The sequence below is a fragment of the Mesoplodon mirus genome, assembly GCF_964341445.2.
Source record: "Mesoplodon mirus genome assembly, chromosome: 11".
NCBI lineage: Eukaryota > Metazoa > Chordata > Mammalia > Artiodactyla > Ziphiidae > Mesoplodon > Mesoplodon mirus.
The window spans coordinates 25732727-25975420 of NC_138987.1; the positions used below are offsets into that span (position 1 = coordinate 25732727).

Sequence of the window (242694 nt, forward strand, 5' to 3'; positions counted from 1 at the left end):
AGGGAGTGATCTAATCTCATACTTTTACATGTCCCTGTCCAGTTTTCCCAGCACCACTTATTGAAGAGACTGTCCTTTCTCCACTGTACATTCCTGCCTCCTTTATCAAAGATAAGGTGACCACATGTGCGTGGGTTATCTCTGGGCTTTCTATCCTGTTCCACTGATCTATCTTTCTGTTTTTGTGCCAGTACCATACTGTCTTGATTACTGTAGCTTTGTAGTATAGTCTGAAGTCAGGGAGGCTGATTCCTCCAGCTTCATTTTTCGTTCTCAAGATTGCTTTGGCTATTCGGGGTCTTTTGTGTTTCCATACAAATTGTAAAATTTTTTGTTCTACTTCTGTGAAAAATGCCAGTGGTAGTTTCATAGGGATTGCATTGAATCTGTAGATTGCTTTGGGTAGTAGAGTCATTTTCACAATGTTGATTCTTCCAATCCAAGACCATGGTATATCTCTCCATCTATTTGTATCATCTTTAATTTCTTTCATCAGTGTCTTATAATTTTCTGCATACAGGTCTTTTGTCTCCTTAGGTAGGTTTATTCCTAGATATTTTATTCTTTTTGTTGCAATGGTAAATGGGAGTGTTTTCTTGATTTCACTTTCAGATTTTTCATCATTAGTATATAGGAATGCCAGAGATTTCTGTGCATTAATTTTGTATCCTGCAACTTGACCAAATTCATTGATTAGCTCTAATAGTTTTCTGGTAGCATCTTTAGGATTCTCTATGTATAGTATCATGTCATCTGCAAACAGTGACAGCTTTGCTTCTTCTTTTCTGATTTGGATTCCTTTTATTTCCTTTTCTTCTCTGATTGCTGTGGCTAAAACTTCCAAAACTATGTTGAATAAGAGTGGTGAGAGTGGGCAGCCTTGTCTTGTTCCTGATCTTAGTGGAAATGGTTTCAGTTTTTCACCATTGAGGACGATGTTGGCTGTGGGTTTGTCATATATGGCCTTTATTATGTTGAGGAATGTTCCCTCTATGCCTACTTTCTGCAGGGTTTTTATCATAAATGGGTGTTGAATTTTGTCGAAAGCTTTCTCTGCATCTATTGAGATGATCATATGGTTTTTCTCCTTTAGTTTGTTAATATGGTGTATCACGCTGATTGATTTGCATATATTGAAGAATCCTTGCATTCCTGGAATAAACCCTACTTGATCATGGTGTATGATCCTTTTAATGTGCTGTTGGATTCTGTTTGCTAGTATTTTGTTGAGAATTTTTCCATCTATGTTCTTCAGTGATATTGGCCTGTAGTTTTCTTTCTTTGTGACATCCTTGTCTGGTTTTGGTATCAAGGTGATGGTGGCCTCGTAGAATGAGTTTGGGAGTGTTCCTCCCTCTGCTATATTTTGGAAGAGTTTGAGAAGGATAGGTGTTAGCTCTTCTCTAAATGTTTGATAGAATTCGCCTGTGAAGGCATCTGGTCCTGGGCTCTTGTTTGTTGGAAGATTTTTTATCACAGTTTCAATTTCAGTGCTTCTGATTGGTCTGTTCATATTTTCTATTTCTTCCTGATTCAGTCTTGGCAGGTTGTGCATTTCTAAGAATTTGTCCATTTCTTCCAGGTTGTCCATTTTATTGGCATAGAGTTGCTTGTAGTAATCTCTCATGATCTTTTGTATTTCTGCAGTGTCAGTTGTTACTTCTCCTTTTTCATTTCTAATTCTATTGATTTGAGTCTTCTCCCTTTTTTTCTTGATGAGTCTGGCTAATGGTTTATCAATTTTGTTTATCTTCTCAAAGAACCAGCTTTTAGTTTTATTGATCTTTGCTATCGTTTCCTTCATTTCTTTTTCATTTATTTCTGATCTGATTTTTATGATTTCTTTCCTTCTAACTTTGGGGTGTTTTTGTTCTTCTTTCTCTAATTGCTTTAGGTGCAAGGTTAGGTTGTTTATTCGAGATGTTTTCTGTTTCTTAAGGTGGGATTGTATTGCTATAAACTTCCCTCTTAGAACTGCTTTTGCTGCGTCCCATAGGTTTTGGGTCATCGTGTCTCCATTGTCATTTGTTTCTAGGTATTTTTAAATTTCCTCTTTGATTTCTTCAGTGACCACTTCGTTGTTAAGTAGTGTAATGTTTAGCCTCCATGTGTTTGTATTTTTTACAGATCTTTTCCTGTAATTGATATCTAGTCTCATAGCATTGTGGTTGGAAAAGATACTTGATACAATTTCAATTTTCTTAAATTTACCAAGGCTTGATTTGTGACCCAAGATATGATCTATCCTGGAGAATGTTCCATGAGCACTTGAGAAAAATGTGTATTCTGTTGTTTTTGGATGGAATGTCCTATAAATATCAATTAAGTCCATCTTGTTTAATGTATCATTTAAAGCTTGTGTTTCCTTATTTATTTTCATTTTTGATGATTTGTCCATTGGTGAAAGTGGGCTGTTAAAGTCCCCTACTATGAATGTGTTACTGTCGATTTCCCCTTTTATGGCTGTTAGCATTTGCCTTATGTATTGAGGTGCCCCTATGTTGTGTGCATAAATATTTACAATTGTTATACCTTCTTCTTGGATCGATCCCTTGATCATTATGTAGTGTCCTTCCTTGTCTCTTCTAGTAGTCTTTATTTTAAAGTCTATTTTGTCTGATATGACAATTGCTACTCCAGCTTTCTTTTGGTCTCCATTTGCATGGAATATCTTTTTCTATCCCCTTACTTTCACTCTGTATGTGTCTCTAGGTCTTAAGTGGGTCTCTTGTAGACAGCATATATATGGGTCTTGTTTTTGTATCCATTCAGCCAATCTGTGTCTTTTGGTGGGAGCATTTAGTCCATTTACATTTAAGGTAATTATCGATATGTATGTTCCTAATCCCATTTTCTTAATTGTTTTGGGTTCGTTATTGTAGGTCTTTTCCTTCTGTTGTGTTTCTTGCCTAGAGAAGTTCCTTTTGCATTTGTTGTAAAGCTGGTTTTGTGGTCCTGACCTCTCTCACCTTTTGCTTGTCTGTAAACGTTTTAATTTCTCCATCAAATTTGAATGAGATCCTTGCTGGGTAGAGTAATCTTGGTTGCAGGTTTTTCTCCTTCATCACTTTAAATATGTCCTGCCAGTCCCTTCTGGCTTGCAGAGTTTCTGCTGAAAGATCAGCTGTTAACCTGATGGGGATTCCCTTGTGTGTTATTTGTTGTTTTTCCCTTGCTGCTTTTAATATGTTTTCTTTGTATTTAATTTTTGACAGTTTGATTAATATGTGTCTTGGCATATTTCTCCTTGGATTTATTCTGTATGGGACTCTCTGTGCCTCCTGGACTTGATTGACTATTTCCTTTCCCATATTAGGGAAGTTTTCAACTATAATCTCTTCAAATATTTTCTCAGTCCCTTTCTTTTTCTCTTCTTCTTCTGGAACCCCTATAATTCGAATGTTGGTGCGTTTAATGTTGTCCCAGAGGTCTCTGAGACCGTCCTCAGTTCTTTTCATTCTTTTTTCTTTCTTCTGCTCTGCAGTAATTATTTCCACTATTTTATCTTCCACATCACTTTTCCATTCTTCTGCCTCAGTTATTCTGCTATTGATCCCATCTAGAGTATTTTTCATTTCATTTATTGTGTTTCGAATTGTTGCTTGATTCATCTTTAGTTCTTCTAGGTCCTTGTTAACTGTTTCTTGCATTTTGTCTATTCTATTTCCAAGATCTTGGATCATCTTTACTATCATTATTCTGAATTCCTTTTCAGGTAGACTGCCTATTTCCTCTTCATTTGTTAGGTCTGGTGGGTTTTTATCTTGCTCCTTCTCCTGCTGTGTGTTTTTCTGTCTTCTCATTTTGCTTATCTTACTGTGTTTGGGGTCTCCTTTTTGCAGGCTGCAGGTTCATAGTTCCCGTTGTTTTCGGTGTCTGTCCCCAGTGGCTAAGGTTGGTTCAGTGGGTTGTGTAGGCTTCCTGGTGGAGGGGACTAGTGCCTGTGTTCTGGTGGATGAGGCTGGATCTTGTCTTTCTGGTGGGCAGGTCCACGTCTGGTGGTGTGTTTTGGGGTGTCTGCGGACTTTTTATGATTTTAGGCCACCTCTCTGCTAATGGGTGGCGTTGTGTTCCTGTCTTGCTAGTTGTTTGGCATAGGGTGTCCAGCACTGTAGCTTGCTGGTCGTTGAGTGAAGCTGGGTGCTGGTGTGGAGATGGAGATCTCTGGAAGATTTTCGCCGTTTGATATTATGTGGAGCTGGGAGGTCTCCTGTGGACCAGTGTCCTGAAGTTGGCTCTCCCACCTCAGAGGCACAGCACTGACTCCTGGCTCCTCAATTTGGGATGATTCGTTGTCTTTTCATGTACTCCACAGATGCAGGGTACATCAAGTTGATTGTGGAGCTTTAATCCGCTGCTTCTGAGGCTGCTGGGAGAGATTTCCCTTTCTCTTCTTTGTTCTCACTGCTCCCGGGGCTCAGCTTTGGATTTGGCCCCGCCTCTCCGTGTAGGTTGCCGGAGGGCGTCTGTTCTCCACTGACAGGACAGAGTTAAAGGAGCAGCCGCTTCGGGGATTCTGGCTCACTTAGGTGGGGGTGGGGGGAGGGGCACGGAGTGCGGGGCGAGCCTGCAGCGGCAGAGGCCAGCATGACGTTGCATCAGCCCGAGGCACACTGTGCGTTCTCCCAGGGAAGCCGTCCCTGAATCTCAGGACCCCGGCAGTGACGGGCTGCGCAGGCTCCCCGGAAGGGCGGTGTGGACAGTGACCTGCGCTCGCACACAGGCCTCGTGGCGGCGGCAGCAGCCCCAGCGTCCCACGCCCGTCTCTGGGGTCCGCACTTTCAGAGGCGGCTCGCGCCCGTCTGTGGAGCCCCTTTAAGCAGCGCTCTTAATCCCCTCTCCTCGTGCACCAGGAAACAAAGAGGGAAGAAAAAGTCTCTTGCTTCTTCGGCAGCTCCAGACTTTTTCCCCGGACTCCCTCCCGGCTAGCTGTGGTGCATTAGCCCCTTCAGGCTGTGTTCACGCCGCCAGCCCCAGTCCTCTCCCTGCGCTCCGACTGAAGCCCGAGCCTCAGCTCCCAGCGCCGCCCGCCCCGGCGGGCGAGCAGACAAGCCTCTCGGGCTGGTGAGTGCCGCTCGGTACCGCTCCTCTGTGCGGGAATCTCTCCGCTTTGCCCTACCCAGGTATGTGGGGAGTTTCTTGCCTTTTGGGAGGTCTGAGGTCTTCTGCCAGCGTTCAGTAGGTGTTCTGTAGGAGTTGTTGCACGTGTAGCTGTATTTCTGGTGTATCTGTGGGGAGGAAGGTGATCTCCGCTTCTTACTCTTACGCCATCTTCTCCGGAAGTCCTGTTTTGTTCTTTTTTATGGCTGAGTAATATTCAGTTGTGTGTGTGTGTGTGTGTGTGTCTGTGTATACACACACATACATACCACATCTTTAAGGATTTTATTTATGTGAAGAGCATTGGGAAGTTGTCATTGGGACCCCAAAACTTGGGGATGCTTTTCTTTGCTGGGTCAAATCTCACTGATTCTTTGTAATTATGATGAAATTAAAATCTCAGGACACCAAGACGTAGAGAGTAGGCAAAGGGCTACACATGACCCTTATTCCTTACCAAGTGCAACCCAAAGCAACAGCCACATTAACTCCTGCCTCTGGTCCTCCCTTAAGCTGCTTTTCTTCAGTTTTCCAACCAATTCTGGGCCTCGATCTTTGTGTTTCTCTCTGGGTGTTTGGAAGTACAGACAATAGAGGAGTTTTGACCATAGCTTAGATGTGAACCCCTGAAGAGACCAACTTTCCCAGAAAAGGAAGTAAAGCTCTTACATATTTTAAATCAGACTGTTGAGTCTCAATTCTGGATAGGAGACAACGAGGAAAAACATGATCATATTTGCCTTTTGAAAAGATAACTAGATACAGTGTGAAAAAAAAGAGGAGGTTAGAGAGGCTACAGAGAGACAAGAAAAACTATTGCTGTCGTGGTGATGTTAAGGCAGAGGTGTTAGGAGCTGATGTTAAGAGGTGATGCTAAATGTGAATGCAGGTAGACATATTTACAAGATAGAAGGCAAAACCAACTGGACTTGGAGATGGATCAGATATAAAAAGTATAGGAGAGGAAGATGTCAAGATGTCCTAGAATCTTAAGCTGTGTAACTAGATGAATGGTTATAGCCTTCAAGATATGGAGCACAGAGAGAAGCTTTAAGGGGAAAAAACGAATTCAGTTTTCAACTGGTGGAATTTGAGATGCTTCAAAGATTTCCAAGAGATGGGATTTAAGCAGTGGATGTTAAGCTCTGGCATTCAAGGCATACATTCTCCAAGATTCTTGATGGATGTTTTCAGTCCAGAAGCTCAAATCCTTGAGTCTGTAAAATGCTCTTGAATTATTTCTTTGAGACTTCCCTTTCCTTCATTTTTCTCTGTTCCTTCTTCTACAACTCTTGTTATTCAGGTGTTATCTTTTCTGTATTTAAAAAAAATATTTATTTATTTATTTATTTATTGGCTGCGTCGGGTCTTAGTTGTTACACGTGGGCTCTTCGTTGCAGTGCACAGACTTCTCTCTAGTTGCAGCATGCAGACTCTCTAGTTGTGGCGCGTGGGCCTAGTTGCCCCGTGGCATGTGGGGTCTTAGATCCCTGACCAGGGATCGAACCGGCGTCCTCTGCATTGCAAGACAGATTCTTAACCACTGGAAAACCAGGAGTTCCTCTTTTCTCTATTTCTTATCTTTCTCTTTTTTTGACATATTTTCTGGAAGATTTCCTCAAATTTGTCACCCAGCACTTCTACTGAGTGTCAGAGAAAAAGAAGTAAATGTAGGCCTGGCCTCACAACGAGATATCTAAAAATGATCACACAGAGCTTCCCTGGTGGTTCAGTGGTTGGGAGTCCGCCTGCCAATGCAGGGGACACAGGTTCAAGCCCTGGTCCGGGAAGATCCCACATGCTGTGGAGCAACGAACCCGGGTGTCACCACTGCTGAGCCTGCGCTCTAGAGCCTGAGAGCCACAACCACTGAAGCCTGCATGACTGGAGCCCATGCTCTACAACAAGAGAAGCCACCACGATGAGAAGCCCGCACACCGCAACGAAGAGTAGCCCCCGCTGGCCACAACTAGAGAAAGCCCACGCAGCAACAAAGAACCAACACAGCCAAAAAAAAAAAAAAATGATGACACAAACCTGAGTGGTGATTGGTGCTGCTATAGACTAAATGTTTATGTCCCCACCAAGGTTCATAGGCTAAAACCTAATCCCCAGTGGTATTAGGGGGTGGGGCCTTTGGGAGATGATTAGGTCCTGGGGAGGGAGCTCATGAACAGTATTAGTGTCCTTATAAAAGAGATCCTGGAGAGCTCCCTTTTCCCTTCCACCATATGAGGATACAGTGAGAAGGCAGCCGTCTATGAACCAAAAGGCCATCTCTCATCAGACACTGAATCTGCAGATGCCTTAATCTTGGACTTCTCAGCATCCAGAACTGTGAGAAATAAAAGTATGTTGTTGTTTGTTTGTTTGTTTTAAATATTTATTTATTTATTCGGCTGCTCCCGGTCTTAGTTGCGGCATGCGAGATCTTCGTTGTGGTGTGCAGTATCTTTAGTTGTGGTACGTGAGATCGTTTAGTTGCAGTATGCGGGAATCTTAGTTGCAGCACGCGGGATCTTAGTTCCCTGACCAGGGATCAAACCCAGGCCCCCTGCATTGGGAGCACAGAGTCTTAACCACTAGACCACCAGGGAAGTCCCAAATGTTTGTTGTTTAAGGCAACCCAGTGTATGGTATTTTTGTTATAGCAGCCTGAACTAAGACAGATGCTTTCCTAAAATCTGTCAATTGTTGCCTCTCTTGCTATGATGACTCCTCCTCCCTTCTTCTACTCCTTCATATTATATTAAGGTTGAGTTCTGCCATGCACCTATGCAGTGTCCATGGGTATTACTGGAAAATCGTATACTTAAGAGAGGAAGAATCTAACAGAGATTCAGAAAATGAAAAGAAGAGATAAAAGGGAGAATAGTTTGAGATGGGAATTTGGATAGCCTCTATCGATGCGTATCTTTGATTAATTAATTTTTCTCTTAATTATTCTGTCATCATAATTTGGAGGGGGGAAAAAAGCTGCTAGTTCCATCTAGAAGGTCATGATTTCAAAGCAGTCCAGGCTAACCAAACTCAGAAAATGACTTTGAAGAAAGTGTCTTCATGGCTTAAAAGTAAAATTTGCAGCTATTGCTTCAATGGGAGATTCCATGAGGGACAATGTTTTGGTTTTTGTTTTGTGGCTGCATTTGGTCTTCATTGCTGCACACGGGCTTTCTTATTTGCAGCAAGCGGGGGCTACTCTTCGTTGTGGTCCGTGGGCTTCTCATTGTGGTGGCTTCTTTTGTTGCAGAGCACAGGCTCTAGGTGCGTGGGCTTCAGTAGCTGTGGCGCATGGGCTCAGTAGTTGTGGTGCATGGGCTTAGTTGCTCCACGGCATGTGGGATCTTCCCGGACCAGGGATCGAACCCGTGTCCCATGCATTGGCAGACAGATTCTTAACCACTGTGCCACCAGGGAAGTCCCATGAGGGACAATGTAAGGTGGTGCATTGGTCCATATTTTTTGGAAGAGAGGCTTGAATTGACATTTAACATATACTTAGGTTGACCTGCACCCTAACCTGATGCCCCTGATAGAGAAGAGAATCTCTATCAGGGGCATCAATAATGCCAAGTGAAAAGTCAAGTTAACTTCCTGGAATATGATTTCCCAAAGTGGCCCTAGGCTTCAAGCTGACTTTTTTCAAAATTTCAAAATATACATGCCCCTCCACCACTTAAAAAAACACCACCACCACCATATAGATTTCTTCCTTTTATTTAAATCCCCATCCTCTAAGCTCCAGCATTTTGAGTTCACTAAAAAATATTTTTCAAGTCGCCTTTGCAAACTCCTAAAACAGAGTCCTGAAAATGTTACCAGGATAATAAAGGCAGTCCCGTCTCCAGATGAAGTGACCCTAAATAACTCTCTGTGTCTTAGTTTCCTCATCTCTCAAAGGAGAGTAATAATAGTACCTACTTCAGAGGGTTGTTGCAGGGAGAAAATCAGTCTATACACGGAAAGTGTCTATATGCTTAGAATAGTTTCACTCAAAAAGTGTTAGTGATACTTTGTTATTATTATCAATGTTATAATTATATGAGAACTGAGTGGCTGGTAGGAGACATTCCTGGCCCAACATTCTCTTGGGATGATATCAGAAAGAGAATGAAGTGGTACTTGAGGGGTCTTGATCTGTCCAGGATGGATGAATGTGTTACAGTGTCTTTCTGTACCCACCTGAGACTCATGTGGACCTTAAACTTTGCCCTTGAGATTTTCTAGGGTACCTAGAGTTGCCAAGAAGGCAGAAGGTTCCTTGAGATTCTAACCACTTGTTATTTAAACCTATAGATCCAGAAGATAATACCCTTCACCCTTATGAGGAGCCCAAAGGAGACAGGATTTTTTATCCACCCCAGAACCATAACACAAACTAAAGCAAAGGTGCCGTGACTGTGATATAGTTGGTGTGGCAAAGTACTGTCTCACGAAACAGGCCCTGCTCAGCTTTTTATTTGAAGAGTGTTGGGCCATTCTATTCCTAGGGCTGATCTATTTGCACAGCAACCCCTGCCCCTTGCCCCTCACACAGGGCGTGATTTACGCCTGGCTGAAAGCACACCAGCTAATTCTCTTTGAGCCTGACTCTTTCCCCAGCTTGCCATTTGAAGATGGTTTACAGGCACGGAGCTCTTGTCTGGAATGCTGAAAGAGCTAAAGGTTTGCCCAGTGGGCTCTGCACCAAAGGCGGCCCCAGCTTTATAGCTGGGATGGTTGATTCAAGGCAGGATTTTGCAAATCTATCTTGCAGCCCCCTTAAGCAGAGAGAGAGAATTCTCGCCTTTAGGAAGGCATGCAAATTCACAATTCCCTTTACCTAAACTGAATCAATTCTCCACTCCTGTCCCAGGTTCCTGATTCCAAGGGCAAATCTTTCATATTACTCCTGTAAATTAACTAGACTAGAGAAGGGCCAAAGAGCTTCAGATAAAATTCAGTTTAATTTTGAAATGCGAGATTATCGCAACTGAATTTGAGGAGGTCCATTCTTTTCAGCAGCTGGTGTTATATTTTCATATGTTGTATAAAAGTATTCTGTACAAATGTCAATCCTACAGTTCTGGGGGCAGGACGTAAGGTAGATTTAACCAATCGGGAGATATTTTTCATGCCATCTCAAAGTAACTCACAGATGCCTGACAGCTGCAGCTGTCCAGGCCCCTCTTGATGGCATTGCTCTATGACTCAGAGGGATGTTTATGCCAGAGAATGCTGCCACTGCAACACTACCCCAGAGATGCCCCAGGAGAAACTAATTTGGAGCAATGAGTGAGAGAGGAAGGTCCCTAAGCAGATTTAGTCAAACCCAGCCTCATATCTGAGTGCAAACAGTGGTCTATGGAGAGGCGGAAAATGCATGAGCTTCGGGGTCGGATAGACCCAGACACCATTCTTAGCTCTGGGCACTTTATATTCAGTCAGTCAGTCATCCAACTGACAGTTATTGAGGCTCTACTATGTGCCATAAACTGTGCTATATGCTGGGATATAATGATAAGCAGCACTGACTACATAATTTGTGGGGCCTGTGCAAAAAAAAAAAAGAAATGCTTGTTCAAAGATTATTAAGATTCAGCATGGCAACATCAGAGTGTTAAAGCAAGCATGGGGCCCTTCTGTGCATGGGGCCCTGTGCAACAGCTCTACATGAAGCTGGTTCTCATGAAAAGCCTTAGGAAACAAGAGACTTTGTGCTCATGGAGCTGAATTTCTGGGGAGAAATTCTTTAATCACACCAATTAATCTAAAACTATGGCTCTATAAGGACTGTTGAAGAACAAGAGCATGGTTCTATGAATGCCTGTCAGAGCAAGTATCTTAGCTCAGACTGCTACAGTAAAACACCGTAGAAGGAGTGGCTTAAACAACAGATTTATTTCCTCACAGTTTGGAGGTTAGAAGGCCAAAATCAGGGTGTCAGCATGGTCGGGTTCTGGCGAGAGCTCTCTTCCTGGTTTGCAGATGGCCTCCTTCTTCATGTCTTCACATGGCAGACAGAGAGAGCTCTGGTCTCTCTTCCTCTGCTTATAAGGGCACTAATCTCATCACGGGGGCCCCACTCTCATGACCTCACCTAAGCCTAATTGTCTCCCAAAGGTCCCATCTCCAAATACCATTGCATTGGAGGGGAGGGCTTCAAGATATGAATTCTGGGGGGATACAAACATTTGTACCTATCAAGGGGGTTTGATTAGTCAAGGAGACCAGAAAAGACTTCCCCAAGGAAGTGATGCTTAAGATAAGATTTGAAGGATGACTAAGCATTAACTAGCAAAAATGAGACCTGATCTTTGAGTGACTCCATCATTCCAAAGCCCGGTGGACAGTTATGAGCCTGCAAAGGAGAAAGAGGAGACCATGAAAACATAGGAGGAAAATGGAAGAGGCTTCAGTCATGGGAGCCAAAGGAGGGAAGTGTTTCAGGAAGCACAGAAAATCTATGTGGGTGACCCTGGCAAGTGATGTCTTGTATCAACACAGGGAAACACTCCCCAAGGTTTAATGGGATTCCTGAAATACACATCATTTTTATTCCTTCCTGGTAATTAATTGTCTCTACCCAAAAGTTGGTGCACCTTTACCCAAACAGGTGATTCAGTTCTGAATCTTGGTGCATAGTTCAGAGAGGGAAGTTGAGGCATAGAGAAGCCAAGTTGAAGAGACTCTTCTTCTAGGAGTGAAATAATGACCTTCTAGGGACAGACCTGTTAATACATGGGGTGTGAAGCCACCAGGCACCACTTCTAGTTCCACCCCCATCACCCCACTCTCACTGTGCTTTCAGTACTGGGATGTAGCACAGTCTCTGCCCTGCCACGACCTTTGCAGTGCTGTTGGTCTGCCTGGAACACTCCTCCGTTTCCACGCTCAGGCATGGCTCAGACTCTTACTCATCCTTCTGACCTCAGTTTACTAATACTTCCTTAAAGAGCCTCCTGCCCCCAAAACAAAGTAGGTGCTCCCTGTTTTCCCCTTTTATGTTATCATAAATTTAACACGTAAATAAATAACAAATACAAAATATAATTCTTCTCATAGCCCTTGTTCTTTTCTTGATACCATTTTTCTACTTATGTGTTTACTTTCTAGTGAAGGTGCATTGTTTCACCATCACCTCCTGGCAGGCAGATTCTGTGTCTGTGTTCCCCACTGTATGTACACCAATCACCTGGCACATTGAAGCTACTCAGTGAATGAGCATAGAAATGTGTTTGCCACAAGCCAAGGGAGCCCAGCAATGCTCTTGTCCAAGACTGACTTCGAGAGGAAAATGTTCTCGAATATTATTTAAGGGTCATTTACAGGCATTTCTGTAAGTGCCTCTCAATTCCATGGCTCTCTCATCACCATAGCAACCTACATATCCAAAGGGAAGTTTTCTGAAGCTTGCACTCCATCTCTTCATTGAGGTAGTGTGTGTGTGTTTGTGTGTGTGTGTGTATGTGTGTGTTTAGAGGAGAGGTCTTACAATCCATCAAACAGGATGTGACATCAAGATCAACGTTGTACTCTGAGATCTCCTGTGACTCAGAATTATACATCAGTAGGGTTGGGTTCCTAACAGGGAGAAGGGAATGGGGTAGGGCTGGGGTAGGGAATGTAAACACTTGGGATTGATTATGGAAATGTCATTTTAGACACATTCATGCCAGACTCCTAACAAAGAAAAGGAAAAGGAGCAGCTTCCAAGTTTTTTGTTCCTCTGAGTTCATTCCAACACCGTCTGAATATTAGACCTCCTTATAGATGATGCTGGGCTCTGCAGCATTTGTTTTCTGCAAGCTGCACTTGCTGACACTCATCAACCAATACAGAAGCAAAGAAATGGAAAACCATATGACTAAGCTCACATGGGGAGAGACTCTAAGTGTCTTGTTCACCAGAGTATATCCAGCAGTTCACAGCATGCCTGGCTTAAAGTAGATAGTCCTAAAGGAGGCACTAATAAAGAGGGAAAGGCCAGAACTAAGTATCTGTTGGGCCTGTGTTTGAGTTCTGGCTCTATTGCTTGCTGGTTGTATGACTTCAAGCATGTCACTTAACATCCTTGAGCTTTAGTTCCTTCATCTTGAAATGGGGATAACAATAGTATCTAATTCAGGTTTGCTCTGAAGATTAGATGAGATATGCATAACATGTGATTACTAATACTACTTAATGACTTCTAAAGTGAATGAGTGAATAAATAGATGAATGAAGAACTCTGTATGAGACACTGCTAAGTGAGAAAGTAGAACGGGACATGTGTGCTTTATATTATGTAAAAATTATTTACACAGTGATTAAAATCAAAAAATCTGTAAATGTTAGTAGTTGGTATTTTAATGTGGAATTATTTGCCTCTTTAATTTTATTGACCTCTAACTTCAAAGTTGGTTAATTATGTAGTAGCTTAAATACATATATAATACTGAAAGCAAATCTGAGACACAAAATTACTTAGCAGGCTGTTGTTTGACAATAAGAATAATGTGCTTGGGACAAATATTTATTATGTCTCTCCCCACACTACTTCACACACACACATTCCAGAATATCCCCATAGTCCCTGGGCTGTTCATCGAACTTGTGGCTGGCAGTTGCTGTCTTACCAAAATATAGAGTCTTCTAGGATGTCTTACCAGAAAGACCAAGGTCCAGGCTGGCAGAGACATTTGGAGCAGATTCACTCAGATGGAGATTGGAGAGCAAGGAACACACAGATTTTGTGGACTTAGTCAGGAAAACTATATAAGCCTGGTTTAAAATAATAGAAGAGGGACTTTCCTAGCTGTCCAGTAGTTAAGGATCTGCCCTTCTACTGCAGGGGGCGCGGGTTAGATCCCTGTTAGGGGAACTAAGATCCTGCACACCGTGTGGTGCCACCAAAAATAATAATAATAACATTAAAATAAAATAGAAGCAGCCCAAGTTCCTTAACAGGACAGATAAGGCCCCTCTGAATCTGGCTTAGCCTCCTTGTTAGTCTCCACTCCTGGCACTGGGCAGGGCCCTTGCTCCAGTACCACCAGCCCTCTGGCCAGTCCCTGAGCATGGCATGATGTGCATGCCTCCACGCCCTTGTCGAGCTGTTTCTTCTGTTGGGAATGTTCTTCACACCCTCCAAGTTCCCTCTGTAAAAATTTCCTGATCATCCTCTTCACCTTTGATGCAAAAGATGGAATCACTGTCCACTGTCCCCAGCAGTGGATACATTTCTCCACCAGAGCACCTACCATCCTGTACTGTTAACTATTTGGTTCTATAATGTGACACCCTCAACTAGAGTGGCATCCCTACCCATTTTTTGTTTCTCTTTCACCCTGCACTGTCACTCGTAAATAACAGGCATCCAAGCCTGTTGGCTGACAAAATACATGGGGAATGAAAACACAGGAAGAAAATTGCTTATTCACTGATATCCAAGGACAATTTAATTCAGCACCTTACTATTACACAACCAACTCTAACACAGAATTAAGTATAAACCTAAGTCATGTTCAGTTGTCACCCAGAGGGTCCTAGTTACAGGAAGCGCGAAAAGAACTATGAAAATAATTTCACCTAATTTTATCTCTGCCTTCCATGAAATCAAACATAGTAATATACACCACTAGATGTTGATTTCCTTTCTTTCTTTCTCTCTTTCCCTTTTTTCCTCTCCTATCCATTTCATTCATACAACAAATTTTGACCAAGCACCTAGTATTTGCTTAACATCATGATATGGGTGTATGAGCATTAATAAGATTTAATTCCTGCAGTATTTAGACTTAGAATCCTGGTACTATCACTTAAGAGTAGAATAAACTTTGGGAAAAACAATCTCTCTGACCCACAGTTTCTTCATCTTTGAATTGACCTAGCTTTTCTTCCACAAAGCAAGAATTCTCTCGCTTTGGGAAGAGGGAGAATTCTCTTTGGCAGGAGAGGGAGGAAAGGAAAGTCGTGGATACTCTTACATGTGGGTTTTTTTTTTGGTCTCATCATAAGGATGTTTGGCAACCTGCAGGAAAGAATGTGTCAGAGTCAAATGTCAGAGGAGAGTGGAAAGGCACATGACAGGAGTAACAACAGGTGGGTTTGCCAGGACGGACAGATGGAGTGACCTAACCATCTGATTGTAACTTAAAATATCTTTTTGACTCTGTTGATATTGGATGTTACTAATATGGTAGAATTTGAACTGTTGATGAATGGATTCTATCCATGGATCTAGAGTAATCTGATGTCTTTGGAGAAAATGTTATTCCTTAAATTTTAAGTGCCATGTGTGAAAGAGAATTATTGAAGAATCAAATCAAGAACAAACACATCATTGGATTGTGCTCAAAACATATGTACAAGCTTACTTTTAAGTGGGGAAGATAAAATGAGAGACTGAGGGTGTCATTTAGCTTGTGTTTTCAGAATTTGGACTGGGAGCCTGGAAATCTAGAGTCAGATCTCATCTCCACCACTTCCTAGCTGTGTAACCTTGGGCAAAATACTGAAACCTTTATTCATGAGTGTCTTCATCTGTAAAATGAGGATAATAATACTACCCACCACATACAATTGTTGTATGTGATGAATAGTAGCCAGTAATATTATACTAGCCTGCTTGAGGTGGAGAGTTGTGAATGGTTTTCTTCATCTTTTTTTAAAAAATAAATTTATTTATTGATTGATTTTAGTTTTGGCTGCATTGGGTCTTCATTGCTGTGCACAGGCTTTCTCTAGTTGCGGTGAGTGGGGGCTACTCTTTGTTGTGGTGCACGGGCTTCTCGTTGCGGTGGCTTCTCTTGTTGTGGAGCAGATCACGGGCTCTAGGTGCGCGGGCTTCAGTAGTTGTGGCTCGTGGGCTCTAGAGCACAGGCTCAGTAGTTGTGGTGCACAGGCTTAGTTGCTCCGTGGCATGTGGGATCTTCCTGGACCAGGGCACAAACCTGTGTCTCCTGAATTTATAGGTGGATTCTCAACCACTGTGCCACCAGGGAAGTCCAGTTTTCTTCTTATATCAAACCTTTTGATGAACTAGAACTTGAGCATTATATATAAATCTAAATGGGATGAGGAAAGAAAGCAAAGAGGCCAGGAGAAACTTACTTTTGGCTGAGTAGTTACTACTTGGATAATACAGTCGTAATATATCACAAGCAAATAGAGTACTGCAGAGTTTTGGCCAGGTATTCACGGAAACCATTAACACTTTGTATATCAGAAGTTAAAACATAACCCCATGAGTGAGGCAGTTTGAGCCTATATTTATGACTGTCCTGGAAGTCTGTTGCCGAGATGAAAGATCCTGACTCGTTTGGGATCTTTGTCAAGTTCAGGCTAATGGAAGGAAGGGGTGAACGACTTCAGTTAGCTGGTGCTAATCTAACACAGGGCTTGGGATCGATGTCTTCACTTGTCACAGAGCTGTTTTCCAGAGCAGATACTGAGTGATGCTGAACTTGGAGGGAAGTTAATATTATCCAACTAACCATAGTGTGACTTGTTTATTCTTTTTAAAGTGTTTTTTGTCTGTATTATTATTTAAAACTTATTCTCCTGTATCTGTCATAGGAGAGGCTTAAAGGCTTGAATATTCCTGAACTGCTTATCTGCAGGGGAAACTGACTTTGAACATACATTCTTGGTTTTGCTATTTTTCCTTTTCTAATTCACCTTCCACCAGCACCCAGTGCAGTGCTATGAGGACACAGTTGGCTAAAACCAAGTGTAACTAGAGTTACTAAGATTTTTTTTACTGTACCTGTCACTAGCTATATCAGATGCCCACTCTGTGTTTCATCAGTCCTATCAAATGTTCCTTTAAGCAGACTATTATAAATGCTATGGGGAAAACAGGGCTAAACATAGGTGTGGGCTTTTAGGAGAAAGGCAGACCAAGAGAATGGAAAAGACTCCCATTCACTAGCCTTTTGATTGGGGTTTCACAGTTGCTTCAGATTCTGGGCACTTAAAACACTTTGCTCCTGTCTGCAATAGGATAAGGCAAGGAGAAGTTCTTTGTTCAGGGTTCAAGTACTCTTGCGACCATCTCAAAATAACTTGAGTGTAATACAGCAGGGCCTCACGTAGCTAAACCCTCAAGCCTTTGACCCATCATGATTATTACCCCAATCGTGCTTTGCTCCTTTGTTAGGCAAGCCAGGGACTTGAATAAAATTTTCCGTCAACACTCAGAGTTGCATAAACCCCTCTTTTTGCTTTTCCAAATCCACTAGGAGTCTCCCTGTCAGTTAAAGAGAAGCGTACATAAGCTGGACTTATCAAGCACTCCTAATAAGTTTTCCTAGTGGCTTATACTGTTCTTCGCTCAGATTTGAATCAGGTTAAGTCCATCTTCCCAGTTGCTTTCGTATTACCAAAGGATCTTACTTTCTTAATTTGTCAGATATTGCAAGGATTGTGACCTTTTCAACCAGCCCTTTATTCATGGGGCCGTGTTTGTCACTGTTCAGCATGTATTTATTCCATCAGGCAAGTTGCTGTGCTGAGTTGGACATTAAAGAAATCTGATCATTTCCTTGCTCTCTATTTTGGAAGATGCTGGAGTTTTAGCCTTGGTGACAACATGAGAACAATACTTAACTAGATTGACAAAGAGAAGGGGTTGAGATGGGAGGGTAAAGCTACAAATATTTTGTTTTAAATTACCTCAAGTTGCAGCTGGGAAATGAAAAAAAGAGTGTCTTTAAAACTAGGAGTTTCTAGAGTTTTTGTAATGTGACACAGAAAAGCAGTGCATAAAATATACATGTGAATAGAACAGTGTGAAATTGACACCAAAAGGAAGGAAATATACCAGTAACATCAGATACTTGGAAAATAGAATCGCAGGTGATTTATTTTTTTCTTTTGTATATAGTATGGGATCTTTCCCCTCTTCATTTCTATAGCTTTTCTATTTCTTCTCTATATCTACATGATTTTACACAATCTTTGCTATTTTGTGCAGGTGTTTTTTGTAGAATAAATTCCTAGGAAAGGAAGTGTATATATAAACCAAAGTTTTTATAATAGGGTATAAACCATTTTTATTTTATAAATGTATAAAATGTAAATAATAAAACATTACATAGGCTAAAACCTTACAAATTTTTCATTTTCCTTTAAAAATCATTTGTGTTGGTTTCCTTTTATCCTGGTTGCAAATGGCATGTGTTACTACATTACTATAACAGTAACAGTAATTGAAAACTGTTACTATTTTAGTGAACAGTCCTCCATATTATTATTATGTACAAAACAGGATCATATTATAATACTGTTCTGCAACTTGCTTATTTCTCCTGACATATCTCTAACATATCAGTCCATGTCAATATATATATAACTCAACTTCTTTCTTTTTGATGGCTGTAAGCTCCTTTGTATGTCCCTTTTCATTGTGTAGCAGATATATATATATATATTCATAATATATTTAATCAGACTCCAATTACTGGGCACTTGGCTCATTTTCTTAGTAATTGCAAACAGTGCCACAGTAAACATCCTTTTACGTCATCTTTACCATCCTATACACAAAGTTTTGTAGACTAAATTTATAGAAATGGAAGTTTCTAAATCAGGCTGGGGAATGGGTTAGACAGTCAGCTTATCATGACCACAGGATGATGACTTGTGTATCCTGCACACTGTATTGTCCGAAAAGACACTCAGTTTTGTTGGAAAAATGGAAAAGTTTTCAGTTTCTTCACCAGTAGATGGCACCTAGTCTTCTTTTATCTTGACTAAAATCCCCCCTAAATTTAGCGCATTCCCGGCGTGTCCCTACACCTGCACTAACAAAGCGATGATCGCACCGCATACAAATGCCCCAGTCTCATTCCACTTATCCCATGTTTGTATTGTTCTGGTTCCAGGACGCTGAGACTTTAAGCTGAAGGCTCTAACTTGAGCAGGAAGTGTTTATTTTGGGATGAAGAATCTTCCCCCATAGGAGGGCCTCTCAACCAGCGTCTATTTCTTCGTCTTTAGAAACTGGGAAATGCTGGAGGAGAAAATGTTTTCTAAATCTGCAGCATTGTGTCTTTCTCTCAGAAAATATCAGACTCATATGTTGGTCTGATTTTCTCAGTCTATAGAGGGGAACACAGAGTTGCAGAGAGGTTGAGGGGTCATAATGAGAGCGATTTCAGTCCATTATGCTTAGGAAAATGACCCTATAAATCTCCTTAAGCACATAGAGTTGATGGTTCAAATATACACAAAGTATCCATTTCATCAAACCTATAAATATACATGTTTAAAATGGCCAGGGAGGAAGGAAGAACAAACTGTAATTTTAAAAAATGTGATGACACATCATTTTGTTTTGTGTAGGTGTCAGTTTTCTTTAAAATAAATATATCTGAAAAGCTCAGGCTAAAAGTTTAAAATTTTACTTTTTAAACATTTTCATCAGAGTGACTGTAAATTTTCTCCCACCCAGAATACATTAGTATGACCTTGAAAAAACCTTTAAGAGAAATACAGGAGAGAACTGGAAATTCATGATTTGCCTTTTCTATAAATATGGAAATGTGTTGACAGAGTTCCTGTCTCTCCTAAAACAATGATTCAAACACCTGGGTTTTTCTCAGAATAGATAAGAAGGATGAGCTTTGGGTTTGGTAGGAGAAGACAGAGCAATTATGATACATTTGGCTAATTGTGCCATGAGCACTGTGAAAATTCCACTTTGGGCCCTCTGGGGACCATTTTACACTATCATGCACAGAATTTGCTTATCGTCACCATAACTTGCAAAAGTACAGTCCTGAAAAAATACCGAGATCTTCTTCCTCCCTTCCTCCCTTTTCCCTTTCAAATCCAGATAGAGAATGTAAGGCTAGGGTCTTTTCTAACAGAATATTTCATAAATGATTAGGCGATATGGCCCAGTAAAATACAAAAAACATGTTTTGTTCTAAGTTAGCTGAACACAGTATTAGGTTGATACCCCTCCCCCCAGAATATCATGATATCGACATTAAGGAAAAAATAAGTGGGGAATTTTCAACTTAAAAAGTTATAAAATGTGGGGCTTCCCTGGTGGCACAGTAGTTGAGAGTCCGCCTGCCGATGCAGGGGACACGGGTTCGTGCCCCGGTCCGGGAAGATCCCACATGCCGCAGAGCGGCTGGGCCTGTGGGGCCGTGGGCCCGTGGGGCCATGGCCGCTGAGCCTGCGCATCCGGAGCTTGTGCTCCGCAACGGGAGAGGCCACAACAGTGAGAGGCCTGCATACTGCAAAAAAAAAAAAAGTTATAAAATGTAAAATTATTGGCTCCCATATTTATGCAGCATTCTTTTTTGGCTATAACATTGTGTTTTTAAATCTTCTTGTCCAGCTTAAGTCTGATACATCAAAATCCCATCTTAGCCTAACTTGAGATTTTATTTTTTTTAATTTTTAATTAATTAATTTATTTATTTATGGCTGCATTGGGTCTTCAGTGCTGCACATGGGCTTTCTCTAGTTGCGGCGAGCAGGAGCCACTCTTCGTTGTGGTGCATGGGCTGCTCACTGCGGTGGCTTCTCGTTGCGGAGCACGGGCTATAGGCACGGGGGCTTCAGTAGTTGTGGCCTGCGGGCTTCAGTAGTTGTGGCCCGTGGGCTTCAGTAGTTGTGGCTCGCGGGCTCTAGAGTGCAGGCTCAGTGGCACTTGGGCTTAGTTGCTCCGTGGCATGTGGAATCTTCCCGGACCAGAGCTTGAAACCGTGTCCCCTGCATTGGCAGGCAGATTCTTAACCACTGCACCACCAGGGAAGCCCCTAACTTGAGATTTTAAAGGGAAGGTAAGTGATAACTTTGGTAGGAAATGGGGAAGAAAACTGTTTTTTTAAAAATGTGACTTATGAACAGAAGATAACCTTTTATACTCAGCTCAGTATTAAGCTTTCTAAAAATAATCACAAAACTGTTCACTACAGGATTCCTTTTATATCCTTTCTTGGTGGATTTAGTGATAGTTATTAGGTCATTAGCTACTTGACAAAGAATCTGAAGTGTCAATGAACAACCACAAATGAAAAAATAGGCCTTTTGAAATTATAAAGTTAGTGAGTAAGGGGTGCTCTAATACAGTGACCTTTCGAAAATACTTCCATTGTATAAAGTCAGCTATGCCTGTAGGAATCCTTCCTCTGGACCAATCAGCTACACCATTTGGTCCTTAAAACTGTTGAGACTTGTGGTTACAAACCTGGCTGCACATTTTAATCACCTGGGTGGGGGGGGGACATTCATAAAAAAAAATACTGATGCTGAGCCCTGTCCCACTCACCCCAATTAAATCTGAATGTGGGTCTGGATAAGGCAGTGAAAGCCCTAGTATGGGTACTTTTTCAAAGTCCCTCAGGAGAATTTGACCTGTATAAGGGTTGCAAACTATCGATCTAAACCTAAAAGAAATTCTCCATTTCAAATTCCCTGAGCAACTTACAAGCATCTGGTTAGAATTTGAAGTTTCTTCCTCTCTTCCTTAGAAGGGGGCAACTGAACTGTGCTAATGATATAACCAAGACAGTTGAGGAGAGAACAGAATGTGACTTATGGAAAGGTCCAAAGATATCCACAGAAATTGTTTAAAGAAAGTAAGCTTTGGGCTTTCCTGGTGGCGCAGTGGTTGAGAGTCCGCCTGCTGATGCAGGGGACACGGGTTTGTGTCCCAGTCCGGGAAGATCCCACGTGCCACAGAGCGGCTGGGCCCGTGAGCCATGGCCGCTGAGCCTGCGCGTCCGGAGCCTGTGCTCCGCAACGGGAGAGGCCACAACAGTGAAAGGCCCACATACCGCAAAAAAAAAAAAAGAAGAAAAAAAAAAAAAGAAAGTAAGCTTTTCTTGCTCAGGGTGCCTCATGGCTACTATTTATGATATCGTGCTTACCAAGATCTTTTTCTCCTTTCGGAGACAGTTTCCTAAGAAAAGATGTAGCTGGACAGTTTAGTTGGCTTCCTCCAGTATCTTTTTTTTTTTTTTTTTTTTTGCGGTACACGGGCCTCTCACTGCTGTGGCCTCTCCCGTTGCGGAGCACAGGCTCCGGATGCGCAGGCTCAGCGGCCATGGCGCACGGACCCAGCCGCTCCGCGGTATGTGGGATCTTCCCAGACCGGAGAACGAACCCGTGTCCCCTGCATCGGCAGGCGGACTCTCACCCACTGCGCCACCAGGGAAGCCCCCTCCAGTATCTTGAACTAGCTCCCATTTAGTAAGCCCTAAAGATGACTTGAGCCTGTGAAACTTTCAAGTGGAGAACGTTTCTGGTCAAATGGAATCCTCCTAGTTTAGGTAATTGGAAAGCGTCTTATCATTTCTTCCTAGCTTTTTGTGTGCATGAGAAGCAGTGCACCATGGGAGTTAAGGTGGGCATTGGAGACAGACCATCCAGGTTCAAATTCTGACTTTTTAAAAAAATAAATTTATTTATTTTATTTTATTTATTATTTTTGGCTGCGTTGGGTCTTCGTTGCTGTGTGCGGGCTTTCTCTAGTTGAGGCAAGCGGGGGCTACTCTTCGTTGTGGTGCGCAGGCTTCTCATTGCAGTGGCTTCTCTTGTTGCAGAGCACAGGCTCTAGGCGCTCGGGCTTCCGTCTGCGTTGGCAGACGGATTCTTAACCACTGCACCACCAGGGAAGTCCTCAAATTCTGACTCTTGTACTTGCTAAATATTTATATATTTGGACAAATTACTCAATTTCTCTGAAGTTTGTTTTCCTCATCTGTGAGATGGTGATATTAATTTTCAGGGATATCGTAAGAATTAAATGGAATAATGAATGCAGAATCTAAGGATTAAATGAAATCATGGATGCAAAATATTCAACATAGCGTTTGACTCAGAGTTAGTAGTCAAGAAATAATAGATATTATTATCTTAATTGTCTTTATCCACCTCCACTTAGCTGACTGGCAAAATTAACCAACTCTCTTTACTCCCTCTAAAAAAACATACTGATTGATGCCTCTAGCACCCTGGAATACTCTTAAGCATGTAGGCTTACTTCTCCTACCAGCTGAATTATAGCCTTATCAAGAGTATTATTTGTTCCCAAACTCGTTAATGCCAATTATTCTTGTTATTGGAATTTAATTAAATATTAAGTAAACCGATGAAATACAAATGTGGAGAGTTGTTTCTATGAAAACTAGGTTGAATGCATAAATAAATGCAAATTGCCAAAAAAAAGTAGGTGTGGTAAAACAACTAACTGTAACAGACTTAGAAAATGGTAAAAATCTAGAAGAGTTTAAGGCATAGTTTGATTTTTAAACAACCTTAACTTTTGTCTCTGTTTTTGAAAAACAAATATTGGCAGTCATATGAATGTTTTATGTAATAATGATAAGAATCTCTAATCAGCGTATCTAATAAGGAAAAAAACTTGGTCTTACATCAAAAGGTTGATGATTGCACACTTATAGAATTTACATTAAAATATTGGTACATATCATTTGTAAAATTATCAGATCTTTTTTGATTAACCCACCATCTTGTCATATCAGATAAAGGGGCTTTTACTGAATAATTTTCCAAAGATTTCACAATAGGAGAAAGGTGGGAAAGGTGGTTTTGTTCCTTCAGGGCAGCCTCTTTCCAGTTAAAATTATCATGAGATAGATGAGAAGCTCTTTTTCTCCTGTTTTTGTGTTTTTACTACCCAAATTTTTAAACATAAGAATATTATAATGTACCCCCATTCTATAGGTATAATGATCCATCATCCAGATTCAATAGCAACTAGATTGTGTAGGCAGCATCTAGACTGAAAAGCAGAATATTATGACTTTTAACTGCATAGATTATTAGCTTTACCTATTTTGTTCTTCATAAGATGGAAGTGTATAGTGTGTTATCTTCTGTGTCCAGTAGCTTTTGTTTAGCATTAGTTTGTGAGATTCATCCATATCATTTATTCTCATTCCTATCTAGTATTCCTTTGTGTGAATAGATCACAATTTATCCATTATAGTGTTGGTGAACAATTGGATTATTTCTAGTTTTTTGATATTATGAATATTGCTGTTATCTTGTGTGCATAAGAATATATTCCTATTGGGTGGCGAGCAGTGGAATTACCAGGTCATGTTCAGCTTTTGTAAATGGTGCCAAGCATTTTTTCCAAGTTGGTTGTCCTAGTTTCAGTTTTTAAATATTTGCTTCGTGGTGTTAGCCTGGGGGATTCAGAGAGCACATGAGGATCAGAAGAAATTTTGTGGTGAAGTTCTTAATCTAAGAGGCTGTTGGATAGCATAACTGAACCTCCTCCTTCTTTAAGACCTTTCTGGAGAAAATTTTAAATTTCCTGATTGGGATTATAGAATAGATCCAAACTTCATGGGAGATGACCAAGGTCCTGTGTGGAGGGCCCAGGATGACATGCAAACTGTAGGATTTTAAAAGTGCTACTGGATAGAGTCTGTCATACAGAGTGAAGTAAGTCAGAAAGAGAAAAGCAAATACCGTATGCTAACACATATATATGGAATTTAAGAAGAAAAAAAAAAGGTCATGAAGAACCTAGGGGTAAGACGGGAATAAAGACACAGACCTACTAGAGAATGGACTTGAGGATATGCAGAGGGGGAAGGGTAAGCTGTGACAAAGTGAGAGAGTGGCTTGGACATATATACACTACCAAACGTAAGGTAGATAGATAGTGGGAAGCAGCCGCATAGCACAGGGAGATCAGCTCGGTGGTTTGTGACCACCTAGAGGGGTGGGATAGGGAGGGTGGGAGGGAGGGAGACGCAAGAGGGAAGAGATATGGGAACATATGTATATGTATAACTGATTCACTTTGTTATAAAGCAGAAACTAACACACCATTGTAAAGCAGTTATACTCCAATAAAGATGTTAAAAAAAAAAAGTGCTACTGGAGGTTTAGGTCATTTTTGTAAAATAAGTTTGGGATGTGACTCTGTTGATCTTCTACTTGGGAGTATGTCCCAGGAGGCAAGTTATACAGAAGCAAAGACACTTGAATGTAACAGGTGACTTGATCTATGTATGCAGTTATGGTAATCTCTCTTTGTCCCTGAGAAGGGAAATGACCAGGGTGTTAAGGTGGAAATAGACTTAGTAGATCTTGGAGAATGGCGGGGTCAATGAGGAGTTAAATTTTCTGGCTCAGATGATTGGGTTAATGGTGGAGTTATTAACCCTGATAAAGAATATGGGAGAAGCAAGTCATGCTGTGTGTCTAATGCAACTCTGACTCCAAGAAGTCTTTATGTTGGGAACGTATTCTTTAACCAGTGAAAGAAGTCATATCTGGCTTCTTAAATAGTTTCTTGGTTTCACCAGCAAACCATACTTAACCAACAATGGCAAGATGGCATCAGCAGCAGTGAGCTCTAGTCCACTGGGTGGTATTGAAAAGATGTTCAACCCGTGCACTACTTTGAGGGTGATAATGTGGTGAACTGCAAGGTGTCTGTCTCCCCAGCAAACTATAGGCTCTTTGAGGGCAGACGCTAGGTCCTTTCATTGTTGAATACCCAGTGCTAACACTGTGCTAGGCCCAGAGGACATGCTCCATAAATGGGCGTTGAGCTAAATTGAATTGAGGTCTCTTTTAAGGATTGGGCATAGGAGTCTTGTTTATTTCGAGACTGTAATTGAATTAAATGACAGGTAAAAGATGCTTCCTGTGCATGCAAGGTTTAGGGTGGAGCTGGAAGCTTTTGTATGCAGAAAAGATTATTCAGAGTTTACTTTGGAATAAAAAATCAGCATGAAAATGATTATAATCACACATTCGTAAACCTAGGTTTTTTTTTTAAGCTTTTAAATTGAGCTTACAAATCTAGTGATTATATTTTTACCTCTGGCAAAATTTAGCTACCACTTTTAAGGAGATAGCATAATCAGATTGTTCCACTTACACATCTGGTTAGCTAAATTATCTCTCTAAACAGCACATTACTGTAATAGGCTAGATTTTATAAATTTAATATATTTGGGTTTTAAATATTTTACTTTTATGAATTAATAAAAGTTTAAATACTTAAGTAACCCTGGGTGTATGTGTAAAATAAAATTCTCTGAGATCTGCTAATGTTGCCCATGAACTCAATGAGATTTCAGCTTAAAACCACAAATCTAAATCATTTATTCAATTACATATTTAAATCGGAATTACAAGACTGTCTCCTAAATAGCACAGTACAAATGCCAAATGCTGAATAAAGATATTATTACCATGGTTTAAAAATTTTTTTTATTGGATAAATTTGATATGTAACATTGTGTAAATTTAAGGTGTACATCATGTTACTTTGGTACATTTATTTTTTTAATATGGTTGCCATTGTTTTGATATTTATCACACTACATACTTACAGTGCAGTATCATTGTCTATGTTCAGTAAACTGTACATTAAATACCTATCACTGTTTTAGTACTTGTTACAAGTTTGTACCCTTAAACACTATTAATCTTACCCCGCCACCCCCTATCCCCTGGTAACAATCATTTTGCTCTCTGTTGTTGTTTTTATATGTTTTATTTTTTTAGATTCCACATGTAAGTGATATCATACAGTACTTGTCTTTGTCTGGCTTATCTCACTTAACGTAAAGTGCTCAAGGTCCATACATGTTGTTGAAAATGGCAGGATATCCTCCTTTCTCATGGCTGAATAGTATTTTATTGTGTATGTAGTCTTTCCCACATCTTTTGTATTCATTCATCCACTGATGGGCCTTTGGGTGGTTTTCATCTCTTGGCTATTGTGAACAGTGCTGCAATAAGTCTATTTACAATAATGAGTATATATGTCTCATCAAATTCCTGTTTACTTGCCTTTGGGTATATTCCCAGAAGCAGAATTGCTGGATGGTATGGTAGGTCTATTTTTAATTTTTTGAGGAACCTCCATATTTCCCAAAGCAGTTGGACTAATTTACGTCCCACCAATAGTGTATAAGGATTCCCTTTTCACCAATAAGTGCCGGCACTTGTTGTCTCTTGATAGCCATCCTAACAGAATACCATGGTTTTGATTCTCTCAACCTTTGCTACACTTAGTTCTAAATCTTCCTGGAGTTTTTTTAAAAAAAATTCATTATTCTCACTTAATGAAGATGATTACTGTGATAGTTAACTGAGGTTGCCCTTTCACAATAAAGATAGATACCTTCCAGTTAGTGGTGGCCTTTTAGGACTGGAGATTTGGTCCAGACTTGAGACTTGGAACTCCAGAGATAGTTAGCGATTCTTCTCCTGACTCCACTGTCATCCTGAGCTGCTTCTTACAGTCACTGTGTTTTGGGTCTTGAAACTTGAAAGGTGGTTGCCCTCTCACCTGCATTACCCAATTCTCTGTCTGTTGTCAAGTATCTGAAACTCTGGACCAACTCCACACCCAGCTGATCACTTCCTTTCATTTTGTGTTTCTTCAGCTTTTAAGATATGCTCCTGGGTTTCTCAGTTATATCTAAAGATTTTTGGGCTTAACAGGATTTGAAGATACATAAATGTTTTTTCCCTTTAACTTAAAAGACTTCGAACTTGACTAAATGCTAAGATATGGAAATGTTTCTCTATTTTTCTTGATGGAAACTAAGGCCAATCTAACTTTCAGGAATATTTTATATGATTCTTATGACTTTGTCTGACTTGTGGTCCTAAGTCATGAAATCATTCTATCGATACATCTCTCAAAATTAAGACACTGAAACTCTTATTTTTGGAACTTTCCCCTTCATAATTAATAGATAGACATTCTGAAGGTCCTTTGCAGACTTTGCTAGTTGATCACTGCATTTTCCTCATTTTTCCAGAGCCCTTAAAAAGTAACATTGCAGGTGGCACTACGGAGATCTATGGACTGAGCCTAGACAGGACACACCTTTGCCACCTTGTTTGTCATGCTAAGGGATCAATGAACATCTTAGGATTGGAAGACACGTGTTTTCAAAGGAAAGATATTCACCTAAATTTATTTGAGGAAATATAGTTTAATGGTTAAGACCTTGGATTCTGGTAAACATACCTTCTTTCAAATATTGACGCCACCTCTTCCTAACTGTGAGCTATGGAAAATTATCTAACCTCCTTGTACCTCAGTTTCCTCATCTTAAAATGAAGATAGAAATGCAGCATTTTATCAGTATGAAAGGAGATAATGCATGTAAAATGCTTAGCAGAATGCCTGGGACACTGGAAATGTTTACTAAATGATGATGGTCACTTCCCTGAATTTTCTGGGAGTGAGATGAGGGAAGAAGCACACCTTCAACCAGGGAGGAAATTGAGGGCACTGTGTGGCAGCAGCAATAGTCCGGGCAGCTGAGCAGGACCAGAGTCTTTTCAAACAAAGGCACAGGGCAGAGAATAAATCTGAGCTGCAGAATCCCATCTCAGAGGCCCCAGCGCTGCAAATAGCAGCTGCAGCTGCAGACCAAGGGCTGGTATTTACATGTCCACAGCGTGAAAAGACTCATGGTGACAAACTGATCTTTTCCATCACACCCACACAAAGCCAGCAATCGCACATAGGAGTAAATTCTGAATATTTAGCAGCCATTTTTTAGCAGAGTATAGTAGACTAACTGATAATACAGATTACGTATATGGGAAATAGGGCTTGGTGAATTTTGCATACTGATTAGATGTTCTTATATGTTCTATAGATGATTCTGGACTGTTTAGCTGCCAGTAGTAACTCCTTCCATCTGTAGGCCATTTACCAGGTCCAGACACTGTGCCAAGGACTTCACACGTGTCAGCTCACTTAACCCTCCTGCATCTCTACGGGGCAGATGTGATTGTTGTCCCAGTCTAAATCTTGAAATGGGACCAGCAACAGATGAGGAAACGAATGCTCAGAAAGTTAAATACTTTACCATACATTGCAGGATTCTAAGTTCAGAGGCGAGATGTAAACCCAGCTCTGTCTGACTCCACTGTCTCATCTGTTAAAACGTTGCTGTGCTGCCTTGAAATGACAGTGATATCTTGCTCACAACTTATTTCACGTGCTTATTTCTTGTTGCCTCAAACAGTACCCCCATGGGGCAGGGCAAGGTGCCACACTTGCTTGTTTTGTATCTCCAAGCTTTCAATGCCTAGTAGAAGGTGAATAAATACTTATTGATAGATAAGATGTTATGATGCAATAGGGGAATGGGAGAAATTGGTTGGATCCCATTGACATTACCTCAAAGTTACTCAAAAAAAAAAATAAAAAAAGAAGAAAGACTTACCTGTCAATCCATAGGCATTTATTTTTTTCAGCTACATATTACTACATGCCTGTTGCAAGCTATAAAGACAATTAAGACAAGATGCTGCCTCAAGAATACCAAAGTTTTGACTAAGTATTGCAAATTCACATGCCCACCTGGGCTCTATACTTAACACAAATGAGTGAAGTGGCCCAAGAAGCAAACTGGGGTGACCCCTCCTCAGCTCTAGCCTGTTGTTTCTGCCTGGACCCGGTATTTCCAAGAGAAGCCAAAAATTCATGATTTAAATGATTTTTATATTTTTTACATGAAACAAGTGTGCCAGCCAGGCAAAATTCACTTGCAGACTGGGTTTAGCTCACAGGCTGCCAGGTCAAGCTCTCTGGTTTAAACAATAAGACACGTAAGTAAGAACAATAGGAGTTAGACTGTAATTACCATACCAGGAATATATGTAAAGTATTCAGTGAAGTCAGAGATAATTTCTAGCTGGGGCATTAGAGAAGACTGTGTGGAGGAAGTCACCTTTGAGCTTATCCTTCCAAAATGCATCAGCTTTGGAACCACTATGGTGGGAAGAAATGCTGTTTCAGCTGCAGGAAATAGTAGGAGCCAACACCTGCAGATGGGAAATCATAAGTCAGGGTCAGGGACCTCTGAGTTACACTGTATTTTGTTTTTTGGTTTTTTTGTTTGTTTGTTTCTTTTCCCGGTACGCGGGCCTCTCACCGTTGTGGCCTCTCCCGTTGCGGAGCACAGGCTCCGGACGCGCAGGCTCAGCGGCCATGGCTCACGGGCCTAGCCGCTCCATGGTATGTGGGATCTTCTCAGACCGGGGCACGAACCCATGTCCTCTGCATTGGCAGGCGGACTCTCAACCACTGTGCCACCAGGGAAGCCCTACTTTGTTTTTTTTAAATTTGTTTCATTTTGGTTTGTTTTTTCGTTTCTTACTAAAAATAAATTTATTGAACATGTAACCTATAGTCATCAGAATTAGGAAAATGTGTTTTTCCTATAAACACTATAAGCATGGAGAAGACATGGAGACTGAAAATTGTTAGGGTCCATAAATTAAATGAAATTTTAAGCCAATGGAACTCTCAGTGATTGTAAACTACTGCATGGTGTGTGACAGGACATGAAGCTTAAAAGACTGTCTGAATCTTGGAAAGGATCCAGCAAAGGCACCAGGACTAATTTGGGAGATGAAGGGTATGTCTTATGAGGAGAGGCTTAAAGGGCTTAACATGCTTCAGCTTTAAAATAAGGCGGGTGAGCAGAGTTCTATTGATAGCCTGCAAAGCTTCCAGTATGAACTTGTACTTGATGTGAGATAAAATTCAAAGTCACACTAGGGAATGTCAAGAAGGCGGGTTTCTTTCTTTATCATTTTAAGAATGGTGAGTCCAGGAACATTTTGTGCAAGAAAGTTTTTAAAAATGGAATGGATTTCCATAAGTATTTGGGGGAACAGCTTCAATTTTATCACCACCCATTCACTGAAGTGCTAAATTTAAATGTCAGTTATTCATGATATCAATTTATAATGTTGTGAGTAGAAACATCACTGTCCTGGTAGCTGCAAGTGCACATAGAATAAACTTGAGACACACACAGAGATAGAGGCAGAGATAGAGAAATGAGAGAGAAAGAGAGAGGGAAAGGGAATTTACTTAGCAATCACTTAGTAAAACTCTGCTAAAATTTTACAAATTCACAAAACCTGCACCACCCTCGCCACTTGTTCCGTCTTGTTTCACATATAATGAGGCAGTTTATGGCAGGGAGAACTGGTAGACCTAAGAATGTCAGTAACAATTCTGTGGGATCAGGCTTCAAATTTTAAATCACTTGGTAACCTGCTTTCTTTGGTATTTTGACTAATTTCATTTTGGATCCTGGACTTCTGCTCTTCACAACTTAGTTAAGGCTCAGAAATCTTCACAAAATATGCATAGGAAGAAACTGGGTGAAAATACTACAATTTTAACAATTTTTTATATCTAACTGTTTAAATTTTTAATATTTACTATGCATTGTAGGTTCAGAAGTAGAGCTCAGGATCAAGGTCAGAGGTGGATTCTGAAAGTTGTTCACACAGTAATATCTGAGGATGTGAGAAGGGACTAGCTCACCCAGGGAGAGAATGTACACAGAGAGGGAGAGGTCCAGGAGCAGAATCTTGGGCAAAGTTCCCCCACCTCTACCTCTGGCCAAGGGCCCAGGCAAAGGAAAAGAGGGAAAGCAGGGGGAGAGGCAGGGTCTCTCTACTGCCATTTAGATCCGTAAGCCCCTTCCTCCTGATCACTTATTGGTCATCTAAACAGAGCCCGTTAGCTATTCACATAGCTTTTGCTGTGGACTGAATTGTGACCCCTTCCCCCCAATACATGTGTTGAGCCCTACCCCACAATGTGTTGGTATTTGGAGATGAGGCCTTTTGGATGTAATTAGGTTTGAGGAGGTCATGAGGGTGGGAAGCTCACAATGAGATTGCTGCCCTTATAAGAAGAGTCACTAGAGAGTTTTCTCTCTGTCTCTCTCTGTCATGTGAGGACATAATGAGAAAGCAGCCATCTACCAACCAGGAAAGGAGCTCTCACCAGAACCTGACCGTGCTGGCACTCTGATCTCAGACTTCCAGCCTCAGAACTGTGAGAAATAAATTACTGTTAAGACACCCAGTCTATGGCATTTTGTTACGGCAGCCTGAGCTGACTAATGCACCTTCAAAAAATTTTTTGAATAATCTTTACACATTTTCAAATTGAAATTTAAAATTTTCTATCATAAGTTTAAATCATTTCAAAGAATGTAATTTCCAGCCTTCTGTAAAAGATGACATTAAAAATAAAACTGTAACCTCATTATTTTAAATACCTCCCATAGAATAAAAATGTCATAGTAATAGGATACCCACCATAATATATTAAAGACATATAAATAAGATTATATCAGACAGAAGAGATTTTAATTCAAAAATTGTCACAAGAGACAAAGTCCATTATATATTGATAAAAGGGTCAATTCGTTAAGAAGAGGCAACAAGTATAAACATATGCACACCAAACAACAGAGGCCCAAAACGTATGAAGGAAACATTGACAGATTGAAGGGAGAAATAGACAGTTCTACAACAATAGTTGGGGACTTCAATAATGAAGTTATTAATAATAGAACATCTGGACAGATGATCAGTAAAGAAATAGAGGACTTTAACAACACTATAAACCAACGAGACCTAATAAACATCTATAGAACACTCCACTAAACAATAGCAGAATGCACGTTCTTTTTAAGTATACATGGAGCACTCTCCAGGGTACACCAAATGTTAGGTCACAAAATAAGTCTCAGTAATTTTTTAAAAAATTTAGATCATACATATATTTTTCTATGACTACAATGGAATGAAGCTGTAAATCAATAACAAGGAAAACTGGGAAATTCACAAATATGTGGAAATTATACAACACATTCTTAAATAACCACTGAATCAAAGAAGAAATCACAAGGGAAATCAGAAATCACTAAGAGATGAATGAAAGTGAAAACATAACATATCAAGATTTATCAGATGCAGTGAAATCAATGCTAAGAGCGAAATTTATAGCAATAAATACCTACACTACAAAATAAGAAAGATCTCAAATTAATAACCCACTGTGCACATTAAGGAACTAGTAAAAGAAGACAAACTAGATCCAAAGCTAGCAGAAGGAAAGAAATAATAAAGATTAGGGAAGAGATAAATTGAGAATAGAAAGAATCAATAAAACCAAAAGTTGTTTCTTTGAAAAGATAAACAAGAGAGAAATGTAAGTAGCTAAAATTATAAATGAAAGTGGAGACATTACTACCAACATTACTGAAATTAAAAGGACTGTAAGAGAATACTATTAACAACTATATGCCAACAAATTACATACCCTAGATGAAATGGGAAAAGTTCCTAGAAGACACAAACTACCAAAACAGACTCAGGAAGAAATAGAAAATCTGAACAGATTTATAACAAGTAAAGGCATTGAATCAATAAAAAAAACTTCTCAACAGGGCTTCCCTGGTGGCGCAGTGGTTGAGAGTCCACCTGCCGATGCAGGGGACACGGGTTCGTGCCCAGGTCCGGGAAGATCCCACATGCCGTGGAGCGGCTGGGCCCGTGAGCCATGGCCGCTGAACCTGCGCGTCCGGAGCCTGTGCTCCACAACGGGAGAGGCCACAACATTGAGAGGCCCGCGTATCGCCGAAAAAAAAACTTCTCAACAAAGAAAAGCCTAGAACCAGAACCTGATGGCTTCTCTGGTAAATTCTACAAAACATCCAATGAAAAATGAACACTAATCCTTCTCAAACTCTTCCAAAAAATAGAAGAAGAAACACTTCTTAACTAGTTTTTTGAGGCCAGTATTATCCTGAAACCAAAGCCAAACAAAGATACAAGAAAACTACATAACAATATCCCTCATGAATATAGGTGCAAAATCCCCACAGGATAGTTGCAAACCGAATCCAACAGCATATTAAAAGGACTGTACACCATGACCAAGTGGGATTTGTCCCAGGAATGCAAGGGTGGCTCAACATAAGAAAATTAATCAATGTTATACCACATTAAAAGAATGAAGGGATAAAACTCATAAGATCATCTTAATTGATGTAGATAATGCATTTGGCAAAATCCAACACCCTTTCATGATAAAAACTCTCAGAAAACTAAGAATAGAAGGGAACTTCCTCAACATGATAAAGGGCATTCATGAAAAACCCACAGCTACATCATACTCAATGGAAAAGCTTTTCCCTTAAAATCAGGAATAAGACAAGAACACCCACTCAATACTGCTATTCAACATTATACTGTGAGTTCTAGCCAGAGCAGTTAGGCAAGAAAAGATAATAAAAGGCATCCAAGTTGGAAAGTAGGAAGTAAAAACATCTCTTGGGAATTCCCTGGCAGTCCAGTGGTTAAGACTCTGTGCTTTCACTGCTGAGGGCTTGGATTTGACCCCTGGTCGGGGAACTAAGATCCCACAAGCAGTGTGGCAAAACAAAACAAAACAAAACAAAAAAACCCAAAAAACGAGGCTTTTCTTGTGGCGCAGTGGTTTGGAGTCCGCCTGCCAACACAGGGGACATGGGTTCAAGCCCTGGTCCGGGAAGATCCCACATGCCGCGGAGCAGCTAAGCCCGTGTGCCACAACTACTGAGCCTGCTCTCTAGAGCTCACAAGCCACATTTACTGAAGCCCACAGGCCTAGAGCCTGTGCTCCGCAACAAGAGAAGCCGCTGCAATGAGAAGCCCATGCACTGCAACGAAGAGTAACCCCTGCTCACTGCAACTAGAGAAAGCCCACATGCAGCAATGAAGATCCAACACAGCCAAAAATCAATCAATAAATTAATTAATTTAGGGCTTCCCTGGTGGCGCAGTGGTTGAGAGTCCGTCTGCCGATGCAGGGCGCACGGGTTCATGACCTGGTCCGGGAAGATCCCACATGCCGCGGAGCGGCTGGGCCCGTGAGCCATGGCTGCTGAGCCTGTGCGTCCGGAGCCTGTGCTCTGCAACGGGAGAGGCCACAACAGTGAGAGGCCCGCGTACCGCAAAAAAAAAAAAAAAAAAAAAAAAATTAAAAACAAAAACCTATCTCTCTTTGAAGATGACATAATCATGTGTATAGAAAATTCCAAAGAAAACACACACACACACACACACACACACACACACACACACACACACACACACTATAGCTAATAAATGAATCCAGGCAAGTAATGGGGTACAAGATTAACACACAAAAATCGGCTGCAATTCTGTATACTAGCAAGGAGCAAATCAAAAAGGAAATTAAGAAAACAATTCTACTTACAGTAGCATCCAAAAAAATAAAATACCTAGGAATATATTTAGCCAAGGAGATGAAAGACTTGGACACTGACACTATAAAACATTGTTGAAAGAAATTAATGAAGACCTAGATAAATGGAAAGACATCTCATGTTCATGAATTGCAAGACTTAATATTGTTAAGATGGCAATATTACCCAAAGCCTTCTATGATTTCAATGCAATCCTTATCAAAATTCCAATGACCCTTCTGAAGAAATGGAAAAGCTGATTCTTTTTTTAAATTATTTATTTTTAATTGAAGTATAGTTGATTTACAACATTGTGTCAATTTCTGCTATACAGCAAAGTGACTCAGTTATACATATATATATACATTCTTTTCTATATTTTTTTAAACCTCTATTTTTTTACATTCTCCTTTTTATACATTCTTTTCTATATATATATATATTTTTTTTTTAAATCTCTATTTTTTTTTTGTTGGCTGTGCTGCGTAGCTTGTGGGATCTTAGTTCCCTGACCAGGGATTGAACCCTGGCCCTCAGCAGTGAAAGCACTGAGTCCTAACCACTGGACTGCTGAGGAATTCCCTTTTATATTCTTTTCCATTATGGTTTATCACAGGATATTGAATATAGTTCCTTGTGCTATACAGTAGGACCTTGTTGTTTATCCATTCTATATATAATAGTTTGCATCTGCTAAACCCAAACTCCCACTCCATCCATCCCCCAACCCCCTCCACCTTGGCAAACACAAATCTGTTCTCTATGTCTGTGAGTCTGTTTCTGTTTCAAAGATAGGTTCATTTGTGTCATATTTTAGATTCCACATATAAGTGATATCATATGGTATTTGTCTGACTTCACTTCGTATGATAATCTCTAGTTCTAGCCATGTTGCTGCAAATGGCATTATTTCATTCTTTTTTTATGGCTGAGTAGTATTCCATTGCATATATGTACCACATCTTCTTTATCCATTTATCTGTTGATGGACATTTAAGTTGTTTCCATGTCTTGGCTATTGTGAATAGTGCTGCTGTGAACATAGGGGTGCAGGTATCTTTTCTAATTATAGTTTTGTCTGGATATATGCCCAGGAGTGGGATTGCTGGATCATATGGTAATTCTATTTTTAATTTTTTGAGGAAACTCCATACCATTTTCCATAGTGGCTGCACCAACTTACATTCCCACCAACAGTGTAGGAGGATTCCCTTTTCTCCGTACCCTCTCCAGCATTTGTTATTTGTAGACTTTTAAATGATGGCCATTATGACTGGTATAAGGTAGTACCTCATTGTAATTTTGATTTGCATTTCTCTAATAATTAGCGATGTTTTCTTTTCATGCACCTCTTGGCCATCTGTATGTCTTCTTTGGAGAAATGTCTGTTTAGGTCTTCTGCCTATTTTTCGATTGGGTTGTTTGGTTTTTTGTTGCTGAGTTGTATAAATTGTTTGTATATCTTGGAAATTAAGTCCTTGTCAGTCGCATCATTTGCAAATATTTTCTCCCAGTCCATAGGTTGTCTTTGCTGTGGTTTCCTTTGCTGTGCAAAAGCTTGTAAGCTTAATTAGGTCCTGAAAAGCTGATTCTTAAATGAAATTTCAAGGGACCCTGAATAGCCAAAACAATGCTGAAAGATAAGAACAAAGGTGGAGGACCCAACACTTCCCAATTCCAAAACTTACTATAAAGCTATAGTAATAAAAATAGGGTGGTACTATCGTAAGGACAGACATATAGACCAACAGAATAGAATTGAGAGCCTAGAAATAAACCCTCACATCTATGGCCAAATGATTTTCAACTAGAGTGCCTCCATTCAATGAGAAAAGAATAGTCTGTTCAACAAACGGTGCTGGGACAACAGGATATCCCCATGCAAAAGTATGAATTTAGACCCCTACCTCACACCTATAAAAAGTTAACTCAGGGCCTCCCTGGTGGCGCAGTGGTTGAGAGTCCGCCTGCCGATGCAGGGGATACGGGTTCGTGCCCCGGTCTGGGAGGATCCCATATGCCGCGGAGCGGCTGGGCCCGTGAGCCATGGCCGCTGGGCCTGCGCGTCCGGAGCCTGTGCTCCGCAACGGGAGAGGCCACAACAGTGAGAGGCCCGCATACCGCAAAAAGAAAAAAAAAAAAAGTTAACTCAAAATGCATTAACAAAAGGAAGGAAGGGAAGGAGGGAGGGAGGGAGGAAAGGAGGGAGGGAGGGAAGGAGGGAGGAAAGCATTAACAACCTAAATATAAGAGTTAAAGCCATAAAATTTTTAGAAGAAAATAGCATGAAATCTTCATGACCTTGGAGTCGGCAATAGATTCTAAGATATGACACCAACAGCATGAGCATCAATAGAAAAATCAGACTTCCTCAAAATTAAAAACTTTTGTGCATCGAAGGACATAATAAAGAAAGTGAAAGCGCATCCTACAGAATAGGAGAGAATATTTGCAAATCAACTATTTGATTATTGTTTAGTATTCAAAATGCATAGGACTCTCATTACTCAACAACAAAAAGCCCAATTAAAAAATGGGAAAGGACTTGAATAGACATTCCTCCAGAGAAAATATACAAATAGCTAACAAGCACATAAAAAAATGCTGAACACCATCAGAGAAATGCAAATCAAAACAGCAGTGAGATATAACTCCACACCTTCCAGGACAGCTATAATTTTTAAAAAGGAAAATAATAAGTGTTGACCAGGATATGGGAAATTGTGACCTTCATACATTGCCACTGGGAATGAACATAGTGCAGCTACTAAGGAAAACAGTTTGGTGGTTCCTCAAAAAGTTAAATACGGAATCACCACATGATCCAACAATTAATCCTAAGTATTATCCAGAAGAATTGAAATCAAGTATTCAAAGAAGTACATGTACACACATGTTCATAGCAGCATTATTCACAAAAGGTGGAAATAACCTAAATATTCATTAAAGATGAATGGATAAGTAAATTGTGGTATATCCATATGATAGTATATCATTCAGCCATAAAAGGAGTGAAGTACTCCTTTTTACATACCACAATGTGAATGAACCTTAAAAACATTATGTTATGTGAAAAAAGCCAGACCCGAAAGGTCATATATTGTATGATTCCATTTATATAAAATATCTAGAATAAATAAATCCATAGAGACAGAAAACATATCATTGGTTGCCAGAGAATAAGCAAAGAGGTGAATGGGAAGTAACTGCTTAATGGGTAACAGGTTTCCTTTTAGGGTGGTGAATATGTTTTGGAACTAGATAGAGGTGGTGGTTACACAGCATTCTGAATGTACTAAATGCACCTGAAGTGTTCACTTTACAGTAAATGGTTAATTTATGTGATGTGAATTTCACCTCACTAAAAAATTAGTTTAAAAAATAACCAAAAAAACTTAATTCCTTAGAAATTAAGAAATGCCCTTTTAGGGGCTTCCCTGGTGGTACAGTGGTTAAGAATCCTCCTGCCAGTGCAGGGGACATGCGTTTGAGCCCTGATCTGGGAAGATCCCACATGCCACAGAGCAACTAAGCCTGTGCACCAAAACTACTGAGCCTGCGCTCTAGAGCCCGCGAGCCACAACTGCTGAGCCCGAGTGCCACAACTACTGAAGCCTGCGCGCCTAGGGCCCATGCTCCACAACAAGAGAAGCCATTGCAATGAGAAGCCTGCGCACTGCAATGAAGAATAGCCCCCACTCATCGCAACTAGAGAAAGGCCACACACAGCAGTGAAGACCCAATGCAGCCAAAAATAAAATAAATAAATTTTAAAAAGGAAGAAATGCCCTTTTAAATAACTCCTGGATCAATGAGAAAATAAAAACCTAAATCTAAGATTATTCATAAATTAATGAAAAAGTAAGAACTCTAAATCAAAATGTATGTGATACAACTAAAGACCTAGGCTGTAAATAAAGTCTAAATTAAATTCTCAACATAGAAAACAACAACAAACTTGACCAAAAGAAGTTAGGAGAAGAAAAGATAATAAAATCATAAATTGGTTCTTTCTCTCTTTCTTTCTTTTTTTTACATTTCACGGAAAACCTCTTGTTGGCCTTTTGGATAGAAACGGGAATATATTTGCCAGGAAGGATGATCCCATCAAACGTCTGCTGGAACCAGCTCATGGCCTCCTTTCTGCTGATTCTGTTTAGCAAAGGAATGCAGAATTGTATTAATAGAATAATATACCATAATGAAATAGGATTATTACCAGGAAGGCAAGGATTGTCCAACATTTGTCAAGTTTTCAAAATATGTAACTCATTATATAAACAAATTAAAGAAGAAAAACGTGATTACAATGATGTATACAAAAATACATTTGATAAAATTCAGTAGTTGTTACTAATAGTTAAGTAGGAAAAAAAGGAAACTACCTAAAAATGATAGACTATTTACTACAAATAGCAAATGTCATATTAAAGTTTAAATACTAGATCCATTTCTATTCAAATCAAGAACAAGAGAGGAAGACCCACCCTCTGCACTATTATAACATATTTGGGCTTCTAACTAATGTAATAAGAAAATAAAATTGAAAATTAAAAAAACCAAAATTATTATTTGTGCATATTATATTACTATCATAAATTATAGTAAATAAATCCAAGTGACTTTCCTAAAAATCCTATTTGAACTAAAAAATTATTTGATTAGGTGTCTGGATACAAAATAATTATACAAATAACTTCATAGCTTTTCTTTATACTCTCAGTAACCAGTTACAAATGGAAATGGAAAGCTGAGATTCCATTTGAAATAGTAACAAAACTATAAAATGTCTAGGTACAAACTTAACATGAATGGTATAGGATTAAAAACAATTTTTTAAAATTAAGGTATAGTTGATATACAATATCATATAAGTTTCAGGTATAAAACAGAGTGATTCACAAATTTTAAAGGTTATACTCCATTGATAGTTGTTATAAAATATTGGCTATATTTCCTCTGCTGTACAGTATACCCTTGTAACTTGTTTATACTTCTTTGCCCTCTTTGGTTGTTGCATGGAACATTACTGCTTTTATTTTGAAAGATGTGGCAGAGATTGATATTTACCTATTTAACATTCATTCTCATTCTCTTTAGTAAAAGAAGCCCATTGCCACTGACAATGAAAGACTATATTTCCCAGCTTCTTTTGTAGCCAGATATGACGATGTAATCAAGGTATGGCCCATGGGAGGTATCAGATGTTTTATGTGAGACTTCAAAGAAGTCCCAAAGATATTAAGAACGTGAGGCCTTTTTTCTGCTGCCTGGAATGTGGATATAATGGCTAGAGCCCTAGCAGCCATTGTAGGCCATAAAGTTACCTTGAATGATAGAGCAGGACGAAGGAGTCTAGATTCCTGATGACAGTGTGGAGTCACTAGAATGACTCTAAACTAATTACTTTTGAACTTGCTTTATGTGAACGAGAAATACTACTATCTTGGTTTAACTGTCATTATTTTGTGGTTCTGTGTTATATTTAGCCTAATCTCATCCTAAATAACACAAAAGGAAAAACCCAGTAAAGGATTTAGTAAAAGAAAAAAAAAAAAAAAAGAGCCCTATTGACCATTTTCCCTCTTCCTGAGAGTGAGGTTGGAGATAAGGAGTCTGCAACCTTCTAGATGAACGTAAGACATCTGAAATAGAGGTCATGTGTTCTTAATATGATACAGTCCTGGGAAAATTACACATGTCTACTTATTATTCTAATTTGAAATCTTACTTTAACCATCTAATACACTCTACAGCTATTTATCTTGAAATTTGTCCATGCTTCCAATTCCTCCAATAATGTTTTATCTTTTTATAATCAAGTCCTTAATTACCAAAAAGTTCCCTGGGTCATAAAATCTTTTCTCCATGGTTTGCAATATTTCCTGGCACGTGTTCACTTCAGTAAAATGATCAGTGTGTTAAAAACCCAATGCAGTGTCTGCAGAAGCCAAAGATGGCATGACACCTCTTTTGTGGCATGTGTGAAATCTGCCTATCACTATAAACATTCTTTGCAACATGAGACTTTGCCCTTATGTCCATTTCGTATGTGGTATTCAGTGTGCTGGGAATGCTGAAAAAAATGATTTTTTTCTTTTTTTTAGGATATAGAGTCACAATGTTAAACCTAGAAGAGGCGTCAGAGGTCATTTTTTCAAACCCCTCATCTTACACAAAAGGAAACTGAGGCCCAGAAAGGCCACTTGACTTTCTTAAACTCTGCTGGTTAATGGCAGGTCCAGAAATAGAAACCAAGAGTCTGACTTCAAATTCTAGTTTCTTTAATTTGTTTCATCTATTAATTGATACTCTTATGATAGACTCGGTAAAAAAAAGTTACTGTTTTTTCCTTTCAATATATCTGACTTTGTATTACAGAATATGCTGTATTCTGGCTGACATTTAGCTATTTGGCATCTAAGATAAAGGAATATTTTAAAAAGCAAAACAATGTGCTCAGTAGCACTATGTGGTTGAGAAAAGGCTTTCTTTGTAGAAGATGTTCATTGACCTTCTTGACTGGCTTTCCTCCCCCCCACCGCCCCCACAAGTAGCTAAAGAAGGATGCTGTTGAGTTCTAAGTTGAGTTTCCATCCTTATATGAAAAGTTAAGAGTTTGGTAGAGCTAAGTCTGACCAGCTGTGCTCTCAGCCGCAAGGGAAATTAAATGAGACAATGTGGCTGGTTCAGCACAGATCAATCGTAGTCTCTTGAAAATGGTCTTGAAAACGCATAGCAATAAAAGCACACAAGTAGTTGTCTTTTCATGTAAACTAATTTTAGTCCTGGTCTCTAAGGTGCCATGCATGTGGACAAAGAAAGTAAGATGTCTTTTTTAGGTTGACCACTTGGTAGCTCAAATTTCTCCATCAGTTCCATGAGAGGTTGGGGAGAAAGTGGCCAAATCTGAGTCTACCAATACCTTAAGTTAGGTTTGTGTGTATGTTTGCCATCTTGAAGCAAAACAATAGCTACTGGTCTATCTGAATTTCTTTGCCCATGCCCCATATATATATATATATATATATATATATATATATATATATTTTTTTTTTTTTTTTTTTTTTTTTAAGAAGATGTTGGGGAAAGGAGTTTATTAATTAATTTATTTTTATTATTTTTGCTGTGTTGGGTCTTCGTTTCTGTGCGAGGGCTTTCTCTAGTTGTGGCAAGCGATGGCCACTCTTCATCGCGGTGCACAGGCCTCTCACTATCGCGGCCTCTCTTGTTGTGGAGCACAGGCTCCAGACGCGCAGGCTCAGTAGTTGTGGCTCACGGGCCTAGTTGCTCCGCAGCATGTGGGATCCTCCCAGACCAGGGCTCGAACCCGTGTCCCCTGCATTAGCAGGCAGATTCTCAACCACTGAGCCACCAGGGAAGCCCCCATATATTTTTAAATGTATAATTCAGTGGTTTTTTTTTAATATATTCACAAAGTTGTATATCCATCATCACTACCTAATTCCAGAGCATTTGCATCATTCCCTAAAGGAACTTCATGTCTGCTAGCAGTCACTCCCAATCCCACCTCCCCTCAACCCCTGGCAACCAGTAATTGAGTTTCTGACACAATGGATTTGCCTATCCTGGATATTTCATATAAATGGAATCATACAATATATGGCCTTTTGTGTCTGGCATCTTTCACTTATAATGTTGTCAAGCTTCACGCGTGTTGCAGCGTGTATCATTACTTCATTCTTTTATATGCACTGTAATTTTTTTAAAGGATGTTTTTGAAATAAAGGTAAATACTAAGCATTCCTTAATAGAAAACCTTGCTATTCTTGGAGGAGAAAATGAGACAAGATATTCAACATAGAAATTTGGCATGACAAATTAATGTTAATATGTTGATAAAAAGAAGAAAAAATTTAAACCCAATAATTAAGAATAGACAAAAACAAAAAGCTAATGGGAGCATAACATTATCATCAATATAGAGATTCTTCTTTATAATGTTAGTGAAAATTCAAGTATATATTGAATTAGCATGTTATGATTTTTAATTTGATTTAATTTTTTATTATCAGGCAAACTTTTTGCATTTCTGAGTTGGCACATGTCTCTGTCAGACAGAAAGTGAAAAGCAAGAAGGAGCACAAGGCTGCAGCTGAATTTAGAAAGTTAGAGGTGTTCTCATAGCCACATGAGATGAACAGAAGATTCCTTCCAGTAGGCGAGAGAGCAGAATACAGACAACAGATGTGAGAAAGGTCCTCATAGCTGTGAAGTTCCAGCATCCTTGTGCTGAAGAAGGGGCGGTGCCAACATGATTGATATTCACAGGGAATATAAAAGCTCCAGACTTCTACCCAACTGCTTGTCACACTGACCGGTACCATCTCTCTACTGCTCGTGGGGTTTCTGTCAACTAGTCCTGGAAGGGAGCAAACTAGTTGGAGAATAACATTTTATTGTGGCCATGCCAGAACCCACTAAGAAAGAGGGTAAGATTCAACCATAGATCTTTTTCTTGTACTTTTTAATAAAGCATGTTTCTTTTCGTATTTTCAAACAAATATCCAGTTTCTTAAATAGACTGTAAAATAATAGAATCACTATGATTTAAGGAAAAGATCCTTTAGAGTAAACAGACCAGAGGGAAAATAAAGGAAGAGTATAACCAATTGAAAAATATCTGATAATTATTGTTTATGAAGGAATATTAACTAAAATGACAAATTATAATTTTATCATATTCTTCAAAGAATCTTTAAAGTTTAATGTAAGGGTGTTAATTGGTCATGATGAGCAGATTTCATTTTCAAGTGTATTTTCTTAGGTTCAATCACAAATTTTTCACCATGTATTTGCGGTTTGTGGGGGGCAAGAGGGGCTTGGAATGCTTTCTTAAATAGTTAATAAATTTGATCAAGGTTTCAAAAAAGAATTTGTAACAGTATTTCCAGATTTGCTGTATTTTTCTCCTGGAAAGACATTTAAAATATGCAGATGCATGTATTTTTTGCTTTTATCATTTTGGAGCTTTATTAGTTATGACATTCTTACGTTCTTGCATGGAAAGAAAATGTAACACCAGTGATATCTTTGAATATCACTGATAGATTGTGTTCTTTATGAGCTTTATTGAAGATAATTTCACAATATGTAGACTTTTAAAAATAATTAAGCTGAAAATAGTCTTCGTTAGAAGAAATGTTTCCTCCAATAAACAGTTTCTCCTATACATAAAAAATCAATTATCTAAAAACTACTAAGTAATTACATAAATAAGCTGGAATTAGAAATTACTAAAATAACTAATGAAAAGCACAAATTAACAGCACAAGTATATTGAGTTTAATTTTAAATGGAGACATCTTTTTAAAATATTTTTTCATTCATGTTAGTCTTCATTAGTGCTTAGTAAATCTTTATTTTTCACGTCTGTAAATAAAAGCAACAAACAAACAAACGTTAGCAGGGAGCCAGGGAGCATAAAAATGGTATTTAGTTTTTTTCATTTTTTAATTCTAAAAACTCCTTTTAACCATTATTTCAAAGAACCCTGAAAAAGATGCTAGACTTGAATCCAAAGTTGAAATACTAACCAAATTATCAAAAGTCTTTGAAATATATTTTCTTTATGTAATTAAGTAACCAGTGTTGACAGGCTGTGGTGATCAGTTTACAGGTTGGCTTTACTTTGTGGCAGAGGGCATTGATGGATGAAGTCTTCCACCCGAAATAACCACACCAAATGCATGCATTAATATGGGAACTTAATCCTGACTATCAGGCAGTGAGTCCAACCCCTGCTAAAGTGTCTTATTTGTCATGCAAATGATTTACATGTGTATTAAATGTCCTTTTCATTTGATCTGTCACTTGACTAGCCTCTTCAAGGCTTATTTGGATGAAATGCATTCTGTGTTTCCTGACTGAGGACAGAATATTGTTTTAATTATCTTGCATTTAGTGGATCATTTTGCATGTGTTATTTTAAAGCCCATTGGAAAATGATAAAAAAGCTGAGAAACTAATAAATAAATGACAAGCTGTAGAGCCTATAAAGCTAATTAAATTATTTGGATTGCAGATATGATAAAGTTTTACTTTTTGTCTGACAACTCAATCTGATCCATTCTACTTTTAAAGACAATGAAATTTTAGAGTGACAAAGAGGAAAATATATCTTCAACTTCAGCTCTCCCTGAAAAACCACGTATATACTTTGGTTATAGATCAACATACATACCAAAGTGCCCATAATCTTTTGCTATAAAAGCACTGTTGATATTTTGTGTAGGAGTTCCCCTCACCCAGCACAGTAATTTTATACTGATTCTTTGGTTAGTTTAAATTTGGATGGTGGGGAGTGGGGACAAAAAGAAGGTTTTTTTAAAAATTTAAAATCCTTGGAGGAAGTACAGGGATTTTTTTGCTTCCTTACCAGCAGAACTGATTTTTAAAAGATCTACACCTTGAAGAGTTTTCTTAGTGAAATCATTGCATTTTTATTGTTTACATCAGAAGAGTAAGGAGTATGGCAGTTCAGGAACTATTCTGGTCCTTGTACCTTCTCCTAACTGATTTCACTTTTACTGGGGTTGGTTTTGTTACATATGATCATCCCTCTGAAAGACAGCCTCAAGAATAAAACATGCCACCAAACCAATTCTTCAGAGTCATTTCAAACTATCTGCAGAAACATTCCCCCAACCAGGTTTCTCCAGCCCCTACGGGTCTTCTTACATCTCTTCCTTAGCTGGGGGAACCATGCTCAGGAAGGGCATGGGCACTTGCTGTAAATCTTGATAAGACACATGAGCTGGTTTGGCCCTCCTAGGATCCAGCAACACCTGACAACTCCTAAAAAGAGACTGAGTTTTCAGCATCTGAAGGTGCAAAAGATGTCTCTGTCAACTGCCTCCCAACCTGCAGGGGTCTAATTCTAGGAGATTCACGTTGGGTCCTGGGAGAGCTGGTCCTTCTAAGGAGAAGAGGGAAGGACAGGTGTACCTTTAGACCTCAAGGAGGAACTCTAATGGAAGTAATTGGTCAACGGTCCTTACTTAGACCCTTCAAAATATTCTGGATGGCTCTGTAAGCCCTTTCTGAGAAAGAAAGCATTATTTTTAAGGAGTAACCACTTCCCATTGTCCTCCTCTGCACGTTTATCATTTGTCCATCTGTTCACTGGAGAACTATACTCTTGGTACTGTCAGTTCCAAAGTTAAGGTCTGTCTTACACTTTAGATTGATGCAGAACCTGACACCCAGTAAAATTAAGTTGTTCTAATCAAATAGCAAGAGAAGATGTGGTAGGAAGTTTCAGATTTGTGGGGATCTTCCAGGATGTCTCATTTACATACCATCTATTAATTGAGCACTTACTATGAACTAGTCGCTGGGATTTCAGAGATGTATACAACATGGTCTATGTTCTAAAAACCCTTACAGTTAATTGCCCCTGGGTCCTACTGAGTAAAGGAATCAACTTTTACTAGAATTTTCTCTTTTCCTGTCAAAGAGTCATTTTATCAAACTAGAAATTAGATAAGTAATTTTATGAAATTAGAAATTTGCAATAGGCTTTCTTTGTTTGAATCTCTAATAGTTTAAAAATACGATTAATATTATTTTTGCCTGTAAATCATTTCTTCAGAATTTTATCTCTGTAGTATGTGATGATTAAAACCATAAAGCCTGGTTCTTTAATCTACTTAGACAATTGTTAACTATCAGATTCTATAGAACCTAGAAAAATTCTTTTCTAAAACACCAAGTTCGGGCCTTAACATGAATTTTACTTTTTGTTATGTGATATATCAGGCCCTATTATATTTTATGTACTTAACTTGTAGGAAAAAGGCAAGAGTTCCTCCTTGGTGCTTGTGTGTCATTCAAAAAACCTTGGGAGAGTCACTGTAACTTTCCTATCTTCCATGTAAGATTTCTTCTTGAAAACTCAATCGTATGGCAAAACATAGCTCCATTGATGACCATCATTTTAAGGGGCCATTCTGATAACTCCAGGAATCAAAGTATGGCATTGTTGTTACAGATTCTTTTGCTATATCAACATGAAATATCTATCTATCTATTCTACGTTGGCCTATTTCAGTAGGATTAGGTGGGGACATGGGCATGGAGGATAATGTTTTCAGTCCACAGGAGTTTTTCCTTTGCTATGTCTTTCTCTTGGTCCCTAGAGATTTCATTACATTTTAATGTTCTGCTAAGCCCCAAACCTATCTGAATGCAGAGCAGCATTCATCACCTCTTACCTATTTCCCAGCATCACTCAAGGCTTAGTCATCATCAGAAAAGGAGGCCTGGTGATGGGAAACCTTCCTCTCATATTTACTCCTTGACCTTTAGTTTCCACCTGCATCTATTTCAAACACCAAAATAAATTTGTCTTTGGAGAAGTCATCTTCCATATAGGCTATTACCTTTCCCTCAAATTGGGGAAAAGTACATTTGTTGGAAGTAAGCAAAGAAAGGGAGAAGAGGGAGGAGAGGTATTTGATCGAGGGCAGCTATTTTCCTCCAAACTTCAAATGGTTCATTTAGGCCACATTGAAGATTTGGATGAAGAATAAAGAAGTTGCATGAATGAATGCCAATGTTTTTCCCCCTGAAAAAACTTTGCCAGGCTGTAGTGGAAAGGCACAGTGTAGGTTTGAGCTATCTGCTGTAAGGAGGAACACACTAGAGAGGCTTAATACTTGGCAAAATCATTCTTTTTCAGTAGCCTGCTTTTATGACTGTCCGACTGCACCTGTTAGGAAGATAAATAAAGGACTGGCCAATTCTTTCCTCTCAAGCGCCCTAAATATATCGCTTAAAAAAAAACTGAAAAAACAGGTCGTATCCTTGCTTCTCATCCAGTAAGTCTGAAGCAGTCTCCCCCAGGCTTTGCAAAGAGCAGGGGTAAGGGAGTTCCTGAAATGAACAAAGGTCAAGGTTAGGCTCTCTGGCTGGTCTGAGAGACCCAAGAGAAAGGAAAAAGAGAAAAACATATAATCCTTTGTTCTCTCAATGCCTCACTTTATTTTGGCCCAAGATATGGCCTTGAAACATTTTATTTCAGGTTCCTCCTGGACACACAATTCAGAGTTTACTTACTTATCCTTAATTGACCTGAATGTTAGAGTAAACTGCCCAAGCTGAAGTTGCTTTAAAGAAATGCTTGGACGCAAAAATAAATAAATAAACCATCTTTTAAAAAGCTTGAGCGAATATGAAACAGTGTTTTTGAACCTTTTTTGTAAAGCCATATATGCTTTTTTTTTTTAGAGAGAGTTGTGAGAAGAGGCTGTCACAAAAGGAAATAGTGCTGTTGTTTTTACAGCCCTAGAAAGCAGTTTTGTTGTTTTTGCTTAAATTTCTTATGATTGTTTGATTTAAAATTTATTTTTCAACTCTTTATGGTCAAACAGAAGAATTTTTATTGTTGTTAATAATTACTATTTTTATCTGCACTCCTCCTTAATTAGTTTATGAAACCTATATTAAGAGACACAAAATACTCTTGGCAGTCCATGACTGTGGTAATTCTAGACCTCATCTCTAGACATACTTGTGTGTGTTAGATAATAAAGAACAGGATGAAAGCTCTAGCAATCAAAAATAAGCAGAAAACTATTAATTTCATGTGTGTACCTGCATAGATATGGCCATGTCTTTTCCTTTCTTTTTTTCTTTTTTTCCCCATTTCAGTTCTTGATGGGAACAGATGTCTTTTCTGGAGTCCTTAGTTTGTTTGGAATATTGCACCCTGGGGAAGCCCAATAAATACACAGAAAGGTAGCTATTGAAATACAGTGTTTTGAGTTAGGTTAATCATGAAGTAGCTATTGCTTATTCAAGAGCAGTTTTCTAAAATTTGAAAGCCTAGTGATTAAGGAAAATGAAACTGTGAAAAAGAAGAAAAGGCTTTATCACTTAATTTCCTACATGCACGCAAATTGTCTTGTAACTGGAGAGAACAGGGCATCTGTCCCCACAGCTTTTTACAAAAACAGCCCCAAAATATCAAAGTGATGATATTGTTGCACCCAGATCTCTTCTTCATGGATAGGCCCAGTTATAATTCACAAAGAGTATATTTGTTTTGGACAGCCACACAGATAGACAACAAGCCAAATTTCAGGATGTTCCCATGCAAGGGGCAGGCTATTTATGCACTTTTACATGCATTTCCAGAGTAAAGTTTTAGATTCCATCAGATCGGGTCATGAAGTGGTTGATTTGACAAAGAAAAAGACAAGGATCATTAATCCCATGCCTGTTTTTCTCTCTAAAATGAGTTCTCAAGAAGCTAACCATAATCTGACTTTCATTATGACTTTCAAGTCTGAAATCCACTTTGATAAGACTTTTGCCTTTTTATGCTCCCTAGGAATCTTTTTATGGGCCAGTTTGGCACATCAATACAATACCTAAAATTATGTTTATTAATATGTCAGATGTTAGATCTCACAATTTTGTTTTCATTTTTTGAATTGTACTTTAGATATTTATAAGAACTTAGGGCTCAAATTTTTCTTTTTCTCCAAAATCATCCAGTTCTTCCTCTAAATCACATCAAATCTCTTTCTAAGTTCCTCAGGAATTCTTTGCTTGTAGCAGGTAATAGCTTCTTCCTTCTATAGAATTTCATGTTTTGGAGCAGAATGTTCTGCTTATAACTAAGAATCACCTAATTACACAATTCTACAATTTAATTTCTCATTTTTTTTAGTTATGTGTCTTTAGACTTGTTCTGCATAGAGTATGTATTTTGGGTTTTTCCTCACGTATATTGAGTAATAGTCATCATTAAACATAGTGACATAAACAAAGTATACTATTCACAGAACGTTCTAGACTGTTCAAATTCCAGCTGCACATGTATTGAGTTAGTTATACTTCATATGCCTCGGATTCTTCATCTGTTAAATGTGAATAGTAATAGTACCTAACTCACTTTTTTTTTTTTTTACTAAGAATTAAATGAGATAAATCTGGTAAAAAGCTCAGAATAAATCCTAGCATGTGATTAGAACTCAAGTCTTTTCCTTTTAATGTGGCAAACTCAGAAATCTTGTCGGGCATAAGGCGTTAAATGTCTCACATTTAATATAAAATTTGAGGGCATTTCCACCCTCTTATCAGTCACTGTAAGGTATGTAACAACCACTGTTCACCTCCTAACCTGCTATTAATATTTATCCTACAGTCCCAGACAGCTGTGGTTATTATCATAACCATCATTGCCACCATGACGAGTATTTCCTTCTTTTTAAACTTGTGGTGAAATATCTTCGCTTTCACCCATGGAGGCTCAGATCAAATTAGAGGCCTATATACACTTCAGAGCCTCTGTTGTGTTCCCGCTGAAATGTGTTATGTCCAGCTGGGGGTCCCCAGCTGTTAGCCAGATGGTGATAACCATTGTGGGAGCATGGCCTTTCCCACTTAGATGAAAGAGTCACCCAGCGCAGTTGAACATGTAACTGTATCCTCCACCAAAGGTTATAACGCTTGGGTGTTGGGGACATTAAGATTTTTCTTCCCACCCAGGGTGCTATTGGCAGGTGGGGGTCTTCCTCTGGTCTGAACATTTCTGAGATAGCCACATAAAGAACTCTGCATGACCACATATGGATATGGTGGGTGATTGATTGAGTGGCTGTATTTACTGCTGTGGAATTTTATTTTTATGACCCCACCTGGCATCAGGCCTGTCCTTCCTCTATTTTTAAAAAGTCACCCAATGTGAGGCCTAGCAATAGCTTGGAGCAAGGCCTGTAAGGGATTTATTCTGATAAGCCTATAACGACAGAAGAGTGATATGATTGTAGGAATGGCCCACGCAGGAGCAGACCCCCAGGAAAGGCATACGAAGGGACTAAAGGGAGAAATCGTTAACGATTCAAATCACTTTTGCAATAATTTCCTTTTGACCTGTGCTAAATTTTTAAGCTTCAATTTGAGTAAAGCTTCTTCTACATTATTGTTCACATCTGTGTCACTCCCAACCCTCATTTGATTCTTACTTTAAAACATGGTAAGAATAATGATAAACAGACTAGTCATCAGTTCTTAGCAAAAGATCTCATTTTCATCCAGCTCCATGTTAAGAGTGAGAAGCTATTTGTTGTTGTGTCATAATAACCAGATTTTAATCCTCCTGTGTGGAATGATATCTTAAGTTAAAAACATGTATAATTAGAACGATGGAAGAACAAATTGACGAGGGAAGGGAAAAAACCCTGTGGATTCAGGGAATTTCCATCAAGCTAAATAATGAGTCATTGAAAATTTACATACTTGATGCACAATTAGACTCCACCTATTCAGAACCTTAGAATACAGTCTTTAGTGATATTTGGGCACAGTAAATAAATATGGATTAAATTGATTGGATCAAATTCTGAATAGCTAGATTCGATGGATAGCTAGTAGTTCATTTTGTTCTTGAACCTTATTATTTCAACCGATTTGGTTATCAACATGCCTAAAATGTAGTATATTACTTCTTATTTTGAAAAACAAAGTACAGTGGATATAATTTAACTTTGTCATCAATTATAGATATCTGTTATCTTACCACATGATATCCCGAGAGCTCAGATTATTTGCCTTTTTGTTAATGGGCCCACATTGATTTGTATTTTGAATTTGTGTCCAACTTTTGACAGCTTTCCTGTTTCATCCCTTGCCAGGAGGCTGCTGTCTTCTTTAATTACTCTTACCAGTCAGTATGTGAAGCTGCCCCCTTCTCTTCCCTCTGTTGTTTGCTTTGGATCCCAGCCAGGTCAATAATCTGGCTGAGTAGGGCTGCCCCACAGAGCACTGTATTTAAGGAGGCACTAATTCTCAGCGTGGTGCAGATGCAAGGTCCACACCTGAGTGTCAGTGCCTCCTTAAGTGTTGCTCCCTGGGCACCTGGCTCGCCTCACCCTAGTTCCAGTTCCAGGGCTGGGGACCTGGGGTGGGGGTGGGGGGCTTCTCTTGGGAGTAAAGCATTTGAGCTCTTAGTGTACCAAGTAGGAGGAGCTTGAGACAACTCTTTTTGCTCTTCAGAAGCCCTTATAATTTGCTGGTCAGCAGCTGTTATGTGGATAAGTGAGGTTGCTAGATAGCTGAATTCTAAATAGGGGACGTGGTACTACTAGACGATATTACCCTTTTGTTCCTATTATTATGCACATCGGAAAATAAGTTACTCTCCTCCAAATCAGTTTATGGCTTTTATTTTGATTGCTTCATTCGTTTTATTAAGCAAGGCTACAGATTTTTCCTAAATGATGCATATGACATGAGTTGTTTTTTTTAAGTGTACACACACAAAATAATTTTTTAAGAAGATTTACCATAAATTCTCAATGATTCTCAAATTTTTGGTCTCAGATCCATTGGCATTCAATAATTACTGAGGAAACTAAAAAGTATTTGTTTCTGTGCATTCTATCCTTCAATATTTACTGCATTTGAAATTAAAATTGATAAACTTTTAAAACTTAAGAGTACAAAACACATGTTCTATTCGCTGTCAGAGTGTTGGTGTCATCACACATTATATACCCTCTGGAAAACTCCATGGCCTGTTTGTGAGAGAATGTGAGTGAAAAAGGCATATAATGTCTTAGCATTATTATGAAAATAGTTTTGACCTCATGGACTCCTCAAAAGGGCCTCAGGGGCTCTTGGGGATCCCAGACCATACTTTGAGAATCTCTGTGTATAATTCCCCCTTAAATCCCAAGGTGTAAAATATCCTCCAGACCTGTAGGCTATAATGAATAGAACAAAATAAGTATATAACTGTGAAAACATTAAATTACACATTAATTTGTGTCCAAAAATCTTTACCTCTGATGCATAAACAATATGGCCAGTATAAATGTGCTGCCATTTGTGTTTGCTAAGTTTTTTGGTGAAACTTATGATTCATATAATCAGAACTTCTGTAAATGTTATGAATGTCCCCATGCAGACAATATTTTACATTAAAGCAGTTTCCATTGTGCTGTTATCTAGGCATATGAGAGATAGGCTGTGACATGAACACAGTGCCAGACCTCACTATCAACAGGGGATACACCTGACAGTGTTTATTGCATATTTAATCTAAAAGGGAAGATAACTTGCTATATTACCAAAAGTAACAAAACAACTGTTGGCCAGGTAAAACCTTATTCACCATGATTTCACAATACATAAAGCATTCATATGTTTTATTTCAAACCAAGAACTTGAGAATAAGAAATAATAATTAGTAATAACATATAATTTTCTCCTGCACCCCAGATTACCAAAGGATAGGTATAGTATTTGTTTTATCCCAAAAAAAGTGACAAAAAGAAAGCCACACACACACATATACACAAAGACGTATAATCCTACCACTCGATAGCACCTGTTATTATGTTCTTATCTTTTCTATGCCTATATAACACATTCATATGATGTAACTATGCTCTCCATGCTATTAAATGCCTAAACTGAATTGCACATGAGGGCCCATAAAATAATTTTAAGTAAGTCAAACAATGTGTTATTTGAGCAAGTGAGCCCATGGGAAGGAGAGAACTGGGTTAATCATATCATTTTGGTGTACAGACACAGAGGGAGAGGCAGGTTAATGCCCCCTAAAATTAAAAATTTTTTTCCCTTTGGGACTTCCCTGGTGGTGCAGTGGTTAGGAATCCACCTGCCAGTGCAGGGAACACAGCTTCCAGCCCTGGTCCAGGAAGATCCCACATGCTGCGGAGCAACTAAGCCTGTGCGCCACAACTACTGAGCCCACATGCCACAACTATTGAAGCCCATGTGCCTAGAGCCCGTGCTCCACAACAAGAGAAGCCACCGCAATGAGAAGCCTGTGCACTGCAAGGAAGAGTAGCTCCCACTCGCTGCAACTAGAGAAAGGCTGCGCGCAGCAACGAAGACCCAATGCAGCCAAAAACTAATTAATTAATTTAAAAAATTGTTAATTATAAAAAACAATAAAATAAAAAAGTAAAAATTTTCCCCTTTAATTTACCGACCATGGAACACTTGATTATGGAAAATAGAAATGGACTGCATTGGAGGGAGCCAACCATTTATAGAGTGAGTGGGTTCCTGGTCTTTCAGCAAAGCACGAAATCCACTTATGGGCTGTCTATTTAATAGCGGCCACCAGTGCCCGTCAATTAGAATGCCCTGGCACTCACTGTGCAGGCCTGCCATTGGTGGCATACCTGTGCTTTTTACAGTAGGTGGTCATAGGAAAAATCCACCATAAATAGATCAAGCCCTTTGAAAGCATGTCAGCGTTGCAGAGGGAAAGAAAGTATATCTGCGAATTAGAAAGGATCAAAGCACAGCCGCCCTTGCTGAAGTAGGAAGGAGTTAGCTTTAGTTGCTGGTTCAGAATCTGGTTAATTTTTATGTTGTCCATGAAAATATTTCCTTGGGCTTAATTTTTCAAAGTATCCTGGTTTCTTTTTTTTATTATTATCATCCATAAAAAGTTTAAAAACAACAACTTACATAACCCTGCTTCTTGAGTCCATCCTGTTGGTCTGTTTTCCAACAGTGACAGTGGGTGAGGATGGATGATGGGGACAAGAAGCTAACTTTATTCACCTGGCAGAAAAGTCCCATGGAATTTGCCCTCTGGTTTTTGAATAAGCAGGAGTATAGCAGGACCCCAGCTCAATAGATACCTGTTAGCTCAGAATCTCAAGCTTTAGAGAGCTTCCCAAGGCCTTGTGCTTCCTGACCCTTACAACATGGCGAAACTAGGTGACAGTGGAGTTGGCATGGTTGGCTGAGGGGTTTTTGCTAAGACCTCAAGCCCAGATTTTGAAAAAGGAGAATGCTTAGAAAGGCAAGTGGTGTTTTGAGGGCCAAAACTCTAGTCCTCATTGCTCTCCTCAAATGGAAGGCGTGCTGACAATAAGAAGAAATCTAAACGATGGGGTTGGGTGAGTGCCTGGGAGCGGTCAGCCAGCAGGAAGGTCACCAAAGGGAGACATAGTATCCCCTGTGGGGAAGGCAGACGAAGAAAGCTGCCCTCGGAGTGCCAGGGGACGGTTCTTGATTTCTTGGCAGCAGGCGGAAGGGGCTTTTGTGCGGGTAGGAACAGCCTGCCAGTCAGCTATATTTACAAAGCACCTGCTATGCAGAATTTGAAAAGGAGGAGGAGACAGGCCTTGTCCTCAGGAAGCTTGTGATCAAAGAGAGAAGAGAAGTCCCCATGTACTGTGAACCCGTGACCACTCACAGTCATATTTGGGATGGGAGATTTGGAATTGGATGACATGGAAGGCACAGTCTGAGCATTCTTATTCAAAGTATGGGTCATGGACCCCGCAGCATCAGCATCACCAGGGAGCCTGTTAAAAATGCAGAATCTGGAACCCCACCGCAGACCCCCAGAGTTGGAACCTGCACTGGACCAAATCCCTAGATGATTCGTCTCCCCATAGCAGTTTCAGAAGCACAAGAGGGGCTGTGGAGGTGCTGAGTCTCGAATGTTTTGAGAGAGAAAAGCCACCTGGCTTGGTAACTAAACTGATAGAAAAAGGCAGTTAATTTACCTGAGATTCTTTTTTTTTTTTTAATATCTATTTATTTGGCCACACCGGGTCTTAGTTGTGGCATGAAGGATCTTTGGTGTCTCGTGTGGACTCTTAGTTGCGGCATGTGGGATCCAGCTCCCTGACCAGGGATGGAACCCCGGCCCTCTTCCTTGGGAGCCTGGAACCTTAGCCACTGGACCACCAGGGAAGTCCCTACCTGTGAGATTCTTAAACACAAGCATCTCATCTTAGCCAACTTTATAAACCCCACCCTTGTGAAATTCATAATGAGGCTCGATGAATTCTGGTTGCATGGGTGCTTCTTCTACAGTCCCTATTCAGTGGGGTACACTGGAAACTGTTGTGAATGAATTATTGTTATAGAGGCAGCTCATGGATTGGGGGAAAATGCAAATGATTCTTAGAGGCGTGGGCAAAGCTGGGCATGACAGAGCCTGTCAGAGACAAACATGGGTAAGAGAGATGCATGAACAGTTATTTTAAGGCAAAAGTGGGGAATAGCTCAAGGCCCTGAGACTTAACCCACAGTGGTTCATTTTCAGTCTAAGTCATGTGCTGCTTGGCCTTCACCACACCTGGTCCCCCGTCTCTCCAGATTTAGAACAGCTGGAATTCTTTGTCTCAACTGCCTTGAAGTCTATTGAGAGTTCATCTTCTTATCCTTTCTGTCCCACCAGGACTGATTGATTGATCAATTTATTTATATTGCACAAACTCTATAATGCATGTAGAACTCATCAAAGTAATAATTATTACCATTTTACAGTAGGAGAGTGAGGGGCCTCCCTCCTCTGTTCATTTCCCAGATGCTTCCTCAGCCCCGACCCCAATTCCAAACATGTTCTAACATGATGCAGCCCACAGACCTAGAAATAAGGCAAATCCCAGCAGGTAGCATGTGAGGAAAGACTTGAGTGTCATTCTCCCAGGTTATGTCACAGTAAAATCATGATCATAATGATGAGAACCATGAAAAGAGAGAGAAAGCATATATGATGTTTCCCACATTCCCTGCCCCTGCAGGAACTCCTTCATTCCTGCCAACAAACCTTGAGATAGGTTTCCCTATTATTTCTATTACATAGATGAGGAAATTGAGGCATATTCCACTCCCCATTCCATAGGGCAACATCCAAATGAGGCTCTGTGACCATGACAATCAGACCGATCGATTCAGCAGGGAAAAATGCAGGAAAATCTCTGAAAAGCCCATCAGCCCACTTCTGCCTCCACAAGGGTGAGCAGCTGAGAAGGGAAATGCAGCCCCAGCCTGCAGAGGCCAGATGCTGACTCTAGCCGACCTAGGGTAGGGCCTGGTTCCACCCTTCATGGGCGGTGGGACCCCGCAGGGCCTCAGTTCCCATCTGCAAAGTGGGGATAGCAATAGTATTGACTGCATAGCATTGTAAGGATTGTAAGAACTAATATATACTAGGTCTATATACTAGTATAACTAATATATACTAATATATACTAGGTCTATATAATATATATTAGGTCTATATACTAGGTGCGTGCAGTGGGTGCCCATACATGGTTGTTATTTATTTGTTCCTTCACTGGCTGTAAAATAATGGGGATTCTATGATTTTAAGAAGGAAAAGTTGTGGCTCTGCCTATTCGCCAGGCAGGCAGGCATTTGCCTACTTCTCTTTGTCACAGCTATCCTAAAAATGTAGCAGCATTAATACCCTATCACGTTTCTGTAGTTCTGACTATCTGATACAGTTGGCTGTTAATGATGGATGTTCTGTGGATTTGTTGGAAATGGAACTAAGCCCTTTAAATTCTCCTTTTGGTCTGATTTGTTACATAGAACACTAGGGCTATAGACACCATGGAAATGAAGAATTCACATTCAGGGCACTTTTACAGTTTCAGTGTCCAGCAAGTTTCTCTTTTATTTATTTGATTAGAATTCACCCTTGGCCTTTTTTCCAAAACAGGATTTTAAGCAACCTCAGCTTCCCTTACAAAATGAGCCTTTGTTTCCAAAGATGCTAAGAAAGAATAGCCAATTTGATAGCTCACACACAGACACCAAAGAAACCCTTCTTAATTCTTTTTTATCAATTCATTTTGCATTTCATATGGTTTCAGCAATTAGAGGAAGTACCAGGGAGACAGGAAAGGAATGAAAGATCTGTGTTTTTGTTTAGTTGGGAGGGACAAGAAACACAAATATATGGAGACAGCTGGAAAATACTTTTAAAATAATTAGGAAATAAATAGTGTATCATGAGGTGGTCCAGGATGCCTCCAAAATAAAGGAGGGGAACAGAATGGAATAATCAGCTCTGAGAGTCTTAAGAGAAATGTCAAAAAGACAGACCAAGATTGCCAAAGAATAATAATGGTAATAGTCATTGCTGTAAATTATAGAGCTCTATCTACACGCCAGGAACTGTGCTATGCATTTTACATAGGATTAGCACCCTAAGAGGTCATTTATCTTGTTATCCTTATTTCACAGACGAGGACACCAAGATTGACAGAGATTAAGGAATTGTTCCCAATTACACAACTCGTAAGGCGTACTGTCAGGATTTGAACCTAGATCTGTCTGACACAATCACATGTAGAGGAAAACAGAAGGTCTGTTGGGGAGAAGATCACCACTCTTCTCAGTGTCAGGAAGGTCAGAAGGTGAACAGAGAAACCAACACTAGAACAGGGGCCACTGGGGTCACTAAGAAGAGAGAGAGGCGGGAGGTGCCTGCCAACAATGGCTTTGACCCTTAACCTGGAGAGTGTGGACCTAACCTAGTAGGTAATAGGGACCCTCTTGGGTAGAATAACAGGATGAAACACAGTGGTGGCATAAGTAAACCTGCAGCTGTGGGAAAAGAGTCTGGAAGGCAGAGAAACTTGTCTTAAAGGGAACCAGGAAGATGTCCATGGACATTGGATGACAATGGCCAAGTCCAAAAGGTAGACTGTCAAAAAAATAGGCTCCTTGCTCTCGGTATTCTGATACCTGTGTGTAGCCCCAGCTCATCCAAAGCCAAGAGGTCAATATTAGATTTCCATTGCTGCACTCAAATCTCTGAAAATAAAATGCTTTGACAGAGGGTTTTGTCTCCTGGTTGACACTGGCAGGAAAGATACTTTCATGACGTGGCAAAGAAACGAAAGTGTTTCTGGTGTGCCGTCTACAGGACACTTGTGCTATCACCGTATCTTCAAACCACATCACATTGACCACATTATCTTCTGCCTGTCTGTAAGGTGATATGTCTTTTCTCCTTTGGTTAGATTTCCCCCCCTAAATCGTAATCTAGTTGTTTATGATCACCTGAATGAAAATACGGAAATCGTGTAGTTTTAAACAATAAATTGGAATTTGTACCCAGCACAAAAAATTAGTGATGAAAGAAGACGTTGCTGTTTCCGGGCAGCCCTGCATCACTCCTCTCCTGATTGCTGTTGCAATGCAGGCTGCTCCTTCTTCTGTCTCCTCCCAGCCTGCCTAGACTAAAACGGGGCACTTGGCCTGCCCAGTGATGACTCTCAGGCCAAACTACTTGTTGTGAGGTATTGTCCTCTTTGCTTGGAAAGAGCCACTTGTGGAAAAAATGTGGAAAATCCTAGATCTGGACAAAGATAAAACTCCTGGGATCCCACAGTGTGTCTATACTACAAAAACTTTTCTTTGATATTTATTTATCAAACAGAAAATATTTTTTAAAAGATCACCTTCAATAACTGCCTCTTCCTGCCCTGGAGTAGTAGCAGCTGGCTCACATACCCATCACTAAGTCCCTGTTCTGGGCATCCATAGGGATTCAGCAGGGGAAATTCTATGCCCGTTGGTCATAGGGTATGCCTTTAGCTACTTGGACATAGTATATTCTTTAAAAGAAGTTTCTTTAACAGACTTTACCACCAGACTGCTCTATAATCCTGGATATCCAAAGCCTCGGATAAAAAGCTCAAAATCGGAGCTCTGAAACCTTTGGATGAGTGTAGGCAGAAATCTGCTCCAGGCATACAAACTTCCAGAAATGACTGTGACTGTGAAGGGGGTAGGCTCTGTTTCACAGAACAGCATAGTGGTTCTGAACAGTGATTTGCCTTGTAATAAAAGGAAACGCTGCAAAGCCAGAGGACTTTGGTCTCATCATCATTCAGAAAGTATGTCTCATGAGGGCAGGATGGTGTCAGAGATGCTGCAGTGTCCTTGCACTCTGAGGAAAGTGGGGTCTCATTTACAGAGCACCTTAGGCTCTAAGGGACGTGCTTGGTACTCACTGTGTCTCATTTCGTCCTCACAGCAACCCTATGCATATGAGTTAGGTGTTGTGTCCATTTTTCCAGAGAAGGGAAACAGGCTCAATGCCATTGAGTGCCCCGCCTGCTGCCTGAGGGGATAACTAAGTGGAAGGACGTCTGCATGCCCATTTTACCTGCGCTCTGTCTGTCACTAAACTCTGCCCCTCCTGGAAGTCTACATATTTTCAAACCACATGTAGATCCTCACCTCACACCGCACACCGAAAGACAGTGTGTCTTGAGTTGATGCTTTTCTTCTCGTCAGTCCAGAGAAGATGGCTGCCTGGAGATGAGCAGAGCCTGGGGCTGTGGAAAATATCTTTTCTCAGGATACATGAGACTAACACTTCCATTACTCTTTTCATTTCCAGAAAGCGCAGTGCTGGCCCCAGCACCAGCTCCACCCCGGGAAGGTGAGTAAAAACATGGCCTTATATGTTTGGGCCGCAAATACAGAACATCCATCCCAGCATGAGTTGGCCTCCATTGAGGCTGTGAACTTTAACCCAACTCCCATGGAGAAGTTGGATGACCACAGTTCTTATAGGTTTGTAATAATAACCAGACCTTGTGTTTATATAACTTTCTTATGTTAATCTGACTTGGATGGCACATCATATACTTATAAAACCTTTGAAGTTATGCCAAAGTTGTTACGCCCGTGCTTTAGCATTGTGGAGGCTGAGTCTCCAAGGGACTGAAGGATTCACAGTGATTTTTCCCACATAACTAAAGGCAAACAAAGCCCACATCTTTCTTATGAGAGTGGGGTGATCCTACCTCAGTCCTGGAAGATGAGTGGCCCTTTCCTTACTTGAACTATGTCACCATCAAGCACCTCCAGAGACTTCTAGGGGAGTTTCCAGGAAGGTTTGGTGGCCTCCAAGGCTCAGTATCAGCGACAACTTCTCCAGTCCTTGTACCCTGTTGTCCAGCAGGGGGCAACAAAAAAGCAAGCAATAAAGAGTTCCAGTGAACTCCTTGGCAGGTAGAGGTAGTGCCCAGCAACACGACAGGTAAAGCCTGCTTTTATATCCACCAACACCTAAGGAAGAGAACAGGATTAGAAGAATGGCAAGCCCAGAACTTCCCTGGTGGCGCAGTGGTTAAGAATCTGCCTGCCAATGCAGGGGACACGGGCTTGAGCCCTGATCCAGGAAGATCCCACATGCTGCGGAGCAACTAAGCCCGCATGCCACAACTACTGAGCCCGCGTGTCACAACTACTGAAGCCCAAGTGCTCTAGGGTCCATGTGCCGCAACTGCTGAGCCCGCGTGATGCAACTACTGAAGCCTGCGTGCCTAGAGCCTGTGCTCCACAACAAGAGAAGCCACCGCAGTGAGAAGCCCACACACCGCAACGAAGAGCAGCCCCTGCTCGCCACAACTAGAGAAAGCCTGCATGCAGCAATGAAGACCCGATGCAGCCAGAAATTAAAAAAAAGAATGGCAAGCCCAAGTGGAATCTCCAGAACCATTTGTCTGCTCAGCCCCCCGGGTGGGGGCAATCAAAATTACATGCATTTTCCCAAGAAGGCACCAAAGTGCCCTCTCTCATCACTCTTCCTCCTAAACAAGACGAGAGACTGGCATCCATTCAAGTATTATTCACAGGATATTTACCATGTGTACACCTCTACTCTAACCCTTCAGAAGGATACAGAGCTACCTATCAAATACTTATTGATAGCTAGATGCAAACGTACTCTACCAGATGTAGTCGAGGAATTCTAAGTAGGAAATATTTCCCTGTATTCAGTTTGCTTACAGCCAAGTAGGAAATGAAATACAGCCCAGAGAACAATTAAGTAAGATACAAACAATATTGAAACATCAGACACTACTGTAAGAACCTCACAAGGCAGTATGTGACTTAATGCGGGTTAGTTGAATTGACAATGTGGTGTGAAGCCAAGGACTAGGAGGTCACCATAGACCAGTCCAGCCCGGGTGAAAGCAGGAATTGAATAAGGCTTCAGTTGCTGGTATTTTTTTTTAATTTATTTTTGGCTGTGTTGGGTCTTCGTTGCTGCATGTGGGCTTTCTCTAGTTGTGGCGAGCGGGGGCTACTCTTCATTATGGTGTGCCGGCTTCTCATTGCGGTGGCTTCTCTTGTTGTGGAGCATGAGCTCTAGGCGTGCGGGCTTCAGTAGTTGTGGCAGTGGACTCAGTAGTTGTGGCTCGTGGGCTCTAGAGTGCGGGCTCAGTAGTTGTGGCGCACAGGCTTAGTTGCTCTGCAGCATGTGGGATCTTCCCAGACCAGGGCTCGAACCTGTGTCTCCTGCATTGGCAGGCGGATGCTTAACCACTGTGCCACCAGGGAAGTCCCAGTTGCTGGTATTTTTGCATGGAAATTTATAAGAGGATATGACGCTCTTCTGCTTTAGAGATTATTTTTGGGAGGGCACTTTGAGAAATCTAACTGCTCAGAGGAATCCCCTCCATCCAGCTAAGAATACTAGATTCACACACTCAAAATCCTTACATAGTAAAGAAGAGTACTGCTATGTGTTAAAATAAATGAAACAGGCTCAGTGCCATGTTCATTCAAACAGGGACAAGTTCAAATTTAGTTTTCTTTCAAACCCATGTAAGATGTGTGACATTCTTCTTAGGAACTTCTTCTTTGGTGTGTTTTCTCCTTGCACACACAGATTTATTTTTTGCCAGAACTGAGGACACTGAGGACCTGCAGGCCATTACTGACATAACCTTTCCCTTCTGCTCTTCAGATCAGCAGCTGTCATTGGGCCACTATAAAGTTTCCCTTGTTATGCCACGTTTCATATTCATTTTACAATACTGACCTCCTGTTCCAAAACAAGTCTTCACCCAAAGTCTGCTAAAATTATCCATATTAGTTAATTAAGATTCAGATGTCAGGGTTTCCCTGGTGGTGCAGTGGTTAAGAATCTGCCTGCCAATGCAGGGGACGGGTTCAAGCCTCGGTCCAGGAAGATCCCACATGCCGTGGAGCAACTAAGCCCGTGCGCCACAACTGCTGAGCCTGCGCTCTAGAGCCGGTGAGCCACAACTACTGAAGCCCGTGCGCCTAGAGCCCATGCACCACAGCAAGAGAAGCCACTGCAGTGAGAAGCCCGCTCACCAAAAGAAAAGTAGCCCCCACTCACTGCAACTAGAGAAAAGCCCATGTGCAGCAATGAAGACCCAATGCAGCCAAAAATAAAATAAATAAATTTATATATTAAAAAACTTAAAAAAAAGATTCAGATGTTAATTCATTGATCAAAAAAAAAGGGAGGCATTTATGGTTTAAACAATTCTTTCCTTATATATACCACAAGTCAGACACCATTTGCAGGTATATAAACTATAATATGATTCTAAATAGAGATGCAAACCAGAGGGTCTCAACTGATATAATCTGATGTTCCTGCTCTTGTATTGCATTTATTGCCACTTAAATTCAGCAAGAAGATTAATATGTGAATCAAATATTTTCTTTCAAACTACTGTACAATTGCAGATTTTATATGCTGGCTCTCTACTATATTATCTAGAAATCCAAACTATTGGAACCATTAGATGGATCAAACTTCTTTAAAAAAATCTGTCCCTCGGGGCTTCCCTGGTGGCGCAGTGGTTGAGAGTCTGCCTGCCGATGCAGGGGACATGGGTTCGTGCCCCGGTCCGGGAAGATCCCACATGCCGCAGAGCGGCTGGGCCCGTGAGCCATGGCCACTGAGCCTGTGTGTCCGGAGTTTGTGCTCCGCAATGGGAAAGGGCATAACAGAGGCCCGTGTACCGCAAAAAAAAAAAAAAAAATCTGTCCCTCATTGGGGTCTAAAATGAAGTGACCCTCATTTTATACTCATTCCATACCAGCATATTACAACATAACATGGTCCCAGCATAGCTCAGCTATTTTAACAAAATCTGTATTGCATGTTTCTATGTATATTTTTTTCCAACATGATCAGATTTATTAACTGATTTTATTAGAAGTTTAATGTAACTCTGTATTATCATTCCCAAATTCATAATTCATATATAACCTAATAGCTGAGTATGTAGCATCATTTATGCTCTGTTCTGTTGTCATTAATTTCTTCTCTCCCCACCTCCATCCTGTTGCTCATCACACAATAAAATGCTTTCTTTAAGATACTTTTAAAAATGTGTTTGTACTTTCTACACATCACCGAATAAAGAGAAGGAGGCCAGAATTTCAATAGCAAAAGGTGAGCTGGAGGGATGGAGAGTGAGGCCGAATTCAACAAAATTAGAAGCAGAAACAGCTCAGTAATGATTACCATGGAGGCCCCATAGAATTTATCCTTATTAGTTAACTGAGATTCAGATGTCTATTCATCAATTTTTAAAAAAGAGAGAATTCATGGTTGAAATAATTTTTTTCTTACATACATCACAAGTCAGACACTATTTGCAGGTATCTAAATTAATATGATTCTAAACAGAGAGATGCAAACCAGAGTGTCTCAACTGATAAAATGTGATGCTATTACTCTTGTATTGCATTGATTGCCACTCAACTCAACCGAGAAGATTAATATATACACCCAAATATTTTCTTTGAAACTACTGTACAATTGCAGATTTTGTACCCTGGCTCTTTACTATAATATTATCTAGACGTCCAAACTATTGGACCTCATATTTCCATAAGAAGTTGTCCCTTGGGCTTCCCTGGTGGCACAGTGGTTGGGGGTCCGCCTGCCAATGTGGGGGACATGGGTTCAAGCCCTGGTCCAGGAAGATCCCACATGCCACGGAGCAACTAAGCCCGTGCACCACAACTACTGAGCTTGTGCTCTAGGACCCACGAGCCACAACTGCTGAGCCCACGTGCCACAACTACTGAAGCCCACGTGCCACAACTACTGAAGCCCGCGCGCCTAGAGCTCGTGCTCCGCAACAAGAGAAGCCACCACAATGAGAAGCCCGCGCACCGCAATGAAGAGTAGTCCCCGCTCACTGCAACTAGAGAAAAGCCCACATGCAGCAACGAAGACCCAACACAGCCAAAAATAAAAAAATAAATAAATGAAAAAAAAAGAATGAGTTAAAAAAAAAAAGAAGTTGTCCCTTGTTGGGATCTAAAATGAAGTGATCTATATTTTATACTATTTCCATACCAGCATGTTATAATATGTTCCCAGCATAGCTAAGCTATTTTAACAAAATCTGTTACGTGTTTCCATGTATACTTTTCCCCAAAATGATCAGATTTGTTAACTACTTTTATTAAGTTTAACGTGACTCTACATTATAATTCCCCAATTTGTAATTCACGTATAGCATAGTAAAGGCGCATATAGCATCATTTGTGCTCTGTTCTGCTATTCATTTCTTCTCTCCCACCTTCACCCTGTTGCTCATCACACAATAAAATGCTTTCTTTAAGATACTTTTTAAAATGTGTTTGTACTTTCCACACAGAACCAAATAAAGAGAAGGAGGCCAGAACTTCACCAGCAAAAGGTGAGTTGGAGGGAGGGAAAGTGAAGCTGAATTCCACAAAGTTAGAAGCAGAAAGAGCTCAGTAATGATTGCCATGGAGGCCCCATAGAATTCCTCTGCGTTGGCTTTCATCAGTGTGTTTTAGAGTTCTTCCTTTGCATCTTATCTGCATAACCCAATCAGCATGATGACGAATGGTGCTTTGATCAGTTTTCATTACATTTTTAAAAGAAAAACAACAATGATAAAAATATCACAAGCAGTTGTTGAGATGCCAGCAAATTTATTTGTAGTTTCCAAGTTCCCATGTGCATGTGAAGGAAAAGAGATGTCTGGTCTTCTTGGGATTACACCAATTTGGAAAATTACCTTAATTACCCAGATTTTAAAAAATTTAATGTTTTCATGTTACTGTGTAAACTGTTCCAGGTTTCACTAGTAATTTTGAAAACTAGCATCTCATTTTGTAACATTTGCGTTCATGGAGATTTATATAATGATTTATATAGAGGGACAATATAATCTTAAGCAAACATCACGTTATTCCTTATTGAATTGGAAACATTTGTTTCTGTCCTATTATTCTATTTTCACTTTATATGGAGGTAGTCCAGTTTTAGAAAATGAATAACCTTTATCATATACTTTTTCATGGATCCATGAAATACTAATTCCTTTGTCTCCCCATGGAGGAAGTTATTGTCATTACTGACCATTTGTGTTAAGTAAAGGAGCATTAGTCTTCTATAGAAGAAAGTTTTCACAGAGGTAGTAATTTTGCTTTGTGTGTTTGTATCATCATTTAAAAAATTTATTTTTTATTTGTGCACTGAATAACAGTTTAGATTCTGGAATAACCCATTATTTCTTGACTACAATAAAACCTTTCTCTTTTTTTCTGGACACCACTCAAAAGCATGTTAAGTATCTCTTTGTTCTTACTATGTCATATTTCATTAACTAATTCCTATGATATTTTTGTCTTCTGTATATTACTAAAATACTTTTTTTTTCTTTCAGTACATTGGACCACTTTTCCTCAGCTAACTTGAATTTACAGCTCTCATAAAAGAACACATAGTGTTAGTATACTTACTTTGTCCTTGACCTTCAGTGGCTCCGTGAATAGTAACATGAATGCTAATCCTGGCCACATGGGCCACAGTCTGAAGGTTATTTGCATATGGAATGCAAACAGTGCAAACTCCTAGAACTGCTTCCATGACATGGGTTCAAGGAGGTTTGGACATCCTGGCTGAAGTTATTATAACATTCTTCTTTACAAGGCTGATGGCATACGCCTCTGTTTCCAAATTTGGAAAGGTGCTTGGACCAGGCTGTAAGGCTCAACCAACAGAGCAGATGATGTAATCCCAGAAGGCAAACTGTCAAAAGTTTAAACAAAGCCTGTGCCTGACCCTTAATCTGAAAAGTCATATTATGTTTGTACGCTTAAATGTGAAAAATGGCGTTCTGTAAGTTAAAATCAACCAACCAGCCAACCGACCAACCAGTCTACCAATCAACAAAAACCCTTTTCCTTACACAGAACACGATATGATGAAAGAGCAAGGCCAGATGACCAAGAAAGGCCTCTTGAAATGAGTAGCATTTTTTTCCTGACATTTGCAGAAGTTAAACAAGGTCATGGCCACATGCAGTCATGTGCCCAGGTACATAAACTGCCACGTTTGCTCTACATGCCTAGAAAGCAAATCAATTTAGGATAGAAAGTGACATCCCTAAATAAAGAAGGTAGGTGGTGGAAGTTATTTCTAAATATACAGTCCCCTTCAACCATTACTTACTTTCATCAAGGACAGGGAAGTTTCAAAGAAAATACCCAAGTGAAAAGTAGACACAGTAATCGTTGCTATTATTTATAGCCCTGGTTGAGAAAGAATTCTTGCATGAGCATAAACAAGATTGACAGGTGCAACAGACCTGCTCTCCAGCTTACACTAGAATCCCTGTCCTCCACCCTCCCCCAACCCTCAGTCTATCTAATTATGGGTTGTTTTTTTTTTTGCGGTACACGGGCCTCTGACTGTTGTGGCCTCTCCCGCTGCGGACCACAGGCTCCGGACGCGCAGGCTCAGTGGCCATGGCTCACGGGCCCAGCCGCTCCGTGGCATGTGGGATCCTCCCAGACCGGGGCACAAACCTGTATCCCCTGCATCGGCAGGCGGACTGTCAACCACTGCGCCACCAGGGAAGCCCTGTGGGTTTTTTTGAAAGAAAATTAATGTATTAAAAAAAAAAAAGAAGAAGAAGAAGAAAGAAAGAAAAAAGAAATTTACAGAACCATTCAAGTCAAGTGTCACTCCTTTGTGCATCTTTCCCCTGACCATCCTAACTCACTTTCACTTCCCTTTCTTCCTCCTGCTTTTTCTTGGACTGATTGCTTCTGTCATTAAATCACCCTTTCCTTCACTTAATCCCATATTAATGTTTCACTCCTCTTCCTAACATGTTGTAAGCTTTGTGAGGGTCAGGCACTGTGTCTTAACACTCTTTGGGCTCCTTATCTCATTTCTTCCAGCAGCTGGCATACAGCTGCATATGGTGATCTCTTAATAAATACCTGTAGAATGAATGATCAATTGAATTTCCGTGCTGGCTTAGCTGCTTGTCATACAGACAATGGTAATCTAGATAGATTTTCATTTCCATTTGCTGGGCAGGAGGATGAACATCCCATGCATACTCTTAGTCAATAAGGTTTGGAATGGGATGCCAGTGCTGTATATTGTAAGATCAGCTCACTTAATGCTATTGAAAATGGTCACGGCTGGATAGAACATTTTCAGCACTTTAGTTAGTGCCCTATCTAATTAGTGGACATATATTCAATTAATAGCTCCAAGACTCTCACTTTTAAGAACATCATTCATAGCCATGCAGCCTTAATATCTTTCCCAGATTGACTGAATCATTCTGTGACAGGCTGGAAATGTTCTGAAAATTTTTTGTAGCCACAGGATGTTGTTTGGTTCTGATATCAATCTTACAAGTAGTGTTTGTGGTTAGATTTGCCAACTTTTCACATTTACTGAGAGTCTCTGGTAAACAGCTGATTTCTCAGGAAGGGGTTTATTATTTGTTTATTTGTTTGTTTGCCTCTGGACTTGTCCATCCAGGTATTCTGTTCTCTGATACTGCCCACTTTGTCTTGGAGTTGAAATGATAGAGATGACAATAAAGAAATGGGTTTAACCAAACAGCAACATGAGAATTTAGATATGCAAGTCCCTTTCAGAGTGATCATACTGAGAGATAATGTCCTTGAAAAAATAATGCTGCTGTGGCTTAGAATTCTTCCAGAATAATCAGAGGTAGCAATTCAATGGAAAGCTAAGTATAGAGAATTTGCTATACCCTCACTGGAGCCAAAGGTCTGCCTTCTATTCTAATGTTCATTTATTCATCTCAAGTATTCACTGAGTGTTGGCTAAATGCCAGGGGCAGCTCTGGGTGCTGGGTCCTGCCCTCCTAGAGCCAACTTTAGGGAACTTCAGAGTGGAGAACAACCATCATCAGAGGACAGTGCATTTCAGCTTTGGAAGCAGACAGTTGTCATGGAGGGCCATGGGTGGAGAATAATGTGGGTCCTCAAGTGGGATCATACCTTTTTTTGATCAACCAACACCATATGTGTGAACATAGGATAATGAGACTGAGTCTCTTCTATGCCTTAACAATTAGCCCTGTGGGATGTTTCAAAACTGGTCCTACTTGTGGTTCCATGTGTACTAGCGGCATTAGAATCAGAGAATACTTTGAAGATCAGTGCTCATTTTAATGCCTAAATTCTGATACATAAATTTTTATTTTTATTTTATTTTTTACTTATTTTTAAAGATGACTTTTTTTAATTAATTAATTTTTTATTTTTGGCAACATTGTGTCTTTGTTGCTGTGTGTGGGCTTTCTCTAGTTGCAGCAAGCGGGGACTTCTCTTGTTGTGGAGCACGGGCTCTAGGCGCACAGCCTCAGTAGTTGTGGCTTGGCGGGCTCTAGAGTGCAGGCTCTGTAGTTGTGGTGTGTGGGCTTAGTTGCTCCATGGCATGTGGATCTTCTGGGACCAGGGCTCGAACCCGTGTCCCCTGCATTGGCAGGCGGATTCTTCACCACTGCGCCACCAGGGAAGCCCCAATTTTTGATTTTTAATTTTGTAACTTATCAGTTTATAGTCAGTATAGTTTTTGGTAAGCCCAATTGGGATAGTTACTGCCTCTTTTTATTTTCCTTCCAGAAAAATTACTGCCATTGGTAATTGTTGCAATGGAAGTAAAAACTTACTTTCTTTTCCCAGGCATCATCACTAACATTGCCACAAACTATCATGAATGAACCCTGTGTGTATTAACGATCTCAATTTTTTTTTTTTTTTTTTTTTGGCGGTACACGGGCCTCTCACTGTTGTGGCCTCTCCGGTTGCGGAGCACAGGCTCCGGACGCGCAGGCTCAATGGCCATGGCTCACGGGCCTAGCTGCTCTGCGGCATGTGGGATTTTCCCAGACCTGGGCACGAACCCGTGTCCCCTGCATCGGCAGGCAGACTCTCAATGACTGCACCACCAGGGAAGCCCTGAACACTCTTTTCCCAATCATTTTGCATTCTACTGTCTACTGTTCCACTGTCTCTGGCGTTCTCTCCCTCACATTCCAGATTTCCTTCTGTGGACCCCCCGAAAAATTCCAGGCTTGTAATATGAGACCAAGTTCTTTCCCTACTTTCCAGGTGTTCTTCATTGGGAACTTCTGTGTTGAAAGAATCATTTTTATGGTTTTATAAATGCTATTTTCCCATGACCTAAAGACACATTTTGTAAATTTCCCTTCTACATAGCTAGGGAAGATAGGTCGCTTTCGGTCCGTGGTGTCATGTAGGCCGTATTCTAAAGAGGCAAAAATAGATGTTTAAGTTTTCATCATCACTGTAGTCACTTTTAAATAGAAAACAAGAAAATATGACATATATTTTATTTTTTGTTTGAAAATGTTCTTTGTATGATGCCATGCCTTTCATATATGTGATGTTGGATCAGGCATAACCCAGAAGATTTAGATATTCAGTTTCCCTCCTAGCAGTAGAACCTGTTTTTCTATGGTAAATAAGAACAATTAAACCTTTCATTCTTAACCAACTCAACCAAATTCAACCAGGCAACTTTTCAAGTATTTTGGGTTAGAATCCCAATATCTTAGCTATATTTCCCAATCTAAGGGGATGCCAGGACCAAAACTACTTTTATTTATTTATATATTTAAATATCAACATTTTGTTTTATTTCTATTTATTTTTAAAATTTGTATTTATTTATTTATTTTGGGTGTACTGTGCGGCTTGTAGGATCTCAGTTCCCGGACCAGGGATTGAACCCAGGCCACTGCAGTGAAAGCCCAGAATCCTAACAACTAGGCCACCAGGAAACTTCCCAAAACTACATTTAAAAGAAGGGAAACAATAAATGTTGCCCCTCGTCAACTGTATTTTTTCTAGCACTTCAGTAAATTTGAAAACGCATGTACAATGACTCAAATATTGCCCACTGAGAAGTAATTACTGTTTGGAAAGAATGTTGGATCATCTAGAGTATCTTTTATGATACTTTGAAGCACTGCTTTCATATGTGCTGTCTTAATAGTCTAAAATAGTTGTGTATGTCCCCCACATAGTCTTAACATTTAGTGGACTTTGAAACTAATCACCCATCAAGTTTTTACTTAAAAAATGGCTTCTCTTTTCATTTTAGTTTTATGAACGTGTGTGAACACTCCTTTTTTTTTTTTCGGTATGTGGGCCTCTCACTGTTGTGGCCTCTCCCATTGCGGAGCACAAGCTCCGGACGTGCAGGCTCAGCAGCCATGGCTCACGGGCCCAGCCGCTCCGTGGCATGTGGAATCTTCCCGGACCGGGGCACGAACCCGTGTCCCCTGCATCGGCAGGCGGACTCTCAACCACTGCGCCACCAGGGAAGCCCTGAACACTCTTTTCCCAATCATTTTGCATTCTAAACAATTAACTCAAGGGTTTATTAGGCACTGTGCACAAAGCAAACAAACTGCCAAACCTGTATAAGATGAAGTGTTCATCTGACTAAAAATGGTTCTAGTTTCTAGTTTATATATAACAAAGGAATCTCCTTTCTAGGATGTGGTTGAGTTTTAAACTTCATTTTCAAGAATTTTTACAGGACTTTAGATCAAAATATGTAAAGATTCTTTACATATTTTAGTAAATAAAAGCCTTCAAATAGGTGTCAAGAGTAAAATACTACATACTGAGTTAAATGTACGGCAAATAAAATAGAAAAATTGCAAGGTATTTTATCTTTTGTTATGTAAAATTTTAATTGTTTAGCAGTCTTCTGAAATACAGAATTCCCCTAAGAGCTCAGAAATACCTATACTTCCCCAAATGCAAGATTTTGTGGAAAGTTAATGGACATTCCAGGAGAAAAGGATTCAAATGTGAACTAAGTTTGGGAAATGTTAATAGTGTATCATTTCTTATCTCCATCCCTAGTGCCCACACACATGAGCACACTGATGGCTTTGAGACATCCTTCAGTAAAAGCACACAAACAATACAATAAAACACAAGCATTTAACTTTATTTAGCCTAGTGTTTTGAAAGCTGCTTTGACCACAGAAAGCTTCCTCTGAAGAATCCCGAATCCCACAGTATCCAGTGAATCACCTCTTGGGTTCTGAAGATAAGACATTAAGATTTTCTATATATTACTTTAGTTATTTTGTTAAAAAGTAACAAAACATATCTCTGGTTGACAGTTTAAGAAATTTCAGAGTAGTAAATAATATATGTTGTAAATATACTAATAGGTTATACCTGTGCTCTTTTACCTCTTGTCAGAAATTTTTAAAGCACTTTTTAATTAACAGTCATGTGCATTTGTTTTCTGTATCCTATTTTATATAGTCATTTAAGTTCACATTTTGAAACCCATAATTATTCTAATATTTTAAATACAAAGATTATTATTATTTACACTAACACTAGTGTTCATGCTTTGGGAGGGAAGAGGCAGAGGTTCAGATAACACCAAATACCTATTTAAGCATCTAAAATGTAAGACACTTGGAAATTTAGACATTTTAGAAAAGGGAATATTCAGTGTCTTTGCACAAACACTACAAGGCATATTTTTTTTTTTTTGCGGTATGCGGGCCTCTCACTGCTGCGGCCTCTCCCGTTGCGGAGCACAGGCTCCGGAAGCGCAGGCTCAGCGGCCATGGCTCACGGGCCCAGCCGCTCCGCGGCATGCGGGATCCTCCCGGACTGGGGCACGAACCCGCGTCCCCTGCGTCGGCAGGCGGACTCTCAACCACTGCGCCACCAGGGAAGCCCTACAGGCATATTTTGAATTTTACAAATGGGTAAATATTTTACACATATATAAAATATTTGTAAATATTTTACAAATTGGTAAATGTTTTTCAAATTATATTGGCCAACACCAATATAATCTTGGGACAAAACAGATAAAGTCCCTATAATAATAATTGGTGAACTTAGTAAGTATGACAAATTGATATATACTAGTTAATGTTGACTTTTGTTACCTAAATATAGAAGGGGAATTAATTATGAGGTTTTCTGGGGGTACTGAGTTTTCAAGTTACATAAAAACATATGCTTTTATGTCTGTGTCCAAATGAATGTGGTACATGAATTATGCTGTCAGTGACTGGCTACAAAATAAGAACTCGAAAACCACATCCATTGTTGATGTCATCAGGGTTAGATTTGTAGCACTAATTTTTTTCCTAGCTTACAATTATATAAAACGTTTGCATAGAGTACCATTTTTAAAGCTACTTTCATTGGGATTACCCAACTCTCTCACCCTTTTAATTGTTTATTTTTCTCTTTTGCCTTAAACACTGAAGTCTAATCTTTCAGGTGGAAAGTCTTCTAAGGCTTAGTCATCAGTTAAGTGCTTTGTGTAGTTTCTCTTCTTCTTTTGCAGATTTCTCTTTTCTCAGGATACTCGGGATGAAGTTCTCTTCTCCTTAACTTTTTATTCCTCTTTCTTATTTCAGATGAAGAGGAAGCCTCCCCGCCTAGTGCCCTGCCTCCAGGTTAGGATGATTCCAACCCCTTTCCCCACTTTGTAATTTATTACTAATTCACAGTAAAGATAATGAACCGACAGAGCACCTTGATGGGACAACGCTCGGAGCAGGGGACTCAGATCTTGCCAGTGCCGAAGAGGGAAAATGTTGGCTTTAATGGCAATTTTTTTTTTTAACATGAGAAACTTTTTAAAAAGAGGCTTTCTTTGTGTCTTTATTCCTGTCCTGTCCCTAGGTTCTTTGTGAAATAAATAAAAGTAGTAACTCTTGGATATAACTTTTAGGGGCAAAAATGTCTTTCATTTCCAGCTATATACTCTTTTCCCCTGTTCTTTAGATATTTGGATTTTTAAAAATTTTATTATTGTTTTTTAAATAAAACACATACTTTTTATAGATATTTTCAAAATTAAAGCCCTACTGATTTTCCATACAAGCCAACTTCTAGCTTTTTTTCTCCCCATTATGAAAAGAGACAGGATTTGGGGGATCCCAGAAGGTTGAAGTCAGCACTCCATTTTCTCCCCCTACCCCGTGTATCATCCAAATCACGCTTTCCTTTCAGGTTCGGGTAGCCGGGCCCTGCAAAGAAAAGATTCAGGTGAGCACATGCCAGAAGCAAGGCGTCCCGACCCCATCCTAATATAGTAATCACTAATGACCTCATTTCTTGAAGCTGTATTTGATTCTAATCTTGGTTTTATTCAGTTTGTAGCTTTTACAGCAATCTCTTATTACATTCCTCTGACTAGAAGACTAATGCATTGAGAAACAATTTTGCATGATACACACACACACACACACATAAATTCAGGAATCTAGCCACGTATACCACAGGTTCATTTGTTTCATTATCACTATCATTTTTAACATTTGGCAAATACAAAGAGATGAAGAGACTTTTTTTTTTTTTTTTTTTTTTGTGGTACGCGGGCCTCTCACTGCTATGGCCTCTCCCGTTGTGGAGCACAGGCTCTGGACGCGCAGGCTCAGCGGCCATGGCTCACGGGCCCAGCCGCTCTGCGGCATAGGGATCCTCCTGGACCGGGGCACGAATCCGTATTCCCTGCATCGGCAGGCGGACTCCCAACCACTGCACCACCAGGGAGGCCCGAAGAGACTTTTAAAATCGCCATTCCTGGGATGTATTGACATTAGATAATAATTCATATTTTATGGAAATTTACATGCAGTTGAAAGAACACCTCCAAATTCTGCATGGAGCCACAGTTCTGGATGGTTATTTATTTATTCATTCATTTATTCATTCAACAAATTTGTTTGAGGGCCTACTATTATCCTGCTATGGGAGTCTTATGGGCCAGGCATTTTTGCAGACACAGATATATAAATGAACAAAACAAAAAAAAATCCTTGTTCCAAACATTAATGGCCACTATTTGCTATTACTATGAATATTACAATTACACACAACATAAAATTTTAACATCAATTTGGGTATTTTTAAAAATTGTGTAATCATGTGACTACATTGCCTAACTTCATTGTGAAAATGATGGCCTATGAATAGAAATACTAAACATGATGGATACATGGAAACTAAAATAACTAAATCTACATTTCCTCCTTTTCAAGGAACATTAACAAGTTGAGAGTTGGCAACCCACACGTTTTTTTTCCAGTTATTAAGTGGCTAAAACGGAACTTCTCTTCATTCAGTCCTCAGAGACAGGGGAACTTTCTACCGTTCTCTCTCCTACCCTCGTCATTGGAGTTGACTGCTGATTAATACCTTCTAAGCACCTGGAGTGCAAACTAGCAAATGCAAAATAAACTTCATTTCCAGCTTGTCTGTCTTCATGGGAAAGCCTCAACGAGTTTATTTTTCTTTCTGTTTTTCTAGTTTTTTCCTTCCCTTTCAAGACGCTCCTAGAATTCTTGAAATCTGTGCCTGCAGGTCGTGATCTATTACTTGTCAAACTATGGCCACATCTATACAATCCTAATAGAATTATCTAGTCATACAACAGCGAGGCATCTAGAAATTCAAGGCCAGGCTTGTTTGTCTGACCTTTCCCACTCGAGCTGCAAACTGATCCATCCCTTTAGTCTTTTCCAACTCAGATGTTGTATAGACCTGGCCTTATAGCCAGTCACCTGGAAAAACAATGAGAGTACTGCTTTCATAGCCTGCCCAACATTATTTATCAGGGGACAGGCAGGATGGGGAAACAAAGGAAACTTGGCTGCCAGGAAAGAGTAACAATCTTCCTGAAAAGTTTTGCTATTTCTAGGAATTAGAAAATGTTCCTCGATCCCATCGTGGAAGAGATATCCCTGTAAGAATGGGAATCTGTCACTCCCTACTGATGGCTGTTGGGGAGGTGGATAGAAAGAAAGATGTTATATTTATCCAGGTTAATTAGACAAAGAGAAGCTTCAGTGTTGACAAGAACAACAAACCCAGGTAAGTCTGCCCAAGAAGAACCTGGCCCTGAAATGATCCTTTTCCTCCTTTCTGCTCATTAGAGTGGTCTGTTGGCGAATCACCATCAGGGGAGGAGCAGGATAAGCAGAATGCCAACAGTCAGCTGTCCACCCTGCTCGTGGAAAAGCCTCAAGGTGGAACAGTGAAAGTTGGTGAGTGCCAAGCATTAAATTCTGTTTTTTTTCAAATAAAGATGAAATTCACATAAAATTAACCATTTCAAAGTGAATAATCAGTAGCTATTAGTACACTCAGTGTTGTGCAACCAAGTTCCCAAATATGTTCATCACCCCAGAAAGAAACCTTGTATCCCATGGAGAGTTATCCCTCATTCCCCCTCCAACCCCTGGCAACCTGTCTCTAAGAATTTCCCTATTCTGGATATTTAATATAAATGAAATCACACAATAATATATGACCTTTTATGTCTGGCTTCTTTCACTTAGCATAATGTTTTCATGGCCTATCCAAGTTGTGGCATGAATCTGTACTTCATTCCTTTTTATGGCTGAAAAATATTCTATTGTATTATGTACTAAACCCTGCTTTTTATAACCTGAAAAAGTGAGTGACAGCTTTCATTTCAGTAACCCGTACACATAGTAGTTGAGTGGCTGGACCCTGGAGCCAGGGTAGGTTCAAATCAGTTTCCTCATCTGTAAAATGGGAATAATACTACTTGTGAAGTACTTTGAACAGTACCTGGTATATCTTAAAGCTCAGAACTAGTGTTTGCTGCCATTTCAACACACCTCATTCCATAAGATGATTATAAATCTGCAGACATGCTGGATCGTGACATTTAGTATCTCAGAGAAAGCTGGTCAGACAGATGGCTCAACTTTGGATATATTCATTCAAAACATACCGATTACACACCTCCTGTTTTAGACACTGTGCTGAACACTGAGTAAAATATGCGATCACTCAGAATTTACAGTATTAATGGGAGGAGCAAAGAAGAAGAAATTTAAAAAAACAGATCATCACAAAAGCCATCACAAGTGCCAGGAAAGAAATAAACAAGGTGGTAAGCCAGAGAATGACCAGGGGGTCCAGGAATTTTAACTAAATGAATTTTTATAAGGAACATATTGTAATCAGAACTAGTCTTTGTCACCAAATATGCAAATGAATACACAGCTGACTACAGTCTGAAAATTACATCTTTCAGGTCTAGAATGTAGAAGCACACTGCATGTGAATCAAACATTTTGCTCCCCTCATGTTTCTGCAAGACACCAAAATGCTAGGATGGCCACTGGGCTAGAATTTTTTTTTTTTTTTTTTTGCGGTACATGGGCCTCTCACTGTTGTGGCCTCTCCCGTTGGGGAGCACAGGCTCCGGATGCACAGGCTCAGTGGCCATGGCTCACGGGTGGGCCCAGCCGCTCCACGGCATGTGGGATCTTCCCGGACGGGGGCACGAACCCGTGTTCCCCTGCATCCGCAGGTGGACTCTCAACCACTGTGCTACCAGGGAAGCCCCAACTGGGCTAGAATTTTGATGTCCTTTGAGTCTAATGAGTCAATACAACCAGGAGTGTTGAAAAAATAAACTCAAAAAGATGGCGGAGTAGAAGGACGTGCTCTCACTCCCTCTTGTGAGAACACCAGAATCACAACTAGCTACTGGACAGTCATTGACAGGAAGACACTGGAACTCACCAAAAAAGATACCCCACATCCAAAGACAAAGGAGAAGCCACAATGAGACGGTAGGAGGGGTACAATCACAGTAAAATCAAATCCCATAACTGCTGGGTGAGTGACTCACAGACTGGAGAACACTTATACCACAGAAGTCCACCCGATGGATTGAAGGTTCTGAGCCCCACGTCAGGCTTCCCAACCTGGGGGTCCGGCAATGGGAGGAAGAATTCCTAGAGAATCAGATTTTGAAGGCTAGTGGGAATTGATTGCAGGACTTTGACAGGACTGGGGGAAACAGAGACTCCACTCTTGAAGGGCACACACAAAGTAGTGTGCGCATCGGAACCCAGGGGAAGGAGCAGTGACCCCAGGGGAGACTGAACCAGACCTACCAGCTAGTGTTGGAGGGTCTCCTGCAGAGGCGTGGAGGTAGCTGTGGCTCACAGTGGGGACAAGGACACTGACAGCAGACGTTCTTGGAAGTACTGCTTGACGTGAGCCCTCCCAGAGTCTGTTTTAGCCCCACCAAAGAGCCCAGGTAGACTCCAGTGTTGGGTTGCCTCAGGCCAAACAACCAACAAGGAGGGAACCAGGCCCCACCCATCAACAGTCAACTGGATTAAAGTTTTACTGAGCTCTGCCCACCAGAGCAACAGTCAGCTCCAACCACCACCAGTCCCTCCCATCAAGCCTCTTAGATAGCCTCATCCACCAGAGGGCAGAGAGCAGAAGCAAGAAGAACTATAATCCTAAAGCCTGTGGAACAAAAACCACATTCACAGTAAGATAGACAAGATGAAAAGGCAGAGGGCTATGTACCAGATGAAGGAACAAGATAATACCCCAGAAAAACAACTAAATGAAATGGAGATAGGCAACCTTCCAGAAGAAGAATTCAGAAATGATAGTGAAGATGATCGAGGACCTCGGAAAAACAATGGAGGCAAAGATAGAGAAGATGCAAGAAAGTTTAACAAAGACCTAGAAGAATTAAAGAACAAACAAACAGAGATGACCAATACAATAACTGAAATGAAAACTACACTAGAAGGAATCAATAGCAGAATAACTGGGGCAGAACAGAGAAGTGACCTGGAAGACAGAATGGTGGAATTCACTGCTGCGGAACAGAATAAAGAAAAAAGAATGAAAAGGAATGAAGACAGCGTAAGAGACCTCTGGGACAACATTAAACGCAACAACATTCGCATTACAGGGGTCCCAGAAGGAGAAGAGAGAGAGAAAGGACCAGAGAAAATATTTGAAGAGATTATAGTCGAAAACTTCCCTAACATGGGAAAGGAAATAGTCACCCAAGTCCAGGAAGCACAGCGAGTCCCATACAGGATAAACCCAAGGAGAAACACACTGAGACACACAGTAATCAAATTGGCAAAAATTAAAGACAAAGAAAAATTGTTGAAAGCAGCGAGGGAAAAATGACAAATAACATACAAGGAAACTCCCATAAGGTTAATATTTCTCAGCAGAAACTCTACAAGCCAGAAGGGAGTGTCATGATATACTTAAAGTGATAAAAAGGAAGAACCTACAACCAAGATTACTCTACCTGGCAAGGATCTCATTCATATTCGATGGAGAAATCAAAAGCTTTACAGAAAAGCAAAGGATAAGAGAATTCAGCACCAGCAAACCAGCTCTACAACAAATGCCAAAGGAACTTCTCTAAGTGGGAAACACAAGAGAAGAAAAGGATCTACAACAACAAACCGAAAACAATTAAGAAAATGGTCATAGGAACATACATATCAATAATTACCTTAAACGTGAATGGATTAAATGCTCCAACCAAAAGACACAGGCTTGCTGAATGGATACCAAAACAAAACCCATATACTGTCTACAAGAGATCCACTTCAGACCTAGGGACACATACAGAGTGAAAGTAAGGGGATGGAAAAACATACTGCATGCAAATGGAAATCAAAAGAAAGCTGGAGCAGCAAAACTCATAACAGATAAAATAGACTTTAAAATAAAGAATGTTACAAGAGACAAGGAAGGATACTACATAATGATCAAGGGATCAATCCAAGAAGAAGATATAACAAGTATAAATATGTATGTACACAACATAAGGGGGCCTCGATACATAAGACAACTGCTAACGGCTATAAAAGGGGAAATCGACAGTAACACAGTAATAGTGGGGGACTTTAACACCTCACTTACACCAATGGACAGATCATCCAAAATGAAAATAAATAAGGAAACAAAAGCTTTAAATGACAACAACAGACCAGATAGATTTAATTGATATTTATAGGGCATTCCATCCAAAAACAGAAGATTACAGTTCTTTCTCAACGGCACATGGAACATTCTCCAGGATAGATCACATCTTGTGTCACACATCAAGACTCAGTAAATTTAAGAAAATTGAAATCATATGAAGTATCTTTTCTGACCACAACACTATGAGATTAGAAATGAATTACAGGGAAAAAAACGTAAAAAACACAAATACATGGAGGCTAAACAATACGTTACTAAATAACCACGAGATCACTGAAGAAATCAAAGAGGAAATCAAAAAATACCTAGAGAGAAATGTCAATGAAAACACGACAATCCAAAGCCTATGGGATGCAGCAAAAGCAGTTCTAAGAGGGAAGTTTATAGCTATACAAGCCTACCTTAAGAAACAAGAAAAATCTCAAGTAAACAATCTAACCTTACACCTACAGGAACTAGAGAAAGAAGAACAAACAAAACCCAAAGGTAGCAGAAGGAGAGAAATCATAAACATGAGAGCAGAAATACATGAAATAGAAACAAAACAATAGCAAAGATCAATAAAACTAAAAGCTGGTTCTTTGAGAAGATAAACAAAATTGATAAACCATTAGCCAGACTCATCAAGAAAAAGAGGGAGAGGATTCAAATGAATAAAATTAGAAATGAAAAAGGAGAAATTATAACAGACACCACAGAAATACAAAGCATCCTAAGAGACTACTACAAGCAACTCTATGCCAATGAAATGGACAGCCTGGAAGAAACGGACAAATCTTAGAAAGGTATAACCTTCCAAGACTGAACCTGGAAGAAACAGAAAATATGAACAGACAAATCACAAGTAGTGAAATTGAGACTGTGATTAAAAATCTTTCAACAAACAAAAGTCCAGGACCAGATGGCTTCACAGGTGAATTGTATGAAACATTTGGAGAAGAGCTAACACCCATCCTTCTCAAACTCTTCCAAAAAATTGCAGAGGAAGGAACACTCCCAAACTCATTCTATGAGGCCACCATCACCCTGATACCAAAACCAGCCAAAGATACCAGAAAAAAAGAAAATTACAGACCAGTATGACTGATGAATATAGATGGAAAAATCCTCAACAAAATACGAGCAAACAGAATCCAACAACACATTAAAAGGATCATACACCATGATCAAGTGGGATTTATCCCAGGAATGCAAGGATTCTTCAATATATGCAAATCAATCAATGTGATACACCGTATTAACAAATTGAAGAATAAAAACCATATGATCATCTCAATAGATGCAGAAAAAGCTTTTGACAAAATTCAACACCCATTTATGATAAAAACTCTCCAGAAAGTGGGCATAGAGGGAACCTACCTCAACATAATAAAGGCCATATATGACAAACCCACAGCAAACATCATTCTCAATGGTGAAAAACTGAAAGCATTTCCTCTAAGAGCAGGAACGAGACAAGGATGTCCACTCTCACCACTATTATTCAACATAGTTTTGAAAGTCCTAGCCACAGCAATCAGAGAAGAAAAAGAAATAAAAGGAATACAAATTGGAAAAGAAGAAGTAAAACTGTCACTGCTTGCATATGACATGATACTGTACATAAAGAATCCTAAAAATGCCACCAGAGAGTAATAGAGCTAAAGAATGAATTTGGTAAAGTTGCAGGATACAAAATTAATGCACAGAAATCTCTTGCATTCCTATACACTAATGATGAAAAATCTGAAAGAGAAATTATGGAAACACTTCCATTTACCATTGCAACAAAAAGAATAAAATACCTAGGTATAAACCTACATAGGGAAACAAAAGATCTGTATGCAGAAAACTATAAGACACTGATGAAAGAAATTAAAGATGATACCAACAGATGGAGAGATATACCATGTTTTTGGATTGGAAGAATCAATATTGTGAAAATGACTATACTACCCAAAGCAATTTACAGATTCAATGTAATCCCTATCAAATTACCAATGACACTTTTTACGGAACTAGAACATATCATCTCAAAATTTGTATGGAGACACAGAAAACCCCAAAAAGCCAAAGCAGTCTTGAGGAAAAAAAACGGAGCTGGAGGAATCAGACTCCCTGACTTCAGACTATACTACAAAGCTACAGTAATCAAGACAATATGGTACTGGCACAAAAACAGAAAACAGATCAATGGAACAAGATAGAAAGCCTACAGATAAACCCAGTCACCTATGATCAACTAATCTATGACAAAGGAGGCAAAGATATACAAAGGAGGCAAAGATATGCAATGGAGAAAAGAGAGTCTCTTCAATAAGTGGTGCTGGGAAAACTGGACAGCTACATGTAAAAGAATGAAATTAGAACACTCCCTAACACCATAAACAAAAATAAATTCGAAATGGATTCATGATCTAAATGTAAGACCGGACACTATAAAACTCTTAGAGGAAAACATAGGAAGAGCACTCTTTGACATAAATCACAGCAAGATCCTTTTTGATCCATCTCCTAGAGTAATGGAAATAAAACCAAAAATAAACAAATGGGACCTAATGAAACTTCAAAGCTTTTGCACAGCAAAGGAAACCATAAACATGATGTAAAGACAACCCTCAGAATAGGAGAAAATATTTGCAAACGAATCAACAGACAAAGGATTAATCTCCAAAATCCATAAACAGCTCATGCAGCTCAATATTAAAGAAACAGCCCAATCCAAAAATGGGCAGAAGACCTAAATAGACATTTCTCCAAAGAAGACATACAGATAGCCAGGAACCACATGAAAAGCTGTTCATCATCACTAATTATTAGAGAAATGCAAATCAAAACACAATGAGGTATCACCTCACACCAGTTAGAATGGACATCATCTGAAAATCTACAAACAACAAATGCTGGAGTGGGTGTGGAGAAAAGGGTACCCTCTTGTACTGTTGGTGGGAATGTAAATTGATACAGCCACTATGGAGAACAGTATGGAGGTTCCTTAAAAAAATCAAAATAGAATTACCATATGATCCAGCAATCCCACTCCTGGACATATACCCAGAGAAAACCATAATTCAAAAAGATACATGCACCCCAGTGTTCATTGACGCACTATTTATAATAGCCAGGTCATGGAAGCAACCTAAATGCCCATCGACAGACGAATGGCTAAAGAAGATGTGGTACATATATACAATGGAATATTACTCAGCCATAAAAAGCAACGAAATTGAGTCATTTTTTGAGACGTGGATGGATCTAGAGACTGTCATACAGAGTGAAGTAAGTCAGAAGGAGATAATCAAATATCGTATATCAACGCATGTATGTGGAACCTAGAAAAATGGTAGAGATGAACCGGTTTGCAGGGCAGAAGTTGAGACACAGATGTAGAGAACAAACGTATGGACACCAAGGGGGGAAAACTGCAGTGGGGTGGGGATGGTGGCATACTGAATTGAGCGATTGGGATTGACATGTATACACTGATGTGTATAAAATTGATGACTAATTAGAATCTGCAGTATAAACAAACAAACAAACAAAAAAACAACTAATACTGAACTTTCTTTGGGTTATTTGTATGGAAATATGTTAAAATAAATGTTTCAGACATTACATGAAATTTCTAAAAATCTTATATGTTCTGGTATAATGTTATAAGCCATAATTCTAGTCATTTCTTTAAAATGTGTATCTCAGAAATAACTAAAAAAAAAAAAAGACAGGAGTGTTTATGTCAGAAAGATCAGTTTCATTTAGTCATATTCTTGTGATTCCAGACTTGTCATTATCTTGCCTAATAACAAGAATGGAAAAAATCTATGTGTGTATATATATATTATATATATAATATATATACATACATATATATGTATACATATATATGTATATTGTGCGTGTGTTTTCCAATTGTTTTATTTCATTTTTTTCATATTTATTCATACCTTGAAGATACTGTGGATTTGGTTCCAGACCACCAGAATAAAGCAAATATCATACTAAAAGGAGTCCCAGGAATTTTTTGGTCTCCTAGTGCATACAAAAGTTATGCTTACACTACACTATAGTCTATTAAGTATGCAATAGTGTTGTGTCTAACAAATAATGTATATACCTTAATTAAAGTTACTTTATTGGTAAAAAATTCTGTTATCTGAGGCCTTCAGTGAGTTGTCATCTTTTTGTAATAGTAACATCAAAGATCACTGATCACAGATCACCATAACAAATACAATAATAATGAAAAAGTTTTACATATTGCAATAATCACGAAAATGTGACACAGAAACATGAAGTGAGCAAATACTCTTGGAAAAAATGACACCAATAGACTTGCCTGATGCAGGCAAGTCTATTGCCTTCATTTGTAGGCAAATGAAGTGACCGACAAGGGATTAATCTCCAAAATATATAAAGAGCTCATGCAGCTCAATATTTAAAAAACAAACAACCCAATCAAAAAAATGGGCAGAAGACCCAAATAGACATTTCTCCAAAGAAGACATACAGATGGGCAAGAGGCACATGAAAATCTGCTCAACATCACCTCACACCGGTTAGAAGGGGAATCATCAGAAAATCTACAAACATGCTGGAGAGGGTGTGGAGAAAGGGGAACCCTCTTGCACTGTTGGTGGGAATGTAAATTGATACAGCTACTATGGAGAACAGTATGGAGGTTTCTTAGAAAACTAAAAATAGAATTAGCATATGACCCAGCAATCCCACTACTGGGCATATACCCAGAGAAAACCATAATTCAAAAAGACACATGCACCCCAATGTTCATTGTAGCACTATTTACAATAGCCAGGTCATGGAAGCAACCTAAATGCCCATCGAGAGACGAATGGATAAAGAAGGTGTGGTACATATATACGAATATTACTCAGCCATAAAAAGGGATGAAATTGGGTCATTTGTAGAGACGTGGATGGGCATAGAGACTCATACAGAGTGAAGTAAGCCAGAAAGAGAAAAACAAAAATCGTATATTAATGCATATATGTGGAATCTAGAAAAATGGTACAGATGAACTGGTTTGCAAGGCAGAAATAGAGACACAGATGTAGAGAACAAACGTATGGACACCAAGGAGGGAAAGTGGTGGTGAGATGAATTGGGAGATGGGGATTGACATATATATACTAATATGTATAAAATAGATAACTAATAAGAATCTGCTGTATAAAAAATAAAATTCAGAAATTAAAAAAAAGGAAAAACTATCTTTGAAGTACAGTAAAGCAAAGTGCAATAAAATGAGGTATGCCTGTATATGTTATTTTATACATACTACTTTTGCTTGAATTCCAAACAAAAATCATTTCCACTGATTTCCCCATTGCTCTTTTTCTGCTCCATAAACCTCAAAAGCAGAAGCAGTTAGAGTATCCTAAGAACTAGGGTACTCAAAAAACAAAAATCAGGGCCCTTTCATTGTTCAATTCCAGCAGTGCCAGTCACATCATAGGCTATGCAATGTATTCCTGTCTAACTCCTTCCATCCAAGAGCAAAACAAATGGCAATTTTAAAACCACAGTCTGAATTACTTGTGCTTTTTTCCTAGGTGAAAATATCACCTTTATAGCCAAAGTCAAGGCCGAAGATCTTCTTAGAAAGCCCACTATCAAATGGTTCAAAGGGAAATGGATGGACCTGGCCAGCAAAGCTGGGAAGCACCTCCAGCTGAAGGAAACCTTCGAAAGGCACAGTCGGGTATGACCCTGACCTCCTGCCGCAGGGGCTCAGCCAGCTCATTCCTCTGTGTGCGTAAAAGGTCATTTTCGGTTCATCTTTGAGAGACTTCAGTCCCAGAACATCTGCTGGAGTTCCCATTCCTAGTGTTTACACTCTAATGTGGTTGCCCTGCTGTCCCCAGGGGCTTCAGAGCATTGCACTGACCCCTCCCATACTGAGAACATTGTACCGGAATCCCCAGATACAGACACGTCTTTAAGCCAATGCTGAGGAACTGGGGAAATAACTGCAACGTGATGGCCTCTTTCTGTCGGCAAGGTAGGGCTGAAATATGTCCGGATACATTTCATTGCAGGTGTACACATTTGAGATGCAGATCATCCAGGCTAAAGAGAACTATGCAGGAAACTACAGATGCGAGGTCACCTATAAGGATAAGTTTGACAGCTGTTCCTTCGATCTTGAAGTACTTGGTAAGAGAGACTTTTAGTCTGGATAAGTTTAATTGTTTTATGTTTATGAGGTATGAGAGGATAGAGGAGAATAAGGCCATTTATTAGTATGAGATTTTGGAAATAAAATTTCCTTTAAAACTGTGTGTGTTTCTGATTGTGGTAGTCTCAGCAAGCCTGCTGAATTAAATTGTTATGAGACAATTTAAAAACAGAATTTGGAGGAATTTATTGTAAATATCTCTTATCCATGCTATCCATGCTATTTAATCTCTCAGGTAAGGGCCGATGACTTTTTTTGCTGCTACTGAATGTACCTGTTTCGTTTGGTCCTCTTATTCCCACTCAGGTTTGGGGCTAAGTTAATATGGGATGAAGATGCCAGGATACCCAGGTAGAAGGGAGGATTTCTCTTGTAAGGACTGATGTCAGATATGGAAGTTCTTCATCTATATGTTCTGTGTACTGCCAAGAGTGAATTTAATAGGAATAAATTAAAGGTATATATGTACATAGGGGAAAAGACAATACTTTGATAAGTATACAAAGGGAAAGTTGACTTGGCAGCAAACATCATAAACTTAAAATGAATCCAAAGTGTGATGTAGCTACAAAAGACAAAGCTGAGATCATTTAAAACCAGAGCATTACAAGTGTTATAGGATCTAGGTTTAGGAAGTGATACCACTCTCTGTAACATGCTACTTGTTCCACATTTGAAGTAATGCCTTTGGCCATGGGTACCATACCTGCCCTGGGATCCCTCCTGGAGTAGGGTAACTGGGAGATTGAAGAATCCAGGAACTATGCCCCATTCAGCTTGAATGTGTAGATGAAGGAGGCCAGGCATTTATGACTCATTGTAAATAGGGGAAGGGCTGTCACACAGAAGGAAAAGGCCATTATCCATGTTCCCAGGAAGTGTTTAGGCAGATTAGAATCAAAAGGTGGAAATTAAGAGAAGGTGAATTTTGTCTTCACATTAGCACAAGCTCTTTCCTTAAAGCTAGATAGAGACACAACAGAAGGTTGTGAGGGTCCCAGTCTGAGAGTTGTCAAGCAGAGGGTGGGTGACCGTGGGTGGTGGTGCTGTTGAGATTTCTCTATTAAGTGGGAACTTGGTCCTGAGCACTGCTTCTTCAACCTGGCCAGGCATCTCTGAGAATCACCTGAGGGGCGTTTTCAGAATATTGATTTCCGGGAACCCATCCCTGATCTGGTGAATCAAAATCTCCAGCAGGGAGATCAAGAAGCTGACAGTTTTTAAGCTCCTTAGGTGACTCTAATGGGCAGACAGGTGGAATGACAACTGGATACGGTAACTCCTAAAGTCCCTTCATTGATTCTGTGTGAGGGGGGATGAGGTGTGATGATGCCTCTGCAGCTCAGCCATTGGGAGGAGAGCCATCCCCCCTTCACCTGGCATTCCTTCCATCTGAAGAATCCCCACAGCCTGGAAGGGAACTGAACACAAAACTGCCTTCTTAATGGGTATTTATTTTATTGTTTTCTTTCCTTTCAAAGAATCTACTGGGACTACTCCAAACATTGACATCAGATCTGCTTTCAAGAGAAGGTAACTTCAAAAGGGTAATCTAGGTATAGCTTTTGTATAACATGAAAGTGGAAGACTTTCAAAACACACTTTCCCTTCCTCCACACGCTATATTCCAAGTGAGATCAACTCTTTTCACTGAAGTCAAATATGCTAAATATTCAAAAGTTAGTGTTCAAGAGAAGCTGTGGGTTTAATATGCCAACTCGTGTATATGCTGATCATTTTTTAGAATATTCTTGTTATAGGAAGCTCCCATTTTACAGGTCTATGAGGCTTCTTCCTTAATTGCATTATTTTCTTCCAAATGGCCCACAAAAATATATAACAACACACATCTCATATGGCATCAGTTAAGTGATATCAGAAAACTTATATTGCCTTTTATCTAGAAATCACGTATGGAGCAATTAAACCATGTGCCCAGAAAACTACAATTAAGTAGCTACTTACTGAAGTTAGCACTGTTTAAATGTAGAATTATCCTAAATGAAAGACCACTGAGTCTGCTGGAATAAAGAACATTGTAGAAAGGCAAAATATAGATACTTACTTGATTTATTTTGCAACTGCCAAGGCTGAAAAATCAGGGGGTCAAAGAAGAAAAATGAAAAGAATTTTCTAGCCTATGAGAAATGTGACTAGCCTTTTCCTGCCATTAGTTTATGCTCTGTACTTAATTCTTCCAAAATACAAATTCATTCATGAGAGCAAATGTTTTGTTCTTCTTAAGACTGAATCCACATAACAGTGTTGTTGAATAAGGAAAGTCATCTGAAACTAGCATAAAACAACGATTTAGTCTGTTAATAAAAGTCATAGTTCCCTCCTAAATTATGAACAGATGAAAATTGTAATTACTTTTAAAAGATATATAATACTTCTTGATCAGTCAATTGTATTTTTTTAAGTCATAACTTTCAAAATCTCTTACCTTCCCTTCACCCCACAGTCAGCAAATGCATAGATCTAAAACTACATTCATCCTATGTATAAGTCTATTTTAAGAGAGGAAGACATAATATACTAAGTTTTGGGCTTTAAGAGAATAGCAATGTGTTTATGTCAAAAGGTCTTCTCCAAATACGTGCTATTAGAGAAATTTTGAAAACACATTATTTGAGCTCAATTCTTATAACTTACGTGTTATACACACTGTTTTTAAACCCACAGACTCTTTTCTTAGAAACCATAACTAACATTTGTAAAGAGCAGGAAACAAAATCTTCATTAAAAAATTAAACACGTAAGTAAATATGTAGTGCCATTTAAATGTCAGCGCCATAGCTTCTATTATGTTTAGAGTTTATATGAAATCATGAAGGTGGGTGCATGCCTAAATTAAGATGCATTTCTGTATAGGAAAGCACTTTTAAAAACTCCTAGTAAAGGGCTCAACAATTCCAAGGCAAACTTTTGGAAAATACGTTTTAAAAGGTATAAATATAAATAAGAAAATGAAAAGCTTATAATCCTTTCTCTTTAAAAGAGAAAGGAATGCATCTTTTAAAAAGCTCTGCACTAGCTCCATTTTTCTTATGTTGGTATCACATTATCTGATTAATCTATTAATGGACACAAAGAGGTTACCTTTGAATATAAGTTTTGTACTTACATATTTGACACTGGTATACTTCGTCCTCCAAGCCAATCTCTGTCTGACATGAATGACAGAGATCAGCAAAAGTCCTTTGCTTTTTACACAGGTATGTTTCCAGCGCCCCCAACTTGCAAAAACAAAGTACTTTGTGTTGCTTGGCTTAAGTGCATTTGTGTTACTCTATTTTAACACAAATCCAAGCAGTTTTATATATGCAATCTACAAAAATGTGCCTTCCGAAATCGTAGAGTAACACAAGCTCCTCATGTTTACTTTTCCACAAGTACATTCTCCAAAACTTAAAATGTCACTTGTGTGAAAAGAAAGTGTTTGTGTTGGTTTAGTCCTATGACTTGTGTGCTAGTACAAAATTGCATATACGTTATATGTAGAGTGTTTGGGGGAAACTGTTGTGTATGTGTCTCAGCATTAAACCCGGATTTGCTTTTCTTTTGTTAATGACAGTGGAGAAGGTCAAGAGGATGCAGGGGAACTTGACTTTAGTGGTCTCCTGAAACGTAGGTGAGAATCCAGTGATGGAGTGAGGCGCTTTGGCCTGGAAATCTTTTAGATACCCACTCAGAGGAGTCAAGTTTAAAGTAGATGTTTTTCAAAGAATTTCTCATTTCTTAAAATGTGTTTTGCTTATGGAATACTATAACAGCGTTGACTAAGAAAGAGACAGAGAAACAACTGCATACTAATCTGTTAAAGATTTTGGCTAATGCTTTTACTTTCTTTTTAAATGTTTCATGAGTCTTCACATACTTTCTTAGAAGGGGATGAGGAAATCTGAAAACTGAGACAGAGACTTAAATACCTGAATACTTTTTATTTCTCTCATGATTTCTATTATTTCAATCATGATTCCTTGTCATGATTGAATAAATAAAGCCTCCATTCTTCTGCTTTTGATATTTAACTGAAAAATCAATTTCAGAATTTTGGTAGAAGTCTCAGCAAGTGTATATATATATATATACTTTAACATAGTATTGGTGATTTACTATATTTCATCAAATCTAAGAACCATTCATGTTAATATATACCTGTATTTTATAAATCACTAAGCAATGAAAAAAATTGCTCCAAATTGTTTATTATGACATACTATTGACTGTAAGGTACATCCTTATTTCAGAGATGTTTAAAATGTCCAAAAATGTGCATTTTTAGACGAGATAAAATATAGTAGTAAAATGGAGATGTGTTTAGTATTATCACTCACACTCCCTTAACTTTGTACTCTCCGGCAATAAAATTTATAGATTTTCATTATGGATATTTAGTATACAACCATTTTATAGAATTTCTGCCCATAAATATGCATATACATAATCATAAATATACTATATTATATATAAAGATATACTTATCTAGATATTTACTAGAGCACAGAAGCAACAAAAGGAAAATGACTTTTGCTGGGATTGTGTTTATCTACCAAACTTGTGAATAAACAGTAAAGCTATAATTCTAAATTAATGATATATAATATTGATAACAGTTTTCATTTAGCATTTTAGATTCACTTTTTATTATTTTTACTGCTTTCTATGGTTACTAAATAATCGTAAGTATAGATAGAAATCCTTCAAAACAAATTACAAATAGTAATAAATGGGCTTGTGTTCATTCTCAGTTTAGTTGGATGGCTTTATTCAAGTCCCTGTGAATGAAAAATTCACCCCCAGCTCTAAACATTTAGGTTGAGAACAGAAATATTAGCAGGTGCCATTTATTAATAACCAAATGGATATTAGCCAATCAGTAGACTTTGGCAGTATCAAAAACATTTTTCCTTCTCTGGATACTTCAAATAATCATTAGTCTCAATAGTATTTATTAATTCCCCAGATGTATTTAAAGCAATAGTATATGAAGTGACCTTAGGTGAGCCTCACTCTTCCTGTTCTACAGGTGAGAAACCAAAGACCAGAGATGTTGAGTGACTTATCCCAAGTCACACAGCTAGTTAGAGAAAGGGCAGGGACCTAAATCCAAGTTTCCCTTTTCTGAGTCAGCACATTTCCTGTGACTCCACATAAGAAACGCCACACTGAATCTGCCTCAGAAGTTGGCGCCTCGGACATTTATAGCACAAATTGAAACTTTAGGAAGACAAGAGAGGTTTTTTGTTTTTTGGGTTTTTTTTTCTGCATTTACTCCACCACGAAAATACTAAATGCTTTCTTTGTGTAGAATATAATAGTAGGTGATGTGAGGAAAAGAAATCCAGTGCCTTCCAGCATTTGGCACGTAGAAAGAGATAGATACATATTTGTGGAAAGGAAAAGGTAGTGGTTAAAACATGGATTTGAGTGTCAACTCTCCCATTTACTAATTACTGTGCATGACTTTGGTCAAATTATATGTCCTCCCTGAGACTTGTTTTCCACATCTGTAAATGTGGAGAATAAAACTACTTAAGATAATTATTGTGAGAATTAAGTTAAATGTAAAAGGCCTGGCTCATACAGGTGTCAAATATCCACTTCCCCCCAAAATGTGACATTTTCCCTTGAAGAATTTATATTAGTAAAGTGACAAAATACACATACCCACACACACAATCAATAAAAATGTAATACAGTAGATTGTTAGGTGCCAAGTCTGATTAAAAGGAAAAAGAAAGAAAAAAAGAACAGACTAGTTCTACCAGTAGTTTGCAGGGTAAAAGAAATCTAATTAATGGTCAAAATGACTAAAGAAAAAAAAATTACTAGAAAAAAATGGGCAGTCAACATGTCTCCAGTTCTCATTTTCTTTACATCCCCTAATTATTATTTTGACTCATAATTAGATTGTTGTTATCATAAGACTATATTCATTTAATATACTATATACTAGTCCACCGGTATAACTTTAGAAATCATTGTGTTTTCCTACTAATTTGTGAATTGCATGTGTTTTCATTGTGGTAATGACATGTGGTTACCATTTCTACTCCTCCAAGAGTCTGTGGCAAAATCCCTATGAGCATAAATATCATTACAACCAACATCTTTATACAACAAAAGATCTCCCTGCCCTGAACAAAGTCAGCCTATTTCAAATAGACATTAGATAAATCACAGTCAGTCTTTTGGCCAGTATCTTGTTATGGGACTTGACCTATATAAATACTTAAAAGTTTATTCTACATAAAATTTCTATAACTGCTTTATATTTCACTAGGAGTGTCAGGTTATAGAAATTTCGATGTAGATGGAAGTACTATAAATGTTATATAGGTCTATCCCTATGCTTGGAAAGGAATCAGTAGTGCCTATAGAAATGTGGCTTTTTCTCCCTACTGAAACTTAATGTAGCCATGCAGATACGGTCATGTGCAGCCACCACAGTAAGCATAGATGTGTTCTGAATGAGTAAAGGAGATGCTATAGATGGCAGCCTTGACCTCACGTTCCAGGACAAAATAATGAATCCATCTCCTTGCAATTTGGGATTCAGTGAAGTGATGGAGAGGAAAGGAAGAAGGAAGAGGCAAGAGGTCATTGGTGTTTGTATTAGGATTAAGGTCGTAGTAGAGTGGGGTGTATTTTGGTGTTTTAATGAGAAAAAAATGGTGAGGATGATTGGTTTTATGGATCTACCAACAAAACTGACTCAAGAAACACACTGAAAATGATGATCTTTATTACTGGCTTCCTCACATAAACATTCACCTCATTCATCTGGGTATATCTCAGTGTTTGATTTATGCCTCTTGTTACCTATTTTAATCTAGTTTGATATCTTTAAATCTCTTCATCATTGTCAGGAGGACACTTGAAATGTGTATGTAATTCTTCTTGGTTGAGATACAAATTGAACACAATGTAGTATGGCATAATTTTACAATGTGGGGACTCAGGCTACTGTGACAAAAATAGAGCGATAATAAAGTGGATTGAGGAAAGACCCAGAGAATATATACATATATACACACATACACATTTAGATTGCAATTCTCCAAGACTTCCTACAAAATATTTAAATGTTATATTTGAAATTTAGACTGCTTTCAGGCAGTAGATATAGTAGATCAGGCAAATTATTACCAGTATTTCAACTTCAGGACAATTTTCTTAAGCTTTTCAATTTCCCCATGTTAATAGAGGGTGTAATTACCATTTCAGTGAAATGGAGATAATAGCTGTGTCTTGAGTCTTTAAGAGAGGCACATTTTCCTAATGGTGTTGCTAGTCCTTCCCACAAAGGTTACTGATGGACCAATGACCTCTCACTTCCTTCCATTTCCCAGATTTGCCTCAGCATCCTCTACTGGGCAAAAGACTTACACAACAGTGGAAATTAGATATGCAGAAGTCATCCTTGCCTAATGCCACCCTAAACTCTATGGTCATATTTATATTCTCCTCCCCTTCCCTGTGATTACAACCCAGTCTTTTCTCAAGAAATTCTGAAGCAGGTGTAATTAATTGGACAATGCAAACATATGCAACTCATTATTTGCTAACATGATAGTATGAATCTGTTTTCGCACTGATGTTTAAGATGTGTTGACCAGTTTTCCTGGAAAAATCATATCCAAGCCAGCATTATTCACAGTAAGCAGTCACTATAACATTTCCAAATTAACCTTAGTTGATAAAAAGAGTCAACTAAGCTTAAACAAAATTAGGACTACTTAGCTAGTGAAGGAAATCAATTTGAATTATATTTTGCATTTATACTAAGTCTCTTTCCCTAAAAGTGTTTATTCCTGAGTTTTGTTTCATTTTTTGGTTTTAAAATACAAAGTGTATGTACTTTAAATCATATGTATGTGTGTATATATATTAGTTATATATGTTCTTTATATGTTCTTTTGACAGTGATCAAAATTTAGTCATAATTTTGATAATTACACTAAGAAATTACTTTCACCTTGTTCATGGAATGCTTAATGATTTGCTTTACAGTTTCACATTTATATTTTCATGATTCATACCCAACCTGCTTCCAAAAAAGTTCAAGACAATACTTTAAGATGAAATACGAGAGATTTCTGGATCTCATTCTCTTTTTTTTACTCTGACAATTTAGAAAAAAAATAGTTTTCTCTTAAAAAGAATATGTATACACAAAAATCATATGAAAAACAACCAAAACAAAAAACAAACGCTTAGTCACAGTTTCAAATGTTTTTTGTATTAACAAACAGCAAAAATGGTTAATGTACACATTTACTAACATGGTAGGAAAAATGCCATTTGCAAAATCCGAAGATTTGAAATACTGTATTTGTACCATCTCCATATAGAGCTAGGGTATGCACGCCAATGAAGGTAGAAAGAGAGCATTGTTCTTTCACAGACCAACACCTAAAATCTTCTAGTTCTTAATCCTTATTTCAATATCGATATCCTAGATGAAAACATTTCTTTTAAGTTCCTTAAAATCTCACCTCCTATTTAGACTTGCAAGTTGAAAATAAGTAAAAATATCTTAAGGATATTTCCTGGTATCCTCCTCTCCCCCTAATATTGTGTTTTTAACTAGGAAAACGAGAGCGTTAATATAAGTGCACGTATCTGATCTTTGACTAACTGGAAGTTTCTCTGAGACTTCAGGCAAAGTACACTTTCCCCTCGGCTTTAAGGACTCAGGCTTTAAACACAGCTTGTAGCACTGACCCGAAAAATCGGTGCCATACTCCGACCTTCCTTGTCTTTAAGGGCCAGTGGGCAGCTATTAAACTAGGCAATGGTTCTCCCCGGTTAGGGAGGTGAAACAGCAGGAAGAAGAACCTGAGATAGACGTGTGGGAGCTGCTGAAGAATGCGAAACCCAGCGAGTACGAGAAGATCGCCTTCCAGTACGGCATCACTGACCTGCGCGGGATGCTCAAGCGGCTTAAGCGCATGCGCAGAGTGGAGAAGAAGAGCGCAGGTGAGCACCCCTGGGGGAGATTAATCCTTCCTATTTCCTGCTGGGTTTGGGGACGGACTAGTTGGGGTGGAATTTGTAGGGGTTACTCTTCTCTTGGTTAACTTGACTTCCGGTGAAGTAGTTTACTGCCCCGCACATCACAGGCTAAGCGGGTAGCAGACAGCTACTGAAGGTTTAAGGTAACAGAAGGTGCATTACAGTGACACATACAATGTATTATATAATGGAATATTAAACATTCCCGCTGTTACTGGGAATTTCTCAGCGGCCCCTTTCTCCAGCCTCTGCATCTCTCCCTCACTCTCAAATTCCTGATTCTTACTTAGGCAGAGTAGATTCTATGTTTCTTTGTTTTACTGTTATATTCTTCCACCCATTTGATGAGGCATGGAGAATTCACTTCTCACACCCGATATGGTTACCCAAGTGTTTAAACATGCCAATATTTGGGCAAGTTTCCACAGTACAAAAACTTTGATAAGCCTACTATTTCAGTTAGTCAAAGGCATTCCATTTAAGCTCACGAGTCATCGAAGGTATCTCATAAATTATATGATAAAAAACTGTGACATAGATGTACACAGATAATGCCAGTGATCCTGATAATAATCATATTAGGAGAATGAGCATGTTCTTCAAGTCCAAATTTCATTTGGATACTTTATATCATACATTCCCTGAAGAATGAAGATAATCATTTTTGAAGCCTCTTCAATAATTCTTATGTTTCTTCCAAAAGCATGTGGATTCTCTTTACATTTTTAAACCATCTTATTGTTTATAAATCGATTCAGACTCCTAAAATATACGGGATAATTTGGAAGGTTCCTAATTCTTCTTCAGTCTCAATTTTTTATTTAGCTTTAGGTTCTCATACATATATTGACTATTTAAATTCATAGCATATGCATGTGAACATAGTTTTGCTTCTTCTCTCTTACAGCTTTTGCAAAAATTCTCGATCCTGCATATCAGGTTGATAAAGGAGGCAGGGTAAGATTTGCTGTGGAACTGGCGGATCCAAAGTTGGAGGTGAAATGGTATAAAAATGGTCAAGAAATTCGACCCAGTACAAAGTAAGTGGAATTTGTGAATAATCAGTGGTAACTATACAAATCAAAGAGTAATTTGACTTAATTTTCTATGCCTAAAAGCACTTTTTAGTTATACCTGTATGATACAAAATCATATAGAGGGACAGCAAAAACTTTTCATGTATTTTGGAATCATCAAAATTATAGTACTATATAAATTAAACCGTTCTATGTGTTTTTTTTTTTTTTTTTTTTTTTTGCGGTATGCGGGCCTCTCACTGTCGTGGCCTCTCCCGTTGCGGAGCACAGGCTCCGGACGCGCAGGCTCAGCGGCCATGGCTCACGGGCCCAGCCGCTCCGCGGCATATGGGATCCTCCCGGACCGGGGCACGAACCTGTATCCCCTGCATCGGCAGGCGGACTCTCAACCACTGCGCCACCAGGGAGGCCCCCTGTTCTATGTTTTAATTCTATACAAACTATTTCAAGTGATTCCTAACTATGGATTTGTGTCACTGTAGGTTATATGTGATTACTTCAGAGCATTGCCAAACTTCTCCCAGTTTTTTTAAAATCAAATTTTGAAAAAAATTGAAATCTATATTTGATATACCAGCTGGGAATCACACCTTATAATTAGATAACTTTTGTTTTTCCAGAGTAGCATCTAAAGCCTGTGTTTTATTGTTTTATGGCCCTTTCCCAAATGAAGGAAACAGACTATTCCCTGATATCTGATGGTATCGCTAGTCTATTATGAAACTACTTTACAGAGATCCTTCTCAGTCTGAGAGATTTTCAACTTCAATATATATTTTTTAACTTAACAGGAGCCACGTGCATATTTATAAAAGACTTTAATCCTGAATATCTGTCACTTCTGTGGTACAATTAGGTGGATTCCAATTTCTTAATGTGGTCATGCTCTTGGAGTGACTTTGTGATAATAATGTTTATATCTGGTAAAAATCTCTTGAAGGCAGCCTGAATTTACCAAAAACATAATTTTACTTGGTTATCTTTATCTAGAAAAATGTTGCTTAGTGTTTTGTTCTTGAAGTCTTCAAGTTGAGAATTTCCCAAATGAGAACTTTTTCTTTAGTCTGTTATGATGCCCTAATATATCCATTCATAATCTAGGTCACAGATAATCAAATTTTGCAGTCTCCTTAAATTTCAGGTTTTTGTTTCCAAACACTCAACTTCTTTCTTAGTAGATGATAATTATGATATAATAACACTAGTTCTTAAGCTCATTTAAGAGAATATCACATTCTATAGAATTTACCACCTATGTTAATGATTAAGTTCATATTATTGCTTAAATTGTATAATCATTTATTCACCCAATAAAATCTGTCTCACTGGGCTAGCAAGGAGTGAAATCAATGAATCAATGAAAAAGGTCATCTCTGTCCCTCTATAAAGTAGATGAATTGCTCACTTTTAAAAATGTACAGAGTGAAAAATCTTAGCCAACCCTATTTTCCAACAATAGGTTCATTGGCAGATATGTGAGTACTGATTTATATTTGAAATGAAAAACATACATAAAAGAAAATGACAAATTAAGTATTATGTGTAAATATGCATATGTGTTACATTACATGTTATAAAGATAGAAATTGGTTTCATGTTTGATGTTTATTAAACTATGTAAGACATGGCTACATAAATTGCAGATCAAAATTACTGTTTCTGACTTTCAAATATTACTGAATTATAAGCCAAATTTGCTGGTAATAAAGAAAAGAATAAAATCAAGTTCACGGACTCTTTTTATCTTCCTTCTGTTTAAAACAGATACATCTTTGAACATAAAGGATGTGAAAGAATCATGTTTATCAATAACTGTGTGCTAACAGATGATTCAGAGTATTATGTGACAGCTGGTGATGACAAATGCTCCACTGAGCTCTTTGTGAGAGGTAAAGTGAAATTTCTTACTGTAGCCATCAAGAGCCAATAGCCCCCCTTCTCTCAGGGGTAATAATCAAAATGGAAATGATGAAGTGAGCTTTTGAGCTCCAGAGCAGAGATGGTAGTACCTCTAGAGATGGTTTATCTTGGGTGTTAGATTGGCTCTGGATTAAAGCCTCTCTGTACTGGCAGTTATTGTGTATCCTAATTAATCTTCAGGTTCGTTGAAGACTAGAAAAGCCAAAGGGAGAAAAAAACTGCTGAGTAAAAATGCCTTGTAGTTTTGGCTCAAGCAAGCAGTATTTTGCCATATAATTGTTCTCGTGATAACTTCTGAAACCCAGTAAAGTCTACTGGATAACCATTTCACACACTCAGCTGATCACAAATAGATTTCCCTTGAAACAGCTTCATTAGTAAAGGGCATCAATCGTTGGCACTGAGATCGCTGAAGACCATCATTTACTAAGACATTGTGAAAAGCTGGAGGGTGTCAATGAAGCCATGAATCACTTATTTTCTTTATGAGGACCTATGATTAAGGCAGCTCTGTAATCTTGAACATCAACTATACTTCAATTAAAAAAATTTTTTTAAAGACAATTCTGCAATCTCTATCATCCGTCTAGAACCAGAAGTAGAGAATTTTAGTGTTACAGGTTCTCCTTCCCCAGAAATGCCTACCATCTGGTATCTTATTTGCCAAAAGAAGGATATCTGATACATTGTGTCTGCTCTCTAAAACAATAATTTATTTGATTTGAAGAGTTCTTAGAAAATTGGAAAAACTTACCCAGGGTTGCCAGCTATTTATTTTGCCATGAAAAAATCATAAAAAACCTACCTACTACCTACCACCATCTAACCATGGCTCTATGATGGATGATACTTTCTTATTGTTGGTTTTTCATCTGTGAACAAACCCAGGGTCACAAGGCAGGTTTTTGGACATTTAGTGATTATGATCTTCCTTTTTTTTCACACTAGAGCCTCCAGTTATAGTGACCAAACAGCTGGAAGATAGAAGAGCATACTGTGGGGACAGAGTGGAATTAGAATGTGAGGTGTCTGAAGATGATGCCCATGTAAAATGGTAAACAGCTTTCCTGAAGTTTGTCCTTTTTTTTTTTTTTTTTTTTGGCTGTGTTGGGTCTTTGTTGCTGCACGCAGGCTTTCTCTAGTTGCGGCGAGCGGGAGCTACTCTTTGTTGCGGTGTGCGGGCTTCTCATGAAGGTGGCTTCTTTTGCTGAGGAGCACGGGCTCTAGGCGCGCAGGCTTCAGTAGTTGTGGCTCGCAGGCTCAGTAGTTGTGGCTCGCGGGCTCTAGAGCGCAGGCTCAGTAGTTGTGGCTCACAGGCTCTAGAGCGCAGCCTCAGTAGTTGTGGCGCACGGGCTTGGTTGCTCCGCGGCATGTGGGATCTTCCTGGACCAGGGCTCGGACCCATGTCCCCTGCATTGGCAGGCGGATTCTTAACCACTGCACCACGAGGGAAGTCCCTGTCCATTTTTAATAGACAAAAAAACTACTTTCATAGTTTGGAGAACAGGAAATTGCATTTACAGATATGCAAAGGATCTCAACCTCATTCATGTTAGAAGAAGTTTTAACTAAAACTATACTAAGATACTGGGGGTTTTTTTCACCTGTGAAACAGAAAACTGAAAAAAGATCCAGAATTCTATATTGGTAAGGATATAGGGAAATAGGCACTTACTAATAAATGGATGGCTCAAGGTTCTCCAGGTCTATTTGACTCCAAAGCCCACCGGTGCTCTATACCATGCTTACTCTCACTATGCCATACTGGCAAGTTACATGGAAAGTATACTTTTTTCAAAAAAAAAAAAGAAAAAGAAAATATACTTTTTTCATGTTATTCCTAGTAACTTTATTGTTACAGTATCTCAGAAAAATACTTTAGACTGAGATTTACCAATTACTTTAACATTTCTTAAAAATAAAAAGCGTAGTTTTGGGGTCAGATGGGAAGTGTTTTCTCAAGTTCTCTGTGAGTAACCTCAAAATTAAAGACTAGACGATTCGGAATCTTAAAATCTTAATTGAGAAACAGAGTAAATTAATTATGCAGCAGGAATCTCTAGTAATTGGTACAGAATAGATTGTTCATTCTAATCTAGAATCACAAGTGTCTTTAAAGTGTATTAAGATGATATTCTTACTAGTGTGCGTCACGAGCCTAAATGTAGGTAATATCCACTGTTAGCATCTTTATCTGATTGATCTTAAATGGAAAGAGTGGGCTTATGTTTTTAATGTCATTTTTCAGACAATACTTGTCACGATATTAATCTATTGATACATTGATCCATACATTCTTTTTTTTTTTTTTTTTTGTGGTATGCGGGCCTCTCACTGTTGTGGCCTCTCCTGTTGCGGAGCACAGGCTCTGGACGCGCAGGCTCAGCGGCCATGGCTCATGGGCCCAGCCGCTCCGCGGCATGTGGGATCCTCCCGGACCGGGGCATGAACCCGTGTCCCCTGCGTCAGCAGGCGGACTCTCAACCACTGCACCGCCAGGGAAGCCCGAAACATTCTTTAATTCAACAAAAAGTTCTTGAGTGTCTGGTATCTGTCTCCTGAAGGGTCTTTTTTTTTTTTTTTAATTTATTTTTGGCTGCATTGGGTCTTCATTGCTGCGCGCAGGCTTTCTCTAGTTGTGGCAAGCTGGGGCTACTCTTCGTTGCAGTGCACAGGCTTCTCCTTGCAGTGGCTTCTCTTGTTGCGGAGCGTGGGCTCTGGGCGTGTGGGCTTTAGTAGTTGTGGCGCGTGGGCTCTAGAGCACAGGCTCAGTAGTTGTAGTGCACAGGCGTAGCTGCTCCGCGGCATGTGGGATCTTCCTGGACCAAGGCTCGAACCCGTGTCCCCTGCATTGGCAGGTGGATTCTTAACCACTGCGCCACCAGGGAAGTCCCTGAAGGGTCTTTTATAAAACTTTTTTTTATAATCTATTTTAACTCAGGTTTAAGAATGGTGAGGAAATCATCCCTGGTCCAAGATCAAGACACTACATTAAAGTTGATGGCAAAAGACACATTTTGGTCATAGACGAAGCAACAAAGGCTGATACTGCAGAATATTCTGTAATGACAACAGGAGGACAGTCAGCTGCTAAACTTACCATTGACTGTAAGTAAGACTTCCTTGGATGTCTTCCAAGCTGTTTTACTAGTGTCTTGTGTTTGTTAATTCAGTTTTAGGAGAGTTTCAATCTATTTGACTTCTACTTGTGGCAATTTTAAATATGTAAAATTAGATTCCATTCCAGCTGAGTGTCTATGTCATATCAGTCAGGGACTCTAAGAACTTACTACTCAGTTTAATAGTAGAATACCAATATTGGGAAGGAAGTATAAAAATCACCTGCCAGAGAAGTTACCCAAATGGTTAAGAAATATTTCAATCCCCAAACCATATAAATACATGATAAATACTTAGATATGATATCAAATCCTGATATACTGTTTGCTTAATCCTTTGGTGACCTTTGGTCTGGTGAACTTGCTATCTCTTCAATAAACAGTCAACATTCTTCAGTTACATTTGGGCTGAGAAGTTGCTCTAACTAATGGGCCTCAATTGAGAAGACTAAGAGCTAATTTGCCGATATGCTTTATTTTTTTTAACAATTTTTTAAAAGATTTTTTTTGACGTGGACCATTTTTTTTTAACTCATTATTGAATTTGTTACAGTATTGCTTCTGTTTTTTATGTTTTGGTTTTTTGGCTGTGAGACATGTAGGATCTTAGCTCCCTGACCAGGGATCGAACCTGTACCCCTTGCATTGGAAGGCAAAGTCTTAACCACTGAACCACCAGGGAAGTCCCCCGATATGCTTTAGAGGCGTGAAAGAATTCATGTCCTTTCCCAAATGCCCCCTAATGGTAGTCAGCTCTTGATGGTAGAGTCTGTCCCTTCCAATTAGCCATGAAAATTAGAATAGCGAACTTCACAAGAAGATCGGTAATACATGCAGAGCAGAAACCCTGCTTCCTTATTTCTTTCTAAGTCCAGTTGCAATTCATATGATTATTGAATTATTTGGAAGTAATCGCAATACACTGCTTATGTTTTGTGGAATGATGGCCATTGTAGTGTAATATCAAAAAGTTTTTTCAACCATAGGCAGATCCTTATCTGATATTTGTATCCAGTTAAAGCAATTACAGTCAGTCCTGCTATAATGTAACATATGCATTTCTAAAAATTACTGTGCTGTACAAAGTCATGCAATTAAAATCATAGGGCTAATGGGGTAAGTGGGGTTAAGGACACAACACTCAACAATTTTGTCAGGGACACATCTTTTTAATAAAATGATAAGAACCTAATAAGAAAAAAACAGTAGTACGGTTTTACAGATGTTAAATGGTTAATAAATACTACAATAAGTATATGGCACTTTACCTTGAAAAGGACCTGAAATTTGCTTGTGGAAGTGGTGTCAGAAGTGTTGCAGTTTGTGAGCTATTGTGAAGTAGTGGAAGGAGGTTATTTGAAATTGGATGGAGCGCTGTCATCTCAGATGTGCATGGATGTGGCTCATTTAACATGGGTGAACTGAAGCAGCTGGTAGATGTTTGAGGCGTATGTGTGTGCTCTGTGCGGTCCTACCTGACTCAGTTCAGCTGGGTGCCGTTTTCTGGATTCACCTAGTCTTTCTCATGAATAAAATCATGCATAATGGAACGTGAAATGTGTGTTATGCTCTAATTGTCCCCGAATATTTCAACTGCATTGAACAAATTCTCATTTTCAAAACAAGCATTATAGTGAAACTGTACCATTGTGAAATGACACCATCTTGGCCTGTCTGGAATTTAGATTTGGCACTTAATAACCATCTATTATTTCTGCAGTAAAACCTCTGAAGATATTGACGCCTCTGACTGATCAGACTGTAAATCTTGGAAAAGAAATCTGCTTGAAGTGTGAAATATCTGAAAACTTATCAGGAAAATGGACTAAAAATGGCCTACCCATTCAGGAGACTGACCATCTAAAGATTGTTCACAGGGGAAGGTAAGTAAGCTAGGGTGGCCCCTAAGTGAGGGCTGGTCCCCATCTTCACTTCTTCTGCTTCCTAAATTACATGATTGGTAAGGATGTTTGGAGAGTACTCATAGGGAGAGGCTCTATTTCTGGTTCTTTGCTTTCAAATAGCAAGAATATGTGACTTCTCTGTCGTACATCATGTCCTACCTGTGATCCTGTACCTGTACCTTACAGTGAGGTGCTGTGTTATTTCAAAACCCATTGACCGAGTCTTTCCATATAAACATGAGCTTAGAGGATACTGAATTCTAGTTCAGGAACTGGTTGAATTGGATTCACCGTCCCTACCAGTAAGTGTCATATGACCTTTCCACAATTTTTTTTGCTGAGGGGGGGATGGTTTGCATAATATCCTAGAATCTAGCAAAGATGTAGGACAAGAGTTCTTAAACTAGGATCCATGGATTTTTAGGAGACTGTGAATGAACTTCAGGGGCCCCCATAAATCCTTTGAAATTGTAAGCAAATTCTGCGTGTACAAAAATACTTGTTTTTCTCCAGATTGAGGAGCCATAGTGTCCATCAGATATTCACTGGCTCATGATGCCAATAAAGTTAAGAACTATTGCTCTTATGCCAATACTTTATAATAACTATAAATGGAGTATAACCTTTAAAAATTGTGAATCACTATGTTATATACATGAAATATATAATAATGTATGTCAACTATACCTCAACTTTTTTTTAAAAAAAGAACTGTTGCTCTTAGTTTTGGATAAAAAGCCAAAGTCAGGTTATTCTTGGTAATTTCTTGAATCTTAAAATATGGCATCAGTGAGGTGTTATCTTCTATCCTTTTTTAAGCTATGAGATTTTAAAAAGGCACAAGAGATTCTTGCATAGTAAGCAGGCTGTATTTGTAGAGATAGATTCATATAGCCCAAAATCAATAATGTGGATCAATAAATAGGATAATTAAGGCATCACATTATTCTCAGTCTCTCTCCAGGCTGCACTAAACAAGTTAAGATAAAACCAGGTATCTCCTCAGTTTGGGTCCTACACAGTCTAAATCTTTGCAAAGTCTTAGAAATATGTTTTTTCATTTCCTTAGAATCCACAAATTAGTGATAGCCAGTGCTCTCGTTGAGGATGAAGGTGATTATGTATTTGCACCAGATGCCTACTCTGTTACTTTGCCTGCCAGAGTTCATGTTATTGGTGAGTAGATAAAATAAATCATTGCAGAGTCGTGTTCTTGTTTTTCTGGTTTTGCTTACCTTGGAATTATATTCAAAATGTGATATATAAAGAAAAATACATGAATTGGTAGTAATCACTAATCATAATAGTTGATTCTTAAGAGGTCTTAGCAATGAAGTAGTTTTGCAAGGTACCAGGCACCAACTACTTTGACTCCGCTTATATCCTTTTTGACTGGATAAAATATTGGTTACTACCAATGTTTAACACTAGTCAAGTACTAACCAAGATAATCACATGGAAATAACCGTCTGATAACAAAGGCCACGGTTAATATTCCAGATCCTCCCAAGATCATACTGGATGGTCTTGATGCTGACAATACAGTGACAGTAATTGCAGGAAACAAGCTTCGTCTAGAGATTCCCATCAGTGGAGAACCACCTCCTAAAGCCATTTGGAGCCGAGCAGATAAGGTTTGTTCTACACACACACACACACACACACACACACACAGACAGACAAACACACACACAGCCTACCCTACTCCCTGCCTCCTGTGAGTCACATGAAAGAAGGCAGCAAATAAATGTACAGTAAAGATGTAATTCCTTTAATAAAGGAAGATCACTGATTTTCAGGCAAAGATAATAACTATTCATTTGCTTTTCATATTTCTGACTACCTACTATGTGACCCTGTGCATATGCATATGAATGTTATTATGTGCAGTGAATGAGGTTCTACCTTTCCTTCTAATGGGTATCAGGGAATGGGGTGGAAGAGAAATAGACAATGAATTATTAACTAAATAAATAAAGTCACTTTGGATAGTAATGAGTCGTACGAAAATTAAAAAAACCAAAAACCAAAAAACAGGGTGGGACTTCCCTGGTGCCGCAGTGGTTTAAAATCCACCTACCAATGCAGGGGACACGGGTTCGATCTCTGGTCCAGGAAGTTCCTACCTGCCACAAAGCAACTAAGTCCATGTGCCACAACTACTGAGCCTGCTCTCTAGAGCCCGCAAGCCACAACTACTGAGCCTGCATGCCACAGCTACTGAAGCCTGTGCGCCTAGAGCCTGTGTTCAACAAGAGAAGCCACCACAATGAGAAGCCTGTGCACCGCAAGGAAGAGTAGCCCCCGCTCGTCGCAACTAGAGAAAGCCTGCGCACAGCAACGAAAACCCAATGCAGCCAAAAGTAAAATAATTATTTAACAACAACAAAACAGGGTAATATGATTAGTAAATGACTGCATGGGGCATGAGAACAGCCTCTATGTATGACAACAAGGAACCATTTTGAGAAGATCAAAGCAAAGAGATTTCCAGTTGATGTCAATGCAAGTGCAAAGAACAAGAGGAGAGAATGCACTTAATGTGTTGGAGAAATACAAAGAAGGCCAGTGTGGCCAAGGCAGCGTGAGTGAGGAGGAGAATAATAAATAAGATTGGAGTGGTAGAGTCGAGCCGGCTCCAGTGTGACTCTGCAGCTTCCTGTATAAAATGTTTTAGGCGCAGTAAAACTGTTCCATATGATACTAAAATTATGGATACGTGTCATTATAGGTTTGTCAAAACCCATAAAATGTACAACACCAGGAGTGAACCCTGATGTAAACTATAGACCTTCAAAGATAGCAATTTGTCAATGTAGGTTCATTAATTATAACAAGTGTACCCACTCTAGTGGGGGATGTCAGTAGTGGGGAAAGTTATGTGTGTGTGGAGACGGGTTATATGAGAACTCTTTGTACTTTTTCCATTCAATTTTGCAGGGAACTCAAAGTTGCTCTAAAAAATAATTTGTTTTTTTTTAAATGTTGGAGAGTGTTTCCTCCTTTTCCATTTTCTGGAGGAAAAAAAAAAGCTTTATTGAGCTATGGGACAACTTCAAGCAGTCAAATCTATGTGTAATTGGAGTCCCCAAAGAGGGGAACGTAAAAATATGTAGAGAAAAAATGGCCCCAAATTTTCCAAATTTGATAAAAACTAGAAAATCTCAGATACAAGAAGCTCAATAAAATCCAAGCACAAGGAGCATTAAAACATCTACACCAAAAAAAAAAAAAAAAAAAAAAGACATCTACACCAAGACCCATCATAATCAAATTGCTCAAAACCTGTGGTTAAGAAAAAATCTTAAAAGTAGTCAGAGAAAAAGTCACATTAAACCCGTGGGAACAAAGACAAAGATGACAGCTGATCTCTCTGGAAACAAAGCAAGTGAGAAGACAGTGGAGCAACGTTTAAAGGGGGAAAAACTGTCAACCTAGAATTCTATACTCAGTAGAAATAATTATCAGAAATGAAGGCAAAATAAAATTATTTATATACAAAAGCTGAAAGAAGTCATCTCCAGTAGACTTGCACTACAAGAAATGTTAAAAGAAGTCCTAAAGTCAAAAGGAAATGATACTAAGATGAAAACATTTTCACAAAGGAGCTATCAGTAAGTGGGTCAGAAATAATAACTACATGGATAAATATATAAGAATTTTTTTCTTATTATTTAAATCTCCTTAAAAAGATACTTACTTGGTTGTTTAAGCAAAAATAATAACAATGCACCATGGCCTTCAAACATAAGTGTAAGTAAAATTTGTAACAATGAAAACGTAAGGCCAAGAGGGGAGAAAGGAAGTAAGGATTGAAAGGAGTGAAATGGACATATGCTATTGTAAGTTTCTTTTGCTAAATGTAAAGTATCATAATACCACATGAAGGTAGACTATACTCTAAACCCTAAAGGAACCACTAAAACAATAAAACAAAGAGTTATAGCTAATAGGCCAACACAGGATGTAAAATAGAGCCACAAAAACATATCTAATGAATCCAAACGGAGGCAGCAAAAGAGACACAGGACAGATGGGACAAATAGAAAACAATTAGCAAGATGATAGAATTACAAAGAAAATAGGTACGTTAGAGATTTTACTACTTTTCTCAATAGCTGATAGAACAAAATGTACAAGTTTTGAGAAATACTATCAACCATCTTGATGTAGTTGACATTTATAGAACACTCCATTGAACAAAGTAGACTGGGCATTATTTTAAAATGCACATGGAAGATTTACCAAAATAGACCATAAATAAGTCTCAGTAAATGTGAAAGGATTCAGGTCATGCAAGGTATATTCTCTGACCACAGTGGAATTAATTAGAAAACAATAACAGATTTGGAAAATTTCCAAATATTTAGAAACTAAGTAGCTTTTTAAAAGAGTAACTCATGGATCAAAGAAGAAATTACAAGGGAAATTAGAAAATATTTATGAACACAACACATATCAGAATTTGCAAAATACCACTAAATCAGTACTGAATAGCCCTATATCTATGAAAGAAACGAAATTTGTAGTTTAAAATCTCTTCAAAAAATAAATTCCACATCTAGATGGCTTTATTGGTTAGTTCTACCAAACATTTAAGAAAGAAATAATACAAATTCAATGCAAACTCATCCAGAAAATTGAAGAAGAGAAGATAGGAATACTTCCCAACACATTCTTTTTTTTTTTTTTGTGGTACGCGGGTCTCTCACTGTTGTGGCCTCTCCCATTGTGGAGCACAGGCTCCGGACGCGCAGGCTCTGGACCCGCAGGCTCAGCGGCCATGGCTCACGGGCCTTGCCGCTCCGTGGCATGTGGGATCTTCTGGGACCAGGGCACGAACCCGTGTCCCTTGCATCAGCAGGCAGACTCTCAACCACTGCGCCACCAGGGAAGCCCCCCCAACACATTCTTGAAGGCCAGTATTACCCTTATAGCAAAACCAGAAAAAGACATTACAAGAAGAGAAAACTACAAATCAATATCACTCCTGAACATAGATGAAAAAATTCTAAACAGAATTTAGCAAATCAAATCCAAAAATACATAAAAGGAACAGTACATTATATCCACGTGGGACTTATCCCAGGAATGCAAAGGTAGGTTTAACATTTTCAAATAAGTTAATATAATTCACCATATTAACAAACCAGAGAAAAATGTGGTCATCTCGATAGACACAGAAAGCATTTGACAGAATCTAACATCCATTCCTAGTAAAAATCTCTCAGCAAACTAGGAAGTGAAAGGAACTTCCTCAGCATAATAAAAGACATCCATAAAAATCCTACAACTATAATCCTACTTAATAGTGAAAGGTTGAATTCTTTCCCTTTAAGATCAGAAAGAAGAGAGAAAAGATGTTCACTCTCACCACTTCTGTTGAACATTGTACTGGAGGTTCTAGCCAGGGCAATCAAGCAAGAAAGAGACGTAAAAGACATCCATTTTGGGAAGGAAGAAGTAGAATTGTCTTTATTTGCAGATGACATAATCATTGATGTAGAAAATCTAATGTAATCTGCAAAAAAATCTACTAGAACAAATGGTCATAGTAGCCTTATTTGTAATATTCAAAAGCTGAAAACAATGCAAATTCCATCAGTGGGTGAATGGATAAACAAATTGTAAGAAATTCATACAAGGGAGTACTGCAATAACTTGGATGACTCTCAAAATAATTATGCTGTGTGAAAGAAGCTGGAACAAAAAACAGAGTATTTTTTAAAAGCCATTAAAAAAAAAACCTGACAGTACCAAATGCTGGCAAGGATATGGAACAATTAAACTCTCATACATTGCTGGTGGGAATGCAAAATGGTACATCCACTCTGGAAAACAGTTTGGTACTTTTTTATAAAGTTAAGCAGGAGCTTACCATAAAACTCCACAAGGCTATTCCTAGGTATTTACCCAAAAGAAATGAAATACATGCCCACACGAAAACTCGTATAGGAATGTTTATAGCACCTATTTATAATTGTCAAAACCTGGAAATGACTCAAAAGCCCAGTTGTGCAAATGTATTCCAACTGCACGTGGAACATGCAATGGAAAACTACTCAACAATTAAAAGGAACGTACTAGTAATACAAGGAGCAACATGGATCAGTCTAAAAATATGCACTCGGAAGACTACATGCTGTTTGACTCCATTTATATGACATTCTGGAAAAGGGGAAACCAAAGGGGCAAATAACAGACCAGTGGGTGCCAGGGACCAGGATGTGGGGTTAGTGGGTTGCATGCCAAGGAGCATGGAGACACTGTGAGATGTGATGGAAACAGTCTGTAGCTTGATTATGGGGGTGGTTACACACTCACATAAATTTGTCAAAATTCATAGATTATATATCTAAAACTATGAATTTTACTTTATGTAAACTATAGCATAAGAAACAAAATAAAAGATAGAAATATGAAGAGGATAATATAACACCACCCTAAGTAAGTTATTTTTCTTTTCAAGCAGAACATCTTTTACAATCTTAAGATTAGAATTGGGCTAAAATGAGGAAATTTTGTTCTATTATAAAATGAGAATTATGAAAACCATTTCAAGTATTCTTACCGTTGTCACAATCTTATGTTATTGAAGACTTACAAGTCCTAATCCAGACACAAAAGAGTAGAGTTGACAATAGTGGCAAATTACCCTGTTTCTAAATTGCCTTGACCTTCTCTGTTTTTCCTCTTTGTATATTGGCTGTCTATTATTGCGTGGAAGATATGACCTGGGAATCAGAAAAATGTAATGCTGCTTTAAACTTCTGTGTCAGGAAGAAGGAAGGCGAGAAATGAAGGAAAATAAGAAGGGGAAAAGGAGAAGGAGAAGAAGGAGAAAAGAAAGAAAATATAATAGAAGTCTCAACTTCACTCTGTCTTTACTTTGGGAATTAGATGTTCATTCTTTCATGTCCTACTGGAAGGGAAAAATCAGTACTCAACTTGTATGGGAAATTGGCACTGTGGCCTTCTTCAACCCTTTTTAGTATTTTTAAATTTCCAAGACATCTAAAGAAATGAACAAATCATTATTTAGTTTCTGATATGAGTTTAAATATTTCTAATTTCATGTACAAAGAAACTCTTCTCCTAGAATGACACTTCTGCACTTACATTTTGGTCCTCCAACTTTCTCTTTAAGGAGTTAATGGGTAATGAACTTTGGAGTCAAATCCCAGTTCTACCACTTCTCAGCCGTGTAACCTTGGGCCACAGTTTTTCCCATGTATTAAATGGGATGACAATACTTTTGTCCTTAGAGCTGGTGGAGGATTAAACTAAGAACACATATTTCAGGCATTAGCACCATGTCCAGCTTAAGTGCCCAGGCACTCTGGAGGTGTCCTTGTTGTTTGCATAGGTCATGCCACATTGTATTTCTTTCCTCTGTAGGCTATTACGGAGGGCAGTAGCCGGATAAGAGCTGAAAATTACCCTGACACCACCACTCTGGTTATTGATGTAGCAGAAAGAGATGATTCTGGTGTTTACCACATAAATCTGAAAAATGAAGCTGGGGAAGCACATGCAGCCATCACAATTAAAGTTGTGGGTAAGACCTCTGAGTCAACAGACTTCTAGAATCAGGCTGACATGTCTAGATCCAAAGTAGACTTTGCAAGTTCATGGTTCTCTCAGCTTTTCTGGGTAGCCAACAAAGAAGCGCACAGTATAGCTGCATTTTATAAATCACTGCCTTTCTTTTTTTATCTTTGCCACTTCTTTATATGTCTTTCTCTTTTCTTTCCTTTTTCTTCCTTTTCCTTTCCTTTCCTCCCTTGTCTCTTTGCTTGCCTAGAAGACTCGTTGCGGTGAGGAGTAGCTAAGGTTAGCCTTTTGGGGTTGCTGTCATTAGCTCTCCACGGTCACACTCCCTTTCAGTGCCCTCTACACACTGACACACAATTGCTAAATAATTTCCAACATCACACTCACTGTGGAGGAGTAAGATCTGCCTTTGTTCTTAGACGACCATTTAAGTACATTTTTCCTGATCCTGAAATCAAGTGAAATGAGTATGGCAGATTACTGGTGGTCCAAGGTCTCATGATCTCTTCATCCCACTTTAGCTTTCCCTTAAGAAACATATTACTTTTTTTTCTTTTCTCTCTCTCTCTCTCTCTCTCTTTTTTTTTTTTTTTGGCCACGTCATGTGGCATGTGGGATCTTAGTTCCCCTACCAGGGATCCAGCCCGTACCTGCAGCAGAAGTGCAACATCCTAACCACTGGACCACCAGGGAATTCCCAAGAAACATATTTCAAATGGATCCAAAACTAAGGTCACTTTGTTATGTACTGAACTATATTTATAAGACATGGTAACTTGCCATTTTTGACTTGGATTTCTACCAGTCAACATCTTATACAACAAGTGATGTCAAATGTGCAGTAATTAGTCCTTGATTCAGTTCTGCTGCAAGTTCACTTCTGTGGTTAAAAAACAAAAAAACAAAATCACATCCAACATTTAGGCAATAATTTCTTAGTCACCATTTTCAAGGTAAATAACAAAAGTCTTGGGTTTCATATCGTTCTGTAATGTGACACTAGTTTAAAGGATTTGGAGACATCATTATTTTATTTGTATTGGGCTCACCTTCCCTGATTCCATATGGAGCATGACCTTGTACCCAAATTAGTTACCCAGTGCACTTCAGTAAACATGGAAAAATAATAAGAAATAACCTTGCTTCTATGATTATCATCCAAAAACATATTTTCCAATGAACATTCTTCTTTGTGCTCTCACTTCCTCAATTTTATTTTATTTTATTTTATTTTATTCTATTCTATTTTTTGTTTGCTACAGATGTCCCCGATCCTCCAGTGGCACCGAATGTGACAGATGTGGGAGATGATTGGTGCATCATGCACTGGGACCCTCCTGTCTATGATGGAGGGTCCCCAATCTTAGGTAACTGCTAGTTGGTCCATCTGTGGAACTGCCAGTGGAGTTGGTGTCCTCTTTATGCACATTAGTACAAAGCACATTTTAAAATACTGCATTTAGAAGAAAACTTTTAAATATCCATTCACATTGAAATATATTGGGGGATGCTTTATAAGTACTTGAGATTTAAATAGCTCTGATGAATATCATCTGATTGCCTGTCCTCTTTTTTTGTTTGACATTTCTGTTCAATATCTAATTTTGAAACAACTATAAGTCTAATTTTATTCTGGTCAGTAAATGCCTAGATCCATAGAATTATGTCTATGACATAAGGCTATGACATGAGGCAATTTCTCCTAGAGTTAAATACTTAGAAGAATTTGCTTCCCCTGTGGAACAGGAACTTTCTTCTACTTGCTAATAATGAAACTTACAAAACTGGTTATTTTCCCCTTCTTACATTGCTGGGACTCAAAGCCACATCTGTTGCTCAAATAGAGTGACTATGTAAGTTTCTATGGTCTACATATCTGTGGTTTATTTTTTCTCTTCTCTTCCTAATACTATTTTAATTTTTTCTAGTCTTATTATTTTTATCTATATCCCATGATGATTTTTATCTATATCCCATATTATTTATAATCTGTCTCAAAAAACCAATGGAATAAGATGGGTTAAAAATACATATATGACTATTTCACTTAGAGTGCTGAGAATATGGGACATTTTTGAACATTCTAATATCTGACAAAGTTTAATTTTGGAGACCAAGGAAAAACTTCAGTTTCCATTTTGTGTCCCCTTCAGGTTACTTCATTGAGAGGAAAAAGAAGCAAAGCTCCAGGTGGATGAGGCTGAATTTTGATCTCTGCAAAGAAACAACCTTTGAGCCCAAGAAGATGATTGAAGGTGTGGCCTACGAGGTCCGCATCTTTGCCGTCAATTCCGTTGGCCTCTCCAAGCCCAGTATGCCCTCCAAACCTTTTGTTCCATTGGGTGAGTCCAGAGAGGTGTGTCTTTGTCATGAAAATCGTTGCCCTGGATTGTGACTGCTTCCTTCTGACCTCTAACTGGAGCAGACCTGTAAGCTTCTTAGAGTGATACATGAGTAGGAGACTAGAGGTGGTTAGAGGCAATTTTCTAAGAAATTCCAAACAACACAATAGAGTTGAATGCCTTCATAATGTAGGCCCTGGAATTTATTACCAGAATTCCAAGGACAGCTGTGGGTGGCTCTGTTTGCCCCTCCCCACTGGAAACATGTAGCTGGGCCCATTGACACAAGACTACCCCCATTTGTCCTTCTGAAAGTATAACCCAGCGCCCTGGTGTAAACACTAACTAAAACAAATTTACATCAATTCAACCAAGCACACTTGAAAGCTAGTCTCTTTGCTTTATAGTCACACTTTAAATGTTATCTATTGAACCAAAAATGTCAGTTCAGTAAAGGCAAAGAAAGAGAAGACAAGACGTCTCCACTATTTTCTGGTAGTGAGTAGATTTTTCAGTAGAAATATTTAGTACAAGAGTTTGCAGTTTAAAATTAGAAAGTTATGGAAAATTTACTCTAGATCATTAGATCTCAAACTTTGACTTTTTCAACTTCCTGGGCCTCCCAGACTCCCATGTCAGCCTCCCAAATGGAGGGAAAGTGACAGCGTTGATAAAAAAATTTTCACATCTGGCAGATCTTTGCCGTAAACACAGCATATGCTCGAGGAGTCTCATTGAATTTTATTAACACGTGGGGGCTTCTGTGTATATTTTTTATTATTTATTTATTTATTTACTGACTTATTTTTAGCTGTGTTGGGTCTTCGTTGCTGCATGTGGGCTTTCTCTAGTTGTGGCGAGCAGGGGCTACTCTTCGTTGGCGGTGCACGGGCTTCTTATTGCGGTGGCTTCTCTTGTTGCAGAGCGCAGGATCTAGGCGTGCGGGTTTCAGTAGTTGTGGCATAAGGGCTTCAGTAGTTGTGGCTCACGGGCTCTAGAGCGCAGGCTCAGTAGTTGTGGCGCATGGGCTTAGGTGCTCAGCAGCATGTGGGATCTTCCCAGACCAGGGCTTGAACCCATGTCCCCTACGTTGGCAGGCATATTCTTAATCACTGTGCCACCAGGGAAGTCCCTGTGTATATTTTTTATTTGTATCCTAGTTCATTTTATCACAGTTCCTGTGCTATAATTCTGCACTTAATAATTTCTTCTTTTTCTGTCTCTTTTATCTCTGAAGCTGTAACCAGCCCACCTACTCTTCTGGCTGTTGACTCTGTAACTGACACCACTGTCACAATGAAGTGGCGGCCCCCCGACCATATTGGTGCAGCAGGTTTAGATGGCTATGTGCTAGAGTACTGCTTAGAAGGAAGTAAGTACAACTAGTCGTTCAAACGAATACCGTCCTCAATAGGTGAGATGTGCCCCCCTTTTGTTTCCCTTTCTTGGGAACTCATCTACTTCCTACTGAAAATGATAACAAGCCAAAGGTCATCCTTCTATGATGGATGAGAATTTAGCCCTTCTTTGTTACTTGACTAACAAGTTGAGATCTCAGAAATATCCCAGATAGGCTCCCAGATCCGACAACACGAGTGATCTAGGACATAGGAGGAGAGATTCTGATCAAACTTCAGGGACTCCCACTTCTTGAATTGGTGGAATTAAAATGTACCAAAGCAAAATAAACTTCTAGGCAGGATAAAGCAAGTTGGAAATTCTAAACTCTATACTGAGCAGAGGTCAGCTATCAACAGAGCTGCCTATTTCTGGGTAATAAAGAGAGATTATATACTTGACTATCTGGTGATCAATTCTGCCTTCTTAAAGGGAAAAAAAGCATAATTAAGGACAACTTTTTATCTATATCCCATATTATTTAAAAGAATCAGCATTTAAAAGAATCAGCATTAAATCCCAGAGGGTGTAAGAAATAGATTCAACATTATGGCAGTAACTTGTCTCAGGATATGGGTGCATACAAATTTAATGGCCTAAGTTTAGGAGGGGATGAGAAACAGGCAAAAAAACCCTTGTTGATAGAAATAATAGAAAAAGAGAAAATGACACAAGAAAATATAGGCCAGAGTGTACCTAAAACCAAAAAAAGATGTGAAATTCACTAAAAGCCTCTTGTGTTTTTGATTTCATACTTGTCATGATTTGGAGATGGGTGAATAAAATTGCCCCAGCTCTGGACTCGGTCTGCATTCTAGGTCACTGTAGGGAAACAACCCACCAGGGAAGTTTGTTCCTATCTCCACAAATGAGAGGCCCAGACTTGGCCTCTAACTCTAACAAAACTCTTTGGACCCCAAACTTTAACGTGGATCTTACGTGAAGGCAAGAGACTCCAGAGCACATTTGGGAAACCAGGAGTGTGAACACCTCCCCAGAAGGAAAACCTCTATGGAGAAGAAATTTCTAACTTTGAAGAGAAAACTGCTGAAGAAGAAGCCCCAGGCTTCTGGATGGGGGCACGCATGGAAATAATCAGTGTTGGTCGGGAGAGTAGAGAGAAAGGGGGAATAAAGCATCTTGGTAACACTCAGTTCCATTCACATGCACTCACTCACAGAACACTATTGATTTTTCCAGGGCTTAGAAAGCCACTAACCAAAACCAGTGGAGACATTATAATCTTGAGTGCTTTGGAGTATGGTTTATTCCCATTCCATTCCCCTCCCCCAATTTGAAAAACTCCCAAGCCCTCCTCTCTGTTATTTACACCGCCCAGCTAGCAGAACTTCCCAATCTTCTGTGTGATGAATACAAACCTTTTGTGTACGTATGAAACAGAGCAAATGTATGTTTACTCTTTTCTTTCTGATAGGTTTAAAAAGTAAGAAGATACAGCAAAATGATAGATGGCTGTCATTTTGATGTTACCCACCTTAGATGAAATACAACGAAGTGTATTTTACATAATTCTGTGTGTGGTCTGTGTAGATATATATGTATACCCGCATATACATATATATATGTACACACTCATTATTATGTGTATATTTTGCCACATAACGTTTTGGAATTAACTTTCTATGGAGGTTCTTTTATAACGTGTATAGCTTTCTTCTCGCAGTCTTTTCTTACTTCCTTTATGTGGCTGCTCTATTCTTCATTGTCTTTTAATGGCTGTTGTCCTCCAGACTAATTTTCTGTAGTGTTTAATGCTTTTAGATATGGCAGGTTTTATTCTGTAAGAGAATTCTTTCTTTTATAAGATCGTGTGCTGGTTTGGACTCTGTCTTTCTCTTGGTGTTTACTTTATTGTTTAATGCCTGCTCCATTTTACTCTTCTTCACCCTGGTTCTTTCTTTTCTTCCTTAAAAATTCTCCTCATGTATTAAATAACTTTCACATTCCTTTCCCGTTCCCTGGACACCATTTTCTTTTTCTCTTTCCCTCAAGTAGTTCAAATGTGAAGAGATGTTTTCATTTGCCTCTGATCTTTTTTTTTTTAACATCTTTATTGGAGTATAATTGCTTTACAATGGTGTGTTAGTTTCTGCTGTATAACAAAATGAATCAGTTATACATATACTTATGTTCCCATATCTCTTCCCTCTTGCGGCTCCCTCCCTCCCACCCTCCCTATCCCACCCCTCTAGGTGGTCACAAAGCACCGAGCTGATCTCCTTGTGCTATGCGGCTGCTTCCCCCTAGCTATCTATTTTACATTTGGTAGTGTATATATGTCCATGCCACTCTCTCACTTGGTCACAGCTTACCCTTCCCCCTCCCCATATCCTCAAGTCCATTCTCTAGTAAGTCTGTGTCTTTATTCCCATCTTACCCCTAGGTTCTTCATGACCTTTTTTTTTTTCTTAGATTCTATATATATGTGTTAGCATACGGTATTTGTTTTTCTCTTTCTGACTTACTTCACTCTGTATGACAGACTCTAGGTCCATCCACCTCACTACAAATAACTCAACTTCGTTTCTTTTTATGGCTGAGTAATATTCCATTGTATATATGTGCCACATCTTCTTTATCCCTTCATCTGGTGATGGACACTTAGGTTGCTTCCACCTCCTGGCTATTGTAAATAGAGCTGCAATGAGCAGTTTGGTACATGACTCTTTTTGAATTATGGTTTTCTCAGGGTACATGCCCAGTAGTGGGATTGCTGGGTCATATAGTAGTTCTTTTTTTAGTTTTTTAAGGAACCTCCATACTGTTCTCCATAGTGGCTGTATCAATTTCCATTCCCACCAACAGTGCAAGAGGGTTCCCTTTTCTCCACACCCTCTCCAGCATTTATTGTTTCTAGATTTTTTGATGATGGCCATTCTGACCAGTGTGAGGTGATACCTCATTGTAGTTTTGATTTGCATGTCTCTAATGATTAGTGATGTTGAGCATCCTTTCATGTGTTTGTTGGCAATCTGTATATCTTCTTTGGAGAAATGTCTATTTAGGTCTTCTGCCCATTTTTGGATTGGCTTGTTTGTTTTTTAGTTATTGAGCTGCATGAGCTGCTTGTAAATTTTGGAGATTAATCCTTTGTCAGTTGCTTCATTTGCAAATATTTTCTCCCATTCTGAGGGTTGTGTTTTGGTCTTGTTTATGGTTTCCTTTGCTGTGCAAAAGCTTTGAAGTTTCATTAGGTCCCAGCAGCACATTAAAAGGATGATACACCATGATCAAGTGGGGTTTATTCCAGGAATGCAGGGATTCTTCAGTATGCGCCAATCAATCAACGTGATCCACCGTATCCCTCTGATCTTGTTTCGTCCTGTTTTCTCTTGAAATTTTCTTCTTCCCTAGTGCTTCACTCTTTCATGCATGTTTTCTCAGTCTCCTATTTCACGTTCTCATCGATCATCTCTTGAGTATGAAAATATCAACACAGTAGCTCCCAAACAGACCATTGGCCTCAAGATGTATCTCTTTTTCAAAGTCCTAAGTGATTTGTATCATCCACATGCTTCTCGCTTGCTGCCCCTTCTCCCTGATACTCCTAGAAGGGTTGAAATAAGAGAGAGGAGAAGGTTCCAAGAGGGGCCAGTCTAATCCCCATCTCCCTGCTCCATTCCTGATAACCTAGATGGTCATCATCCCAAACTAGTGGGGTACACCCACAGGCACTCTGTGAGTCAGCAGCATTCCCTCCACCCGTGTGGAATGCAGGAACCAGGACAGCTCAGTTTGCCAGACCAAGAGCTTATTGTCATGGCAACCGGGGGCTGCCTCCTGGGCTGCTGGGGCAGTTTCCACTTCCATGGAGAGCCTTTTCATTTCCTGGTAAGACGGGGCTGGCTGTATCTCAAGTGCTCTCACTCCCAGACTCTGATGTGTGAGCCCCATAGTGGGATAACTGTGTTCCCTGGGGACCCACAGGACCCTCCCAGGCTGAAGTAGCAGGGACAGGAGCAAGGGTAGACTGTTCCACTGTGCACTGCTCCCCTGTGGAGTCCAGGACCTGCTCCGCCTTTGTCTTCAGGGTCTTGCTTTGTCGTTCTCTACCTCTTGCTCCCACAGTTGGAGGTGCCCCAGCCTCCTTTCTCCTCCTCTTCTCTGTAGCAAGTGCCTCAGGACAAAAAACCCCCACAGTCTGAATAGAGCAGGCTGTGCCCCTTCTGAGGAATTCCCCCCTCCTCTAATGTGTTTGGTCTCTTCCGTCACTGTTCTGAAGACAAATATCTTTGCATACTTTGCACACTTTACTAACAGAGAATGCTGACTACTGATATGATATTCTTCTGTTGTAAAAGTGGGTGTCTGTAATTAATTTTAATGATGAATTCTCAAAGGTACATCAGCAAAACAGTCTGGTGAAAATGGGGAGGCTGCATTTGATATACCAGGTAAAGTATTCTCTGAAAGCTCTCAAACTTTCTTACTGTATGATAAAGTTTCTGGGAATGTTCCATGCCCCAGCCTGAAGTACACCCACACACAAAAAAAGCCCTTAGAGATGGAGGGGGAGGGCAGGCGGTGAGTTTACAATGTGGGGTCCAAGCTTCTTTTTTTCCCCCCATGGGCATAATAATGCATACAAACATTTAGAACCTGAAATATTTGTAAAACCTGGGTTTAAATTTTCTTGCTTTTGTAGACAAAGCCACCAAAAGCATTTAAAAAATCAGAACTTTTGATTGTGGTGAAAGATCGTGCCAATTCCTTATGAGGTCTTGGCTCCTGAATGTGGTTCCTTTTGCCATGGATATAAGCTTCTTTTCTTCATCATTGGGAGCATGATCAGACTTCCCATGCCCATATTAATGTCTTATAATAATAAACCAACTAGGATAAAATGGAGAGATCATATGACTGTAAAGGTTGGTGTCTCTCATTCATAAGAATAGCATTTTCCCCTTTTTCTGAACTTTAATGTATATAGATGATTAAACATCATGGTTACATCAATTGTAAAAATGTACCTTGTAAAACCAAATTGGGGTAAACTACTACAAAATTCCTGGGACAGTTCCCATTGTTCAGGGTAAGAGGTTTTTCAAAGATGGAAGAATCTGATTATCATTCTTCCTGCTATTTACATTAGCCATTCTAGGCCATTTTTCATTTAAATATGAAAAACACCCAGCCATGTAGTCTGAGTCCAGACCAAAGTCACATTCCCTCCAAATTATTTAATTTTGAGTAAAATACTAATTTGGAGTTGACTGTTTAACAGGATGATTTCTTTCACTAACCACCATTCTTCCTTCTTGTCTTTTCTTTCGTTTTTTGGGGGATTTTTTTGTTTTGTTTTCTTAATGGATTTTAGATGAAAACTGGGTAGTTGCAAACACAGAGCTGATCGAGAAGACCAAGTTCACCATCACAGGTCTGCCAACGGATGCAAGGATCTTTGTGCGCGTGAAAGCTGTGAATGCCGCCGGTGCCAGCGAGCCCAAGTACTACTCTCAGCCCATCCTTGTGAAAGAAGTCGTAGGTAGGTGGCAAGGCTTTCAAAATTTTGTCTCCATTTCCCATTTTTTTTAACCTCTTTCTTTCTCAAACCCTCCTATTTTGTTGTCACTCCTTTGATATTTTATTAATATCTCCTGGGAGTTAGAAATGAACAAAACTGCCCTTTATAGGCAGCGTGGAAGGTCAGCTCCCGGTTTATAACTTGGTATGAGGACCAGATAACTACACCAGGTTCCATGAGCCAATAGGCAGCTGGGCTGCCTCGTCACAAGGGGTGGGGGGCAGCGGCCGGGGAAGTATTTCAAACAAACCATACAGCAGCAAAATGGCTCAAATGAGTCTGCGAGGTCAAAACCATTTCCATAATAATATGAACACATTGTTTTCCCTTTTCAATGCTTGACCTCTGTACTGATGGTACAAAAGTGATGGTGTGTAAAACTGCTGGTGCCTTAGCACAGATCCAATCTGTGCCACCAAATTGTCTGGCTGGTCTTTTCTTCCTCACCACCATGCACTCGCAATTAAAATTAAAGGGCCAGTTTTGCCTTGGAGTGTTCTTGATGTTACATATGAATCATTAATGTTCTTAAACCTTGGTTCTTGAGTACACTTTTTCTCTATACTCTGTATGACAATGAAATGCAAAGTATATGTGAAACTCTTATGCTAAATACCGTAGTACGATGGTTGTCTCTAGGAAAAGCATTTGTGCAACTGAATTAGAGCCTAAGCTCATGACCTTTTCCATGAAACTCCATTCTTCCTCGAAAGAATGACAGAGTGACAAACTCTGGCTAGTCAGACTTGGGTCTTTGGCAGACATTTTCTAGAAAATGAATGGAGTGAGCCTGTTACTTGAAGGAAAACAACTTATAGTATTTATTGTCAACTTGTCGATGAAAAACTTTAATCTTTGAAGCAAAAATTAAAATTATGGAAAACTGGTATCCACCATCATGGACTTGGCAGCTTTCCAATGCTTAAAATCTTTTCTGATGAAGTAGGTGGTGATAGTAGCAAATGTAATTTTTTGACATTGAATAATGCAGCATTTCAACATTTGGACAATCTGCATAATTCATTGAAGCAATATTTTCCAAATGACCAATGCAAGTTAAAAAAAAATCATGCATGGGTAAGATACATTCAAAATGGAAGGCAGACCAATGAGGTTTAATGTAACAGATATGAAAAGTTCATAGAAGTTTTCAGATTCCATACTGCAGCTAACCCTTAAGAAATTACAGCTCGTGTTTTAGTGTAGAATCAAAGAGGAATACCCACAACTGTCTGAAAAGTTTATTAAAATATTCTTCCTGTCTGTGTGAAGACAAATTTTCTTCATGTACTTCAACCAAAACAGCATATTGCAACAGATTAGAGGCAGAAACAAAGTCCAGCTAGCCTCTATTAAGTCAGACATGAAAGAGATTTGGCAAAATATAAAATAATGCCACTCATATCACAAATTTTTGTTAATGTAAATATGGTTGTTTTCATTTAAATGATATTTATGTTGTTATTGTTTTTCAAGCAGTAAATATATAAGTATTTCAAAATTTATTGGTTTTAATTTCTAATATGGTAAATATGATAGATACAGTCCACATAAACAAAAGCTTTGTGGGGCCTTTGATGATTTTTAAGAGTGTAATGGGATTCTGAGACCAAAAAATTTGAGAATCGGTTCTCCAGGGCAAAGAATATCGGGAAGGGGTCTGAACATCTGGGTCTGGACCATGTTGAGCCACAGACTTATGGTGTGACTGCCTGAAACCTTTTGGGAGTAAGTTAGGGGATGGATGGATGGATGGATGGATGGATGCTAGAAAGTATGAAGCATGCACATTTTCTTAGTAGATTCCGGAGACAGACTATGAAAGCTGAGTCCTGTTTCCTTCATTTATTAACCATGTGGTCTCAGGCAAGGGACTTGATATTCCTGAGCCTTAATTTCTTCATCTGCAAAACGGATACAATAATAGTACATACCACATCAAGAGGTTGTGAGAGTTGAATAAATTAATCCATGTTATTTGCTTAACAGAATGCTGGCCACATAATAAGCCCTTGGTATATGTTAGCTTTTATTATGATGATGGTGTAATGTGCTACAGAACCTCGCTGAGCCTCCTTTTCCTCCTGTGTAAAGTTAGGGAGTTAGAGGATCTCTCAAGTTCTCTTCCAGCTCCAACATTCAGTAATCACCACCACTACCATCATCGTCATCTTCTTCCCCTAAAGTTTATTGAGCATTTACTATTCTCAGCCATTATGCTAAACACTTTATATGGATGACCTTATTTAATCGTCACTACAATGCTGTGAATTAGATGCTGTTATCATCCCAGTTTTACGGAATAGGCTGAGACCAGATCTACTGTCTGATCTGGAACTCAAACCCAGATCTCTCTTGACCCCGCAGTCCATGTGTCTAAGCAGAGCATAGGCACTGGAAGCTGATTCCAGGTCTAATCCTGGCTATGTCACCTTGGGGCAAGTGCCTTAAACCCCTGTTGCTTTAGCTTCTTTATCATAAAGTAAAAACAGTACCTGTGTCATAAGGTGGCTGTGAGGTTTAAATTGGTTGCTTCGTGAAAAGCATTTATCCCAGTATCTGTTCCATACAGAGCCCTCAAGTGATATGACCCACCTCATCCCTGTGAGCCATGAGCCTTGATTCTCTGCTTCTGATGGGTTTACATCCACATGTTCTATTATCTTCATGGTGTTTAATTAATGAACATTAATATACAGTGGGCTAGGGCTGCCTATCATATACTTCACCTTAGTCATAAAGGGAGAAAATTACCATCAAATTCTAACATAATTACATAAATAAAAAGTGCTAGGTGCTAAAGCATATTTTATTATTATTTTCTGGTGAGAAAAAATGGGCAGTCTTACCAGCTAATGTGGTGACTATAGATCTTTTATGGAATGTTCGTTGGAGAATATACTCACTGTTAGAAACTAAGAAAACAATATATAAGGTCCTAAGAGAAAATTTAGTGTTTTTCTATAAAGTTGCTTTAGGCTTATAATAAAAATAGGAAGTTGTAGTAAAATTAAGGAGGTCAGGGAATAATCTTGTTGAATCAAACTGTTAAAACATCTCTCCCTGAAGGAAACATTTGGAACCAAAGTTACCACATATAATCTGTTAGTAGCCCAACTAAGATTTTACTTCAGAGACATGAGCGTAGGGAAGTCCTGGTGATTATCATGACAAGTATGCTTATGAAATGCTGCTTCCAGTGTATGATACTGACTGCAAAATTCCGTTCTCCTCTCGTTCAGAGGCTCCAAAGATTCGCATCCCAAGGCACCTAAAGCAAACCTATATCCGCAGAGTTGGAGAAGCCATCAATCTGGTTATACCTTTCCAGGTAATAATTCAGGGTTGGTCATTTTCTCTTTCCCATGCTGGGGTGTTTAAGGAGTAGTGGGAAGGACTTCAGCATTTAAGTTATTCGTGATTCAGAATTTCCTCAGAGGAAGAGCAGGAAAGGATGGAGGAGATTTGGAGAGTGATGAAACAACCTCCTGCTTTACAAGTACAGAAATCTATACAACTGTCATAGGTTTTTCTTCTGCATGAGATAAATGAGACCTAGTCTTGTCTGAAGCTCAGGGACCACAGGGGGCCAGAGAGGAAACACCAAGGAGACACCGAAACAAGAAATGCTTAAAGATCTTTCTGGTTCTATCCATCTGTAAAACTGATCTTCCTTTTAAGTGAAGTTCTTGGTGTAACATTCAGGAAAACAACATGTCCTTACTTCCCATGATTACCCCAAACCACACTCAAATCACCCAAATTCCAATGAGGGATAACTGAAATTTGAAATTTTGATGCCCCTAACTGAAATAAGTGAACATTGTTAAATCATTACTCCCTCAAAAGAATCTGTTGTTTATAAGATTAGCCAGGCTTTGCATGTGATAATCACTTTTGGGGTCTCTCTCTCTCTCTCTCTCTCTCTCTCTCTCTCTCTCTCTCACACACACACACACACACACACACACACACACACACACCCCACTGCACCATTACCTCCTTACTCATTTGATTCCTTTTATGCCTCTAAACAGTGCTGTTCCATAGAAGTTCCTGTGATGATTGGAATGTTCTGTGTATGCAATGTCCAGTATGGTAGCCAGCAGCCAAATGTGGCTATTGAGGACTTGAAAGGTGCAGCTAGGAACTAGGGCAACTGGGGAAATGAATTTTTAATTTTCCTTAATTTTAATTAGTTTTAGTTTAAATGGCCACATTGAGCTTGCGGCTGTTACGTCAGACAGCATGGCCTTAGAACTAGAATTTAGGTCTCTGCAAACATTTGGATACACACACACACACACACACGCACACACGCAGAGCTGGTTCAAGCACAGGCTCCCATGAAAACTAACCTAAAGGGACAACCAGTTCAGGCCATTCTCAACGCACCTGGGGCCCAGCCTTAGAAGAGGCAGTTAGCTTCTACATACACAGCACCTGAAATCAGAATGGAAGTCAAGGAGGACGTGAGTGTGAACACAGCAGAGGAGGAAGGCGATGGCTTGGCAAGGTTCCTCCAACTTCTGTCCTCCCACAGCCTAAAAAAAAAACCCAGGAGTTGGCACAAGGCGGGCACCCAGGACCCAGCCCCAGTCCTGGACCAGGGCTGAATCAGCCCTCTAGTTTCCACATCACGTCAACAGCTAGGGCTAATCCCAGTTCCCAGATCTTTTTGGGAGTGGAAGAGTGTATTCAGCTCTGTTCCTGGGTCTGGGAGAGGAGAGAGCATAAGAACAGGGACCTCATAGGTATGGCATCCCAGGGGCTGGTCAGCTACCAGGAAGGGGGTGATGAGACTAGTATGTCATGTTTGTATATTTATGTAACCGCTATAGTTCTCGAACCTTTTCTCATTTGAGCCCCAGATACACCTTGTGAGGCAGGAATGGCAGATTTCCTTACCCCCCTTGAGAAGGGAAGAAACTGACATTCAGAGAAGTTAAGTGACTTGCCCAAAGTCACACAGCAAATAAATGGTAGTGCCATGTACAGAGTCTATATCTCCAGACACTGAATCCAGTGCTTTTTTCACTCCATAAGTTATCAGAGAAGTCAATTTTTTTTCCCCAGTAGTTAATAGTAAATTGTACACTTAGGGAAATGAGACCTGGAGCTATTTTTCCCATCTTTAACAATATTGTTCTCTACTTCCCATATGCACATCTGAGCACCTGCAACCATTCCTCAAGCCCTGTGGGGAGGAGTTTGATGTGTGTCTCTCACATTCCTTAGCAGAACCTATCAACAAGCCACATTAGGAGCCCATGGGAAGGCTGTGCTTACCCAATGGAATTAATGCTTGGTTCCTGTCTGTGGGGTGAGCCTGGGTGCTCAGGAATCCTAGGAAGTTTCTTTGTAACATAACCTAAAACTCATGTCCTTGAATGAGATTATAATTACTCAAAGTCTGCTCTTAAAGAATGGTTTCAGCTGCTAGAGAGAGCAGAGAGAGAATTACAGACAAGTCTGAAATGAGCAACACAGTACAGTGGAACAATAATAATCATTAGCATGTAGATGATATTAATGAAACACCTCTGCAGTGCGCAGAAGCTTTCTAAGAACTTCAGTTGTGATAACCACCCTGAAGAAAGGTACTCTCATTCCATTTTACAGATTGGGAAACTGAGACAGAGAGTTTAAGTAACTTGCCCGAAGTCACACAGCTATTAAGTAGTGGAGTCAGGATCCAAATACAGATTCTAGGGTCCCAGGGCCCATGTTCTGAACCATTAGGCTGTGATGTGCAGGCTTTGGAGCTGAAGAGACCTGGCTAGAAGACCAGGTTCCAGCACTTAGCTGCAAGGCCTTGTGCAAGTCATTTAATACCTTTATCAAAAAAAAAAAAGGGCCTCCCTGGTGGCGCAGTGGTTGAGAGTCCGCCTGCCGATGCAGGGGATACGGGTTCGTGCCCCGGTCTGGGAGGATCCCATATGCCGCGGAGCGGCTGGGCCCGTGAGCCATGGCCGCTGGGCCTGCGCATCCGGAGCCTGTGCTCCGCAACGGGAGAGGCCACAACAGTGAGAGGCCCGCATACCGCAAAAAGAAAAAAAAAAAAAAAAAAAAAAAGGAAGGGGGCGCTTCCCTGGTGGCACAGTGGTTGAGAGTCCGCCTGCCGATGCAGGGGACACGGGTTCGTGCCCCGGTCTGGGAGGATCCCACATGCCACGGAGCGGCTGGGCCCGTGAGCCGTGGCCGCTGGGCCTGTGCGTCCGGAGCCTGTGCTCCGCGGCGGGAGAGGCCACAGCAGTGAGGGGCCCGCGTACCACAAAAAAAAAAAAAAAAAATGAGGATAATGATACTTATCCTGATGTGAAGAGTAAGGGAAGTTATAAATATCGTGTACCTAACATAGTACCTTGCATGCAGAATGCAATCGATGGGCAATAGTGAATATTACGTTACTGCTATAACTGTCCACCACCAGACCATTTTCCAACCTTGCCTAGGATGGGTTAAGCCACTGCCCATTTTTTTAATGCTGAAAAAATATCTGGAGACAATCTGAGCCCCTCCTGCCTCTACTTTTTCTGTCTTTTTTTCTTTTAAGGGAAAACCAAGACCAGAATTAACTTGGAAGAAAGATGGTGCACCTATTGACAAGAATCAGATCAACATTCGCAACTCTGAGACCGATACAATCATATTTATCAGAAAAGCAGAGAGGAGCCATTCTGGGAAATATGATCTGCAGGTCAAAGTGGAAAAATACGTGGAAACTGCATCCATCGATATCCAGGTTGTTGGTAGGTTTGGAGGATGGTACTAGAACATTCTCTAGGGAGACAAATTGTCCTTGTCAATAAGGCAAGAGTCAGAATTTCTTCTGTTAGGCTGGCTCTACAGAAAATTCCTCTTTTTAGAATTAAAAAAAATAGATAAATTAGGAAGATTGGTTAGCATTTTAGAATAATTTTTCACTGACTAAAAGGACTAATCATGGGAGACTTAGGGCATACATAGTAAAGAAAATTAATGTATGTACTTTCTAGTGAAAACTATCAGTACTGTTTTACAATCCAGTTCTCTCTTACTCTGTTTCTCAACTCTTCAATGATAAAACTATTTCCCATGTTGAATTCTTGCATTAAGTAAACATTATAGGTTCTAGATATAGTTTAACATGTTTCTTACTACATTTAAAATTTGCTGATAGTAATGTTAGTGGAGAATGAAGAATTTTTATTAAATGTAAGAAAAGTAACCTAAACAGAGTTAAACAGTTAAAGACTGAATTGTGGTTGGTCGTGCAGGGCTTAGATACTTACCTGTTCAAACAAGGTTAGTTCTTACTTGTTTCCACAGTTAGGGCAATGGAGGGAGGATCTCTTACAAGTAGACCGTTCTCGCTTGAACTGTTCTATAATTTTTGCAATGTCAAGAAATAAACTTAAGAGCAGAGTTAGGAGAAGCCTTGTCTCCAATCAATTTTATGATTACAGTTTATCATATGCGCTAGAACTGGAGGCTCTCTAACCAAAGGAGCAGCTTCCTGTGGCAAGCCTTCCCTTAGGTGAAAGTTCATGTCTTTTAAACGAAGCAATCTTTTCATGCTGACTAAATGGTCTTGATTTTTGTTAAGTTGAAAGGAGTGTTGAGGATGTTCTATGTGCCCTTGGGTCTGGCCTGGCTCCATTTAATTTAATTTAATTTATTTATTTTAAACATCTTTATTGGAGTATAATTGCTTTACAATGGTGTGTTAGTTTCTGCTGTATAACAAAGTGAATCAGCTATACGTATACTTATATCCCCATATCCCCTCCCTCTTGCGTCTCCCTCCCACCTCCCTATCCCACTGCTCTAGGTGGACACAAAGCACAGAGCTGATCTCCCTGTGCTATGCGCTGGCTCTATTTTAATGGAAGCCCTTGTGGTTGGGTCTGGAAGAGCCTTGCCCTCTGAAACACGAGGAAGAACTTTTTTATTTTTCCTACTTTGCCATGTAGTTACTTTACCAGGTAGTTACGAGTGCCTGGCACGTCACTCACACGCTCAAGGTGTTCAATAAATAGTAACAATTAGTATCCTACTTATTTTACTAGTCCCAAATTTATGTTTCTGCCATGACTGTAAAAATCTAGCCATTTACTGTTGGGGAGCAAGTGTTTGAAAAGCCAACGTGAACTTTGAAGACAAAGCAGACCTGGGGTGCAGGTGGGAAGTTGAACTGGGAGAAGACATCTGTCTGTAGGACAAGTTGATGAAAACAGGAGATAGAAAACTCTGCTTGTAGAGACTCATTGTTGGTAATTGTAGAAAGGAAATGAGGATTATCACTGTGGTTTCCCTCTACCCCCGGAGCCCATGAAGACTGCATGTTAAATGTTGCTTAAAAGAGAGAAAAACATGACCAGAAAGCACTCTGATATTTATTCTTTTCAATCTGACATTTCAAATAGAAATAATTATAGTTGTATTTTAATACCTGAAAAACATTTCAGGACAGAAAGGGTACCGCTTGCACTGCAAAGTATAACAGATGTGAAATTTCTCTGAAAAAATTAACAAGTACTATGCAGATACATAATATGATTATTTCCCTTCCTTGAACCTCTAAGCATGATTTTTTTTTGAGGGGGCCTCCCAATGAAGAGCTAGTTTTCTTTTTTATTAATTAATTTTTCTTGAAGTATAGTTGATTTACAATGTTGTGTTAGTTTCTGCTGTACAGCAAAGTGAATACATGTACATATATCCACTCCTTTTTAGATTCTATTCCCATATAGGTCATTACAGAGTATTGGGTAGAGTTCCCTGTGCTACACAGTAGGTTCTTATTAGTTATCTATTTTATATATACTAGTGTTATATGCCAGTCCCAAGCTTCCAATTTATCCCTCCCCCCAAGTTTTCGTTTACTTGACTTTTGGCCTTACTGAATGTGACTGCAATTTACTGGAAGGTCAGAGGTCACAGAAATTCATGGTACAGAAAATAAAGTGAAGAAAGACTTTATTTCTTCATTAATGCATTCTACTTCCATAAAATGGAAACACTGATAAATACAAAGGAATCTTGGAGGGAGAGATGGCAGAGGAAATAAGTTTTCCTCACTCCCATTAAAGGTGCCTTTTGAGTGCAGCAGAGGACCTCTCTCACAGACTGTGGGCTTCGGGCCTCTCACCGAAAGCTGGAGCTACACAGCCCAGGTAGGCTCTATGATTTCAAGTCTAGCATCAGCTTACCTTTCCCATTAGGCAGGGTAGCCTGTGACTCACTGCCAGTAGTTGGCCCCTGGAGGGATGGTTAATGATGTTTGAAGTTTCATTTACATTTTCTTTTCAAAATCCTTTTCTTTCCATGAAGATGAAAGTCAAGGGTTTCCAGATAAGATTCGTAGGAGTGCATTGTACTTATCCGAAGAAGAAGAATGCAAAAGAAACGTGGGTAGAAATACAGGAAGAAAAGTACATTTTTAAATATCCTCCTGTAACAAGGTCTAGGTTGGGGGGAAATTGACCTTACAGTGATGCCATGAATTCATCCTACAGACCGTCCGGGTCCACCCCAAGTTGTGAAGATCAACGATGTCTGGGGAGAGAATGTTGCTCTATCATGGACCCCACCAAAGGATGATGGGAATACTGCCATCACAGGGTACACGATCCAGAAGGCCGACAAGAAGAGCATGGTAAGGTCTGGCTTTCTCTGGTTCAGCAGCAGCAAAATAACATTTCATCAGAAGTAAAGGGGGGGGGCTTCCCTGGTGGCGCAGTGGTTGAGAGTCCGCCTGCCGATGCAGGGGACACGGGTTCGTGCCCCGGTCCGGGAAGATCCCACATGCCGTGGAGCGGCTGGGCCCGTGAGCCATGGCCGCTGAGCCTGCGCGTCCGGAGCCTGTGGTCCGCAGCGGGAGAGTCCACAACAGTGAGAGGCCCACGTACTGCAAAAAAAAAAAAAAAAAAAGTAAAGGGGGAAGCATGAGGTCCTCTCTGGTGAGGAGCTCATGAGGGTCATGGAGAAGTGATGTGGCACAGTGGAAGGGGTAAAGCCTTGGGAGCCACGAAGAGTTGGACTTGCATTTCCACTTAAAACCACATACACATGGACAGTCACTTAACCTCTTTGATCTCCTTCTCCCTCATCTGTAAAATAAGGGCACTGATGTTTTTACCTCGCTTGTTTATCAGGAGGCTAAAACAGGGACTCCCCTGGAGGTCCACTGGCTAAGACTCCATGCTTCCACTGCAGGGGGTGTGGGTTCGATCCCTGGTCAGGCAACTAAGATCCTGCATGTCGCGCAGTGAGGCCAAAACAATATAAAGCAACTGGCAGAATGCTCAGTAGAATTCAATAAAGTTATCCATTCAACAAATATTTACTCACTCTGGATTCTGACTCAGATCTGCACCCATACAACTTCTTTCTCCTTGTAAAATGAATGTTGGTAGCGTGGACTGATGTCTTTAAAAAAAAAAATCCAGTTAGAAAAGAAAGATTCTAAAGGTAACAGCATATGCAAAGGTCCTGAGGAGGAAAAGCATTTAGAGTAGTCAAGAAGCAACTCAGTTGGAGTACGAATTATTGTTAACATATGTTTTGTAGATGAGGAAACTGAGGCTCAAAAGGCTAAATAACTTGCTGGAGATCACCAGATTTTAAATGTTAAAGTTTAGGTCTTTCTGAATCAGAATCCGTCCACTACAACTACCATTGCTCAACCTGTAAGTCAATGAATGAATAAATGAATGTTTGGACACAGAATGGCTTGGAGCCACTGTTCATTCTCAGAGGAGGAGTAAAACATCATACCAACTGATATTGATAGGAAGTCTGCAGGCATTTACACTACTAGATCTCAGTAAGAACGTAGGGTATAAGGCTACACTGGATTAATAGAAGGGGAGAGGGTTGGAAAGAGCAGTCTAAGTAACCGGAATGGATTTCAAGCCTTGCCTTTCCATAAACTATTTCTAGCATGTCTTTACCCCACCCCGGGTGGGTGTTACATGACAAAATAAGACTTGGCATTTAAAGAAACATGTTTCAGCCAAACCTGGACAGCTTGAGAGCTAGATCAATGGATGACTTTGCAGGGGAAGTATTGACCACCTTGGATTTCCTTAGCAATGAGGGCTCTTCTTTGGACCTTGGTCCAGATACTGGCAGTGAATCCAGGGGTACCACACTGCCTCCAGGTGCCCCCCATTCTTCCACCCCCACCACATTGCCAACAGTTGTCTTCTCAGATATCTAGTCAAGTCCAGCTGAGCCAGGACTTTCCTGCTGCTTCATGTGTCTGAGGTCTGCCTGCTGACAGGAGAGGAACCCCAATCCCATTCCCTTGTGTTTCTGGTGCATTTCAGCAAGGGCAGACCTACAGACCAGAAGATGCTTACTCTGCGCAGTGCACTTCCCCGGAGGTCACCACACCACTATCTCACTGTGGCTACAGATGCTGTTTTTCACTTAAATTCCTATAGTCCTTTATACCTTCCATAAACATTGTTTTCATGATGTATGCCAACACATTCATTTATTCATTCATTTACTGTTTGTTGAGCACTGTTCTAGCTGGTGGATCAAAAACAAAAAGACAGCTCCTCGGGCTTCCCTGGTGGCGCAGTGGTTGAGTCCCCTGCATCGGCAGTCCCCTGCCGATGCAGGGGACATGGGTTCGTGCCCCGGTCCGGGAAGATCCCACATGCCGTGGAGCGGCTGGGCCCGTGAACCACGGCCGCTGAGCCTGCGCGTCCGGAGCCTGTGCTGCACAACGGGAGAGGCCACAACAGTGAGAGGCCCACATACCACAAAAAAAAAAAAAAAAAAAAGACAGCTCCTGCTCTTGGACCACTCATAGTTTAAGCAAGCAGAAAGACATAAAACCAAATGATAAAACAGTATAATAAATGTTGGAATAAAGGTTTGCATAAAGTGCTTTGGAAATAAAGGAGGGCATAACTACAATTGTCTGGTGTCTTTAAAATATCCCAAATATAGAGATGATCATGGCCCCTAAAAGTTGCAAGGAAAATCATTTTCCTTTCTGAAATTTTTTGTCAGCAAATGTATTTTCTCAATTAGTGGTACTAAACATATGTAGTACAATGTGGTTTTCTACTGGTGGCAAGATAAACTTTGAAACCACTATATTTCTTGACATGGTGAGGAAAAAGTCAAAAAAAAAAGAATAATATAGCTTTAGCTCATCCATTCATTCCTGTATTCAATGAACATTTATTTTGTGCATGCTACCTACTGTATACCAGGTGCTGTGAGAAGGCACTGGAAATACAGGGGTGAGAAGAAAAGTCCATTTTTACCATCACTGTGTATCCATTCCAGTGGGGGAGGTAGCAGATAAGCAAGTAAAATAGTAAGTATGTCATATATTTAAAGTAACAAGTGCTGTGAAGAAAACGTAGCCAGGTTAGGGTGAAAAAGTATGACCAAAGTAGAGTGGTGAGAGGGTAAACAGTAGAGGAAGTAATATCTGAGCAAAGAATTGAAAGAACCTATGGTAATAATGTTAGGCAAATTGATTGGGTGATATTAATTTTTGTGATTTAGCATCATCTCTCCCTCAGAATAGATAAGTTGGCATGAAAATTCTATAATTATACTTTGTTATACAAAAGATAAATAGGCAGGTAGGTAGGTAGATAGATAGATGACAGACACCGCACAGTAATGTAGAAAATATAAAGATAGTAGTTGACATTGTCCCTGGAAATAATCAATAACCAATTTACTATAAGAATGGAGGAGAGGGGCTTCCCTGGTGGCGCAGTGGTTGAGAGTCCGCCTGCCGATGCAGGGGACGTGGGTTCGTGCCCCTGTCCAGGAGGATCCCACATGCCGCGGAGCAGCTAAGCCCGTGAGCCATGGCCGCTGAGCCTGTGAGTCCAGAGCCTGTGCTCCGCAGCAGGAGAGGCCACAACAGTGAGAGGCCCGGGTACCAAAAAAAAAAAAAAAGAAAAGAATAGAGGAGAGGACTACAGCCCGGCAGACAGCCTCTCAGACAGCTCTGAGGAACTGCTCTACAGAAGCATAGTTTTCAGCACAGTCTTTAACCTTGTTTGAACAAAGAACCTCAGATATGACAGGGATACATTCCTTCAAGGTTTCCAAAAGAGACAGTTCAGCACATACACAGCAAGTCATTATGACCTTGGTGCCTGAGGAAGGGAGCTTTATCACGGAAGGAGTACTAGCATTGATGTCCCAGGAAAGAGGAGGCATTTCTCTGGATCTTCAAGAGACCTTCTTCACTTCTGGATAGTGCATGCTTTTCTTTAAATGGTTAAAGCAGATGTACAATGTATGTTTATTAGGCCCCAAAACGGGCTGTTCTAGTTAGCATAAGGTTTAAGTTAAACCACATGTAAGCCAGAATGACTTCTTCATACCTCAATATATGAAAATTTCTTCCATCCACATCTAGGGTAAATGAATCAAATGTGTAAATGAAGATTAAATTACGTAGTCAAGTGTAAATCAATTGTAAAGCGTTAAACAAATTAAATATACATTTCTGTTACCCTCAGTATAAACATTAGTGCTCTTTTTTCCTCTTAGTTAATGCAGCATCCCTGTTATTTATTCTAATCAACAGGTGAAATAGCTGTGTATTTTTAAGTGATTTTCCTCAAAAAAAATTTTTTTTTTCAGGAGTGGTTCACTGTCATCGAGCATTATCACCGAACCAGTGCCACCATTACTGAACTGGTTATCGGAAATGAGTATTACTTCCGGATCTTTGCTGAAAACATGTGCGGCCTCAGTGAGGATGCTACAATGACAAAAGAGAGTGCCGTGATTGCCAAGGATGGTGAGTTGGAAGCGGGCTGGACATCTGGGAACCTTGATTTTCAGTGATGAGACAGAGAAGACAGAAAGAAAAAGAGATGTGGTGAAAGGGAATAAGAATATCATAAACACACATTTACAATTATGGTAAGGAGATGTAGCCACAGGCCAGGGAATGCTGGCAGCCGCCAGAAGCTGGAAGAGGCAAGGAACAGATTCCTTGCTACAATCTCCAGGGTCAGCGTGGCCCTGCCAACACCTTGATTTTGTATTTCTGGCCTCAAGAACTGTGAAAGAATAAATTTCTGTTGTTGTAAGAAATAAAAAATAATAAATAAATAAATAAAATTATGGTAAGAATGTCCAACCAAAATGTTAATCTTACAAGTAAAATATTTTAAGGAAAATTATATTATGATTGCATTTTTTAACGTACAAGCTTTCATTCATGGCAGCATCTGGGTAGTGGGTCTCTCAATGGCTAAAATCACAGGGGTAGGAAAAAGTCACCATTTACTTTTAGGGCTTGGGTTACTTTTATTCTTGGACACCTTCAAGGACGCTACACATGAGAGCCACTTTTCAACGAAAAGAGAAGTTGGATTCCACCCCTGTCATTTCATCTCCTCATAAACCGTGTCCTTCCGGGCCTTCCTCGTTACTTTCACGTTAAAGCACATTGTTGAGCAAAACACCCAGACACTGAATTCTTCCCAATACTTGTTTCAGTTCCAGATGTCCCCTCTGGCTTTCTTTCCTGTGTGTGATGGGCTGTACATTGGTATCCTTCTGAATGAATGCCCTGTGGCCTTCACACATGTTTTTCTAAGCTCAGGGAAGTTTTCAACGTGAGTCAAGTATGCTGAGAATAATATATTCTCAGGCCAATTTGTATATCTCTAATGCTTGTTTTTAAGGTAAAATCTACAAAAATCCAGTGTATGAAGAGTTCAATTTCACAGAGGCACCCATGTTTACTCAGCCATTGGTCAACACCTACGCCATAGCTGGTTATAATGCCACCCTGAACTGCAGTGTGAGAGGAAATCCTAAGGTACCATGTTTTTGGGTTTTTTTAATCACATTAATTAAATTTAAAAATTAATCCCAAACTCCCTCTTTTATATTCACTATGTCATAATTATGAGTAGTAATATAAACTGACCTTCCAACTGCTATTTGTGTCTTATTCTGGGATAGGGAGGGGGGTACAGGGTGGTGGTATTGGTGGAGAATTAAGGACACTGTTTAAATGTAGAAAAAATATTTATATTTCTTTACTAACTAAGGGATACTTTCTAAGGAAAAACCAAACCACTTATTTTTAAAAGAACTGAGAGATAAAGAGATGGAAGTAATATTGTGTCACCTGAAAAATTAGATGGTGATATTGATTTATCAAGCTTTCTGTAAGAGTGTAAAGCAAATAATTGTACTATAGTGCAAGGCAGAATACGAATGTACAGTGATACGGGTACAGAGTACCAGGAAGGGAGAGATTGCATCTGACTGAAGAGATTTAGAAAGGATTTCAGGTTTCATATTGCTGGCATTTGAAAAGAACAGCAAATTAATGAATGTTGCCCATAGAGCTGTCTATCCCCGGGTGGCACTGAGAGAAAATGCCCTAGAATTTGGAAAAATTGCAAACAGTGATATTTTTCCTGCATATACCATGAGCAGAAATAGAGACGTCAAAGGGAGAAGGCAACCTGAGGGTGGGAGGAAGATGCTGAATTCATGTTTAATTGGAGGTGATGTTGGTACATTCAAGCAGGAATGACCAGAAGGCGAGGAAAGCATCGCCAGAGCTTGGGAGAAAGGCGAGGGCTGTGACTCTTGGTTTGGGTGACCCAAGCATGGGGACGCTACATCCCACCCCTTGGAGCCAAGGCTCTAGAGAGGAATGTCAAACGAAAGAGAGTAGTGAAGCAAAAGGTCAAGGAGCAAGGTGTGAGCCTCAGGAAATACTCCCATTTGAAAGGCGGAAGGAGGAAGAGGACGGTGTGAAGGACACTGAGAAGTGCTGTCTCTTGAGTCTGAGCAAGACAAAATCAGTAAGAGGTAGAGGAGAGAGTGTGGAGGGTGTGCATTTACAGAAGGGAGAAGAAGACAAAATGAAAAAGAAATGGCAAGTCAGTGGTACCGACTGTAGTTCAGAAGTCAAGCAGAATGGAGTAGCCTTCCTGGGCGATTGATCTGGGATCATCTGTTTGGAGTAGATCCATCCATTGCCACTAGGTGATGAAAACAGATGTCAGAAGAGAGATTAAATGGTGAGGAGGCATAAGCAGCCCATAAAGAATTAGAAAAGCATATCAGGGAAAGGAAGTAGAGAAAACTGGCTGGTGATGACACCTTACAGGGATTCTTTGAAAAACACTGAGCAATATACACTCTCCAGGATGAGTTAACCTCATGGACCTGTAGATCAAATTTAAATGGAACTGAATCTTGGGGAAGATTGCCCCAGGGCTGTCCTCTGAACAGATCTGGCTGGCTTCTTCAGAACTGCTCATTCGCTTTCTTGCCAAGCATTAAGTAGAATTTAATTTGAGAGAAATGGTTCTCAAGGTGACATGGATTCTTCTTAGATGTAGTATTTTCTTTCTAAGCCACGCTTTAAAATTCTGTCACTGGCTTTGATGGTCTATTATTAGGCCAAGTAGAGATATGTTTTGACCTAATTTGCTTCCATCTTCAGCCCAAAATTACCTGGATGAAAAACAAAGTTGCTATTGTGGATGACCCAAGATACAGGATGTTTAGCAACCAGGGGGTCTGTACTCTGGAGATTCGAAAGCCCAGCCCCTATGATGGAGGCACGTACAGCTGCAAAGCAGTCAATGACCTTGGGACAGTGGAGATTGAATGCAAACTGGAGGTGAAAGGTATGACATCCCAGATCTTGTGTAGACTGAAATGAAAGAAAATCATTTAATTATTGTGCTTACTGCCAAATCCATATTACTTGCCAACATTTTCTGGGGGAGAGGAGGAAGGGGGGAGAAGATTTGGGGAGAGAAGACATTTTTCCATTTTTGAACTCACTCTTTTTTGTGATGGCTACTTGATTTTTTAAGTTGGCTTACTTTCATCTCTTGCAATTCTTGTTAACTAAAGCGCTATTAATTTCAATGAATTGTGGTATATGCACAGCATGGTAACAATGAATCAAGTCAAAGGGGTATTACTTTGGTGATGTAGTCCATCTTAGATAAATAGAAGCCTCATGTAAAAACTCACCTAATGAAACCGCAGTTGAGGAATTTAACTATTTTTAATGAGTTTACTATTTTTGTGAAAATTTCTATGTATATGTAAATTTGCTAATTTAGTATTTAATATTACACATGTAGAATTCAGCATACACATATTATAACCCGTTTCTTTTAAAATCTCACTAGAGAATCTCCATTTGTAGGTATGCATTTCATTTATACTAGTTTTCAGAAGTGTTGCAACTAATGTAAACAAAGAAAACACATAAAGATTTATGTGGTAGGGAAGTCTCAGTGTAATTGTCCTCTTAATCAATTTTCATATTAATTGAGTATAATTTTTATCCTGAAGTTTTTTTCTTGACAATCAATGCCTACTTTGGGATATGATGAAAACTCTTACAGCTATCAAAGTCACCATTAGGAGATAAGGAGTGACATGATCCTAATGTCTTTTCTCTCATTTTTATTGCATTATTTTGCCATTTTGTGATAACCAAAGTCTTTACTTTTCCTACCTCTCTATAATGAAGAAATTCTAATCTAAAAGTCAGATATAACTTTATAAATATCCGTTTTAGAAAAAATGTAGTAAATGCTTAGGGTATTTATGTAAACAATAACAACAACAACAAAAGAGTTTTTTAGTCCTAAATCTAGTGTAAATATAGTAGAGAAACTTCTCGAAAAAATTTTTTCCTTCTGTAACTTTAAAAAACCAGTATTCTCTCTGTTATGATTTTTGTCCATCCTCAGATAATACAGGATAGTAGATTCACAATTGAAAGAAAGAAAATTTTTAAGTTTTTTTCCTCTTAAATGTAAAGCATATAATATTCTTAGAAAATTTCAAACTTTACTATTGAGATAGTGGATACAAATTTAAATGTTGTTCTTTTAGCTATTTATTAGCTTTTTTTTTTTTCGACTGTGCCACGTGGCACGTGGGATCCTAGTTCCCCAACTCAGGCCCCCTGCATTGGAAGCGAACCCGACCCGGGCCCCCTGCATTGGAAGCATCGAGTCTTAACCATTGCACTGCCAGGGAAGTCCTATTTATTAGCTTTAAATGCACATTAAGGCCATAGTTGCAAACACATCTGGTTTCTAAACTCCTTATTAGTTCCAAGGTATTGTTGGTACTTATGTTCCAACACCCAAAAAACAAGAACGCAAAAATCAAAAACCCAATACCACTTCTGCATGCTTTGAAAATACCTGAATGTTGCTAATGATATAAAATGGTGGTTTCAAAATGGTTCAACATTTGGGGTCCTCCATAAGTGAATAATGTTATGCATATACATGCTATATTCTTTATAGTAATTGTATAGTAATTGAATTTAATAACATAAATAATGTATTCTAGTATATAAATTCATAATAAGGTATCAACTGTGATATATTAGTAAAAGCTTTTGGTCCTAAAAGTAAAGCCAAGATTATTTATCATCAGATTGTTATCTGATAATAGGTGACTTGAATCAAGTCAAACTGTGAGAAAAAAAAAAATAAGTGAGACTGTAAACCGAGAATAAATAAATACTGGTGCAAATATTCTAATTCTGCAGTGATATATCAAGGAGTAAGTTCCCCTGGACAACCAGTCTTCCTGGCGGGGCAGCAACAGGTTTTATAAGTTCATATCCCACTGGATATTTCTTCTTTCCATTCCATTCCTCTTACATGAAATCGCACTTTGCATGTAAAGCTTGTCTTTCTCATTTGCTTTTAATTGTATTTCTTAGCAGCTCATGGCATACAGTGGTTATGCCATGAACAAGGAAGGCAAAATTATTCAAGGATATTAGGTAATATAGGAATAAGTGTTGTCAGAAAACTAAGGACTGTACCACAGGTTCCCATAAATAAAGCCAGAAAGCCACATTTGAAGATGACCTCATTTTAGATATAAGATTACCAAAATTTGGGAATCCTTTGGCATTTCTTTAATATTTTCAAGTGTAGAGAGAGATGTTCTTCCTTTAAGAGAGCTTCCAGTGTGGGTTCGTTAGGTGCATGTTGAAGTTCAGAAAATTGAATATTTTTCCATTGCTAAGTTGTAGAAAAATTGTTCTGGGCATTTTTTTTTTTTTTTTTTGCGGTACGTGGGCCTCTCACTGTCGTGGTCCCTCCCACTGTGGAGCACAGACTCCAGACACGCAGGCTCAGTGGCCATGGCCCATGGGCCCAGCCGCTCCGCAGCATGTGGGATCCTCCCAGACTGGGGCACGAACCGGAGTCCCCTGCATCGGCAGGCGGACTCTCAACCACTGCGCCACCAGGGAAGCTGTTCTGGGCATTTTTGATGGGGAGAGGACACAGATAAAAACTACTTGGACTGTTTGAATCCAATATTTGGAAACTTTCATATTTAAGATTTTCCAATGAAAAATTCTCTAGTAGAATGTCTGTAACCCATCTATCTGTTGAACATTTTGGATAATTTCATGGGACCAAGATTATCTCATATATTCATGAACTTAAAAGGAAAGAAAATTCTAGGCCCCATTACTAAAATGTATTAAGCGATAAATGAGTCCTACAGTATATGTATATGCATGATTGATCCCCTATTTGGAAGAGCAAATTAAGAAGTTCTTTGGGGCTGGGTGAACAACCTGATGTAAACTCTAATGACATAGACTCATGCCTGAGTTTACAATGTTTGCTCTCTGAATTCCTAGAGATAACATCAGCTTTGGAAAGAGGAAAGAATTAGGACTCTTTCTTTAAAAGTTTTGTAGATTGCACGTATGGTCACTTTCTAGCCTGTTTTTTTAAGGCTTGCATTTATTTAGATCAGTCATATATATAGTCAGTTCAGAATACAATATTCTGGAATAGTCTAATTTCTATATCCACTTGATAATTTTGCCTTTTAGAATTTCAACATATATATATATACTAATGCTTTGTTGATTGTCCATGTTTTTCTGTTGTTGAAAAACACAATATATATATGTTGTAGGGGGGGTTCTTTAGCTAATGGTTTGGAAACTGTTACCATAATTATTCCCTTTACAGTCGAATTGGCTTTGCCACCTATTCAGGCAAAGTGGTTGTGCATATTAATAAATGTTTTACCTATTAATGATCCTTCTGAAGTGACTGGATCCCAGCCCTTCATTCCGTGCGCTTCTATTTTCCTGTACTTTTCACCTGACTAAGGATTAATGAAATCACCTCATCATAATCGTGACCATAATTTCATCCAACAAGTACTCAACTTTGGTTTTAGCACTTTATTAATGCTTACAACATGTCTCTCTCTCTCTCTCTCTTTCTCTCTCTCTCTTTTCCTTAGTTGTAGCACAGTAAGGATTTTTGAATGTATATTATCATCTAAGGTAAGCTTTCATATGGTTTTGGCATATGAAGCTTATGACTGTCATAAGCCATACAAAGCCTGTGGAGTATGGCATGATTTTCATTATGTAACCCAATGAAAATAGACTATTTAAACTCCCTAACATTGTAGTTTTAATGTGTATTTCAGTATCTTGACATTAACAGCTAGTACTTATTCATCACAACAGTCTTCTGTTGACATGAAGCAAGTTGTTGAATGCAGTAGAGCATGAATTAAAGCATTTAATGTAGATGAAAATGTGTGATACCCAAGCATTCTAAACTCTTTGCATCAAGGAATGGACATGTTACATAAGTGGCATCATTTCTACCAATATGTGACTTTTTTAAAAAAAAAAAAGGAGAATGACTTTCCCAAACTGCATTCAAGAAGTTTTAAGAATGTTCAAATGGCATGCTGTTTTTGTCTGGACGTGAATTTATTAGCAAGTAGTAAAACACTTCTCTAAAGGACCATTTTTATGGCTTCATGGGTTCTCTTGTGAAGGGTACTTTTATTTTTTAAATATAATTCAGAACCATGGAGGGTAAATATGAAATATTAGTAGGTGTTTCTCTCACCTTCAGAAGGTATTGGACAGGTTTTACTATTTTTAACAAAATATTTCCAATTTTTGCACTTTTGACAGTGTATGAATAGCCAAAGTTAAAGGAGTAGTTCCTTTTTTCTTCTCCCATGTGCTTGAATGGGAACTCTTTGTGCTTAATCGAAAGGAACATTAACAAACTGGAAACAGTTCTTCCCACTGATTTGTAACATGATTTGCATTTATTCTGCCATTCAGTCAGAACACTTAAATCATCTATAGAGGAACCTCAAAACCTCGAAAAGAGCAATAAACACTCTCCAACTAGTGAGGAATTTAAGAACAAATAATAATAGGGAATAAAAAACTGCTCTGGGTCTGCAGGGAACTTGCTTTTCCTTCTAGATGCCAAATGTTTTAGATTCTAAAGGTGCTAAACCCAGGAGAAGCTTTCCAATTAGGGACTGAATGAATCTTTGTAACTAACTGGAACATAATTAGTCACATTTCCAGGCAGCTAGTCAAGAAGTCTTGTTTCAGGGATTTCTCATGTGTAGACGATTTTGACTTTGCCTTTTCCTTCTCGTCCTTTCTAGGTGGTCTTTCCTTCTGCAGGCTCCTCTTGCAAGGTGTGCCTCCTAGCGTAATTGATTCATATTTGCGAAACTTGCAGTCAAGCAATCCTGAGGAACACTAAGGGCCTGGGCACTGCCGCTCTGCTCACCACTGCTTTGAAATCGGGTTGCAATGAGAAAGCATTTTCTGTTTTGCTCCCAGGCTCCTAAGTGTGGTTGTTTTCTTTCCTCCTGATGTTGAAGAAAAAAAAAAAAAAGATGTTCGCACAGATTGCTTAATTAAAAATTGCAAACAAAATCTCATTTGAAGTTAGCATTTTGGTCATTGTTGTCTGTGCTTGGTCACTGTACTTTCCAAAAAAAGCAAGCTATAGAATAAGCAAAAGCATTTATTTTAATTTAAAATAGTAGGCTCTAAATGCTTTGTTTTCCCCTAGAGTAAAAAAACAGTACAATACACCGTAATAGAATCTTAAAAACCCATCTTTCTTTTGATCTAAGAGATTTTTCTAAGCAAAGAAGAGTTGTTTATTTCATACAACCCTACTTAACACCAGTGGATCTGTGCCCTTTTTCCCACTTAAAGTCATTACAAGACTTTTTAAAGTCTTTCAGACAAGTTTTCTTAACAGTAGGGAAAATGTATTCAATGAATGGTACAATAAATCTGAAGTGTTTCTGATGAAATGACACAGTATTCGTTTATGTGTTTCGGGTTGCATGATCAGACAGAACGGAGGACAAAGGCTGGGAGCCAAGATGCTACCAAACTCAGGCCTGACCCAAATCATGTCTCTGGCATAGCATCCTGGCCAAATCCACCAGAGTTCCTGACAAAACAGCTAGTCACAGTGATGGAGAGCTGTTGCAGACTACAGAGCAGTTACAGATTTAGAGTTTGCTGATGGCCTCCATTCAAACTGATGAAAACCTTTCCCAAAATCTAGAAACTGAGAAACATTCGTGCAAGCCTGTCATCTTTTCAGCAACATCCTTCACTCTTCCTGACGTTACAGAGAAAGTTTCCGTTAGGGAAGTGGAGGAGAAGGGGGAGTCAAATACCATACCATTATTGTTTTCTCCCTCCCCTCCCTCCCTTTTGTTCTTTTGGCCTTTTGTTCTAGGAGCTAAATACATCCTGACCTACAGGGAGACCCACAGCTTCCTGGGACAGCATCTTAAAGTTTCTGCTCTGCTTTCTTTCCAGATCAGAGCTGGGAAGATGTGATGATAGTCAGGAACCTGGTAGTAGTTGTGGGGCTCATAAAGGGAAGGAGTGGATGTGCCAGGTAGTTGCGGTACTTTTGGGAAAAGCAAGGGAAAACTTGAGTTCTTGTCCAAACTCTAGTAGTTGCGGTACTTTTGGGAAAAGCAAGGGAAAACTTGAGTTCTTGTCCAAACTCTAGTAGTTGCGGTACTTTTGGGAAAAGCAAGGGAAAACTTGAGTTCTTGTCCAAACTCTGGTGGCTGCCTCTTTTTCTGTTTTGTTTGGTTGGTGATCTTGCCTTATGGCTGTTAAGAATATTGGCTATCACCCCATGTTCTCAATTACCTTCAAAATAATAATGTGTGCAATTCCTATGTAAATACCCATGTTAATCAGGAAACCTATTTACACATTATTGGCTAAGATATTTTACATTAGAGAAATCTGGCTAATCTATAAAGACGTGAAGACCATATCTCCATGTGCAAACCAAACAAACAAGAGTGTGGCCAAACTTGTTGGCGTGGTCCCTGCAGCTCGCTGCTGGGTCAGGGCCTCATTGCAGCTGCTGGGCTGGTTGCTTAACTCAAATACTCATTGACCAGTTTTGCCAAGTCATGGTCAATTTGTTATGCCTTTTATAAACATTGCCTAAATGCAACTATAGAGCATTTTTACAAAATATTGTTTCCCCAGTCATGACTTATCCTCTCTAACTGTATTGTATGCTAGGTAATGTTATTTTTCTATATATGATGTCTCCTCATATTAAGGGTACTTACTGTAAAGTTCCTACGAGGAAGAAAAAGTCTATTTTGAAACTGCAAAGAACAAAAAATATCAGAAGCTGTCATTGCTATTAGCTTTCCTATAATTTTGTTCTAATTTTGTTTAAATTTCATTCTATTAAAGAAAAACATTATATCACAGGATTTACCAAAAATTTTGGGGGGGAACTAAACATACAACATTAAAAATTTTTAAAGCATTACACTATTTACTCACTTTAAAAGAAAGCTTAATGAATGTTTTCATCTAGATTAATATAGAAGTAGAAAAAAAACCCTACTAGTTCCAAGAAACATTGGAATAAGGCAATATATCCTTAACCACTCACTTTTATTTTTATTTTTTAAAAATTTTATTGGAGTATAGTTGATTTACAATGTTGTGTTAGTTTCAGGTGTACAGCAAAGTGATTCAGTTATACATATACATATATTCATTCTTTTTCAGATTCTTTTCTCAATAGGTTATCACAGAATATTGAGTAGAATTCCCTGTGCTATACAGTAGGTCCTTGCTGGTTATCTATCTTATATATAGTAGTGTGTGTATGTTAATCCTGAACTCCTGATGTTTCCCCTTTGGTAAGCATAGGTTTGGTTTTGATATCTGTTAAGTCTGTTTCTGTTTTGTAAATAAGTTCATTTGTATCATTTTTTAAAAAATTAGATTCCACATATGAGTGATACCATATGTTACTTGTCTTTCTCTGTCTGACTTACTTCACCTAGTATGATCATCTCTAGGTCCATCTGTGTTGCTGCAAATGGCATTATTTCATTCTTTTTTATGGCTGAGTAATATTCCATTGTATATATGTACCACATCTTTTGTATCCATTCATTTGTCAATGGACATTTAGGTTACTTCCATGTCTTGGCTATTGCAGATAGTGCTGCAGTGACCATTGGGGTGCATGTATCCTTTCAAACCACGGTTTTCTCCAGATATGTGCTCAGGAGTGGGATTCCTGGATCATATGGTAGTTCTATTTTTAGTTTTTAAAGGAACCTCCATACTGTTCTCCATAGTGGTTGGACCAATTTACATTCCTACCAACAGTGTACGAGGGTTCCGAGGGTTCCGAGGGTCCCCTTTTATCCACACCTTCTCCAGCATTTATTGTTTATAGACTTTTTGATGATGGCCATTCTGACTGGTGTAGGGTGATACCTCCTTTTAGTTTGGATTTTCATTTCTCTGATAATTAGTGATGTTGAGCATCATTTCATGTGCTTTTTGGACATCTGTCTTCCTTGGAGAAATGTCTATTTAGATCTACTGCCCATTTTTTGATTGGGTTGTTTGTTGATATTGAGATGCATAAGCTGTTTGTATATTTTGGAGATTAATCCCTTGTTTATCACTTCATTTGCAAATAGTTTCTCCCATTCTGTGTGTTGTCTTTCATTTTGTTTATGGTTTCCTTTACTGTGCAGAAGCTTTTAAGTTTAATTAGGTCCCATTTGTTTATTTTTGTTTTTAATTTTATTACTCCAGGAGGTGGGTCAAAGATGATATTACTGCCATTTATGTCAAAGAGTGTTCTGCCTATGTTTTCCTCTAAGAATTTTATGGTGTCTGCCCTTACATTTAGGTCTTTGATCCATTTTGAGTTTTATTTTTATGTATGGTGTTAGAGAATGTTCTAATTTCATTCTTGTACATGAAGCTGTCCGGTTTTCCCAGCACCACTTATTGAAGAGACTGTCTTTTCTCCATTGTATATTCTTGCCTCCCTTGTCATAGATAAATTGACCATAGGTGTGTGGGTTTATCTCTGGGCTTTCTATCCTGTTCCACTGATCTATATATCCGTTTTTGTGCCAATACCATACTGCTTAACCACTCATTTTTAAATTGATTTCTGAAACATTCTATTCAACTCAACAAATGAGTTCTTGAATGTCTGATGTGTGCATGGCACTGTGATGGATTCATCTAGGAACTCAGTGAGAAATAAGCCACTTCCTGCCTTCAAGAAATTGATAATATACAAGACTACTACCCAAAGGGAAGCACATGTACAGAGCAGGCTGCAGGCATAGGAGAACACCATAAGGATTCAGAAATCGGATAATGTGGTTTATGTATTTGTTATTATCAATGCATGTATCACACTAGGTTGGAGCACAGGACATGCCACGTGATTTTATTTTTCTAAATCAAATTAACTATGACTCTGAGCTCCCCACTAGCCAGAGAGATTGAGAACTTCTCTCTGTCCTCCTTCTGGGTCCTCCTATCTCAGGCCCTGGGTCAACTGGAATCTTTCTTGGTGCCTAGAAAATGGAGAGAAGGAAAGGCCTCTGGTCTTCAGGCTATACTGGTGACTGCAGGATGCCTATGGTCCAACCCAGTAGAGTCCAGCCAAAGACAAGTGACTCTGAAACTTCCTTGACAAGTGTGGACCTGTGGTTTTTCAACCTCCAAGGCCACAGCTTGGCTATTTACCTACTACCTTTTTTTTTTTTTTTGGCCATGCCGCACAGCTTGTGGGACCTCAGTTCCCCAACCAGGGATAGAACCTGGGCCCCATGGCAGTGAAAGCGCCAAGTCCTAACCACTGGATCACCAGAGAATTCCCTTTATCTGCTACATTTAAACTTGTTCTTTGTGGGGAGACTGGACAGTTCTACCACTTAGTATTAGCCTTGGACCTGGGCAAGAGGGACCTCTATATTTTCAAGAGCCTCACTCTGGCCCTCCTCTAGCCATATCTCCCTCCACAAAGTAGGGAGGCCATGGAGCCAAGAGGATGTGCATACTTAGAACTCTTATGAACCAACCCCCCCTTCTTGCAGACTGTCCACTTTTAAAGTCCAAGTCCACTTTTAAAGACTTTGTGGGCCTTTTCCTTGAGTTCAAACCCCCAAGGAAGAACCAAGTGGCCAGAATATATACCCCGAGGCCCAATGGGTGGCCTAGAGGCAGCTGTTTGTCAGGGAGCTGGGGTGTGGAGGATGTGACCGAGCTTGTGCATGAGGCAGGGCATCTGCCTGTGTGCACCTGCGACCCCTCATGGTGCAGAAGGGAGCAGGGCGGAAAGCACAGGGAGACCTGAGCCTCGGTGGGCCACAATACTTTGGCAAGTATCTCTGAAGACTTGGATAATTCTACATTCAAATCTAGGCCTCCAGGTCATTATGAGGGTATCCCCCCAAAAAACTGGAGGATACAACTATTTTATTAACCATTGGTTAGCTTGATTTATAACTTCTAAACATTTATGTACGTGAGCTATAAAAACGAGGGGGTCAGCCAGCCCCCAACTACCTCTGTTCCCTTTCCTGGTCCCCTCCTCACTCCCCTTTACCAAGATCTCCCTCACCTCTCCACTGTCACCACTTCTTCTCCCCTGACTCCAGGCCTGACCCTCCATCTCCTTCCTCTCTTCAGTTCCTTTCAATGGAATTCTAGAAATACAAATTTGGCCTTCTTTTCCTAGGAGTAGGAGTAGAATAAGGAATAAGAAAACCAGACAGTCTTCTCACCAACTCTCCCTGTAACATTACTTGATTCTAAATTGAACTCTATCTTTATTTCCTTATTTTAGCTGGGTCACTAATTACCATCCTTGCACCAAAGAGTTAGCTGATTGCTACGTGTAGGTATTTATATAATCCTTTGTAATTAAATCTTGATAACTTAGATGGATGAGAGAAACAAACGCACTAATGGAATGACCAGTTCTCCTGATTCTAAGGGCTGTCATCACCCTCTTAAACTCACCTGATGATCTCTCTCTCTGTCCCCAGATGCACTGGCTGGAGTAGCCTCTGGCCTAGATAAATATTTTTCTTCTATCTGGAGTTGATTACTAAGGACAAAACACCAGGGAGGTGACAGGGCAGTTAAACACTCCCAGGGGAGTCAGAGTGTGGCTTGGGGCACTGGCAGTCTCACATCTTTAAAGGCAAAAACCTTGCACTCAAGTGCGTAATTGACCATAACTACTACTTCTCCCAAGCCATAGCTTTAGAGAGAATGTCTCTGTTTTTCATAGATAAGCACTTAACACAGCTATCCACAGGCAAGAGATTTCATCCTTCCAGCCTTCTCCTCTCACCTTCATCCTAGTCTTGGAGACCAAGAAAATACATTAAAGATATTATACACTAATTTAAAAACCTTGGCTTAAAAGTTTTTTAAGTTAATGAAAAAAAGAAGAAAGAAAGAAAAAATAACTAGGCGTTACCAGCAACACTGTGGCAAAGAAAGGAGCCGCTATTCAGACTTTCTAATGCATCCCTGTTGGACAATTGGGATGAGGAGTAATTGGAAGGGAGCCACGTTTCAAAATAAACCAAAGCTGATTTGAAGTCATGTGGTCATTTGGAAGATTCCAAGCACTAGAGAGCCAAATGATGTATCCCCTGCAAGCTATGGGTTAAAGTGCTATTGGGCTGGTCATCCCAGCCTCATTCCTGAGTGTCCAAGGGGGCTCACAGTAAACTCAGTTCTCATTCCTGCCCTGGGCAGTACCACTGAGCTAGAGGCAGGTAGGGTAATAGTGGAGGTTGCCAAGAAAGGACAGAGCCTCTATATGTGGGGTTATTTTTATGTGCTTCTTTTTTTTTTTTCCCCCGTATGCGGGGCTCTCACTGTTGTGGCCTCTCCCGTTGCGGAGCACAGGCTCCGGACGCGCAGGCTCAGCGGACATGGCTCACGGGCCCAGCCGCTCCGCGGCATGTGGGATCTTCCCGGACCGGGGCACGAACCCGTGTCCCCTGCATCGGCAGGCGGACTCTCCACCACTGCGCCACCAGGGAAGCCCTTATGTGCTTCTTAATAGCTCCTAGCTAAGGCTCAAGAAACATTATCTAGCAGTAGAAGCGGGAGTTCATCGGTGAGACAAGTTGTTTCCTGGGTCTTTCCATGACTGTCAAGTCTTCATAGTGGCCAGCATGGACTTTGACCCAGAGTCTGCCTTTAGTAACTCGACTCCCTGAAGAAGTTAAGCAACGGTGATGGACAGACAGGGAGGGCGTGGCAAGAAAGGGCTCAGTGAAGGCCAAGGCCAAGATCAACGTCAAGTAGGAGGGAGGAAAGGACAGACCCACACATTGTTATTTGTACAGAGGGGAGGGGCAGTCAGGAGCCGCGAGACAGAAACGAAGGCAGAAACAACCTCACCAGACAAGGAACTAAGGAAAGAGGAGACGGCAACGAGAAAATCAACACTAGAAAGAAAAGAGCTCCTGCTTCGGTGCTTCGCGGGCATTATCTCCGTCACAGGTTCTGTCTACCTCGACAGCCCTCCTCTCTGCAGAAGAAAGGAGAACTTTGGACAGGATGTGAGAGCCCAGCGTGAAGTCACTGCCACCACCCCTCACACGCTACTCATGAATGTTTATCCACATGCTACCTTCTTCTCCATGATATATGAGTTTATTTAATAGAAAAGTAATTTTTTCCTTCCCAGATCTTCAAACGGCTGTTGTTCCAAGCATATTGTCAGGGAGCTAAAGGTATCCCAGTCTGGGAAGCACAGCAGAAGGTTAGAAAAGACTCATCAACAGTGAACAACAAACACTCTCACTGAGGACCAACAAGTAGATCTCAATTCCACTGTAGATGGTATTATATAATCAGTTTTATATATATATATATATATATATATATATATAAAACAGAAAAATAAAATAGAAAAATTTAATATCTATCTATACATCCCTTCTTTGCCCTGGAAAGAACAGGTTGAACCAAACTTAAGTGAGCCAGCCTGGCCTTTCTTATCCTTTAATTGTCCTCAGCCCTGTCTCCTCGTTCTGCTCCGCCCCCCTCCACCTGGGGCCTGCTCACAGCTGTGCCTCCACCCAAGCCTCCTAAGACTGAATATGCTTCAGTCCCTCATCAGTCAAAATGTGGTCGCTTCCCAGCGGCATCAGCATCACCTGGGAGCTTGTTAGGAATGAAAATGCTTCCCTCCGCTCTCTCTCCAGATCCGCCAACTCAGAACCTGAATTATCACAGAATCTCCAGGTGCTTCCTGTGCTCGACCATGTTGGGAGTGCAGCTTCAGCCCTCTTTCTTGCAAGTTCCTTGCATGGCTATTTATTTGGAGCCATTCTCTCTCAGGTGTCTCAGAGCAAAGACATTCTGATAAAAGCATCACTCCTAAGGTGGTGTTATTTTTTTTAATATAAATGTATTTATTTTTGGCTGTGTTGGGTCTTTGTTGCTCTGCGCAGGCTTCTCATTGTGGTGGCTTCTCTTGTTGCGGAGCATGGGCTCTAGGTGCACGGGCTTCAGTAGTTGTGGCTCGTGGGCTCTAGAGCGCAGGCTCAGTAGTTGTGGCACACGGGCTTAGTTGCTCCACGGCATGTGGGATCTTCCTGGACCAAGGCTTGAACCCGTGTCCCCTACATTGGCAGGCGGATTCTTAACCACTGCGCCACCAGGGAAGCCCTCCTAAGGTGTTTTTTATAATGACCTAACCTAACATGGAAGTCTGACCTACTCTGCTTATCCTAAAAGCCCCAACCCCAAAATAGGTATAACTCATTGTAGGGCTTTACGCACCTCAGATTGCTGAAGAAGGAATTTTTGAGGAAGGAGATTCCCTCTAGTGCTCCTCAAATCATACCATGGAAAACATTTTAAAGCAGTAGGATGTGAGCTCAGAAAAGGATAATAAATAAAAGTTAAAGGATATAAATAGGGCAGAATGCTAAGAACTGTGTCTCTATGGGAAATCAATTTCCAACCCTAAATCACTTTTGCAATTTCAGATAAAAAGCACAGTTACAACATCTGAGGGATTCTGTTGTGAAATTTGCTTTTCTGACCTTGTTCCAGAAATTAAGCATTTCTAGAGAAGACAGCAAAGGTTTTTGTCAATCTGTTATTGAAAATGAAAACTGTATTCTGCTCATGTATTTTGTAAGGTTCCGTGGTTCTATAAAATTTAGACTTTAGAGTCACAAAGTACAAAACTATAAAAACAAAATAAACCAAAGCAAGTAAATGAGAAAAGGCAAGTATATACCACAGAACTATACTAATCTTCCTAAATACTCCAGCCTGTGGGTCCAAAGCTCTAAACCCTTACACAGATAGCTTGACTCCCTGAATGATAAAATTCTGCAAATCTAGCCAGGTGATTTCTTGATTGCAATCCATGCCTTTTTCCAGACCAATGAAAGTCAGGGGCTTTTTGAAGCAGTTATTTTACGCCTAATGTGGCTATATGAGACTATAACATTTTGTGGGAAGTTGGTCTAGATGTTGAAGATGCTGAGGAAGAAGATTTTAAATGTGAGTGCAAGTTACACAAAAAGAACCAGTAGTAAAACCAAGATAAGCAACCAACTAAAAACTTGTGGATGCCTCTTGTACTGTGGATACGTAAGACATTGTGAAAGGCTGGGGGATGAGTACAAGGGATCTCTCTGTACAATTTTTGCAACTTTCTGTGAATCTACTATTTCAAAACAAAGAGTTTTTAAACGTATGGATGTCTGCTGGGTGCCAAGAACTCAAGAACACACTCATTGCAGGGATGTGGTCCTGATACTCTGATGCTGGACAAGTAGCAGATCAGTACATAAATAAGTGCCCCAAGACAGACTGGATCACAAGGTACAAAGTACTCTGTGTGGAAGCAGGAGAGGTCAACTGGAAGAATATGAGAGGCCATCTCAGAGAAGGAGGAATTTAAGCTGAGCCTTGACTGATAAGCAATGTTTTAGGGGTGATGAGGGATGGAAGGTACTGCCCAAGCCCAGGGAGCAAAGTGGGGGGGGCATGAGGAAGTGCTTGGTATGTTTAGGAACAGCTAATGGACCCATGAAGCTGGAGCATTGGAGTTAGGGAGGGGAGTGAGGGAAGAGACACTTGGGAGATAAGACTGGAAAAGAAGAGTGGACCTTAGAATGCCAAGCTAGGGAGGTTGGACTTTACCAAAGTCCTCTGAGCAAGGGAATGTATCATTAATTTTACTAAATTTAGTAAGATGATATATAGAAAAAGGACTGCTTAATATTGACAAAAATACTCATCTAAGTCTGATATTTAATATATGTAACTTATTAGGTGACATTCAGCCATAGGCAGGAGTGCAGGCTCTGGACTCTGACTACATTGGCTGGAATCTTGGCTGTATCTCTATTCTAGCAATCATGGGCAACTTATTGAACCTCACTGTGTTCCAATTTCCTCATCTGCAAAATGGGGACTAATAATGCTACCCACTTCCTAGGATTTTTGTGAGGAGTAAATGAAATAACTCCTGATGCTCAGAACAGTTCCTGGTATAGGACAGTAATGCCTAAATGTAAGCTGCCATGTTTGTTCAGGAAAAGGAAAAATTTTATATATATATCAATCACTATGTAATAAACCATGATAATCAAAGGAAGCCATGATGCAAGAAGTAAAATAATAGGAAATCTCTAATCTACTTTTCTTTGACATTAGACAGATACGCCTTGAATTAATTTGAAATTTCCAAAAATTCACCAACCGCTCCCCCCTACCCCCCAAAAAATAAAAACCGTGGGAAAGGTGAAAAGCAGCTTAGGAGCATGAGTGTTAAAGAAGATGTGCTTTTTAAATTTTTGTTACTTTTACTACTTTTTATTCCATATTTGCAAAAGAAAAGGATTACACATACATATAGCATAAATAATAATAAAATGAATACCATGTTCCTATTACCTCGTTTAAAAACTGTGGTTGAGACAGCTAGATGACACTCCAGTATTCATTCCCCCACTTTTCAATAGAAATTTCTTAGCTGGAATAATGGTTGGCCTGCTAAAGACCTCATTTCCAGCCTCTTTTGCAGCTAAATGTAACCATGTGACCAAGTTCTGGCCAATGGGATGAGAGCAGGGTGATGTGTGCATCTTTAGGCCATGCCCTTAAAAGGAAAGGAACACAGGGTCTCCCCTCTTTTCCCCCTCTTCCAATTGATTGGAAGTTGTGGCCAGCCATTTCTGACCACAAGGACAAGGGCAACACACTAAGTTGTCAGACTAATAAAATGGAAGAAATCTGTGTCCCTGACACCTTGGAGCTGCCATACCAGCCCTGGATTGTCTACCCAATTAGGTGAGAAAAAAAATTAACATCTGTCCTGTTTCAGCCTCTGTAGTTTTGTATCCTAACTCATACAATTACCAATACTTTTGAAGCCATCTGTGTGCCCTTCCACAATCCCATCTTCCTTCCTCTCTACCAGGAGTAATGACTCTCTGGAATTGTATTCATCATTTTTTCCTTTTCTTCATAGCTTTGCCACATATGTACGTATTCCTAAACACAAAATCTTGCCTGTCTTCGAACTGTATATGAATGAAATCATACTGTGTGCATTTTTTCTGTAAGCTTTTTTGCCATTCAATATTATGCTTGTGCAATTTATCTATGTTAATAAGCATAGCTTATTAAACTTGCTAAATAATATTAAATTATGTGAAAATACCACAGTTTGCTTATCCATTCAGAATTGGTAGACATTTAGGTTATTTACAGCTTTTGGTTACTGTACAAAGATGCTATGAATGGTCTTATATGTGATTCCTAGGACACATGCAAGAATTTCTCTGGGATACACTCCTGGATCAGAATTGTGATGTTACAGAGTATGTGCACGTCAACTTTACCAGATAATGCCAGACTGTTTTACCAAATGATTGTACCCATCTATTTTCCCTTGATAACACTTGAACTTAGGTAGGCTGGTGATTAAGTTCTGGCCAGTGGGAGGTATGTACAGCTGTTGTTCGGGACTTCTGAAAAAGTATTCTACTTTGCTGGCTGAGTTGAGTGGCATCCAGCTTTTTTCCTACCCTCTTCCACTTTCCTGCTGCTTGAAATACAAATAGGATGGCTGGCACTACAGCAGCCTGTTCAGAACCAAGAGATGACCTTGTAGGTAGAAGTCAGAGTGAGGATGTTGGAGCAGAAAGACAGAAGAGCTTGGGTTCCTGATGACCATGGACTCACCATCCCAGTCCTGGGCTGTCAATTCTAAACTTATGTGAGAGAGAAATAAACTTCTATTTTGCTTATGTCACCACATTTTGGGGGTTTTGTTATAGATATCTGAACATAAATCTAGTTTATTGTTTTTCTATTTCTTGTGGATTTTTAGGAATTCTTTATATGATCTGGGTACTATTCAATATGGATTTTATTTGAGGGAAATACCTTTTTCCCATTTATGGGAAAAAGGTATTTTGCCCTTTTGCCCTTTCATTCTTTCTGATGTTTTTCATGTATATTAGAAATTATCTGTGCTATAGTTAAATGTATTTACCTGGAAAAGGACTTTTCCTTGGCTTACTCATGGCACTAAGTTAAAAGATAGGTATTTCCAAGTTTACTGTACAAAAAACCAACATAGTTAAAAGTGGATCTCTGTCTTTCTGATTGCTTTCCTGCATTTGTAGCATCATTTTTCACATTAAAGATTAGGAGATGTATATTCAGTGCATGGTTTGGTCTGCAGACACCCTTACATTGCTCTAAGGAAGGGATTGCTAATCTTTCTTACAGTAAAACGCCAGACAGTCAATATTGTAGGGCTTGCGAGCCATATGCTCTCTGTTACACCACTGAACTTTGCCCTTGGAGCATGAAAGCAGTCATAAACAATATGTAAGGCATAGATATGGCTTTATTCTTGGCACAGAAATATGAATTTCATGTAATTTTGCATCACAGAAAAAATTCTTTTTTTCAGTCATTTAAAAGTATGGGGACGGGCTTCCCTGGTGGCACAGTGGTTGAGAGTCCGCCTGCCAATACAGGGGACACGGGTTCGTGCCCCGGTCCGGGAGGATCCCACATGCCGCGGAGCGGCTGGGCCCGTGAGCCATGGCCGCTGAGCCTGCGCGTCCGGAGCCTGTGCTCCACAACGGGAGAGGCCACAACAGTGAGAGGCCCACATAACGCAAAAAAAAAAAAAAAAAAGTATAGGGACTTCCCTGGTGGCACAGTGGTTAAAAATCCGCCTGCCAATGCAGGGGATACAGGTTTGATCCCTGGCCAGGGAAGATCCTACATGCCGGGTAGCAATTAAGCCTGAGCTCCAAAACTACCGAGCCTGCGCTCTACAGCGCACGCGTCACGACTCCTGAGCCCACGTGCCACAACTACCGAAGCCCATGCACCTAGAGCCCGTGCTCTGCAGCAAGAGAAGCCACAGCAGTGAGAAGCCCGCGCACTGCAACGAAGAGTAGCCCCCGCTCGCTGCAACTAGAGGAAAGCCCACGCACAGCAAAGAAGACCCAATGGCAACCCCCCCAAAAAAAATGTCTAAAAAGCTGTACTTAGCTTATGGGCTGTATGGAAGCAGGTGGTGGGCTGGGTAGTAGTTTGTTGGCCCGTCTCCGAGGTGTTGTGGTGGAATCTGTGGGACAAACTGCACCTGCCGATAGCTGCTGCCCTACCGAACTATCACGAAAGCGGTTTCTGAGCTTGTTCTGTGCCTTAGAGTAGTGCATAATGATAAGAACCAGGAGGTGAAGAAAAAGGCAAGTGGCAAAGGTTGTGCAAAATGACATGTTTATGACAGGCTATCCCCTGTCTATATGGGTGCATTGTAAGGTAAGGAGATGGTGAACTGCCATTGTGTGGCAAGCATGCTTGCTCCGCAGGCCAGTGAAAGATACCACCTGGATCCCTGTCTTTGGGAGGAAGGGTGTGTGTAAAAATATCCATTGTTATTGGTATCAGATGCTCTGAGAAATAGGCATTTATTTGGCTTTCAACCATTCAGTCCCCTTGTTAGATGGTGTTTCTAAGTCCTGAGTGGTAGGTCCAATACCTTGGAATCTGAGCCCTGAACCTTGATCCCTGAACCTGCAAGTGAGGGTTCTCTAGAGCTAATACACAGCCAGGGCCCCAGTCCTCGGGGTTGGAAGAAAGAACTGCGTCCGTGTGTTTATCAGGCAGGACCTCTCTTCGGGCCGACGGATGGAGACCTCATGCCGGTGACCCAAGACGAGCAAAAATCATGTTCTCACACAATACCCTGCTCCCCACCCGGCTCTACAGGCTGCGGCGTCCTGCAGTGTGGCTAAAGGCCAGGGCGTTCACACACTAGGAGATCTGAGCTGTGCACACCGCATGAGTTAGAGAAACCCGCTTCTAACTGTCCAGCCGTCGAGACTTCCCTCTGGGGAGCGTCACCAACCGTCTCCGGAGAAGAATCGGGTCTTAGAAGCAGGTGCATCAGGCTCTTGGGGAAGTCTGGGCCCTTTGCGCGCCAATTAGAAAGTGACGATCGGCGGAGCCACCACGGTGACCCGGTGGCCAGTGCGAGCCTGTCCCACCTGCCCCGACACCTCGCGGGGCGGAGGCTGCCCTCCTCCCCCCTCCCCCTCCCCCCTCCCCCTCTCTCCTCTCCCAGAGCCCTCCCCGAGGCCCCGCCCCCCGCGGCCGGCAGCTCTGAGGGCGGGGGCCCCGGGACTAGGGGCGGCCCGGCCTGACCTCGACTTCCGCCGCGGGCCCGACCGGCGAGTCCCACCGGGCCGGCGCAGGCCGGGCCCGCGAGCCCCTCCCTCCACCTGCCCCCGCCCGGGCGCCAGGCTCTGGCTGCGCTCGCTCGCAGCGGCGGGGCCCGCAGGCGGCCATGGCGGCGGGCGCCGGGGCCAGGCCGGCGCCGCGCTGGCTGAAGGCGCTGGCCGAGCCGCTGAGCGCGGCGCAGCTGCGGCGGCTGGAGGAACACCGCTACAGCGCCGCGGGCGTCTCGTTGCTTGAGCCGCCGCTGCAGCTCTACTGGACCTGGCTGCTCCAGTGGATCCCGCTGTGGATGGCCCCCAACTCCATCACCCTCCTGGGCCTCGCCATCAACCTGCTCACCACGGTCCTGCTCATCTCTTACTGCCCCACGGTCACCGAGGAGGTAGGGCCAGCCGCCCGCCCGCGGATCCCCAACTGCTCTCCCCTGGAGCCCCGCGTCCCCGGCCCGAGCCGAGCTCGCCCCGCCCCGGGTGCGCCTCTGGAGGTGCCCGGAGGGCCCCCCGCGCGGCCGAGCCTCTCGGAGCCGCGGAGGGGCTAACCCCGCCTCTGCCCCAGCGCCGCAGTCGCCCAGAGCCTTCCCCGGCCCGCCCGGAGGCTGTCACGCCGCTACCCCGTCCCATGTCCATCCCGAGCCTCCCCCCCGGACGGCGGAGGGGCTGTCAAGGTCACTGCCCAGTCCTGTGTCCACCCCCACTCTCCTTCGGACGGCGGACGGGCGGTCTCGGCCACTGGGAGCGGGGGGCGCCTGCCTGCCTGGCCGCCGCCCCATCCCGCGCCAAGCTGGGGGGTGGACAAGCAGTCGGTTCCTTTGCGCACTGGGCACTGAACACCCCCAGCTCCGTCCCGCCTGGCTCCGGGGATTGTGGTTGGGTTGGCCAAGCCCGAGATGCCCTTTGGACACTTTTATACTCAGCCGTCCGTTTCTCAAACGGTTGCGCTAGTGATCCTGTAATTACTGGTAGCACTGATCAGAGATAAGTTACTTTTAAGAGGTTACTTTCTCGTTGCTTCGTTGACTTTCTTGTGGAAAAAAAAAGTATTAGCAAGGTGTTAATCCTTATCTTCACGACCCAGGGATCGTAAAAGCCATTGGATTTTATTAACAATGAATATTTGACCTATGTCCAAAATAAGACGAGTAAATAATGTGGGCTTTCTATACCTGGTAATCAGGAACATCCCTTGGGCTGAGTGTGATGGGGGACAGGAGGCAGAGGGAGCTACTCCCATATTTAGCTTTTTAGAGTACATGGGATAAATATTACATTGCACGTTTTGTGACTTTGCTTTCTTTTCCCTCAAATAGAGAACTCCGTTTATAATCATATTTCAGTATAGGTCCTGTGGAGAACTAATTCGAGATGAGGTTGGATAGCAGGAATACAGTGGAAATATTTCATGCCCTCCATACATGGATCCATTTTTTAAAGTATTTGATGAAACCTACATTTTAAACGTATTGAATATCTTGCTGATTGATGGATATGTTATTATATATGATTTTCAGCAGACGTTCCCGTTGTTAATTCATATTAATTCATATTAAAAACATATTGTTTTTAAAAAAGTAAGTTGCAGCCTGTTTGCAGAATTCCCCAGAGGCAGTGCGCCAGAATGAAAAGTGCACTGGGTTAGAAGTGAAGGCTTGGTTCTAATGTGGCTCTGCCACAGCATGGAGTGACACGTGGGTCTTGCGTTCCCTGTGTAAAATAGAAATAATACCTGCCAAACCAATTTCACAAGAATGCAGTGAGGACTAAATGATATATTACATGCAGATAAATGTAGAAAATTAGAATTTGTTCAGCATGTTAAAAATATTACTGTTATTAAAAATTCCCTGAAAACCTATAATAAAATTTAGCTTTTACTGGGCCTAGATTTGGCTAACAGCATTTGGATATTTCTGATATTTGCCAGTTAAATTGTGAACTTTTCAATGCTATTATTAATTTAAGAACCATTTGTTGAGCACTTCCAAAAAGCAGGGCATACCAAGAAGTCCAAGAGAATCTGTTTAGGGATGTCAGGGTGAGGGTGGGGGGCTGATGGAAAAGGTAAAATTATGATTAAATTAATTTTTAGGCTATGCTTCATTTAAAAAAAAAAGGTGGCAGGTGGGAAGAATCTGAGGCACTTTTCAAAAAAAAAAAAAAAAAAGATATCGCAATGATCCAAAAACGGGAAGTAAGGGTTGAAATAATAAAATGAAACTGAAAAGAGTTTCTGAAATGTAATTAGATCCTGCACTGCTTCCAAGTGGCTGAAGCAGTGAGGGGAAACACCATTACAGGATTCACATTGCCTGTCTGATAAAATCCCAGCAATAGCACAAAAGAAGCATAGCAGTTCAGGCTATTTTGCTTTCAGGCCACAGAGCTAGTAAATGACAGGACCTGGTAGGGTTCAGACCCAAGTCGGTCTGACTACAAAGCCGGATTCTTTTTACCACATACCACCACCATCTCATCTGCAGTTCTTGCCTTTCTGTGTGATGTGTAGGAAAAATACCTTGTGTTCTATGTAATGCTTATTAGGTATGTAATGTACGTTCACATCCATTATTGCGTTTGTGTCTTATATCAACTCAAGGAGGCTGGCAAGTTTTTTCCCTTCCTAGAATGGCCATCCCACCGTTTTAGTATTTCTTCTATCCATCCGTCCTGAAGTAATAGTAGCATACATTTTTATTAAGAGGAAATTGAGGCCTGGAGGGTTAAGTGACTTTAACTTGGCTTGAAACTTGTTTTCTGATTCTTAGACTTAAGAATTCTTAGTGCTTTTTCAGACTTGACAAATTGATTCCAGAAAGGGTCAGGGAAAACCCATATGGTTTTTGGACTCTGATGCTTGGGTTTATCTGCCCATTGAGGACGTACTGCTGACTACATATCTATATTAATAATAATATTTGATCTATTTTTTAACTGTGTTGATATTTCTAGGACATGACTGGGGGTGAAGGGAAATTAATAGAAAAAATGTTAAATGATTTATATTAAACTTCTACACTGGTGTTCTGAACTGAATTTCACACCACCATTTCGTTAAGGAACTTTCCACGCCAAATTGAACTACTTCTTTTTTTTTTTTTTGGCTGTGTTGGGTCTTCCTTGCTGTGTGCGGGCTTTCTCTAGTTGTGGTGAGCCGGGGCTACTCTTCGTTGCAATGCGCAGGCTTCTCATTGCGGTGGCTTCTCTTGTTGCAGAGCACAGGCTCTAGGTGCTCAGGATTCAGTAGTTGTGGCTCGCGGGCTCTAGAGTGCAGGCTCAGTAGTTGTGGTGCGCAGGCTTAGTTGCTCCACGACATGTGGGATCTTCCCCGACCAGGGCTCGAACCCGTGTCCCCTGCATTGGCAGGCGAATTCTTAACCACTGCGCTACCAGGGAAGCCCTGAACTACTTCTTATGGCAAAGATTTCTCTCCTTCTTGTCCCTCTCTTTTCTCCTTCCTCTTCCTTTTTCCTGTCCAACTTCATCTCTCTGTGTCCAGTCCTAATGCTACATCCTTAGGAAATTTTTTTTTCTTCTCTGGAGTCAAATCAACCACTTAATCCTATAAACTCCCATAATAATGACAATGATTACTAACATTTACCAGGGTTTACTTATGTACTAGGCATTAATTTAAGCTGCTTTTGTCTATTATCTCATTTAATCCTCTAAACAACTTTACGAAAAGGTATTATTATTATCCCCATATCATAGATGAGGAAACTGAAGGGAAATAAATTTACCTCTTTAAGCTGATAGCAGGATTCCAAGCCAGAAAGCTATACTTCCACCACAGGTCTTTGTAGCTCTCTTGTGGAACGTCTCCATTTTATTTTGGTTATGTGTGTGATGTGATTTTGGTTATGTATGTCCTTACTGAGCAAGACAGTCTACCATATTTTAAGTTCAGACAGCAATTACCCATTTGCACATTCTCCACAGCATAGTGCCTTGCGTAAAGCAGGTGCTTGGTAAATATTTGCTAAATTATTGCCTGCATGCGTGAAATAACAAATTGTAATCTTGGGAGATGATGTTTTTCCACCGTTATTCAGTTTTAGCTGGTTTGGTTTAAATACTTAATCAATTTGGCCTGGGGAATTTTAACATGAGTAAGCAAAAGTTGGGGCAAACAGAAAACAAGAACTGAATTGCATCCCCCTCACCTTGATGAAGCAGTTCTGTCTGAATGCTGCTCTGTATATAATCCTTGGCCCCCATTCCTTGGCTCCTTAATCCTAAAATAGAATCACAGACTCTGACTGCTTGAAGGACCTGAGAGCCTCTTTAATACAATTCCTACATTTGTAGATGAGAAAACTTGGTGATTCGAATCTGGTTCTTCCGGCTTCAGCTTAGTAGCATTCTCTACCACAAAACACTCATATGCTTGTTTCTGACTGGAATAAGCTGTGGCTCCATTCCCTTTTCAGCTTATTTGAGTAAATATTTTTGCTCTGCCCTCTTTTTTTTCTTTTAACATCTTTATTAGAGTATAATTGCTTTACATTGTTGTGTTAGTTTCTTCTGTATAACAAAGTGAACCAGCTGTATGTATACTTATATCCCCATAGTCCCTCCCTCTTGTGTCTCCCTCCCACCCTTCCTATCCCACCCCTCTCGGTGGTCACAAAGCACTGAGCTGATGTCCCTGTGCTATGTGGCTGTTTCCCACTAGCTGTTTTACATTTGGTAGTGTATATATGTCCATGCCACTCTCTCACTTCATCCCAGCTTACCCTTGCCCATCCCCATGTCCTTAAGTCCATTCTCTACGTCTGCATCTTTTTTTGTGTGTGTGTGTGGTAAGTGGGCCTCTCACTGTTGTGGCCTCTCCCGTTGCAGAGCACAGGCTCCGGACACGCAGGCTAAGCGGCCATGGCTCACGGGCCCAGCCGTTCCGTGGCATGTGGGATCTTCCCAGACCAGGGCATGAACCCGTGTCCCCTGCATCTGCAGGCAGACTCTCAACCACTGCGCCACCAGGGAAGCCCCTCCACGTCTGCATCTTTATTCCTGTCCTGCCCCTAGGTTCTTCGGAAAGATTTTTTTTTTTTTTAGATTCCATATATATGTGTTAGCATATGGTATTTGTTTTTCTCTTTCTGACTTACTTCACTCTGTATGACAGATTCTATGTCCACCCACCTCACTACAAATAACTCAACTTCGTTTCTTTTTTTGGCTGAATAATACTTCATTGTATATATGTGCCACATCTTCTTTATCCATTCATCTGTCGATGGACACTTAGGTTGCTTCCATGTCCTGGCTATTGTAAATAGAGCTGCAGTGAACATTGTGGTACATGACTCTTTTTTTTTTTTATGACTCTTTTTGAATTATGGTTTTCTCAGGGTACATGCCCAGTAGTGGGATTGCTGGGTCATATAGTAGTTCTGTTTTTAGTTTTTTAAGGAACCTCCATACTGTTCTCCATAGTGGCTGTATCAATTTCCATTCCCACCAACAGTGCAAGAGGGTTCCCTTTTCTCCACACCCTCTCCAGCATTTATTGTTTCTAGATTTTTTGATGATGGCCATTCTGACTGGTGTTGAGGTGATACCTCATTGTAGTTTTGATTTGCATTTCTCTAATGATTAGTGATGTTGAGCATCCTTTCACGTGTTTGTTGGCAATCTGTATATCTTCCTTGGAGAAATGTCTATTTATGTCTTCTGCCCATTTTTGGATTGGGTTGTTTGGTTTTTTTGATATTGAGCTGCATGAGCTGCTTATACATTTTGGAAATTAATCCTTTGTCAGTTGCTTCGTTTGCAAATATTTTCTCCCATTCTGAGGGTTGTGTTTTGGTCTTGTTTATGGTTTCCTTTGCTGTGCAAAAGCTTTGAAGTTTCATTAGGTCCCATTTGTTTGTTTTTATTTCCATTTCTCTAGGAGGTGGGTCAAAAAGGATCTTGCTGTGATTTATGTCATAGAGTGTTCTGCTTATGTTTTCCTCTAAGAGTTTTATAGTGTCTGGTCTTACATTTAGGTCTTTAATCCATTTTGAGTTTATTTTTGTGTATGGTGTTAGGGAGTGTTCTGATTTCATTCTTTTACATGTAGCTCTCCAGTTTTCCCAGTACCACTTACTGAAGAGGCTTCTTTTCTCCATTGTATATTCTTGCCTCCTTTATCAAAGAAAGGGTGACCATATGTGTGTGGGTTTATCTCTGGGCTTTCTATCCTGTTCCATTGATCTATATTTCTGTTTTTGTGCCAGTAGCATACTGTCTGATTACTGTAGATTTGTAGTATAGTCTGAAGTCAGGGAGCCTGATTCCTCCAACTCCATTTTTCTTTCTCAAGATTGCTTTGGCTATTCAGGGTCTTTTGTGTTTCCATACAAATTGTGAAATTTTTTGTTCTAGTTCTGTGAAAAATGCCAGTGGTAGTTGAATTGACTCTGTAGATTGCTTTCGGTACTATAGTCATTTTCACAATGTTGATTCTTCCAATCCAAGAACATGCTATATCTCTCCATCTGTTTGTATCATCTGTAATTTCTTTCATCAGTGTCTTATAGTTTTCTGCATACAGGTCTTTTGTCTCCTTACGTAGGTTTATTCCTAGGTATTTTATTCTTTTTGTTGCAGTGGTAAATGGGAGTGTTTCCTTAATTTCTCTTTCAGATTTTTCATTGTTAGTGTATAGGAATGCAAGAGGTATCTGTGCATTAATTTTGTATCCTGCTACTTTACCAAAATCATTGATTAGCTCTAGTACTGTTTTGGTAGTATCTTTAGGATTCTCTGTGTATAGTATCATGTCATCTGCAAACAGTGACCGTTTTACTTCTTCTTTTCCAGTTTGGATTCCTTTTATTTCTTTTTCTTCTCTGATTGCTGTGGCTAAAACTTCCAAAACTATGTTGAATAATAGTGGTGAGAGTGGGCAACCTCTTCTTGTTCCTGATCTTAGTGGAAATGGTTTCAGTTTTTCACCATTGAGAATGATGTTGGCTGTGGGTTTGTCATATATGGCCTTTATTATGTTGAAGTAAGTTCCCTCTATGCCTACTTTCTGGAGAATTTTTATCATAAATGGGTGTTGAATTTTGTCAAAAGCTTTTTCTGCATCTATTGAGATTATCATCTGGTTTTTATCCTTCAGTTGGTTAATATGGTGTATCACATTGATTGATTTGCATGTATTGAAGAATCCTTGCATTCCTGGGGTAAACCCCACTTGATCATGGTGTATGACCCTTTTAATATGCTGCTGGATTCTGTTTGCTAGTATTTTGTTGAGGATTTTTGCATCTGTGTTCATCAGTGATATTGGCCTGTAGTTTTCTTTTTTTGTGACATCTTTGTCTGGTTTTGGTATCAGGGTGATGGTGGCCTCGTAGAATGAGTTTGGGAGTGTTCCTCTGTCTGCTATATTTTGGAAGAGTTTGAGAAGGACAGGTGTTAGCTCTTCTCTAAATGTTTGATAGAATTCGCCTGTGAAGCCATGTGGTCCTGGGCTTTAGTTTGTTGGAAGATTTTTAATCACAGCTTCAATTTCAGTGCTTGTGATTGGTCTGTTTATTGATTGATTGATTGCGGTACGCGGGACTTTAACTGCTGCAGCCTCTCCCGTTGCGGAGCACAGGCTCCGGACACATGGGCTTAGCGGCCATGGCTCACAGGCCCAGCTGCTCTGTGGCATGTGGGATCATCCCGGACCGGGGCACGAACCCGTGTCCCCTGCATTGGCAGGCGGACTCTTAACCACTGTGCCACCAGGGAAGCCCTGGTCTATTTATATTTTCTATTTCTTCTTGGTTCATTCTTGGAAGGTTGTGCTTTCCTAAGAATTTGTCCATTTCTTCCAGGTTGTCTATTTTATTGGCATATAGTTGCTTGTAGTCATCTCTCATGATCCTTTGTATTTCTGCAGTATCATTTGTTACTTCTTTTTCATTTCTAATTCTGTTGATTTGAGTTCTCCCTTTTTTCTTGATGAGTCTGGCTAATGGTTTATCAATTTTGTTTATCTTCTCAAAGAACCAGCTTTTAGTTTTATTGATCTTTGCTATTGTTTCCTTCATTTCTTTTTCATTTATTTCTGCTCTGATCTTTATGATTTCTTTCCTTCTGCTAACCTTGGGGTGTTTTTGTTCTTCTTTCTCTAATTGTTGCTCTGCCCTCTTGATCTATGTATATAAATCCATGTCAGTGTCTGTTAGGAGAGTGTTTGTAGCAGATAGGTGCCCAGCCTAGGGTGGGTCAAAGGTCATTGAATAATTTCTTTCCTTCATGATGATAGAAAGTTGAATCGAAAAGTAAGTGTATCTGTGGAAATCAGAATGACCTTAAGAAATGGTTTATTCCCTGTCTAAATAATTCAGATTCGATTGGATTTTGGACTATAAAGTAAAGAATTATTTGTTGGGGGAATAATAAGAAAAGGCAATAACCAACCTAGTCAAATTCTTTTATAAGTTTGGTTTCTTTGAAATCTAGAATATTTCCTCTTTTTTAAAAATCACCTATCTCCCTCTATTTTTTTTTAACCAGTTCAATAACTTAACAAGCATCGCTTATTAAGGCAGGACTCTTGTTAGAGAGTGGCCTCTCTTACGAAAGCAAAATAACTTGCAGGAGGTGAACGTTCTAGAAGCAGGGCACATAGTAGAGTGAGGCAAGCAGGCATGTGCACGACCCTGAGAGTAGTAAATGCCGCCTTAAATTCTGCAGCCACGGTGCCTTGCTTGCCTCACCCTAAATCCAGCCCTGTCTAGAAGGAGCTTCTGCAGGTAATGTAGAAGTAGCTTTGCTTTGGGGGTCGTCCCTTTGATTCCTGTGGCTTTCCTATACTTGATTCCCAAGAAACAAGCTGTTTCTCCTTTAGAATTCTGGTTCAAGTGTGGATAAAACATGGCATTGTGGTGTATAGAAGGAGCTTTAAATCCCACTCCTGGTCGGTTTGACCTGGGCGAGGGTCCGACCCCTTGGTTTCTGTGAAGTTAAAGAGCAGAACAGATGTGAAAGCACCCAGCACAGGTGATGATGATAGATCTGCCCAGGGGATTCTCTTCATTCCCCTCTCCCTGCCTGTTTCCCTTGGCCCAGTGAGAGGCTGGCATTTTCAACAAGGATTCTAGTAAGTACTAAAAGAGGTTTTTAAAAAGAATACAACTATTCACAGGAAATTTACAAAGAAAGAAGAATGCCTTTCAAAGTAAAGATTTCTAATGTCCTGAGAAAGCCCCTCCGGCCCTGAGATGCTAGTTGCCTGGTGTTCGTGCCCTGCCTGGTTTCCTCCCCCAGCTTGTAACCCGCCTCATTTACTGAAGATGGGTGAGCTCCTCTCAAATGCTGGCCTGCATCTGAGCTGAAGCCAAGCTTGTGGTGAAGCAGTAAAAGCGGCTAGGGTCTTCCTGCTGGGCAGGACTGAGAATGACCCTACCCTTTGTGGCCACCAAGACTCTGGAGCCTCCCCAGCCTCGGTTCCAACGGAAACCCTCCTTCTGTAAGCAAGGAAGTGCCCCTGGCCACAGGTTCAGCTGTGTCACAGGCACATAATACAAGTTAGAGCCATGTCAGATTAGCAGCCTATTAAAATTCCACGAGTTTAGCTTAAAAATCACTAGAATCACTCGAATGGGTACAAAGTCCACCTTCTAACGCCATACCAGCGTTACATTTTTTCACATATGCCTGACCTGTCTTCTTATTTTCTTTCTTCCTACCTCTTATAAATGCAGTTTCTATTTTTTATGGAGAGAGAAGTCAGTTGATGTTGGATAATTGAAATCTCTCTGTTACAAGCTGACCCAGTCGTTACTGATTATGTAATACCTTTTGCATCTGTATCAACTTGTATCCAAAGCTATTTAAAGCAAAGAGACACTTTTTAAGTATGAAAATTCATATAAATAGGCATTGTATAGTTTCAGTATTTCCTAAATTTTAGTTGAGGAAGATTTTTGCTTTTGTGTATTACCTATGTTATTTTTTATTTACTGTTTTTCTTTACATAAGCTTTAAATCTACTCCTTTTTAAAGACTTACACTCGAGGGGGCTTCCGTGGTGGCGCAGTGGTTGGGAGTCCACCTGCCGGTGCGGGGGACGCGGGTTCGTGCCCTGGTCTGGGAGGATCCCGCATGCCGCGGAGCGGCTGGGCCCGTGAGCCATGGCCGCTGGGCCTGCGCGTCCGGAGCCTGTGCTCCGCGGCGGGAGAGGCCGCAGCAGTGAGAGGCCCACGTACCGCAAAAAACAAAACAAAACAAAACAAAATTACACTCGAAGCCTTAATATCTACAATCATAGATTTGATAGCTATGCTAGATAACTTTTAAATTAATATTTTCCAAAATACATTAAATAAAGACATAGGTATTAAAATGAAAAGTTTATCTATGAATCACCTAAAATTATCTTATATAGTATCAGAAATAATAACTAAAATATACTGAGCTCTTCCCATATGCCAGGCACTTTTCTAAGCCCTTGACGTGTAATAATTCATTTAATTCTCACAGTGAGATAGGAACAGTGATTATTCCCATTTTTTATAAAGGGAAACTAAGGCACTGAGAGGTTAAGTAGCTCATCCAGCTCACTCAAGGATCAGGTGCAGGTGGAATGCAGAGTCTATACTCCTAACCACTCTGCAAGAAAAACCCAGGACATGTATTCTTCCTTTTGGAAACCATTTTACCTGATAGGTTACCAGGTAACCTATTAACCTGATCAGTTGATTTTAATCATCTAGTTATTTAGCTCTCATGGTATAAACAGCAGATTTTAAAAACAGAGAACATACCTCCTACTCTTGAGAGGATTCTAGTTCCATATTAAAGATGGGGCCTTAGAGACTGCCTAGTCTAGCATCTTCATTTACAGAAAACCTAAGAATGTATTCCCCAAAATCCAGTATTCTAAGTTCTGAACTGTAAGGAAAATTTGTCCAGTGAGCAGAAATGTGTTCACTGGGACTTCCCTGGTGGCACAGTGGTTAAGTACCCGCCTGCCAATGCAGGGGACACAGGTTCGAGCCCTGGTCCAGGAAGATCCCACATGCCACGGAGCAGCTAAGCCCGTGCGCCACAACTACTGAGGCTGTGCTCTAGAGCCCGCAAGCCACAACTACTGAAGCTTGGGTGCCTAGAGCCTGTGCTCCGCAACGAGAAGCCACCGCAATGAGAAGCCCACGCACCGCAACAAAGAGTAGCCCCCGCTCGCCGCAACTAGAGAAAGCCCGCGCGCAGCAATGAAGACCCAACACAGCCAAAAGAATATAAATAAATTCATTAATAAAAAAAGAAAAGAAATGTGTTCATTGATCACTTTCTAAATCTTTTCGTCCTTTTCCTGATGTGTGAACTCATTCAAACACGTATAAAAAGGGGTATAATACCCAGGATAAATAATTGATCTATATCTGAGTGTTCTTTCTGATCCAGAGTTATTTTGAACAAGAACAATTGCCATATGGTCTGGTTCAAATCTCTGGTTTCTCTAATCCTTTATTTCAAGTAACTGGAAAAAGTAAAATATCCCAAGTACTTAGTTGTATACAGTACTTTTTCAGTGATGTAACTGAAAAGCAATTTAAATGTATTAGTGTTTTTTTTAATGACTAGGGCTTATGATTGATTCTTAGTAATTATTTTGTTTTCTAGAATAAACTTGTATAATAATCTTTCACACAGTCATGTAAGATTCATCATTAGTGAGTTATTACTTAAATTGTGATATAGCCATATAATTGAATACCATGCAGTCATGTAAAAGAATGATGTAGATCTTTATGCTTGACCTGGGAAGGTTTCTATGATGTAGTATAAAATTCTGATCTTAAAGGATACAGTAGATATTATAAAAATTATATAATTAAGAACTTTAAATATTAAGAATCTAACATGATCTGGAGGAGTTCCACTTTTTATATAGTCTCCCTCTGCAGAAGTATTCTGATATATTGCTTAAGACTTTGTAATCCACACCTGATTTTCTCACGCTTACATTTAAAATTTTTTAAAATAAGTTAACATGAAAACTAGAATTGAGTTGGGGTGGCTCTGTAGATCCTGCTTCCACTCAGAGTGTCTTCTGTAGTGACACCCACGTTAAGCAGACTCCTGGAAGGAAAGGGCATGCTGCTCCTGGCAAGTGGATCTCCCTGCTGGGGCCTGTTTTGCAGAGATAACAGGTGAGAAAAGAAGTTGAAAATTTGCAGACTGTTTCATAGCTCCCAGGTGGGAATGGATGTGATGACAACAGAGTAAAGAGAAGATGGGTCCAGCTCCTGTGGCCTTGGGAAGACTGGAAAAGTAACGAAAGAGCAGCTGGCAGACTGGTATGCCTTTCTGGGCTTAAGAGGAAAGAAGCCTCTCTCAGCTGCAGTGCTTTCCCACCTGTCTGGTTCACTGCACCTGGGATTGTATTGTGGGGGCAGGAAAGTGCTTCTCAGCAGGTTTGAAAGAATAGGTAAGAATCCAGGTGGGAAGCTGCATCCAGTCTGTGTAGCCTGCAGCACGACTGATCTGGTAGATCTACCATAGGGCAGGTCAGAAAACTTGGGTTTGATTCCTAGACCCAGTCTAGCTGCTCTTCTCAATGGAACTTTATCACCCCTCCCTAAGTTTCTCTTTTATCTGTAATGCAAAGAACATGATAATGCCTCGTCCGCCTTGTCTCTGTGGATTGCTGTATCAAATACAATAATGCATTTTTAAAATATATTATTTATTTATTTATTTTTGGCTGCGTTGGGTCTTCGTTGCTTTGCGCAGGTGGGCGTCGTTGCGGTGCGTGGGCCTCTCATTGCGGTGGCTTCTCTTGTTGCGGAGCACGGGCCCTAGGCACGCGGGCTTCAGTAGTTGTGGTGCATAGGCTCAGTAGTTGTGGTTCGTGGGCTCTAGAGCGCAAGCTCAGTAGCTGTGGCACACGGGCTTAGTGGCTCTGCAGCATGTGGGATCTTCCCGGACCAGGGCTTGAACCTGTGTCCCCTGCATTGGCAGGCAGATGCTTAACTACTGTGCCACCAGGGAAGCCTTTCGTAAGTCTTTTAAAGCAATTAATAGTATAGTCATTAATACTGGGCATGTAATATTAACAAATGATGAAATGTTTATTGAAGTTCAAAGTAAATTTCTACTTACTTAGATTGAAGAATGAGGTAGCAGGTTGATTGGTATTTGCAGAATTAACACATAGACCATACATACATTGATATTTTAAAAACTGTATTTGCCACTAAAAATATGCAAAACACAATTTAATGACAATAGCTAACCTTTTTTTTTTTGGGCCACTGTGTGCAGCATACAGGATCTCAGTTCCCCAACTAGGGATTGAACCCGGGCCACGGCAGTGAAAGCCCAAAATCCTAACCACTAGGCCACCAGGGAACTCCCTACAATAGCTAACCTTATTGAGCACTTACTATGTGCCAGGCTCTGCATAAAGAGCCATCTAAGAATATTTTTCATCTGATACAATGACAAGTATTATTCACATCTTACAAATGAGGTAACCAAAGTTCAGAGAGTTTAAATGACTTTCTCAGGGTCACTTGGCTATTAAATAACAGAGCCAAGAACTCAAACACAGATCTAACTTTAAAACCCTAGTCAACAATTTTGCTGTACTTCCTCTCTGAGACATAGAATTCTGGGTTGACCATTGCTATCATCACACAGGTCCCTGAGGAAGTAGAGTACATTTATAAAGTGCTGAAAGAAAAGAATGGTGATTTTTAAATCTTTTTTCTCTCTCTTGTTTAAATTGCCTCATTTCTATTGATCTACCTTCAAGTTTACTCTTTCCTCTGTCATTATTATCTATGCTTCTGTATGTAATGTGTCTTTTTCCTCTGGCTTCTTTACTTATTTTCTCTTTATCACTGGTCTTCAGTGGTTTGATTATGATGTGCCTTGGTGGGTTTTTTTTTTTTAAAAAAAAACAACTTATTCTGCTTGGGGTTTGTTGAGCTTCTTGGATATGTAAGTTTATAGATTTTTATCGAATTTGGAAATTTCCAGCCACCATTTTTTCTTATATGTTTCATGTCCGACCCTCTTGCTTCTCTCCTTCTGAGATTTCAGTTACATATATGTTAGACTACTGTTGTCTCCCAGGCCCCTGATGCCCAGTGCAATTATTTTTAGTCTTTTTATTTCTGTGCATGATTTGGGGTAGTTTCTATCGGTACTCTGCAAGTTCACTGATCTTTTCTTCTGCACTGTCTAATACGCTGTTAATCTCATCTAGTATATTTTACATTGAAATATTGTACTCTCCATTTCTAGAGGTTTCACTGTAGTCTTTCATGCTTTCCTCCACCTTCTTGAACATATGAGGCATGTTTATAAGAACGTTTAATGTCCTCATCTGCAGATTTCATTATCTCTGTCATTCCTGGGTCTGATTCTATTGATTGATTTTACTCCTAGTTGTAGAGCATATTTTCCTGCTTCTTTGAATGACTAGTAGTTTTTATTGGGTGCCAAACATTGTGAATTTTAAATTTTGGGGTACTAGGTTTGGTGGGGTATTCCTTTAAGATGTTGTACTTTGCGTTGGCTTTAATTAAGTTACCTAGAATCAGTCAGATCCTTTTGAGGCTAGATTTTACATCTGTTAGCGCCTTTGGTCTAGGGCTAATTAATGCCCACTGCTAAGGCAATACACTTCTGAGAACTCTACCCAGTGCCCTAAGTATTACATGGTCTTACATGCTGTGCCTGGTGGGAACATAAACCATTCCCAGCTTTGTGTGGGCTTCAAGAATAGAGTGGCCTTGCGCTGTCCAGTGGTTCTTTCCCTGGCCTTGGTTAGTAGTTTTGTCTCATTAGGCACAGGTCACTTCTCAGCCAAAGACTCTATAGATCTCCACAGTTCGTGCCCCTCTCCTCTCCAGCACTCTGCCACACAGATTCTAGCTGCCTTCACCTTCCTGAACTCTGCTGCGTTTCTTCTCAGCACAGCAGGATTGCTGGCCTCTGTTCCGGTTCCCCACTCCTGTACTGTGGCCTGGAGACTGCCTATAGGCACTAAGCTGGAGCAGTCACAGGGCTCAGGTCATTTGTTTCCCTTCTGTCAGGGATCACAGTGCTGCACTGCCTGCAGTGTCTGAAAATGGTTGTTTTATTTATTTTATTGCTTTTCTAGTTATACAAGATGGGAGAGTAAATCCAGCCCCTAATACTCCATCATGAAAGGAAGCTGGGGTCTGTGGTTTGTCTTTAAGATCTTCTTTCATAGCAGAGACTTACTGAATAATTTCAAATCCGTGCCATATATGAATAGTATTATATTAAAAGAGCTGTGGACTAAGAATCAAAATCAGGGTCCTAATCCTTGCTTGGTCATTTAACTTTCGGCTTCTCACAGTACGGACTTTTGTGACACTCTACCCAGATGACCTAGAGCAATTCACTTCTCAATTTAATTCTCATCTGTAGAAGGAAGGTTATAAATGTTCCTTGTAACACACTGAGGTGATATAAAGTGCAAACATAAGAAAATGTGTCACTTGGCTTGGGTTGAGCTATTTTCAAACAGAAGCTAGCTTATTGTCACTCACCAGTCTTCATTGTTTACATTTCTTTTTAGGCACCGTACTGGACATACCTTTTATGTGCATTAGGACTCTTCATCTACCAGTCACTGGATGCTATTGATGGGAAACAAGCCAGAAGAACAAATTCTTGTTCTCCTTTAGGGGAACTTTTTGACCATGGTTGTGACTCTCTTTCCACAGGTAAGTTTTTAGTGGAGGTTTTTTTCCTATAGTTGTTTTTTTTGTTTGTTTGTCTTTTAATGATGGCTTAAAAACTGAGCTGTTTGGTTTGTTTTGGTTTACAGTTGGAAGCAATTTTGCACAGTGTATTTTAAAAGTATGTTCAGGAATTTATTTTGTTTAGTGTGCCTTATTTTCATGCCAAGATTATACACCTTAAAATTCTGTATTTCTAAACAGTCAATGGCAATTATTTAATTAATTATTTTAAATTCTTAATGGTTCTTGTTTCTTTCAGTTTTTATGGCAGTTGGAGCTTCAATTGCTGTTCGCTTAGGAACTTACCCTGACTGGTTGTTTTTCTGCTCTTTTATTGGGATGTTCATGTTTTATTGTGCTCACTGGCAGACTTATGTTTCAGGCGTGTTGAGGTTTGGAAAGTAAGTATGTATTTTAAGTTGTACATTTAAACATATAATCAAATGCATTTTCACTATCTGTCGTACTTCATTTATCCATAGTAAGGGGGACAAAGTGTCAATCAGGAATTCAAGTTACCTTTTAACTTATTGAAGCATCCATAAATGCTACACCTTAATTTTAATCTTTCAGGTATTCTTCATGTTATAGTTACACATTTGATGATAATTGTATTTTTCCCCCTTCTCCCAACTTACTAATCCAAGTTTACATTAGACAGGAGAAAGAGAAAAGTAAGGGACCTGAATAATATAGAAAAAGGATATGCAGTACTTAAAAAAAGTAGCATTTACAGCAAAGGAAAGCATAAACAAGACGAAAAGACAACCCTCAGAATGGAAGGAAATATTTGCAAACGAAGCAACTGACAAAGGATTAATCTCCAAAATATACAAGCAGCTCATGCAGCTCAATATCAAAAAAACAAACAACCCAATCCAAAAATGGGCAGAAGACCTAAATAGACATTTCTCCAAAGAAGATATACAGATTGCCAACCAACACATGAAAGGATGCTCAACGTCACTAATCATTAGAGAAATGCAAATCAAAACTACAATGAGGCATCACCTCACACCAGTCTGAATGGCCATCATCAAAAAATCTACAAACAATAAATGCTGGAGAGGGTGTGGAGAAAAGGGAACCCTCTTGCACTGTTGGTGGGAATGTAAATTGATGCAGCCACTATGGAGAACAGTGTGGAGTTTGCTTAAAAAACTAAAAATAGAACTACCATATGACTCAGCAATCCCACTGCTGGGCACACACCCTGAGAAAACCATAATTCAAAAAGAGTCATGGGGCTTCCCTGGTGGTGCAGTGGTTGAGAATCTGCCTGCCGATGCAGGGGATACGGGTTCGAGCCCTGGTCCGGGAAGGTCCCACATGCCGCAGAGCAACTAGGCCTGTGAGCCAGAACTACTGAGCCTGCGCGTCTGGAGCCTGTGCTCCGCAACAAGAGAAGCCACCGCAATGAGAAGCCCGCGCACCACAACGAAGAGTGGCCCCCGCTCACCATAACTAGAGAAAGCCCACATGCAGCAACAAAGGCCCAATGCGGCCAAAAATAAATAAGTAAATAAATTAAAAAAAAAAAAAAAAAAAGAGTCATGTACCACAATGTTCATTGCAGCACTATTTACAATAGCCAGGACATGGAAGCAACCTAAGTGTCCATCAATAGATGAATGGATAAAGAAGATGTGGCACATATATACAATGGAATATTAGCCATAAAAAGAAACAAAACTGAGTTACTTGTAGTGAGGTGGATGGACCTAGAATCTGCTGTACAGAGTGAAGTAAGTCAGAAAGAGAAAAAAAATACCGTATGCTAACACATATATATGGAATCTAAAAAAAGAAAAAATGGTACTGGCGAACCTAGGGGCAGGACAGGAATAAAGACACAGATGTAGGAAATGGACTTAAGGACACGGGGAGGGGGAAGGGTAAGCTGGGATGAAGTGAGAGAACGGCATTGACATATATACACTACCAAATGTAAAATAGATAGCTAGTGGGAAGCAGCTGCATAGCACAGGGAGATCAGCTCTGTGCTTTGTGACCACCTAGAGGGGTGGGATAGGGAGGGTGGGAGGGAGATGCAAGAGGGAGGGGATATGGGAATATAAGTATACGTACACCTGATTCACTTTGTTATACAGCAGAAACTAACACAACATTGTAAAGCAATTATACTCCAATAAAGATGTTAAAAAGAAAAAAAAGTAGCATTTGGCTTATGTGATAAAATAATGATATGGAATCTAAAGGTCCTTTTTGGTCAAATTTTTGTGTTTCCAAAAAGGGTAACCCCTTTACAGCAGTCACCAACAACAGTGATCATGAAACTCTCAGCTGTGGTAGACAGTTGATGAGATAATGTAATAACATTGTAATATTTGCCCCAATGCCTCATTCTTAGACACCAGGAAATAGTGCACAAGGCAGGAACTCTGTTCTCTATCCCTCTTTCCATCAGCTCCCTTTCTGCCTGATCCTTTAGTAGCTGTCTGCCATTGGCTCATTCTCAGCTTTGGCTTCCCCGTCTACTGATTCTTTTTAGCCATACTTTATTGCTGCACGGGAAAAACAGTAGCTCTGAAAAAAATCTCTGATAATGATAAATGAAAGGAGAAGCTCAAAACTGTGGATCGCTTAGCAGAGTGAAGGCCTTTGGCGATTTTCCACATTGACTCTAAATTAGGGAATAGTCACAGCTATCACCTCTTGAGCACTTGGCATGGTTCTGGCATTGTACTCAGCGCTTTACATGCCTTATCTCATTTATTCCTCACATTAATCCTGTAAGGGTATTACCGCCACTGTACCAATGAGGCAGAGAGGTTCTGTAACTTCCTTATACTGCTAAAAAGTGTAGAGCCAGGGTTAAAACTCAAGTCTCCAAACCCCACACTCTTAACGACTGCTGCTCAGTACTGTGGGATTATCAATGTATTAGGTACTGTGGAAGGATACAAAATGCATTTTAAAAAAATCCGTTTTAGGAACTATATAGTATACTGTATTAAAGGGATAGGATAATACTTCTGTGACACTGCTAATACAGTCCATAACCATGTGAAAAATGACCTGCTTTAGGTTTCCATAGCACTGAAGAAATCCTAAGTAAGGAGAAGCTGGCTGTAGGCTGAATTAGTTCAGGAAAGCTTTTATGGAAAATGTGAGTCTTCAGCTGATTCTTTACCTACTGGTCAAGAGCCCAAGGATCAAATTCCCAGGCTAGGGAATTCCCTGGCGGTCCAGTGGTTAGGACTTGGCACTTTCACTACTGGGGCCTGTGTTCAATCCCTAGTCAGGGACCTAATATCCTGCAAGCCGAGCAGCCAAAAAACAAAGAAGCCAGGCTAAAAATTCAAGGCAAGAATGTAAAATTAAGAATCTGTATACCTATGTATAGATTAAAATAGGCTAAAACAGAAACATAGCTTTGCAAAGTCTAACGCATTTTAGTTAATATGGTGAACTTGCTATGGTAAACTGGAGTAATATAACAATGCAATGTTCTGGTTAATTGTTATTTAATGACAAATGCAATGTTCTGGTTAATTGTTGTTGTTATTTAATGACTTAGACTTTACCTTTCTGGCTTATAACTTCATTAAAAATCTTTCTGAAATGAATTAGTTCACATTCCTGGCCCAGTTGTATATTTTATACTCATTTGCTATTGACTGAGAGCCTAATGTGTGCCTAGAACTGCACATACAAAGATGAGTCACTTGCTGATGGAATATGCCAGACAGATTGGGGTAAAAGCATTCTAGGCAGGAGCATGAGTAAAGGAAGTACTCAGAACATTAGGGAAATGGCTGTTATGGTTGAGCACCATGCATGTCAGGGATTGGAGGCGATCCTGCAGTGCCCAGGGGTCAACCATGTAAAATACTTACTCTGTATGGCACAGATGCTAATCTGTGTATTTTTTCACTTTACCAAAGTAAAGATGCCATTGAGCATTGAGTAGGATACATTGGGTCCAGCTTAACACTATAAGAAGGATCTGTATATAGGACATCAATCAAGCCTCTGGAAATGCTTACAACTCAGTCAGTATCAATTGTTGACTAGGACAGATTTCCTGAAAATCTGTCAATTTTTGAGAGGTTTAATTTTTATGGTGTTTATGTTATTAGAATACAGATAAATGATACAGATATATGAAACCAGCCCAAACAATCTCAGAGTCTACTGTGGAAATTTGTTTTATGAATGTATTCTTGGTTTAAGCCTACTTAACATGGTTTCCCTTGTTCTGAAAGACTGAAGAAAAATATGCCAAACGAGACCTTAATTGGACTAAAAAAACTTACTACATTTTGCTGTTTAATTTTTTTCCAACTTTCAAAGCCCTTTAAGTTATTTATTACTATTGCTCCTGTTTTAAGTTTACTAGTGAAAAGCATAGGCTCTAGAATCAGATTGGGTAGAATCGAATTCTGTCTCCAAGGTACCAGTTGTTTGACCACAAATAAATTATTTAACCTCATTTTCTTCAGTTTCTTCATCTGTAAAATGAGAATAATCATAATTGTGTTAAAAGGTTATTGTAAAGATTAAATAATAATGTGTATAAAGGACTTAGTACAGAATCTGGAGGACAGAAGTACTCAGTAATAAGGTTAGCATTATCATGACATATCCTTTAATTTAATTCAATTTCTTTTGTATGTTTACATTGAGTGACATTAAAAAGTAACTCTTACTAAAAGAAAATCAGATGTCATGTATTAATCAGTAAGTTACTGATAAGGAACTAATTTCATAAGGAAATAAGCATACAGAAGAAACTGAGTTAAAATAAATTTTGAGGATGGAAGGTCAATATAATTTGAGTGATTTTATTGAATACTGATGTAATATTTTTACAATGAATTTTAATAAATATTTTTGCAGTATTCATACAAATATTTATCAAGCATCTGGTATATGCCAGGTCTTGTTCTAGGTTCTAGGGTAACATGAGTAAACAAAATATGAGTAAACAAAACAGACAAAAATCCCTGCCCCCCTTGGAGTTTATGTTCTAATATGGGAGACAGACAATAAAGCAAGCTAAACAAGAAGTAAACACTGCACATAACAGTGAGTGAGTGGTAAGTGCTCTGTGTCAGGAACTGTAAGGAGTCTGGGATTTTACCCTTACAAGCTACCAAGCAAGCCGGTTAATGTTTCATGGATGCCGAGAGAAGACACAAAACTCCTGGGTCAGAGGCAGAGGACAGCTTTATAACTCAGGGCAAAAGCGGTAGCCTGAGGTTCAGGTTCATGCCGGGTTCCCTTGCTCCACTCCCGAGCCCCATGGAGTCATGTGGTGGGACTGGATGAATGCCTGCACATGTGGTGGGTGGCATTATGGGAGAGGAACACTGAGGGATCTGTTGCTTTTATAGTAAGTGGAAGCAAGCCTGCTCTTTGCGGGGAGGTGTAACCTCATCTTTCAAGGTTGCTCACTGCATACACAGCCCTGAGAAATGGCCCGGGTAAAGGGTGCTCAGGATTCTTAGATTCTTAGCACACCCCACAAGAACGTGCAGGGATGCTCAGGGTCCATGGCAGATTGCCTCTCTTAACTGTATGAAGAAAAATTAAACAGAGAAGGAAGAGAGTTACTAAATACTATTCTGTTTTTCTTATGAACATAAAAATACTGTTTTATACTGTTTCATAGAACAGAAAAAGAAATACTATTCTATTTTACTTGTAGATATTTTGTTATATGTTTTATCTCCTGAAAATATGTAGATTTTAGTACAAATATGAATTTGTTATCTTGAATAAGATAATTTAAATGACAAAATATTAATAACTATCTCAAACTAATTTTCAACTTTTAATTAAGGATTTTTTAAAGTTAATCAGTGATATATTAGTATTTTCCTTAGTATAGTTAGTGAAATAATTTATAGGATTACAGTTAAAATCTGTCCCTATATTAATGCTTGCCATGTGAGATAAGGCATATCTTATTTATAGCATGTTTGCTCCCATGTATCAAGGGTCTGCTCCCATACAATTCAATACAGCAAACAATCCTTGAAGTTGAAGTAAAAAATCTAAACCAAGTCCAATGTTGACTTGTATTATGTGGTATTTTGTTATTTACCTGTGAATATTTAGACTCGGTGTTAATTTTCTCTTCTTTCAAAATCCTTAGAATTTCCATATGGTATTATGTCAATTTTTCCACATATTTGTGGTAAAGAACTAATTTCTACCCTGCCCGCCCCCCAAATCCATCATGGAGAGATAACATGCAATTAAAAAAATAAAAAAACAAAAAACAGACTTACAAAATGCAGTCCCCAATATTTCATTCAATTCAAGAGATACAAAATTACTCTATCAAACTATGATGAAAGTTTCTAAATGCTTACTCTCAGTTTCTATACTTATTGTGGACTGTAACAAACCCTAGACCACACTTTGAAGAGCACTGTTGTAGACTGTTCTCTATAATAGTTTGAGAATGTACCTGTACCATATCCCCAGTATCCATCTTTCTTGGATTTTTTATGTCTTTGGATTTACTTTTTAAAATCTTGGACCCCCTAATGAGTTCTCTAAGTTTGTAAATTGTTATACAGATTATCCTTTTATTTGTCTAATATATCTTTCAAGCTTCAACTGGCTCTTCATATTTCAGATATTTAAGGATTTTGTTAGTGATTCCACCCTTTTTACCATATCCTTTCAGCTTTCTTTTTTCCAGACTCAAGAATTGTCATTTAGCATACATGCATGAACACCAACATTCTTCATTGTAAAGAAAAAAATTACTGAGAAAAAATAAACAATAAAAAATTTCCAAAAAAAAAAAGAATTGTCATTTATTTAGTTTATCCTTAAAAGGCAGAGAGGAAGAATGAAGCTTTCAGTTTAATTTAAAATCTGTGGTGTGAATGATGGATATGTGAAACCAAGGTTCCTAGCTCAATCCCTGTATGTGTCATTTAGTTCAGAGAAAGTTTGTTCTATAATTTCTGTCAGCTTTTCTAGTTGCTTCTGGTCACTAATCATATCCTGGAAAAATTATGGATTAATTTAATGTAATTCTACCACTGTTACTGGAAAAAGAGTGCACAATTCTAATAATAAATCATAGGTGTAGTAGCAAGAATGTTGGCTCTGGAGTCTTTTTCCTATAGTAATATCCCCTGTTTCAATACAGGCATGAAAAAATCATTTCAATTTCCCCTTCCCAAAAAACAGGCATAATTTATAGTTCATAAGACTCATAACAGATCTTAGTAAATGTTATTACTTTTCCTCCTTTTTCTCCACAAAATACCATACATTATATTATTACATTTACCTTTTTCAGCTAACTTGGCTATTTCTCCATGCAGCCTGGAGGCCTTGGTTTGCCCATCACTGATCTTACAAATACTGGATGTTATTATTTTCCTTTTATTTGTGCGTTAATGTTCCATTCACCTTCTCCTTCTAAATGCCCCCAAAATAACTCAGTTGAGAAGTCTTTTCTTCTATATCTGGATGTTCCCTACATTTCTTATATTGGCAGAACAATAAGTATTCCTCTAGCATCTAAAAACTCCAGGGCATCCTAATGGAGATGCAAAGTAGGTAGACAGATATAAAAATTTGGAGCTTGGAAAAAAAAGATGTGGATTAGGAGAAACGGATTTAGAGGTCATTAGCATATAGATGGTAGTCTTAGGTATAGATGTAATACTCAGAGAATCTAAAAAGAGAAAAGAGGAATTCTGGAAACAGTAGCATTTAAGATGTGGAGGAAGGAGCCTGGGAAGAGCTTCCAGCAAGGTAGGAGAATCACGAGAAAACATGGCAATAAAAATATAGCAAAGCATTTCAAGAAAAAGGGAGTGATCAGCATTTTAAATATTGAGAGGAGTTATGCGAGATAGTAACTGAAATGTATCCCTTGCATTCAACAAATTGAAAGTCACTGTTTACCTTAAATAGTTTTAGTAGAATGGGGCCAAAAACTGGACTATAATGGATTAAGCAGCAAATATGAAGAAAGGAGGAAATTACAAATGTGGACTACTTCTCAGCCTGTTTTTGGAGCAAAGGAGAGAGGAGTTGATAGCTTCAGGGCATGCAGATTAGAGACTGATGTTGGTTTAGTGGGTTTTTGAAAGAAGTTTATGTATGTTTATATATAGGGGGAAAATGTCTGTGGAAACCAAAAAACTATAATGACTGTTAGTAACATAATGAGAAAAACTGTTGGAATTTTCCCTACTTTTTAAATGAAATTGACTTGGGAGTGTTTAAGAATTTGCCTTAAATCATCTGGTTGTTTTTATATTATCATAATTTTTCCTGATTACAAGAGTAATACATGATTGTTATTAAAAAATTCAAACTTTGCAGAAGTATGTAAAGTAGACGATAAAAGCCTTCTGTAATCTCAGTGATAACTGTTATTAGCAATTTTATATATGATATACAAGTTTTTTACCTATATGTAAGTGCATTGTTGTTCTGTAGGCTTTTTCACTTAACAGTGTAGTTAATTGGTAATTCAGTGATGAAACTAAAGGTAAAAATAAACTAAGCCTATAGAGATTTTTACATCTTTTGATTTTAATATAAGGTTAATTAACCTTCATATTTAGGAATTTCATTTACAAACATCTGTTCTTTATCTTTCTTCTTTAGAGTGGATGTAACTGAAATTCAGGTAGCTTTAGTGATCGTCTTTGTGTTGTCTACATTTGGAGGAGCAACAATGTGGGACTATACGGTAAATCTGAGGATTTAAATTTATATTTAAGTACTTTAAAAATATTTAGGAAAAATATTGCATTGTTAATTTTCTTCAGAAATCCTTGGAGTTGTATTTAATAGTCATTCCATTTCTTAACCTTTTTTCTTCATTTTATAATTTTACTATTCTGTATACCTTATTACAGCATGAATATACTACCCTATGCATGAATATACTACCACATAAAAGAAAACGACCCCATTTCCCTGATATAAAATTAAACAGACTAGTTGAACTACCTTTTCAGGCCAAAATTTATCTCATAAAATAGATACATAAAAAGTAAATTCAGTAAAATATTTTATGCTTGAAACTTGTCCCTCAATATTAGGAAAGAAAAGTTGCTAATTTGCATTTTTTATAACCTACTATAGTGAAGTTTCCCATGTTGAGGAGTGTTTTATTTTCTGCGTGGTTGGAGATCTCAGTATTCTGATAAAACCTGACTCTCAGGAGGCCACTGTTATAAATTCATGCTTTGTATAGGCAGAAAATTTATGAAGAAACTATTCTGTCTCTACAACCTAAGTTTACAGTATTGGCTGACTAAAACTTCATGCCCAGCAAGTTAAGAATAGTAATAAGGATAATATCAATAGTCAACAACTAATACTTACTCAACATTTACTATGTTCCTAAATATTTTACTATCACTGTTTTCATCTGACCCTCAGAACAACCCTCTGAAATAGATACTGTCATTTTTGTGGTTTATAAATAAGTCTTAGAATGATTAAGTAATTTGTCCAATGACACATAGCTAGTAAGTAAGAACTGGAGCTGATTCCAGACTCTGTTTTTAATCACTAAGCTATATAACCCTGGTAAAGATAGTAAGAGATACAAAACTAAACATACTCTTACCATAGGATCCAGCGATTATGCTTCTTGGTATTTACCCAAATAAGTTAAAAATTATGCAGGGAATTCCCTGGCAGTCCAGTGGTTAGAACTCTGTGCTTTCACTGCCGTGGGCCCAGGTTCAATCCCTGGTCAGGGAACTAAAATCCCACAAGCTGCATGGCACAGTCAAAAAAAAAATTATATCTTTGCAAAAACCTGAATACAGGTATTTATAGCAGCTTTATCCATAATTGCCAGAACTTGGAAGCAAGTCCTTCAGTAGATGTCCTCCAGTGGGTGAATGGATAAACTGTGGTACATCCAGGCAATGGAATTGTATTCAGTGTTAAAAAGAAAGAGCTATCAAGCCATGAAAAGACATGGAGGAAATGTAAATGCATGTTATTTAGTGAAAGAAGCCACTCTGCAAAGGCTCCATATTGTATGATTCCAATCATATGATATTCTGGAGAAGGCAAAATGCTGGAGACAGTGAAAAGACCTGCTATTGCCAGAAGTTATGGGGTTAAGGAGGGATAAATGGACAAAGTCCAGGGGATTTTTAGGGCAGTGAAACTATTCTGTGTGATACTATAATGGTGGATACCTGTCCACCTGTCATTATGCATTTGTCATTTATGCATTATGCATTGTCATAGAACGTACAACACCAAGAGTGAACCCTAATATATACTATGGACGTTAGGTGATATTGATGTGTTCATGGATTGTAACACATGGACTGTATCACTCTGGTGGAGGATGTTGATAGTGGGGAAGCATGTGTGTATGAGTGCAGGGAGTATATGGGAACTCTGTGTACTTTCCATACAGTTTTGCTGTGAACCTAAAATTGCTTTAAAAATTAAGTCTTTTTTAAAAATTGTAAGAGATTTCCCTGTGGCATTTAGTTTCAGAATTGTTCATATCACTAGGCTCAGAAATAGACTTTGAGCATATTTTTAAGTGGAGGAACATTCCCTGAGATGTTCGTATTCCTTCTTATCATGTAAGAATAAATAATAGAATCAAGGATACATAGGCCTCTAAAGTATGCTAGAGGGATGCGATGTGTCTTTCATGGTACCCGTTCAGCCAGTACCCATTAGAAGGTGAACGTGGACTTAGAGGCAGTTGGGCAACTCTGGTCATTGTCAGATGTGGTGTTTTAAATTTGGAATTCTGATTTGGTTATACTGGGGAAGAATTTCATCTTAAAATCATTTCATTCAATGTTTTGGCAATACCATAAGAAGAAAGCATACCTACTTATTCTCATCAATAAGAATACTTAATTTAGATATAGATCTTCTAAATTTAATTGTTGATCTGTAGTTTCCACAAAATTTGATACAGTATTTCAAAGTATATTTTCAATACAAAGTAGCCTACAGCTTTTGGCAATTCATTGTTACTGTCTTTTAAATCCTTTGCTGCCTTTGGAAGTTTTCTTGAACAGCAATTGACCAACAGGTAAATATATATTGCTAGAGATTTAATCCTGGATATTAACTACACAAAACTTTTGCATGCATACACGTTTGTCACATTCATGATGCAGACCATGGTGTCTGACTGTCCTGTGATGCTGCCTTTTAGACGTACTAAATTCAAGTGAACTATCCTTTGTCATGTTTCTTTAAGTCAGCTGAAGGCTTGTGAGATGAAATACCTCATCCCACTTATTTAAATAGACTTAGCTGGATTTTTCACTTTAAGAGATAAAACCATTAAAAGAAAAGTTACCACTTCAGGTTACACTCCAGAAGTTAAGGTTTGATTATAAGAAAAAGAATAGCTTATTGTACAGGGCTGTATCATAATGTTTCTTTACTTTTTAATAGGAAAAGAAATTCTATTTTCTTAATGATGTGTTTCTTTCCTCTACCCCTAAAGATACCTGTCCTAGAAATAAAATTGAAGATCTTACCAGTTCTCGGAGTAGTAGGTGGAGCAATATTTTCCTGTTCAAATTATTTCCATGTTATCCTCCATGGTGGTGTTGGCAAGAATGGATCCACGATAGCAGTAAGACGCTAATTTCATCATCATTCAGTATTAATTTTATGATACATTTTCTTTTCACCCAGCTACAGAGATACTAAAGTTCAAGAATAGGGAAGGAAACTAAATATCTTAAAAGAATTCTTTTTAGGCACATAATACAAAAGCATTTTAAAAACAGTTTAGACTGATGTTAAAGAATTTTTCCTCTTTCTACAGCCTTTCTCAGAGTAGACTTTTGTGACATTTGATTTAATCATCTGCTGTTTCATTACTGTACATAATTAAGAGTTGCCATTTATCTTCTTGCTCGTTGTGCCTGGCCCTGATATAGGAGAGGAGGAGGAGTAGGGAATGAGTTCCTGATGGAATGTCAGGAAAGCTGCCAAAGGTCACGGTTTCACATGTGGGGCAATTTATTAGTCATGAAGTAAATTTTATTGAAATTTCACTGAAATGTATTTTTAAAACTATCCTAATATTTTAAAAGGCAAAAATTTTAACCTCAGTTCTGGAGTCGGTACACCTTGTATTTGTGTTCTTTACACTTTGCTCATCTATAATTCTTTTGTATTTATTCATATTTGATTTTTAAAACTTCAATACTTTTACACAGGAAAGAGGCAGAAAGGAATTCTGCCCGGTTTTTAACAAATATAACATAATATCCATGTGTTTAAAAAAACATATTGTCATCTTCAAGGTAGTTGATCACAAGAAGATAAGTACTTATTCCAGTGATGCCATCTTCTGTCAAAACATTCTTGGAATGCCTTTAAGCTATAGTTCATTCTCTTTAATTTCTTTAGTGCTGTAGTTCAAAATTTCTATCTTTTAAGGGTGGGTTTGATTTTGAGAAAAATCAAAGTCATTTGAAGCCAGGTCTAATAAATAAGAGGAGTAAAAACATGAAATATAGCATTTTTAGTTTAAAAAAAGACTCATTCTCTTAAATGACTTATAAATTGGCTCTTAAGGCTATTTCAAAGGAATCCACATAATTCATAAATTATCAATCTTTATGAATATATTTTATATACATAATTCAAAGGCAAAGTATAAAACTCACTTAGATACATAAGTTCTGATGTATTTGGAAATTTTAATTTGTTGTGTTTTGAGGTGTTTTGTCAGTTAACCTCAGAATTGTTTTAGAAATGTTAAAGTGTTCTGCATAAAATGCTTAAGAATACTTTTTGCTTGACCATGGATGATAAAATAGAATACTTGCAGGAACATGAGTTCCACTAAAGACGATGAGATTTACTGATGATCAGTGTCCACTTTAGAATATTTTACTAAGACATAATTTATTAAATGTTTGAAGGAAGACAAGAAATCAAACACTATGTCTAAGGAGTAGTTGATTTCAAACTCTTAAACTGGTGGTTTTCCAACTTTTTTAGCAGCAGATTTCCTTGAATAAAATTTACAGGACCAAAGTACAGGTAAAAGCACTATTTTAATAATCTAAATATTTATAACATTACTATATAGTATAGTGTTTTATTAAGATATGATTTTGTAATATTTATAATATTTGTGTAATTTTATAGTAAGTTCTAATTTATAACATATAAACTTAATAAACAAGAATAAGCCTGCTTTAATGGATACATTTAAATTGGTGGCTATATATTTAGTAAGCCTTAAAATCAAATTTATTTCAATATTTTGTTCAGGATAAGCAGTGCTGAGAGCATCCTGATTCGCATAGATAAAAATGTAATGGGTTGGGTTGTACAATGTTACATAAGAGGGCATTTGTAGTCTAAATGCAAAAGTCAGGGGCAGGGGTGGGCTATTGGTATAGAGAGAGACCAGGGCAGAATTAAACTCCTCCTAATCAGTGATTAAGATATTGTGTAAAAGTGGCAGGTTAAGCTTTATTTCAATATCTGCACAAAAATATGTTAACTTGGCAATTGGAGTGTTGATGGCCTTCAGCATGGTAAAATGTGGTATGGAATAAATCACATTATTTTTTTAGTGGTTATTAGTTTAAAACGTGTGTTCATATAAAATTGGAACCAAACATCTAAGCACTGTATTACCTCTGTGTAACCCTAGGTTTCTGTGGAAGTTTGAAAAGCATGGCTAAGGTCTGTATACTCCTTTAGGCCATACATTATCATACTCTTCTCTAGGTCTCTAGTTCCTAACACAAAATAGATGCTTAGAAAATGCTTGCATTGTAATAAATGCATTTTTAAAATTTGGTGCTGATTTTCTGCTTTATCCATTAGGGTACCAGTGTCTTGTCACCTGGACTCCACATAGGAATAATTATTATACTGGCAATAATGATCTATAAAAAGTCAGCAACTAATTTGTTTGAAAAGCATCCTTGTCTTTATACCCTAATGTTTGGATGTGTCTTTGCTAAAATCTCACAGAAATTGGTGGTAAGAAATTCTTTTAATTTATGATTCATGGTATAAATATGTACTTGTTCCTCAAACACAAAGCTGGAACCTATTTCATACAATGGGTAGGTTTTTTATGGTGTTATCATCACAATAAATAGTTAGCTCTTTGTGCTCCAAGTAATACTGTACATGAATGTTAGATTCTGAGACAGACTCCTTAGTGTATAGTAAGTTCTTTTAATTATTTGTTTAGCAATGATTATCAATTATAACCTTCTGATATCAAGGAATTTAAATTTTAGAAACTTTAATAAGCTACCCAGTCATGAATTTGAGAAATTTTAGATTCAGTATTCCCATATCAAATGTGAGATTAAATAAATGGTCTCTTTATCCTTATTTGTCTTAGTAGTAAATTAAAGTTCTAGTTAATTCTATCCTGAAACAAAAAGCTAAAACATTTAAAATTTAATGGTGAAATTATTTTGTTTACTTTTTTATAGATAGCTCAAATGACCAAAAGTGAACTGTATCTTCAAGACACTGTCTTTCTTGGCCCAGGTCTTTTATTTTTAGACCAGTACTTTAATAATTTTGTAGACGAATATGTTGTTCTATGGATAGCAATGGTAAGTGCCTTTTTGGTAAGATTTTTATTTATTTTTAACAAATATCAGATAATACTATGCTTAAGAGTCATTTCAGTGAGATATCAGGTAGCCTTACTTTCTAATCTATACAGTAACTGTTTCTGAACATTTAAAATTACTTCTTTAAAGCTTGCTTTATATCGTGTTTGAAAACGTCCCACATATTTGGAGATCAGGGTTCCAACAACCTAAATCCTTAAAAACACAACTGTGTACCTTAAAAAAATAGTACCAAAAAAACAGTACTAAGATGTCAAAAATCACTTCACTCTCTGGCAAAGGACTACAAACATGTATTAGTGCCTGACTTATTTAATCCTGCTTGTTAGAATTATTATGAGCTTATAGCAGATAACAGGTAAATTAAATGTAGTTGGTGTTAGCAGAGGTGGGCACTATTGTATCAAGAGCTGTCAGCTAATACTGAGGAAACAAAACAAAACAGAACAGACAGTACTACCCAGTACAGGGTTCTGGGACCATTTTATGCTAGAAGTAAGCAACGCCACGTATCTGTATGGCCCTTGAGGATAGTGCAAAATTTATATTAATGATGACTCTTATCAAGCAAATTAAATTCTCATTAATTGCATCCTGCTTAAAAAGTGATTTGGATAATACATATATTAATTTCTATTCAAAATGATTATAAAATAGAATTATGGTGCATAAGAGAGAAGTTTTAGCCATCTGAGGAAAAGAAAATCATTGTTGGTAACATTTTAATCACACAAGTGGATAAAGGAGGCATTACTAAATTTTTTATTTTACTAAGACATTATCTTTATTGTTGGTCTTCAATTAGTGGTAGTTCTGGACAATTTTGCTACCTCCAGACCTCACTGGACTTCACCAAATTGTTAGTGATATACAAAAACTAATATTAAAGTGAGCTAAAAGAAACACTGAACCTTTTGATAATTTAAACGATCTCACACTATTTGTTAGATAGAGGTATTAAAACAAAGCCTGTCTATTCTGTGCATGGACCCCTGGGGTACATCTGATCATCCTTTATACTAGGTTCTATAGTATTATACTTTTTTTTAGAGTAAGTTAATAACTTAATATCCGTTCAGAAGTCTTCCATTCTTCAAATAGTGGTGAGATGTAAATCTTAGTCCTTGAAAGTTTCTCAGGCAATATTCTAAAAAATGTTTGAAAATCAGAATAATTTCCTTTAATTTGCTGTCCACTATAAATATTATTAGGGCTCCAAAACAATCTAAATATAAGAAATAGGTGGTGATTTTTCAAAATATCTGAAAATTCAATGTAGGGTTTCTTTTAGTGAATGTAAGTACTACCAAATGGAATTAACAGAATTAAAATATCAGGTGTTAAAAATTTGAGCACCTAATTTGTAATGAGTGAGTTGGCCTGGTTTTACATCAGAGATTATGGTGAGAAAGTCGTATTCAATTTTTCTTTAAAACACTTTGTGGACCACAATTAAAAACAAACAAAAAACCACTATGTGTACCAAAATAAGCGTATTGTGCCTTTTGGCATCCTTAGGGAAAAGGTTCTTGCTTCAGAGAGAAAAGAGTCAGACGGAGTTTTTCAAGTAAATGATAAGGAGGTTTTTCCCCTCATTGGTGAGAATTCCCTCTCTACCGGCAGAGCTGTGAGGCTCCTTTATCTAAAAGGAAGCATTTGCCCCCAGCCTCTGGGAAAGTTCTTAGTGTGCCTCCCTGCTTAATTTTGTAAAGAACACAATTTTGTATGTGCCTTCCCTCAACTATGATGTCTCTTCCAGGCCTTTACTTTCTTACAGCTACTCTCAAAGGAATAAGAAAAGTATATGATGGAGTGATTTCATTATAACGACTGATAGCCCCTTCTAGTAGAAAATTTGAGGCTTTGTTGCACAGTAGAAAATTGAAAGGATATGGAGTCAGAAGACTTGAGTTCTGTTGTTTTCTAGCTTTTGTAATTTAGTCTATACCTTTTACCACTCTGAGCCTCAGTTTCTGTAACTGTGAAATACCTTGCATATTCCAGAGGACTACAGTGAGGTCCAAATATGAACTATAAAATGTAACATTTTCGGTGAAGAATTTTTGGTTAAGGTTTGAGTTTAGGGGGTGAGGGGACAGAAAAATAGCTGCTGCTTTAGAAAAGATAGACCATAATCCATTTTATATTTTCTTTTTTGCTTCTAAAGGTCATTTCTTCATTTGATATGATGAGGTACTTTAGTGCTTTGTGCCTGCAAATTTCAAGACACCTTCATCTAAGTATCTTCAAGACTTCATGTCATCAAGCACCTGAACAGGTTCACAAGCATATTGACTAATAGCCCAAGGAAAAGAGGAGAAGCAGTTAGGGGAACCTGAGTGAAGGGAATCCCCTTTTTCAGGAGGCTAGTATACTATCAAATAAGGTTATATTTTAATATAAACATTAAGTCCTGTAGATTCCATTATGTCTGTTTCAGGGGCAAAGCCCTCGTTGTGTAGCAACATTTTTTATCAAGGTATTATCAGAGTAATACAATCTGTAAATTAATTAGAAACAAAACCAAAGAAAGTAATTTCAATTTTCTGTGTATAAGAAAGTGAACCACTATAGTTCTAAAGAGCAGTCTCTTTGTCTCAGAAATCCTTATCAGACAATTGGGGTTTTCTCTGCCAAAGGATTACATAAAAATTCAGGACTTAAAGGATTTTAGCCATCTTGCGGGTGATGCTTACTTCGCTAAAAATTGACAAGTGCGTTCATAATATTGCATAATTGCATGAATTGTAATAGTGTAATTATTGAGTCAAATGATGTTATAGGTATTTTTTATTAGCCATTTTCAAAAAAGGTATGTTAATTATTATTGTATAAAATGAAATACTTGCTTTAGTGTACCAACTTCTGTAATTTGTAGTTAGTAAGAGGAATTTATCTTACCAGTTCAGAAAAACAAATGAATCTTTACAGTGAGGGCAACTTGTTCCTTGATATTCTGAGTTTAAACTTCATTGTCACAAAAAAAGTAGACATTAAACATTTCCCTTTGTGAAAAACAAAACAGTAGCTAAAGCACAACTGACATGTAAGAAAATCAGTAATTTATGAAAACATAGCAAAAATATCTTCCCTTTAGAATATCAGCTAAAGCTACTTCAAGTACACTTTTACTCATTTGAGGTAAAATGGGGATAAAATAAGTATCTGTTATTCAACCACTAACTACATTATGTACTGATTCTCATCTTTCCACTCTCACTTAAAAGTGTTTACCTTGCTCATTATGAATAATAGAACTATCACATGGGTCTTTGGTGATCCAAATCCTCGGACTCCCATCTTACCTGTTTGTAATTTTATCCAACAGTTCTGTAGACCATAAGCCATATGGTGAAATAATTTTTTAAAAAGGAATAATGAACATGTACTATATCTTAATATGCAAGAAAAAGGCATATTGAAAAAGAGTGTAAGTTGATATTCCTTAAAAGGAAAAAATAGGGACTTCCCTGGTGGTCTAGTGGCTACAACTACATGCTCCCAATGTGGGGGGCCTGGGTTCGATCCCTGGTCAGGGAACTAGATCCCACATGCCACAACTGAGACCTGGTGCAGACAAATAAATAAATAAATATTTTTTTAAAAAAGGAAAAAATATATACTTATGTGAATTAAGTACACAGAAAATACTCTGGAGTACTTATTTTGCCTCTGAAACAACTGGTAAATTCAATAAGGACCTTCTTAATTTGAATAGTACTTAAAATTTATATTAAATTTTATAATACTTAAAATTTACATTCCAGCATGTACTTTGGCTTAAAAGGCTTTATAAAATGCAAAAATTTAGGAAGTAAACTGTCCCCTTAATGTCAGATATTTGTTAACGGTGGAGGACTAAGTTCTTCCTATATAAGTTAGCACAGTTAGAAAAAGGGATTCAGTATGGATTCATTTTTAAAAACTTGGAAAACCTAAAACTAAGATAAGTGTGGGTTATGCGGCAAAAATTAGAATTTAAAATGTGGAAAAACAGGACAAAGTCACTCCTTTCTCCGTCTGTTGGGCATATTTTTTGTTTTTGAAGGATTCAATGAAAGTAGTTTCAGCAAAAAATAGTAAGTTTAACTCAAATATTTCAAACAAATGCTGAAGCAATTTAATATTTATTAAATCAAGAGTTTCATGTTTTTCTATGTTAAATGCACATTTTAAAATACAGGATATAGGAATTAACTGTTCAAATTTGGAAATGAATGTAAAAACATCCATATATTTACTGAATATTAAAACTGAAAAATAAGACATTCTGTGTAATTTATAGTTAAAGACATATGTGAAGTACTTAAACCATAAGTAATTAGGTATGTTAATGATATGCTCTTAATCATTACTAAGGGCATGTGTCATTTAATTGTGGACTGAGCGAATTAAATGGCATTTTGATGTCATTGTGGAAATGATATTCACAAATCCATATCTTAAAATGGATTATTTATATATCTTGTTCGGTTGTGTTAATGGTTTTTAGCAGTTTAATTTATTCCAGAACGGAAACTTAAGTTGCATTTAATAAATTTTGTAAGTCATAGAATGTATTTTCTTTTGAAATCTTATTTTCATTAGAATTGATAGTGTAACTTAATGAATATGCATGAAAGGGTGTATGCATAAAACAGATTTTGTGTTTTTTTTCCTTAAAGAACAAAATTAATTAACCATCTATACCTGTGCTTTCTACCTTTTGGAAGTGATACAAATACACTGAAGCCAAAACTTGAAATTAAATCGTATTTATTGCTAAGAGTTAATTGACAAATGTTAGAGAGAAAAAATCACTATTAGTATTAAAGAGCTGAAAGCACAGTGGTACATATAATTTAGGAATTGCTGCTACTCGCATAACTTCATTATTTTATTTGGAGGTGAAGAAGAAGGGTCTTGCACTTAAGCTAATGATTAATATGATATAATATTTTAAACCAGAATTTTCAACCACTTTAAAAACTTACATGCCTCTTAGCTAATGTTACAACTGTATCATATTACTTAGGTTCAAGTTCTTCCTTCAAAGAGTCATGAGAATAACATGGATTGAAGAGACTTTCGAACATTTGCCATCTCTTGCTGCTGCTGTCAAATGAAAGGAGATATTAAACATTTGTTTAATTTTTAGATAAGTATTATACATATTTCAGCAAATAAAATATCTCAATGCTTACAATAATCCTTATTTTTTCAATTTTAAATATAATAACTTACTGTTTCCATCATAATTTTTTTTTGCAACATAGCCATTTCTTTTCTAAGTTCATTTTGTGCACCAGTAAGTAGATAATCGTGATTCTTCTCCAAGTCCTCCATACTCTAAAACACAAAAGGCTAGTTCAGTTACAAACCACCACTTTTCATCTCAGGTTCAAAACTTATACAATTAATTTTCAAAAGCAGGAACTTTTTAATATTCAACAATGCACGTTATTTATCTCAAATAAAAATATTCTAATACATGAAAACCAAAATATCCACTAAAGGAATAGAAAATGTCAGACATAAATCAAATGTTATTAAAGGAGGTAACAGTAGTAGTGTACCTCCTCACTGGCAGAAACAAACAAAAATAACACAACATTTTATAAAAGGAATAGAAGCACAACTTCCTGTAGCTATGTAGTAGAAAATGGGGACTTAATTCCAATTTAGTTGGCAAAAGAATAAGACTGAAAGGAAGGTTAGGAAAAAGGGTTAAAAGTATTCTAGGGCAAGAGCATAAACAAAAGCATGAAAGTGCAAAGTGAGTGAGTTCAGAGAAAGCCGTTATGTGGAGGGGTGGAAGTAATGGATGAATGTAGTAATTGGAGCATTAAAAAAAGAATCATATTATTGGGGGGTGAATCTTGAATACCTAAGAACTTAGAATGAGAAGCTACTGACAGTTTTTCAGGAGGGAAAAGGTAATGTTATAGAAAGATAATATGGCAGACCCACGAAGGATGGGTTGGAAAACAGAAATCAGTTAAGAGTTTTCATAGTATAAGCAAAGAATGATGAGGTTCTGAACTAGGGCAGTAGCAGTGGATGTGAAGAATAAGAGAGATGGAGGAGTCAAACATAGTACTAAAGTTCCTACACCAAGTGGTAACACTTAGTGATAGCATTTAGCACTTAAATTAAATCGAAAACAATGCATTCAAAATGGAAAACTGTTAAGAATTTAAAATGTATAAGCGAAATGTTTTTCCCTTAAACTGAGAAAAAAATTATCTTCTACTTCCACACATGAATTATATTTTATAAGAATGTATTATGGTACCAAATACAACACACCTTTATGAACTGCTCATATAATTGTTTAATTGTTTTCAGTCTCTGGTTCTGAACAATTCTAGACTGTTGAAAAACTTTCTGTTGCTGTCGAAACATATTCTACAAATGTAAGAGAAAAAATTATGTAATAACAATTTGGGTAAAATTTAGCAAAAATTAATTCTACATTACACTTAAAAGGAATAGTTTTAAAATCAGTATTTTTAATATTTTAACATTTACTATGACTGAGTTTAGATAATTTGTGTTCACCACTGATATACAACAATAATATAATAACCCTACCAGTCATTGAGTAGGAAATCTCAACAGTACTCAAAACATGTCTTAATTCTTGGTGCTTTCAATGTCAACCCAGATGATCCTTACAATATTGCTGGTCTTTCAGTTTCTTGGCCTGTTTTCCACCAATGATTTTTGTTCTTCACCCTACTTTAGCCATCCACTTACATAAGCATACCCTAGATTTTGTCATTACCAAAAACTATAACCTCTGCATAGTATTAATAATAGCAAACTTGATATTAACAATGTTACGAAGCAAAGACCAACAGCTTTTATGAGTATGGTATGTGCCTGTACTTCTGCATTCAGCAGAACCAAACTCATAGCCAGCAATGGGCAATGGAACCTGGCTAAGGTCCATGGGTGTACTGCAAGGCCGGTCTCTCCCTTCCTACTTGACACTTGGTAATAGTAGATTAATTATAAAGCTATAAAGCTAAGCATAATACTAACAGCTAGTTTTTCTTCTTGTTCATCAGCTTTCTGCACATCTATATCCCACTGCTGGAACAAAGTCAGAAACTGCTGAGAATATTCTTGGTTAAGCTTCTGCCTGTAAAACATAATGAATATTGTCATATTTCACATCAATATGGAAAAACTTTCAAAACAAAACTGATTTGACTAATTATACTATAATAAAAGAGAAAATAATATCAAATTTTCAGATGTGAAGCCAAGAAGTAAAGTTATGATTTATGATGATTCAGAAGTATTTATTTTCCTAACCAACTAACAGAAAAGCCCTCTCATGTGCTTTAAGCTCTTGAAAACGAAGGGAGTTTTATTGTACATATGCATTTTCCAGAAAAGTCCATTTTATCTCCAAGCAATTTATTTTTCATTTTCTCCTACTGAATATAGGTTGTGATATGATAAATAGATTCACTGAAGTTATTATAAGATTTCCAAATAGAAATATTTCACTTCATTTTTCCCCATTTTGGTACAATGATTTTGTACAAAAGAATAGTTAATTCAGCTAAAATATACAAATTATTTATAATACATAAGGTTGATCTTTTTCTAACACCGTGAAACAGTTAACTATCATAAGACTAATGGTTTATATGACATTTACTTTTTATTCAGCTAGTGTGTTTTTAGAATGAATATAAATTACCTTTATTGTTAAGAAAACCCTCAAACATTGTTTAAAAGGGGGAAAAGGACATCTTTATTGATTTCTAGGAAATATATCTCAAGTCTGTGAAGGAATGAAGTTATAGGACTAAAGGACTTAGAGGAAAATCAAGCCAAATATACTTTTTTACTAGAGATCCCAATAAGTAGATGATAGTACTTCTCATAATTTGCACCAATGAATACTAAGAAATGATGCAAATGTTGTGGCAGTGAAAAAACCAACATCCTTACCTTTGCTCTTGTTGGGTTTTCCAAACGTTTTCAATTTTCTGGTTACTGGTTTTGAGAGAAGCCTTGGTATACATTTCTAGTCTTTTTTTCTTGGCAAGAAGAGCCTTGTTAATATCAGCTATATTGAAAATAAACTCATTAAATTTAATGTGGACTTACGTTACTTTGTTCCCACATATTCAAATAAACATGGATAAAGCTGGTTCAAGAGTTTTGAAAAGATCTTTAAAAATACACATAATATCAAAAAGCAAGATTATTTCCTTGCTTTTTTTTTCTGAGAAAACTTTTAGTTATTGGTATCCCAATTCTGATTTTCCTAACTAGAGATAATTTAATTTAGAGGTGATTAAAAAGAGCTAATAACTGAAAAAAAGGGTCTCAAGGACAGACTTTAATTTCTTCATAAGAAAACACTAATAAAGGCTAAATTTAGAACTCATTATATATGAAAGGCAAAACTATTTTAAAAGAGTCTAAAAAGAGTAAAAATAGTTAAAGAAAATAATTTTTTAAAATATAGTCAGTGATACTTTAAAATATATTTTTACTAAAAGAGACAAAGACCAACCAAGCATAGGAAAGTCTTATTTTAAGTAAATATCTAAATAAATTCATTCAAGAACCCTTTTAGGGCTTCCCTGGTGGCGCAGTGGTTGGGAGTCCGCCTGCCGGTGCGGGGGACACGGGTTCGAGCCCTGATCTGGGGGGGGATCCCACATGCCGTGGAGCACCTGGGCCAGTGCGCTACAACTCCTGAGCCTGCTCTCTGGAGCCCGCGAGCCACAGCTGCTGAGCCCATGCGCCTGGAGCCCGTGCTCCGCGGCGGGAGAGGCCACCGCAATGAGAAGCCTGCACACCGCCACAGCTAGGGAAAGCCCGCGCGCTGCAACGAGGACCCAACACAGCCAAAAATAATAAAAAAGAACCCTTTTAAATACTTTTTTATAGGACATTTTTACCAATAATATAAGTACTGCGTTTCATAAACTTTTTAATACTTCAGGTAGTCCTTTGCTAGGCACGTGCATATGGATCTACCATCAATAGTTATTGTATTTCCAATATCCATCTATAATAATAAATTTATAAGATTATAAAACAAGCATTTTGTTACTACCAAATAGGGCAAAGCTTTCAAAAAAGACTTGATTATATGAATAATACTAGAGAGGAGCCAAATATTGACTCTTTTATAAGAATACTATCCCCTAACACAGTTAACGTAACTGATATTTGACATACAATTTAAAGTTTATGAACTTTTTATCTGATCTCTTGCTTACTAGCAAGGTGGTCTTTAATTCTCAACTACATAGTTTAATAATGTAAAAATAAAGTTATTTTAAAGGCTTCAATTTACACTGCCCTTCCTAAAGAAAAGAACACAGGAATGCCACAGAAAATAACTAAATTGAGAAAATGAAAAACTGACACATATACAGATATGTGTGTGTGTTTCTATCACTTAGTCCGTGAAAGTCCAACCAAAGAGGGATAGACACTTTTCCCATCCATTTTTGCTCTAAAATTTCATAGTCCATTAAACTCACACACCTATAAAGTAACAGGACCATTCTTAACTCACCACCGTTAGCACCATCTCTTTTCACATCAACAACTGGAAAAGGTTAGTAAGGAAATCTATGAAGCAGAACCACATATACTTGTGCAAAATCTTACATATGAGAACAAAGCATTAAATAAGTCTTACAGTCCACTGATTTTTATTTACTATTATACAAATTATATGGTTTAAAACAATTTTGAATACAAATATCTCCTAAAACATACCTCCAAATCTTTCCAGCATATTCTGTACTTCACCCCTGTGAAAAAAAATACATCAAAAAACTTTTACTTAAGGATCCATAAAATATCATTCTTGTTTTGGAAGGAATATCACATGCCCAGTATTTTACATGCAATACTCGTTGGACAACCAAACAGACTTTTCTTAAAGTCTAAGAGGTGAAAATTGTTTGAGCATATTACCCCACGTCTTCAACGATTCCTGGAGAAGTCCTTTTCTTCCCATGTTTATCAAGTACTGGAGTCTTCCCTGAATTGACAATAAAAAAAGAAAAAGAGTTGAAATTAAGTATGCTATTTTGGTAATTTTTAATTTAATGGAAAATTAAATGGAGTAAAATTTAATGGAGTAATATCTTCATTTCGAGGTTTTTTTGAGGCTTTGTGCCAAGACAAGTTTTTAAAGCAGACATATAAATGCACTACTTTCTCTGCAGGTTAGATGGAATTAAATCAGGATCCAAGACCATTTTATGGGAACAATTTTGCAAGTCTTCCTGTGTTAATGTCATAATAATCTATGTACTGTTTATCAGACATCAGGCGAAAGATGCTACAGAAGCTTCACTAAGTCCGAATAAGAAACATGAAGTACATGAAAATAAATGCAGGACATGGTCACTGCCCAACAACATTAGCTACACGGTACCTTGGATGACATCCTCCTCTGAACCACTCAGATGTTTATCTGCTTTCTCAAAGCCACAGGCTCTTATAACCTGATCCTCCATGGATGTCTTCCCAGATTTCCTGGTATGTTTTCTTCCAGGGGGCACCATTTTTCGATGTTTTCTGATTAAAAAAAAAAAATCAAACCTGCTCAATCCAAAGACACCATTTAAATAAACTGGCAAATTTCAAAATAAGAGATATCAAATAAAGATGATTTTAGTTGAATACCACTTTAGGAGTCTCTTCATTTATTCTGTTGGACCAAAAGTTAACAGAAGAAGATAATGACTGCGCCGCCCCTGACGCCGGCGGTGGTTCGCCTCTGAGGACGGGGAGGGCGGTGGAATCCTAGCCCGGCCAGGTTCTGGCTAAATCGGGGCAAATCTAGATCCAGCTGAGTTCAGTCACAATGTGAAAATCTGACAGGATCGATCACGAGCCCGCCCCAAAGAAGTTGCCAGCAACAGAAACACAACATAAAACGTTCTGCGTCCTGGGCCGCAGAAAATAACGTCCAGTAAGATTTCCACGACCCAGGCCTCGAAGACCAGTGAAGGGGAGCCCTGGCTTCATCTAAATGGTTTCTGCGGGGTGTGGGCGCGCTGACGAGGGCCCACCCTCCTCGCCTGCTGTCAACCTGTCCACCCGCCCGGCGTCGCGTCCAGTCCCGAGGCAGCGCAGCCGGCGCCTTTCCGCCCACTCACGGCCCTGCCCGCAGGGGGCTGTACTGCCTTCAAATTCCTGTCAGGGGCCTCAGGGAGAGCCAGCGGGTAAGATTTACCTCACAGGTCAAGAATAACCCCTGGCTCAGATTCCCCGCGCGGGACAAACGCTCCCCCTCCTCACACCTGAAAAACACCCCAATGGCCGACGACCACAGTTATACGTCTCAGTACAGGCGTCCCCGCCGCTTCCGCCTCCCCTACCCCAACGCCTCAGACTTCACCTCTTCACAGCCTCGACGCTTCTCCGAAGCAAGTCAGAATTCTCAGGGAAGAAAAGCCGGCCTCGCCTCGTCCGGGAGCGTCTCTGATTGGCTGGCAGGAGGGCGCATGCGTGCAGCGGCCCCGGGGCTCCGCTCTTTCAGACACCACGACTAACGAGAGTGCTGACCCAGAGCACCTTGCGGGCGGCATCTATGGCTAGTACACCTGAAGTGAGGCGCTTTCCAGTTTCTTTTTGTAATTTAAGTTAAAAAAATTTCATGCCATTTTGGGCTTCCCTGGTGGCGCAGTGGTTGCGAGTCCGCTTGCCGATGCAGGGGACACGGTGTTCGTGCCGCGGTCCGGGTAAATCTCACATGCCGCGGAGCGGCTGGGCCCGTGAGCCATGGCCGCTGAGCCTGCGCGTCCGGAGCCTGTGCTCCGCAACGGGAGAGGCCACAACAGTGAGAAAAAATTTTTTTCACAATATTTTAATAATAAAGTTGCAAAAGAATATAAAGAACACACAACTTAATTTGTGAAGTACAGTTTTACCAGAGCCTGTTGCATCTCCTCAGGGAGTCCTTTCCCTCCCATCCCCCCATTCCCTACTCAGAGATTTTTTTTTAATTATCTTGAATTTTGTGTTAATCATTGGACCCTCCCATTTTCTAAGTTTTGTTACCGCATGTATGTGCCCTGAAACAACTCTGCTTAGTTCTGTTTGTGTTTGGGTGGTATAGAAAGTTGTACCATATTCTATGTACTATTCTGTCATTCGCTTTTTAAACTTAACATTATGTCACTAAGAGAATCTAGATGATTACATGTAGCCATAGTTCTTTCATTTTCACTGCTGCAAAATATCCTATTGTGCCTCTATTCCACCATTTATTCATTTATTTTCTTGTCTGTGGACATGTGGGTTATTTTCGGATTACAGCCTGTATAAACAATGATACTATGAATATTCTAATCTCCTGCATATATGCTAAAGTTTTTACAGAGTATCTGGGTGTGAAGTTTCTCAGTCATAGGCTAGATGATGTAAAAGCCAAATTGGTTTCAAATTTATACTCCCACCAACAGTGAGTTCCCATTGTTCAATGCACTCATTATCACTTGGTATAGTCAGATTTCTTAATTTTGCCATTCTAGTGGGTGTAAAATGATATTTCTTTAGGGTCTGCTTTTGTATTTCTCCAATCACTCATAAGATTAAGCTCTTGTTATGCTTATTGGCCATTTGCATTTCCTTTTCCTTAAAATATCTATTTGGGGCCTTCCCTGGTGGTGCCGTGGTTGAGAGTCCTCCTGCCTTTGCAGGGGACGCAGGTTCGTGCCCCGGTCCGGGAAGATCCCACATGCCGCGGAGCGGCTAAGCCCATGAACCATGGCCGCTGAGCCTGCGCGTCCGGAGCGTGTGCTCTGCAACAGGAGAGGCCACAGCAGTGAGAGGCCTGCGTACTGAAAAAAATATATATATATATATTTGGGTTTCTTGCTCATTTTTCAATTGGGTTATGTGTTTCTTATTGACTTGTAGCTCTTTATATATGGGGGTGGTGTTAATATTTGTGACTGCTTTCTGTATCTTTTTAAAGGAATTTATTTTTATCCTGAAGTCATAAAAATACAAAAGTTTTAAGGTTTTATTTTTCATTTTTAAGCCTTTGTTCATCTAGAATTTATTTTTGTGCCTGGTGACAGGTAGGGTCCAATTACTTCTCCCCCCCCGCGCCCCTCACTGTGGAAACCAGTTTATTGAATAGTGCATGCTTTCCCTTTAACAGCTACGTCATCTGTCATGTTTCTGTATGTTCTTGAGTCTGCTTCCCTAGCCTGTTCCACTGGTCAGTTTGCCTATTCCTGTGCCAAAGTCAGTTTTCATCATTCCAGCTTTATTAAAGGTTTGGCATCTAAGAGGGCAAGTCACACCTTATTTTTTCTTCAGGAGTATCCTGTGTATTCTTGAACTTTTGCTTTTCTAGTAAATTTTAGAATCAATTTTCCAAGTTCCAGGAAAAAAAACAAAACAAAACAACCTACTGGATTTTAATTGGAATGGCAATAAATCTATACATCAATTTGGAGAGAACTGAGTCTTTCGATTCTTGAACGTAGCATATTTTCCATTTATTTAGAACTTCTTTAATATAATTCAATAAAGTTAAATTTTTTTTCTCTGAGTTTGCACTTTTATTAGATTTATTTATAAACAACTTATATTTTGTCTCTATTTTGTTCAAATTGTTATATAATTTTGTTCTACTTGGTATATAAAGATCCAATTGATTTCTGATATGGGTCTTATTTCTTTTTAAATCCACATTTTAAAAGTTTATTTATCTGCTTATACACAGCATTGCCCCAGAAAGGGTTTAAGGTGGCTTAAAAGACTCCATAAAATACACCAAGGAATTAGTAATAGAAGAACCAGGAATGAAGCGTATGCAAAATGCTTATATAATCCTACTCGTTTACTCTGGCTGGACCACAAATTTGGCTCTAAGTTTTCAGCAGGCAGTCAGAAAAGGAAACTTAGTTACATCATTTACAGTGTTCATAAAGCAAAAACAAACCAGTTACCCAAGCGAAGCACTGTTATTCCTAATATTAAGACCAGAAAGAAATTTCTCTTGAGAGGCTTCATAAAGAGGTCAGTGTATGATGTAATTAATAATCAGTGTTCTCAGTAGCAACCTAATGGGAGACACAAAGATGAATTTCACAGGGCTCTTTCTTCAATACAGGCAGATGGCATCACATCAACTTGAAAATCAGGAAAAGCAATTTTATCATGAGTTTGGGGGTTGATGGGGAAACACAATATGATATGGCCAAGGTACTCAGCTCTTTGCTCTCTGCTCAACAAAACCAAAGATACATTTTGGAACAACAGAGTTGAATCCGGTACCCAGAATGACTCCGGAGAAGTCCTGAAACCCTTAAAATTCTACAAAACATTTTCTGAATAGGTGCTTTTAGTCTTCTTGCCAGAGAAAACATAGTTTATCAGATACACTGTACTCAGCGTACCCAGGTGATACACATAAATTAGGAACCATTTCTTTAGACAATCTAGAGAATTAGACTACAAATCATTCATGCTATTCAGATACTTATGTTTTCTTCTTACAGCCTAGCTTATTTTTCCTCTGCAAAAAGGACCTTTTTTATTTCCATGTGGTGCCACGGCTTGGGTGAAGGTTTCAGGGTGGTTAAAAAGTTGCCTCCTGGCTGCAGGAAGGGGCTCGGGCAGAGATCTCGAGGCGGGGGAAGGCAGGGGGGTCTCGCAGAGGCCGCCGGGCTCTGGAGGCTCCTAGTTGCGCTGACAGGAGAGCCTTTCGAAGAGATACTCGCCCAGTTCGGCCTGAGGGCCCGGCCAGACTGCGCAGGTCTGTCAGGTGCACGCCCTTCTGCTTGAGGAGCTTCTTGAGGAGCTCCTCCTGCCGGAAGCGTCTCTCCGGGAACTCGCAGAGCTGGGCGCATGCGCTCACAGAACCCGGGGCCTGCAGCTCGAAGAGCGCCCGCTCCAGGCTCCTCTCCAGGGCCGTGCCGGCCTCCGTGGCGCCCACGCTGGCGCCCCACTCCTCCGGGGGCAGCTCCAGCCCGTCCTGGAGCGGGGCGCGGCCGCCCCACAGCTTCCGCATCTTCAAGAGAGAAGCTGGGCGCCCTTGCGCGTCTCCACAGCCAACTCCCGGAAGAAGCGGCCCACGCCCCACGCCCTCGAAGTAGAAGCTCAGAGAGAGGTAAGTGGACGAGGCCCGAGGTGCAGGTTGATCAGGGGGGTGACGGCGGCCTCCACCTCGGTGGAAGAACTCTGCTGGATGGGGGGCTCACGGTGGGTCAGCAGTGAGGAGGACCTTCCCCGTAAAGTGTGTTGTGAGGATGGACCCGGAAACGGGTCGTCTTCTTCTCTCCAGCCACTTGCTAAACACTTTTATTACTTCCAAGAATTTGTCTGTAGAGTCTGGGATCTTATAATAAGATCATCTGTGAATAATGACATTCTCGTGTCTTTGTAGTTCGTAGGCTTTTTTTCATTTTCTGCCTGCACTGATTAGGATTTTTAGTACGAAGATGAATAAAAGCATGGATAGTAGACATTCTTCCTAATTTTAAAGGACATGTTTCTCAAGTTTCTATTAACAGTGATGATACTGAAGCCGTGGGTTAAATCCATTTCACCTGCCGTCACTAATCAAGGTCGTTTTAAGATTTGCCTGACCTCCAAGCTGCACTTAGCCTAGACAATAAGGTGTTTGCCCAAGCTGTTTTCCAGGAACTGGGAGTCAGCTGCTATAGTTTGAGCTGAGCTGGGTAAGTCTGGATAGGACCACCCACCCTTCAGCTGGGCATTCCAGAGTGTCTGCTTGGTGACCTTTTGACATCAAAGGGCTAAGAACTCTACCCTCAGAACATGCAGAGGCCTGGAGCCTAGTTACACCTGCTCAGGATGTCCGTTACCACACCTTTTTCCAATCACCTTGCCCCACACTCCCCATGCTTTGGACCGCCCTGCTTCTTTATTCTTTATCCCAGAAGTACCCCGAGCCCTTTGCCTTGGAAGGTAGAGCTCAGATTGGTTTTCCTGTCTCCTCGCTTGGCTGTCTTTTGAATAAATACCCTCTTTGCTGCAAACCTCGGCATCTCAGTGTTTCATCTTGCTGGGCGTCAGGCGAGACAAACCTGGTTCAGTAACATATACCATGTGTGTGATTTTGGTAGTTGCCCTTTTTGAAAGCTTAGCTTCTATTTTTAGTTTGCTAAGAGTTTTTTGTTTGTTTGTTTGTTTTTGCGGTACGCGGGCCTCTCACTGCTGTGGCCTCTCCCGTTGTGGAGCACAGGCTCCGGACACGCAGGCTCAGCGGCCATGGCTCACGGGCCCAGCCGCTCCGCGGCATGTGGGATCTTCCCGGACCGGGGCACGAACCCGTGTCCCCTGCATCGGCAGGCGGACTCTCAACCACTGCGCCACCAGGGAAGACCTGTTTGTTTTATTTTGTTTTTTAAAATCATGAATAAGTGTTGCATTTTATTAAATTCTTTTCTGAATCTATTGAAACGATCTTTTCTCTTCAATTTGTTAATGTAGTGAAGAAAATGTATATCATCTCCTAATGTTAAACCAAATCTACATTCCTGTGGCAAACCCAAGTTGATCATGATGTACTAACTTCTTAAGCACATTGCTGTGTTTGGGTTGTTCAGCTTTTTGTGTCCATTTTCATGACTGAGATTGGCTTGTAATTTTCCCTTAGCCTACTGTCCTTATCTGGTTTGTAATCAAGGCTGTGCACATGGCTTGCTCCCTCTTCAAGTCTTTGCTCAAATGTCACTGTTCATCTCAATGAGGCCTTCTGTGCCTCCATTTTTAGATATTGTAAACTCTGGACCTTTATTTCTCTTCTTTCCCTAGTCTCCTTCCCCAGCTACCTTTTTCCTACCACTTACTGCTTTCTGTTGTATGTAATTTGATCATTTACTTAACCCCAAATGTTTGAAATTCTTTTGTGAAACTATCTGAACCTAGTGGCATCATTGGAGTAGTTCTTTGAAAGGTTTCTTTTTTATCTTTATTTTTTTAACATCTTTATTGGAGTATAATTGCTTTACAATGGTGTGTTAGTTTCTGCTGTATAACAAAGTGAATCAGCTGTAACTATACTTATATCCCCATATCCCCTACCTCTTGCGTCTCCCTCCCACTCTCCCTATCCCACCCCTCTAGGTGGTCACAAAGCACAGAGCTGATCTCCCTGTGCTATGTGGCTGTTTCCCACTAGCTATCTGTTTTACATTTGGTAGTGTATATATGTCCATGCCACTCTCTCACTTTGTCCCAGTTTACCCTTCCCCCTCCCCGTGTCTTCAAGTCCATTGTCTATGTCTGCGTCTTTATTCCTGTCCTGCCCCTAGGTTCTTCAGAACCTTTTTTTTTCGTATTCCATATATATGTGTTAGCATAACACAAATAACTCAGTTTCGTTTCTTTCTATGGCTGAGTAATATTCCATTGTATATATGTACCACATCTTCTTTATCCATTCATCTGTCGATGGACACGTAGGTTGCTTCCATGTCCTGGCTATTGTAAATAGTGCTGCAATGAACATTTTGGTACATGTCTCTTTTTGAATTATGGTTTTCTCAGGTTATATGCCCAGTAGTGGGATTGCTGGGTCATATGGTAGTTCTCTTGATAGTTTTCTTGATTTTTAACTTTCTTCTGTAGAAATTGGTCTTAAGCATTTGTCTCTATTGGGGTCAACTATAGTAAACTGTTTTTTCTAAGAAATCCTCTATTTCATTTAGTTTTATAAACTTACTTGCATAGAGATGTATACAGTAGTCTCCTTTGAGTTTTTAAATTCTTCTGCATTAATAGGTATTTCCCCTATGCCTGTCTCTTCTTTCCTTCCTTCCTTCCTTCCTTCGGAGTTGGATTGATTCTCCCCCTTGCCCCCCAATTTCTAAGCATTTCGTGGACAGGGTTTCTAGTTCAAGAGCACCTTCTTCTGTCAGTATAATGAAGTGCAGGTTTTTTTAAGCAGTAATGGAGTTGGGGTGAGGAGGATAAGTTGATGTGTCTTGTTTCACTTTTGTTTTTGCAGGATCTTTAATTTTTCCTCTCGTCTTTCTTTCTCATAGCTCCAAAAGGCACCACTTCTTTTTTTCCCCTAATATTTATATTATTTATTTATATTTATGTGTTTATTTTGGCTGCTCCAGGTGTTAGTTGTGGCATGAAGGATCTTCCTTGCAGCATGCAGGCTTCTTAGTTGCGGCATGAGGGCTTCTTAGTTGCAGCATGCAAACTCTTAGTTGCGGCATGCATGTGGGATCTAGCTCTCCAACCAGGGATCGAACCCCGGCCCCCTGCATTGGGAGCACGGAGTCTTACCCACTGAACCACCAGGAAAGTCCCAGGCGCCACCTCTTACCTGATTCTTCTCCAGAAGCAATCTTTCTTTAAGGCTGCCACCACTATTGGTCCTGCTTTCTTTCAAAACCCAGCCAGTACTGTAAACTACCAAGTCCCTGGCCTGTCTTCCTTGTTTTGATTCTTAGTAGTATTACATCGTGTCGTTCTAGGAGTTACTTTATCTTTACTTCCTCTAGGTCTTCTGCTCCCCAGCACTCTTCTGCATATAGTCTCTTAAGCTTCCCCTCCTACAGGCTCATACTGTTCCCACAGGCTGACAGCAAGAGCTCTGTTAGAATTTGTTTTCTATTTCTCTACTAGGAGAAGTTCATTGTATTCTCTGTCTCCTGATAACGTGGAAGGCGTGAGTTATGTGTGAAGTCTTACTTTTCTATTTCATTAATTTCTGCTCTTACCTTTGTTACCTCCCTACTGTCTTTTATTGTTCTTTTTCTAACTTTTTATGTTAGACCATTAAGTTGTTCATTTCCGGCCTCCTTTTCCAAGATGCTCATTTAAGATGATCAATTTCCTTCTATGTATCATTTAGCTGAACCCCACAAGTTGTGATAGGCCATATTTTCATTCCCATCCAGTTCTAAGTATTTTTAAGTTTCCACTATAAGTTCTTCCTTGATTCATGAGTTGCTTAATACGTGTTTTTAGGCTTTCAAACACATTTGGTTCTTAAAATTTATTGTTGGGCTATTCTAACTGGATACCCCTGTAATCTGAATCATACCTATGATTTGAAATGTGTTAACTAACACAAGGTCCATCTTAAAAATATATTTTATCCATGCTTGATAAGGATGGGTATGCTCTAATTTGGAGGTGCTGGGTTCTAGATATATCCAAGATAAATCAAACTTTTAAATTGTGTCATTCAAATCTTTTATGTCTTTGCTGATATCTTTGTCTCCTTGGTCTAGGAATAATTGAGGAATGACTGAATATGTGTTAAAATACACTCTGATAGTGGAATTATAAATTTTTAAAAAATATTTATTTATTTTCTGCTGCATTGGGTCTTCATTGCTGCATGTGGGCTTTTCTCTAGTTGTGGAGAGCAGGAGCTACTCTTTGTTGCAGTGCGTGGGATTCTTATTGCGGCGGCTTCTCTTAGTTGTGGAGCATGGGCTCTAGGCGCACGGGCTTCAGTAGTTGTGACACGCGGGCTCAGTAGTTGTGGAGCATGGGCTCCAGGCACGCAGGCTCAGTAGCTGTGGCACACGGGCTTAGTTGCTCTGCGGCATGTGGAATCTTCCCTGACCAGGGCTCAAACCCGTGTCCCCTGCATTGGCAGGCGGATTCTTAACCACTGCACCACCAGGGAAGTCTGGATTTACAAATTTTTCCTTATAGTTCTATCAGCTTGATTTTTGTATTTTGAACCTATTTAATTAGGTGCATACAAGTTTAGAATGCATACATCTTCTGTCAGTTAAACCTTTTTTAAAAAAACATCTTTATTGGAGTTTAATTGCTTTACAATGTTGTGTTATTTTATGCTGTATAACAAAGTGAATCAGCTATATGTATACATATATGCCCATATCCCTCCCTCTTGCGTCTCCCTCCCACCCTCCCTATCCCACCCTTCTAGGTGGTCACAAAGCACCAAGCTGATCTCCCTGTGCTATGTAGCTGCTTCCCCCTAGCTATCTATTTTACATTTGGTAGTGTATATATGTCCATGCCACTCTCTCACTTCATCCCAGCTTACCCTTCCCCCTCCCCGTGTCCTGAAATACATTCTCTACGTCTGCATCTTTATTCCTGACCTACCCCTAGGTTCATTAGAACAATTTTTTTTTAGATTCCATATATGTGTTAGCATACAGTATTTTTTTTCCTGTTTCTGACTTACTTCACTCCATATGACAGACTCTAGGCCCATCCACCTCACTACAAATAGTTCAATTTTGTTTCTTTTTATGGCTGAGTAATATTCTATGGTATATATGTGCCACATCTTCTTTATCCATTCATCTGTTGATGGACACTTAGGTTGCTTCCATGTCCTGGCTATTGTAAATAGAGCTGCAATGAACATTGTGGTACATGACTCTTTTTGAATTACGGTTTTCTCAGGGTATATGCCCAGCAGTGCGATTGCTGGGTCATATGGTAATTCTATTTTTAGTTTTTTAAGGAACCTCCATACTGTTCTCCATAGTGGCTGTATCAATTTATATTCCCAACAACAGTGCCAGAGGGTTCCCTTTTCTCCACACCTTCTCGAGCATTTACTGTTTGTAGATTTTTTGATGATGGCCATTCTGACTGGTGGAGGTGATACCTCATTGTAGTTTTGTTTTGCATTTCTTTAATGATTAGTGATGTTGAGCATCCTTTCATGTGTTTGTTGGTAATCTGTTTATCTTCTTTGGAGAAATGTCCATTTAGATCTTCCGCCCATTTTTGCATAGGGTTGTTTGTTTTTTTGATATTGAGTGGCATGAGCTGCTTGTACATTTTGGAGATTAATGCTTTGTCAGTTGCTTCATTAGCAAATATTTTCTCCCATTCTGAGGGTTGTGTTTTGGTCTTGTTTATGGTTTACTTTGCTGTGCAAAAGATTTTAAGTTTCATTAGGTCCCATTTGTTTATTTTTGTTTTTATTTCCATTTCTCTACGAGGTGGGTCAAAAAGGATCTGGCTGTGATTTATGCCATAGAGTGTTCTGCCTATGTTTTCCTCTAAGAGTTTGATAGTGTCTGGCCTTAGATTTAGGTCTTTAATCCATTTTGAGTTTATTTTTGTGTATGGTGTGAGGGAGTGTTCTAATTTCATTCTTTTGCATGTAGCTGTCCAGTATTCCCAGCACCACTTATTGAAGAGACTGTCCTTTCTCCACTGTACACTCCTGCCTCCTTTATCAAAGATAAGGTGACCATATGTCCGTGGGTTTATCTCTGGGCTTTCTATCCTGTTCCATTGATCTATATTTCTGTTTTTGTGCCAGTACCATACTGTCTTGCTTACTGTAGCTTTGTAGTACAGTCCGAAGTCAGGGAGCCTGATTCCTCTAACTCCGTTTTTCTTTCTGAAGATTGCTTTGGCTATTTGAGGTCTTTGTGTTTCCATACAAATAGTGAACTTTTTTGTTCTAGTTCTGTGAAAAATGCCAGTGGTAGTTTGATAGGGATATCATTGAATCTGTAGATTGCTTTAGGTAGTAAAGTCATTTTCACAATGTTGATTCTTCCAATCCAAGAACATGGTTTATCTCTCCATCTATTTGTATCATCTTTAATTTCTTTCATCAGTGACTTACAGTTTTCTGCATACAGGTCTTTTGTCCCCTTAGGTAGGTTTATTCCTAGGTATTTTATTCTTTTTGTTGCAGTGGTAAATGGGAGTGTTTCGTTAATTTCTCTTTCAGATTTTTCATCGTTAGTGTATAGGAATGCAAGAGATTTCTGTGCATTAATTTTGTATCCTGCTACTTTACCAAAATCATTGATTAGCCCTAGTAGTTTTCTGGTAGCATCTTTAGGATTCTCTATGTATAGTATCATGTCATCTGCAAACAGTGACAGGTTTACTTCTTCTTTTCCACTTTGGATTCCTTTTATTCTTTTTCTTCTCTGATTGCTGTGGCTAAAACCTCCAAAACTATGTTGAATAATAGTGGTGAGAGTGGGCAACATTGTCTTGTTCCTAATCTTAGTGGAAATGGTTTCAGTTTTTCACCATTGAGGACGATGTTGGCTGTGGGTTTGTCATATATGGCCTTTATTATGTTGAGATAAGTTCCCTGTATGCCTACTTCCTGGAGGGTTTTTATCATAAACGGGTGTTGAATTTTGTCAAAAGCTTTTTCTGCATCTATTGAGATGATGATATGGTTTTTATCCTTCAATTTGTTAATATGGTGTATCACATTGATTGATTGGCGTATATTGAAGAATTCTTGCATTCCTGGGTTAAACCTCACTTGGTCATGGTGTATGATCCTTTTAATATGCTGTTGGATTCTGTTTGCTAGTATTTTGTTGAGGATTTTTGCATCTATGTTCATCAGTGATTTTGGCCTATAGTGACAACTTTCTTAGTGACAACCTTGTCTGGTTTGGGAATCAGGGTGATGGTGGCCTTGTAGAATGAATTTGGGAGTGTTCCTCCCTCTACTATATTTTGGAAGAGTTTGAAAAGGATAGGGGTTAGCTCTTCTCTAAATGTTTGACAGAATTCTCATGTGAAGCCATGTGGTCCCGGACTTCAGTTTGTTGGAAGATTTTTAATCACAGTTTCAATTTCAGTGCTTGTGATTGTTCTGTTTATATTTTCTGTTTCTTCCTGGTTCAGTCTTTGGAAGGTTGTGCTTTTCTAGAATTTGTCCATTTCTTCCCGGTTGTCCATTTTATTGACACATAATTGCTTGTAGTAATCTCTCATGATCCTTTGTATTTCTGCAGTGTCAGTTGTTACTTCTTTTTCATTTCTAATTCTGTTGATTTGAATCTTCTCCCTTTTTTTCTTGATGACTCTGGCTAATGGTTTATCAATTTTGTTTATCTTCTCAAAGAACCAGCTTTTAGTTTTATTGATCTTTGCTATTGTTTCCTTCATTTCTTTTTCATTTATTTCTGATCTGATCTTTATTATTTCTTTCCTTTTGCTAACTTTGGGGTTTTTTTTGTTGTTCTTCTTTCTCTTATTGCTTTAGGTTTAATGTTAGGTTGTTTATTTGAGATTTTTCTTGTTTCCTGAGGTAGGATTGTATTGCTATAAACTTCCCTCTTAGAACTGCTTTTGCTGCATCACATAGGTTTTGGGTCGTATTTTCATTGTAATTTGTTTCTAGGCATTTTTTTATTTCCTCTTTGATTTCTTCAGTGATCTCTTGGTTATTTAGTAGCGTATTGTTTAGCCTCCCTGTGTTTGTATTTTTTACAGTTTTTTTCGTGTAATTGATATCTAGTCTTATAGCATTGTGGTTGGAAAAGATACTTGAGATGATTTCAATTTTCTTAAATTTACCAAGGCTTGATTTGTGACCCAAGATGTTATCTATCCTGCGGAATGTTCCATGAGCACTTGAGAAGGAAGTATGTTCTGCTCTTTTGGTATGGAATGTCCTGTAAATATCAATTAAATCTATCTGGTCTATTCTGTCTTTAAAGCTGTGTTTCCTTATTTATTTTCATTTTGGATTATATTGGTGAAAGTTGGGTGTTAAAGTCCCCTGCTATGATTGTGTTACTGTTGATTTCCCCTTTTATGGATGTTAGCATTTGCCTTATATATGGAGGTGCTCCTATGTTGGGTGCATATATATTTCTAATTGTAACGTCTTCTTCTTGGATTGATCCCTTGATCATTATGTAGTGTCCTTCCTTGTCTCTTTTAACATTCTTTATTTTAAAATCTATTTTATTTGGTATGAGTACTGCTACTCCAGCTTTCGTTTGATTTCCATTTGCATGGAATATCTTTTTCCATCCCCTCACTTGCAGTCTGTATGTGTCCATTGGTCTCAAGTGGGTCTCTTGTAGACAGCATATATATGGGTCTTGTTTTTCTATCCGTTCAGCAAGTCTGTGTCTTTTGGTTGGTGCATTTAATCCATTTACATTTAAGGTAATTATCAATATGTATGTCCCTTTTCCATTTTCTTAATTGTTTTGGGTTTGTTATTGTAGGTCTTTTCCTTCTCTTGTGTTTCCTGCCTAGAGAAGTTCCTTTAGCATTTGTTGAAAAGCTGGTTTGGTGGTGCTGAACTCTCTTAACTTTTGCTTGTGTGTAAAGGTTTTTATTTCTCTGTCGAATCTGAATGAGATCCTTGCTGGGTAGAGTAATCTTGGTTGTAGGTTTTTCTCCTTCATCACTTTAAATATGTCCTGTCAGTCCCTTCTGGCTTGCAGAGTTTCTGCTGAAAGATCAGCTGTTAACCTTATGAGGATTCCCTTGTTTGTTATTTGTTGCCTTTCCCTTGCTGCTTTTAATATTTTTTCTTCATATTTAATTTTTGATAGTTTGATTACTGTGTATCTTGGTGTATTTCTCCTTGTATTTGTTCTGTATGGGACTCTCTGCACTTCTTGAACTTGATTGACTAATTACTTTCCCATTTTAGGGAAGTTTTCAACTATAATATCTTCATATATTTTCTTAGGCCCTTTCTTTTCTCTTCTTCTTTTGGGACCCCTATAATTTGAATGTTGGTGCATTTAATGTTGTCCCAGAGGTCTCTGAGACTGTCCTCAATTCTTTTCATTCTTTTTTTCTTTATTCTGCTCTGCAGTAGTTATTTCCACTATTTTATCTTCCAGGTCACTTATCTGTTTTTCTGCCTCAGTTATTCTGCTATTGATTCCTTCTAGAGAATTTCTAATTTCATTTATTGTGTTGTTCATCATTTTTTGTTTGCTCTTTCATTCTTCTAGGCCCTTGTTAAATTTTTCTTGTATTTTCTCTATTCTATTTCCAAGAGTTTGGATCATCTTTACTATCATTACTCTGAATTCTTTTTCAGGTAAACTGCCTATTTCCTGTTCAATTGTTTGGTTTGGTGGGCTTTTTTTACCTTGCTCCTTTATCTGCTGCATATTTCTCTGTCTTCTCATTTTCTTTAACTTACTTTCTTTGGGGGTCTCCATTTTGCAGGCTGCAGGTTCATAGTTCCCGTTGTTTTTGTTGTCTGCCCCCAGTGGGTGAGGTTGGTTCAGTGGCTTGTGTAGGTTTCCTGGTGGAGGGGACTGGTGCCTGTGTTCTGGTGGGTGGGGCTGGGTCTTGTCCTTATGATGGGCAGGGCCGCATCCAGCGGTGTGTTCTTGGGTGTCTGTGAACTTAGTATGATTTTAGGCAGCCTCTCTGCTAATGGGTGGGTGGTATTCCTGTCTTGTTAGTTGTTTGACATGGGGTGTCCAGCACTAGAGCTTGCTGGCCCTTGGGTGGAGCTGGCTCTTAGTGTCGAAACAGAGATCTCTGGGAGAGCTCTTGCCGATTGATATTACGTGGGACCAGGAGGTCTCTGGTGGTCCACCACCTGGTGTCCTGAACTCAGCTCTCCCACCTCAGAGGCTCAGGCCTGACACCCGGCTGGAGCACCAAGACTCTGTCAGCCACATGGCCAGGTACATGGGGAGTTCCTTGCCTTTTGCAAGACTGAGTTCTTCTGCCATCATTCAGTAAGTGTTCTGTAGGAGTTGTTCCACACGTAGATGTATTTTTGATGTCTTTGTGGGGAGGAAGGTGATCTTTACATCTTACTCCTCCAACATCTTGAAGGTCCCCCTGCAATAGGAGACTCCACTGAAGACACCAACCTCTGCAAGAACTAGAGGTATAGAGGCAATTTTTTTCAGAGGGTTTGCAGCTTGCTTTTTTTTTTTTTCTTTTCCTTTGTGCTTCGTCTAGTTTCACTTGTTCACAGGGTGCTTCATGTTAGAGGCCTCGCACCTGGCACTTCAGATCAGAGTGCCTAGTGAGAAATGGCTGCGCTGACACCTCAGCTGCATGGGCCGGTCCCTGTCAGTTGAACCTTTAATCATTATGTAGTGATCCTAATAATACTTTTTGTATTAAAATTCTATTTTGTGTGATATTAATAAAACTTCTCTATGTCTTTTTGTTTTGTTTAATATTTACCTAGGACATCTTTTCCCATCCATTTACTCTCAAACTTTCCATATATTTTTATATTCATGTGTATCCCGTAGTGCATATGTGGTTTTGTTTTCTGATACAATATAATAGTCTATCTTTTAACTGGTAAGTTCTGTCCATTAACAGTTACTGTGACTAACTCACACTTCTGAGCTTCTTCCTACCATGTAGTACTTTACTTTTTTTTCCTTACCTTTTCTTTTCCTCTTGTGTGCTTTGTGTTGAATGGAGTGTTTTTGTTTCTGTTTTAATCTCACATTTTACCCACCTCTACTCATTCAGAAATTATACGTTCAATTTCTAACTCTTGTAGTTTACCATTCACACGTAAAATCTAAAATTACTCAATTTGTTTTCTTTATAGAATTTAAAAAAATTAATTTATTTTTGGCTGTATTGGGTCTTCATTGCCATGCACAGGCTTTCTCTAGTTGCGGTGAGTGGGGGCTACTCTTTGGTGTGGCACACGGGCTTCTCATTGCTGTGGCTTCTCTTATTGCAGAGCATGGGCTCTAGGCGCATGGGCTTCAGTAGTTGTGGCATGTGGGCTCAGTAATTGTGGCTCGCAGTCTCTAGAGCACAGGCTGAGCATTTGGGGCACACGGGCTTAGTTGCTGCATGGCATGTGGGATCTTCCCAGATCGGGGTTTGAACCCATGTCCCCTGCATTGACAGGTGGATTCTTAACCACTGTACCACCAGGGAAGTCCTCAGTTTCATTTTGAACAGCTTTCCTTTGAACACTCTGATTCCAATCATCCCTTTCCAGTCATTATATATATACATTCCAGTGTATACGTATATACACTATTATTATCCATTATTTCTGGCTTTAATCCCTGAAGTTAGACACTATTATTATTGTAATGATATATACAGACAGTTGATAATTTACTTATGTATTTGCCAATTTCTGCACTCAGAACATACTCCTTTTTGGATCTTAGACCATCCTTCTGGCATCCTTTTCCTTCTTCCTGAAATGACATCCCTTAAAAGTTCTTTTGGTAGTAAACTCTATTTTCACTTAGCAGAAATTGTCCTTATTTGCCTTTTATCTTGAAAGATCATTTTCTGAGTTGATATTTTTTTCTCAGCAGTTCAAACATATGCCTCCACTGATGCTGTTAAGAAGTCTGCTTATTGTTGCTTCATAGGCAGTTTATTAAATTGTAGTTCATTTTTATATGATCTGAATATTCTGTCTTGCTACTATGTTTTTTAGTGTTCTGTAGTTTCATTCCAATGAGTCTAGGTGTGGATTCTTTTTATTTGTCCCCTTTGGTTCTTCATATATCTGTAGATTCAGTTGTTTCAAAGAAACAAATTTTATGGAAAATTCTTAGCTATTCTCTCTTCATTCTATCTAGGACTCTAATTAAATTATATGAGATCTTATTACATCCACGATATCTGTAAACTTCTATCAATTATCTGTTGCTACATAGTAAGCCACCCTAAAGCTTAGTGGCTAAAAGCAAACACCATTTTATTTGTTCACAATTTTATGGGTCACTGCTTTGGTCTGATCTCACCTGTAACTCATGTGGTAGCAATCATCTGGCAGGTCTATGAGGACTGGATGATCTAATATGTCTTTGCTTACATGTTTGGGGATATGCAGGCTATTGGCTACTGTGCTTCAGTTCTCCTCTAAGTGGGCTCTCCAAGAGGCTAGCTCAGGCCCATTCACAATAAGGTTTCAAGGTTCCAACTGAAGCCAAAAGAAGGCAAGCCCAAAGTACAAACAGTTTTTAAACCTCTGCATGTGATGTTTTCCATGTGCCAAAGCTATTCAAATAGCAAAGCCAGCTTTAAAGACTGGAGAAATAAATTCCAGTAAATTGATGGGAGGAACAGTATAGTCACAGTGCAAAAGTCTGTGCATACAGGGACAGGAGGGATTATTGTGGCCATCTTTACAAATAAGCTATCACAAATCTCTTCCATGGGAATTGCCTGGTGGTCCAGTGGTTAGGACTCCGTGCTTTCACTGCTGAGGGTCCGGGTTCAGTCCCTGGTTGGAGAGCTAAGACCCTAAAAGCCGCACAGTGCAGCCAAAAAAAAAAAAGAAACAAAGCCAAAACAAATCTCTTTCATATCTTGAACCTCCCTGTATTTCTGCTGAGATGTATTTATTTTTGGTTAGTCACTATGTGAAATGCAGCCAAATGCAATTCTGAACAATATAGAGGTACATAACTGAAATTCATTTTTTTACCTAGTTTGCATTAGCTAAAATGGATTCTTACTGGGAGAAATCCAAGCATATATAATGACTCAAGAATTTTATTTCTTCTATAACAGTGCTGGGCAAGTGAATAGGTCCTTGGGCCAGTTTTCATCCATGTGGTCAGTCAGGGACCCAAGCTGATAGAAACTGCCATGTTCAACATGTGACTTCCAAGTTTGCCCTAGAGGTGGTCTCCATACTCTTTTCCCCTTCTAGCTGGTGGGGGTGGAGGTTTTTATGGGCTAGGCTTGGAAGATGTAAGCAGTTGACACATCATTTCTGCTCACATTTTATTGGTTAGAACTTAGTCACCTGGTCACACCTAACAGTCAGGAAGACTGGCAAATGTTGCCAAGCTGAGGGCCCAGGAAGAGAAGAACGGGGAGTTAGGTGAGTAGCTAGCAGTCACTGCTTCCTACCAAGAAGAATTCCAAAAGGAATCTTAGAGGTTAAGTATAATATGACCCAAGGAGAAACTCATTCAAATGGTTTAAAATGTGACATGGGGGCTTCCCTGGTGGCACAGTGGTTGAGAGTCCGCCTGCTGCTGCCGGGTCATCGGTTCGTGACCCGGTCTGGGAAGATCCCTCATGCCACAGAGCGGCTGGGCCCGCGAGCCATGGCCGCTGAGCCTGCGCATCCAGAGCCTATGCTCCTCAACGGGAGAGGCCACAAGAGTGAGAGGCCCGCGTACCGCAAAAAAAAAAAAAAAGTGACATGAAAATCTAGGACAAAATTAAATTTGCCTCTGCCACTTATTAACTGTGAGAACTTGGTTAAATGACTTGAGTTCTCTAAGCCTCCACTTTCTTCACTAACATAATGCCCATAATAATAGTATTTATCCCAGAATTTTTTCTCTTAGAAAAGTGAAATAAATGCGTAAAAACTCTTAGTTAGGTACTCAACAGCATATAGCCAAGGACTCAGTAGATATAAGCTATCAACATTGATAATATTATAATGGGTACTTGTTGAGTCACTGGTGTAGTATTTCCTGAATATCAAACATATGAATGCCTACCAACACCAGACATATTTAAGATAAAAAATAAAAATTGTATACTGAAAATTAAAAGTAATATTTTATCAACAAGTGTAGATTTTTAGATGGAAATATAACAGTTCTTTCAAATAGAAGAGTTACTTAGGTTATGTAGAAAGCATCTGAGTCTTTAAGGAAGTATTTCCAAAAGAAGATGTAAGGGGACTTCCCTGGCGGTCCAGTGGTTAAGATTTCACACTTCCACTGCAGGGGGCACGGGCTCAATCCCTGGGCAGGGAACCGGGATCTGGCATGCTGTGCAGTGCAGCCAAAAAAAAAAAAGGATCTAAGAAGTTGACAGGTATTTAATCAAAAGGAAAACTGTTTGCATAGACTGGTTTAGAAGGACCCTATGGTAGTCACTGCTTTCACAATCTTAAGGCCAGTTTCATTCCTTACCCCATCCAATTCTGCCTATAATTGGCAAATTATATTCATTTTTCTTAAGTTTAGTGAATGGACACTTTGCGCATCAAAGAGAACAACTTCCTAGACATCCCTTTAACCAGGGAGCCCTTTCCCTCCAAGGCCCTATAGGAGAGCTTCATGGCAGCTGCCAGTCCCTCCCCCTGTGTCTCCTACTTGCTTGCCTCCCCACTGCACCTTTATTTTTCCTTTTTCCTGTTACCCTGGATCTTCCCTTTTGTGTTCCTCTATCATTTTCTTTTGTAAACAAGATAACTTTCTCATGCTTTTGTTGCATCCCCTCTATTACTCCATTCACCAACACAAAGGAGCCTCCTAAGAAGGTCTGAAAAGGACAAGATTATATGTAACTATTGATATTTTTGGAATCATCGTTAAAAAGAAAGCTTAATGTGGAAAGTTAATCTTCTCGGCAGACATCCCCAGCAGCCTTGATGTGAACTTCTTGGTCACTCCTGTTCGCTCACTGAGCACCATGGCATCTGCCACAATCTTCTCATGTTGACTCCTGCCGCCCTTGTCCTTTTGCCTCTCCGTTCCTTAAGATTCTTGTCTAAAGTGACCTGCCCCTGCACTCCATGCAATGTCCTCCAACTCCTATGGCCATACCTGAAGCTGTTCCACCTTCAGAATTCCTCTTTCAGAAATCCTACCCTCAAACCAATTCCTCCTACCTTTCTAGCTCAGTCTCATCTGTTCCCACTATAACCATTTGCCAGGCTCATAAGAACTTCCAATCCTTTACCTTTTTATATACGTTTCCTCTCTCCCTGAGCCCCACTCTTGTTGTCTTAGACTCAGATTCCATCATTTCACTCAGTCTCTTGCAAATAACAGCCTGTGCTTCCACTGCATTTGTCTGGCAAAGTGTTACTCCTGCAAAAATCCAACTGTCTTTCTCTATGCCTACCCCAGCTCTGGTGCCTCTGAAGAAAATTACCCAATGGGGCAAATGTGTAACATTTAAATTAATGAGTTCTGGCTTCATTTGGGCCCTCAACATTGCCCCCGATTCTCCCATTTCCCTCTAGCCAATTCATTCTCTCCAGTAAGCCTTTTCTCCTCTATTCAACCTTTAACCCTACCCGCTCCCTTCATGCTTAGTATTTGTTCCTCTTCCTATTTTTTTCTGAGGAAATGTTGAGAGTGAAACCGCCAAAACTCCTGCCATCCAACCTACAACCTACCTGCATCTGTGTCCATCCTCTCTTCCTCTTAGACTAAGGGAGATGTCCCTCCTCCTGAGATCTAACTTCTATGGCCTCTTATATTAGCCATTATTTCTCTCTTTCTGTGCTCAGTCCCTCCCATTAACATTTACAAATACTCTCTCAGCTTAATTCCTGAGCCTTATTTCCAAACAAACTGCTACTGTCCTGTCTCTTCCTCTTAGCAGCCAAAGTTCTAGAAAGAATTATCTAAGTTTGTTGCCTCAGTTTCTTCTCCTCCCATGTGTGCTTTAAGCCACTTTAAAAAAAAATTTTTTTTACATCTTTATTAGAACATAATTGCTTTACAATGGTGTGCTAGTTTCTGCTTTATAACAAAGTGAATCAGTTATACATATGTTCCCATATCTCTTCCCTCTTGCGTCTCCCTCCCTCCCACCCTCCCTATCCCACCCCTCTAGGTGGTCAGAAAGCACCAAGCTGATCTCCCTGTGCTATGCGGCTGCTTCCCACTAGCTATCTATTTTATGTTTTGTAGTGTATATATGTCCATGCCACTCTCTCGCTTTGTCACAGCGTACCCTTCCTCCTCCCCATATTCTCAGGTCCATTCTCTAGTAGGTCTGTGTCTTTATTCCTGTCTTACCCCTAGGTTCTTCATGATTTTTTTTTCTTAAATTCCATATAAATGTGTTAGCATACGGTATTTGTCTTTCTCTTTCTGACTTACTTCACTCTGTATGACAGACTCTAGGTCCATCTACCTCATTACAAATAGCTCAATCTTGTTTCTTTTTATGGCTGAGTAATATTCCATTGTATATATGTGCCACATCTTTTTTATCCATTCATCCGCTGATGGACACTTAGGTTGTTTCCATCTCCTGGCTATTGTAAATAGAGCTGCAATGACATTTTGGTACATGATTCTTTTTGAATTATGGTATTCTCAGGGTATATGCCCAGTAGTGGGATTGCTGGGTCATATGGTAGTTCTATTTGTAGTTTTTTAAGGAACCTCCATACTGTTCTCCATAGTGGCTGTACCAATTCACATTCCCACCAGCAGTGCAAGAGTGTTCCCTTTTCTCCACACCCTCTCCAGCATTTATTGTTTCTAGATTTTTTGATTATGGCCATTCTGACTGGTGTGAGATGATATCTCATTGTAGTTTTGATTAGCATTTGTCTAATGATTAATGATGTTGAGCATTCTTTCATGTGTTTGTTGGCAGTCTGTATATCTTCTTTGGAGAAATGTCTATTTAGGTCTTCTGCCCATTTTTGGATTGGGTTGTTTGTTTTTTTGTTATATAGCTGCATGAGCTGCTTGTAAATTTTGGAGATTAATCCTTTGTCAATTGCTTCATTTGCAAATATTTTCTCCCATTCTGAGTGTTGTCTTTTGGTCTTGTTTATGGTTTCCTTTGCTGTGAAAAAGCTTTGAAGTTTCATTAGGTCCCACTTGTTTATTTTTGTTTTTATTTCCATTTCTATGGGAGGTGGGTCCAAAAGGATCTTGGTGTGATTTATGTCATAGAGTGTTCTGCCTGTGTTTTCCTCTAAGAGTTTGATAGTTTTTACATTTAGGTCTTTAATCCATTTTGAGCTCATTTTTGTGTATGCTGTTAGGGAGTGATCTAATCTCATACTTTTACATGTACCTGTCCAGTTTTCCCAGCACCACTTATTGAAGAGACTGTCCTTTCTCCACTATACATTCCTGCCTCCTTTATCAAAGAGAAGGTGACCATATGTGTGTGGGTTTATCTCTGGGCTTTCTATCCTGTTCCATTGATCTATGTTTCTGTTTTGGTACCAGTACCATACTGTCTTGATTACTGTAGCTTTGTAGTATAGTCTGAAGTCAGGGAGCCTGATTCCTCCAGCTCCGTTTTTCGTTCTCAAGATTACTTTGGCTATTCGGGGTCTTTTGTGTTTCCATACAAATTGTGAAATTTTTTGTTCTACTTCTGTGAAAAATGCCAGTGGTAGTTTGATAGGGATTGCATTGAATCTGAAGATTGCTTTGGGTAGTGGAGTCATTTTCACAATGTTGATTCTTCCAATCCAAGACCATGGTATATCTCTCCATCTATTTGTATCATCTTTAATTTCTTTCATCAGTGTCTTATAATTTTTTGCATACAGGTTTTTTCTCTCCTTAGGTAGGTTTATTCCTAGATATTTTATTCTTTTTGTTGCAGTGGTAAATGGGAGTGTTTTCTTGATTTCACTTTCAGATTTTTCATCATTAGTGTTTAGGAATGCCAGAGATTTCTGTGCATTAATTTTGTATCCTGCTACTTTACCAAATTCATTGAAAACTACTCTAGTAGTTTTCTGGTAGCATCTTTAGGATTCTCTATGTATAGTATCATGTCATCTGCAAACAGTGACAGCTTTACTTCTTCTTTTCCGATTTGGATTCCTTTTATTCCCTTTTCTTCTCTGATTGCTGTGGCTAAAACTTGCAGAACTATGTTGAATAAGAGTGGTGAGAGTGGGCAACCTTGTCTTGTTCCTGATCTTAGTGGAAATGGTTTCACTTTTTCACCATTGAGGATGATGTTGGCTGTGGGTTTGTCATACATGGCCTTTATTATGTTGAGGAAAGTTTCCTCTATGCCTACTTTCTGTAGGGTTTTTATCATAAATTAGTGTTGAATTTTGTTGAAAACTTTCTTTGCATCTATTGAGACGCTCATATCGTTTTTCTCCTCCAATTTGTTATATGGTGTATCACATTGAAGAATGCTTGCATTCCTGGAATAAACCCCACTTGATCATGGTGTATGATCCTTTTAATGCACTGTTGGATTCTGTTTGCTAGTATTTTGTTGAGGATTTTTGCATCTATGTTCATCAGTGATATTGGCCTGTAGTTTTCTTTCTTTGTGACATCCTTGTCTGGTTTAAGTATCAAGGTGATGGTGGCCTCGTAGAATGAGTTTGGGAGTGTTTCTCCCTCTGCTATACTTTGGAAGAGCTTGAGAAGGATAGGTGTTAGCTCTTCTCTAAATGTGTGATAGAATTCGCCTGTGAAGCCATCTGGTCCTGGGCTTTTGTTTGTTGGAAGATTTTTTATCACAGTTTCAATTTCAGTGCTTGTGATTGGTCTGTTCATATTTTCTATTTCTTCCTGATTCAGTCTTGGCAGGTTGTGCTTTTCTAAGAATTTGTCCATTTCTTCCAGATTGTCCATTTTATTGGCATAGAGTTGCTTGTAGTAATCTCTCATGATCTTTTTTATTTCTGCAGTGTCAGTTGTTACTTCTCCTTTTTCATTTCTAATTCTATTGATTTGAGTCTTCTCCCTTTTTTTCTTGATGAGTCTGGCTAATGGTTTATCAATTTTGTTTATCTTCTCAAAGAACTAGCTTTTAGTTTTATTGATCTTTGCTATCGTTTCCTTCATTTCTTTTTCATTTATTTCTGATCTGATCTTTATGATTTCTTTCTTTCTGCTAACTTTGGGTTTTTTGTTCTTCTTTCTCTAATTGCTTTAGGTGTAAGGTTAGGTTGTTTATTTGAGATGTTTCCTATTTCTTAAGGTAGGATTGTATTGCTATAAACTTCCCTCTTAGAACTGCTTTTGCTGCATCCCATAGGTTTTGGGTCATCGTGTCTCCATTGTCATTTGTTTCTAGGTATTTTTTTGATTTCCTCTTTGATTTCTTCAGTGATCACTTCGTTATTAAGTAGTGTATTGTTTAGCCTCCATGTGTTTGTATTTTTTGCAGATCTTTTCCTGTAATTGATATCTAGTCTTATAGCATTGTGGTCAAAAAAGATACTTGAAACAATTTCAATTTTCTTAAATTTACCAAGGCTTGCTTGTGACCCAAGATATGATGTATCCTGGAGAATGTTCCATGAGCACTTGAGAAAAATGTGTATTCTGTTGTTTTTGGATGGAATGTCCTATAAATATCAATTCAGTCCATCTTGTTTAATGTATCATTTATAGCTTGTGTTTCCTTGTTTATTTTCATTTTGGATGATCTGTCCATTGGTGAAAGTGAGGTGTTAAAGTCGCCTACTAGGAATGTGTTACTGTCGATTTCCCCTTTTATGGCTGTTAGTATTTGCCTTATATATTGAGGTGCTCCTATGTTGGGTGCACAAATATTTATAATTGTTATATCTTCTTGGATCGATCCCTTGATCATTATGTAGTATCCTTCTTTGTCTCCTCTAATAGTCTTTATTTTAAAGTCTATTTTGTATTATATGAGAAATGCTACTCCAGCTTTTTTTTGATTTCCATTTGCATGGAATATCTTTTTCCATCTCCTCACTTTCAGTCTGTATGTGTCTCTAGGTCTAAAGTGGGTCTCTTGTAGACAGCATATATATGGGTCTTGTTTTTGTGTCTGTTCAGCCAGTCTGTGTCTTTTGGTGGGAGCATTTAGTCCATTTACATTTAAGGTAATTATCCATATGTATGTTCCTATTACCATTTTCTTAATTGTTTTGGGTTTGTTATTGTAGGTCTTTTCCTTCTCTTGTGTTTCTTGCCTAGAGAATGTCCTTTAGCATTTGTTGTAATGCTGGTTTGGTGGTGCTGAATTCTCTCAGCTTTTGCTTGTCTGTAAACCTTTTAATTTCTCCATCAAATCTGAATGAGATCCTTGCTGGGTAGAGTAATCTTGGTTGCAGGTTTTTCTCCTTCATCACTTTAAATATGTCCTGCCAGTCCCTTCTGGCTTGCAGAGTTTCTGCTGAAAGATCAGCTGTGAACCTTATGGGGATTCCCTTGTATGTTATTTGTTGTTTTTACCTTGCTGCTTTTAATATGTTTTCTTTGTATTTAATTTTTGACAGTTTAATTAATATGTATCTTGGTGTGTTTCTCCTTGGATTTATCCTGTATGGGACTCTCTGTGCTTCCTGGACTTGATTAACTATTTCCTTTCCCATATTAGGGAAGTTTTCAACTATAATCTCTTCAAATATTTTCTCAGTCCCTTTCTTTTTCTCTTCTTCTTTGGAACCCCTATAATTCGAATGTTGGTGCGATTAATGTTGTCCCAGAGGTCTCTGAGAGTGTCCTCAGTTCTTTTCATTCTTTTTTCTTTCTTCTGCTCTGCAGTAGTTATTTCCACTATTTTATCTTCCACCTCACTTTTCTGTCCTTCTGCCTTAGTTATTCTGCTATTGATCCCATCTAGAGTATTTTTATTTTTTTTTATTTATTTTTTATTTTTTTTTTTTTATTTTTTTTGCTGTACGCGGGCCTCTCACTGCTGTGGCCTCTCCCGTTGCGGAGCACAGGCTCCGGACACACAGGCTCCGCGGCCATGGCTCGCGGGCCCAGCCGCTCCGCGGCATGTGGGATCTTCCGGGATCGGGGCACGAACCCGTGTCCCCTGCATCGGCAGGCGGACTCTCAACCACTGCGCCACCAGGGAAGCCCCTAGAGTATTTTTAATTTCATTTATTGTGTTGTTCACTGTTGCTTGTTTCATCTTTAGTTCTTCTAGGTCCTTGTTAAATGTTTCTTGCATTTTCTCTATTCTATTTCCAAGATTTTGGATCATCCTTACTATCATTATTCTGAATTCTTTTTCAGGTAGACTGCCTAGTACCTCTTCATTTGTTAGTTCTGGTCGTTTTTGTCTTGCTCCTTCATCTGCTGTGTGTTTTTCTGTCTTCTCATTTTGCTTATCTTACTGTGTTTGGGGTCTCCTTTTTCCAGGCTGCAGGTTTGTAGTTCCCATTATTTTTGGTGTCTGTCCCCAGTGGCTAAAGTTGTTTCAGTGGATTTTGTAGGCTTCCTGGTGGAGGGGACTAGTGCCTGTGTTCTGGTGGATGAGGCTGGGTCTTGTCTTTCTGGTGGGCAGGTCCACGTCAGGTGGTGTGTTTTGGGCTGTCTGTGGCCTTATTATGATTTTAGGCAGCCTCTCTGCTAATGGGTGGGGTTGTGTTCCTGTCTTGCTAGTTCTTTGGCATGGGGTGTCCAGCACTGTAGCTTGCTGGTTGTTGAGTGAAGCTGGGTGCTGGTGTTGAGATGGAGATCTCTGGGAGATTTTCACCATTTAATATTATGTGGAGCTGGGAGGTCTCTTGTGGACCAGTGTCCTGAAGTTGGCTCTTCCACCTCAGAGGCACAGCAGTGACTCCTGGTTGCAGCACCAAGAGCCTTTCATCCACATGGTAATGTGGCTTCAGTTGGAGGCCTCAGTTTCTTGCCACATGGATCTCTCCTTAGGGCTGCTTGAGTGTCCTCATGGCATGGCAGGAGGCTTACCCCAGGATGAGTGATCCGGCCCACAGTCCCCAGGACTGTCACGGCTTCAGACACTGGGGCCCCTCCAGAGCTGGCAGCTTCAGTGAGGCCGCCCTCCGCTTGGGCTGTGGGGCAGATCCGTGACAGCAGAGGGAAGAGAGCCTGAGCCGGGAGTTCCAGCTCTGCGGAAACACGGGCTCCGTTCTCTAAGCCACTTGAAAACAACTTTGGCCCCTCCCACTAATTCAAAATGGTGATTGCTCTGAAGTGACCAGGGACCTCCATGTTGCTGAATTGAATGGACGTCCTCTGGTCCTCACCTCACTTGACTCTCAGCAACAGTCAAAAGTATCGCCCACTCTTTCTTCCCTCATTCTGTCTTCCTTGGGCTTCTTCCACAGCTACACATTCTCTTGTTCCTCTTATCGTGGCATTCTCAGTACTTTGGTAGCTCTTCCTCCTCTAATGGACCTTTAGATGCTGGAGTTCCCCAGGAATTGGTTTTACTAGTTTTTTGTTTTCTTTTTCTCAGTTTGCACTCTTTCTCTAATTGTTTTCATATATACATATGGCTTCAAATATCAGTTTTGCAGTGTGGCTCATGGTCCAGCCTGTACCAGGATCACTTGCAGAGGGTGAAGTGGGGCATGTAGTGGACTGGGAGAAAGGTGTGTTAAAATTCAGATTCCCTGGCCCCATTCAGGGCCTACCAAATTAACTTTGTGGGAGGAGACTGGGAATCTGCATTTTAAATACATTCTCCAGGTTATTCCCATACCAACTAAAGTATAGAACCACTAATTTGATTTGTCACATTAACCAGGACAGCACAATATCTCCATCTGCTGACTTATTAAAATCGTTGCCTTATTTTCTCAAATGTTAGGAAACAAAACTCAGAAAAAAAGGAACAAAGTAAGGAACAAAAGAGATGAAAGAATTATCTGCCTCATGAATAATCAAGATTGGATTATGTCAGCTTTTGACTTTCCTAGCTCCAAATGAGAACTGTTCTATATTTGGGTTTCAATTTTTAATCCTTATCCAAGTGAATGAAAATGTAAGAATTGGAATGACTATTTCCATCACACACAGTTTCTTAAAATGCAGCATTTTATTTTTTTTAGTTATTTCTGAGATATATATTTTAAAGTAATAAATAGAATTATGACTTATAACAAAATACCAGAACATATAAGATTTTTAGAAATTTCATGTAATGTCTGAAACATTTATTTTAACATATTTCTATACAAATAACCCAAAGAAAGTTTAGTATTAGTTGTTTTTTTTGTTTGTTTGTTTTATACTGCAGGATCTTATTAGTAATCAATTTTATACACATCAGTGTATACATGTCAATCCCAGTTGCCCAATTCAGCACACCACCATCCCCACCCCACCACGGTTTTCCCCACTTGGTGTCCATATGTTTGTTCTCTACATCTGTCTCTCAACTTCTGCCCTGCAAACTGGTTCATCTGTACCATTTTTCTAGGTTCCACATACATGCGTTAATATATGATATTTGTTTTTCTCTTTCTGGCTTACTTCACTCTGTATGACAGTCTCTAGATCCATCCACGTCTCAACAGATGACTCAATTTCATTCCTTTTTATGGCTGAGTAATATTCCACTGTATATATGTACCACATCTTCTTTATCCATTCATCTGTCGATGGGCATTTAGTTGCTCCATGAACTGGTTATTGTAAATAGTGCTGCAATGAATATTGGGGTGCATGTGTCTTTTTGAATTATGGTTTTCTCTGGATATACGCCCAGGAGTGGGATTGCTTGATCATACAGTAATTCTATTTTTCGTTTTTTAAGGAACCTCCATACTGTTCTCCATAGTGGCTGTATCAATTTACATTCCCACCAACAGTGCAAGAGTGTTCCCTTCTCTCCACATCCTCTCCAGCATTTGTTGTTTGTAGATTTTCTGATGATGCCCATTCTAACTGGTGTGAGCTGATACCTCATTGTAGTTTTTTTTTTTTTTTTTGCGGTACGCGGGCCTCTCACCACTCTGGCCTCTCCCCTTGTGGAGCACAGGCTCTGGACGCGCAGGCCCAGCGGCCATGGCTCACGGGCCCAGCCGCTCCGCAGCATGTGGGATCTTCCCGGACCGGGGCACGAACCCGCGTCCCCTGCATCGGCAGGCGGACTCTCAACCACTGCGCCACCAGGGAAGCCCCTCATTGTAGTTTTGATTTGCATTTCTCCAATAATTAGTGATGTTGAGCAGCTTTTCATGTGCTTCTTGGCCATCTGTATGTCTTCTTTGGAGAAATGTCTGTTTAGGTCTTCTGCCCATTTTTGCATTGGGTTGTTTGTTTTTGTACTATCGAGCTGCATGAGCTGTTCATATATTTTGGAGATTAATCCTTTGTCCGTTGATTCGTTTGCAAATATTTTCTCCCATTCAGATGGTTGTCTTTTCGTCTTGTTTATGATTTGCTGTGCAAAAGCTTTGAAGTTTCATTAGGTCCCATTTATTTATTTATTTATTTATTTCCATTACTCTAGGAGGTGCATCAAAAAAGATCTTGCTGTGATTTATTTCAAAGAGTGTTCTTCCTATGTTTTCCTCTAAGAGTTTTATAGTATCCAGTCTTACATTTAGGTCTAGAATCCATTTTGAGTTTATTTTTGTATATGGTGTTAGGGAGTGTTCTTATTTCATTCTTTTACATGTTGCTGTCCAGTTTTCCCAGCACCACTTATTGAAGAGACTGTCTTTTTCCATTGTATATCCCTGCCTCCTTTGTCATAGATTAGTTGACCATAGGTGCGTGGTTTTATCTCTGGGCTTTCTTTCTTGTTCCATTGATGTATGTTTTTGTTTTTGTGCCAGTACCATATTGTTTTGATTACTGTAGCTTTGTAGTATAGTCTGAAGTCAGGGAGTCTGATTCCTCCAGCTCCATTTTTTTCCCTCAAGACTGCTTTGGCTATTCAAAGTCTTTTGTGTTCCCATACAAATTTTAAAATGATTTGTTCTAGATCCATAAAAAATGCCATTGGTAATTTGATAGGGATTGCATTGAATCTGTAGATTGCTTTGGGTAGTATAGTCATTTTCACAATTTTGATTCTTCCAATCCAAGAGCATGGTATATCTCTCCATCTGCTGGTATCATTTTTAATTTCTTTCATCAGTGTCTTATAGTTTTCTGCATAAAGGTCTTTTGTCTCCCTAGGTAGGTTTATTCCTAGGTACTTTATTATTTTTGTTGCAATGGTAAATGGGAGTGTTTCCATAATTTCTCTTTCAGTTTTTTCATCATTAGTGTATAGGAATGCAAGAGATTTCTGTGCATTAATTTTGTATCCTGCAACTTTACCGAATTCATTGATTAGCTCTAGTAGTTTTCTGGTGGCATTTTTAGGATTCTCTATGTATAGTATCATGTCATCTGCAAACACTGACAGTTTTACTTCTTCTTTTCCAATTTGTATTCCTTTTATTTCTTTTTCTTCTCTGATTGCCGTGGCTAGGACTTCCAAAACTATGTTGAATAATAGAGGTGAGAGTGGGCATCCTTGTCTCATTCCTGATCTTAGAGGAAATGCTTTGTTTTTCACCCTTGAGAATGATGTTTGCTGTGGGTTTGTTGTATATGGCCTTTATTATGTTGAGGTAGGTTCCCTCTATGCCCACTTTCTGGAGAGTTTTTTATCATAAATGGGTGTTGAATTTTGTCAAAAGCTTTTTCTGCATCTATTGAGATTATCATCTGGTTTTTATTCTTCAACTTGTTAATATGGTGTATCACATTGATTGATTTGCATATATTGAAGCATCCTTGCATCCCTGGGATAAATCCCACTTGATCGTGGTGTATGACCCTTTTAATGTGTTGTTGAATTCTGTTTGCTAGTATTTTGTTGAGGATTTTTGCATCTGTATTTATCAGTGATATTGGTCTGTAATTTTCTTATCTTGTAGTATCTTTGTCTGGTTTTGGTATCAGGGTGATGGTGGCCTCATAGAATGAGTTTGGGAGTGTTCCTTCCTCTGCAATTTTTTGGAAGAGTTTGAGAAGGATGGGTGTTAGCTCTTCTCTAAATGTTTCCTAGAATTCCCCTGTGAAGCCATCTGGTCCTGGACTTTGTTGGAAGATTTTTAAACACAGTTTCAATTTCATTACTTGTGATTGGTCTGTTCATATTTTCTGTTTCTTCCTGGTTCAGACTTGGAAGGTTATACTTTTCTAAGAATTTGTCCATTTCTTCCAGGTTGTCCATTTTATTGGCCTCAAGTTGCTTGTAGTAGTCTCTTAGGATGCTTTGTATTTCTGCAGTGACTCTTGTAACTTCTCCTTTTTCATTTCTAATTTTATTGATTTGAGTCCTCTCCCTCTTTTTCTTGATGAGTCTTGCTAATGCTTTATCAATTTTGTTTATCTTCTCAAATAAACAACTTTTAGTTTTATTGATCTTTGCTATTGTTTTCTTTCTATTTCATTTATTTCTGCTCTGATCTTTATGATTTCTTTCCTTCTACTAACTTTGGGTTTTGTTTGTTCATTTTTCTCTAGTTTCTTTAGGTGTAAGGTTAGATTGTTTACTTGAGATTGTTCTTTTTTCTTAAGGTAGGCTTGTATTGTTATAAACTTCCCTGTTAGAACTGCTTTTGCTGCATCCCATAGGTTTTGGATTGTCATGTTTTCATTGTCATTTGTCTCTAGGTATTTTTTGATTTCCTCTTTGATTTGTTCAGTGATCTCTTGGTTATTTAGTAACGTATTGTTTAGCTTCCATGTGTTTGTGTTTTTTACGTTTTTTTCCCTGTAATTCATTTCTAATCTCATAGCATTGTGGTCAGAAAAGATACTTGATATGATATCAATTTTCTTAAATTTACTGAGTCTTGATGTGTTACCCAAGATGTGATCTATACTGGAGAATGTTCCATGCACAGTTGAGAAGAATGTGTAATCTGCTGTTTTCAGATGGAATGTCCTATAAATATCAATTAAATCTATCTGGTCTCTTGTGTCATTTCAAGCTTCTGTTTCCTTACTTATTTTCATTTTGGATGATCTGTGCATTGGTGTAAGTGAGGTGTTAAAGTCCCCCACTTTTATTGTGTTACTGTTGATTTCCTCTTTTATAGCTGTTAGCAGTTCCCTTATGTATTGAGGTGCTCCTATGTTGGGTGCATATATATTTATAATTGTTATATCTTCTTGGATTGTTCCCTTGATCATTATGTAGTGTCCTTCCTTGTCTCTTGTAACATTCTTTGTTTTAAAGTCTTTTTTATGTGATATGAGAATAGCTACTCTAGCTTTCTTTTGAGTTCCATTTGCATGGAGTATCTTTTTCCATCCCCTCACTTTCAGTCTGTATGTGTCCCTAGGTCTGTAGTGGGTCTCTTGTAGACAGCATATATATGGGTCTTGTTTTTGTATCCATTCAGCAAGCCTGTGTCTTTTGGTTGGAGCATTTAATCCATTCACGTTTAAGGTAATTATCGATATGTATGTTCCTATGAACATTTTCTTAATTGTTTTGGGGTTTCTTTTCTAGGTCCTTTTTTTCTCTTGTGTTTCCCACTTAGAGAAGTTCCTTTAGCATTTGTTGTAGAGCTGGTTTGGTCCTGCTGAATTCTCTTTGCTTTTGCTTGTCTGTAAAGCTTTTGATTTCTCCATCTAATCTGAATGAGATCCTTGCTGGGTAGAGTAATCTTGGTTGTAGTTTCTGCCCTTTCATCACTTTAAGTATATTATGCCACTCCCTTCTGTCTTGTAGAGTTTCTGCTGAGAAGTCAGCTGTTAACCTTATGGTAGTTCCCTTTTATGTTATTTGTCGTTTTTCCCTTGCTGCTTTCAATAATTTTTCTTGGTCTTTAATTTTTGCCATTTTGATTACTATGTGTCTTGGTGTGTTTCTCCTTGGGTTTATCCTGTATGGGACTCGCTGTGCTTCCTGGACTTGGGTGGCTATTTCCTTTCCCATGTTAGGGAAATTTTTGACTATAATCTCTTCAAACATTTTCTCGGGTCCTTTCTCTCTCTCTTCTCCTGGGACCCGTATGATGCGAATGTTGTTGCATTTAATGTTGTCCCAGAGGTCTCTTAGTCTGTCTTCATTTCTTTTCAGTCTTTTTTCTTTATTCTGTTCCACAGCAGTGAATTCCACCATTCTGTCTTTCAGGTCACTTATCCATTCTTCTGCCTCAGTTATTCTGCTTGATTCCTTCTAGTGTATGTTTTATTTCAGTTATTGTATTGTTCATCTTTGTTTGTTCTTTAATTCTTCTAGGTCTTTGTTTAACATTTTTTGCATCCTCTTGATCTTTGCCTCCATTCTTTTTCCGAGGTCCTGGATCATCTTCACTATCATTATTCTGAATCCTTTTTCTGGAAGTTTGCCTATCTCCACTTCATTTAGTTGTTTTTCTGGGGTTTTATCTTGTACCTTCATCTGGTACATAGCCCTCTGTCTTTTCATCTTGTGTATCTTTCTGTGAATGTGGTTTTTGTTCCACAGGCTGCAGGATTGTAGTTATTCTTGCTTCTGCTCTCTGCCCTCTGGTGGATGAGGCTATCTAAGAGGCTTGATGGGAGGGACTGGTGGTGGGTTGAGCTGACTGTTGCCCTGGTGGGCAGAGCTCAGTTAAACTTTCATCCACTTGACTGTTGGGTGGTGCTGTGTTCCCTCCCTGTTGGTTGTTTGGCCTGAGGCAACCCAACACTAGAGCCTACCTGGGCTCTTTGGTGGGGCTAATAACAGACTCTGGGAGGGCTCACGCCAAGGAGTACTTCCCAGAACTTCTTCTGCCAGTGTCCTTGTCCCCACAGTGAAACAGAGCCACCCCCCCGCGTCTGCACGAGACCCTCCACCACTAGCAAGTATGTTTGGTTCAGTCTCCCCTGGGGTCAGTGCTCCTTCCCCTGGGTTCCAATGCGCACACTACTTTGTGTGTGCCCTCCAAGAGTGGAGTCTCTGTTTCCCCCAGTCCTGTCGAAGACCTGCAATCAATTCGCACTAGGCTTCAAAGTCTGATTCTCTAGGAATTCCTCCTCCCGTTGCTGGACCCCCAGGTTGGGAAGCCTGACGTGGGGCTCAGAACCTTCACTCCAGTGGGTAGACTTCTGTGGTATAAGTATTCACCAGTCTGTGAGTCAACCACCCACCAGTTATGGGATTTGATTTTACTGTGATTGTGCCCCTCCTACCATCTCATTGTGGCTTCTCCTTTGTGTTTGGTTGTGGGGTATCTTTTTTGGTGAGTTCCAGTGTTGTGTCTTCCTGTCGATGATTGTGCAGCAGCTACTTGTGATTGTGGTGTTCTAGCAAGAGGGAGTGAGAGCACATCCTTCTACTCCGCCATCTTGGTTCCTCAAAATGCAGCATGTTATGGATTTTCAAAGTTAGCTTTCCTGGGGTTGGCTAATAAAAACCATTGTACTTTCCATTAAAAATTTAAAGTGTCATTATAATTCTACCTAATGTTTATCATTCTTGTTATAAAAGTATTCTTTCTAAAACAAGTATTAGAAGATAAATAATTTATGCAGAAATGAAATTCACTCATAATCTCACTACCAAGAGACAATACACAATTTTAAATTTGGGGTATTATTTCCTTTCTTCTGTACATAAATGTATTTCCCCCCAAATAATGTAAAAGTATATTTTGACTTTTGTACCTGCCTTAGTTTACTACCAGTTCTGCAATTTATTTGTGTTTTTTTTTTTTTTTCCTTTTTTTTTTTTGCGGTATGCGGGCCTCTCACTGTTGTGGCCTCCCCCGTTGCGGAGCACAGGCTCCGGATGCGCAGGCCCAGCGGCCATGGCTCACGGGCCCAGCCGCTCCACGGCATATGGCATCCTCCCAGACCGGGGCACGAACCCGTATCCCCTGCATTGGCAGGCGGACTCCCAACCACCGCGCCACCAGGGAGGCCCTATTTGTGTTTTTAATTATATATTTTTACCTCTTTAAAATTTGGCAAAGGCTTCAGGATCTTATTGACTTTGATCATGCTTAAGAGACTGCCTAGTTCATCTCAGGGCTAATTCTTAGAAGACCACATTGTTAATACTCCTCCATATATGTCATTTGCCCATTTATTCCCTCTAATTACCTGGATTCCTGACAAAATGTTTTCTTATTTTCTTTTTTTTTAAATTGTTGCATCATTGAAGTATAGGTGATTTGTAATATTGTTTTAGTTTCAGGTGTACAGCATAGTGATTTGGTATTTTTGCAGATTATATTCCATTATAGGTTATTACAAGATAATGGGTATAATTCCCTGTGCTATCCAGTATATCCTTGTTGCTTATTTACTTTATATATAGTAATTTGTATCTGTTAATCTCATACCCCTAATTTGTCCCTCCCCACTTTCCTCTCCCGTTTGATAACCACAAGATTGTTTTCTGTACCTGTGAGTCTGTTTCTGTTTTGCATATACATTCATTTGTATTATTTTTTAGATTCTACATATAAGTGATATCATATAGTATTTGTTTTTCTGTATGATTTATTTTCTAGGTCCATCCACGTTGTTGCAAGTGGCAGTGTTTCATTTTTTTTTAAGCTGAGTAATATTCCATTTTATATATATATATTTATATATATATATATATATTATATATATATATATATATATTTATATATAATATATATATATATATATACCACAACTTCTTTATCCAATTGTCTGTTGATGGGCACTTGTGTTGCTCCCATGTCTTGGCTATTGTAAATAGTGCTGCTATGAACATTTTGGTGCATATACCTTTTTCAGTTAGTGTTTTCATTTTTTCTGGATATATACCCAGGAGTAGAATTGCTGGATCATATGGTATTTCTATTTTTAGATTTTTTTTTTTTTAGGCCACACTGTGTGGCATGAAGGATCTTAGATCCCTGACCAGGGATCAAACCCATGCCCCCTGAATTGGGAGTGTGGAGTCATAACCACTGAACCGCCATGGAAGTCCCTATTTGTAGATTTTTGAGGAACCTCCATACGGTTTTCCATAGGGTCTGCACCAATTTACATTCCTACCAACAGTATATGAGGGTTCCCTTTTCTCCAAATCCAATATTTGTTTTTGTAGACTTTTTGATAGCTATTCTGACAAGTATGAGGTGATATATCATGGTGCTTTTGATATGCATTTCTCTAATAATTAGTGATTAGCATTTTTTCATGTGCCTGTTGGCAATCTGTATGTCTTCTTTGGAAAAATGACTATTTATGTCTTCCCATTTTCTTGATTGAATTTTTTTTATAGTGAATTGTATGAACTGTTTATATATTTTAGATACTAACCCCTTGTCAGTCACATCATTTACAAATATTCTCTCCTATTCTGTAGGTTGTCTTTTCAATTTGTCAATGGTTTCCTTTGCTGTGCAAAAGTTTAATTAAGTCCCATTTGTTTTTGCTTTCATTTCTTTTGTCTTAGGAAACTGATCTAAGAAAATACTGCTACGATTTATGTCAAAGAGTGTTCTGCCTGTGTTGTCTTCTAGGAGTTTTATGGTTTGAGGTCTGGCATTTAGGTCTTTAAGCCATTTCAGTTTATTTTTGTATATGGTGTAAGAGAATGTTCTAATCTCATTGTTTTACATGTGGTGGTCCAGTTTTCCCAGCACCACTTGTGGAAGAGACTGTCTTTTCTGCATTGTATCAATATATTCTTGCCTCCTTTTGTCATAGATTAATTGACCATAGGTGCATGGTTTTATTTCTCGGCTTTCTATTCTGATGCATTGATCTATGTGTCTGTTTTTGTGCCAATACCATGCTGTTTTGATTACTGTAGCTTTGGAGTATAGTCTGAAGTCTGGGAGGGTTGTACCTCCAGCTTTGTTCTTTTTTTCTCAGGATTGCTTTGGCAGTTCAGGGTCTTTTGTGGTTACATACAAATTTAAGATTATTTGCTTTATTTGTTTGAAAAATGTGCTGGGTATTTTGATAGAGACTGCATTAAATCTGTAGATTGCTTTGGGTAGTATGGCCATGTTAGTAATATTGATCTTTCCAATCCCAGAGCATGAGATATGTCTCCATTTCTTTGAATCATCTTCAGTTTCCTTAATCAATGTTTTATAGTTTTAAGAGTACATGTATTTCACCTCCTTGGTTAAGTTTACTCCTAAGTTTTTTTTTTTTTTTCCGGCGGAATGCAGGCCTCTCACTGTTGTGGCCTCTCCCATTGCGGAGCACAGGCTCCGGACACGCAGGCTCAGCGGCCATGGCTCACGGGCCCAGCTGCTCTGCGGCATGTGGGATCTTCCTGGACCGGGGCACGAACCCATGTCCCCTGCATCAGCAGGCGGATTCTCAACCACTGCGCCACCAGGGAAGCCCACTCCTAAATATTTTTTTATGCAATTTTAAATGGGATTTTTTAAAACTTATATTTCATTATTAGTGTATAGAAATGAAGCAGTTACTGTATAGTAATCTTATATCCTGCAACCTTGCTGAATTCATTTATCCTAATTGTTTTGGGGTGGAGAATTTAAGGTTCTCTATAAAAGTATCATTTCATCTGCAAGCAGTGACAGTTTTACCTCTTCCCTTCCAATTTGGATACCTTTTATTTCTTGTCTGACTGCTGTGGCTAGGGCTTCCAATACTATGGTAAATAGAGGTGGTAAGAGGGGTATCCTTGTTTTGTTCCTGAATTTGGCAGGAAGGCTTTCAGCTTTTCATCCTTGGGTATTATGTTGGCTATGGGTTTGTTGTAAATGGCCTTTATTATGTTATGTTGCCTCTATACTCACTTTGATGGGAGTTGTTATCATGAATTTATGTTGAATTTTGTCAAATGCTTTTAGAGATGCATCTGAGATGATCATGTGATTTCTGTCTTTTGTTAATGTGGTGTATCACATTGATTTGCATATGTTGAACCATCCTTGTTACTCTGGAATAAATCCAACTTGATCATGGTAATGATCTTTTTATGTATTGGTTGGATTCAGTTTGCTAGTATGTTGTTGAGGATTTTTGCATCTATATTCAAGATATTGGCCTGTAATTTCCTTTTTCTGTAGTATCTTTGGTTTTAGTATCAGGGTGATGGTGGCCTTGTAGAATAAATTTAGGAGTGTTCCCTCCTCAATTCTTTTGGAATAATTTGAGGATAGGTATTAGTTCTTCTTTATATGTTTGGTAGAATTCCCCTGTGAAGCTGTCCAGTCCTGGACTTTTGTTTGCTGAGAGGTTTTTTTTTTCTTCTTTTTTTTTTTTTTTTTTTTTTCTTTTTGCGGTATGCGGGCCTCTCACTGTTGTGGCCTCTCCCGTTGCGGAGCACAGGCTCCGGATGCGCAGGCCCAGCGGCCATGGCTCACGGGCCCAGCCGCTCCGCGGCATATGGGATCCTCCCAGACCGGGGCACGAACCCGTATCCCCTGCATCGGCAGGCGGACTCTCAACCACTGCGCCACCAGGGAGGCCCTTCTTCTTTTTTTAACAGATTCAATTTCACTTCTAGTGATTGGTCTGTTCAAATTATCTGATTCTTCTTGACTCAGTCTTGGCAAGCTGTACATTTCTAGAAATTTGTCCATTTCTTCTAGGTTGTCCAATTTGTTGGCATGTAAGTGTTCATAGTATATCATCTTATGATTTTTTTTCTCTGTGGTATGGGTTGTTATTTCTCCTCTTTCATTTCTTATTTTATTTGGGTCCTCTCTCTCTTCTTCTTGGTGAACCTGGCTAAAGTTTATCAGTTTTATTTATTTTTTCAAAAAAACAGCTCTTGGTTTCATATTTTCTAATTGCTTTTTTGATCCGTATTTTATTTCTTCTCTGATCTTTATTTCCTTCCTTCTGCTTACTTTGGGCTTTTTTTGTTCTTCTTTTTCTAATTCTAGGTTGTTTGAGATTTTTCTTGCTTCTTGAGGAAGGCCTGTATCACTATGAACTTCCCTCTTAATCTATAGATATGACTTTTGCTATATCCCAGAGATTTTGGAAAGTTGTGTTTTCATTTTCATTTGTCTTGAGGTATTTTCTGATTTCCTCTTTGATTTCATTATTGACCCATTGGTTTTTTTAGTAGCATGTCATTTAGTTTGCATGTGTTCCCCACCACCTTTTTTTCTGTAATTGATTTCTACTTTCATCCCATTGTGATCCAAAAAAAAGCTTGATATAATTTCTATGCTCTTTAATTTGTTGAGGCTTGTTTTGTGACCTATTATGTGATCTATCCTGGAGAACATTCCATGTAAACTTGAAAAGAATGTGTATTCTGCTTTTTTTTGGATGTAATGTCCTTGAGATATCAATTAAGTCCAACTGGTCTATTGTGTTATTTAAGACCTCTGGGTTGCCTTATTCATTTTCTGTCTGGATGACCTGTCCACTGATGTCAGTAGGGTGTTAAAGTCTCCTACTATTATTGTATTACTCTGAATTTCTCCCTTTATGTATGTTAGCATTTGCTTCATCTATTTAAGGTGCTCCTGTATTGGATGTGTATATGTTAACAAGTATAATATCCTCTTCTTGTATTGATCCCTTTATCATTAATGTAATGCTCTTTTTTTGTCTTTCATTATAGCTTTTGTTTTAAAGTCTATTTTGTTTGATATGATTATTGCTACTCCCACTTTCTTTTTTTTTTGATTCAAAATCAAACTTTTATTATAAATTATTGAGTCAAAATCAAACCTTTATTAAGTCTCCCTTGCATCAGAAATCTTTCCCACTCTTCATTTCTTCCTTTTTTTTTTTTTGTTCCCATATCCCCTCCCTTCTGCGTCTCCCTCCCACCCTCCCTATCCCACCCCTCCAGGCGGTCACAAAGCACCGAGCTGATCTCCCTGTGCTATGCGGCTGCTTCCCACTAGCTATCTACCTTACGTTTGGTAGTGTATATATGTCCATGCTGCTCTTTCACTTTGTCACAGCTTACCCTTCCCCCTCCCCATATCCTCAAGTCCATTCTCTAGTAGGTCTGTGTCTTTATTCCTGTCTTACCCCTATGTTCTTCATGACATTTTTTTTCTTAAATTCCATATATATGTGTCAGCATACAGTATTTGTCTTTCTCTTTCTGACTTACTTCACTCTGTATGACAGACTCTAGGTCCATCCACCTCATTACAAATAGCTCAATTTCATTTCTTTTTATGGCTGAGTAATATTCCATTGTATATATGTGCCATATCTTCTTTACCCATTCATCCGATGATGGACACTTAGGTTGTTTCCATCTCCGGGCTATTGTAAATAGGGCTGCTATGAACATTTTGGTACATGTCTCTTTTTGAATTATGGTTTTCTCAGGGTATATGCCCAGTAGTGGGATTGCTGGGTCATATGGTAGTTCTATTTGTAGTTTTTTAAGGAACCTCCATACCGTTCTCCATAGTGGCTGTACCAATTCACATTCCCACCAGCAGTGCAAGAGTGTTCCCTTTTTTCTACACCCTCTCCAGCATTTATTGTTTCTAGATATTTTGATGATGGCCATTCTGACTGGTGTGAGATGATATCTCATTGTAGTTTTGATTTGCATTTCTCTAATGAGTAAAGATGTTGAGCATCCTTTCATGTGTTTGTTGGCAGTCTGTATATCTTCTGTGGAGAAATGTCTATTTAGGTCTTCTGCCCATTTTTGGATTGGGTTGTTTGTTTTTTTGTTATTGAGCTGCATGAGCTGCTTGTAAATTTTGGAGATTAATCCTTTGTCAGTTGCTTCATTTGCAAATATTTTCTCCCATTCTGAGGGTTGTCTTTTGGTCTTGTTTATGGTTTCCTTTGCTGTGCAAAAGCTTTTAAGTTTCATTAGGTCCCATGTGTTTATTTTTGTCTTTATTTCCATTTCTCTAGGAGGTGGGTCAAAAAGGATCTTGCTGTGATTTATGTCATAGAATGTTCTGCCTATGTTTTCCTCTAAGAGTTTGATAGTGTCTGGCCTTACATTTAGGTCTTTAATCCATTTTGAGCTTATTTTTGTGTATGGTGTTAGGGAGTGATCTAATCTCATACTTTTACATGTCCCTATCCAGTTTTCCCAGCACCACTTATTGAAGAGACTGTCCTTTCTCCACTGTACATTCCTGCCTCCTTTATCAAAGATAAGGTGACCATATGTGCGTGGGTTTATCTCTGGGCTTTCTATCCTGTTCCATTGATCTATCTTTCTGTTTTTGTGTCAGTACCATACTGTCTTGATTACTGTAGCTTTGTAGTATAGTCTGAAGTCAGGGGCTACTCCCACTTTCTTGTCATTTCCGTTTGCATAAAATATCTTTTACCATCCCCTCACTCTCAGTCTGTATGTCTTTTGCCCTGAAGTGAGTCTCTCCTGGGCAGCATATTGAAGGGTCTTGTTTTTTTATCCAATTAGCCACCCTATGTCTTTTGATTGGATCATTTAGTTCATTGACATTTAAAGTGATAATTGATAGGTATGCATTTATTGCCATTTTATTCCTTGTTTTCCAGTTGTTTTTGTAGTTCTTCTCTGTTCATTTCTTCTTTTTGTTTCTCCCATTGTGATCTGATGGTTTTCTTTTGTAGTATGCTTAAGTTCCTTTCTTCTCAGTTTTTGTGTATCTACTGTAGGTTTTTGATTTGTGGTTACCATAGGGTTCATATATATTGACCCACAATTATATCTACTTGCTTTAAACTGATAATCATTTAAGTTCAAACACATTCTAAAAGATCTACATTTAAATTTTTAACTTTTTAATTGAAGTATAGTTGATTTGTGTTAATTTCTGCTGTATAGCAAAGTGATTCAGATACACACACACACACACACACACACACACACACATATTCTTTTAAAAATCCTTTTCCTCTATGGTTTATCACAGTATATTGACTATAATTCCCTGTGCTATACAGTAGGACCTTGTTGTTTATCCATTCTATATATAATGGTTTGCATCTACTAACCCCAAACTCCCAACCCTTCCCTCCCCAACACCCCCACCCCCTGCCTTGGCAACCACAAGTCTGTTCTCTGTGTCTGTTTCATAGATAGGTTCATTTGTGTCATATTTTAGATTTCACATATAAGTGATATCATATAGTATTTGTCTTTCTCTTTCTGACTTAATATGATCATCTCTAAGTCCATAAAAGATCTACATTTTTTATTCCCCTCTACCATGTTTTGTTTTTCATGTCATATTTTATATCTTCATGCTTACCCCTTTACTGTTTATTGTAGTTATAGTTGCTTTTCAATTAAAAAAAATTTAAATCTATCTACTGGCTTATTTAAGTGATCTACAATCCTTACTACATATTTGCCTTTCTTACTGGGATTTTTCCCTTTCAGAGAAGACCCTTCAACACTTCTTTCAAGGTAGGTTTAATATTGCTGATTTCTTTATTTTTGCTTATCTGAGAGATTCTTTCTCTCTCCTTCTATCCTAAAAGATAATCTTGTTGGGTAGAGTATCCTAGGTTGCAGGTTTTTCCCTTTTAGGACTTTGAATATATCAAGTCACTCCCTTCTGGCCTTGAAAGTTTCTGCAGAGAAATCAGCTGATAACCTTATGGGGATTCCCTTGTATATGACTCTTTTTTTTCTCTTGATGCCTTTAGAATTCTCTTTTGCCATTTTAATTATGATACGTCTTGGTGTGGGTCTGTTTGGGTTCATCTTCTTGGGGACTTTCTGTGCTTTCTGTACCTGGATATCTGTTTCCTTCTTTAGGTTTGGGAATTTTTCAGCCATAATTTCTTCAAATACATTTTCAATCCCCTTCTCTCTCTCTTCTCCTTCTGGAATCCCTATAATGTGAAAGTTGGCATGTTTTGTACTATCCCATAGATCTTGTATGTTGCTTTCATTGTTTTTGTTTATTTTGTCTGTCTGCTCTTCCGACTGGGTGATTTCCATTATTCAGTCTTTCAGATCACTTATGTGTTCTTCTGTGTCAGTTGGTTGTCTATTCACTGCTTCTAGAGTGCTTTTTATCTCGGAAATTGAATTATCTATTTTTTTATTAAGTCCTAAGTTTCTAGTTCCTTGTTAAAATGATCTGTGCTTAGATTGATCCTCTTAATTTAGTTAGCATTTTTATTACCAACTTCTTGAATTCATTGTCTGGTAGACTGATGATCTCTGTTGCATTATTTTTTCAGGGGTTTTCTCTTGCTCTTTCAATTGAGAGTAGTTCCTCTGCCTTTTCATTTTACTTAACTTTCTCTAGTCTCTATGAATTCAGGTTTAACAGTTATCTACTGTCCCGAAGGCGTGTTTTTATGTAGGAGCATCCCTGTGTAGACTTCACGTGCCCAATGTCTTTGATGGGAGGGCTGGATTTGATGTGGATGCCAGCCACATCTTTCCTCAGGGTGTGCTGTCCACTACCACTTTGATAGGGGCTGTGGCTGGTGTTGCTAGAGCTAGAGTCTGCACAGGGTGTGAGGCGGACTTCCTCTTGCTCCGTGGCAGGGGCAGGGCCTGCTCCCAAGTGGCTGGAGCGGATGCCCTGAGGGTCAGGCTGGAGCTGGCTCTGCTCTGTGTTTTTACCCTTCTCCCTGCATCGGGGCCTTTGCCCCAAGGAGGGCAGCGCAGAGGTACGTGGGGCTCGTGCACTTACCGAGGTTCCATGCACTGCCTATACAGGTGTCTGCAGCTCCACTCAGACGTAGCCTAAGGCCGCATCTTTTCCCTTGTTGTGGTTGTCCCACATCTAGTGCAATGTTGTGGTGTGGAATGGGCAGGGCTCAAGCGTTTGCTTGGCTGGGGCTCATGGCATTCTGGTTGTGGGCACTGAAGCAGCTGGGCTGCTGTCAGAAGTCTGGGCTGCTTCTGTGACACTGTCTGAGTAAATGCCGGTGGCCTCAGCCACCCCACCTGGATCATACCCCAGGCCTCCCAGCCACTTCTCCATCCTAAATCAAGTCTTTTCCCAGGACCTGGCTGCCCCAGATCCAGTACCAAGCTGTGGTGTGGAGTGAGGGGAGTGGGGTGTTCATTCAGCTCAAATGGGGTGTGCAGTAAGGTAGCAGCCACTAGGGCAGACCTCTCTCCACCCTCTGGGGATGAGCCAGCACCTGTGTACTTCTCACGAGTGGGGTCTAGGCTTCTCTCCTCTGCGTGGGAGGCCCAGTCTGTGGCTCAAGCCACTCACTCCTCAGGGCAAGTCTCTGCCCTTGCGATTTCCCCTCCCCTCCCCTGTGAGTCCCCTCTCAGGGGCACAGGTCTCGACCCAATGCCGCTTTTTTTTTTTTTTTTTTTTTTTTTTTTTGACTGTGCTGTGCAGCTTGTGAGATCCTAGTTCCCTGACCAGGGATTGAACCCGGGCCCTTGGCAGCGAAAGCGTGGAATCCTAACCACTGGACCACCAGGGAATTCTGGGGTCTTTTGTTCTGTTTCCGAGCCGATGTTTTTCTTCCTATCCTACCCAACCACGTGGGAATCCTTCTTGCAGCCTTGATGTACAGGAATTATTCTGCAAGTTTCCAGTTAGTTTTCTATGAGAACTGGTCCACATGTAGATTCATTTTTGATGCGTTTGTGGGGGGAGGTGAGCTCCACATCTTCTTACTCCACCTCGATCCGCCTCCCTCTCATTTTCTTTAGTCGGCAGTGCTGTAGAATCTTGTCAAGGTCCTTTGAAAGCTTAAATATTATATCCCTTATTTCCTTAGTCATAGTCTCATAGGACTCAAGGTGACATAGCCAGTTTTTTAGAAAATTGTCAGTAGAGCAACTATTGGTGATGGATCTGGAGGTATGAGCAGGAGTTTAACAGATATGGAAAACACAGGTCAAGCAATAAGAACAGCATTTGCAAGGGAATAGAGGCATAAAAGTGCAGAGCATGTTTGGAAAAATGTGATGTGGCTGGCACAGTGTGTGTCCAGGGCAAGACTGGCAAGGGAGGAAAAGCAGAAGGAAGATCAGAAAGAACTTGAGACTAACTGTGAACCACTTCTGGAGCACTTATCATGTGACAGGTACTGTACTGATGCTCTCCATACATTTCTTTGAATCCTTTCAATAATGAAAAAAATTATAAGGTTCACTGTATTCTAATCAACAGATTTGATTTTTCCAGTTGCTCTCAAATATGGCAGCTTGCCTTCAACCTGAGTAATTAATCCAGAAACTTGGACGTCCATGTGCACCCAATCTTTGTTCTATGAAGCTGGAGTGGTGTTTTTATCAGCCCAGCACCCCTTCCCTTCTTTTGGTAAAAAGTCTCCATCCCCTGGCCACAGAAATGGGGACAGAACCTAGACTGAGCCAATCGTAGTAACTCATCTCCACCAAGGTTTTCAGTATTAGAGCCAGAGAGGAAGCTTCCTGCCTCTCTGCGGAATGTGAGCCAGGAACTGCCACAAGCCCACCATGGAGAGAAAGCTGACATGCAGAGAGGGGCAAGGATGGGCAGTGCTGAGCCCCGGTCCTGGCAGAGTGTCTCCTGTACCCCTCTTTCTCTTTCCTTAAGCAAGTGTTAGATTTGTGCATTTAGCACATAAAATGTGCCCAGTAAGATGCAGACAGCTGTTATCACGGCAGATGGAAGGATGAGCAATGAGACTGACAGGAAGCCCCTCCCCCGTCTCCCTGTCTCCAGGAAGTCTAGGACTTACTTTAAAATATATCAACAAAGAAAAATAATGCAGCAAACAAATGTGGCAAAATGTTGGTAACTGTTGATGGATGGGAAGTTATTATGCTAGACTCTACTTTAAATTTTTTCTTAATCTCGATGAACCTTGCTTCCTTTAAAAATGATTAACATGCAGTTTCCCTTTTTGGTCCTCCTGATGTGATTTGCACTGCTTTTCAAGTGCTGGGCCAACCTGCAATCCTGGAACGGGCCCAGCCTGATCATAAAGTGTTGCTCCTTTGGAGAATGAACTAACCTGGCTTGCTAGTGTTTCGTTTGGGATTCCCCTGAGGTAGACTGGCCTATGGTTTTTCCTTTCTTGTGGCAACTGAACCAGGCTTTGGTGTAGGGTTGTGTTGACCTTGACGGAAAAATTAGACAATGTTTTCCTTCTCTTTTCCACACTCTGGAAAAATTTTGGGGGATTAGTTCTATTCCTTCCTTAAATGTTCTGACCTAAGCTGCAATCACATTTTACTTTTAAACCCTTGATCATTATTTGTATGCTTTTTGGTGTATGTAGAAACAGTTTTAAAAATAAACACTTTAAGAAAAAGTAGGCAAAAAATATTTTAAATTAGAAAATGTGTCACTTTCTTAGCTAAGGGCAATGTAATAATTTCACCCTAAAGACTACACTGGAGAGGGCCTCCCTGGTGGCGCAGTGGTTGAGAGTCCGCCTGCCGATGCAGGGGATACGGGTTCGTGCCCCGGTCTGGGAGGATCCCATATGCCGCGGAGCGGCTGGGCCCGTGAGCCATGGCCGCTGGGCCTGCGCATCCGGAGCCTGTGCTCCGCAACGGGGGAGGCCACAACAGTGAGAGGCCCGCATACCGCAAAAAGAAAAAAAAAAAAAAAAAAAAAAAAAGACTACACTGGAAACCTCACCCCTGACCTGGATAACAATCCTTTACATACTTTCCTCACTATCATCCTCACCACTTACATTTATCAGGCAGGAGTATTTGCCAGGCACTGTGCTGTGTATGTTGCATTATGACATTTCTTCCATCCTCAC

General features: G+C 39.3%; 3 protein-coding genes across 5 annotated transcripts; 2 read left to right on the forward strand and 1 right to left on the reverse strand.

Annotated features, from left to right (window-relative positions):
- Positions 1-43551: 43551 nt before the first annotated feature.
- Positions 43552-141425, forward strand: MYBPC1 (myosin binding protein C1; the record flags this gene model as incomplete). Its single annotated transcript, XM_082636244.1, has 30 exons — positions 43552-43576; positions 60301-60342; positions 65351-65392; positions 73442-73480; positions 74040-74075; positions 75965-76075; positions 85382-85530; positions 85868-85985; positions 87489-87540; positions 89585-89641; positions 94829-94995; positions 95939-96071; positions 97833-97957; positions 98937-99042; positions 100930-101096; positions 102828-102990; positions 104081-104187; positions 104512-104645; positions 110410-110569; positions 111828-111932; positions 112719-112907; positions 114145-114279; positions 119644-119811; positions 123093-123181; positions 126407-126602; positions 129351-129490; positions 133471-133630; positions 134526-134662; positions 136313-136499; positions 141325-141425. The coding sequence occupies 30 exons, from the start codon at positions 43552-43554 to the stop codon at positions 141423-141425; spliced, it is 3540 nt and encodes a 1179-aa protein (XP_082492370.1).
- Positions 141426-155701: 14276 nt separating this feature from the next.
- CHPT1 (choline phosphotransferase 1) lies at positions 155702-191267 on the forward strand. 3 transcript variants are annotated; one of them, XR_014295256.1, is made up of 9 exons: positions 155702-156155; positions 171323-171470; positions 171748-171889; positions 180105-180189; positions 182953-183084; positions 185307-185465; positions 185933-186058; positions 188247-188444; positions 191094-191267. XR_014295256.1 is itself a non-coding variant. In XM_082634984.1 (9 exons), the coding sequence occupies exons 1-9, from the start codon at positions 155883-155885 to the stop codon at positions 191136-191138; spliced, it is 1221 nt and encodes a 406-aa protein (XP_082491110.1). In that variant the 5' UTR covers positions 155702-155882; the 3' UTR covers positions 191139-191267. The 3 variants fall into 3 exon arrangements, 2 of the variants coding, with proteins under 2 accessions (XP_082491110.1, XP_082491111.1); XM_082634984.1 differs by having other exon boundaries at positions 188247-188357; XM_082634985.1 differs by lacking the exon at positions 188247-188444.
- On the reverse strand, positions 191109-196624 carry SYCP3 (synaptonemal complex protein 3; the record flags this gene model as incomplete). The annotated part of the gene is made up of 8 exons (XM_082634986.1): positions 196491-196624; positions 196025-196091; positions 195824-195858; positions 194030-194147; positions 193106-193205; positions 192368-192466; positions 191299-191407; positions 191109-191170 (listed from the first exon to the last, which is right to left on the reverse strand). Exons 1-8 carry the CDS (start codon positions 196618-196620, stop codon positions 191109-191111), a joined length of 720 nt encoding a protein of 239 aa, XP_082491112.1. The 5' UTR covers positions 196621-196624.
- Positions 196625-242694: the final 46070 nt, after the last annotated feature.

Bases quoted from the DNA above. Each gene is read 5' to 3' on its own strand.
- CHPT1 (XM_082634984.1), top strand. From the start codon at position 155,883: ATGGCGGCGGGCGCCGGGGCCAGGCCGGCGCCGCGCTGGCTGAAGGCG. The intron at 171,471-171,747 runs GTAAGTTTTTAG...TGTTTCTTTCAG, and splicing joins TTGTGACTCTCTTTCCACAG to TTTTTATGGCAGTTGGAGCT. The intron at 171,890-180,104 runs GTAAGTATGTAT...TTTCTTCTTTAG, and splicing joins GGCGTGTTGAGGTTTGGAAA to AGTGGATGTAACTGAAATTC.